This window comes from Pipistrellus kuhlii, unplaced genomic scaffold, assembly GCF_014108245.1.
Source record: "Pipistrellus kuhlii isolate mPipKuh1 unplaced genomic scaffold, mPipKuh1.p scaffold_m20_p_2, whole genome shotgun sequence".
In the NCBI taxonomy this organism is placed as follows: domain Eukaryota; kingdom Metazoa; phylum Chordata; class Mammalia; order Chiroptera; family Vespertilionidae; genus Pipistrellus; species Pipistrellus kuhlii.
Genome location: NW_023425515.1, coordinates 45,698,900 through 45,983,536, shown reverse-complemented (window position 1 = coordinate 45,983,536; position 284,637 = coordinate 45,698,900). Strand labels below are relative to the sequence as shown.

Sequence of the window (284,637 nt, the reverse complement as noted above, 5' to 3'; positions counted from 1 at the left end):
TTTTCCCTGAGTGTACAAAAACTGAGGATGTGAGAAAGTCACCAGAAACAGAAAGATGGCAGGGGACTAGGTTTCAGAAGTATGTATCTTCTGTCAAGTTCATAACCAGAGGAAATGATCTCTGACAAAAACACGTTTTTATCTAATGTTTTGTCATTATTTTTAGAGCTTATAATCCTAAGATGCAGCAGGTCAAAATAAATTTGTTTTTTGAAGACTAAGAAGCATGAAAAGCTTACATAGTTGTATGGATGTTTTTCTTTTGTGCTAGGCCACTTATTTTTCTATGTAGTTTTTCATCAAGTTATATAATACTAGAGGCCCAGTGCACAAAATCTGTGCACGGGCAGGGCCCCTAGACTTGGCTGGCGATCAGGGACAATTGGGGCCTTTCAGTGCTGGCCAGGGCCTTCCTTCTCCAGCCTCTGGTCTCCGACTGGGGCCTTCCTTTGTTCTGTGTCACCTTGGGTGGTCAGCGCACATCATAGCGAGTCATCAAAGTCATGGTCTTCCGGTCGAACTCCCAGTCTCCTGGTCAAACTCCTGAGGTGGCACTTTGCATATTAGCCTTATACAATATATATATAGACTAGAGACCCAATGCACAAAGATTCATGCAAGAATGGGCCTTCCTTCCCCTGGCTGCTGGCACCACCTTTGCTCTGGCTGGAGCCGCCATTCTACCTTCCCATGCTGCCCAGAGGCTCAGAGCTGCTGGAGTGGTGTGGAAATGAGGCAAGCTTCCCACCCTGCCCCCAGCCACTAGGTGCCTGCATATGCAAATTAACCTGACATCTTTGTTGTGTTAATTTGCATACTCCTGATTGGCTGGTGGGCTACACAAAGGTATGGTCAATTAGTATGTTATTCTTTTATTAGGTAGATGATTACTTTGAAACATAAGGATTTTTATTAATATAGTTTACGCTACCTTAAATGATTTTTAAAAAAACATTTCAATCAGTAGCAGAGATTATTTCCATTGCATGTTATCCTATGTGGCAGGGCTGCACCATTTTGTTTGTTTGTAGGTCTTTCCTTTAACATTTCTAACCATGTGTCCCAAAGCAAAGAAACACAGAAGTTCTTCCTTTTCTAGCCTGCCTCTTGATGATTTGCATTTAGAGGCAACCCACTTAGTTTTATCTAGATGCTAATTTAACAAATTTCTATTAATGGTAAAGGTGATACCTTTTTAAAGTAGCAAGAAAACCTAACAATCTGTCTAGCTTAAAATTAGAAAATCATTTCCTCAGCTTTGGAGAATTAATTTTTAAAAATAGAAATTCTAAATATGTCTCAATATAATTTCTAGTGCTTTTTTTTTTTTAGTATCAATGAAAAGGTAGAATCTCTATCTGCTAATAGATTAATAACTAATGTTTACAATAGAAATCATCTCACATGGAACTAATTTTAAAATAATGACTCAAACAATGTTTTACCTTTCATGCTTGATGAGAATTTTTGCTTTCTTTTATGAATGGCTTTTGGCTGTGATTTTTTTTGTAAGTTTTTAGGTTCTTTTAATAAATTAGAATTAGTAAATATGCCATAAGTAGCTTAGCTTTGTCTTCTAAAGAAGATTGCAAGTAAATTATTTGCCTAATAATTTATAATGAGCAGAACAATATAAATATTTTGATGAATCATTTTAATAATAACTTTTATTCTGTTTCTATGATTATATGAAAGTAGGCCACATGAATTGGCAGTTCTTCCTTGCTTGATAGTAATTGTAAAATGATGATTTAATTTTCTGTTTTGCTTACTATTACCAAATCATTTGCTGAATTACCTACAGAAAGATTGAAACAAAGCACCATGTATTTCAGTGTTTTAATGTATACAAATACATAGTCTTATTTACAATATAAATTTATTTCCACTTTATAATAAAAGCATTTATTTTGGGGGTAAGATTTTGGTTATTTTGAGAAACCTCAAAAAAATCTTGTACTTTAAAACAATTATTATTTGATGATAGCATAAAAGGTAGTTTTTGTTAGGTTTTAAATTTCTGACTTTAAATGAATCAAAATATAGTAGTTTTACTTTCCTAATCTGTCATTTAAAAATTGTTCTTTACTTTCAATAGTTATTTTAGTGGCATCAATTTATATAAGACAAAACAAAACAATGTGCTTCTCAAAACATAATTATTATAAACTGATTTTCTAGTGCTTTCCCAAATTTTGTTCCTAACAACAACTGAAATAAAATGTGTTGGTAAAAACTTAATCTATTTTGTATTTATTTAGACGCTGGTTTTCAATACAGAACAATCAGTTGGTTTACCAGAAAAAGTTTAAGGTAGGTGTTTTGTTAAGTAATTAAGTGAAAAATCTAGTGACTCCCCAGTTTTGGTTATTCATCTGTTTGGCTTGGGAAAGCATTTAAGTTAATAAATATTGATATGTGCAAAATTACTGTTTATTAGTTTTATGTTTGGGCATGTATACTAGCAAGAATGTTCAGAAGTGGGAAGTATCCACATTCAGTACTTAAAAGCAGTGATTTTGAATCCTGAATTCTTAATTTCTAGTTTTGAGGTGGATTTTTTTTTCTGTCCCAGGATTTATACTTTTTACTTCACATGTTTCTTTGTCATTTGTGTGACAAGAATAATACAACCAATCCACAGTACTACTTTGAGGCTGTAGAAAAAGATGCCTTTTAAGAAATAACTCTTTATGGCCACTGATAATAATATAGAGATATTAGAAATGACATTAAAATGTAACCTTGAAGTAAGTTAAATAAAAACCTCTAAATTGTTAATGTTCTTTTTATATACTAATTTTCCTGCACCTTATTTTAAGGATGAGGAGTTTTTATTTATTGGAAAGGCATACAGAAATTACATATGGTGTGAGTATATGACAGCTCACTTCCCTCCCAAGTAATGTCCAAATATACTATCTTTCCCTCTTTGGACATCTCTCGCTGAGGGCACTGATTCTTGTTCCCTCCCCACAATATCTTGACTTCTCTGCCCTCCCTCTCCTGTCACCAACCTGGTTCACTCAGAATACTACAGTTGCAGGTGACAGTGGCCCAGGAGAGACCATGGGAAGTTTACTTTATGTGGAAGGAGGATATTGAAATGGTCTGTAGACACCATGCAAAGCATTGGAGATTTTGTTCCTTCAACTTGTAAGATGATGCTCACAGCTTTTTCTTTTTCTTTTTTTTCTCTGAAGGTTCTGGTAACTTGTGGTGTATTTCTATTTCCCTGTGATTGTTTTTTTTCCTTTTTTTTTTTTTTTCTTCTTCTCTTTTTCCCTTACTCATGTCTCTTCCCACTATGCACAGATAAACATTACCTACAAACTCCTTAATCTGATCTGTGGAGAATGTACAGAGTTTAAACACATCAATAAATACTTTTACCACCCCCCTCCAATTAAGAAAAAAAAAAAGAAAAAAAAAAAGAAAAAAAAAAAGAACCAGAGTTAATTGGTAACTTGATTTTTATCTAGTTAGCTGTTAGGAATGATGTATTCAATTGTAAATTTGAAATATTCACTTTATTCTTGAGATGACACAATATGAAATTTACAATTAGCTCATGGTTCGTTCTATTCTGATACTTGGTTTTGAGGTTTTTTTTAAATTAAATAATAGGAAATGATAAAACCGTTTTCATTTTCGTAAGTATTTTAAGAAGTATATATAGGCTTTTTCTTTTTCTTTTTCCTTTTCAGTTATTTAAAACTTGACTCCTTAAAGGCTAATTTTTTTTTTTTTGGAGGAAAGTAGTTTTTATTACATGTGAGTAGGGACCAGGAGCGTAATGGATATGAAAGAAAATTAACAAGAAGCTGACATTTATTGAGTACCTACTAATTAACTGCCAAGTGTTAGATTAAAACTATTTTATTTAATTCTTATACAGCAATTTTATGAGGCAGTAAAATTATTAACAGGGTATAATTACCTTTATTAGTTATGACTATGTTGGTAAGCCTTGTCTCTAAATTAAGAAAAATATAAATCTTTAAGACCACTTATTCCAAGTAACATTTATAAGTATTATTGGTAGTAGTATTAAAACCTAGATTGATAAATATGGGAGTTCTGTTTCCTTATTGTAGGATAACCCCACTGTGGTGGTGGAAGATCTAAGGCTTTGCACAGTGAAACATTGTGAAGACATAGAACGGCGATTCTGCTTTGAGGTGGTCTCTCCAACAAAGTGAGTGGTTCTAAACAATCTGAGAGTTGGCTTTTATATTTCTATAGCTTGTTTTAAAGAACTTTCCAGAGTAGAGAAAGATTTGTTTCACTTGTGGTGGTCTGTGCTAACTAGAAAAAAATGTCTTCAAAGTAAATTTCATTATTTAGTAATTATAGGTATTAGAGTCAGAAATTTCTGTAACTTCTACCCAGTATCATATTCTTTAAATTCTATAAAGATTATTGATGTGGCCATATGAAAACTTTTTAGTTGTCATGGATGATAAAGTTAATTCATATATCAGATTGATATTTTTATAACTATCATTTTATATTTCTATCCAATAGAAAAAAAGTGTTGTATTTATATGGTAAAATTAAAGTTTGTTTTTTTTTTTGTTTTTTTTTTAATGTGAAGGAATGGGTGACTTATTTCCAGTAGGTAAATTATTTCATTAATACCTTGATTTCTTATTGAATACAATATGTCCTAAAGATAGATGAAATAAAATTTTTCAACAGAAATGATTATTTTTTTGTTAGAAAATTATTGTATAACCAAGTCAGCAAAAAAACATTATTATTCTTTTTTGGTTAATTTAGTGACTGAGAAAACAATGTTATTTCCCTTTAGAAGTTGTATGCTTCAGGCAGATTCTGAAAAGCTGCGCCAGGCATGGATTAAGGCTGTTCAGACCAGTATTGCTACTGCTTATAGAGAGAAGGGTGATGAATCAGAGGTTAGTAAACAATACTGCAATACCACATGATATATTGTCAAAAGTTTTTAACTTTAATTGCAACAGTGTATGATTACAACATTGTTTAAATTTTGTTAAATTGAGGTATAATTGACAAGTAACTTTATATTATTGTAGTTTCAGGCATAAACATAATGATTCAATATTTGTATATACTACAAAATACCACAGTAAGTCTAGTTAACATCTGACACCATTCATAGTAATAAACATTTTTCTTGTGAGGAAATTTTAAGATTTACTCTCTTAGCATTTTTCAAATATGCTATATAATGTTATTAACCATAGTCACCACACTGTTATATCTTCATGACATTTATTTTATAAGTTGGAGTTTGCATCTTTTGACTCCCTTCACCCATAACATTCTTTTTTTATAGAGGATGATATTTTTGTTATTGATATGTTTATTTTTAAAATCTAGATTTAATTTCTCTTTTGTTTACTTCTCTTGACTTTACCTATCATTTTATTTTAATATTTAAATATGTTTAATTCTGTATTTGAATATTATCCCATATTGACATAAGATAGTTTGTTGCAAGTATTTCCTCCAAATATTATTTTAATTAATATTAAAATTATGAATGTGAAAGGTATTTAAAATTAAAAAAGGGTAAAATCTAAAACAGAAAGGCTCAAATTGTCTCTTAGTTGAAATCTTTCGGAGAAGATAAGCTTAATATGGACTCTTGGTCATAGTCTGGCTTCAGCTTCTCAGTGAGTTTATATATCCTTGAGCAAGGCCATCAGTGCGACTTGAGAAACAGAACTCACCACTTTGTTTGGTAGGATCCTGAAAGTGAGTCTTTTGTGAGTCCATGCATGTCTGCAAATGTCTTTATTCAGTCATCATATTTGTTTGATAGCTTGGTTGGGTGTGGAATTTTTAGGTTAGAAATAATTATTCTTAAGAATTTTAACTGCATTGTTTTTTGGGTCCCGTGTTGCCATTGGAGTCTTTCTTATTACAGTACTATCTTTTGTAGCTTTCTTCTCCAATTCTCCTGGTGGTTTCCATCCTGGAATTTCTGGACTAATCTTATGATTTTCTAATTTTTGTGTGTCTTTTTGCTCTAATTTCTGAGATATTTACTCAGTTAATAATCTTCCAAACCTTCTATTGAACATTTTAGGTCTGTTAGCATATATTTAATTTCCAAGCTTTTCTTTTTATTTGCTGAGTGCTTATACATGTAAATCTGTTCTTTTTCATGGCTGTATTGTTTGAACTGTGGTTCTTAGCTTTGACTGCACATTATGATAACACAGGGAGCTTTAAAAAAATAAATCTTAGAATTAGAGTCTACCACTGAACAGTTGAATGGAGTTGAAACGCATGTATCAATATTTTAAAAAGATTCCTACGTGATTTCTTCGTACATGCATTGTTGAGAACCATTATGTTCCAGAGCAAGCATGTCAAACTTGCGGGCCACGTGCCTCATTTATTTGGCTCATGTTAGCCTTTGAGTTTGACATGCTTGTTCTAGAGGCATGGTTCCTTAGCTATCTGGTAACTTTTTCATGATTATACGGTAATTAAAACCTCTTTGGAAGCACTGAGAACAGTTAGGACTTCATTGACTGTGAACTTTGCTCAAGTCTGGACCATTTATTTTTTTGAGGAACAACCAGAGGTAGGAACTTTGAGGTCCTTTCATCTGGTATGAGTCCCCAGAGAACATCCACCAACCTCCAGCATAGGGGTAAGGGACTGACTGGTGCTCGTTACTCGGGGTCTCACTATTCAGTGTGTCTACGTTCATTTAGTCCTCTGCCTTCCACCTCTTAGGTAAATCCCATTCAGGTACTGTGTTTTAACTCACACAGAGAATGTACTTTCAGTCATTTGTGTTTATGAATAGGATGCAAAACCCTAATTGGCATGGAATTGGGGAGGGGACCTTGGATGCTAACTACTTCTTACACAATAATTTCTCCAACTTTTATCTCCACTTCCAGGGTTAACATAGTATAAATCTGTGATTTTTAGTCTATATGTCACAAGAATTTTTAAAATATACAGCACCTTACTATTTAGATTATTAAATAATAATAAAAAAAAATAGTAACAGCCAACACAATAGCCTGACTCAAAATTATACCTATTTTTTCTCAGATCTGAAAAAAAGAGAGTAATTTTTGGTGTCCTGTGAATTGGGTGGAATTGTAGTAATTAGTTTATCTGTGCCATGATATGAAAAAGATTGAAAATCACTGGTTTAAATCCTTGAGCCCTTTGAATATTATGTGATGTAAATTAGTGAACTGTTGAGATTTTTCTTACTGCCATCCTTAGATTTGGCTTTGGTCTGTTCAGTTACTTTATTTACCCACTAGGGGCCTGATACATGGAATTTGTGCACAGGTGGGGTCCCTAGGCCTAGCTGGCAATCAGGGCCAATTGGAGCCAGGCTGATCAGATCTGGGCTGGAGAGGAGATGATGGTCGCTAAGCCAGACATGGAAGGAATGGACGCCAAATGCCAACACCGCCATCGTCAGTCAGCGCTCTGCCACCACATGGTTCCCCATCTCCCTGTCCTCATTCCCTTGCCACTGTGCTACCACTGTGGCTGGCAGATGGCGGGCCAATTGGGGCCTGCTGGCCAGAGAGAAGGATGGGGCATGGGAGGTTGGCTGCTGGCCCCAAGGAGAGAGCTAGCCCTCAGCCCCTCTGGAAAAGGGGCTGCATCTGCTATCACCAACCCCTGATTCCCTGTTCCACCCTGGGGCCCGATCAGGGCCTGCTGGCCCAGGGGAGGGACTGTGGGAGGTTGGCTGGCTGGGAAAGGTTGGCTGTGGAAGTGCCTGACCACCAGAAGGCAGCTCCTGCATTGAGCATCTGCTCCCTGGTGGTCAGTGACTAGTTGTTCTCATCGTTCCTGTCGTTCCGCTTATTGTGGTTGCTTAGGCTTTTATATATATAGATTTTCCAGCTCCTAAAATTTTGTTATTCATATTTATGTTATTCCTGTTCTTCTGGGTAAACATTGTTTGTTTTTAATGCAAAAATACTGAAGTTTTTAAAAAGTAGTTTACACATATTATGCCATTCCACACTTAATAGTAATTTCTTAATTACTATCACCCATTCTATATTCCATGTTCCCCATTGTTTTAAAAATGTTATTGAGCCGAAACCGGTTTGGCTCAATGGATAGAGCGTCGGCTTGGGGACTAAGGGACCCGGGTTCGATTCCGGTCAAGGGCATGTACCTTGGCTGCGGGCATATCCCCAATAGGGCGTGTGCAAGAGGCAGCTGATCGATGACTCTCCCTCATCGATGTTTCTAGCTCTCTATCTCTCTCCCTTCCTCTCTGTACAAAATCAATAAAAAAATATATTTAAAAATGTTATTGACAACCTTTTGTATAAAGTACGATCTTATTTATGCCAGCATTGCATCTGGTTATCTTCCTCAAATCTTTAAATTTAGAGCAATCCCTTTTTTACATAGCAATGATTTAATAAAGAGATCAGGTTAATTGTCTCCATGCTTTAAGATTACATAATGGGTTGTGTGCATGCTTCATGTTGCAACAGGAGACACAATATTTGGTTATGCAATGATTGCTAATCCTGAGAACAGGCTTCTGTGTGAAGATGAAATGGACATACTCTATTTGACAAATGGCAATGTGATTCCTCCAAATGACAATGTGATTCCTCCATTTCCTTCCTTGTTTCCAATCTGTTTTGTTATTTTGTATAACACATCTACTTCCTGTTACTTTCATCCCCATAAAATCTCCCTTATCAACTATTCATCAAATAGTTGTATTGCTCAGTTTGCTATTTCATTAGAAACTGAAAAACAATTTTCTAATTCTGTCATCCCATTTACATTTATTAACTTGTATTCTTACGTGAAATACATCTTTTTCTCATCACCTGGAGCTGTTTAGTTTTTGTAATAAATGTTTAATTGTTTGCTTTTAATTACCACCTTTGGTTAATTTATTAGCTATCTTAAGTGGGAACAGATGTTTAGTTTTTTGGGTATAATTTCGCAACTCATGAATTTTTGTAAATATGTTGGGTCCCAGTTAATCACAATAATTACTTTTTTCTTTTTTTATCCTTACTGTAAGATATTTTTCCATTGATTTTTTTAGAGGGATTGGAAGGGATGTAGGAGGGGGAGAGAGAGAGACAGAGAGAGAGAGAGAAAAACATCGATGTTGGAGAGACACATTGATTGGTTGCCTCTCACACCTACCCTGAACTGGCTTGAACCATGGTATGTGCCATTCCTTGATCAGGAATCAAACCTGTGGCCTTTCGGTCCTCGGGCTGATGCTCTAAGGAGCCAGACTAGCTAGGGTAATAATTACTCTTTTTGTGGTTATCAAAATGATAACATCTTTGTCTAATAAAGGCCCTGGGTAATGCCTTTTTAAAAATTCTCTAGTTTTTAGCAGTTTTGAAAGGAAATAAAATTAGATGAGCATCCAGATAATTTTAAAGAAGCTGGTGGGATTGCTGAAATAACTGAGTTATGCAAAATAATACATTAGAGTAATTTGGTCAGCCTTATTCCTATTTGTCCCACAACCCCGTATTACTCTGGTATGATTATGGGACAAAGAGGGATAAGGCTGACCTAAAAATCTGTGTAAGTTTGTAACTAGAATACTTCCAGGAGCTTTAGAACCCTAGTAGAAATTACTAGCACAATAAAATTTATAATAAATGAATACTACAGTATAGATAGGACCTAACTTTAAAAGTTGGTGATGCTAGTCCTGGCCAGTATGGATCAATTAGTTGGGTGTTGTCCTATGCACCGAAAGGCTGCCAGTTTGATTGCCCGGGTTTTGGGTTCAATTCCTGGTAGGGAGGCGAGGAGAAGGCAGTCGATTGATGTTTCGCTCTCACATAAATGTTTATCTCCCCTTCTTCCTTCCTCTTCCTGTAAAAACTATTTTAAAAAATAAAATAAAAATTGGTAAAGATAGCTTAATGGGAGGGTACAAAAGAATTGAGGCTACTCATTTATGGTGACAGAGGCAAAATACATAATGCAGTAAACTTTCAAATCAGAGTACGAGGCCGAAAAGAGCCAAGAACAAGAATGGGGGATGGGTGTCATGTTCAGTCCTGTGTTTCTTGAAATGACTAGTACAAGTTCTGCTGTGTTAATGTACTTTGCTTTCAACTTCTCTAATTAGGTGCAAAAGCCTTAGCTTATAGAAGGAAATTGCTAATAAACCAAATGATTTCTGCATTATATTGAGATTCTTTCCCCATATGATAATTGCTTATGAGTCCACATTATCAAACATGTTCTAGTAAAAGATTGTATCTCTTCTTTAAAAATGTTGAAATAATCTCAAATTTACAGAGAAATTCCAAGTGTAGTACTTTGCCCCTGAATGGTTTCAGAGTAGTTGCTAACATGATGCTCCATCACTCACTGTTTCTTTAGTGTTTTTTCCACAGCTTAAGATATTCTCCTATATAATCATGGTATAGCCATCAAAATCAAGAAATGAGCATTGGTAAATTATTAACACTTGATTCCCAAATATCTTTAAGTTCCAGTAATGTTCAATAATATAATCCAGAAGCACAGGTATTATTTAGTTATCATGATTCTTTGGTTTCTGTTAGGAATAGTTGCTTAGTCTTACTTTGACCTTCTTGACCTTGATAGTTTTGAAGACTATACTAGTTAATTTTGTACAATGTCCCTTAGTATGGGTTTGTCTGATGTTTACTCACAAGACTATGCATCTTTGGCAGGAATCTATAATAATAAAAGTGTAATATGCTAATTAGACCGGACGGCCGAATGTCCTTCCAGATGTCCTTTTGGATGACCTTCTGGATGAAGCCAGCTGTGAAGGCTGAGACAGGCTGCCATGAAGGCCGAGGCAGGTCCCTGTAGCTGTGAGGGCCAGCTCCTTGCACGAATTTTGTGCATCGGGCCTCTAGTTCTATATAATAAAAGCCTAATATGCAAATCGACTGAACAGCAGAATGACTGGTTGGTATGATGTGCACTGACCACCAAGGGGCAGATGCTCAGTGTGGGAGCTGCCCCCAGCCTGCAGGACCCAGGCCAACTAAAGGTGGTTGCAAACAGGTGCCCTATCCCCTCTTCTCCCCCCGCATTGTCCTGCCAGTTGCCCCAAGGCAGGGAGCAGGGCCGGTGAGCGGGTGGCGCCAGGCTGGCCAAAGTGGGTGCCAGCGGGAGGCCTCTCCCCCCCCATCCCCATTGCCCTTTTGGTCGCTCTGCAGAGGAAGGCGACTGGCAGAGGTGGCAGGAGGTGGGGCCGGTGAACGGGCAGTGCCAGGCTGCAACGCCAGGCTGGCGAAGGTGGGTGTGAGCAGAGGGGTTGCCAACAGATTGGCCCTGATCACCGCTAGGCCTAGGGACCCTACTGGTGCACCGGGCCTCTAGTATTATATAATTGATGCTGTGCACTTCTCACTGCATCCTCTCAGGTGGCATCTGATATGGATTTGTCCCATTATTAGTAATATTAACTGGGGTAATTTGATTAAGATGATATGTGTTAGACTTCTTTACTGCAAAGTTTTCTTAGTAGGTACTAAGTATTTTGTGGGGTAGTTACTTTGAGATTATGTAACTACCGTATTTTTCGGACCATAAGACACACTTTTTTCCCCCCAGAAGTGAGGGGAAAAAGTCCCTGCGACTTATGGTCCAAATATAGCCTACACATATACTTTAAAAAAAAAGTTTTTTTACTTGCCCGGCTCTGTGTGGTCTCTGTGTGCTTGCCCGGCTCTAAAATGGTTCTAAATGCTGCTGTTTACTTTACAGGGTTGATTACATGTGTTTATGACTGTGATGTTGGGTTTTAATGCACATAAAATATTTTAGGACACTATTTGTTTCAGAATCTTTTTTTCTTCATTTCCCTTCTCTAAAAACTGGTGCGTCTTATGGTCCGGAGCGTCTTATGGTTCGAAAAATACGGTATTCTGTTCCTTATCAAGTTTTGAATGTTTTTAAAAAAATGTTTTTATTTATTTCAGAGAGAAAGGGAGAAAAAGAGAGAGAAAGAAGCATCAATGATGAGAGAGAATCATTGATTGGCTGCTGCCTGCATGCTCCACACTGGGGATTGAGTCCACAACCCAGACATGTGCCCCTGACTGGGAATCGAACCATGACCTCTCACTCAGTTCATAGGTCGAAGCTCGACCACTGAGCCAAGCCAGCTGGGCTGAATTTTTTTATTATGTCACCATAGGCTATGATTTTATTTGATGTGTTAACATCCATTACCATCATTATTTGTTTTGTTGGACAAATTGACTCAAGTTTGGCCAGTAGAGCCCTGGCTTCTGTATCCTTTTACATGGTGCCATCAATCTTTTGAGCTCTTCCATACTTCCAGCATGATGAGATGTTTCAGGTTCATCTTGTCCTTTCTCTGCACCAGCTCTGAAATCAGCAGTTTCCTTAAAGAGCCCTAGTTCCTTTTGGTGGAGAATTGGTTTTTAGAAACCAAGATAAATAAATCTATATTTCTTTATATATCTATTTATATTGAAAACCAATATTGTGCCTGTTGTATCTCCAGTTCCAATCTAATACAATGGGATTTGTTCTAATTCTCTCCCTTTCTATGAATAACTTCTTTCTCAGCAGTGAGAAATTTAGCTTCCGTTAATTTCAACATGCTTATTTACATGATCAGTTTCCCCTATATGTAAGCAATGTCTTTTCTCTGCTGCCACCTCCCCCTGACCCCACTCTGGCTATGACACATCACAGTGCAGCACTCCTCCACACTCCTCTCCTTCCTCAGGCTCTTCCCACGCTGGGCTCCCTCCTTATGCAGATACCCTCCTTTTCCTGTTTGGGATCCAACATGGTGGTGTTTTCATTTAAAGATATGCTTCCCACCCAGTTCAGTCCTCTATAGACAATACTACAACTATTTTTTTGCTTGGCCCCAACTAATGGCTAATGAATTGAGTTTTCACAAGGGCAAAACAAGGGCCAAATTATATTTCTAATGATTCTTTACTAAAATACTAGCTTATTGAAATGCTTTTAAACTCAAATACTTTTTAGGCCATATGTTTAATTGCTTAGGACCTCAAACTACATGTTTCTATTATTGGTATAGACTTTGCTGTAAACTTAAGAAATTAGCCTTTTGCTCATCTGCCACCTTTTGTTTCTTAATGGCCCAGGACATTTTTAGATATTGTGTATTCTATTGTTGATTCACTCTGTGATTATAATTATGTAACTGATCTGTTCTTTAGTAATACACTGAAGTAGTTTAAACAACTTGCTTGCAGTTCAATGAATACCTTTGAAAAACCTTATGTAAAATAATATTTTTTTCTTGAGTCTTAATAATTTCATATTTAGTTCCTCTGTTTTCTCATTTTGCACATTTAATTAGTGTTCTCCTTTCTCTTTGACCTCATATTTTGTATGTATGTTCATTGTATCAGTATATACAAATGTATATTTGAATAAATATTATATGTAAATATGTATTAGGTCTAGTAATAATTAATGTCGTTTTCTAATACTTTTTTAAATCGAATTTATTTAAACAATACAACAAAATTTAATCAACAATATAGTTGCCGTTGTTTTCTACTACTTGTGCCCAACGCTCAGGAAGCATTTTAATCCCTCTGTTGTAAAATTCTTGTGATTTTGATGCAAAAAATTCGATCAATGCATTTTTGAGGCATTCTTCATTATTAAATTTTTTTCCAAGAAGAAAGTTTTGCAAAGAACGAAACAAATGGTAATCGGAAGGGGCAATATCAGGAGAATATGCAGGTTGAGGGAGAACTTCCCATTCCAACTGGCGCAGTTTTTCAACAGTGATTCTTGCAGTATGCGGTTGTGCGTTATCATGGTGAAGAATTACGCCCTTCCGATTAATCAGCGCGGGTTCTTTTTCTCCTAAAGCTTGGGCTAACCTTTCCAGTTGGGCACTGTACACTGCACTTGTAATGGTTTGGGTAGATGGTAAAAGTTCATAATGAAGAATTCCTTTAAAATTCCACCAAACACACAACATCACTTTTTTCGCATGCAAGTCAGGTTTTGGCGTGGGCTGCGGAGCCTCATTTTTGTCCAACCATTGAGGCCGCCTTTTCAAATTAACATACAGCACCCATTTTTCATCTCTGGTAACAATTTGCTCTAAAAACAGCAAATGGTTTTGACGAGAGAGGAGCGAACTGCAAATTGTGACTCTTTGATTACGGTTGTTGTCTGTCAACTCATGAGGAACCCATTTTCCAAACTTTTGGACTTTGCCAAGTGCACGCAATTGATTGGAAATTGTTTTTTGTGAACAATTTAAAGTTGTCGCAAGCTCTTGTTGGGTAATTTGAGGATTTTGCACCAAAAGAGCTTGAAGAGCTTCTTGATCAAAATTGGACACACGGCCTCGACCACTCTTGTCATCTAACGAAAAATGTCCCTCGCGAAATTTCTCAAACCAACGCTGGCATTTTCTGGCACTAACTGCATCTTGACCAAGAGCACTACAGATATTTTTTGCAGTCTCGCTTGCTTTTCTTCCTAATTGGAACTCGTAAAGCATGCAGTGCCGAATGTGCTCTTCATCCGCCATCTTCTTAGCCCTAGTTTTGCAATAAAAACCAAACCAAACACAAACTTTTTCAAGCAAAACTTGTTAATTGCACTTCACACGTTCTGTAGATACCACGTGTTTGAAGGTTATGTCAATACAAGTCAACGCCAAGCAAGATTTTAAACGAATGTTTAAAAACGACATTAATTATTACTAGACCTAATATTATGTTTTCGTTGTACCAGTTTATATATTTGCATAAGCATTATATATACATATGTGTAAATATTATATATACATGTATACACATATATGCATGTATACACACACACACACATGTTTATATATAGGATGTCCCCCCAAAATGTATACACTTTAACAGCTGATAGCTCAATTTTGAAAATGAAATGTATTTTAATAAACACTACCTTTATAATTATTCAAAGTGTATATATATTTCTCTCCACAAGACTAAAATCCAGTTGATAGAGGAAACTATATCTTTCCTTTAAAAATTTTATTTTAGAGAGGGAGGAAGGGAGAGAGAGAGAGTCAGAGAGAGAGAGAAACATTGATCGGTTGCCTCCAGCACACACTTTTTGACTAGGGATTGAACCCGCAAACTGGTATATGCTCTCACAAGGAATTGAATCCGCCACTTTCTAATGTATAAGCTGTTGCTCCAACCAACTGAGCCACACCGGCCAGTGCTGTCGTTCCATTTTTAAATCTCTAATGCCTCTACCAGTGCCCGGTGTAGGTCCATAAGAGGCTTCAATCTGTTGATCAGAAACTTTTGTTTGGAGCCTATCGTATGTAACATGGTATTACAATCTTTTTTAAAACAAAGACAAAAACAAAAATTTTTAATTCTTTTAGAAGCTGGACAAGAAGTCATCTCCATCTACAGGAAGCCTGGATTCTGGAAATGAGTCAAAAGATAAATCATTGAAAGGAGAAAGTGCACTGCAGCGAGTCCAGTGTATCCCTGGCAATGCCAGCTGCTGTGACTGTGGCCTGGCAGACCCACGGTGGGCCAGCATCAACCTGGGCATCACCCTGTGTATTGAGTGTTCTGGAATTCACCGGTGAGTAGGCCTGCCCAGGGTGAGAGACTTCTTTTGGATAAACATACATGTAAATTATCATGTCCTTTCAGTCAGAGGGCCTTTTCCACTTGCCTAGTTTGACTGCTAGTTTGTATCTTTTTACGTTTGTAAAGTATTGTTACAATAGATACAGTTCTGGCTTGTGAAGAGCCTCTGAGGGCTTTGGTTTACCATTCATTGTATTAAAGCAGAAGATGCATTCCTATTTATATGTATGTTGAGAGCTTTATTAAAGACTGCCACATTGTAAGGAAAAGTAATTTGCATAATAAGCAAATCAAGGTTGATAGTTTTGTATATTAACAAAGTCTTTTCCCACTTAGGAGTCTTGGAGTTCATTTTTCAAAAGTACGTTCTTTAACTTTAGACACGTGGGAGCCTGAACTTTTAAAGGTAAAATAAATATTTGCTTTGAAATGTTTTATATTTCCACATAAAAGGAATTTAGAATCTTGGTTTACAAATGTATGAGTTTCTCAATGCTCACAGTGAACTGTGTTGTTTTGGAACATTTCTGTGGCTATTTTGACAAATCTGATATTTTCATATTGGGATTTAAAAATTGCTAAGTTTATGTAGTTAGTTCACTTTTTAAGGAAACCAGTGTTCCTACATTTTTATACTTTTTCAAAAAATATCTTGGGCTTTATGCCTTAATTTTAATATATATAATTATATAAATTCTTTTATTTTTAATATATTTTACTGATTTTTAACAGAGAGGAAGAGAGAGGGATAGAGAGTTAGAAACATCAATGAGAGAGAATCTCTATCCACTGAGCCAAACTGGTCTCAGCTAATTATATAAATTCTTGATAAAAATATGAGACATATTGCTATAGTAAGCTCCATTATGGATTGGCATATTATGTTGTTTCCATTGGGTTTAGCATAGAACCATTTGCAAATTTACGTTTTTCAGGGTAGTAGCCATCAGACTAAGACATCCTTTTTCCATCTGTGAGGATTATTATCTATAAAAATGTCATAAATAACTTTAGATCACATCTGGGTTTCTGATATGATTTACAAAACTCATAAGTTAATATTATACTCCTTTAAATTTCACCCATTTAGTTTAAAGGTTGTAGTATACTTTTCATTTATTTTGTCTGGAAATTGTGTTCTTAATGTGCTTGTGCTTTTATTTCAGTCTATAAATAAACTGGTAATCCTCTCAACTATGTACAGTAAAATATTTGTGGAATTACAGTATAAACCTCTAAATGAAAGTGATAGATTTACTCTGTTTACATAGATTCCATTAATTGTTATTAATTCAGAGGGAAGAGGAATAGGAATCTAATTTTTGCATCAACTTTCTGTGTAGATCTCAATGGATTCAGTTTAGAAAATTTGTTTGAACCACAATAGTATGTATAATCAATATTATTTTAATGTTATTGCTCTCTAAATCAATATGATGCACTAAAAATCATGACAATTGTTTAAACAAAATATTTTGAAATATTTATATATGAAGTATAAGAAGGAAATAGTTTACTTCAGTTCTGAGTTACTTAAAACTTTTCCTGTCTGTCCTTAGACTTCTTTTCTCATTTAATTGACCAGATATTGTGAATAATATACAGGATTGTGCTAGCCATGGTGCAATAGAAAACTAATAGAAGATGGGAGAGGAGAAACTCTTTCTTGTAGGGGTGGTAATTCTAGGGAGAGGTATTTTGCCGAAGAATGGCAAATGGTGATATTGCTCTCAGCTCTTGTTTCATTTTGCTTTAATAGTAAACTTCTTTGTGGGATGAGCAGTTGCAGAATATGCCAAAGGAATTTACTAGCTGTACTTGCTTTAATGACTTTTATAGTATTTTTAGGAATTTCTAGCTTATTTTTCTGTTTTTCTGCCAAACAGCTTATGTGTGAGTTGGGGAATGATGTTATAAATCGAGTTTATGAGGCTAAAGTAGAAAAAATGGGAATAAAGAAACCACAACCAGGACAAAGGTACTGTTTCAGTTGTCTTAATATGTTGTCTTTTTTTTCCCTCGTCAGAAATACAGCTATGATTTTATTTCATCATAATTGATATGTAATACTGAAACAGACTTTTAGAAGAGATCATTACTGCCTCCATTAACCCATAGCTAATTATTTTTTATTGATCAGATGTTCAATTATAGTCCCCAGATAAGGATCTTAAAAATTAAAGTTCTACATAGGAATGTAAAAACTCTTGGTAGTTAAAGTAGACCAAAGTTCCATTTAAAAAGAGAATCTGTTAATGTATCTAAGGTTTAAGTTTCTATTATGTACAATGAATAATTTTACATGTGAGACTTAAATAAATATTTATTAATCACCTTGAGGTCCTCTGTCAAGCTCCACATGGGGGGGGGGGGGGCACAGCCTCAGATTCCCCAGCCTGGCGCCAGGGCTGGGGGTGCTGCCTGAGGTCCCCCAGCCTGTCACTGGGGTGGGGGATGCGACCTAAGGTCCCCTATCAAGCCCTGCCAGGTAGGGGGCATGGCCTGAGGTTCCCTGTCAAGCTCCACCGGGCAGGGAACGTGGCCTGAGGTCCCTTGTTAAGCCCCACCTGGGGAACAGCCTCAGGTCCCTGCTGATTGCTTGTTAAGGCTTCTATGGGAACTCAGTCTCCACTGTGGGCACAGCCATCTTGTGTTATGGAATCCCTGCCTCTGCTGTGGGTGCAGCCATCTTGTTATGGCGTGATGGTCAGTTTGTATATCCCCTCTTTATTAGATAGGATTGATTTCATAGAGGAAGGGAAAGATAGAAATAGGAACATCATTGATGAGAGAGAATCATTGATTGGCTGCCTCCTGCATACCCCCTACTAGGGATCGAGTCTGTAACCCAGGCATGTGCCCTTGACCAGAATTGAACTCGGGACCCTTCTGTCCACAGGCCAATGCTTTATCCACTGAGCCAAACTGGCTAGAGCCTTATTTTGTTTTTTGTTATGTTGTTTTTAGTTTATGATTATTTTTAGCTTTAAAATTTCATTTGTCATAACCCTATGTTGGGGTTTTACATTTGACTAAATTCTTATGTATAATTAATACTATTTTAATGTTATTACTCTCTAAATCAATATCACTTAAATCAGATTATTTATTTACTAAAGTATGGCTTTTTGAGTTACGTTAGACCTTGAAATATTCTATTTTAGCCAAAGATCTAAGCATTTGAAAAATATACAGGAAAAGGTAGAGAACACACTTGGCATTTATGATCCGACTAGAGGCCCAATGCAGGATTTTCGTGCAAGAGTATGTCTTCCCTGGCTGCCATCACTGGCTTTCCTTCGGCCTCCCGCAGGCACTTGGACCCAGGCTTCTTGCCGGTCTGATTAGCATATTATGCCTTTATTAATGAGAAATCAAAAGTTTAAAATGTGACATCTTTTCCCCCCAACTTAGAAATGCTGCATTTTAAAGTAGTTGTGTTACGAAAAATTATTACTATCCATAGTTATAGTTCAGTATGTGACGTTATTGGAATAAAAACGAAATTAAAGTACAAAGGACTATGTATAAAAATGAATGAGTACAAAAATAAGAGAAAAAGAATGCCATGCTAATATTTGTGATTTTTAAGTTAGTCTGTTATTTGTATTTGATTTGAACATGAAATCATAGCTCATTCAATATTTGGAAAAAAAATGGCATAATGTCACAAATTCTCTTTTAACTAGTGTTACATTTACTGACTTTCTTTGAATTAGTCAATGTATAATAGCTTCTTTTCAGTGTTAGTCATGCTCAGAGCCAAGCAGAACATCATGACATTTTTATGTTTACCAGACAGGAGAAAGAGGCATATATCAAAGCAAAATATGTGGAGAGGAAATTTGTGGATAAATATTCTATATTATCATCACCTCCTGAGCAGGAAAAAGAGATGATCTCCAAAAGTGGCGAAGAAAAGAGGTTAAGCATTCCTAAACTTGGGCCAGGTGACCAAGGCAGAGCATCTCCCCAAAGTTCAGGTATTAAACTTACTTGCGTATATAAATATTTTCATACTCTGATGACACTTTTTTAATCTCAGAATTAATAGCCATTGTAGATTTTTAAGTGCTAAAAACTTGTTTTCTTCTACATATTCTAAGGAAAAATTGGATTTCTATGTCTTTAAAACTATTAAATTTAAATAGGTCTTGCTAATTCAATTTCTAGGTAATGTGTATATTCTAAGGAATAAAACTGCTTAAAGTACAAGGGGAGATGGGAATTTATAAATCTACCATGCCAGAAAGCCCTAAATATCTGATTAACCACCTAACATCCTTCCTATTTTTTCCCTCCTAAAATTTTCCCAATAACGTTTTTTTCCTGCCCTTTTCCCTTCTTACGGCCTGCTTTGTGCTTTGCTAACTTGCATGTCCCCAGTGGTTGCTGTAAATAGCGACGAGGCCAGGCGGGAGTCTCTGTTCTGTCCTGATGAGCTAGATTCACTCTTCTCCTACTTTGATACTTCTTCAAAACTACGTAGTAGTAAGTACTACTCTTGTGGAGCATTCCAAGTCTGTGCCCGTGGTCATTGTGCAGTGTGGCCATTTCTCTAGATGTTACCCATTGTCTCAGAATTACACATTACTTCCAGACATACAACAAATTCTTTTTACTACCCCTTACATATTATGGGGTAAGGAGCTGTCTTACAACTCTGAAAATGAGCTTATTTTCAGTTTTTGTGCTTGATTCATATTTTGATAAGCTAAGAGCTCAAAAGGATTAAAACTGTATTAAATGTATTCTGGTGACGGCTGAGTTCCCATCGATATATCAGAGTTCATTTTAAAACTTCGTTGTTTGTGGGAGGTTGTTTTCTTAATGCCATTTTTTTTTAACCACTAGCTGATTTTTTTTTTAAAACAGTCAGAAGTAATGATAGTGGAATCCAGCAGAGCTCTGATGATGGAAGAGAATCTTTACCCTCTACAGTGTCAGCCAATAGTTTATATGAGACTGGTGAGTTTTGCTGAAATTCAGTGTTAATTGATATTATTTGCTGAAAAATACATGTGTTAAATGCCTGCTCTTGATTAAATAGCTTCTAAAGGAAGTGGTTAGTTTTTTGGAAGAAGGAGTAATACAATAAATTAAAAGTGGCTATTTCTTTTTATATATGAAAGTTACCTCCTCGCTATACATTCTTCTGAACCTCATGATATATGTTATAAGTGCCTTATCTAAGTGCCTTTTCCTAAAATTTTTTTATTAATTAATGAGAGAGAGTTTTTTTTAAATTGATTTTTACAGAGAGGAAGGGAGAGGGATAGAGAGCTAGAAACATCGTTGAGAGAGAAACATCAATCAGCTGCCTCCCACACCCTCCCCCACTGCAAGTGTGCCTGCAACCAAGGCACATGCCCTTGATCTGAATCGAACCTGGGACCCTTTAATCCAAAGGCTGACGCTCCATCCCCTGAGCCACACTGGTCAGGGCGAGAGATTTTTGTTGTTGTGTTACTTATTCATGCATTCATTGGTTGATTCTTATATGTGCCCTGACCAGGATCGAACCCACAATCTTGGCATATTGGGACAATACTCCAACCAACTGAGCTACTATTCAGGGCTAGCTAAGGATAACTTTTTAAAAAAAATATATATATTTTATTGATTTTACACAGAGAGGAATTGAGAGGGACAGAGAGTTAGAAATGTCGATGAGAGAGAAACATCGACCAGCTGCCTCTTGCACACCCCCGCACTGGGGATATGCCTGCAACCAAGGTACATGCCCTTGACCGGAATCGAACCCGGGACCTTTCAGTCCGCAGGCCGACGCTCTATCCACTGAGCCAAACCGGTCCCGGCAGCTAAGGATAACTTTTAATTCATATGGTCTGTATGTCTTATTACTCTTATCTTCCTTTGTGGCTGTTTTTTTCTTATCAGGAGGAAGAGATCAGCAACTTGCTCTCTTTAGTTTTTTTTTGTGCTTTACTGCTATATTATCTCCTTCATATTTAATGATTTGGGTATTGCAGAACACTCAGGGTAGTAAATGTTCTTCACATTACTTGAAATGCTTATACCGCAAATTGTGATGGTATTGGATTATTTTAGGAATAAAGTGAGGTGTCATCTGGTAGTAAAATTCTTTAGGGATTCTCACTGCCTCTTTTGAGTGTTTAAGTCCAGGCTTATAGAAATATTGGAGGCCAGATGCATGAAATTCCTGCACGAGGGGGAGTTCCCTCAGTTCAGCCTGTACCCTTTTCAATCTAGGACACCCCTCTCACAATCTGGGACTGCTGGCTCCTAACTGCTCACCTGCCTGCCGGCCTGGTTGCCTCCAACTGCCTCCCCTCTCTCCCCCCCCAGCCTGGTCGCCCCTCACTGGCCCCCTGATGGCCTGGTCACCCCCAACTGCCCCCCCTCCCACCAGCCTGGTTGTCCCCAGCAGCCCCCCCTGCCAGCCTGGTTGTACTGTTCAGCCTGCTGTTCAGTCGTTTAGTCATCCCTCACTAACCCCCCTGCTGGCCTGGTTGCCCCACGGTTGTCCATTGGTTGTTTCGGTCGTGATGGCCTCTGGCTTTTTATATACTAGGATACATAATTTTATTCTAATACAGAGTAATTAACCTACCTATTAGATGCTGGCAAGAACACAAAAGACTGACATACTAATTGATAAGAGAAGTTGACTGAGGAATGATAGCCTATTGGAAATAAAATGTCTTTGTGAAATCAGCTCATTTTGTTAAATTAGTCATTTCTTATGCCACAACTTTCACATTGTGATACAATTAAGAGTCAATTTAAAAAAATTGTGGCAAATTACACATAATGTAAAATTTATCATCTTAACCATATTAAAGTATACAGTTCAGTGGCATTAAGTCTTTTTTAAATATCTTTTTATTGATTTCAGAGGGGAAAGGAGATGGAGATAGAAATATCAATGATGAGAATCATTGATGAGCATTAAGTCTTAATTCACATTGATGTGAATCACTGTCACTACTATCCACCCACAGAACTTACCTTATAAAACTAAAATGCTGTGCCTATGAAATAATAACTTCCCATTCTTTCCCACCTCAAGAGCTAGTTTTTAATGACGTGTTTGTGTTTGCTTTTCAGGGGGAGAAAGGCAAGATTCTTCTGTGTTTCTTGAATCTAAACATCTTAATCCAGGACTCCAGCTTTATAGGGCTTCATATGAAAAAAATCTTCCTAAAATGGCTGAGGCTTTGGCTCATGGTGCAGATGTGAACTGGGCTAATTCAGAGGAAAACAAAGCAACACCACTTATTCAGGCTGTATTAGGGGTATGGATTTGTACCTTGAGACATGGAAAATCACAATTCATTTGAAACTTGGTCTTAGAATTATCTTTTGTGTTAAGAGATGGGTTGGAAAATCGAAGAAACTAGTAGTGATTCTTGGCATCACTTTGTGTGAATTTGATTTTTTTTTTTTTTCTTAATGGAAGAGAATTCTAGTAATGCAAGTGTATTTTGCTAGATTGCAAATTGCAAATTGAATCTTTATTAGAAGTAGTTCTTGGGAAGAAATAATATAATTTGTCATTTTTTCTGGGGGGGGGTATTTTCTCTTTAGAAGAGAATGAAATAGAAAAACTCTTAGAATTAAGTAAATACTGTTTTTAATGGAAATATTTTGCTTTTTATACAATGTTTTCTTCTCTCCCCTCAGGGCTCTTTGGTGACTTGCGAGTTTCTCCTACAGAACGGTGCTAATGTAAACCAAAGAGATATACAAGGGCGGGGACCACTGCACCATGCCACTGTCTTAGGGCACACTGGGTAAGCTATAGTGCTTACATATTTAAGTAGGTGTTACTTGAAAAATTACTTTGAAATAATGTTTTGCTTTAAGAGATGGGGTTGGAAAATAGAAGGAGCTGGTAGTGATTTCTGAGTATCATTTTATGTAAATTCCATTTTTTTCTTTAAAATTTTTTAAAATTGATATTTGAGAGAGTATGAAAGACAGTGAGAGAGATATTGAGATTTATTTATTGCTCCACTTATTTATACATTCATTGGTTGATTGTTGTATGTGCCCTCACTAGGGATTGAAGCCACAACCTTGGATTATCGGGACAATGCTCTAACGAACTGAGCTACCCGGCTAGAGCTATCAAATGTTTTTTTTTTCTTAATGGAAGAGAATTCTGGTAATGAAAGTAGTGTGTTTTGCTAGATCACAATCTTTTTCTCAGATGAAGGCCATTAGGTAGAGTTTGTGATTTTATACTTTCCTGTGACTTAAATTGTCATGATGGAATTTGAAATTTTAAAAATCTCATTTTAAAAAAATGTTACTTTTCAGATAAGAAAATCCCAAAACTTACTTTAAAATTCATTTGTCTTTTATATCAATTAATTTCAGTATTTAAAGTAGTAAAATGATGGTGATTTTTGTCAGACAGCTTTAAGTTTGTGTGTGTATTTAAGCACATAGACATACATTATGTTCATAACAAACACATTTTGGGGGAACTTTGTAACTTTGGGCATTTTAGTTTTCCTACAGGATCTCCAAAGTAAAATTTTAAGGTAAATTTTTAGTCTGTGATACTAATATTGAGACTTTTGAAGCAATATTTAGACTCACAAAACAGTAATGCCATGAAAACACATTTTCTATTAGAGTGCACAAACGAAGTCAGATTGTTAGCCTTATTTGTAAAGTTTGTGAATGGGAGATTGTTTTTTTAATCATTTCAAAGAGATCCAATTATTTTTTTAAAATGTGTTTATTGATTTCAAAGAGGAAGGGAGAGAGGGATAGAGATAGAAATATCAATGATGAGATAGAATCATCCATCCGCCAAGACCGGTTTGGCTTAATGGATATAGCGTCGGCTTGGGGACTGAAGGGTCCCTGGTTCGATTCCGGTCAAGGGCATGTACCTTGGTTGCGGGCATATCCCTAGTAGGGGGTGTGCAAGAGGCAGCTGATCGATGACTCTCTCTCATCGATGTTTCTAACTCTCTATCTCTCTCCCTTCCTCTATGTACAAAATCAATAAAATATATTAAAAAAGAAAAAGAAAAAAAAGAATCATCCATCCACTGCCTTCTGCGCGCGCGCGCGCACACACACACACACACACACACACACACACACACACACACACTGGTGATGGGTATGTACCTTGACTGGGAATCGAACCATGAGTTGACACTCAACCATTTTGAGCCACACTTATAACCTTGACAAGCAAACTGTTCTTTTTTGTTTGTTTGTTTATTTATAGTATCTTCTATAATTTGTTTTTGTTCCTCTGTCAGTAAAGAGATTCAGTTCAATAACTTCATCATAAAAACTTTTCTGTACTTAGAAACTATAGTATTTAGCTCATTTTTTGTATTCTTAAACAATCATACTTCTTCCCATTTTACTTCATGGACTCTATTTATTCATTTCATATTTTTAAATTTTTACATATTTCTTCAAGTTATAATATTTGTGAAGTATAGTGGGAGGATTACTTCCCACTCTGCTATTGTATTATATTATGACTAGAGGCCCAGTGCACGAAATTTGTGCAAGAGTAGGGTTTCCTCCCCTCAGCTCCTGGCCCCGGTTTTCCTCTGGCACTCAGGACCCAGGCTTCCCTCGCAGCCCCAGCTTACTCCAGAAGGATGGCTGGTTTGATTAGCATATTATGTTTTTATTATTATGGATGTTAACATTACCTTGGCTTCCTTCTTTCCCAAATAATGACCTTGATTGAGTTTTGTTTTAACTTCATGTGTATCTGTGTACATCTTTTTATGATATTCTTTGAGAGTAGGGACCATAATTTACTACCCTACTGTACTATTGTATATAGTACCAGGTTAAATAGACTTGTAAAATACTGATTATGGTAAATTTTTATTCTTAGAATCAGTGTTCAAAAAAAAGAGTTAGAGGTAATTTGTAGAATGAATAAGAATTTGCTAATCAAAATATTATTTCTTTGAGTTAGGTAGTGCTTTTTATTTTTTTAAGGTAAATACTAATTTCTTTCTTATTGACTTTATCTCAAAAATGGTATTTGCTCAAAAAGGCAGGTATGTTTATTCCTAAAACGAGGTGCCAATCAACATGCCACTGATGAAGAAGGGAAAGACCCATTGAGTATAGCTGTGGAAGCAGCCAATGCTGATATAGTGACCTTGTAAGTGGTGTTTTGTTTTGTTTTTACTTCATTATTTCCCATGCACTATAGTACTTGGGTGGGCTTTCCTTTGTAGGTATGAGCTTTAAACCTGGCCAGTTATTTACTATATCCCATATACTCCTCCAAGTACAATAACTGTATTAAGCACTTGACATACATGATCTTGGTTTTCACAATCCTGTGAGGAAGATTTTATTATTAACTTCATTTTATAAGGAAGTCAAGCCACAGATAATTTGAAAAACTAGTAAGTGGTAATGCTGGAATTTGAAACCAAGAATTCTGGCCTAAAAACCCATGTTCTTAGCCACCTCTGTTATCATTCATGACCAATAGAAACAGAAAACCAGTTATTTCTCTAAAATGAATTCTTTAACTCTTAGTACATATTGGGATGAGGATTAGATTGGTATAGTAACAGGCAATTATTCTGCTACCTGGAGAATCAGGATTATAAGTAGGGGGACATCTACATTAGTAACTTTTGCAGTTGCATTGCTTTTGGGCAGTGATACTTAAGGATTTGTTTGTACTTATTTTAAAAAAATACTCTATCTTAAGATAAAAGTACTTGTTTTTGAATGTTTGAATATAATTTAATATGATCTGTTAAGGGATGATTTTTGAGGTCTTAATTTGATTTTCATATTAGATAAAAGATAATTGTTACACTTGAAATCAAGAAATGCATTTTCACTTACATGTCATTATTATGTAGGAAATCTCAAGCATATGTTGTATGAAGTCACTTCTGAATGAAGCCCAAAATGGTTGATCCTCTGATACATAAGTAGAGAGAGTTCCATTCACACTACTAAATTTCAGTCACTTACAAGGAGAAAAGCTCATGACTGCCTTGAACTCCTGAGCTCCCACTGAGAATTCTTGGCTTGTAATATGTCACTGCTTAATTAAAAAAAAAAAAAAAAAAAAAAGCATATTTTCTCTGCATTCAACTTCCTTTTCGCACTGGAGGAGTTATTGTTACTGTGGAGGCTATTGTAGGGAAATTTAAATCATTGTAGATTTACAATTAGAGAAAGTTAAGTTATTAAAGAAAAGACAGAAATGCTATAAAGAAACAAATCTTAGTTTTGCTGGGTTCCCAGGCAATTCATATAGTAGTGTCCCCTCTTTCCATAGATAGCTGTTTCAAAGTTATCTAAATTTTCTCATATTACTTTTTATAAGGACTTTAGTTTTACTTAAAAGTTTTTGACATAGATGTCCTCTTTGAAAAGTTCAAATACTGAAGGAAAATTATGTTGCTATTACTAATTGACACAGTGGTGGAAAATGGAAATGCAAGGGATTCATGGTACCCTGAAGATAGGAAAAGCCCATGTTAGATGCTGCAGTTGCCAGAGAGAGCACATTAGAAGAGAATGTTTGAATATTTGGTGGCCTGAAGAACAGAAGAGTAATATAAAGTAGGAGAGGGGCACCAAAGGCAACATTTGCATGTTTTAAATTGTTGTTTCACGTTAGTAAGAAAATGGGAAGAAATTCTTGTCTTCTTAATCCAATGCTACATGTCTCCTGCTGTCAGGATGAATAATCTCCCCAAAGAATGCATAGCCAATATGTTAATCCTGGGAAAATCTTGGTCACCTGTGGTCTTTATTATAATGTTTGTATATTAAGATATGTTTTCAGTATTTAGAAATAACAGACACTGTTTGTATGGAACTACTGATCTCAGAGTGAATCAGAGTGAACTCATGTTAGGCTTCCATACTATAGCATTAATTCCGGCAATTGGTGGTTAAAGTTTGATAGGTTGTTGTAGAAGCCAGGAATTCTCTGGAGTCTAGAGGAAACAAGTTGCTGAAGGTGCTGCAAGAATCCTGCTTTAACAGAGCTGAAATGCACCTTCATTGTTTTCTTTCATGAGAATTGTAAAAAGTGGAATACTGTTTTTGTATTTGGATTGCTGGCTGGGTCTGATGGAATAAAGCCCCTTTATTTTAGTTGCTAATATTGATAAAGAAATTACATTAGTACACGTTTTATCTGCTTATACAATTCATTACTTTATGAATACTTATCATGTATAATTTCATCTAAAAATGCTTTTATTTAATTTTAGGTTACGTTTAGCAAGAATGAATGAAGAGATGCGGGAGTCAGAAGGACTTTATGGACAGCCAGGTCAATATTCTACTAATAACCATACCGAAATGCAGTATAAGAAATGCATTCAAGAATTTATAAGTTTACAATTGGAGGACTGATAGTTCTTTAGTAAACTAACTTAATTATTAGAGTTTTTATAACTTGTAAATTGTGAGCTGTTAAATATGTACTGTACCTATTGAATTCTTGGGGGTGGTCAACTCCTGGGCCTTTAAATATCCATAACTATTCCTATTAGAGTACACATTTACTTGCTGTATTGAACTCTGGCTGCTGACTTCTTTCTCTTCTGTACAGATGTCTTCCATATACATTCCAGTGAAGTAAATGGAATGATAACATATCTTTATACACTTACAGCAGCACAATAGTAATTTTCTTTTTGAAATTCTCTGTCAACTGAAAATAACAAAATGGCTTTCTTTATGTTAATTCAGGGAATTTCTATAAATTGTGTTCAGGGAAAAAAAACAAATCACCTATGCTTGGCAAATAAAAAGTCATAATAGAAAATACCTAGAAAATGAATTTAGGAGTTTTATATAATACTTTGACATAAACATGAGTTGAGGGTTTAAAATAAAATTTACCAGAAGGTTAAAAAGTACACAATGGGAGTGGAGTTAGTTTAAAAGGTTTAGAGGAAAGGTCTCATTTTATCTTATAATGTAAAATATCTGTTAGATAAATGGAAGTTTTTTTTAACAATATTTTGAGAACCTGATGGCAAAGTAGACATTCATATTAGAGAAATCTAATTCAGTATCAGCTCAAGTCTCATTTTGAGTCATTTTCACCCTTGAATCAAGATGTTAAGGAAAGGAAGAAATGTTGTGAACATATTTCTCTCTTTGATGAACATATCAAATAATTAGATCTTCAATTTTATGAATTTGCGTATATGAATTATTAATATATCTGTTTTAAATTCATATACATATTATTGATAGTAAGAAAGTTTTGGAATTAATGACTAAAATAATTGAAATTGTTTGGTATATTTAATTTTTTAATGAATATTAATATATTATTTAAAAAGCAGCTTGATATCTATTCTTGTTTAAATATGTTTTGAAGTTTCTGTACTTTGTGCTAGCTTCAGCCATTTACTTTTAATCAGATTAATATATAATTAATAGAAATATGGGGCCATTCTTTTCTCAGAAGACTGTATTTAGTACTTATTTTTGGTCTGATTTAACAGGGAACAAGTAAGAACTTTGAGAATAGAGAACATCTAGATACTTCTAATCTAGGGTGTCCTACTTTAATCCCATGGATCAAACAGTACTACTGATTCATGATATACCAAGATGTAAGAAAGCTGATTAAGGGTGAAGTCTCAGTGTTAATTCTGAATTTCACCCATTTGTTTTAAACTTGAATGTTAGATTTTAAATGTTATTGTTTTGTAACATATACTTAAGTGATGGTATTACTAGGCCATTTTTGAGGCCTTTGTGTTTAAGCACTTTAAAATAAAAAATACTATTCAAAGGCTATGACCGATATTTGTGAGATAAGAGTGATCTTCAAGATTTTAAGTTAAACTTGTTTTTTTCTGAAATTTTAAACAAACTTTTGGTCAGCTGCTCTGTCTTTAAGGTGTTTGCTGATGAAGTTACATCCAACTGATTAGTCAGAAGGTCAGTGATTGACTTTTCTCTGGAGTTGGGAAGCTTAAAAGGACAGAGCCTCTATGCTCTTGCAACTTCTAGTTTCACCTGAATTGCTTGGGCTTTGGTCACCATTTAGGAGCATTCATATGTCTCTTTCACTGTCGTTTTATGTATAAGTTTATGAGTATATACTTTTCATTCATCCAAAAAAAAAATAGATTTTTGCAATTTATTTGAATGAAAATCTGAAAAAATCTCTTTAAAAAACAAACTTTTAATCTAAAATTTCAGTTTAGAGAATAAAAATAGATCAGAATTCTGGAAATACAGAATAAAATGAAATTTTGATCTATTTGAGGATCATCTTGCTAATTAGATTTTTCTAATTAGGTTTATTTAGAGTTTGATATTTAAAGCAAAACAATTTTATACTTATACAGGTGACATGGTGAAATGGCGCAGCAATTGCTCTCTGGTTTCTTTTCCCTGTGAGTCTTTGGAGAGCAGATATATTTGCTTAGGCAACAGGTCTTTTTTTCCCCTGCCTATTTTTCTCATAGATTTTGATTGGTTATTTTATCTAGATTAATTTTTTTTTCTGCCTACCATCAGAAAGAAAATCTCACAATTCTGGATAATTTTAAAATGCAGTTAGTTTCAGTCTTTTGATAATGAAGAGCCCTACCATTTAAAAGACTCAGATATTATCTTTGGGAATCATGGACCTATTTCTAGGAGACTCCAATTCTGAATTTTCTATCCACAACCCTGACCTCAGATCCAGATTTTTTGCAAGGTTTAAGAGCACATGTTTCCCGAATGGAAGATTTATCTGACCCTTATCAGTTACTGCAACTCTCAGGACCATTGGGTGGGGGTGGGTAGGTGAGACATCATGCCCCTCTCTGAATTGTGGGAAACCAGTGTGCTGGTTCCCACCGTCCACTTTCTGGTACTAGGATTCCTCTGGATTGTTGGCAGTTTCTTAGTCCATTGAAAATCACTGCTTTAGTTAACCACTACTGGTTATGTGTTACTGACAAAGGCTTATGTCTGAGCTCATCAGTTATAAAAGAAGGCTGTCATTAACCCCGAAGGGGCAAGATTCATTGGGGGTGGGGTTTCATACGCTGCCATCTCTTTGCTCAAGAGCAAAATCAACAAAATCTTGGGTCATTAACTGCTGTTGCAGTAGCTACTCTGAATACGAAAAATCAAACACTACGTATTTTAAACTACCAGTGGAAACAGCAGTCCACGTTTTAAAAACTCAGAACTGTCCAGGCATATAGAAGAGTTAACTTTCTGAAGAGAAATACTAATACGATTAAGTAATTTAAAGGACATAGCTTAGCATTAAAATTATTGGGTGATTAGTTGTTTACCATTAATAATAAACTGTTAAATGTACTTCTGTAAACTTTCCAGGGCATTATATTCTGGCTTATTATTTATATATTCTAGTGTAGAGAAGTTATAGTTGCCTTGGGAGAAATTCTAAATGATTAAAGTTATATTTAAATTTTAAAGGATCACATTGAAGTCGATTTGTGTTAACTATATTAAATAACTTAGTCATTATCGTCATTGTAACGATATTTTCTGACCATATATTTTGAAACCTAAGAAAAGTATTGTATATTGATAGTCCATTATTTAGTGTTTTATTAGAAACTGAATGTTAATAAAAGGTTTTGTGTGTGTGTGAAGGTGAGACTTCCGTATTGTAGTAACTCTTTTAAAATGTATTCAGTAAGTGAAACAAATCATTAGTGTGTAGCACCAACAACTTTTCCCTCAGAGAAGCATTTAATTCAGTGAATAAAAGAATTTATGATTTGTTTTGCATGGTACAATGGTTCTACTAAAATGTACTTGTGTAATAGATACTAGATAATTTTAAAATGAAAACTGGAAAACCACAAAAAGAAAAAATTCCACAGCTTGCTATACAAAATATGCATTGCTAATAGTAGAAGCCATATATCGCCATTGTACTGTTATTAATACTAAGAATGCTCATCTGGTGCTATCTGTAAACTTTTGGCATTGGTGTCTCTGCTAATCTTTCCTATTTCTTCTTGAATGTATAATGTGTGCCTTTTAAGTTACTTCTGGTGTTGAATGGTAAAATCAGTGTGGTATTTTTATATTATAATCTGCACTTTACACTTTCTTGGAAAGTAAAATTCCAGACTCTCCAGTTTAAATAGTATTTTAAAAATATTTATAATGTTTACAATAAATATTTTAAATATTTTAATTCAACATCTAAGAATAAGAAAAAATTTTAAATATTTTGTATGGTTTCTTAATTGATATTTAATGTTGGTCTCTTCTTGTATTATTTTATATCTTTTTAGAATGGCTAAAAATGGGGACAGATTGTAGTTTGTCTTTTAATGTGGGAGTAACTTTTAAGAAATCATGGGTCTAATTGGATTGTCTTACCAATTGTTCCAGCATATCAATCTTTATTTTTATTGTTTTAATGAGTTAAGAATGTTGCTCTTATCCTACCCTATTAAGATTCTCTCCTTACTTTTTTCTTTTTAAAGTAGAGGGATTGGTTCAGGTCATGAGAAATTTCCAGGGTTAAATGAAAACTATATAGAGATTTTAATTACTTGCTTTTTACAGAGATTAAATATTAAAAGTGAAAAAATATTGAAAGTATTAAAAACTTTTTATTGACAATTTTTGGGTTATGCTATTAGACCTTTTTACTAGATCTTCGTCCCCTTCCCAAACTTTTTCTAATTCTCTAGCTTTTGGTATGACATCTATTGCCTCAAAAAAATCTCTTTTCAAAACCTGACAAAACTTACTGCACTATTTATTAATAACTGTAGCAATTGAGTTTGTAATAAGATGGATGCAAGGTATATTCTGGGAAATAATTATAAAACCATGTTGCAACAATAGTCATGTAAAATAGTATTTGACAGTCTAAATCTTGAAAACAGAACTATGCCAAGCTTCTGTATAAAGCTGATGTTTAATAGAAAGTATTCCTGATGGATTACTCATCTTGAAAATAAGATTTTATTTTATACAAATCCTTTATTTGATGAGTAATCTGTATGTGTGCATATGTTTAATTTCTCATGGCAAGAAATATAGTATTCAATCAGCTGTAATGTCAGTATGTGTAATCTTTCTCTATAAGCATATTTGTATGTATATACATTTGTCTGCTATTCTAATTTAACATGTTTTTGTATTCCTATTTTTGTCATAGCATTCTTGCTCATATGACCTACAGTAAATAAAAAACTTCTGACTACATGTGAAATTATGATTTTGTAGTCATTTTCTAGGCTTTATCATTTTATAAGCTTAGTAAGCAGGAGATTAATGTGTTAGTTTTAGTTAAGCATTAAAGTTAGAGTGAAGAATTTCTTTTTCACATGCTATTTAAATTAAAACACCTTTTAAAAGATAATATTAAAGTAGGCTCCCCCCCTCACCCTGATTATCAGCTTTGTCTGGTTAATAACTTGCATCCATCAAAAACAGTGGGTTTTTTTTTTGTTTGTTTTTTTTGATCTTTTGGTCTTGATCAAGGGAAATATTTATTTAAAGAATGCCTTGTTTACTATACCTCACTTATACTGACTTTTATTTCCCATGTATGAATAAATGTATTTCTGCACATTGCTTGAAAATACTTGCATCTCTGCTCTTTTCTAACTCTGAACTTTCCTCTATGGCTGCATTTGAGGTGCTTTTTTCAGGTATAGTTTCCTTTCTTCTTTCACCATATACTTTTCCAGCATTTATATTTAGTTCATCTCTTTTTTTTCTTTCAAAAATGCTCAGCTAAACAAAATTTTAATGTAATGAATTATTAAGTAGTTACGTATAAGAATGAATATTGTTTATTAATACTTTTATTGTATACATTTTAAAGTGTCCTTATTTTACTTTCATGCAGGTGATGAAACCTACCAAGACATTTTCCGTGACTTTTCTCAGATGGCATCCAATAATCCAGAAAAACTAAATCGTTTCCAGCAAGATTCACAGAAATTCTGATTTTTTTCTTTTTTAAGAAGGGGAGAATAGTAAATCTGGTGACTTCCTTAATGTATAGATTTGAAAACTCACACATTTTTACTACTTTAATTCTACTTAATTTTAGTAGACATTGAGTAGTTTGGAAAAATGGTACCCATTCTTTGGTAAAACATAAGGCTTTAGTTGTTGGGAGAGGAGCCTTCTTTAGGACCCACAGAAAGGAGAAGAGCCTGTCTCAGGGCTATTTTATAGATAAAAATTGAACCCAGACTAAGGCCATCTTTAGGTTACTATGTCCTAAGAGTTTAGACAAAAATCTCTTCTTTTTGCTAGTGGATGGTAGCATTGATTTTTTTCTTCTGTGCGTCGTACCCAGTGTCATTCAGTAAAGCATTTTTGCATCCAGTGGGAGCTAGGACTGGTCCTGCCTGCCTCAAGAGTATGTCTTTTCTTCAGTTTCCCAGATAACGTTAGTGGTTCAGAAATGGTTTTGATTTGCTTTGATAGGCTAGCTCTTATACACACATAAATAGTTTAATTAGCTAGAGAGTATGTTTCCCCATTGGTTCATAAATGCAGTTATAGATACCTGGTTATTGTCCAGTATTTTAATATACATACAATGGTTATACAGGTAGATATAACTCAGTCCTTCAGTTTTATTCCATTTTATGCAGCAAAAAAGAAGCCCTTAACATTTTTTTTTTTAATCACCAAAAGATTCTCAGTTATAGAAATTTTAGTTCTTCATTGTTGGGTTGATTTCCTAAAACCTGGACAAACTTATTGATGTAATAAAACTGTTTCAAAAGTTACTTAAATGTTGCAAAATTATGCTTTCATCATATTGTAACTTTCAAAGGAAAAGCTGACTTATAGAGTAATGTAGAGCATTTTTATATTTGAAATTTGTCCTTTTTAAGATACATTTTTGCTGTTGGTCCTTGTGAAAGAAAAATCTCTTTGTAAAAGGAGAAAAAAAATGTCATGTTTTTCTTAGCTTTAACTAAAATATAGCATTAAATTGCTTTTTAATTTTTCCAACATCTATTCTGTGTACTTGTTGTATACAGTGTATGTTCATTTAAATTATAACATCTATATAGCTTTAGTATTTGGTTTTATGAATCACAGACCCTTGAATTCCAAAATATAGATATACTAATTTATCATGTATATGCTACAAATTAGTCTAATTCCATCTTTTGTTGATATATCTTGTCAGGATTATAAGATAATTTAGTATAATAATTTGCCTTCTTTTTTAAAAAATGTTTTTATTGATTTTTTTTTTTTTTTTTTTTTTTTTGAGAGGAAGGGAAGGGGAGAGAGAAAGAAAGAGAAAGAGAAATATAAAGAAACATTGGGCTCTCCTGAGCCCAAAACTTTGGCATGTGCCCCAACTGGGAATCAAACTGGCAACCTTCTGGTGCACACAGGATAATGCTCAACCAACTGAGCCATACTAGCCAGAGCATGGTTTCTTTCTAATATTGTCAACAATTAAATTTAATCTTTTTTTTTTTTATAAGTTGCATGTGTTATTGTTGATACTCAGTTTCTAAATAAGATTTTAAAATTTGGGTTATCAATAAGTAGGTAAATACTATTTAATTGGATAGAAATACATTTTCTAACCTCCCTTCCTCCCAATAACTAGAGTTTTATAAATTAATTGACTGTCAAAACGGAATCTGTCTTAACAGGAATTATACTGAAATAAATTCACATCACAGGAACGGTTCCATGTTTGGTCAAATTGCATGCATATTATGCTTATTTAGTATATCGGATAAGAATAAAAACTATATTTATGAATTATTTCTAAAGAAATCTTAACTTCCAAAAGCCTTGTAATTAAACCAATAACAGGAACATCCTGTTTTACCTCAGTCACAGATCATCTATCTGGCTTGGCAAAAGTTTGATTTATATAATTTTTATTAGAGTGTACTTTGAGATTGATTTTTTGAAAAACTCAAGAATAAGGAAATATGTTAACAACAGAAAGAGAAAAGAGAGATTCACTTTTCCTTTGCAGTGCTTATTTCTGTTTTAATCCTAGGATTTCACCCCTAAAGCTCCTACCCTGTATTTGAGGAAGCCTAGGCAGATTTCCTTTGGATCCAGCCCTCGGTGCTTCAGAAAACCTGTGGACTCTCTAGTTGTGAAGGCACTTCTTCATGACACTCTTACCTCCTGTAGCCTGAGTCATGAGTTGTTAATGTGGCAGTAATTAGTGCCTACTTGAATCTTGGTACTACAAAAATACATTCCTGTGGCTTGATTTCTTAAATATGCTGAGATACAATTTGGATTAAATTTGGCAGAAATGATACAGTAAACAGCAAGGCTGTAAAGTATAATAGTTTCAAGTAGTTACAAAGGGTGGCTCTTACCAGGGTAAATTAAGCTGACAAGTAACATCTTTTCCATAGTATGTAACAGATCTGAGTATTATAGCGCCGTGAATTATTCATTGCTTTATGAGAAACTATAGTGGAAGCAAAGTTAATCTTACTCTTGGGCTTCATAGGTCATTGTGACTTGCCTTGGTTTTCTTTCCTTAACTGATCTGCTGATACTAGTTTCTGATTCTTTCTTATTATTTTGTTAGTGCATATCATTAGCTCATTAACTTAGAAGTTAGATTAATATTAAAATAAAAATATTGTTTGCACTGGGAGGAGTTCATCAGGTGCAGTTTCATGTTAGATCTAGACTAAAGGTAATTGAGTAGTTACATGCAATTTTATAAGGTTTAAAAAATTACCTTTGGTATAGTCCTTAGAAATCCAGGAATTTCCAGGGATTCATTACATTACAGTGTTTGCCTAATTTCTACTGGTCTTCACTATAAACTTTAATGAATTTTGATGTTTGTTTCTCAAAATGTATAGATTTAATTTGGAATATGTACTTGGGTTCTTCATGAGTGCATTTTGAAGAAGAAAAATCCCAGAAAAACATATACCTTTACAATCTGGACAAATCAAGTTTGTGATGTGTTAAGCAGTATTTTTAGATATATAAATTTATAAATGTAAAGTTTGGTTACAATCAACCAAATTGCATTTAAGACTAAATTTACTACCCATTTTGAATAATGAGACATTTACATATCACTCTTAGATTGTCAGATTAACTTTTCTGTTTGTTAGCACCTTTGACCATGGACATGAGCTGGAAAAGTGATCTTTTTATAGAATTGTTTGTCCAGAATGACTTCAGACCTGCACAGTGGAAAGAGTACTGACTAGTAGTTATTATTCTCATTGGATTCAGAGCTCCTCACAAATAAACCAATGCGATGAAGCAGAGTGAAACAATAACAGTATCCCTCTGTATACTGTTGTGCTGTTCACAATGCACTTTGACATTCCTTTATCTCACCCGATTTCACAGTAGGATGCCTATGGTATTTACTCTGCGAGAGCCAACATTGTCTCTTTGATCTGGTTCACTCTTGTTTTACAGAGAGCGGGGGTCACTGGTTTGCTGGTTGGTGGCATAAATGACACCAGAGCCCCCTTTCTGTCTGTAATAGTTGGAGGCACTTTATTTGTATCATGAATTGATTTGAAATCATTGTAAAGCAGCAACATCTGATAATGACTGCCAGCTTTCCTTGTGTTTTTTTTTAAATATTTTATTTTATTGATTTTTTACAGAGAGGAAGAGAGAGGATAGAGAGTTAGAAACATCGATGAGAGAAACATCATCAGCTGCCTCTTGCACACCCCCTACTGGGGATGTGCCCGCAACCAAGGTACATGTCCTTGACCGGAATCGAACCTAGGACCTTTTAGTCTACAGGCTGACGCTCTATCCACTGAGCCAAACCGGTTTCAGCTTTCCTTGTGTTTTGATAAAAGCTCCAAATCTTCCGGAGAACCTGGCTATATAATTACCTTGAAGGGATAAATTAGGATCTGACAGCATTAAATTATAGGAAAATTTACATTTTTGCAATAACATTAATGAAAGCGAAATATTGCAAAGGTAATTTTAATTTACTATATACAGGCATACCTCATTTTAATGTGCTTTGCTTTATTGCACTTCACAGATATTGTGTCTTTACAAATTGAAGGCAGGACTCTCCACCAGCAAAAAGATTATGACTTACTATATGACGATACTTGCTTTATTGTGGTGGTCTGGAAATGAACCCACAGTGCCTCTGAGGTATGCCTGTACTTATAAGTTTCCTGATGAAAGATAACTAAAAGGGGCTTGGATTCAATTTGGTTGAATCCTGACATCTGCAAATATAATTTTGTGGACATCCTTTTCTGTTTACATACATTTATTAAAATGAGATAATGGGAGAGAGAAGCAAGGTTTGATTAAATAAGCTTTTCTCTATATGGATCTTTTCACTATTTTGTGTTCTAGATTTTTTTTATTTTTCCTCAACACCCTTCCCCACCTTTTTGGTGTTAATTTTAAACAGGGAAAGCTTGCTACATTATAAAGAGTGCTGACATCATTTATTTTACACAAAGGCTAAAGGTTAACTTTAGGAAACGATGAGCTACTTTCCTATATGTGTTTACTTGTGCTTTGTGGGTATTTTGGATCATTCCAGACATAAAGATTTATTACATATAATATTTCTTGCTATCTGTGTAAGGCTCTATTTTAAAGAATGTATAACAAACACATTCACTTTTTATTAGTATGTAGAGGATTTGTATCTAATTCATGAATGTAGTTTTACTGTAGTTTGCCATTGTAAATGAAACAAAGTACATCGTCTTTATAGTTATTCTAAAATGTACATTATGTAAGAATTGTAAATATTACACTTGATTAAATACTTTGTATACTGAAAAAATTATAAGTCAATAAAAATTTCACCTCTGGCATAGTTCTTTCATGCTCACATTTTCACTTTATTGTAAAACACAACTTCAGACTTACCTGTTAACAACTGTCATGTTTAAGGTCCTATATTCCTTTCCAACCCTGTTGGATCCATCAGATTGCTCCAATAAAGAAATCCATTTTGATCTTTTAAAAATTCTCTTCTGCCTGATCACAGTATGGCTCCCAAGTCATTAGATAAAAATCACAAAAGCATTAGCTTTTTTTTCCTTTCCATTTTGATTGACATATATGTTGAAGTTTCTAATCTAAACAACACATTCACACTGAATCCTTTTAGTAAACAAAAACATGTTTTTATATATAGATTGAGACGGAAGGAATGGAGGGATTGAAAGAACAGATCTGGAGGTGAATTGCCTACTTTTGCCTTTAAAAGCTAATTGAAAGCAAACACAAACTTTTCTATGTGACTTGCTTTATCCCACTTCATTTCATTTTAAAAATAGTTCTATGAAGAAGAGAATCTACATCACTAGTCAATAAATGTTTCAAATGAAAACAAAGCCTGCTTTTTCATTATTGCAAAATAATGGTTTTTTGTGGTAGAAAAATGTTTACATTGCAGTAAGTAAAAAAAGAAGATAATCATCCATAATTCAATCATCTGCCCATGCTGTCCACTGTGGCCATTAAAATTTAAATTAATTAAAATCACACAAAGTTAAGAGTTTATCTGTTGCACTGCCTTGTGACTGCTGTTGTTTTTTATTTCAGAAAGGAAGGGAGAGGGAGAGAGAAGCATCAATGATGAGAATCATTGTTCAGCTGCCTCCTGCACACCCTCTACTGGGGATCTAGCCAGAGACCCCAGCATATGCCCTGACAGTGACCTCCTGGTTCCTGGCTCACCCTCTGACCCACACCGGCCGGGCTTTTGTCTGTTTTAAACATGGCAGATAATATAACATACCCAGCATCGTAGGAAGTTCTATTGGAGAGTACTGAGGGGAAAACTTACTCCTTGGCATATGTCCTTATGGACCTTTGGGTATGTGTGTCTATATACAGTGGGATCATACTGTTTTGTTACCTGCTTCTTTCAGTTAATAAATGGGAAACAAATTGTTAAGTCCTTAAGTATTCTACATCACTTTGGGGAGGATTTTTAAAATACTTTATTATGAAAAACTTCAAACATTTAAAAATAAGAACTTCAATAGCTATTACCTTGTGGCTGACATTGTTTTATTTGTACTTCCACCCATTTTTTCCCCTCTTATCCAGATTTTAGAAAACCAAATCCCAGACATTGAACCAGGAAATTATTCAGTATGTATCTCTAAAAGAAGAACTCTTAAAAATAAATAAAAGGCTAAGCATAATACCACATTTATTATTTTAGAGAGAGAGAGGAAGGGAGGGAGCGGGGAGAGAGATGGAGAGAGGCACATGAGTTGGTTGCCTCCTGCACTTGACCGGGGAGGGATGGTATTAAATACCTGTAGCCCTTTTGTTTGTGGGCTGGTGCTCTAACCATTGAGAACACCAGCCAGGGTAATAACATACTTCTTTAAAAAACTATAGTTTGTATTCAAATTTTCGGTTTTGGGACACACACGATTATCCCAAATGTGTGTGTGTGTGTGTGTGTGTGTGTGTGTGTGTTTACATAGGTGCTTTAAATCAGAATTCATGTTTCATTCATTGCAGTATGTCTCAAGTCTTTATAGGTTTTATTTTTTTTAAAGTTTCTACCTGCATTTGTTGAATACAACATTTTTATTGAAAGTATTTTAGTTTAGCCCCTTTATTATGAACATTTGATTCCAATTTCTTGGCATCATAAATCTAGCTCTGCTTTATCCTTTTGGCTAGATGCTTGAGTACATTCTTGACTATTTCCTTAGAATAATTTCCTAGACTGCTGGTTCACAATGGCTGGGTATATTTTTGTGGCTTATTCAGTGAGTTGGGGCACTATGTTAGGTACTAGAGATATTATGGTAAATAGGTAGACACTTCCTGTTCTCTTTGAGTCTGCCTTCTTGCAACAGAGAAAGATGGGACTGGCTAATTTATAGATGACCCTCAGGGAATTGTGGAGGATGGTGCCTCAGCCAGACATGGACTGGTTAATGTTTAGAGACCACTTGTTGAGGCATTGACACCTAAGCCAAGGTCTGAAAGAGGTTGGCTGGGTGAAGGTCTAGGGTAGTGCTTTTCAAACTTTAGTCTGTGAAACAATCACAATGAGGCTCAGGCTCACTGGAGATAAGTAGGACCTGAGACTTTATGTTTTCAATAAGCCCTCCAGGTACTTCTGATGCCAACCCAAATCTGGGAACCATTGTCGGGGAGAAACATTCATTTGGATAGAAAAGAGAACTGAAAGTTCTTTTAGAGGCCATAGAGATTTTAGGATTGCCGTACGTCCTCCAGAAAAATACCAATGAATCAAAGAATCTGTTTACTCAACTGAGCTAATTCTGCTGTTGGTTTTTTTTCCATCTTTTTAAATAAGGTGAGTTGTATGCATTGAACTTGCTGCCAAGCCTGTTTCAGAAATCCCGTGTTTTCCAGAAAAGTTGCTCTGGTTGAAAAGAACAAGAGTTAAAAATGAGATAAATTGTAGTCTGGGAACCACACTTTGAGGAATAATGGCATATTCCTAACAGACTGGTGAGAGTTTTTCCTTGTATTTTCACATAAGCACACAGGTACTTACACACCATGGTGTATCACTAGTCCTTAAGAGACTGAAGTTAATGAGTTTTTCTATAGTTGACAGTTTCCACCTGTCTAGGGGCAAAGCTGCCAATGTGTGTGTGCCCTTGGAGAATTTACCTCAATGTGCCTTAGAATTTGCAAAACTACCTGGCACATATGAAGGCTTTTTTAAGTGTTGAAGTAAAAACCTTGTACGCATATATGCATAACCCGCGGACACAGACAATAGGGTAGTAAAAGCCTGGGGCGGGGGCCGGGGCGAGCTGGAGAGGATCAATGGACGGAAAAAGGGGACATACGTAATGCTTTCAACAATAAAGATTTAAAAAAATTGGTATTACAATCTCTGGTATTCCTCCTCTGGGGCTCTCTGAATTATTCCAAAGTTTGGGGTAGCGGGGTCCCCCTGCTGGCCACATTCTTAAGGTACCTCTGGTCGCCTCAGCGATGACAAGTCGGTGAAAGGCTTTTTCTATCCACCTCACCGTGAAATGGGGAAGGAAATTGCTAATTTAAATTCCTCAGCTCCAGTTGGTCTCCAGGATGTGAGTGGATTAAGAAATTAGGGAGAAAGAGTATAGAGAGAACGCTTTTTCTCTTTTTGCTAACCGAAGGTCCTGCATTGGGACTTTTTAAGGCTCAGCTTCGATCCTAACGCCTGTGGCTAGGCATTTAAGAGGTCCAGTTTTCACAGCTCATGCAGGCCTTTGGCTGTCTCCACCACCCCCGCTGGAGTCCCAGCTCAGATCCTACTGCCGCGGTTCATCCCAGCTTGAATCCTTTGGAACCTAGGACCCAGCGGCTGCCCGGCAGCTTTGGCCACACCTCCCCGCGCATCAGCGCCCCCGGATTGGCTCAGTGCAGCGTAGCCCCGCCCCCGCCATGGCCGCCGCCCGCCGGCGGTGCCGCTAGTGGCCGCCGGGCTACGGGTTTCGGCGGCTCCTCTCCGGCTGCTGGGCGCCCGGTCCCGGCCGCATGGGCCTCCTCCGAGGCGGGGCTCCGTGCGCGCGGGCCATGGCGCGCCTGGGCGCCGTGCGCTCCCATCACTGCGCGCTGCTGCTGGCCGCGGCGCTCGCCGTCTGCGCCTTCTACTACCTTGGCTCCGGCCGCGAGACCTTCTCCAGCGCCACCAAGAGGCTGAAGGAGGCCCGCGCCGGGGCCCCCGCGGCGGCGCCCTCCCCGCCGGGGCCGGTGCCGGAGCAGGCGCGGGGGTCCGCGGCGCCCGCCCTGGGGGCCAAGGCCAAGAGCCTGGACGGCGGCGGCGGGGCCGGGCCGGTGGACTACCACCTGCTGATGATGTTCACCAAGGCGGAGCACAACGCCGCGCTGCAGGCCAAGGCCCGCGTCGCGCTGCGCTCCCTGCTGCGCCTGGCCAAGTTCGAGGCTCACGAGGTGCTGAACCTGCACTTCGTGAGCGAGGAGGCCAGCCGCGAGGTGGCCAAGGCCCTGCTGCGGGAGCTGCTGCCGCCCGCCGCCGGCTTCAAGTGCAAGGTGAGCGGGGCCGCCGCTGGGGGCTCCCGGCCGGTTGGCCCACCGCATCCCAAGGGCGGCCCGTGTGCGCGCCAGGCCGGGTTCCAGGGGTGGAGAGGGCAGTGCCTTCATTGCGCTGCCCACTGCCAGCGCCTCTGGAAGCCTAACTCTTCACCACCACCACCCTGCGCCCCACATCCCTACATTCCCCCTCCGAAGTGTGCTTTCACTGCGAACGGAAAGTATTGTTCGTGAGCCCCGTGCACTCAGCTGGTGCTAACTTAACCCTGACCAGAACTCCATCTCCTCCCCATTCACTGCGGGCCCCTCGAGAGAATCAGCACACCCCGTCTTTGCTAGCATTGCGAGATTCGGCAGTCCCTTCAGAGTCTGCACCTCTTTTTTATTTTTTTAAAATATATTTTATTGATTTTTTACAGAGAGGAAGAGAGAGGGACAGAGAGTTAGAAACATTGATGAGAGAGAATCATCGATCAGCTGCCTCTTGGATAACCCCTGCTGGGTCTGTGCCCGCAACCAAGATACATGTCCTTGACGGGAATCGAACCCAGAGCCTTTTGGTCCGCATGCTGACTCTCTATCCACTGAGCCAAACCGGTTTCGGCTGCACCTCTTTGTATCCTCTTAGTCTTTGACTTTTGAGGGTGAAGCAGGTCATTTGAAGACACCAGGAGTCATCCTGTGCAGAGCCTATTGGACAGGACCTTTCTTAGCGAGGCTGCGTGAATTGTTGAAGTTGCCCCAACGTTTCTTCTGGTTTTTAAGGTATTTCAGTTTCCTTAAACCCAGCCAGTGTGACCCAGCTCTCCCCCTCTCTGTGCCTCTTCTTTCCCACCCTCGAGGGTCTTGAACTCATGTAGGGGTGCTGGTTCCTCCAAGGGAGCGAGAGAAAGCTGCAAGAGGTACAGATGCCAGCCGGGGAGAGCAGAGCTAGCCAGCCAACTTGTTGCAGGCTGGACCAGCCTTTCCCCGGAATGTCAGAGACTGGGACCCTGGCTTAGCGTCAGTTGCCTTAGTCAAATTGCTTGCCTCATTTTGACCTGGTAGCTACGCAGAGGGGATCTGAGGTTTGATTTTTGGATGAGAATCATAGGTGATCGTAAAGGATGGAGACTGATGGTGGTGGTGGGGAGGCAAGAATAAGATCCCATTTATCTGTGCCCCGAAAATGACTATGGGGAGCTGTTGCCATGATCCTGCAGGCTTCAGGGGTCTGCTGTGGCTTTTTTTTTTTTTTAATTTATTTAAAAAATATATATATATTTTATTGACTTTTTTACGGAGAGGAAGAGAGAGGAATAGAGAGCCAGCAACATCGATGAGAGAGAAACATTGACCAGCTGCCTCCTGCACGCCTCCCACTGGGGATGTGCCCACAACCAAGGTACACACGTCCTTGACCGGAATCGAACATGGGACCCTTTAGTCCGCAGACCGACGCTCTATCCACTGAGCCAAACCGGTTTCGGCTGCTGTGGCTTTTTGTTGCCTACGGACGCAAGCCCTCGTTTCTTGGTAGGGCTCTCTGTGTGGTGGGCCTGGAGATCCCTTCCGGCTTTGCTTCTCATTCTTCACCTACATGCACATGAGATCGTAACAGTGCTGATATGCCTTTCCACAAGCTGCACCGTCTGCCCGGAGTGTCCTTCCTCCCCCCTGGGCCCTTGGCTACTCTTCACTTTCACCTTTTTTTGAGAATGTCCCTAGACCAGGAGGCAGTCTGGGCCCAGCCCTCCGCAGCTCTCCATCCCTGCTTCCCCACAGCATCACAGGTCTGTCCCCTGCTTGTCAGGAACACCCACCGTAGTCAGGGAAGGTCCCCCAGGCCTGGGCTTTGTGTTGTAGGAGGCCAGGAATCCAGGGCCTGAAGCTCATGGCTGGAGGAGCCCTCGGAATCTTCCAACTGGAGGTGGGGCCTGGCCACCTGTCCCAGGTCATCCGTAGGACTCCGCTGTTTAAGAAATGCTGCACTTGTCCACTGGGGAACACCTAGGGCTCTTGGTCATGGAGCCAGTCTGGGCAGGAGCTGTGATTGGACACCAGACACCACCCTGAAGACCAGCACTGTCATCTGTTCACTCCCCGAGTTAAAGGTGGTAACTCAGGCCCACATCACAGCCAGCTCTCTGCCATCCTTCATCCTGAGCTCCAGCTGCAGCTGTTGCACACCCAGCGCTTTCTAGCCTCACGCTTCGTTTTATGTCGTCCTACTGTCAGGATGCTTTCTCCATGTCCACGTTTTGCCCATCTTCAGATCCTATCCCCTCCTTGGGGTGTGGGGGACATGTCTTCCTCTTCCTCCCTTGTGTACTGTCTGGTGCTGTTACAATCTCTCTCTCTCTCTTTTTTTTTTTTTAAATATATTTTATTGATTTTTCACAGAGAGAAAGGGAGAGGGATAGAGAGCTAGAAACATCGATGAGAGAGAAACATTGACCAGCTGCCTCCTGCACACCCCCACATTGGTGATGTGCCCGCAACCAAGGTACATGCCCTTGACCGGAATCGAACCTGGGACCTTTTAGTCCGCAGACCGACGCTCCATCCACTGAGCCAAACCGGTTTTTGCTGTTAAATACCTTATTTCCCATCCCTGTGCACAATGCTCGGCACATAGCACCAGAAATATTGGTCCAGGGGCAGGTCCAGCTTGGAGTCTGTTTTATTGTGTTTCTCTCCTTCTACTGGGCCCAGCAAGGCCTGGAGGCAGCTGCAGGGGAGTTAAGGTATTCACACCTCCCTGCTGAGGTATGAGGGGTGAGAATTTGGGGTCTTCTAGCCAGATGGTCAGATAAGGGTTTATCTGTTCTAGCAGAACATTGCTCCTGTCAACGGGTCCTCTGCCTGCAGCACAAATGTTACATTTGCTTGGTAAACTTTTCCTGAGGTCTCACCATGCTCTGTCAAAGCACCAAGTACTCTTCCTTAGTACTATTTATGACAGTTGTAATTACATAATTTTTAAAAAATATATATTTTTATTGATTTCAGAGATGAAGGAAGAGGGAGAGAGATAGAAACATCCATGATGAAAGAGAATCATGAATCGGCTGCCTCCTGCAAGTCCCTCTACTGGGGATCAAGCCCACAACCCAGGCATGTGCCCTTGACCGGAATCGAACCTGGGACCTTTCAGTTCACAGGCCGGTGCTCTATCCACTGAGCTAACCTGGCTAGGGCTGTAATTACATAATTATTGAATGAATTACTTGTCTGCCTTTCTAGACCATCAACTCTTTAAGGACATGGACCCTGTTTTCTCTTAAATATTGTATCCCCAGCACCAAGCATCATGCTTTGTATAGGGGAGTGCATTTTATTCTGAGAATCACTTTCCAATATTAATTAGGAAGAAGGGAACTATAAAAATTCTCACTTTGGTTGCCTCAGAAGTGTGCTAGAGCATCTTGGAAAACCCGTAGGCTGGGCTCTGGGACTCCACCATGTCTGCAAGATGCAGAACGGCTACAGTGAGCTAGCATAAACTCATGCTCACGCTTGGAGGTCTCTTCTCGGGCTCTATTCAAGTGACACATAAGTTTTTTTTGTTTGTTTTTTTTCCCTGAAATGATTTCAGAAATAGATCATAGACCTATTAGTTATTAGTGACTTTAGGTTGTATTGCTGTTAATTAAATAGCTAAAAAAAAAAAACCTAACACATTTACTTAGTTGTTTTGACTATTATGGAAAGTCAGAATCTACTGGCTTGTCTTCTAATAGTATGAAAATATTGAATATATTATTCAGATGTTTATTTTTAAAAAATATATTAATTTTTTTTACAGAGAGGAAGGGAGAGTGATAGAGAATTAGAAACATCGATGAGAGAGAAACATCAATCAGCTGCCTCCTGCACACCCCCCACTGGGGATGTGCCTGCAACCAAGGTACGTGCCCTTGACCGGAATCGAACCTGGGACCCTTCAGTCCATAGGCTGCTCTATCCACTGAGCCAAACCGACTAGGGCTGAATGTTTATTTTTAAATAAACATCTAAACCTATGTTTCAGGTGCCAGGTAAGGAGCTGCTTCTAGCCTATTTAATATGTCCATGGACTGTACATAGAGTCGCCTGGGGACAGCTACTAAAAGTACAGAATCCCCACCCCTGTCCGTGGGTCCTACTCTTCTGGGTGGGCCTGGGAGTCTGAGCTTGTGTGGGGCTGCGGAGGCAGACGTGGGAGTCACTGCTGTAAGGATACAGGAGGGGCTGGTGCTCCTCTGACATCTTTCAGACTCCGCTCCAGGATTCTGTGCAGCCGGGAGCACACGACCTGGCCTGCACCTACTAGACATTCAGGAAACATTTGACTCCACAGCTCTCCTCCATCCGAGCTATCCTGGTTCTGCTGGCCTGGGCAAGGCTGCCACATTCACTTTGCTGAAGTGCTGATGTTATCACAGCACTTCCACTCACAACCTCCTGGCTCCTGGCTAAAGTCCTCCCAGGGTACTCAGCTTTCTAGACCCTCAGCATCTGGCCTCAGCTTCCTTGTCCAGCCCGTCCTCCCTGAGCTGTAGGACAAGCTTCTGAGCCCTCTGCTGTCTCATTCTGTCGACAGAATCTTACACCTCAAACTTAGGTTGAGATTTTTCTCTTCCACCATCCTTCCTTGCTGTTGATCAGGTTTGATAGAATATGCCATGAAGACCCCAGATAGAGCCTAGCTGGCATGGCTCAGTGGTTGTGCATCGGCCTATGAACCAGGAGGTTATGGTTTGATTCTCGGTCAGGGCATATCTCCAGTGTGGGGCGTGTAGGAGACAGCTGATCAATGATTCTCATCATTGATGTCTCTCTCTCTCTCTCTTCCTCTCTGAAATAAATAAAAATATATAAATACAAAACAAGCAAGATTGAGCTTTACTTCTCATCTAAATGAAATCCAGAGGTAGGCATTCCTGGGCCCTTTGTGAAGTTTTCAGGGTCCTGGGCTTCTTCCAGTTCTCAGTTTCACCATCTCTGGGGAGTGGTCCTTGTCCTCATGGTCTAGGTTGGCTGCTAGAGATTCACTCATCACACCTGTGCTCCAGCAGCAGGATGGAGAACCAAAGCAGAGTACCCCATTTACAAAGGTCAGTTAATGAGGGAGGAGAGGAGGGCAGGTTTTGGGGTAATCAGCCATCTCTGCCCCACCCTCCAGGAGCCCACACTGCACTTTGAAGCCCCAAGAAGGACCAAGCACCTACTGGATGTGGGCCTCTGAATCCAAAGCTGCAGGGGACATAGGCACGGCTCAGGCCCAGCCCGTGCCACCCAGGGACCCATGTCACTTAGCATCACACTCCTGCACACCCCCCGCTGCTGCAAAACTCACTGAGGGGCATGAGATGGTCCCGAGGGAGAGAGGCATCACTGAGTGTCAACCCCAGTTGGCAGGTTACTAGCTTGGTGATTGTGGGGGATCTGCCCTGCCTCTCGGCCTCCTCAGCCTCCTCTGTAACAAGAGAATTAAACACCCACCTCATAGGTGGTGGTGAGGATTACATGGCACTGGCTGTAATGCACTCAGCCCAATGCTGCTGTGCTGGCTGTTGTGTGTCCAGTCTCACAACACGGTACTACTCTGCTGACTTCTGGGAAAATCAATACGACAGGCAGGCCCCAAAGCCCCTGGTTGACCCTGTGCCACCTCCTCCTTAATTTTTATGGTGGCAAGTCCCCTGCAGAGGTCCAGTGAGGCCCATTGAGCCACCATTGGCATGCCTTTGGAGGAGTACAGCCATAGTGCTGCATAGTTGCTCTTGTGCTATCACTGTGTTACAACTCAGGTGGTAACCACTCAGAAAGGCCTTCACTGAAACCCTTCCCTTTTCTGAAGCAGCCCCCATGCTCGTTATCTTTCTCATCAGTGATAACACATATTCATTCATTCATTCATTCATTCATTCATTCATTCAGCTGATGTTCTTGATTGCTAGCCCTGTGCCAGGGCAAGCTGACCTGAGGGGGATGTAGGGGAGGTATGTTTGACCTCGCCTCTCCCCGGCCCTGGAATCGCCTGCAGAGCCTGCCCAGCCCTGCAGGGAAGCCAGTGGCTGCCCAGAGCTGCCTGTCCCTCCAGAAGTCGGTCTGGTTTTTATGTTCCAGGTTAGGCGGGGACAGAACCTAGTCCTTGCCCTCAGGTAGCCTACGTTCTGGGGCCGGGGATGTGTGGGAGGTAGAATTTAGACACATGACAAGTACATGTAGAGGGAGTCGTCGTGATTGGTTGTACAGGGAGGAGTCAAGAGGATGACACATTTGTGTCGGGGTGAGGGTGGTTGGCTGTTTGGTGTAAGCGTCAGGTCTGGCCCCCTGCTGAGGTGACGTGAGCAGGGACTGCAGGAAGTGAGAGTGCCAGCTGTTTGGACACCTGGAAGAGAGCTCTTGTCAGAAAGGCCTTAGGCAGGAGCGTGCTCTAAAGGTTTGAGAAATAACTGTCCTCTTTGTTTGCCGTCTGCCTCTCCCTGCTGCAATGTAATCTCCGTGAGGGCAGGACGTAATTTACCTTCACTTACTGAGGCGGACAGGAACCCCGTAACTGCCACCCCCGTTTCTGGCCTGGTTGGAAGTGATACACAGACACGGGGAGCAGGAGCCGCCTAACCCGGAACATAAAACCAGAGGACAGGCAGCTCTGGGCAGCCACTGGCTTCCCTGCAGGGCTGGGCAGGCTCTGCGGGCGATTCCAGGGCCGGGGAGAAGAGGCGAGGTCAAACATACCTCCCCCATGCCCCCCTCAGGTCAGCTTCTCCTCCGGCCTTAAGGGAGGTGTTTGTGTGCACCTTGTGGGGAGGGGAGAGGCGGGAGCAAGAGGCCGGAGTGCTGGTCTTGTGGAGCAGCCGCCATGGAGAAGGCATGAAACAATGGGAATGGCGGTGCCCCCTCTTCCTCCCATCCCCGTCATATTCTTAGCACTGTTCCTGGCACAGTCTAGGTTCTCAATGATATTTTGTAGTTGACTAATTGATGGCTGTGTTAAACGAAAGAAATCATAGTGTACTTGTGATCTGCCCCTCATGCATCAGACTTCAGCCTCCCTAGAGCATGAGGCTCAGTCTCCAGATGACAAGTGAAGAATAAGAAGGAAGCCACGTCCTTCAAAAGCGATGGTTGGATTCCCAGAGCAGTGTATGCTGAGGACTAGAGTGACAAGACAATGGCTACAGCTCTCTGTGCACATTGGGGATTTCTGGAGGTTCTTTTACTGCAAGAGCAGAGCTGTGATTGTCTTTGAAAAGAAGAGTGCTTCAGCTCATAGTTGGGGCTTGAAAGAAGCCAGAGTGTAAGGACCTGGATGCTGGCTGTCTTGCTGAGGGAGCGAATGACAAACAGGTGACCCTGAGATGCAGATTCCCCAGCGCCTCACGGCACAGCATGAAATGTTTGAATAGGCTTCGGTAGTCTGCAAACAGGTAATCAAAGAAATGTGTCCTGAAATGAGAGGCTCATTGAAAAGATGGCATTTTATACTGTGGAACTAGAGGCCTGGTGCACGAAATTCTTGCACAGGGGTGGGGAAGTGAGGGTTCCTCGGCCCCGCCTGCATTCTCTTCCAGTCCGGGACCCCTTGGTGGATGTCCAACTGCCAGTTTAGGCCCGATCCCAGCCTGGGCTATGGGGATTGGGCCTAAACTGGCAGTTGGACATTCCTTGAGGGATGTAGCAGTGTGCCAAGTGGCAGGCGGCCAGGGAGGAGCCCGAACTGGGGTCAGGCACCATGCCGCTTGCACTCATCCTCTGCTGCCTCCGCTCGGTAGTGCTGCTGTGGAGGTGGGAGAGGCTCCCACCACTGCAGCTGCGCTCACCAGCCAGGAGCCCAGCTTCTGGCTGAGTGGTGCTTCCCTTGTGGGAGTGCCCTGACCACCAGGGGGCAACGGCTGCATTGAGCATCTTCCCCCTGGTGGTCAGTGCACATCATAGTGACTGATCTACCGGTTGACTGTCTGCCCCCTGGTGGTCAGTGCACATCACCGGGAGCCGTTGAGTGGCTTTAGCACATTATTAGCATATTAAGCTTTGATTAGTTGAACAGCCAACTGGTTGACTGAACACTTAGTATATTAGGCTTTTATTATATAGGATTTAGAGAACAGTGTTATTTTACTAAATGCATTTTAAGTGGAACTCTGTTAAATTATAATACGTTCATGAAACTACTGTAGTAGCTTTTGTAATGCGTTTCTTGTGGAAGACTTTAGTTCTGTTTCTGCACGTTGACATAAAGAGCCTACAACTAATTTAAAGCATTCCTTTTCCGTGGGAGTTCAAAATCAGTAGTTAACTATCTGGTCTAGTAATAATTAATGTCGTTTTTAAACATTCGTTTAAAATCTTGCTTGGCGTTGACTTGTATTGACATAACCTTCAAACACGTGGTATCTACAGAACGTGTGAAGTGCAATTAACAAGTTTTGCTTGAAAAAGTTTGTGTTTGGTTTGGTTTTTGTTGCAAAACTAGGGCTAAGAAGATGGCGGATGAAGAGCATATTCGGCACTGCATGCTTTACAAGTTCCAATTAGGAAGAAAAGCAAGTGAGGCTGCAAAAAACATCTGTAGTGCTCTTGGTCAAGATGCAGTTAGCGCCAGAAAATGCCAGCGTTGGTTTGAGAAATTTCGCGAGGGAAATTTTTCGTTAGATGACAAGAGCGGTCGAGGCCGTGTGTCCAATTTTGATCAAGAAGCTCTTCAAACTCTTTTGGTGCAAAATCCTCAAATTACCCAACAAGAGCTTGCGACAACTTTAAATTGTTCACAAAAAACAATTTCCAATCTTTGCAAAATTTTCTTCTTGGAAAAAAATTTAATAATGAAGAATGCCTCAAAAATGCATTGACCGAATTTTTTGCATCAAAATCACAAGAATTTTACAACAGAGGGATTAAAATGCTTCCTGAGTGTTGGGCACAAGTAGTAGAAAACAACGGCAACTATATTGTTGATTAAATTTTGTTGTATTGTTTAAATAAATTCGATTTTAAAAAAGTATTAGAAAACGACATTAATTATTACTAGACCTAATATACAATAAAGTCTGGGTCATTTCACAGGTATGGGTTGAGATCATAAGGTAAAGCTAGTAACTTAGGCCAAGGTTCATCGTATATATGAAATACATTGATACATGGGTGATCGGTAAATGCTGTGGGGGCTTCAGTGTACAGATGAAATGGTCCAGCTTTGGGCACCAGTAATGCTTCATGATGTCTGTATTGTTGTCTGTTCTCATGGGCCATTTTAAAAAAGACTGATACATTTTTTGCAATTAAAAAATGCATATACCATTAAATTCACCCTTTAAAATGTACAATTCAGTAGTTTGTTTGAAATCAATGAAAATATGTTTTCATTGATTTCAGAGAGAGGAAAGGAGAGGGAGAGAGGGATGGAAATATCAACCCTTTGTATGCCATAGCATCTGTAGATGCAAGCAGTTGCTTTTTTAAAAATTAAATTCAGCTGCTTCCTGCTAGCTCCTACTGGGGATGGAGCCCACAACCCTTGCAGGTGCCCTGACTGGGAATTGAACTATGACCTCCTGGTTCATGGTTTAGTTCTCAACCACTGAGCCACACTGGCCAGGCCACATTTCAGTAGTTTTTAATTTATTCACAAGGTTGTTCAATTATAACCACTGATTCCAGGATGTTTCATCAACCCCAAAAGAAATCTTACACCCATCAGCAGTCATTCCCCATTTCCCTTCCCCGCCAGCCCTGGCAACCACTACTCTGTTTTCTCTCTGTATGCATTTGCTTATTCTGTACGTTTGGTATAAATGGAGTCATTCAGTATGTAATCGTTTGTTCCTGGCTTTTTCCACTTAGTGTAGTGTTTTCAAGGTTTGTGTGCATGTGTCAGTACTTTCTCCCTTTTAATGATTGAATAATAGTCCATTATATGGCTATACCAAATTTTACTCACTCATTAGTTGATGGACACATTTAGGTTTCCACTTTTTGGCTATTATGAATAATTTGTTGTGAACATTCATTTATAAGTTTTTGTGTGGATATATGTTTTTAGGTTGCTTGGGTATAAACCTAGGAGTTGAATGGCTGGGTCATATGGTAATTTTGTTTAACTTTTTGAGGAACTGCCAGCCTGTTTTCAGAAGTAGTTGTACCATTTTCATTCCCATCAACAATGTGTTGAGGATTCCAGTTTTCTTCACATCCTCTCCTGTTCTTGTTGACTTTTTTTATTATAGCCATCTCGTGGGTGTGATGTAGCATCTCATTGTGGTTTTGATTTGCGTTTCCCTAAAGACTAATGATGAGATGGTTATATATTGATAAGGATAAACAAATGAATTTACTTGGTATTTTTCTTACATATTTACTAAAATGCATTTTACAAGGAAAAAACAGGTACCTTGACTCTCCTCACCCTGCCATGTTTCCCTGGAAACACGTGTATTTGGAAGAACATGGTTTGGAAATTTCTGGTATGTATGTACCATCCTGTTCTACCTAAAACGAAAGAGAAAGTGTTACTCCTGCGGAGTGGGAGGGGCTGCGAATGGGCTTCCTCTTAAAAAGGGGGAGAATGATAGTGACAACGGTTTTCTCCAGCGCCTCAGAGCTCACAAAAGTGCCTTCACCAGCGTCTCATCTGGGCATCACTGTCGCCCATAACGGCATCCCCGAGTGTGAGACGCCTGGTGTCCCACTTCATTTCCTGCACTAAACCGCGAGGCTGGGCTAGGTGACCTGACTTGTAGGAGACACTACAAGACTGCGAGTGGTGCGGGCTGGGCTGGAGCCTACCTCCCAATCTGTCATCTCCCAGCCCAGCTGCCCCTAATTCAGTCTGCGCAACGGCTGCAAAGTGCAGCTTCAGTCTCTGCACAGAGCCTTGCAGAGGCCGCACGCATTGGGGCGGGAAGAAAACTCCGGTCCTCAGTGAGCTGACAGACCCGAGGTGGAGTGACAGCGACTTGTTCAGGTGCACTCAGAGCTGGGTGAGGGCCAGCCCACGCCCTTTCCCGGACTGTGTGAGGGTCGTTGTTAGCAGCAGCTTCTGTCCCCTTTGGAAGCGGGGTGAGAGCCAGCTCACCCTGACTCCCACGCAGGCAGGGGAGGAGCCTCTTTTCAGCCATCTCAGCTGGGCCTCGCCTCCCAGATGTCTCTGGCTGGGGAGTGAAGGCATCACACTGATTGATCTCCTGGAGGCCAAACTTTGTAGGTCCCTCGGGGTTGATTTTCCAGCTGCCCTGTGCCTGAGATCATCAGGGGAGTATCCGGGGAGCAATATTCATTGGAGGAAAACCTCATGGTGTGTCCTGCTTGGGGGTGGGCGTTGGAGGGAGCTCAGGAGCTGGAATCTGGAGGAGGAGGCGTTGTCCCCACCCCTCCCTGAGACCCAGTCGCAAGGCTGGGTCACTTCACTGCTTTTACGAATCGTGTGCGCCGCACCGCGCGGCCGCTGGAGGGCGCCGTTGCTCCACGGTTGCTTGGCCGGAGCCGGTGCCTGCAGTCCGCCCGCGCTGTTTCTGCCACCTTGCAAACCCCGGGCTTAAGCAGAGCAGTTTTGTTCTTTCTCCGCGAGCATCCGTCCCACACAGCTGCCCCAGGGGTTTAGAGAGGAAGACTGAAATGAAAGGGCATCTGCGCGGTGACTGTGGGCAGTCGTTTCCTTCCTGCGTGCGGTGTAAACCTGCTTTGATGAGGCGCTTTGAAAAGGGTGGATGCCAAGCGGGGGTGGTGGGGTCCTGCGTGGAGAGGCCTCCAGCGCTTCCCTGCAGGTCAGCGCCGGGAGGAGTGTGGACGGGGACGGGTGTGACTGCGCACAGGAGCCTCCAGGACCCTCCTCGGTCCGCCCTGGGCCCCGGCACAGCAGCGTTTCCGCAGGCGCTGGCGCACCCTTTCCTCGCCCTCCGAGGTCTCATCACACCTAGCCTGTGCCCTCCGGTGCGGGAGGCGGGCTTCCTCTTAGAAAGGGGAAATGTGTTGCTTGCACCTACTGGTGTAGGTGGGGCCCTCTCAGCCACCACGAGCTCTTGCGGCCCAGGCGTTTAGTGGGAAGTTGGGTGAGTGGCCCAAATCCCCTAGAGGCAGGCATGGTGGGAGGGGCACAGTGACCTGCGTGCTGATCCTGGCAGGCAGCTGACAGGTGGGCTCAGATTCCCATCTCAGGGCCACGGAGTGCGGTGAATGGAGCTTCCGCAGTCTGTCCCTGGCTGGGGGGGGGGGGGGAGGAGGGGGTTAGGGTTAGGAGGGGCGGAAGCTGGGCCACAGCCCGAGGGCCTGAGAAAGGAGGCCTCTGGCCCCACGCAGGCACTCAGAGGACTGGAGGGCAGGGAGTCCCTGGAAGGGCGCCCTGCTTTCCCTCCTCACACCTGTTCCTCTTCACTGCTCTTGCCTCGGCCTCCCAGTCACACACTGGCCGCGGGCTGCTGAGGACTGGTCAGGACGCCTGGGGCAACCTCACCTTCCAACCCTGGACTCCAGGCCAGAGGGCCTGTCAGCTGGCACAGAGCCTGCCTTTAACTGAATGTCTAATGAATGAGAGCCATTTGCTTTATGGAGTGGGGCAATTACCGCTAAGCAGCCCTGTTATGCGATCCGGTTGGGAGGAGGGTTGTTCCAGAGGCCGGTCTCTGTTGCCTTTCTCCGGCGGCCAGGCCTGGGCCTGGGAGCACCTGTTCTTTCTCCCTGCGCTCAGCTCACCGCGCTCCCCACCACCAGCAGCCTCTGTCCCCAGCCTGCCTGCCAAGGAGAGGCCCGGGCAGGAGCGCGTGGTGTGGAGCCCAAGACGTGGGCTCAGATGAGGTCTGTGACGTTTGGGAGCAGCGTGGCCCTGGCTGTAACCCCCCTGAGCCTCCATCCCCTCACTCACGGCCTCACAGCTGGCGGCCTCTGGTTAGTATGGGGGCCGCCTAGGAGGACCAGGATGCCTTGAGCCCCGCCTCCCTCATTTGGCAGTGGGCCACCAGAGGTCAGGGCTGGAGGGGATTGGAAAGGCCGTGTAGTCCTGTCTCTTCCTGTTACCTGTTAGGACCCTGGGGCCCAGAGAAGCCAAGCAGCTTGTTCTAGGCCGCACGACTGGCTAGTGGACAAGGGGTCTGGGACCAGGCCTCCTGCTCCTGTTCTCTCCCTGCCTGCTGTCCCTCTGGTTTGTTTCTGAAGCCAGTTCTGGGCTATGATGGTCGTTCTGTGCTTGTTTGCCTTCTGCTTTTGCTCCTGGCCGGACACCCTTTTCTCATCCACTGGTGACTGGCCAGCCTTCGCCTATGTTTTGTGTACATTGAACGGCTTAGCGTCACGCCTCGCTGAGGGGCTGCTGCGGAGTAAAGCTGAGGGGCCTCCGTGGGTGCAGGCCCCGAACCTTCTGAAAGGCACCCGCTGTCCCTCTGCCCGGCCCTGCCACTCCCTGGGCCCAGCCCATGCATGTGATCACGGGGTGGTCCTGTAGGGAATCCTGCTGCTGTCTCATTTCCAGGTCTGCACCCTGTCAACCCTATTCCTGCGTGTCTGTTACAAGGATCTCTGGGTGCCCCTCATGGGAGCTGACCTATGCTGTACACAGCTCTGAGGAATCCTGGGCCGTGGGGAGGGTGTGAGAACGTGGGAGGAGAAAAGGCTTGGAGAAAAGTGGGTCGTTAGGAGCAGTGCCAGGGCCCCCCGGGAGCCCATTGCAACCGGCTTCTACAGCGAGTATGAACCCCAAACCTGAGGAACCACCATAATGTTCCCACGTCCCCTTTGCAGGCACACGCCAGGTGTGGTGGGGGAGTTTGCATCTCTGCTCATTTCACATGACATGGGGCGCCACGTGGGGGGCATCCCATGAGCATTTTCCTGTCTTTCTGCCTCGTCTTGCGCTGACTGATTGTTTGGCTGTCGTGCGAGTTATTGTCACGTTTCTTTTGTAAACTATTCTGTGGGTTTCTGAGTTTTGACGCTAAATAACACCATGGAGAACATCGCGGTGTGCATGGTTTTCTTCTTCTTTTGAATTGCTCCCAGGAACCCTTCCTTGACTCTCCTCAAGGTACATCGGCAATCCTAAATGCTCCCGCACCAGCAGGTAACACGTGGGAGTCGGGACCCAGCAGTGAGGCCCCTCGATGCTCACTCTCTTGCCTTCTTAGTATAAAGAGTGTTGCCAGCTAATTTACATTGCACAGTCCTGCTTTCTCTCCTCTTATGTCGTACGCATTGCATTTTTTTCAAATGTTACTTTTAGTATTTTTTATACATTAAATTCTGAGATATTAAAATATATAGAAAAATTCAGAAAAAAATATAATGGACACTTATTTCCCTACTATATAGGTTAAACTGGAGCTAACATTTTGCCACATTTGCTTAGATACTTTTTAAAAAAAGAAATAAAATATTACAGATTTACCTGAAGCCCACCCCTAATTCTACTCTATCCTCCTACCGGCTGAGGTGTTTGTTCTCTATCACCCACGAGAAGGTGGTGTGCTTTATGGAATTTGAGGTTTTGTACCTTTACTTTTACCACATATATGTGTGTCTGTAAGAAATATACACTGAGCGGCCAGATTATTATGATCTCTGAACACATAATAATTTGGTCACTCAGTGTATAGCCTAAATAATAAAAGGCTAATATGTAAATTGTCCCTTTGACCAGGAGTTTGACTAGCAGGCTGGCTGGCCAACTGCCCATGTCCCCTCCCCCTGGCTAGGCTGGCTGGACCCCACCTATGCACAAATTCATGCACTGGACCTCTAAAAAAAAAAAAAAAAAAAATATATATATATATATATATATATATATATACACACACATATATATATATATACATATATATATATATATATATATATATATATATATATATATTTGCTTAGATACTTTTACACACACACACACTGAATGGCCAGATCATTATGCATTCAGAGGTCATAATAATCTGGCCACTCAGTGTATATTTCATTGCTTTGTGTGTTTTAATAAGTAATATAAATGATCTCATGTACCATCCTCTTGACATTTCCTCCTTATTGATATATGTAGGTCTTTGGTCCCTGTCACTGCTGTGTAGGATTTTGTTATGGGTAGAGGTCAGTTTATGCATTGTCCCTCTGACAGATGGCAGTGTTTTGCCATCACAAACACTGCTTCAGTGAGCGTGCAGAAACACATCCACACACACAGGTGCCTGGGTTTCCCAGGTTCCACACCTGCAGGAGCATCTCTGGCCTGGCTGTAAGCATCTGCCCGAGGTCTTGCTAAGCTCTTGTCTAGCCGGTGGCCTCTGGTGTACCCACATTCTCCCAAGCGTTGGTATAGACCCCTTTTCCTGGTGTGGGTCCTGCTTCCGTGTGTCAGAAGGCAGTACCTGGAGGGCAGCCTGAGAGTGGGACAGGGGGAAACCGAGGGCAAACTTGAGTGTTCCTTAGCACCACTACAAGCTCCTGGCTGTGTAGAGACATGGACCAGTCTTCCCGGCGTTTGCAGAATCTCTGTAGGTGCGGGGCGGGAGGACGGTGCCTCCAGCTCAAGGAGGAGTAGCCTTTACTCAAGTCTTGACTCAGCCCCCGGGGCGGCCTGAGAGTGCGTGGGCCCTGTCTTTGCAGCCGCTCTCCCAGTGACCTGCCGTGTAACCTGTCCCCGTCGCCGGGTTGCGTCAGTGACCTGTGTGGCTTCTTGGCCCTAAATGGTTTGCTCACCCACTTCTTTTACTTTTTCTGATTAGCAAAGTGGTCCCACGTTCCTGGCCACGACGGTAGGCTGAGCCTTGGGCAGCTGGCAGGTCACAGTTGGGCAGCCGTGGCCTGAGATGTGAAGGGCACTGTGTTTTCATACAGATCTTGGGGGCATGTGGCCCCAAAGCAGATTAGTGCTGGCAGAGGGGGAGCCAAGGGCTGCTGCTGGCCCTCCAGGGACGCTCAGGAAAGCCAGAGCAAAGGAGCACGATGCCCTTAGAGGTCCCTGTCACCCCATCGAGTACTGCTGCCGGGGGAACCTTCACTGAGCCCATGTTTACTGTGTGCCTGAGAGGTGCCAGCGTGGTCCTGGGACATTGATACACACTGTCTGTATCAGTGAACGACAGAGACAGAATGGGTCAAAAATCCCTGTCCTTGCCGAAACCGGTTTGGCTCAGTGAAGAGAGCGTCTGCCTGTGGACTGAAGGGTCCCAGGTCTGATTCCGGTCAAGGGCACGTACCTTGGTTGCGGGCACATCTCCATTGGGGTGTGTGCAGGAGGCAGCTGATCAATGATTCTCTCTCATCGATATTTCTGGCTCTCTATCCCTCTCTCTTCTTCTCTGTAAAAAATCAATAAAATATATTGTTTTAAAAATCCCTGTCCTGGGCTGCTTCCATTCTGGAAGGAAGAGGCTTAGTACGCCATAAGTGTCTATAGACTTTTTAAAAAGAAACCCAAAATATCGTGGCAGTTAACTGGTTAAGTGAGCCACCATCGTTTGTCCACTGTGCTGCTGGGGACACAGCAGCTCCAGAAGGGCCAGGTTTCATTTCATCTCTATTGTTCCATGATAAGCAAATAACTAAATTATATGGTGTCCAGGAGGTGAGTAAATCGTAGGGTGTGTGTGTGTGTGAGCAGGCTAAGAGGCCCCTGCAGAGCAGGCAGTGGCCATTTTCCGTTGGATTGGTGGGGGCACTGTCAGTGAGGCTTGACAGAGATGGCCAGGCGGCTCCGGAGAGAGTGTCGGGGTGGCGGGAGCAGCGAGGGGACGGCTGGGTGGGAGGCGCCTGGCGGGTTTGAGGAGCCGCAGCGAAGCCGGGCAGCAGAGGAGGCGGCTGGGGACTTGGGCAGGAAAGGGGGGCAGAACTGGCAGGTGGAGGCCCCCTCCAGGCCCGGCCCAGGGAGGGTTCTGGCTCTGACGGAGGGATAGGCTCACCCACTTAGGGGTTTTGAGTAGAGAAGGGCCAGGCCGCTGTGTGGGAGCAGAATGCAGGGGAGATCCGTTTAGCCCCGGGAGAGAGGATGCGGCTTGTGGGGGTGGGAAAGTAGGGGGATTCTGGACCCATCCAGGAAAAGGCCCTGAGTAGTTTCGAGGAATGAGCAGGGTTTCTATACTAGAGTTTATTCAGACACGGACCGTGGCCTCAGGGGGCAGCGCGGGGTTTGCAGTGGACGTAGTCAGGGGCTCTGCTCCTGGAGGGACTAAGGTAGGAGAGAGGCGAAGTGGGGCCAGCCCCGAGTGACTGAGAGGCTGTTTGCATTCTGGAACCAGAGCGGCCGGGGCTCAGGGCTGAGCTTTGGCCGTCCACCAAGTCACGCTGGACAGGTGACTTCACCTCCCTGGCCACGGCCGCCTGTCCTCGGAAGCACACAAGTCGTGGCGAGAAGCCCATGAGCTCATGTTTGTCTGTGCTGCTGCCTGACACACGTTTTGTTTTATTTCTCTGTGGTCCCCATGAGCAGGTGCCAGTGCCCGGCGTGGCGGGGCCTAGCGAAGTGCGGGGTCTGGAACCCGGGCCCAGGAGGCTGCCCTAGCCTGAGGTTACAGGAAGGGGATTAGTGGGGCCGCTTTAGACAGGAATCAGTGGAACCGGCTCTGACGTCAGCCCTGTGACCTTGGGGAAGCTAGGGCTTAGTCTGTGCACACCTCCTGGCGGCCAGACCGGCATTTGGCATTTTAAACACATCATCTCACCTGCAACAGAAGGTGACGGGAGGAAACAGAGTCCCAGAACTCAGGTCATCTGAATGTTTCCTTCGTGGTGTTTGCCAGCATCCTAGAACTGCCTGCAGCATTACCTACTTAATATGTAGTTTCAACGCACTCACCTTCCCCCTCTCCTTTTCCTTAGCCTCTCCTTAGGTAATACTAGTAGCTATGAAATCATAGTTCTAAAGTACTTTTACTGATTATTCTAGTATTCCATATCTTACCTAATTATAATAGACAAACATGTAAAAAATGACCGTACCTCTGCTACACCACAGCCAATCAGGAGTGAATATGCATATCAACATGACAAAGATGGTGGGTTAATTTGCATATACAGGTGTGGATTGGCCGGGCGCGTGGGGTGCCTGCTATGAGGGGGGGAGGGGTGTGGTTGCGGAGGAAGCTACAGGATTGGAAAAAGTGGCTTTTTTTTCTGCAGTGCCCAGAAAATGATGACCTGAATGGGAATGAAATGAAACTAGACTCTTGGGAAAATTTTTAAATTCTAATAGCATGATTTCTTCGGGCAGAGAGCATATCAGGAACCACAGTAAACTCTACTTCATCTGCAATATAGAGCTCATTCCCATCCAGAATCTCACTAGAGTGCAAGAACGTACATGCGTCACGATCCACACACCTGATGGAACCAAAACCGCCTCTGAGGCAGCAGTGGCACCCAGTTCTCTGGCTTCGTTAGTGAACTGAAACGTATTTGATAGAACTTCGATGTGGCTTGCTCATTCTAATTTGCGACGTTGATCTGTTGAAATATTAAACCTAACATGGTCACCTTCCTCCAGGGTCACCTTGGATTTTGTATCTTTGTCTCCAAGGGGAAGAAGTCCTTTAGGAATCACAGAATCAACTTGAATGTCCTGACAATGGGTCATTCTGGTTTTTACTGGTAACTTTTGGGATTACTTCGGCTACTGTTCCTTCAGAACAGTTCAAAGCTGATATCTTAAAAAATGGCTGTTCCTTGAGGCAGTAGTCTGACATCTGCTGCAGCTTCTTCACCATTTCTGCCCTTGATTGTGAATTCTACCTCATCTCCAGGGTGTAAGGCTTCTGAGTTGCCCTTAAGTTCACTATAGTGACAAAATGTCTCTTTTACAGCATCAGCTCTTTCAGTAAAGCCAAACGCCTCCTTCATGGTACAGACTACTCCCTGACAACAGGCTTGTTTCTTCTTCAACAGCATAATGTTTCAAGCACCCTTATGTTTATTGTTATCAATTGCAAAATTTATTTTATCTCTTGTTTCCAACTCGTCTTCAGGGATGTAAGTCAGATAAAACACTTCGTGTCCATTCATTCGACCTTCAGGGAGGATTTCTTGCTTTATCTTCACCAGTTTAACAGCAATGGATTTCCTGGTCTGCCGGTCAGAGGATACTTGGAATTCAACATCATCTCCTACTTTTAAGTCCTACAGGTTGCCATTGTTCTGTGAACAGTGGAAAAGAAGTCTAGCTCAGTGGTTGGCAAACTCATTAGTCAACAGAGCCAAATATCAACAGTACAACAACTGAAGTTTCTTTTGAGAGCCACATTTTTTAAGCTTAAACTTTTAACGCCACTTCTTCAAAACACTCGCCCAGGCCATGGTATTTTGTGGAAGAGCCACACTCAAGGGGCCAAACAGCCGCGTGTGGCTCGCGAGCTGCAGTTTGCAGACCACTGGTCTAGCTTGATGTTCGGAACACAGAATAAATGCGTAAGAGGTTAGCAGTTTTTCAATAAATCCCAGTTTTGTGCAGTGTTGCTGAAGTTCCATTGGGGTACCCATTGCGTCCATTATTGTGGAGAAGGTTTGCATCAAAGCTCATCTCGTAGTGATAATCAAATACAAATACTGCACTTTCAGTAGTATTGGCTGATCCTTCTTTTTCAGCTCAGGTTTCAAAGGATGAAGAAAGTTGCTAGTATTGCCAAAACTGGTATGGCTCCGTGGATAGAGTGTCGGCCTGTGGACTGAAGGGTCCCAGGTTCGATTCTGGTCAAGGGCATGTACCTTGGTTGCGGGCACATCCCCAGTAGCCCTTCCTCTCTGTAAAAAAAAAACAACAATAAAATATATTTAAAAAAAAAGAAGAAGAAGATAGTCGCTAGTATTAAGGAAAAGAAAAAGAGTGCAAGAAAATGACCTATCAAGCCAATAAAGAATACAACTGCTGCTGCTCCGGGCAGTCTCGCCGTTCAGCCCTGAAGGAAACAGACTGCGAGCAGCGTTGGGGAGGGCTCTTGAGTAGGCACAAACTTCTGGTTTCAGATCAAGTGCTGTGTCTTCAACTTAAGTGTGCCCTTCTGTGGTCTTGTCGGTTGTTCTTTGCCTGGCCTGAACTTGAAGCAGCCGTTTCAGGTGGTGAAGTCTGTTCTGTAGCACTTCATACCCCCAGCTCAGCTCCCCTCCAGCGCCGCCATAGCAGCAAGGCCCAGATGTAGGAACAAATCTCGCTTCTCTCGTGAGAGTTGCAGGTCTGGGTTGGTTTTTATTTTATTTTTTCAACCATAGAGTCTTTTTTTTTTTTTTTTAAATATATTTTATTGATTTTTTACAGAGAGGAAGGGAGAGAGCTAGAGAGCTAGAAACATCGATGAGAGGGAAACATCGACCAGCTGCCTCTTGCACACCCCCTACTGGGAATGTGCCCGCAACCAATGTACATGCCCCTGACCAGAATCGAACCTGGGACCTTTCACTCCGCAGACCCACGCTCTACCACTGAGCCAAACCGGTTTCGGCAATAGAGTCTTTTTTAATTTAAATTTTATTTTTATTGATTTCAGAGAGGAAAGGAGAAGGGGAGAGAGAGAGAAACATCAGCGATGAGAGAGAATCACTGGCTGCCTCCTGCATGCTCCACACTGGGGTCAAGCCTGCAACCCAGGCATGCACCCTTGACCAGAATTGAACCTGGGACCCTTCAGTCCGAGGGCTGTCTATCTATCCATTGAGGCAAACCAGCTAGGCCTGGGTGTTTTTTATTTTTTTATTTTTAAATACTTTGTTGTCATTTATTTATTTATTTATTTACTTATTTATTTATTTTAAATACATATTTTATTGATTTCAGAGAGGAAGGGAGAGGGAGAGAGAGATAGAAACATCAATTATGTGAGAGAATCATTGATTGGCTGCCTCTTGTACTCCCCCTACTGGGGATCAAGCCCACAACCCAGGCATGTGCCCTTGGTTGGAATTGAACCTGGGACCCTTCAGTCTGCAGGCCAACACTCTATCCACTGAGGCAAACCAGCTAAGACCTGGGGTGGTTTTTAAATGAAGATTCCTGAGCCTAGACACTGGCTCAGAATGCCCAGGCTGGGTCAGGATCCAGGAGTCTGCATTTTACCAGAGTCCCCAGCGAGAGCCTCGGATCCAGGCCACCCTTCTGGCTGTTTCCTCTTAGTGTTGGGCCCTCCATCATCTGTCTGGGCGGCCTTCCCACAGGTGTGGGCCTGCCTCATGTGACATTCTTCCTCATCCTACCCTACCTGCTCATCAAGGTTTCAGAGAACTGGACTATGGCTCATCTCTGATGAGGTGTTGGGAATCTGGTAGACGTCCTAGCAGGCATCCTCAAACTTTTTAAAGTGGGGGCCAGATCACGGTCCCTCAGAGAGCTGGAGGGCCGGACTATATGAACTACTAATTCCTACTGTAACACCTCGGCTGCGCTCACTGCCCAAAAAACCTGGCGGGCCGGATCAGACTCCTCTGTGGGCCGCATGTGGCCCGCGGGCCGTAGTTTGAAGACCCCTGTACCTAAAGTGAACTGCAGAGCTGGTTAGCTGCAGGTGCTGCGGGAAGTGCGGGTTGGAGATGACGGGGAGGAGGACCAGACGAGGTGTTCTGTGGGGACTGGACGACTGTCGTGAGGACGGCGGGAAGTGCTGTAGCTTTTGGGCTGTTAGAAAAGCGAGGATGGATGGTGGAAGTTAGTTTGGAAATTTGATGGGCAGGTTTCATTTTTCCTCTTCAGCTGCTTGTGGTCTGCCTGACAAATGGGATTATATCTAGGACAGTGGTTGCCAGTCTTTTGAACCTCACAGACCACTGAGGTCTGCACATCACTGGTTGGCGGCCGCTGCTCTAGGTTGACTTGCAGAAGCGAGATAAGTCACATTACAGCGGGGCCCAACTGTGGGTTTGTATTTTCCTTATAAAAATCTACACATCGATGGTAATTTTTAGCTTTCTTATTTGAAACTAACAAATTTAGAGCATTTTTTAATTTATCCAGGGAGATTTTGGTTTTAAAGGGAGTGAAACATACTAGAGGTGGTCAAGAAGCACTGATAAGTGATATCATTCTGTCATCTATCTATCTATCTACCTACCTACTTACCTATCTATCTATCTACCTATCTATCTACCTACCTACTTACCTATCTACCTACATATCTATCTATCACTTCCTAGTCCAGGAAAACTTCATTTAAGGAAACACCTTTGAAGATACAATTTCGGGAATAATATTAAAATACAGGGCATAGTTACTCTGATTCAGCTTGCAGGTTGGGTACAACATTTATTAGGCAACAGCTCCTAGTGACTGTGAGATATTGCAGCCCAGCCTTACAGACGTTCTAACCAGCAGGTTAAAGATGACAAGAAGACTCGTGTTCCTGAAGGTATAGAATAAACCTCATGGGGAAGAAGTTGCTCTTCTTTGGGTAAAGGTTGGGATGGAGACGGGACGTATGTGACACACCCAGGGATTCTGGGTCCTGGAGCAGGTTGTCCTGTTGCCTTGTCCTCTCTGGATGCTTTTATCCCTGCTCATCTATTTGCTCATTCCTCTTACAGTAAGCATTTGCTGAGCTTCCACTGTGTGTGCAGCCTTGCTGAAGCTGGATGCATAGCAGTGAGCAAGACTGTCAGGGTCCCTCTTTCATGGAGCCGTGCGGGCTGGTTGGCCTGGGAAGAGACAGGTGGCAAATGACTAGACACTTAAAAGTATGTCAGGTGTGACAGTGCTATGGAGAAAATAAACCTGGAAATGGAATAGCCAGGAGTGTGTGTGTGTTTGGGGGGCGGGGGGGAGGGAGGGGAGGGGAAGATCTCAGGAGTTGACTGACACCTGAGTTACTTGAAGGCCCTAGGCATCCGAGGATTCTGGGAGGATCCTTCTGCAGGAGGGAACAAACAGCTGGTGCAAAGGCCCTGAGGTGTGAAAGTGTTCGGGTGCTTGTGGCATTGCAAACGGCCAGTCTGTTAGATTTTTCTTGCATTTATAGTGCAAGTAGATGAGAAAGTAATCTTTTCCTCCAGAAAAGCATTTTTCCCCCAGTTCTGGTTGGAATTGATTACTAAGATCACGTAGATTAGGAATGCACTTCTGGGATCTGACCAGCCTGTAGTGAGGCCCACTCTGTTCTCATCCACAGCCTGGGAGCAGCCACTCTGTGATTTTCGCTCACGATTGCCGTGGGCAGGAGGATGATGGGAGACCCCTGTCTCTGAGCTCCTGTTTGGAAATGTGCCAAATACTTGTCAGGTCCCTGACAACCTGCCCTGCTTCTTAACCTGAAGGAGGCCTTTCCTCCTGTCTTCCCTGGCGCCCGGCCAGGCTGGAGGAGGTTTACACACAGGGAACCAGCACAGGGAGCATGTTATTTCTAACTAGAGGCCAGGTGCACAAAATTGGTGCACTGGGTAGGGGGCTCAGCCTGGCCTGCACCCGCTCGCAGCCCAGAACCCTTCACTCCTTACTGCTCACCTGCTCACAGCTCCTTACTGCTTGGCTCGCTGCACCCCCTGTGGGAGCGCACTGACCACCCAGACGAAGCCCCTACAATGAGTGTCTGCCCTGGTGGTCAGTGCACATTATAATGACCAGTCATTCTGCCATAATGGTCGCTCAGGCTTTATTGTAGGGGTGTCGAACTCAATCAGAGAAGGGGCCAAAATCTAAAATCCAGCCTAAATCGCGGGCCGAATGGTTTACTGAACAGTCATAAACTGTCATTGTGATGGAAACGCAGCGGAGTGCAGTGATGACAGCGCGGTGCGGGCCACATTGCAAGGCCTGGCGGGACGGATTTGGCCTGCGGGCCTTGTATTTGACACATGTGCTTTATTGTATAGATTGTGAGGCAGATATCGTCACTCAGTGACTTTTTCTGACACGTTAGCACCTCTTCAATGAAAATTATGTTTAAAATACCTACTGGTTTGGACTGTTTTAGTAAATTTAGAAGCATGATTTGCCAATAGCTACTCCATGCTAAGCCTGAGGACTGTGGGAGGAACCTTCTGGTTGAAAACTGGGCAGCCCCTAGCAGGGACCAGGGTGTGGACTGAGTATAGGAGGAGGCAGGACCTGGGCCCACCGTCCATCTAGTCAGGGCACCTCAGAGCCAGCAGCTCCGTTTATTGCATGTGCTATCTTGGGCTCTTTATTACAGAATGTATTCTTTTCTCAGGTCTAGGTATTCTTGCGTGGAAAAGGCATTTTAAAATATATATATATTTTATTGATTTTGTACAGAGAGGAAGGGAGAGAGATAGAGAGCTAGAAACATCGATGAGAGAGAGTCATCGATCAGCTGCCTCTTGCACACCCCCCACTGGGGATATGCCCGCAACCAAGGTACATGCCCTTGACCGGAATCGAACCCGGGTCCCTTCGGTCCCCAAGCCGATGCTCTATCCATTGAGCCAAACCGGTTTCGGCGGAAAAGGCATTTTAATTGCATTGGAATGGGATGATTGTGTCAACTGTCCTTTATTGAGCTCCCGAGGGGGCAGAGTTTAAGTAACTGACCCAGGTTGTCAGGCAATTAAGTGTTGGAGTTAGTACCTACAACTGTGAACCCCATGCCTGCCTGTGCTTGCCTCTCAGAAGGCACCCCTTTCCCATCGCTGGCATGATTTCAGCCCAAGCGGGGTGCCCATAGAGTTGGGGTGATAGTTCCACTGGCGGAGGGTGGGGGGGTGTGAGTTTGTTTACCCACGCCGGTGATGATGGCACACTTTCTTGGCGAGTCCAGACGTTGCCACAGAATCCTTCCTGCCCCGTGTTCCAGGCAGCCCCCGGGACGCGGACACCTGTCTGCGGTTCCGCGGTGGATGGGCTCCAGCCTGTGGAGGCTGCGCCATGAGTGTTAGGAGTGGGTAGGTTTCCCAGAGCTTTTCACGGTCACTCTGCCCTTCCAGGAACAGCCTCTGGCCGAGCACTGCTGTCTGTGGCTGCCGGAGCTGTTGTTCCAAAGTGGCATCAGTGTTTCCTGGAAGCCTGGCGTCTCCCTGTGCGCCGGGCCAGCTCCCGCCACCTCCCTTCTTGGCTCCTCCGGAGCCTGGCGTGACCTGGTTCCCAGTGGGGCACGTCCAGTGATAAATGCGTTTTCTCCACCACGCTGAGCTCAGGCTTGGCATGGCTTCGTGTCCCCGGTGGACGTTCAGGGGAGCAGTGGCTGGTTCTTCAGACTTTCTGTGTCAGGGAGAAACGTCTGCCCGGGCCTGGCACCAGGCTTGCTGTTCTGGCTGCTCGGCCCCCCCTGCTGGGCGTGTTGGGAATGTGCTGTGCATGGCGGCTGTGAGGCAAGCCTTTCCCTCGCCCCCAACCCCCCCACCTTGCACTTTATTAAGAGTCGAGACTTTTCAAAATCTCACATCACACACCACCCTCTCCACTGCATGCTCTGCTTCGGACAGCAAAGGACAGTTGGAGAACACCTCGGCCTGAAGCAACCCGTCATTGCTGAACTTGGGTGCTTCTGGAAGTCACTCGGCAGCGTTCATTAAGACGAAAAGGAGGCAAAGACATGTAACGGACTTAGCCATTATTCCTGGGGTTTTGATCTCATAAGTACAAATGTGGAATACGGATATAAGTGAGCCTCCAAAAGTCACTTAAAGGAAGGTAGTAAGTGGCTACAAACATATGATTATAGGCTTATGAAAAACCCACTGTCTTAATGATATGAACATGGGTTCTTGTGGGATGGGATGCCATGTCCAATGACAACATCCTACTTAATTCCACACGGAGCTGGAGCTAACATCTTAGATGGACGACCAGGAGGATGTGTACTGGAACTCTGCCTGGTGACTCAGCTGGATTCTGGGGCTGGTGAAGGCCTTACGGGTGAGGATGCACATGAAGAGTTCAAAAGGAAGTAATTTTGTTAGCTGGGTGTTGGAGAAATAATATTTTATGATTAATATTTTCATTTCCCTGAGCCTTATATATATATATATATATATATATATATATATATATATATATTACAAATAGTGGTTTGACTTTTTAATCCATTTTCCTAACGATCACACAGCCTGTAAATAAACGATCACGTAGTTTAACCCTGGCCGGTGTGGCTCAGTTGGCTCGCAGTCATCCTGTGCACCAGGGGCTGCCAGTTCGATTCCTGGTCAAGGGCACATTCCCAGGTTGTGGCTTGATCCCCTGTAAGGGGTGGGTATCGGAGGCAGCTGATCGATGTACTCTCATTGATGTTTCTCTCTCCTGGTACTTCTCCCTTCCTCTCCCTCTCTCTCAAATAAGTAAACTCTTCTTTTTCTTTTAAAATATGTTTTTATTGCTTTTTAAAGAGAGGAAGGGAGAGGGATAGAGAGCTAGAAACAGGGCTGAGAGAGGAGCAGCATGGCTGTCTCCTGCATGTACCCGTACTGTGGATCGAGCCCGCAGCCCTGGCATATGCCCTGACCTGGAATTGAATCAGTGATCTCTTAATTCCTGGGTCAACCGCTGAGCCACACCGGCCAGGCTAAATATTCTTTTTAAAAAAATCATATAGTCTAGCTCAGGCGTCTTCAAACTACGGCCCGCGGGCCACATGCGGCCCGCAGAGGAGTCTGATCCGGCCCGCCAGGTTTTTTGGGCAGTGAGCGCAGCCGAGGTGTTACAGTAGGAATTAGTAGTTCATATAGTCCGGCCCTCCAGCTCTCTGAGGGACCGTGATCTGGCCCCCACTTTAAAAAGTTTGAGGACCCCTGGTGCAAATCACTCTTTTGGGTCTCATTGGCCACTTGCCTTCATTATGGGAGTCATCTTATATTCCTGGTTTTTTTAGGTTACATGGTAATTCTTTTTGCCGCCTCTGATGTGAGGGACTTGAAAGGGAGGCGGAACGGAGGGAGGGTGGCATTCTCTCTGCCCCTCTCCCTCTGTTTTTCTCTCTTCCCATTGCTCTTGCTTCTTTGCTCCTTCCTGGCACTAGACCCTGGGCAGGCAGCGGCCTCGGAGTGCCAGCCCCCGGCCTGGCCCTCGGGAGATCACGGTTTGCATCCTCTTTTGGACACGGGGAGGCCTGGGTGTTGTGATTCACACTTGCAGTGTCTGTTTTGCTTCTTGCTGCAGAACGTGTACTCTGTGGAACATATTAATTTACTTTAAGTAGATTTATTATGTGAAATATTCATCGGAGCGGGCTTTACCGTACCAGCATTTGGAACAACGTACTAAGTACAGTTTGTCCTCATCAATCCATTAATGCTGATGGGACATAATTGTCTCCTGAAACTTTGGGCGAGATGGGGGCTTGTAGGGGGGAATCTGGCTGCTGAAATCTTTGACTCCCTGTCTTTGTTGTGGCAGGCCCTGCTGTGTGTGTGTGTGTGTGTGTGTGTGTGTGTGTTTATACACATCCATTCTCCTTTTTTAATGAGTGCAGAGGCTTCCAATTCTGTGAGAGCCCTCTTGTCAGCTCCAGTTTCTTGTAAAATTCTAGGTCCCAGCCGTGGTTTGGAAGTGTAATGAGGCTCACAGGGAAAAGCTGGCTCGTGAGTGAAGACTGATCTGCGAGGAGAGGGATCCAGGGACGGTGGAGGGAGGTGGGGGCAGGATGCCAACACTCAGGGCTAATAAGGACAGCATGATCCGGTGCTCTCTCTGCCCGTTCCAGGTGGCCCTAACAGCCACCATAGGAGGTAGGTGTTCTCATTTCTGTACTTGAGGCTCAGAGAGGTTTAGAAAGTTGCCCAAAGTGTGGTTCATTTAGTTCAGCAAACGTGTGCTGATTCGTGGCCTGCCACCGGGCCACGGGCCGGGCACAGGGCACAAAGCAGTCACAGCGTCTGGCCTCACGGGGTGCCCATACGGGGACGGAGAAGCAGACCTGCAGAGGAGCCAGCCAGGGAGGCGGAGCCTCCCCCTGTGGGTACAGGGTGCACAGGAGGGCGTGATGAGTCGTGGGAGTTTGTGCAAAGGCTGGGGTAGGTGTCCAAGCAAGGTTGGAAGACTGGATAGGAGTTTTTCAGGCGGATGGGGGCTGGCAGGAAGGGGTAGGGCTGGGAGAGGGGGCTCCGGAGAGTTCCAAGAGCTAGTACAAATATGCAAGGACATAGGACACCGCGCCGTGGCGGGTGGGGTGAGGACGGCTGCATTTAGTTCTGCCCCATCCCTGGAGGAGGGAGGGTGGGAAGGGTGGTTAGCCAGAGCCGCTAGTGCAGGGCCTCATGGGCCGAGCTGGGCAATTAGGACTACACCCGAGGGCCGCGAGGAGCCATGGGGGATGTGAGGCCAAGGAAAGAGAGAAGTGCGTTGGTATGGATAGATTACTCGAGAGGCACACCGGAAGCGGTTGGAGGGGGCACGGCAGGGGACACCTGTCAGGTTTGTGATGCCAGTGTAGTCAGGAAGTCACGGGGGTGCAGGCAGGTCCTGGTGGGTGGGAGGAGAAAGATATGATTTGGTATCTGCTGGGAGACTGTGGAGCTGGCCTGAATCCCCATCTCAGGTTACAAGGTCACAAAAACAAAAAAAGTCAAAGTGTAAGAAAAAAAGCAGTCAGGAAAAGGGTAAAGGAAAGTAGTACCTTGGAAATGTCAAGGCATTTAAAAAAGACTTTTCTAAAGACATAAAAGACTTAAAGGGAATGATGAGGACTAAAGCCATATATGTTTCTCTGAGTTTAATAGTATTTTAGAAATGTAAGTAGACCTAAGGACAAAAGCAAACATTTACCGTATTTTTCGGACCATAAGACGCACCGGACCATAAGACGCACCAGTTTTTAGAGAAGGGAAATGAAGAAAAAAAGATTCTGAAACAAATAGTGTCCTAAAATATTTTATGTGCATTAAAACCCAACATCACAGTCATAAACACATGTAATCAACCCTGTAAAGTAAACAGCAGCATTTAGAACCATTTTAGAGCCGGGCAAGCACACAGAGACCTCAAAGAGCCGGGCAAATAAAAAAACTTTTTTTTAAAAGTATATGTGTAGGCTATATTTGGACCATAAGACGCAGGGACTTTTCCCCCCCCACTTCTGGGGGGGAAAAAGTGCGTCTTATGGTCCGAAAAATACGGAAGTGAGTTCAGATCCACACAGGTTTCTGGCCAAAAGCAGGACCTAACGTAGGGAAAAGCAGGCAGGGTGGCTTACACCACGGCAGGGCTCCGAGAGGCTCGACCCCGCAGCCCGGGGAGTGCGGGCGGGCAGGTGGCGCCGTGGGGCCGGGCCAGGAAGGGACCTGGGCAGGGTGAATGGCAAAATGCACCCTGCCTGCCTGAGAACCTCTCGGGCACCACCCTCACCCGCGCTTTCTCCTGCTGGCACGGCCGGACAATGGGAGCACGCGGTCGGGGGATGCGAATGACCGTGTCCCCATGTGACCGATGGTGTGCTGCTCAGGTATGACCGTGGCCCTGGCGTCGCTGTGGTGGTGGCTGAGCAGCATGCGGCAGCCTCCAGGCTTGTCCTGCTCTGTTGGCTGCCCGGGAAGAGGGGTGGAAGGGTCATCAGCAGATCTCTGGTGGGGGGTTAAGGGGAGGGAGAATTTCTGGGCTTCTGACTTGTGCCCCGTGGGGTGCTCTAGACGTTGTGGGGAGCATGGGGCCGCAGGGAAAACTTACAAGAAATGTGTGAGCAGAGGGCATGGGTCCTTGGTATCTTGAATGGGGCTGGGGCTCCGTGAGGAATGGACTTAGATATGGATTAACGTCTAATCAGGAAACCAGCTCAGTAGGGTCTTATTGGCACGTTGTTCACTCTAATCCAGTGTTTCCCAACCTTCTCTCATGATGAGAATCACCTGGTGGAGTTGTTAAAACACAGATTCCCGGATCCCAACTAAGAAGTGCTAAACTAGAATTTTTGGGAACATATAGGTAAAATTGTATACTTAACTAGTGCTCTAAGACAGATTTTATATACAGAGCACTAAGTTAGGTATGCAATTTTACCTATATGTTCTCAAAAATTCTAGTTTAGCACTTCTTAGTTGGGATCCGGGAATCTGTTTTAACAACTCCACCAGGTGATTCTCATCATGAGAGAAGGTTGGGAAACACTGCTCTAATCACTGGTTCTGCTGATGTCTTCCTCCCCGTTGGGTTGCTGTTGAGGAAAGAAGGAGCATTTACGGTGGGAAGAGCCGGGTCTTGGAAATGGGACCGGTGTGCAGGTTCTGGCTCTGCTACTTGTGAGTGAGATGACCCTCGGCAAGTGTAGCCTCTCTGAGCATCTGCTCGCTCATTTGCAGTTGGGATCTGTAACAGGGATGTCGCCTCACTGAGGCCCCAGGTGGTCGTGGGGATCGGTGTGTGTACGTGAGAATAAACTGCAGGATTCCGGTGGATCCTGAGTGTTCTGGGGTTAGTCCTTATACCTCTCACAGCGCCTCCAAAACGCCAGGACATGCGCGAAGTGCTGATTGGGCCAGTGGGTGCATCTCCTGTGGCTTTAGGCATGTTCCAGGGCCCCTGCCTCTGTTCACCCTGTGGGACAGGGAAGTGGAGCACCTGACTGGCCTGTGGATGTGTAGTGGCCACCAGGGCCAGCTGCTCCAATGTGCTGAGGGTCCTAATTTCAGGACTAGACAGTTCCACATGGTGTCCAGTCACTGGGCACAGTGCTGCCTTCAGGTTTCCAGTCATTGGGCCCACCTTGAAGTCCAGAAACCGGAAGCAGCCTGGGGGCTGCTCCCATTCCTGGCCCCGTTCCACACCTCTTCCACCCCCCACCCCCACGTGTGTGCCTGCCCACCCTTCACGCATGATGTCCCCGTCCCCGAGGCCAGCTCCTGCTCATTTCCCATCGGCAGTACCTTACCTCTCACCTGGGACCCCCGCCAGTGCCCGGGGAGAGGCACCGTCTGTCCCCGCGGTGGGTCCACGTGTGAGCTGGGCGCCGGAGCCGGTGTGCTCATCCGCGCTTTCCTCCGCCCACCTGCAGGTCGTCTTCCACGACGTCGCCGTGCTGACGGACAAGCTCTTCCCCATCGTGGAGGCCATGCAGAAGCACTTCAGCGCTGGCTCCGGGACCTACTACAGCGACTCCATCTTCTTCCTCTCGGTCGCCATGCATCAGATCATGCCCAAAGGTAACCTGGGCTGCGAGCCCCTCGTGTTGATGTTTCCCTGGATTGGAGGAGCTCCGCTAAAACACAAAGAGAAGGCGAGGGGCCAGCAGTACCCTCTGTGTGACAGCCTCCTGCACAGAGAATCAGGGGGGCGGAGCCCAGGTTGCGGAGCTCCCACGGTATGAGTGGTGCATGGGGTCCAGGGCAGCTGGGCTCCCTGCCCCTCGCATGCGACCAGCCCCCGCGACTCTGTTCATCTGATAAAGGGCAGGAAGGACTTGGTGACCCTCCACCCAGATCTGTGATCCTGTTCTTGCTAGTTTGAATCAGTACTCATCTGTCTTAAAAATATATCTAGATGTGAGAGGCGCAGATTACGACTGAATAGGACTTCTTTGGAAACTCTGATACCCAGTTAAAGGATCTGCTAGGTTTTGGTCCCTCCAGGGCAGAAGAGATGGGGTGTGTGGGAGGCCCACCTTGTGTGGGAGTGCTGGCAGGTTTGTTCATCCTTGGATTGGAAGCCTTGGGGGTGTCCTCACTCGAGGGGTGTCCCAGGCTTCTGGATTCTTCTCCTCCAGCTGGTCCTTGGTTGATTCTGGAGCCCTAGAGATGGCCCACCATCTGGCCATGGTGAACCGCACGGCCTGAGCCTTTTAGGGGTGAGGAGGGGAGTTTTGGGGTCATTGCCCTGGGGGAGGCCTGCAGCTCTGCCTCGCAGACCACCCTGAAAGGGGTTGGAAGGGCCCTGGTGAGCGAGGAATTGAGGAGTTGGAGGTTGAAGCTGGGCTTTGGTGGCGAGTTGTCACACCACAGAGACTTCGAGACTTTCTCTCCACGAGGCAGGCTCCTGCAGCACGGAGGCCCCCGGATGTTCTCTTAGCTGCAATGCGAGGGCTCAGGAGCTTCCGGGTAGGGGCCCAAGGACAGAGGAGACGAGCTCACCACAAGGGCACGGGGAGAAGAGCAAGCATTTGTGTTTCTTCACAGAAACCTGGTGTGGCTCTGCCAGCTCTGGTCCTCTCACCCCCCCCCCCCCTTCCAGGTCCCAGATGAGAGAAACTGAGGACTTGAGTGGCCTGCCCAGGGTCATACAGCCATGTCAGTGGCAGAGCCGCCTGACATGGAGGCCTGATTCTGTGAGTAGCAGTTAGTTCCACCCCCTCAGGCCGGCTGCAGGGCTGCCTCTCTCTGCAGGTGCTCAGGCTGGAGGAAGGGGTGCTCCTGCCCTCCTGGGTTCTAGGGGGGGGAAGACAGACAGGTGCTGGTTCCAGTTCTGCCCCTCAATGCTGTGTGCCTTTCGCTGAGCCAGTTTGCCTATGTAGCCGCAGTTTCCCCACCTGTGAGTGATGAGGCTGATCTAGTGAGCCGCTTTGACTGGGAGAGTCCAGGGCCATAGAAAGCTCCTTGGGGGTTCTGCAGTTTGGGGAGCCAAGGGAAGAGCAGTTCTACCCCCCCCCCCCACCTCTCCTGCCCCCACCTTCACCCCTAGGAGCCCACGGATTGCTGTGTAGACCAGGCTGTGGAGCAGGATTCGTGTTCCACGGTTAATCTAGTTTAAAAGCGTCGACTAGATGGGCCCTTACAGCCTGACCAGCCCTGTTGTCCCACATGCGTGATTGGCTTGGAAGGAAACGCTGTGACGGAAGAGCTGACAGGCGTTAGCAGAAGCCTGGGAGGAGGCCTGACCTTCCTTTCCTCCCTCCCGGATGCTAGACTCCAGGCCAGCTTATGCTTTGAAGCACCAGAGGGAGGGGACATAGATAATCCTCCTTGTGGATTATTGGGGTGAGAAGATATTTCTGCCTCACTGTGTCAGGGAGGGCCAGGCAGTGAATTGTCAAGTGTGGGTGACAAGGGTTAGGGGGCCCAGGCGGCTGACCCTGTCTCTCTGGCTGTCCTGCCGGGCTTGGGCTTGGGCTCGCCTGGCCATGCCCGGGAGGGATGTCTGCAGGGACAAGGCCTGGCCAGAGCTTTGCTGGCATGCAGTAGATCAGATCCTTGGTGTCCCTCAAGTGTGGTCCATGCCTCTGAACCGCAGATGGCGAGGAAGGAGCTGGGTGAGGTGGGCAGCGGGCAGACCCAAATGCCAGTCTTCCCTGGGGTTCTCCAGACGAATGATAATGTGCTGGCAGAGCTTCATTTCTACAGCGGCCCCAAGTGTGCTTCCTAAGAAGAGAGCTGTTAGGACTTACTAAAACCCGGCATTCATAGCATGAAACGAGCAGCCGGGAGCTGCCGCGGGCGGGGTTCTGCCGCGCCGTCTGGCTGGCACGTGGCCGCATGGGGACCTCCTGGGCCGGCCTTCGGAGTTCCTGCAGTGTGCCCGGGGACGCTTTGTTTTCCCCCACCGAGTGCCGCCTCAATTTTGTCGCGGCTCTTTATTGCTGCCTTTTTTGTACCCATTATTTTAAGTCATAGAAGTTGCTGTTGTTTTGGGCTTTGTGGATGAATTTGCTCCCGTGTAATTGGTGCTATTTTGGTTCACAGTGTTCGTTTTCTCCTGGAAAGCGAGAATGGAGCACGGTGGGTCCTAAGCGCTTGGTCCCACCCAGGACGGCTGAGTCAGAAACGCTCTGAGTTATGTCTTAGGAGGGCCCGTCTGGCGTCTGCCCCAGAAACCCAGGTTACTTCTCTGTGTCCCCGCCTCCCCTTCCCCGACCCCCCACAGCATCAGCATTGCCCTTCTGACTCAGACTACCTTTAAACGGGTTCTAAAAGCAACACTCATTCACAAGAGAAAATCTGAAAACGACATTAAAATAGAAAAAACGTTATCCCTTTATTGCTACATAAACATCACTATTCTTGATTATCTTATATTTCCCCAACATGTAGCTTTTGAATAATTTAGGCCAAGTAGGAGGTATCTTCTATATTTAAAGCATTCAGAGTGCTTTTAACATATCAAAGTATACAATTGAACCATAATTTAAAATAAAATATGAAAGGACAGCAGTAAAGCTGTGTCTCGTGACGTTTTCAGTTCATGTTGCTCATCACCAGTTTGTGTGTAATCAGCTTTGAGCATTTTTTGAATGGTTTCACTGAGTTCGTTTTTATCATTCCCCTGTTCTTGGCTCCCTAGATAGTTCTACTTTTTTTTTCTATGATCATAAATTATACCGTGATGAATATCCACATGTGTAAAGATTGTATTTTCTAGTTAGGATTATTTCCTTACTAGAGGCCCATTACACAAATTCGTGCATGGGTGGGGCCCCTCCCGATCAGGGTGGGGGTGCAATTGGGAGTGTGGGCAGGTGGCCGGCCAGCCCCACCCCCTGGCTGAACTCCTGGCTGAACTCCCGGTCGAGGGGACAATTTGCATATTATCCTTTTACTATATAGGACTGGAGATGCTGAAATGAAATTTGTGTGTGGGTACAGTCCCTAGGCCTGGCCTGTGATCAAGGCCATCTTCCCCAGTTGCCTGCAGCCGGCCCCCCCCCCCCCGCCCCCTCGCCACCACCACCCCAATTCCCAGTTCGCCACCAACTGATTCGTGCTTGGGGGAGGGGGGAAGGGACTGAGGGGTTGACTGTTCCTGCCTCACCCCTGCAGCAGGTGGTCATCAGGCGACTGGAGCCTCCCGGCCGGGGAAAGAAACCCAAGAGGTGGTCAGAGCGTGTCATAGTGACTGGTCCAACAGTTATTCTGGTCATTCTGCCATTAGGGTCAATTTGCATATTACCCTTTTATTATGTAGGATAGAGGCCTGGTGCACGGGTGGGGGCTGGCTCGCTTGCCTTGAAGGGGGTCCCCGATCAGGGTGGGGGGTTCCCGCTGTGGGTAGGGCCGGCCAAGCCCCCAGCTTTGTCAGGAAGGAGGTCTGGAAGACATCCAGTCTAATTAGCATATTACCCTTTTATTAGTATAGATAACTCCACATAGGTGGAATTACTGGGCTAGAGGTGATACTTACAAAGCTGCCTATGTCAACTCCCCACCTCCCCAGCCTGCAGGAGTGAGGTAAGGCCCACTCGTGTTTGACCTCTTGGGGGGCCTCAGGCAGCCGCAGATGAGCTCAGGACAGTTGCTGTTCCACGTGCCAGGAGAGGCGGGCCATTTCTCCTGGCTTTAGGGAGAGCTGGGCCTCCTGTCTGGGTTTCGGACGCCTTGGCCCAGGCTTATTCTGATGGCCAGACCTGAATGCCCAGCCTCTCACACCCACACAGTGCCTCAAAGCTAACAAAATCTCTCTCCTCTCCTCCTCTCTTCTCTCCTTCTTGGCCCCTCACTGCAGCCCTAAGTCCCTTCCAAGCAGCGCCACCCAGACCATGTCTGCAGAGAGGGCGCTGCACGCTGGCTCTGCTTTGGTCAGCGCTTGCTTTTCTTTCCGTCGCTTGTTGGAAGGGTCACGTGTGGCCGGCTGGTCCTGCGGCTCACACGTGCCCATCCCTGTGTCCTTCACAGACACGCAGCCACTCTCGGCTCCTCACTCACACCCACAGGCTTTTATCTCCTCCTGCCGCTGGTGTTAGTTTGTCACCGTTGGAAGCATCTTACGCAATGGAAAAGAAAACATTTTTGCCCAACTGGAGCCGGAGCGAGTGAACAGCAGCTCCGCAGGGACTGCAGCTTCCCTCCCCTGTGTGCACGGCTCCGAGGAGCTGGCTCTGGATTACTGACACGGCCATCAAAACAGCCCTTATCAAGACGGAGCCACGGTGCCTGGCATACAATTGTGACGGGTTTTCCCTGGGCAGGGAGGCAGGGAGGGCAGGGGGGGCAGGGGCCCGGACAGTCGGCAGTGTGTAAAGCTTACCAGAAGCCCCTGGAGACGCTCCTGTAGGCTCCCTTTTGCCCACAGACATCCTCAGCCAGGCGTCTGGTGTCTGTGTAACATGGTGCTGGCCATTCTGGTATCTCAGGGATGCCTGCTGGGTTGCTGCTTCATGGACTCAAGGTGGGGGGGTGTGTGGCATGGTCTAGCAGTTAGGCAGGGTGTCATGAAGGTCCCAAGAGAAGCCACACAATGCTGAGGGTTTCAGAAGAGGATGAGTTACAGGCATTTGGCAAGAAGGAGGAGGGCTTTGTGGAGGAGGTGACACTGGAGCTTTGGAGGGTGGGTAAAGTTGCGTTGTGTGCAGTTGGGCAGTTGGGAAGTGTGTGTCTGTTTGGGAAATAGCAGACGGAGGAGGGCACATGCTGGGAAGCAGTGGGAGAGAAGATGGTCAGGGAGGTTAGCATGTACTGTGCAAGCCTGGATGCCAGGCTGAGGGCCACCGGCAGACCCAGGAGACAAGGCATTTTGGGCAGGGAGGAACCTGACCAGATCCATGCTTTAGGAGAGTGATGTGTCTGAGAGAGGGAGTGGATCTCAGGGGAGATGTTGGGGTCCAGCGGCAAACCTTTTTTGAAAGTCTGCTGAGGCAGGAATTATGGACAGGCTGTCTCCCTGGCCTCAATCAGCAGCTAATCTTGTATGTGTGTGCATACATGCTTATGTGTACCAAGCATGAACACATACAGAAAGTGAGCTTTAGTGTCTGCTGAGACCTGGCAGGCATGCCCAGCTCTTGCACAGCCTCCCTTTTCATGAGAGTGCAGGGACCACAGAGGTCATTACGCTGGCTGCCAAGGAACGGTTATGAACTAGCTTGTAGCTTTTAGCAACTCTGTGGGTTCAGAAAAGAGGAAATGAAATTGTGAGAGTGGGCAGAGCTACAATTATGTGTCATAAACTCCTGTAAAACCGAATGCAAATAATCCTACCATGGAACCACTTGCCTGTCACTTTGCACTTTAGTATGAATGAGCCCCATCTGATTGCTGTTCTCTGAACACTGTACAGCTACGGTAATACTTATATGTAAACTGAGTACTTACTCATATTCCACAGTTCATCACTACAGCTAATCCACTGATTTACAATTGCTAAGAAGGGACTACAGATACATGGATGTTCACTGAACACCTATTGATCTATACATCTCAGTTGTATATTTCCGGTGATACCTAATTTTACCAAAACAACAACAACAACAACAACAACAAAAACACAGGAAAATATTCCAAGCCATCAGATGAATTAACCAAGATACAAAATGTTGTAAATTCCCCGAAAATGTAGGACTTTGGGCCTGAGCCCCCCTGCCCTGGGATCACCTTCTAGAAGACCAGTGCGACTCTTGCCGTTGTAAAAAGAATGACAGTGCCAACTGGGGATGAACAGAGGTGGGGATGGCCTTGCCGTTTTCCTGGCATCATGGATGCCATCAACCCTGAGCCTCTGGGCCTGGGCCTTGCTGTCCCGAGGCTGGAGGCACATGGCTGGACTCGTGAGAGGACAGTCTCGGGTCCACTTTGTAGGTAATATAGAGAATAGGAGTTTGGACTCTGGGTCAGGCAGAGCTGTGACTCATTAGATTTGTGACCGGATGGTGCGGTGGTCTGGGTGCAGTGGCGCTGGGTGGGAAGGGCTGGTGTGAATTTCTGGTAATTGGTACGCAGCGCATCTCAGCTGAGGTCCACGGGAGGCAGGGCCAGACAAGATCAAAACGGAAGATCCAGACGGACAGTCCTCATTTATGCATTCGCTCATTCATGTTTTGAAACTCTGAGGTCAGTGTGCAGTCTTTTACAGAGACTCTTCAAAGTTCCTTCTTTCTTTCTTTTTTTCCTCTCAAAGTGAAATGTGACAAATGTAGTAAAAGCCGTATTCAGTATGGATTCCTTTGTTCTGTACTTTTTATTCATTACCAGGCAAGGTCTTTAATGTTCTCCCCTGCTCTTTCATAGCAGTTTCATAAAACACAGTCGGCTTTTGAGGCTGGAACTTCATAACGTTGTCTGATGGAAACCCAGTCAGGAAACTCGTTTGTAACCGGTGTTTGGTTATCCATCCCAGTGAGGCAGCCGTGCACCTAGTGTGGGGGTTCCTGCCGAGGGGTGAACGTGCGTTCTGGAGCCTGATTGTGGAGGAAAAGGGTGAGGGTCCTGGGAGAGGGGCACCACTTTCTTCTCTCTCCTTCACCCCTCACGCCTCCTTGGGCTGGCTGAGAGGGCCTGTGGAGATTGGGCCTCAGCTGCTTCCCCCAGCCTGGTTTGCTAGAGTTCCGTGTTGCAGCCCAACTAATAACAAAGTGGTCCTTGGCTTCCCCACCTGCCCTCGCCCTGGTGTGCAGGAATGTCTCAGAACCTCCCCAGGAGCAGGGGTCACTGGGCTTTCTCTCCGTTCTTTGGCCATGATAGCATCTAGTACTGCCTACCTGCCTCCAAACTCCCAACAGAGACTGTGGGCGATCGGCCTACCTCCCCTGAGCCGCTTTGTTTAGAAAGTGGGGATCAGGGCAGGGTGAGGACCGAGGGAGATCCTGTGGGAAGAATCGCAGTGCCTGGTGCGGAGGGGCGCAAGTATCAGGTGTCCTTCGTGCTTTTCCTCTTGGAGGGTCAAGTGCGTATCAGCAAACCTAAAGCTCCTGTAAGGACTGAAGTAACAATACGTTTAACTTTGATCGGCCCAGCATTTCCCAGGACTGCTCTCGAGTGGACTCCAGTAGCTTCGGGTGTGCCCGAAGAAGTTCGCCTCAGACGCAGAAGCGCTGGGGAGACTTACCTGGATCTTGAGCTGTGGTGGGACCTCGGGCACTGAGTGGCTTCAGAGGAGGGAGATGCATGTCTGATGCCACTGCAAGCAGAATACCCTGAGGCACGGACAGACCGGAGCGGTGTCAGAGGAGGGTGGCCGGAGGGCAGCTGAGGGATCCCGAGAGCCACTCGTGAGGGAACTGGGCCTGCACCCTGCTTCTGAAGGGCTGTCCTGGGAAAGAGCAAGCAGGCTTCATTATGAGTCCGAAAGGCCATCCAGGTGCAGCCGACTAGAATTTCTAACTGTTTCCACCTCTCCGGGAGCCTTGGGGAAGCCCCTCCCTGCCCAGGTGGCCAGTCCTCACCTACAGACTGAGGGGTTAGGACCATCCAGGGTGCAGACTGGCCCCGATGGCCATTGACCACATTCTGTGTGGCCGCTTCATTATCCTTCCTGGGGCTCGGAGTGGCAGCATACCTGGGTCCTTCCTGGTCTAGTCTCACAGTCTTGGTTTCCACGTCCCTATGTCCTTGTAAGTGCCCCTCTGGGCGGCAAGTCCTCTTTTTTTAAAATATATTTTATTGATTCTTTACAGAGAAGAAGAGAGAGGGATAGAGAGTTAGAAACATCGATGAGAGAGAATCATCCATCAGCTGCCTCTTATACACCCCCCACCGGGGATGTGCCCGCAACCAAGGTACATGCCCTTGACCGGAATCGAACCTGGGACCTTTCAGTCCGCAGGCCGACGCTCTATCCACTGAGCCAAACCGGTTTTGGCCTCAAGTCCTCTTTAAAGCTGTGATCTCAGCTCACCTCCCACCCTGCTCTCCCTCACGCCCCCCACTCTCCCCGCTCCTCCCACAGATATCGCCATGGCTTGTTCCCTCACCACCTTAGACCTGAGTTCAGATGCCACCTCCTTGGGGCGGCATCCCATTCCTCCTCCGGAGCGCCCATGACCCTCCCCCTGCTTTATGTTTCCTCAAGGTCCTCACCGCCATCTGATAGGGAATGTATCTTACTTTTTTGTCATCGTTTCCTCCACACACACGGAGGCTCCACGGGGCAGGAAGTTTTATGGATTTGTTCAGCGAGGCACATCGGCATTCAATACATATTTCTCAAGTGAATGAAATGCATACGTTTTTGTTAGGTGTGTGTCCTGAATGGCTCTATTTTGGGGGTCACCTCATCACTTTTCCTTAAGCCCATTTGGAACTGACTAGATCTGTGGTCTGCAAACTGCAGTTCGCGAGCCACATGCTGCTCTTTGGCCCCTTGAGTGTGGCTCTTCCACAAAGTACCATGGCCTGGGCAAGTCTATTTTGAAGAAGTTTTAAGTTTAAAAAAATGTGGCTCTCAAAAGAAATTTCAATCATTGTACTGTTGATATTTGGCTCTGTTGACTGAGTTTGCCGACCCCTGGACTAGATGAACCTGCAGCTTCTGTTTGCGTAGAAACTGGGTGTTCCTTGTGGGTTAGTCACAGACAGGAGTTTGCATTCTCCTGGACAACCATGTCTTTTTTTTTTTTTAAATATATTTTATTGATTTTTTACAGAGAGGAAGAGAGAGAGATAGAGAGTTAGAAACATCGATGAGAGAGAATCATCCATCAGCTGCCTCTTGCACACCCCCTACTGGGGATGTGCCCGCAACCGAGGTACATGCCCTTGACCGGAATCGAACCCAGGACCCTTCAGTCCACAGGCTGACGCTCTATCCACTGAGCCAAACCGGTTTTGGCTGGACGACCATGTCTTGATGGGCTCTTCAAGCCTGGAGGAAGCGCAGCAGATTCTGATTTCCTGGTGCAGCACAGGATGTCCTGGCTGCCAGCGCTCGGCCTGGCAGGAGGTGCAGGAGCCCTTGTGTGGAGGAAAGCAAAAGGCACGATGGCTATTCAGGCACAGGCCCGAGTGAAAACACCTGAGCAGATTCTGAACCGAGGCTGTGCACACGGTTCCTGTGATTTCAGGGAAGGCTATTTCCTGGCAGCTCCTATGGAGCAAATGTGAGGCGTTTGGGTCCTCTTATCCTGAAGAGGAACAGCTGTCAGAAAATGCTAAGAATTATAATGTGCTGGAGGCCACTTCATGCTAGAAGCTCTTTGTAAGCTAATGAAAATGATGTGTGAAAACCTTAACTGTTTGTAAAATTGGTTGAGCAGTGCTGTCTTTCACTTTGGTTCCCTCTATTAGATTCTGTCATTTAACTTTTCAAGATCTTCCTTGAAATTCCCATCTACCAGCAAAGGCATCGGCCAGCCTTTGTTACTGCATCGGTCATTCCAGGCCGCTCCTGGCCTGTGTAGGGCCTGCCGACCTTCCGCTGGGCACAGGGCACTAGGCTGGGCGTTGCTGCCTACCCTATGGGAGCTCGCCTTCTGGTCAGGAAGGAGCCCAAGCCAGTGGGTGCTCACAGCCAGGGGTCAGAGGTCAGGGGAGCAGCAATAGCGCCGGGCCTGGACCTAAGGGAGGTTGGGTGGGATTGTGTGCTGGGGAGTGGGCCAGGTCCTGTCAGTTCTGTCAGAGTTCAGAGGGGACATTCAGAGGCAGGTTTGTGCCAGGCTGTGAAGGGTGAGGGGCAAAGGGTGGGGCAGGGGGAGAAGGGCAGGTGTTCTGGGTAAGAGATGTGCTGAGAGGCCTAGCTCTCAGCCTGGGCCGGGCCAGCATGCGCAGACGCTTTCAGATCCCACATCCATCGGTTCAGTAAGCACCTCTGGGTGGACGTTAAGTGTGCATCTTCTTTAGTCTCTGTCTTTGTACAGCATCCCACTGACAGGAGAACGCTTAATTTCTCCTCTCAAGCCCTGTGCGCAGTCACTGACGACCGGACCCTCTCAGTTCACCATCTTGGATTGAATCTTGGGCCTTTCCTTTTCATTCCTTCAGTTTTCCCTTTTCTTTTTTCCCTTGCCTTTTACTTGTTTTTCACTTTCCCGTTCCCTCCTCTTCCCTGCTCCTCTCCCCTCCCCTTCCCCCTCCTCTCTGCTTCTTTTCCCTTCCTTCCCCTCCCCTTTTTTTTCCTCCCCTTTATCCCCACCCCCTTTTTCCCCTTCCCCACTTCCCCCCAACTTACTCTGGCTTCTGGACATTCCTTAGAAGGTGCCCAGCTATGCCTGGAGCCTCCAGAGAGAGCCGCAGGGATCAGTGCCTCCCCTCCTGATGCTGGGCTGCTCCCCACACCATCCCGCTCTCCAGCCACAGTGGCTGCCTTCAGTTGTTCTGGTCAAACGCACACGCTCTGCTTTTCCGCTTCCTGGGCTTGCTCAGCTCTTCCTCTGGCCTGGAAGGCCTTCCCCAAGTCCCTGATCATTGGCTGTGCCTATCAGAAGGCCCCCAGCGGCCAGGCTCTCTAGGTGGCCAGTGCAGCAGGGCTGTCTCTGCTTGATCCTTGGGGGCACGGAAACCCCTTGCAAAGGCTAAGTGGGGCATGGCGTGAAAGCCCTGGGGGTGAGGTGGGCGGAGGGTGATTCCCGTGGTGTATGGATAAGAACTCTCAGCAGCCCAGTGATTCTGAGAAGTGAGAAGTTCCCCCCATGTGGGTGTTGGGTTCTGATGATAAAATGCTGTTTTAGAGCTGCTTGTCCCCCAGGGAGTTACCACAGGCCTCATCTGCCTGAAACCTTGACAGTTCTACTTCCTCTTTCCCTCATGCTAGTTCTTGCTTTGGTTTAGCACTGACTTCTGAACGAGGTTTAGCTGGTTCCTATCCTAATCTCACTCTTCCGAAGAGGCGGATGAGCATTGTGGGGTACAGTGGACGATGGCTTGCTTCTTTTCTGCACTGAGTAGGGGGAGTCAAGTACAATATTGATGTATTTTTTTAAAGCATCAGCTATCACAGAAGGTTTGCCCATCACAGTGGTTCATCACAGAGCTGCGAAGTTTGGGGAACTAACCGTGCCTGGGACAGGAGTGAACTTCTGAACCCGTGAGCTGATTTGGTGGCTGACCTCAAGTAATTGCCCTCTTACAAGCTTTCTGATGGGGCGTTCCAGCCCTTCCTTGATGACCTCCCAGGACTCCAGATACTCTCTTTCCCTCCTTTCCCTTCTCCCTCTCATGTGATAACGTGAGACTCATGCCATTCAGCACATGGGAAGAGGGGTTATTGTGGGAGGGGCTGGAACGAGAGCTCAGACATGGGGCAGCTCTGGGGACCGGAATTGGCTCAAACTGTGAGAGAATGAGTGTTCTTTTTCTTTCCATCTCTCTAATGGTGTCTTTGTTTCTGTCCACACTTCTCCATTTCCTTCTCTCTACAACTGCTTTTAAAAAATTGTGTTTTTTTCTGTTCTCACGGAACTAAAAGCTTATGTGGGGCTTCGATGTGCTATGACTTCCCCCAAAACAGGCATCATCTCTTGTTATTTCAAATTTCAGATCCTGAATGAGAATCTTCTGTTCATTGCACAGGCTCTAAATCGCTGACCTCTTTTGATTGTTGATCCAGACCGCTGGGACCAGAGCAGGTGGGGCCACGGGCCACCAACCCTGGCCAGGTGGGCAGACATGTCACTGCCGCGCTCAGATGCAGAGCAACCATCGGCATGGGTGGGCAGGGAAAGACACGAGCCATGACTTCCTTTGCTTGTGGGGGAATTAGAAGTTCCCGTCATACAAATATCACCTACGTTGGGGTGTATGGTAGGCAACCTCTAGGAGGCTCCCAAGGACCCCCGCTTCCTGGTGCTCATGCTTTTCGCGTGAGGGTCGGCTGGGCTGGCTGACTTGCCTCTAGTGAACAGAATGCAGTGGATGTTATGACACGACACTTCTGAGAGTTATGTTATCGGAGACGGTGGCTCTCCTCCTGGACCCCTCCCCCTCCCTCTGAGACCCTGCTCTGGAGGCAGCCAGCAGCCACGTTACGAGCTGCCCCTTGGAGCGGCTACATGGAAGGGAGGTGCTGTCTCTGGCCGATGGCCAGGAGGATCTGAGGCCCACCGCCAGCCGCGTGAGCCAGCCGTGACAGGATCCAGCTCAGCTGGGCCGGATTGGCTCACACTGAGAGAGAAGGAGTGTTTGTTGCTTTCCGAGGCTGAGCGTTGGGTTACCTTGTTATACAGCACGAGATCCCTGATGGAGGGGGTATAAGCAGAGCTGTGGGAATGCGGGGGGGGGGGGGGGGGGGGGCGGGGACGTGCACCTTGGGCTAAGGAATTTGGGGAAGGCTTTGAGAAGAATGTGGCCTTTGAGTGAGGCCTCCCTTATTTTTCATGGAGTGGTCTCTGGTACAGGGTGGGCCACCTGGCAATTCCATTCTCCAAGGTGGATCAGAGTCACAGCGATCATTTTGAGGGGCTCTGGATAAAATCTCAGTTTCTCTTTCCCAACGTGGTGATGGGAACCCTGAGCCCATGGCTGAGGGAACAGCCTGTGCCTGTTGGATCTTCCGGCCCAGCTGCTGGGGCCTCTCCCGGGGGCGGCCGAGGAGGAGCATCCACACATCCCAGCTCTGCATCCATTCTGCAGATTCATCTCAGTCCCCGGTAACGTAGTGGATCAAAATTTATATTCAACAGCAAGCCAGTATCAGTTGATTTTTTTATGGAGATTTGTGGGTGGTTGTTTTTTTTTGTTTTTTTTTTCCCCAGTGTGCTTGACAAAATGCCTACCAATATTTATTCACTCATTAACTTGAGAATTGGTTTTTCCCCTCCCACCTAAGGAATCGGCAGCTTTTTCAGCATTTCTGTAGTGATCAATGTTCTCCTTGGGGAGAGAGAGGGGTATCTTGCTCTCTACGATGGAAGAGACCTTTATTGAATTGGCCATGACCTTGCCAACACCATGAAGCTTCTCTCCGATGACGGGGGTGTTCGTGTTTAAAGATCGTTATTATGTATTGCATAATGGTTCAGAGAACAGGAAAAACACTGCCGGGCTTGAATGCAGCTCTGCCACTTAATAACTGAAAATAATACCTGCTTGTGAAGATTAATTGAGTTAATCTCCCTAACTTGCTTAGAGGATGCCTGGCGCAGAGTAAGTGTTATGTGTTTGCTATTACTGCTCTTGTCAGGGTGGCTGTGGTTGGGACACCCCTACAGCCCAGCTCCCCTGACACCGAAGCCCTTGACTCTCCGTATTCGATAACCGTTTCTTACTGTGGAGTCAGCGTGTCCTAGAACTTCTTCTCCAGGCACTTGGCCTTCCCAGGATGAAACGCTTGGACAGGTTGCTCTTAATTGTCTCTTTCCTAAAACTCCGGGAGGATAGGAAGACAATTTTACATTGCATGACTCCTCTCTCCGATTCTACTTTCTATTCAGAGTTACTCATCCTTTTTATGAATCACCGGTGCCAATTACTGCCTCCTTAGTTTGTGTATCTCTCTCCCTTCCCAAGTGTACTTCTGGGATCTTTCCCTCAGCAATTGCTCCTACTCAGGGAATGCCATTAACTTGTCATAATCCAAGCCAGACAGAACTGGGTGGGCCTGGCTCACACTGTATATCTCCAAGTCCCAGTTGCATGGTGACTGGGTTATCTGCCATTTTGAATTAGTCTGACTTTATGGATAAGAGATAGCTGAGGGTGAAGCCTGTGATGAGCACATGAGCAGGTTGGCTTCTCTTCCCAACTTGCAAGGAGGGTGATGGGTGATTGGGGCCAGTGTAAGCCTCCCCCTCCGTCTTCTGCCCGCAGAGCCTTCGGGGGAAGCCTCTGGCTTTGCTTTTCTCTAAGCTCCTGGTGTGGGTGAGGGGCGTGTGTCAGGCCAAGTGAGCAGAGCCTTTCTCGAGAGGCAGAGTGGTCCCTCGTGTCAAGTGCTGATGGGTAAGTAAGACGAGGGCTGGAGGTCATTCATGACCTTGACGAGAAGCTTCATTGGAGCAGTGACAGGTGTGAGCCTGAGTGGATATATACAATCATTTCCTTTTTTTACAGGACATTTAATTTGTTTGGACTGTTTCAGTTTTTGTCATTTTAGATTACGATGCTTGAAAACATCTTCAGGTACATAGTTTTTCCTTCTGAATATTATTTCCCACGGGTACTCATCATAGTAAGATTACTGGACCAAAGGATTAAAGCATTTTAAAAAATCATGCCACTGATATTGGACTCCCAGTCTGTCCTTGGCAGATGCTCTAAAACAATTTGAAAGAGCATTGCATTTTTGTTGTAAATAAATATCCCAGATAAAAATACAGACTGGCTGCTGTTGTTTTGAATTAAAGCTAATTGAGCTGTGGAAACTCATTGCCAATTCAGTAGCAGGAGGTACAGAAAATAATTGCCTCAATGCATATTGATTTTTTTCAACCCAAGGTGGTTATGCTGTGAGCAGTTGACCAACCCTGGCTTTTTAAAAGGACATCACAGTCCCAAAGCAAAGGATTTTCATCTCTAGCTCCTCTTCCTGTCTTCAAATGTGCTACTTTTATTAAAGTTCCTATGAAGTGACAATTAATGACTTTAAATTATAGCCGACTTAGTCTCATCTCATCTAATATTCCTCATTATTTTGGTATTTGAGTTCCTGTAAAACATCTTCCTATATAATAAAAGCCTAATATGCAAATTATTCCCTCTACTGGGAGTTTGACTGCTTGCTATGACATGCACTGACCACCAGGGGGCAGCTGTGGAACATGGCGGGTGTTGGTGATGTGGTGCTGTCAGCCGGCAGCAGTGCAGATGCTGCTGGCCCCGATGGGCCCCAACGAAAATGGGACCACAGTGGGATGGTGGAGCACGTGTGCAGGGAACGCCAGGCCAAGGCAGGTGTGAGTGGGCCTGATTGCCCCACCAACTGCCCCGCAGATGGTGACCAGCAGTGGCAGCAGGGGTTGGAGCTGCTGCCAGCTCCCAGGCATTGAGGGAGCTGGGTGGGGGCCCGATGACTCAGGCAGAGGGGGGCTTGTGAGGGTGTGGGGGCCCAGGTGCTGCCCAGGGCCCAGAGGTCAGCTGGGACCTGCCCTTCCACACCAGACGCTCGCTCTTTCATCACTGGCCAGGCCCAGGGACTGCAAGGGTGCATGAAATTCATGCACCGGGCCTCTAGTATTATAATAATCGCCCTTTTCCTATCTGATGTGACACTTATATTTTGTTTTTTTAAGATAGTGGTGGAATTATAATAAAATTCCAAGCAAGTTATTTATTCAGTTTTAAAAAGTGAACACAGAGATCTCATCCATCCTTCTTGTGTGCATCCCAGGCTGGGTCATCTTTGTGGTCTCTCACTCTGGGTTTTTCCCTAGGATGTGCTGCTGAAAGAATGAAGGAGGGGTCTTCAGACCTGTTGCTACAGGGGGAGTCTTTATATCTGTCAGGCTCCTGGCCCAGTGGTGGGGCTGCAGGATGGGAAGGAAGCCAGGGCCCCTGTGTGCTGTGGGGGAGCAGGGCAGGGTGAATGGTATGAGGCTAGGAGCACCTGACCCTCCTGCCAGCGGCCCCTGAGGGGTTTCTGGGCTGGTTTCTGTGCTGCTTGATAAGGTAGCCACAGGTGGCCTTTTAAATTCAAATTAATTAACAGTAAATAAGGTTGAACATTCACTTCCTTGATCACAGTGGCCATTTTCAAGTGATCAATAGCCAAATGTGATTAGTAATTACTGCACCGAACAGCGCAGATATAGAACCTTTCCATCACTGCAGAAAGGCCTGCTGGGGAGCACTGCCTTCGAGGGCGTGGCAGCCCCTGTGCTCCCACAGGCTGGCATTCAGAGTACTTGCTCACGGCCTTCCTCCTCAGCCTCTTGTGCAGGGAATGGGGTTCAGCCGCTGAAGAAGGGAAGTTGCAGGTGATCTGGGAAAGCAGGCTGCGGCCTGGGCTGGAAGGAACAGCAGTGCCAGGCAAGGAAACTGAGGCGGCCCCTTCCTCCCCTCCCCTCCGCCCCACCACACACACACACACACACACACACACACACACACACACACACTGGGTCAGCGCAGTGAGGAGAAGGGGGGGTGTAACTTGGAGGCCAAGAGGAAGCCCAGGCTCACTGAAGCATCCTGGATACTTTAACAGTAGCGCCAGCGGCACCAGGACTGTGTGCTGCCTGAGGGGTTGAGCTTACAGCAGCGGCTACATCTGGGTACAGTGAAGGCAGGGTTCCCAGTACGGCACTGCCCCACCCCTGGAGCAGTTCCAGAGAGCTAGGTGAGCAGAGTTGGTAGGGTGGGCAGAGGGGCACACTTCAAGAACTGAGGGACCAGGATACAAAAGGTTTGTCATTCATGAACCTTTTTTATTTACAACCCACTGGGACTGGCCTTTCCCCAGGCATTGGACGGTTCCAAAAACAAAGGAACAAACATGAAAAAGGGAGCCTCTTCTTTTTTCAGGCTGAAAGCGGCTCTGTCCACTGGAAGAAATGGGGCCACTTCTCAGTGGGGCTTCTTACAGGGACCATGCTGGCTGCTGGGGAGCGTCCTGGGAGGGAGTGCACAGTGCCACCCTGGAGGGCCCAGGCCGTCTCCCCCAGCACTTCCAGGCATGCTGTCACCTTAATGATAACAGTGACATTCACAATGATAGTAGTAATAATGCTGATAATAGTTAATGTTTTCATACTGCTTACTAAGACCCACACCCTGTTCTAAGTGATTTATACTAAGTGATTAAATAGAGCGTTTATGAGAATAGTAGCAGAGTGTATTATTAGTGTGTTCCCAGTGGGAAAATATGACACCATAGCATTTAATAACATCAATAACCAAAATTGTCAAATTTACCATATTTTATGGCTTAAAAAACAATTTTTACATAAACTGTCCTCCTCTCCTCCTCAGACAGCTTGGTTGAGATACAATTTACATCCATAAAAATTCACCCACTGTAAATGCACAACTCCGTGATTTTGGTAAATTTATAGAGTCTTGAAACTATCACAATCTAGTTCTAGAACCTCTTTGTCACTCCTCAAAGTTCCCCTGTGGTTGTTCGCAGTTAACGCCTGCTCCTCCCCTTAGCCACAGGCTATCCCTGATCTACTTTTCTTCCCTGTGAATTTTATGAAAATTTTATATGATTAGAATCATACAATATGTAATCGTTAGCCTCTGAATTCTTTACTTAGAGTAACATTTTTGAGGTTCATCCATGTTGTAGTATGTATCAACATAGTTCATTCCCTTTAGTTGTTAAGTCCCCTGTATAGATATACCACATTTTGTTCACATATTCATGAGTTGGTGGGCATTTGTATTGTTTCCAGTTTGCTATTATCACATGTATCAAACACAAGGCCCGCGGGCCAAATCCGACCCGCCAGGCCTTGCAATGTGGCCCGCACCGCGCTGTCATCACTGCACTCCGCTGCGTTTCCATCACAATGACAGTTTATGACTGTTCAGTAAACCATTCGGCCTGTGATTTAGGCTGGATTTTAGATTTTGGCCCCTTCTCTGATTGAGTTCGACACCCCTAATCTACATACTAGAGGCCCAACGTGTGGAATTCGTGAAGAGTAGGCCTTCCTGCCCTCGGCTGCTGGCACCAGCTTCCCTCTGGCACCCGGGACCCGGGCTTTCCTCTGGCCGCCAGCAGGCACCCGGGACCTCGCAGTCCAGTCTAATTAGCATATTATGCTTTAGTTATTATAGATTTATTACATGTGTATAATGATGCCAGTAATAGTGTTATGATTTTTGCCTCATACAATTTTGTTTTTTAAAAAGTTAAGAGAAGAAATGAGAAAAATAGAATCTCTTATATTAACACACGTGTTTAACATTCCTGGTACTCTTCATTTTTTCCTGTGGATTCAGATTACCACCTGCGTCATTTCCTTTCAGCCCAAAGGACTTCCTTAAGTATTTCTTACGTGGCTAGTCTGTGAATGATGAGGTCCCTGTGTCTTTCTCTATCGGGTACTATCTTTATTTTGTTTACACTTTAGAACAATTGTTTTGTTAGCTATAGAATTCTTGGTCAATAGTTTTCTTTCAATATTTCAAACATGTCATGCCTTCTGGCCTCCATTGTTTTTTTGATGATGAGTCAGCCATTAATCACATTGGTGCTTCCTTGTACATGCTGAGTTGTTTTTCTCTTGCTTCCTTTAAGATTTTCTTTCTCTTAGTCTTTCAAGGACTTGATTGGGCTTTGTCTAGGTATAACTCTTTTTCGTCTACTGTTCTTGGGCTTTGTTGAGCTTCTTGCATGTCTTGATCAATGTTTTTTTTAAATCAAGTTTAGGAAATTGTCAATCATTGTTTCTACAAATATTTTTTCTTCTATCTCTCCTTGTCCACTCCTCTTGACACTCTCATTTCATGTATATGAATGCTTGATATTGTCCCAGGTCTCTGAGACTGTTCATTTTTCTGTTCATTCTTCAGATTTGACAATATGTTATTTCTTTGTGTACAAGTTCACTGGTTATTTCTTTTGCAATCTTGAATCTTCTGTTGAATCCATTCAGTGAGCTTTTTATTTCAGTTATCAAACTGTTTAACTCCAGAATTTTCATTTGGTTTAAAAAAATTTTTTTTTATCTATCTCTATTGAAAATCTTTATTTGTTGATTCATTGTTATCTCTTAGTTCTTTGGACATAGGTATAATGTCTGCTAAATTCAACATCAAAAGTAGCTATTATTTACTGCTTTAATTCCCGACTATGGGTCATACTTTCCTGTTTCTTTGCATGTCTCATAATTTTTGTTGCAAACTTAACATTTTGATAATATATTGCAGCAACTCTGGTTTCTGATATTTCCCCCCTGGTGGTTGTTTATATTTTATTTGTTTAGTAAGTTGCCTGGAATAAATCTGTGAAATCTGACTCATGTTGAGTGTATGGTCTCTGATGTTTTTGCTCAGTAATTTTGTTTTTATTTTCAGTGTTTATTTGTAAGCCTGGATTTCTAGAGGTTTCCTCTGGGTAGCATAGTGAGCAAGTCACATGCTCTAGGTCTTTGATTTCTTATGTAAAATGGAAAGAATAAAGTACCCAACTCAAGGTTCTTGGGGGATTTAATTAATTAATGTAAATACTCAGCATAGTGACTAGTGCATAGTAAGTGCTCAATGGATGTTCATTTACTATTTACTAATGTTATTTACTATATACTAATATTATTTACTATTATTGTGTGAGGAAAGTGAGGCTCCAAGAGATGAAGAGACTCAAGATCTGGTGAAAGCTAGAACAGATCTTGAACTCAGGCCAGTCCGATGGTATTCTACCTGGTTGTACCTCCTGGCTTTGAGATACCTCTGTCAATGGCAAATGTTTGAGTAAGTGCTTGATGCTTACACACGCTTGGTTGTAGGGAAAAATCAAGCTTTGGAGTGAGGACTGGAAGAAATTTTGCCCCCTCAACCCCAAGATTCTACCTGAGACAGTGTACAATGGACAGAAATGGGAGCAAGCAGTTTTAGTTGTTGAACCTTGAGCTGGATGGCCCTGTGATGACCTACTGCTGGTGACCAGAGCCTCAGATTCCTGAGTATCTGAAGGGGGGAGACCACGGGCACTGAGGTGGCATCTTTGACGCTTAGTCTGTAAAGCGCCTGGCAGAGCTCACCTCACGGGGACCTTTCCAGAAGTGTGGATTTCTGGAAAGCTCCCTGGAGCCAGTGTGCGTCATTGTCTGCCACACTCGGGAACGAGAGGAAACTGCAGAAGAAAGTTTACAGATCAGATAGAGCTGTTGCTGGAAAGCACGGCCTCTGTGGTTCCTGCCACCTCACCGCCTTCTCCGGCCAGCACCGAGGGCTGTTCCTGGACTCTTCCCCACGCAGTGAAGGGCAAGTCCTACATTTGCGGTTCGCTGGCCAGAGACTGTTTCTATTAACGAGCCCTGGGGAGGGAAACTAATTTAATTCTGTCACAGACTCCTTTCCTGTCTAGAAGTGGTATCTCTGGGATTAAACCTTTCCTGGAGTCAGGTGTTTACTCTTAATGTTAATTTAGAGCCAAGGAAACTTGTTGAGACATTAGTTGAACTCCTGTTCTTGGAATACATTTCATATCACAGTGATTTCTTTATTAGGGCCTTTGTCAGAGAGAAAAGATTTATTATTTTTTTTCTTTAAAAATTTTTAAAATATATTTTTATTGATTTCAGAGAGGAAGGGCGAGGGAGAGAGAGATAGAAACATCACTGATGAGAGAGAATCCTTGATCAGCTGCCTCCTGCACATTCCCTACTGGGGACTGGACCTGCAACCCCCTTATGCGCCCTACTGGGAATCGAACTGTGGCTTCCTGATTCATAGGTTGATGTTCAACCATGGAGCCACACCAGTCAGCCTTACTACTTTATTTTTTTTATGCAGGAGGGTAAAATGTTGATAATAAACAAGCATACATCTTTGAAGTGTTTAGTAAGAAAGGGAAGTTTTACCCATTTCCCGGCATTCATCCGCTTTACATGTGCACATCGCCAGCTCCAAGACGTCCCATAAGATTGAGAGCGGAGTCGCTGCAGTGCAGCCTGCACATTCACTTCTGGCTGCCATTAAAGAAGTTCCATCAGCGGGGACTCCATCTCAATTTGCATGCAAAGCAATTAGGATTAGAGAAGCTCAGAGGAATAGTTTCCAGAGGCAAACCCCATCTCCTTCTCCTCCTGTTTGTTGCAGCTCTTGAGTTCAGTCACTTCAGTAAGCCTTAGGACAAGATAACGGGGAGAAAGCCTCTGTGATGGATTGGCTACATTCCTATGGATGATTTGAAATTTCCTTTAAAAATTGAATGGGGGTAATGGCCGTGAAGGCAGATATCTAAGGGGAACACAAAAGGGAAAATTGAGGAAATCAGAAGCAAAGCGTTAGCCAGAATTGCCAGTAAGAGGACTCAGGTAGATGAAGTTGTTACCAGCACTTCATTCATTCATTCATTCATTCATTCATTCATTCAGCAAAGACTTATTGAATTCCAACTGTGAGCCTTCCTGCCCTAAGTGCTAGAGTCCAGGGGTTAGACATACAGCTGTGGTCTCTGTCCTCATGGAAGGACATGAGTCAGATAATTGGACACTAAGCAGATGATTGAACAGGCGGCTAATTAATTGCAGGTGTGATAAGGGCAGTGCAGGGGAGCCAAGGTGCTGTGTGACTGGGGATTTGGTGTGTATGCAGGAGAGTTAAGAAAGGCTTCCTTGAGAGAGTGTGGCATTTCAGGTGAAACAAATGGGTGGGCGGGACTAAGCTGGGCCAGGAGGTTGGGTTCAGGCTGTGAACATAGTGGACATAAAGGCTTTGGGGTTGAAGGAGTCTGATGTGCTCTGGACATGGAGGCCTAACTAGAGTTGCTGGAGCCCAGCAAGCTGCTGACCAGGGCTGGAGGGGGTGGGGGGTTTGGGGGAGGACAGTGTTAGGCTGTGCAGGATTGAAAGCTGTGCTAAGGATTGGGGTCTTAATCTTGGGGACAGTGGAATTGGAGACCACCGATGGAGTTTAAGTAAGGGAATGCATGGTTGCATTTTCATCTCATGGCCTATGTGTTTTTTCATACGTTCTTTTGTGGGTTGAGAGTGGCCTGGACTTGAGGATCCCCATGGAGCACATCAAAGAGCCCAGTGAAGAGTTTGTTTTAATTCACTTTGTGGGAGTGTGGTCAGGAAGCTAGCACCGAGGCGGAGAATGACAGCCTGGGAGCAGCTCTACAGAGGCTTTTAAGTTCTGGGGAGACCCAGCATGGACCAGCAGGCTGCTGAGGGAGGCGGTCCAGGCATGCATGGCAGGTGTCAGAGGGGCGGTGGAAGCTCTGGTTTGATGTCTTCAGAGCTGGAGTGGGAAGGGAAGAGAAGGTCTTCCTGGGGAACAAAGAAGTTACAGATCTGAGTGGAAGCCATCGAGGAGAGGCAGGAAGGGGGACAGGAGGACGGGGGCTCTTCTGGATTTGTGAACAGAGAGGTTGGTATCCGGGTATAGAGATGGGTATGATCGCCATCGTTTAGAGAAACAAACAAGAGTGAGGGCTTACTTTCAACATTCAGGAAGGACCCTGGGAAGAAAGTGAAGCCACTGTCCCCACTGTGCCCCTCAGCATCGGGAGGGTGGGGTGGCCTGCCGCTCAGGCCCAGCCAGCCCAGCTCTGATGACTACACGCCCTCAGCGCGGAGGGCTGATAGAATTTGTGTGACAGCTCTGAGGTTAGGAAGCTGCTTTTCATAGAGCAGCACAAATGGACCTCATTACCCACGGTCAGTCAGCGACTTCAGACATCAAAGGGGAAAAGCAAAGATGGACCGAAGGCCCCTGCAGACCACAGCTCTCCTCCTGCAGTAGGACCCAGAGATGCCAGCGGCTTGTTTTCTGGTTCAGATCCTGCCTAATTTCACTGCAGATATGCTCGCAGTTTCGTGTTCCATTAATCAGATGGTCATTCCCCAGCCAAGCTGCTTTTTCCATTCTTTATTCTAAGTTCAAAGACACTGAGCATTCCCAAGTCCTCATTCTTCTTCTGTGCTTTGTAGAACAGACCTATCTTCCCAATACCCCAGCACAGTGGTCGGCAAACTCTTTAGTCAACAGAGCCAGAGATCAACAGGGCAATGATTAAAATTTCTTTCGAGAGCCAAATTTTTTAAACTTAAACTATACAGGTAGGTACATTATTATTAACTTAATTAGGGTGCTCCTAAGCTGGCCTTTACTAAAAACATGGTATTTTTGTGGAAGAGCTACACTCAAGGGGCCAAAGAGCTGCATGTGGCTCGCAAGCCACGGTTTGCCGACCACTGCCCCAGTGCACCCCTCCCCCCATCCTTTCTTTCCCTTTCCCTTCTTTCTTTTCCTCCCTTTAACTGGGGTGAGGTCATTTATGGAGTTGCCGTTGTTCTGCAGAAGGACAGAAGGGATGTGGCCAAGCCCTCCTTGAGACACTTTTGATTTGTACGGACTGCAAAGTGAGGTGAGTCGTGTAAGATACTCAACATTTGGGAAAACGAAACTGAAAGGGTTAAGATACAGGGATAAACTATAAAGCTCTTCTTTTTCATGCAATCCATCTTATTGGTAAAGATAAGAGTGATTTGATATGAAGGGGGAACTTCAGATTTTTTTCTTAACTGAAGTGTAGGTACTTCCTTCCAGGTTAGTAATTTCCTCAAAATATTTCCTCAGCCCACTGTGGCTCTGATAATTCCAGTGCTGGAAGCTTCAGAAGCAGCATGGAAGTAGGGAGAGGGTTGTATTGATTGTCCGGTGAGGCCTGAAGAGGGGGGTGATCTTATTTCTGGGTAAGCAAATGTGGATCAGATAGACTGACCAAGTTTCTGAGGGATGGGGAAGGTTTTGAACCATTTCGAGGGTTTTCCTGAGCTTTCAGAATTAAGAGGCCGTTTCTTAAGGTGATATGAGGGTATGGAGATAGCCAGTGAGGACATGGGATTTTCACCCTGCTTGCAGCTTTAAGGCAAAGGCGGGGAAGATGGATGCCATTCTGTTAGCCCTTGTTATGATCCCATGGTGTCCGGCAATTTGAAATCCAAAACAAAATCAGCTGAGGTGTGGAGGGCTCCATACACGGTCCTAACAATCATTTTTTACTCTATACTTAGCATTTGGGGAAGAGGTTGCCTGGAAAATTTATGCAGTTTGTCCTTGTAGAAACGAAGCAATCACCCAGCTCATTCATCATTATTATTATTTTTATTGCACTGAATTAGCTTACTGTTAATTAAAGGACCTAGGCAGAGCTCTACCCAGGGGCCTCGGTGTGGGCTTATCTGTGTATCTTGCTCTGTTTGTTCCTGGTGGACCTCATGGGGCGATTATGGAGAGGAAATGAATTTATATATGCCAGGAAGTGTTGCGCCAACAAGGCCATATGTTTTTGTCTTTGTTTTTCTGCCCTCCCCCCCCCCCACTAGATGATAAACTCAGCCTGTCTTCTAACAGAGGATTTTCCTTGCAGAATGTAGGATGGCGCCCCTCCCCCAAAATGAGATGCCTCATGGGTGGCGTACGGCTACGGAGTGGATCACGAAGCTCTTTGACTCTGAGAGGTCTCAAGCCTTTAATCTTTCCGGCAATTCAAACGCCACACTAGCTCTTTTCAAATCTTGGGCTTCCGAGGGCTGCATCTGAGTTGGTTTCATATTATCCCCTCTCTGGGGCCTGGGCTGAGTAGCAGTTGGGTTCTGGGCTCCTTGGTAATGTCACTGCCTTCTCGTTCACAACCATTGCACGGCCTTGGTCCCCGTCTGGGGGGACTGGAGCCCCTGGATTCCTGGGAGTGACTTGACCTTTCGGTGGCTACAGCAGAGAAAGCCAGTTTTCCAGGGAGCCCAAGAGTAGTCCAATCCCAGCCTGGATCCCAGGAGGCCAGTAGGAGGCGGACAGTGGGTGGAACAGTGATGAGGTTAGAGTCCCCGAGCCTGAACCTCCTCCTCGTGCGCGTTGCCACTGGCTGGTTGTGTGAACGTCATCATTTGTTTGTCACGCGTGAGCCTTCGTTTCTTGATTTATAAAATAAACATAATAACATGTACCTTACAAGGATTCGTAGAAAAGAAAGGAAGTGAAGCGTAAGAAAATATAGTTATTTTTTTCTAATCACTCGACTTTGATTGTCCTTGGTAGATTTTTAAAAAAATATGTTTTTATTGATTTTAGAGAAAGAGGAAGGGAGAGGGCGAGAGAGAAGCATCGATGCGAAAGAGATACGACCTGGGCATATGCCGTGACTAGGAATTGAACTGGCGACTCTTTGGTGCCTGGGATGATGCTCAACCAACTGAGCCACACTGGCTAGGACTGTCCTTGGTACATTGATTAGCACCAGACACATTAGCTGATTCTCAGTAAATTTTAGGGCGTTTATGGAGTTGTTTTGGCAGCCCCACCCTAATGATTTAGATTCTGACCTTATATAGGGAGGTAGTTGTTGTTATTGTTTAGAGAAAAAAAACAGATTTCACATAAAGGAATGAAAAAATGTAAGGTTCTTTGTGTGTGTGTGTGTGTGTGTGTGTTCTTTTTTTTAAAGTTCCTTCCTTCCTCTAATGCCTTTTTATATTAAGATCTCTACTTCTTGATGGTGAAAGCAGACCTTGGCTTATTGCTAGGTTACAGGGGGGTGGGTGAGAATGAACAACAAGCAGGATGTTTTCTCCGCAGAGCTGTGTATAAGCTTTTGGCCTTGGCTGTAACACACCCTGCTCACCTAGTGAGTCTGGTTCTGTGGCCCTGACTTGCCCACTTGAATATGGGGCTAATTCGTTTATTTAGGGAGTGATTTGAGACTTAGAATGGAGATGCTACATTCCAGTCCCTTGTATAGTAAAAGCTACTGTTTATTCCTTCAACAGATAAACAAGTTGTACTGGCTGCCTGGCTGAAGCCAGTAATTACTAGCACCTAGTAATTGCTCAATTAATGTCAGCTATCACTGCTACTGATGCCACAATGATAGTTGTGATAGCTGATATTAATTGAGCAACTACTAGGTGCTAGGCACTATTCTGAAGTGCTTTTTAAAAAATACATTTTTATTGATTTCAGAGAGGGATAGAAACATCAATGGTGAGAGTGAATTATCGATTGGCTGTTCCTGCACGTTCCCTACTGGGGATTGAGCCCACAGCCTGGGCATGTGCCCTGACCTGGAATCTAATCGTGACCTTTTGGTTCATTGGTCGATGCTCAACCACTGAGCAGTGCTGGCTGGGCCTAAGGGTTTTTTGAGAGCTAGTCCCTGATGCATACAGTCATTGTATAAGATAAGAAAGTAGGTACTGTAGTTTCCCCATCTTAAAGGTTTGCAAATGCAGCTCAGAGAAGTGAGCTGACTTGTCTGTGAGCCCACACCCGGTTAAGTGGCTGGTACAGTATTTGGAAAGATGATGATGACTAGCAATTGGGGAATTTGATGAATTAATTAATGTGCCCTTCACAGTGGCTGACATAAGACAGGAACTCAACAAATGGCAGTCATATCAGTCTGGATTGGACTAGACAAGTGGGGTGTCTCTTGAGATAGGAAGTGTGTTTGTAAGCGTGTATTTCACTGGAGATCTTGAAGAAAAATACTACAGCTCATTTGGAACTAACCTCAGCATTTAGCCTGAGAGCTTAACCATTGTATGTAAGTTAATTAGGATATTCACCAGTCTCCTCATGCAGTGGGTTAGGGTATGGCCTGTGGAGGAAAAATACATGGATTCAAACCCTGGCTCTGCCCCATACCCTATCTTTAGCGTTGTGACAACCAAGTGAGCATATATATATATGAAGAGCTTAAAATAGCACCTGGCATGGTGATATTAATCTACACCAGTGTTTTTCAAAGTGTGGTATGTGTACAGGAAGAGTTTGGTGGGGGTACGCGTTGCACCAGAGTTTGGTGGGGATATGCACTGCACCGTGCTTAGCTGCGCCTAATTCTACATCCTCATGAGTACGAGGGGTACTCAGCGTTACGAAAATTATAGAAGGGGTACACATATGTCAGAAGTTTGGGAAACACTGATCTACACTAATAAAAGAGTAAAATGCAAATTAACTGTACATTTGCAACACCCACCATCCAATCAGGAGTGAGTATGCAAATTGACCCAACAAAGATGGCGGGTTATTTTGCATAGGTATGTGCCAAGTGGCCAGGATGATTACATTGTTGCCATGGTGATAATGCAGGCATTCCACACTGCTCCAGGCTGGGAAGGCAGAAAGGTGGCCCTGGGGTGGAGCAAAGGCGATGCCAGCAGCCAGGGGAAGGAAGGCCCATTCTTGCACGAATATTTGTGCATCTGGCCTCTAGTATATTATAATTATTGATATTTAGCATGATCTTCCTAATTAATCCCTTCTCTTATTCCTCAAAGAATTTGAGGTGTTCGCTAAAATATTAAAACACACACACACACACACACACACACACACACACACACACAGACTCAAGGCCAGGGGGCAAACATAGAGAAGATGAAAGCTTAGGTCTCATGAAGAAAGATAGAAACACATGCATAGTTGCAAGAGAGGTTCTTCAGCCAGGCAGCCAGTGAAAAAAGAGAGAGGTTGTCGGCCGGGACCGGTTTGGCTCAATGGATAGAGCGTCGGCTTGGGGACTGAAGGGTCCTGGGTTCGATTCCAGTCAGGGGCATGTACCTTGGTTGCGGGCATATCCCCAGTAGGGGGTGTGCAAGAGGCAGCTGATTGATGACTCTCTCTCATCAATGTTTCTAATTCTCTATCTCTCTCCCTTCCTCTCTGTATAAAATCAATAAAATATATTAAAAAAAAAAAGAGAGAGAGGTTGTCATTACTTACACGGCGCTCGTCATCAGCACGGCTTTCCCAAGCATTGATTTAAAGTTAGTTAACGCCTTTCTTTCTCTTTTACAAACAGGGAAAATAGGCTCTAATTTCTAAACGCCTGGCCCATCGGTGGGCTTTGTTCACTGCCCATCCTAGGGAAGTGTCTGCCCTTGCTTCACCGGGTCTTACTCCTCCCCCTTCCCAGGCTTCACCCCCAAATCTTTGGTCTAAACTTATGTCTTTGGAATCAGCAGGGCATTTATATTTGGGTTTGTGGTCAATCCTTGTTGAACAAGAAGGGATGAACCATGCCACTTTTTTTACAGCTGACGGTCTCACACCACTTCATCTTTGAAAACCTCTATGAACAAAATCCTATGATAGCAATGGGGTTCTCCTAGTTAGTTCCTCCTGAGGAGTGCCTTTGGCTCCTGGAGAGCGGATGTGCGATTGCAGGGCGGGGGAGCAGGGCTGCCTTTGCTGTCTGCTCTGTGTGTGTGTGGAGCCGTCGGCCTGTGAGCCTGGTCACGTTCGCAGTGGCACCACTGCCGCCTGGTCCTCCTGGGGAGACGCCACCTCATGCTCTGGGCTCGGAGGGGCTGGGGGAGGGGGGGGAGGAGTGGGGGTGGCTGGCCCTTATCTGTTTGTTTGCTTATTTCCAAGGGCTGCAGAGTCAGGAAGAGGAGTACAGCCCCCATAGAAAGAAAAAGGAACAGGAAATACTTTGGAAGGGGATGGTGAAATGAGAAAAGCAGCAGGAAACAGCTCAGGAGGCCGGGGAGGCAGCTGCCAACGGAAATAGGTCTTGAGAACCAGGCAGGCCAGAGGGATAAGTCATCCCAAACCTCTTGGTCTCCATCCTTCGTGGCCTTGGCGGGCCAGGCTGGCGGGGGGGTGGGGTGGGGATGGGGGATGACCTCTCCGGTCACTGAGGGACTGTCTGTGCCCACTGGCTTCAGAGCAGATGCTGGGATCTGGAGCTAGGAAGGAATCTGTCCTCAGGGCCAGACCCTCCAAAGTGCGCTGCTCGCCCCCTTCCTGCCCTGCACCGCTGGTTCCGCTGTGAGGCCAGGAGTGCTCTCCCACGGCCCCTGGAGCCCCAGATCGCCCCATGGATGCTGCACAGGGGTTTCTGTCCCTCGCCAGCGGCTCGGTCACTCCAGGTCACCTCATTCCTGCTGTCTGCAGCGGGGGGTCCTGCCTGGAGCGCCTGTGTGTGAGGGAGGGGGGCCAGTGAGGGGCAGCGTGGAGAGGGCAGAGAGGGGGGGCCCCCGCAGGGTGCAGACACAGCTTTCGCTGGCTTGCTTTAACTCTGGACCACATCTTTACGACTCTCAGTGACATTTGGGAAATCACCTTTTCGTGTTTTCCTATAAAACGCAGTCCCTACTTGGTAATTTCTTTTATCTGGATATATCAGACTGGTTTGTTCCTGCTTCGGGGGATTGATGATGAATTTGTAACCTAACAGTTTCCATTCTGTGGTCTGTAGCCTCCTCCGACCTAGTACGTATGTACTCGCAGGCGCACGCATGCAGATCTCTTAACCTTCCTGATGCGTTGACCGGGATTCAGGTTCAGTGGAAGTAGGATGTGACAGCAAACCAGTCCTTAAACTTCCATAGCCTTTTCTTGTCAGGCTGTTGACCATCGCCGCTTTGTTGGAGATGAGGAAGCTGTTGAATGGGTTCAGAGAGTTTCAGGGCTGGGACAAACGCGGAGGTGGGATCCTTTTGTCAGGTCTTGAGCCTGTTCCGTGGCGTCGCCAGAGAGTGAGAGTGACCCGTGCCGCTGGCGGGCTGGCCACCACAGGGAGCCGCCGCCGGGAGCAGCCTTTCGTCTTCGGCGGGTTTTTATTTTAGAAAGCTCTCTCCAACATCGCTGAGAACCTGCCTTTCTCTGTTGGCTTCAATGAAGAAGCCTAGTTCCTTTCTTTCAGAAATTCAAAGGCAATCTTCCGCCAGGGGAAGCAGCCCTGGTTCCTTGTGTGTTCCCCACAGGAAGTATTTCTTCCCTGCTCCCAGTCCAGGTGCCTGCTCTGAGCATTGGTCTCTGCTCCCTTTAAAATACAGTGTTCAGCCCAGCCGGATGTAGCTCAGCATCGACCCAGGAACCAAGAGGCCACCAGTTCGATTCCCGGTCAGGGCATATGCCCGGGTTGCAAGCTCAATCCCCAGTGGGGGGTGTGCAGGGGACAGCCAATCAATGATTCTCCCTTATCATTGATGTTTCTATCTCTCGCTCCCTCTCCTTTCCTCTCCGAAATCAATAAAAATATATTAAAAAAAATAAAATAAAATACAAGGTTCGGATACAAACACAGTGCTTTAAGGATGAGTGTGGTGAGACAGTAAGTCAGTATTCTCACCTCCCCATGTGAAACGCTATACCTCTGTTGATGTGGCTGCGTTGTTTTTTATTTTATTTTAACTTCTTTATTGATTATGGTATCACATAATTGTCCTCACCCCCCCCCATTCCCATCCCAAACCCCTCCCCACGTATGCCCCCACCGCCCTGTTGTCCATGCCTTACGTTTTTAATTGATGGCTGTGTCCTGCTGTCATCCCTGTATATCCCGTTTTTGTGGCCACCTCTCTGTACCAGGGCAGACGCCATCCAAAGTTTGATTTGAATGTTGAGACCACATAACGAGACTTCCTGGGGAGAGCAGGCATGCTTCCCTAACTGGTCAGAAAATGACTTGTGAGAGTAAGGGAAGGAGACCGGCCTGGGGTTTAACGGTGGTTAGGGGTGGGGTTGAGGTGAGGGTTCTGTGCTTATATGGTTTGAACCTCATGTTGGCACCAAAAGAGCATTTAGGCATATCACTTGCCCAGGTGTGGGCAGAAGGGGAAGAGGGAGGCATGGGGCTTGAAACTGTCAGCAGCGAACTATTAGAAAACGGAGCCATGCTACCATTCTGTGCCTCTGCTTCATGACCTTGGCAAGCCTGGTAGTTATATTTCTCTGTCTTCTAGCAAATTCTTGATGGAAATACTTAACAGGATAAGTAAGTATTGAACAGCATTCGTTCACTTGACGTCATCCTGCAGGGAGGCCCTCCTTCAGCTCCGGCTCCCGGGGCTGGGCCCGGCCGGAGGGTAAGGCGCGGTGCGTGCCTCTGTGGGCTGCTGCCCGCTCCGCAGCACAGACATGGGCACAGAGGGTCATGCCACGTGCCTGCACTAGGAAGGTGTAAGAAAAGTGCTGGAAGGGGGCAAGAGTCTGCATGGACAGCCAGGAAAGTCCACAAGATGAGGAGGAGTTGTGCAGGACCTTGCTGGAGCCCGAGGAAGGACAGAGCTTCCAGGAGAAGGCACTGCCTCTCCCAGAGGAGGGACTCCAGGCCGGCCCTGCTGATGTGAAGGCCCAGGGTGGTCCCCGCCTGCTGCAGAGGGGAAGTCAGCTGTGTCAGCAGCCCGGGGGATGAATGCCTAGGCAAGGCTCTGAGAGTTCCTCCCCATTGGTTCTGAATAGTTGGCCATGTCCTGGTTTCAAATCTCATTTTCAGCAGACCCTGTAGGCATGTGTTCTCTGAGGTAGGGAGTGTTGCTATGGGAACAGTGGCTTTAGCATATTCTCTCTGAGCTATTCACACGGTTACTTCCAGCCCCACACGCCTGCCTTTTGCATGTTCAGAGTCCCTAGGTGAGCATAAGGGAGCTAATGTGAGGCACTGGAGAAGCCGAGGGAGCTTAATAGACATGACGAATTAATCAGGGAACGCGGGAGGATCGGAGAGGCGATGCACTAATGGTTCACAAGGACGGCTTGTTGTGCCTGAGACTAACCAGCAGAACTGGGGTTCATATTAAGATCTGCTTCTGTCCGCATGTCGCCCAGTCATTCTCAGAGTGTGGGGGTGGGGGATGAACACAAAGGTATCAGAATTGCCAGGAGGGGATTTAAATGTTCTATATAGCTTCCTCCTCCCAAGACTACGACATGCGCCTCAGAATGGAAGGGTGCCTCTTCTCCCTCAGTCACTGCTGGAGTGTGATCCTGTTGTTAAAATTGTGCCATATTTTTTAGGTGTGCAGGCAGATAAGATTGTGTGTGCTCACCTCATCCAGCATGACCTGTACACTGAGGACTTCAGTATTAGGGATTAGACTGGGCCGTGGTCACGAACACGCCCTGGATCTCAATGCCTTAATACATCATTGTTTGTTTCTAAGCAGCTTTTACTGCGGTGTGGGTGCTCTCTCTAGAGCAACTTCTTTGCAAACAACAATCCCGGGATCTAAGCCACCTCTGACTGGTAGCAGTGTCGTTTGCAGAAGTGTGACACGGCTGTGCAGTGGCTTTCACTGTGACAGTCCAGAAGTTACACCCATCACTTCTGCTCACAGTCCATTCGCCAGGAACTAGTCATATGGCCCCCTACCTGCAAGCAGCCAGGAGAAGGGAGTGTGGTGAGCATTAGCAATCTTCTTTTTTTTTTTTTAATTTATTTATTTATTCTTATTTTATAGATTTTTCACAGAGAGGAAGAGAAAGGGATAGAGAGCTAGAAACATCGATGAGAGAGAATCATCCATCGACCAGCTGCCCCCTGCACATCCCCTACCGGTGATGTGCCCGCAACCAATGTACATGCCCTTGTCTTCTAAGGATCTGAGTTGAGCATTACCTGCTGGGTGTTCTTCCCTCCCCATGACAGGTTTGCTGTCCACCTCTCTGGTTCTGAGGGTACAGCCTGCTTGCTATGCGAACACTAAGCTCTTTAAAAATATATATATATATATATTTTATTGATTTTTTACAGAGAGGAAGGGAGAAGGATAGAGAGTTAAAAACATCGACCAGCTGCCTCTAGCACACACACACACACACACACACACACACCCCACTGGGGATGTGCCCACAACCAAGGTACATGCCCTTACTGTAATCGAACCTGGGACCTTTCAGTCCAAAGGCCAACTCTCCATCCACTGAGCCAAACCGGTTTCGGAGACACTAGCTCTTTAAGTGGGCAGCTCCCTCACCAGTGAGTCGAGCTCTAGGAGAGTTGTGTTCCCTACTTAAAAACAGTAGTTGTCGAAGATTTACCGTCTTCATTGAAAAAATGTCCACATGGCCTGGTATCTTCCTTGTGCCATAGGCTTCCTGTCCAGCAGCCAGCTGAGTGACTGTCCCCTGCGAAGTGCGGGAGTCTTATGCTCACGCAGGTCCTGTAATGCACTCGTCACCTGTGGAAGACAGCCCAGGGGTGACGGCCAGGCACATCCTTCAGGGAGAGGGTCTCCCACAGACAGCAGAGTGACTGAGGTGGGAGCTGGTGCTCTGGGCAGCCAGCAGGGGCTGAGTGGGAGTGGGGCAGCGCCTGGTTTCTAACTGGAAGCTCACTTAATCCTTTTAAAAATATAACTTTTTATTATGGAAACATTTTTTTGGGGGGGGGGAACTTCTTAATAAATTACATATGTTATTATACACTTAAAGGGTTCCTTGTTATCACTCACTTCAACAATTAGCAGTTATGGTCAATCTTATTTCATCTCAGGTCAGTATTCTGTCCCTCACTCCATTATTATTTATTTTTATTGTGGTAAATACATGTAACAAATTCACCATTAGTGATATTAGCACATTCATGAGGTTGTGAAACCATCCCCCCTGTGTAGTTCAAGAACATTTTTATCACTCCCAAAGGAAACCACATACCCATTAGTTTGCTTTCCCCTCTATTATTTTAAAGCAACTCCATCTGCAAACATTTTAGTGTGCATCTCTAAAAAATATTTTTTTTTTATTCATCACCTGAGGATATGCTTTACTGGTTTTTAGAGAGAGGGGAAAGGAAGGAGGGAGGGAGGGAGGGAGGGGGAAAGAGAGAGAGAGAGAGAGAGAGAGAGAGAGAGAGAGAGAGAGAGAGAGAGAGATTGAGATTGGTTGCCTCCTGTATAGAACCTCATTGGGATTTGAATCCACAACTCAGGTATGTGCTCTGGCCCGGAATTGAACCAGGTATGGTGTATGACCAATGCTCCAACCAACTGAGCACACTGGCCAGGGCAAGGACTCCTAAAATTTAAATCACCATCACACCTGAAGTAACAAATCTTTAATATCATCAGCTGTTCAAATATCTGAATGTCATTTTAAAAAATTGAAAAAATTTTTCCATTACAATTTACATTCAATATTATTTTGTATTAGTTTTAGGTTATGCATAGTGTAACTGCCTACTATATGGTTAGAGAATCATATACTTTACAAGTTTTCCCCCTGGTATTTCTAGTACCTGCCTGGCACCATACATATTTCTTACAATATTATCGACTGTATTCCCTGTGCTGCACTTTACATTCCCATGAGTATCTTGTAACTACCAATCTGTATTCAAAGAGATTCCGAGAGCCCGTATTTTACCCTGTGATTTGACTGCCCTGGTGGGAATGGTGGGAGGAAGGGAATTTGGAGAAATAGGATGTTTGAAAACCAGAAAGGAAAATGAAGGCGCTTTGAAATGATGCTTTAAATCACTGAGAAAATAGAATCTAGTTAATAAGAATATAGTTTCATGCCAGTTTATAGGCACACATCCAGGATGCCCTGGGAGGTGTTTCTCTGCCAAGTCTTATAAAACTCAAATGTCATTTGGCTTCGGGCACCACCTGGGTCAACCTCCTCCTGGTGTAGATACTGGTGTTGGATGGTTGTGTCAGTGGTGAATGGCACCAGGTGTTAGAGCTCGGTCCTTGAGTTTTGGCTAAGAATTCAGAGCCAAGACTCGAACACATGCAAAAGAGTCTTTAGAAAGACGCAGAGGTAGAAGAATTTTTGAGCCCTGAAAGAAGTCAGCCAGCTGGGCTGCATGGACTCAGGGGGAAAAGAAGGGTCCTTGGAGCTCAGGAGAAAGGCAAAGAAAACACACTTGGGGGAAGAAGAAGGGAAAGTGAGGGAAGGAAGTGGGGAAGAGATAGAGAGACAGAGACAGAGAGAGAGAGAGAGAGAGAGAGAGAGAGAGAGAGAGAGAGAGAGAGTTCTAGCACCCTGAGTTTTTTGCCTTGAGGGTATTTATCTGGAAGTCTCCGGAGGATCTCAATAGAATATTCATCAGCTTTCCAGGTGCGTCCTTTCAGGGTCATGGTCTCTACTGTGGATGGTTGGCACCGGGGCAGGGGCTCATTAGTCATTGCAGCTGGTCCGAGGTCAGCCATGGTGTTGCCCCACTTGGCCTTGCTGATTTTCTGGGCCTAAAGCAGAAACACAACAGGCCTAGATGTTATGCCCAGGGTTTAGTGGTCGACTAAAGGAGTTATACGAGGCTATTCTCCAGCCCCTTTTTCCTCCTCTAGGGGGTCTCTCACACGACTAGCAACATGCCAGGGGAAGAAGCAAGGTCAGGGGAGGGCCCACACTTCTAGTACATGACCAGAACTATGAAAGGTCAGGGAGTCTAGACCACATGACCAGCGCTATGCTAGGCGAGGAAAGGTGCCCCTGGGGTGAGATCCCACCCTACAACCGTTCATTGCTTTTCGCCCTGGGTGACCTTCTGTACCAGGCATTCTGTTCCCATTCTGCTCTTATCTGTCTAACGGCCTACTGTATCCGTCGGTTGTAGGGTTAAAACCAGAGGGGCTTGAGGGGACCACGTAGGCCTAGTCCCTTGCTTTACAGAGGAGGAAGTGGACTCAGGCCACTGTGATTGGACCCTGGGAGCGACACTGGCTTCCTGGCCTCATCAGAAAACCACCGTGGCTGCTCTGCCATCAGGAATGCCACCTGCTAAGTCACAGGGATGTGATCAGGTCCCTGGAATCTCTGGATGCCCCTCCTGCCTCTCTGTTCAAATGGGACAGCGGACGCGGAGCTGCTTTTCTTGGGGGCCCTGTGGAGGGTGGGGCCGGTGCTCATTTGGTAAGCATTGCTTCTGTTCTTTTGCTCTTTCCCCATCCCATGTCAGTGGGAGCAAGGCCAGGCATGGGGAGGTTGGTCAGGTGAGAGGCAGTTGCCTTCAGCCTAGCTGGAGAGAGCCCCCAATATTTACCTGTAGCCTCAAGTGACTCTGTGTGGCCACCGCCTCGCTGGCAGTGCCACGCCATGCTGACATGCCAGGGTCTCTTCACCGGGCAGTGTTTGTATCCAGGGACTCCTGCAGATTCTTGGTCTCAGAGAGGAGTATGTGAGGCAGCCCTGGTACAGGGACCGTGGCTTTGATCTCCACCACCCAGGCAGGGTGGGCTCCCGGCAGCAGACCCAGAAACACTGGAGCTCATCTGCCCGGAGAGCACACCCCTCGGAACCAGGCTTTGATTCAGGACCTCATCCTCCCCTTGCAACTGCAGCAGCCCCTGAGCAGCTCCCTCTTCAGTCTGCCGTCCACACTGCACCTGGGAGACCTTTGGCCTGAGCGGCTCCCTCTTCAGTCTGCCGTTCACACTGCACCTGGGAGACCTTTGGCCTGTGTATTCCTCATCCTGTCATCTTCTGATCAGTGACACCCTTGGCTTCCTGCCAGTTCACAGCGCTGGAATCCTCTGCAACTTGTCCCAGACTCCTTTCCAGCCTCTTCTCCTTCATGCCGCTCACAAGTCCTTTTCTCCAAACCAGCTTGCTTTTTGCTCTCCTAACACATCTTCCAGGCTCCCGGTCCCTCCTTTTTGGCTGGTCTCTCCTTCTGTAATCCCATTTCCCACATAGGAAGACTCCGGTTCACAGTTCCTTCAAGGGCTGTTATGGATTGAATTGTCTCCTAGTTGCCCCAGCAAATTCATATGTTGAAGCCCAACTTCCAACATGATGGTATGTGGACATGAGCCTTTGGGAGGTGGTCAGGGTTAAATGAGGTCATCGGGGTGGAATCCTGGTTCAGTGGGATTGCTGTCCTTATCAAAGAGGGAGCTACAGAAGAGCACAGTCTGAGGGAGAGAAATAAAGGGATAGGAAGAGATTAACCTACGAACCTATATGCATACATGCATAACCCATCGACACAGACGATAGTTTAAGGAAGGCCTGGGGTGGGGCGGGGGTTGGGTGGCGGAGGGGAAAATGGTAAAAAATCAAAGATATCTGTAATACAGTCAACAATAAAAGAAAAAGAAGAAAACAAAGGGCCTGTGAGGAAAAGTGAGAAGGTTGCTACTTACAGGCCAGGAAGAGAGCTCTTATCAGAAACCGAATTGGCCAGCACTTTGATCATGGAGTCTGTGAACTGTGAGAAAAATCAGTGTCTGTTGCTTAAGCCACCCACTGTGGTATTTTGTTAGGGCAGCCTGAGCTGAATAAGATAAGGCCCAACTGAATACCATCTCCTTCCCAAGCCCACAGCTCTGCCCTCTCCCTTCCTGGACACCGGTCACTGGCTTTTTTGGGTTGTGGTTGCTGTCCTTATTGAATCCCATCACTGGCGTATAAGCAGTGTGAGGGCAGGGGCCTTGTTTTGCTTATACTAGTCAGAGTGCCAAATATTATATTAAATATGTTTATTCAACTAATAATTGAATGAATGAAGCACACACACACACACACACACCTCCTTTACAGTTGGCTGTTATGCTGCGTAGAGTCCTTTTATGGCAGCTTTTCTGTGATTTCTGCTCTTGAGGATCACTTAACCTGATCTCCCCAGGACACTAACATGCGGGTGAGTAGGGAACTGTCTGTGTTGTTTTTCCACCCTCATTATGCCATGGTTTGCCCGAATGGGCAGCTTTCCCCAGCCTGCTTGGTGAGAGGAAAGGAATGGCTCTGGTGATAGCACCAAGGAGAAGCGAGGCCAGGGCCAGACCCAGACTACGATGATGGGGGGTGAGGGAGGTGGGGGCAGGGAGGGGGGATTTGGGGAAGGAGTGCATGTGTCCCTAAGCCTTCCTTGCATTGTCTTCCTTGAGGAATAGTGGCCATCTCTTCTGTCTTTGGATCCCAATTCATAAAAGTTAGGTGATGGAGAGAAGTGGCTCCCTAAATGGGGGGTTGGAGGGAAGGGAGACTCAATTATATCCCCAAGAACCACTGGGAGCAGCCAGAGAGCCAGAGTGCCAAGAGGCACATCACATCAGGTGTCAGGACCCCTCGCCAGAGGTGCCACGCCCGCAGAGCAGAGAGGCCGCCCTGTCAGGCCGCTCCTCCACCTGGTGGAAGCCCCTCAGTGGGCCTGGCACCCCCCAGCTCTCCAGCCACCACTTCTTACCTCTCACTCCGTTTTCACTCCAGTGTGCCGAAGGCATTCCCTGATTTTTCTCTAGTGGCTCCTTTGCCCTCTCTTTTCCCAGATCTTTGCATGTCAGGTCTCAGCTCAAATGTTGGTTTTGCCCAAGGCCTTCCCTGCCTTCCCAAACGTCAGTAGCCCCGCACCACACCACGCTGCGGCCCCTCACTGTTTTCCGTTCCCCATACCCCTTTCCGTCGTCCAGAGTCATCCATCCAGACTGTGAGTCCCCTGAAAGGAGGGCCCTGCCTGTCTCTTCCCAGCTGTTCTGCAGTGGGGAGGACTTTGCCTGGCACACAGCAGGGGTAGTAGATGCTTGTGGAATGATTGAAAGAATGCAGAGTTGTCTGTCAGGAAGAGGAAAGGTTCTAGCGTCTTGGAACTGTGTGGCGCGGCACCGGCTGTGCATGCTGCTGGTGGGAGGAGCACTCAGAGGGTCTGTCCCCGGGCTGGGAGAGGGGCTCCCGCTGGGCCTCGCCAGCTACCAGCTTCCTGGGGAAGTGCTTTTCCTCCTGAGCAGCCTACTGCTTCTGGCAACATCGAGTTTCCGTGTTTATTACCGCATCTCAGGCCTCTCGTCAGACGCCGAAGGGAAATCTGGTGCAGATCCAGATTCTCCTTTTCAAAAGGGCTCTCTATCTTTGAACAGAAAAGTGGAGCTCTGCCTGCACTAGAAGGTTTTGTTTTATTTTTTTTTTAGAAGGGTTTTTGACAGCAGGAAGACCCTGAACTTAGGAGGCATTGTTTAATATTAAAGTTGCCAAGCATTATGACTCTACTTGAATACGAGTAGAGTAGAAAGGGTTTTAAGAAGAAAACAACTCATCCTGGCTTCCACAGAAAAGGAGCATTCTTTTTTTGCCCCGTCTGGTATGTGTTTGTAACTTCTGTAACCACATAATCATGATTTTATAATTGAAATCAGTTGGGAATAGTTTGAAGACTATTCAACTCGTCCAGAATGTGCTGTCACTACACTTTGGACCTGTCAGACTTAACTGTTTTATGAGATACACAGCAGCTTCCTCTCCTAATATTGGACTGAAGTATTCAAAAAGCCAATTTGCCCTGACTTAGTAATCCAGGAGCCAGACCATAAACTCTGACCTGGGGGTAGAGGAGAGAAGGGGTAGGTCATGACCTCCAGGCTTAATCCGAGCAGCGCAGGCTTGGAGAGCAGTCAAGATGCCAATTATCTGGACCCCATCCTGCCCAAGGTTGAAGTGTCGTATGCTTACACAGGCATGCTAAAGGCTTTCCTTCATACAGGCACACAGGAAATTAAACCACAAGAAAGGCCAAGTCAAAACTCTGAATCCACCCTAAACAATGAAATGTAGAGTGTGGGTTTATGGTTTGGAAAACAGATAAAAATAGCACCGAATGACTCAACAAATCGGCCTCCCCGAGCTTCCTGAGCCACTGGCGTGCCGAGATTCTGGCAACAGACCCTGGTGCCTGGCTGGTCAGAAGCTGCCCTCCTTTGGGAAGGGGGAACCTTTGGGAAAACCCAGTCCCCACTTCTGCTGTCTCCTTCCCAGGTTCCCAATTCTCTTATACTCAACTCCAGAAGCCCCCAGTCCAGGCTCACCAGTGTCCTTTAGTGGGTGTGACTGAGAGAGGCCCCCGCTGCTGTGTGTGGGTGTGGAAGGTCTGTTTTGGAGCAGTGCTGGCTTTAACGGGCGTGTCCTGGTGGTGAGGTTTGCACTCTCTTACAGGGAGGGGGGTGCTCTGCTGCAGCCTGCCTCCCTCACCAGATGAACTTATGTCTCCCGAATCTGCGCTCGCGCGCGCGCGCGGCGCGCTCTCTCTCTCTCTCTCTCTCTCTCTCTCTCTCTCTCTCTCTCTCTCTCTCTCAATTCCTTTAGGACTGGAGCTCTGAGAATACAAATTGGCCTCTGAGAGAAAGACTCATCCCAGTAGACTTGAGGGTTCTAAGCTGCTCTGATACCCAAAGGCTGCCATTGCCTTTAGATTCCCCAATATACTTGGTAAGAAGAGATGGGGAAAATGTAGCGCAAATACAAGATAAATGACAGAAAAGAGAAACCAGATGAAACTCACTCCTAGCTTACCGTTTGTTTTTTCTTTAAAAACTGCACCTGGAAGCCCAGAAAACCACCTGGTAGTGAAGTAGGAGGAAAGTAGAAGTTTCTAGATGGACTTGCCTTAGGAAAAAGATGATAAAAATGGTTAAGTCTGGCCACTCTGTGAAGGAATTCTAAAGAAACCAGAGGCCATAACAAATTGCCTTAAATCTGATATATAGACCTAAATGATTTGGCTCAGTGGATAGAGCATCAGCCTGATCACGGGCTCAATTTCAGTCAAGGGCATAAGGAAACGGTAGATCAACCCAGACTGAGGGAGATTTTACTAAATAATTGGCCTGTATTCCTCAAATTATCTAAGATTGCACAAGACACCGGCTGAGGAGCTATTTCAGATTGAAGAGACATGACATGGCATCCTGGACCAGAAATTTTGATTTCATTTTTGGAAAAGTGACAGATTTTCAGTGAGACTATAAATTAAATGGTAATAATGCATTAATGTTAACTTCCTGGTTTTGATGGTTGTACTGTTATGAGAGAGCCCTTGTTTCTTAGGAAGTACACATTGAAATATTTAGAAGTTAAATCGTTTTTCTAGCTTTCATCTGCAGTTATGTCAATTTGGCATCATATGCCATGCCGCCAATGAAAAAATTAAAACAAATAACTTAAATCTTATTTAATTAAAAAAGAAATGAAATTAATGAAATGAAATAAAATTTTAATTAAAACAGTAGAGTGAATTGATTAGTGCTTAATAAGTACAATTTGGTAGGCAGAATCTTTTCGATTGCAGGGTCTGTGATGGGCACACATTTTAAAGAGGGTTTCTCGGGGATGTCTGCTCCATAGGAAGGCAAGTGGTGTTTTAAATGGAAATTTGAGTTTGGACTCCCAGCTCATGGGCCAGACTTTGCACTTCTCTGTACCCTTGAGTAATTCTTATTAGAGTCAAAGTAAGTAGGACTCTAGTAAGAGTCCTTATTAGGAAGGGCTTCTTTTTTGTAAATCCTTATCTGAGGACATGATTATTGATTTTGAAAGAGAGAGAGACAGAGAGCGAGAGCGAGCGAGAGAGAGAGAGAGACATTGATGTGAGAGAAACATTGATCAGTTGCCTTCCTGTATTGTACCCCAACCAGGAATCAAACCCACAACTGGGTATTTGACTGACAGTTGAACCCACAGCCTTTGGGTGTGCATATGACACCCCAACCAACTGAGCCACACTGGCCAGCGCAGGAGGGGCTCCCCTTAACCTTGGTAAACCGGGATGAAAGCAGTGAAACATGGACTGTGTCTGTGATAGGAGAAAACTATACAATGGGAAGAGCAGAGCCCTACTTGTAAAGTGTAAATCCGGTAAAATGCATAAAACACCTAGGCCGGTCCCTGGCACATGGGAACCTTATCATTTTGTAGATAGATCACTTACTTTTTAAAAAAAAAAAAAACAATGTAGCATGAAAATCAATAAAAGCACATGACCTTTTGGCAGGAGGCTTGGCTCAGGAGGCAGGAAACCTGTGGGGCCATTTGACTGCTGGCAAGCCCCTTTGCAGTCATTCACAAAGGAGCGGATGTTGCTCCTGTAAAGATGAAAAACCATATATCTTTGTTTCTCCTGCTACAAAAGGATGGTAGTTCTTTACGCGTGAATCTCAGAAAGGCATTTCCGGGTTCCTAAAGTGGAGGAGCTTTTTTCCCCTTTAACATTGCCTTGATGTGGATTTCTTGGCCCAAGGAGTGATGTGCGGCTGCTCTTCCTCAACTCCTTCATGGTCCCAGGGGGAAGTCAAGGCTGTGCCTGATCCCACTTAGCCTTCTTGGGGAAGCATCTCTGAGTCGCAGGGCCTTCTGCTCTAAGCTAGAGAGGAGGCTGAGGAAGCCCTGCAGCCGGAGTGTGGAGAGCGGGCAGAGGAGATGAGAAACAGGATCCCCGCAGTTATGATAATGAACCTCAGAATGCGGGACTTGCAGAGTTGTGCTATGAGCATCAGGCAGACCTGTGGTAGCCAAATCACTATTTCCAAAAAGCGCCTGCCATTGCCAGGGGGCTATGGAAAAAGCCTGCGGTGAGAGCCGAGACCAGGCCTCAGTCTCTGCTGGTGAACAAAACCAGAGTGTGGTCCTGCCCCAAACAGGAAGGAGAGCTTAGACTTTTGGGGACAAGAAATAAAGTTTATAGCGGACGCCGGGGAGCTATAAGCTGTGGACAGGCCAGCAGGGACCACGGACATCTATACCGTAGAAATGAGAGAGAGAGGGATTCTGCTCTCCAAATCTAAAATTCAATTTCCCCTGCACATTGGGCTTCATAAAGAAGTCCATGAACTGTAATTTCACATTGGCAATAGAAGCAGGAGGAAAATTGAGGCCAGGTGTTGCACCTGTCATTCTATGTGTCCCTAAAGTTTTTCAGCCCGGTTGGAAATAAATTCTGCCCTGTCCTAAATTATATGATGAATTCCCGGTCACAGAAGGTGCTAAGGGTGAGGGAGGGGACTCATGTTATACTGTTTCTGAAGCAGAACTGCATCTTTTCATAATAATTTGTTTTGTCCACAAAACAGGAGCTCCTATGTATATATATATAAAAAATGTTGTGGCTGCGTCATAGCTGACATTGCTTTCCAGGCTTAATTTTGAGAGGGGGCGAGCAGGGCTCGAAGAAAGGACTTGTTGTATAGCTAATCCATAAACTGACTGGCGGTCATTAATTTCCACCTCTTGGCCCAAAACCTTTTACCAGAGCTGCTAACAGGTTGTATAAATCACTGTTATGAACTCCATTTCCTCCCTTCACCTCCTCCCTCAGAGCTGAGGGCGGGCTGCTAATGTGGAAAACATAGATTAGCACAGGGGACAGCCTGGGACTTCCTGCCGGAGCAGCGCCCACAGAACGAGCGTGGTCTGAATCCTGGCTGCCCAGCGGCCCGGAAGCCGGGGCGGCATGGGGAGGGAGGGAGGGCAAGCATTTCAGAGCCCAACACATCGGAGTGTGAACTGCATCCCTGCCCGTTACCAGCCATGCGAGCTTGATTACCACACTTCATTTCCTCCTTGGTCAGGCAAAAATAACGCCAATCTTAGGGCATTTGGATGATTAAATGAATATACTTATTCACATTGGCTATTATTAAAAACCCTCTCTCATCTTACTCCTGTGGCATCAATCCCTTTCCCCTGAAGTTTCTCCAGTGGGCTGTGCTCAGTGAAAGGGAACTCTAGTAGTCTTCAAGCTTCTTGGGAGGAAGGTCTTGAGGGAGAGGGTGGGGGCCGTGGGGAAGTCCCATGCTGCACCAGACACTCAGGAGCTGTCTGATGTTTTCACCCTCAAGGCGGCAGCATTTCTTGCTTTAAAGATAGCGGATCAGACTATCAAGCCAGGCAAATCTGTGCTTGCTCTCAGCTCTGCCGCTTCCATGCTAGGCCATTGTAGAGACCCTGCCAAAACTCTGAGCTTCAGGTTGGAAAACCAGAGGGACTGAACCCCATCTGGCAGAGTGGAGTGGAGGGTCAGGAGCTGAGTCAGCACAGGCACCTCCCCCACCCCACCCCACCCTGCAGTAATGGATGGACTGACCAGGCTGGAGGAGCCCCAGGAATCTGTGCCCAAGGCCTTGGCCCCTTGGCGCGATCCACTCCGCTCCTTCATAGCAGCTATTTCCATCATTTGCCAGCTGTCCTGCAGCTGTGCCTGACACAGCAAAGGGAACGGAGGGAGGGTTTGAGGGACAGGGAAAGGCCCAGCTGGGAAGTGACCCTAGTTCCCTGTTGATGTAGAACCATCCCAGCCAATGTCACCTGCGGACCCCCCCCCCCCCCCAGGGACACAGCTTGGGTCTGTGCCTTGCAGTGGCAGCTCTCCATCACGGCCTGAGACCTTCCAGTGGGAGAAGCCCATCTGCTGTGGCTGGTGTGGCGCAGGCATCAGGATGTGCCTGTCCTGTGGTCTCAAAACAGCTCCTCGGGGGGGTCATGAGTCTCTTACTGTTGGAGGAAGTCTCCACCCCTTCTCCTTTGCCCTCTCTGGCTGCTGCAGGCCAGAGGTGCTGCTGACCAGCAGTTAACAGGGGGATAAAGCAGGTGGCAAATTGCTTGCAGTGTTTCCAAGCGGACAATGAGCTGTGGAGCTCCCTCCCTCCAGCTGCTTCCCCGTCCCGAGCCTCGTGACGCCCACCGAGCTCAGCTCGGGCTTGTCATGATTTCCCCTTCTCCCTGAGCCCGCTCCTGGTTAGTGGGAAGCTTGCGCTGATGTTCTGAGATGAAAACCCTCTGATGTTTATAAATATTTATCTCCAGGAAGCCTGGAAGCTCTTTCAAAACAGAAAGGGAGAGAAGGCACCCGCATGGTTGATCTGCCCTTCGGAAGAGGCTGCTGCCAGGATGGTGGGCCCGGTGCTCACCGAAGCATGTCTTTCCATAACTCCCCGACCTGTTCTGTTGCAAGCTGCTTTGTGTTTGTTGACAGTTGTCTACCAGGAATTGTTTCTGGGGATAGGAGAAGGGAGGGGAAGGAAAGGAAGCTTTTCCCCCTGTTTTGTTTGTTTTCGGCTATCATTAATTACTCACTCAGGGTTGTAATTCCATCCTTGGTCAGATGACATGCCTTGCGGCTGGCTTAATTGGAGGCTGATGATGAGCTGTCTCAAGCCTGTTTCCACTGGGGACTGTTGAGCCGGGAGCTTCCCAGCTGGTTCTGAGGGCATGAATGTTGCCTTGTGCAGTCACTTGTGCAGAGAAATCGAGCCTCAGATGCCGGCAGCAGGCATGGGCCTCCAGATCTCAGAACAATCCCCTGGGCGCTCCGGAGCCGCCTCGGTGCTGTCCAGGCCAGGGTGGCGAGATGGCAGTGGGATCGCAAAGGTCTGGAAAGCTGCATCTTCAGCCAGCACTTTAAATCTTGTCTTTCCTTTACCAACTTGTTAGAACCAAGTGGCACTAGCTATTTCATTAGCCTGAAACTGGAGTGAGAGACGATGAGGTGAGCAGACATGTTTCCTTTGAAGATGGTACCACACTCTTAACTTGACCCCCTACAGTTGAAGTTCAAACAGAACTTATCTCTCAAACCAGATCTAGCCCTCCTAGATCCTTAGCATCTTTTCCCATTTTAGTGGCTGCTATCTTGTGGTCAACATTCATCACTGCTGTGGTTGGGGGTTTCAGCTAGGACCCCTGAACCGCTTTCTGGGCCCTGGAGGCAGCAATTCTCCCATTTCCTGAAATATTATAGCTCAACTTAGCCCGCCTGATCTGTTGCAAACACTCATTCTCCATGGAAACCAGTGTTTAAAACATCAACAGCACCATAATCGGTTTGGCTCAGTGGATAGAGTATCGGCCTATGGACGGAAGGGTCCCGGGTTCGATTCTGGTCAAGGGCATGTACCTTGGTTGCGAGCACATCCTCAGTATGTGCAGGAGGCAGCTGATCGATTTTTTCTCTCTCATTGATATTTCAGCTCCCTTCCTCTCTGTAAAAAATCAATAAAATATATTATAAATAAACAAATAAATACATACATAAAATGCTAACTAGCCCTTGCTGGATAGTTCATTTGGTTGGAGCGTTATCCTGATACACCAAGATTTCGGGTATGATCTCTAGTCAGGGCACGTACAGGAATCAACCAATGAATGCATAAATAGGTGGAACAGTAAATCTATTCTCTCTCTGTCTCAAATCAATCAATAATTTTTTTTTTTTTTAAAAAGCTCCAATTACTGACCTATGAGGTGGGAATGATGGAGAAGCTCTTGAAGGTTCTATCATCTACCAAGAGCCAGCATCAGGCAGTTGAGGCCAGGAGGTTGCCCAGCACAGGTGTTTTCCTCAAACACCAGGCGCCCGCACAGGACTGAGAAAACGCCACAGGTGCACACGAATACTCCTGTTTCTGTGATTTAGACACATGCATGAGAAGATTTGTGAGGGGCTGGTTGGAAAGACCCTCACCCAACTAATTGGATGTAGCAGCAAGCCCATTCCCAGGAGTGGACAGGTCTGGCTAGAACAGAGGGCGGTGGGCGGACAGCTTTACTCCTGGTTGCTGTGGCGCTCACACCAGGCGCTGAGCTTTTGTCTCCAGGAGTTGCTCCTGGAATGTTAAGTCAACTTTCTGCCTCCCTTTGAATTTAGCACAGCGTAAGGTGTGTGAGCATTTGTTTGTTTGGTTTTGGTTTTTAACATTCCGTCCTGATGTTAATATGAGAATATGGAGAGCAATTTTCTCATTTCCCCAAAATGGCTATAAAGTGGGTCATGGTGGTGTCTTACTTCTTCTCTGTGGCTGCTACTTACTGATCTTCAGGTTTGCATTTCCGTGGGCTGGGATGCAGGTCCTTCAGGAGCTAGTTGTGTTGGGTGCCTAGCAAGTCTTGAGTGTGACCCATTTGGGCCATTACGCAATGTTTTTTTTTGTTTTGTTTTGTTTTTTCTCTCTGGGAGTTTAGGGTCCATATTGGGAGTGGATGGTGGGAGAGGGAGCTAATTAGCATAAGAGCATTCACTAGGGAGTCAGAATACCTGAATTCTGAGATCAATTTGGCTACTTAGCTTGACTGTCTGACCCTTGACAAATCCCTCTTCTTCTTTGGTCCTCGGTTTCCTCATCTGTGCAATGGGTATATTGGCCTCTTAGTATAAGGCTGTCTTTCAGATCTGTTATCCTAGATTATTCTATCTTTTTGTTATCTTCTTGCAGGATTCTGGCTTAGTGAACATTCCACCAGCCTTCGATGCTTGACTATTCCTTTGAGTCCTCCTTTTTCTCAAATATTCTTTATTCATCTCCTTTTTGCTAGGGGACAATTATCTCACTTATTTATTCCTTAACTTTCAGTGGTTCTACAGCTGCCATTGCAGTTGTCCTCCGCCCAGCATCCTCTCTGTGTCAGTCATGTTTCATTCTCACAACAGCCTTTCTGCATGATGTATAAAACCCCCAGCTGTAGTTTCCATGGGGAGATGACCACATGAAGGACCAGAGGCCAGAGGAACAGGGCCCTTTAAAAGAATCTAATAAATGTCAGCATTCCTGGTAAGCATCTTCCTCTTTTCAGCAGTGACATTTACAACTTGGCATCTTATTTCATAATTACATAAAAGGATAACAGCCTGGACAGATGCCCGCCCGGCAGTGCAGGCTGCGCTTGGGGCTGGCCGCCTCCCTGAATAGAAGGGCGTGTCCTCCCGCATCGGCCTGAAAGGTGACAGCTGGTCAGGCTTCTCACATCGGTGTGCAGGGGTCACTGAGCGCTGGAGCTGCTGCTGCATTCCTTCCCGATCAGATGACCTCGTTTGGTGAAGTCTCTCTTGAAAAAGAGGTTAGCGGCTTTCAGCAGACCCTTCCTATAAAAAGCAGGAAAGCATCTCAAATTGCCATGTCCTAGGACTGCACGACCTTCCAGGCTCACTCCCCGCCAGTCCCTGACGATCAGGGAAAGTGCTCCGACTATGGAGGGGCTTGTTAGGACACGGCCTGGCTCTGCCCGAATGAAGGAGCTGTGTCTCTTCAGGAGACACCTCATGGCCCTGAGCTCTGCTTTCCAGCACATTCCCTCCCTCAAGGAGCACCCTCTCTGGCAAGGGCAGTGACACAGGTACACAGATGACAGTGACCTGAGGCAGGCAGCTACTCTGACCAGGGCCTGTCCAAGCCGGCCGGGGAAGAAGGCATTCGGGCCACTCCTTGCAGAATAGGTAGGCTGAGATGACCTTGAAAGACCGGAGCATACACAAAGCACATGTAGGCTTTCAATGAAGAGTGACTGACTGACTGACTGAATGGTCTCTCTACCATTGGGAGTTCAATTAAAGTGAAATCGCCATTTTCATGTGGAGGACTTCCCTTAAACTCCACATTTGGTCAGCTCGTTGTTCTGTTTCTTGTCTGTCAGAATACATGACCCTTGACAAATCCCTCTTCTTCTTTGGTCCTCAGTTTTCTCATCTGTGCAATGTATATATTGGCCTCTTATTAGAAAGCTATCTTTCAGATCTGTTATCCTAGATTGTTCTATCTTTTTGTTATCTTCTTGCAGGATCCTGACTTAGTGAACATTCCACCAGCCTTAGATTCTTGACTGTTCTTTGGCACTTCTTCCTGCCCCTGGGCCTCTGTGTGTATACTCTTGGAGCCATATCTGCCTCACGGGGCTCCCTTCCAGTCAGAAGGGGACTCAGAGTCTGTGGAAAGAGCATGCGAGGCTTTGAAGTCAAGCAGACCAGGTTCAGGTCCCAGCTCCAACACTTAGTTTGTTGTAAACCTTGGGCTATTGTTTTTAACTGTTCGAACCCTTTTTTTCTTCATCTAAACATGTTGGGTGGTTATGAGAAATAAACTATTGCCTGTGCAAGGCTGGGCACTTAAAAGCCCTCAAAGGAAGGGTGCTTCTCTCTGGCCAACTCTGATGTTATTTTATTTATTTATTTATATATTTTATTGATTTTTTACAGAGAGGAAGAGAGAGAAACAGAGAGTTAGAAACATCGATGAGAGAGAATCATTGATCAGTTGCCTCTTGCACACCCCCTACTGGGGATGTGCCCGCAACCAAGGTACATGTCCTTGACCGGAATTGAACCTGGGACCTTTCAGTTCGCAGGCTGAAGCTCTATCCACTGAGCCAAAATGGGGTTTCGGCAACCCCGATGTTATTGAAGTGCTCTCTGTACCAAGAGGATGAGGTTTGCCTTCTCTCATAACCCTGACAGGGCCACACAATTACCTCCAAACGGCCCAAGGCCTCTCCTTCTCCAGCTCACTGCCCTTTGCCCCCTCCCGGCCCCCATTCATCAACAGAACCTGCAGTGATGTGTGCCCTGACATGTGCCCTGACTGAGAATTGAACCATAACCTACTGGTTCAACCACTGAGCCACGCCATTTGGGCACCTCCTATAACTTCTTTCTTTTTCAGGAAACTCATGTAGAAGGTCAACTCGTGTTTCTGCATCACAAAGGAAAATAGAGTGAGGAACAAATGAATCAGTTTTTCTTAAATAGCAAGCTGTGATTTCTTCATAACTGATTTAGAGACTGGCCCTTGAATTCCACACACATTCCTCAGTGTTTACGGGACTCTAAGCCCTGTACGGAGTGAATGGAGGCTGAGACACCAAAGATGGGGTGCCTGTCTTCAGAGGGCGTCTGGGGGCAGCCTGTCCTCAGGCCTCTGGGGCTTCTGCCGGGGGCAGATGCCAAAAGGCTGGTGAAGAGCCAGGCGGGAGCCCTGATGCCCCGATGGTGGTGGTGCTGCGTGCCCTCTCCATGCTGCCCACACAGCGAGGCCAGCCCGTGTACTCTCTCTTGTTAAGTTTTCCTAGTCTGCCTCGGGCCTCCCTCTGCAGGTCTCCCGCTCTCCAAGCCCTGGCCCCGTAGCCTCCACAGCCGGTGCAGGTGACATTTCCCACCGTTGTCCCGTCTTCTCGGCATCTCAGCCTCACCAGGCACACTGTACTGTTCCCACGTCAACCAATGAAATACTAAGGTTTAGAGAAGTAAAATAACTTCCCCAGGATTACAAAATTCGGCAGCAGCAGAGCTGCACCTTACGCTCATGTGGTCTGATCCCCGCTAGGCCTTCTCCTTGGTACCAAGAACTATGATCGCTCTTCGTCATTAACCCCAAGCACCCCCTCTTTGGAGCTCCCACAGTCCCTCTCCCATTTCATGTCAGCATCAGTTCCTCCCTCCCTCCCTCTCTGATTTTAGCCCCCTGCATGTCTCTCCCTGAGGGCTGGATCCTGGAGGGCTTGACACATGGTTCGGTGTCCAGTCCCCTCCTGATACCCACAGCATAGGTGCGGGGCTCAGACAGGCTTGGTCAGGTGAAGGGTGCGAGAATGAACCTGGCCAATGCGGGCCCCCCTCCCCCCCGCCTCTCTTCTCGCTCCTGAGTTATCTGGAGGCAGCGGAAGCAAACGGCTCTTCCGTGCCAGGTCATTGTGAGACTCGCTCTGTCTGACTTGATACGTGTTTAGGTTTCCAGAACGTATTTATGAGAGCTTAAGACAAAACAGTTTTTACCCCTCTCTCCCGTGGGTCATACACCACCTGTGCCCCAAAGAGCAACACCTGCACGCTTTCAGTTTTAAGTAGGGTGTCCATAAAATGTCACATGTGTTTGAGAGTGAGAAGCTGCGTTGTTGACAATTACACCAGGACAGTAGGCCTTAACTGGAGCACGTGGTCGCCTGGATTAAAATAAAACGTGTCTGCAATGGGAAGGAAAGATAGGGGACATTTGTTTCTGGAGACTTCCGGTATTGCGGAGCGGGTTGCTGGCAAAGAAAGGCCCTTTGTGTCCAGCGCCAACTTGGCATCTTCAGGGACAGCAAGAATAACCCAGGACCCCGTTCTGCACCTTCCACTCGTTTTCTATAAATAGCCAAGCCTCCCAGGATGTGTGTCTGTGTCTCATTGTTGTCTTTTTCTTTCCTCCAGAGATCCTGCAGATAATACAGCTGGACCTGGACCTAAAGTACAAGACCAACATCCGGGAATTGTTCGAGGAGTTTGACAATTTCCTGCCAGGCGCCATCATTGGCATCGCGAGAGAGATGCAGCCGGTGTACAGGTGCGTGCGTGGAGGCTGGGCGCCTCAGGGCCCCTCCTCACCCTTCACCCCCCCGCTCCTGCCACTCGTGGCCGCCTGGGATTAATCAGCGTGCAGTCTGTCTGCACTTAATCTCTTAGGGGCCCATTTGTGGTTATTACTTACAGTTAACGGTATGGGCAGGTGTGTTCGCTCCAGACTGGAGATGTCATCTCATTCTTTTGGTGGAGTTTGGAAAGCTCAGTCGTTTTAGTTGTTGGTTCTGGTTAAGCTCAGGATTTTAAAATCTTGGGCTTTGCCGAAACCGGTTTGGCTCAATGGATAGAGTGTCAGCCTGCAGACTGAAAGGTCCCAGGTTCGATTCCGGTCAAGGGCATGTACCTTGGTTGCAGGCACATCCCCGGTAGGGGGTGTGCAAGAGGCAGCTGATCGATGATTCTCTCTCATTGATGTTTTTAACTCTCTATCCCCCTCTCTTCCTCTCTGTAAAAAAATCAATAAGACATATTTTAAAAAAATAAATCTTGGACTTGGTCTTACAGAGGAGGTGTTTGGATCGAGCTTTAACTTGCCAGCCTGGTAATGGAGGAGGCTTTCTTGGCCTCTGAGTCACCAGGGGCTGCTCCTCTGTAAGCAGGTGGGCTTCCCAGTGTCTCGTGGGGAGGCAGAGGCAGCACAGCTTGGAACAGAGGTTGGCGCTGCGTAGTTGAGGTGAAGAGTGTGTTCTGTGTGATGCAGTGGGTTATTGTCAGGTGTGTGTATTGTCAGTGTGTTATTGTCAGAGCAACCCCAGCACCTGAGGACCAGGGGACGTATTCAGGAATACTCAGGCAGCATTGTTTGTCGTCGCCAAAAACTGAAAACAAAGTAAATGCCCATGGACAGCAGAAAGGATAAATAAAGTATATCCATGTAGTTGAATGCTATATAAAAACAAAGCGAGCAAACAGGAAGTAGCTATAGTGAGCAGTACACTGATGGACAAAACTGAACTGCGATCTTCAGGGCTGCACACACAAATAGTAAAAATGATAGAAATAATGATTCCTAAAAGCCAGATGGTGGGTACCTCTGGAGGGGCCGGGGGCAGGGCTGGGGGGTGGCTGATGGGGACATGGGTGGGATTGCCTTGAGTGCTGCAGTCCTTTAGTTCCATGCTTGATGGCCGTGCATGTGTTGGCATGTATGTTTTTGTGTGTAATATATCTTTTACAGTTGAAAAGAAAACACAGAGCGGAAAACCAGAAGCACCTCCAGGTTTCTGTTAACAAGTAGGCCCACGGCCCTGGTCCAGAGGTTCCATGTTGCTCTCTGTTCCTCCACTGGGCAGAGCCACAGCTGACCCAGAGCCGAGCAGCCTGGAGCTGGGCTTTCACTGTCCCCCGGGCTGCCTGCGCTTTGTTCTCGGTGCAGATCCCATGCTGGCTCCCTTTGGACATTCTTGGAGCGAGGCCGGAGCCCTGCAGGCAACTGGTGACTAAGAGCAGGCGTTCCTCCTAAGCGGGAGGGGAAGAGGGACAGCCTCAGCGTGGTGGTGGCCATTTGCAAGACCAGATCACAGAACAGGAAATCCCTGCCCGCCTCTGAAGAAGCTGATAACTCCCGGGCCTTGGGCTGTTCTGCTGGACGTAGTCCTCTCACAAGTTGCCCTGGAGTCACAGCCTTATGTCTGGGGTCTTGATTTAAGGAAAGGGGGTGATGGAAGGAGCACTAAACAGGGAGTCTCCAGGCCCCTGTGGCTGTCCTGGCTCTGCCACCAGCTCTGGGTACTGTGATCCCAGCTCTCCCGACCCCACCGTCCCCATGGCCTCTCCTCTCTCCTGAAGTTCTCGTCTGCTGGTGAGCTCCTCGCTGCCCACAGAGGCCGGTGTCTCTGGAATGAACACACCAGGCTCAGTGTTAAATGCAGTTGGAGCAGTGAGCCCTGCTTTGAAATCATCTCATGTTAATACAAATGGAAACCTGATCACACTAAACTTAAATTGGCCAGAATTTATGTTTTCTGTAGACGTAGGGTTTTATAAACTGTGAAGAGTAAAATGATTTAATTGTCTGGCCTTCTCAAAAGCAATCTCTGAACGATGTTAGATCCAAAATGAAACTGAGTGTTTCTCACCTTCAGAGTCTTTAAGGAGGTGAGCCATCTGCTGCCCGACTGCTGGGGAGTCCAGAGGCCCCGCTTGCTGGCTCACACACTCACACTCACTCTCACACTCACACTCACTCTCACACTCACACTCACTCTCACACTCACACTCACACTCACTCTCACTCTCACACTCACTCACACACACTCACACTCACATTCACCACAAAAGGAAACCTCATTGCAGCTTCCCTCTCCCCCTGCTGGAATGTTTCTAATGGCCCTTAATTAAGTCTCCAGAGGACTGCCCTGCCCTAATCTGCACTACCCTGGCCCCGGGAATTGCCACTGAATGTCCCGCGGGTGGGAATGGTTGGGTGCTGGCTGGGGCAGGCAGGGAATGGAGTATGGCTCTTTGCCCTCTTCCACGAGGAAACTGGAGTCTCCTCTGTGGCCCGAAAGACCACGTGTTAAGTTGTCTGCTGCTCTGGAGCCTGTGTCTGGCTGCGTGTGGTAGCGGGGAGGGGGAGAGGAATGGGAGAAGAAAGGGGGGAATAGAAAGGAGTAAGTGGCAGAGCTGGGCCCTTCCCGGGAGCAGGCGGGCTCAGTCCCTGTGCCCTTGGCCTTGGCCGTCACAGCTTGTGGGCAACCCCTGCCCGGCCCCGCCCACCTCTGCAGGCGCTCGGGTGCCCGCCACCCCCTGAGGACTCCTGAGAAGCTGGCAGCCGTCTGACAGCCGTGCACTCCCCCTAAGAGATGGTGCGTGAGGCCGCCAAGTCCTTTTCTGTCGTAAGTGGAATCTGCTAGCATCTAGGAAAAGAAAGGCAATTTTAGAAGCAAACAAAACAAAACAGCACAAAAGCAAAACTTGGACAGATTAACTGAGTTCATTCTGATCTGGAAATTCACTAAGCAGAAATAAATTTGGATCTCCTCAGCGGTGTTATTTTTATAGTCACTTGTCCGACAGTTACTCTACTTCAAAAGGGCACGTATTAAGTCCTGTTTATGGCCGTTTCCCCTCTATTGTGTGCTGTGAGTGTCAGAAGCTGGAGGGGGTGGGGAGAAAGTGTTTCCCACTGTCCATTTGACAAATAACTTTCTTTACTTTTTTTTTTTTTTTTGACCAAATGTACACCAAACCGACTATGTTCTTTGGAAAATGATGGATCATGGGATGCTAGGATAGAGGAGCCTTTTCTTAAAATGTGGGTCCCTGTGAAGAGTGTCGAATCAAATGTCCCAGGACCTTCCTCAGCTGAAAACCGGGAAGAAGTGGTCATTCTGAGCGAAGCATTGCCCTCCCTTTCTTTACTTTTTCTCTCCCTTTGTGTCAGGGAACTAGAACACAGCCAGGCCCTGGCTGGCGATGTGTTTTATTGGGATGAGTGGCCAAGAGGAGAAAAGATGGTCTCTCAACGTGTGGAATGGTCTCTGTAAGTAGGCAGTTGTACTTTGTGAATAGGTGTTAGCCCAGGATGCCATTTTGAATTTGCTTCTTATGCGTGTGTTGTTGGTGGAAATCAGGCTGTGCCACGGGGTCTCCAGGGGAGCAGGGAGGCTGTGGTGCGGCGGGATTTGTTTGTGATGTAAAATCAAAGGAGCTCCCCTCATAGGTTTCCAGTGTCCTGTCTCCATCTGTCCTGCCATAGAAAAAATCCAGCCTTGTCTTCATCAAGGCTCATACATAGGGCAGTGTCCAGAGATTCTGTTTCCTATGGAAGCTCAGTGCTTTGGAGCCTGTGTGGTCTGCTGTAGGCCCCAGGTGGCCTAGACCACATGGTTGCTTATATAGAGAACATGCTAACGAATGTAGCCATTGTGTTACTAGTAGGGGAAAGAGAGAGAGAGAGAGAGAGAGAGAGAGAGAGAGAGAGAGAGAGAGAGAGAGAGAGAGAGAGAGAGAGAGAGAGAGAGGAAGAACCAGGAATTTTTTCAAAATAACCAATCAACTTCCCAAGCTTTGGCGGGCTTCTGATGGGTCTACCCCCTAGCCAATGATCCCTTTCCCACATTAGACAGACAGGCCTCTGAGGTCCAGCACCTCCCCCTAAGCCATTTTGACTTCTCTTGTGCATGTGCTTAATAACCACTGCCTTAGAAGACGAAAGGAAACTGCCAGACCCTCTTTATGTACATCCTGTAACAATTACAAAGCAGTAAAGCAGCTGTGTGGAGAAGAAATCGCACTCAGGTTGTACCGAGAAGCCGCTGGATTATGGCCTGGCTTTTGTGAATTATCCATGGGATGCTTTACAAGTCACTTGATCTCTGGTCATGGTTTTCTTTATCTGTAAGGGGGATAAATATATTCTGTGTATTGCAAAGAATCACCAGGAAACTCAAATGTCATAACACCCATGAAAGCTACTGGGATAAAGAGACCTTAGTGAAGACGGTTCCCTCCTTCCCTCCTGTAATCCTCACAGTTCCTTCTGGTGTTTTCCTTTCCAGATGTTTTGTTCTTTTGAGAACCTCCTTTCTACCCACCCCGCACCACGTAGGGCCAGCATGTCAAATTCGAGGCTTGCATGCGCCCCACAATGAATATTTTTGCGGTCCAGCCAATATAACGGTGTGAGCAGTTATTTACAGTTATGAAGGGAAATAAGTCTCCTGTCAGATCCAGAATTACTGGCATTCACCTTGGGTCAGTTTTTTTGTTTTTTTTTCTTTATTGATTATGGTATCACATATTTGTCCTCATCCCCCTATTCCCATCCCAAACCCCTCCCCACTCATGCCCTCACTCCCTGGTGTCTGTGTCCACTGGCTAGGCCCATATGCATGCACGCAAGTCCTTTAGTTGACCTCTCTCCCTCATCCCCACCCTCCCCTACCTTCCCTCTGAGGTTTGACAGTCTGATCGATGCTTCCCTGTCTTCAGGTCTGTTTTTGTTCATCAGTTTATGTTGTTCATTATTTCCCCTAGATGAGTGAGAGATCATGTGATACTAGAAATACATAAAAGAACCGAAAATAGGACCAGCAATAATGGTTATGCTGAAAGGCAAATGAATTGGGTCAGTTTTGAAAGTAATCACTGCGAACAAGATTTCCCTTGAAGTAGGAAAGACAGTAGCAGATAAGAGATGCCAAGTGTCAGGAAGAAAATATTAATTTTATCATGGCTCTTGTTTTTTCTTTTCTTTCTTTCTTCTTCTTCTTCTTCTTTTTTTTTTTTAATACTACACTTTTCGGGATAAACCTATGTTTCTATGAAAATGGAAGCTTTTGGTTTTTTGCAGCCCACATAAACTTAAACCTTGTTTATTTGGCCCGTGTTGGCCTTTGAGTTTGACATGCTTGATGTAGGGCCACCAGTTAAAATATAGGACAGCCAGTTACATTGAATTTCAGGTAAACAACAGAATCTGTTTTGTATGTGTCCCAAACATTGCATTACCATATACAAAACAATTATTTGTTGCTTAAATGAAATTTAAATTTATCTGGGCGTCCTTTTTTTTTTTTTTTTTTTTAATTTGGCTAAATCTGACAGCCCTACCCCTACCTAAGAGTTCAAGTCTTCTCTCTCTAGCAGAAGCAAGTGATGTGGCTTTTCTACAAGATCCTCGAGGAAGCAGGAACCAAGGGCACCGGAGTGGGGCTTGCGAGGGAAGTGGGTGAAAGTGAGGAGTGGGAGGCACCGAGCAAAGTCTCTGAGAGGCGACATGAGGGTCACGCTGTGCAGGAGCCAGAGGCCTGCCTGTGGCTTGGGGTGGCCACTGGGGCTGGGACGCCTGGCAGTGGCTTAGATTCAGGCCGCAGGGCTCCTGCTGAGCTGGGAGTTGGGAGCTGAGCTGCAGAGAGAGAGGATGGGAGGGTGGGGAGAGGGGGAGATAACACATCTGAGAGGTCTGTGTGTAATCACGAGAGAGAACGGGTGTCCAGTGAGTGAGTGTGTGTTGAGGAGCTGGGGTCACAGACTCGGTCTGGTTGCTGTGTCCCGGAGCTGGCCCCTGAGGAGCTGCTGAATGGGAGCTGTGTCAGTGGGGGCCCTGGGCTTCCGGTTCATTCTCTTGTGGCTCCACAGGCCAACTGTGTTCTGGTTGGAGCTCAGACCCGTGGTGAGGGGAAGCAGCAGGCGAGTCCTGTCAGCTGCTGATAAGGCACCACCAGGCAGGAATTCTCCTTTGTGTTAGGTATGTTAATAGTGTCCACTCTTTCACCTTTTAGGGCACGTGGTTTTTATTGGCAGCATTTGTGCCAGCCTAGCTTCCTTCCAGATGCTTGGAATGCAAATATCTGCAGGCTGCTCTATCCATCCTGGGATTGGCCAAGGGCTCTCAGGGGAATCCCAGGGGAAGTGAGGACTACCACAGAGCGGGGAGGGGGATGGATTGATGCCGCCTGTCACTCATATCTGTGTGACCTTGGGACAGGTCCTCCCACCTCTCTAAACTTCAGTTTCTTTAGCTGAGAAACAGATGATAGCCCTCTTTAACTCTATAGGCAGGCGTAATTGGAGGACTAGTTTAGACAATGTGTTTATAGTGCTGGCCCAGAGCAGGACTGCCTGGTGGTGGTGGCAGTTGTACCCAGTCCCAGCCCCACCACTTATTAATTCCGTGATTATAGAGAAGTCACTTATTAACCTCTCAGTTTGTTTCTGGATACTATGTAAAATTGGAGCTACTGATAACGTCGGATAATTAGTGCTGATATTTTGACTCTCCCGCATCTGAACTCCCTTCCTATGTTTGAAGAATTCCCTGACACAGGAGCCTTCCTCCCTTTGTGGAGGGCAAAAAGGCTGGATGAATACTTTATTTCCTGGACTCCGGCAGCCAGAGTGTTGGTGCAGTGTTACCTCCCTCCCTGAGGAAAACACCATCATGAATTTAGCCTCTATGCAGGCTGGTTTTTATATTTTCAGTACATATCGTAAGGTATTTACAAAACAGAAACTGCCAGTGTTACAAAGAGAAAACAAGTGGCCCAGGATTCTGGCTGGGAGTTTTAAAAGCCCTTTATTATTAGAAACCAAGAGCTCAGAGGAGGGGAGTACTGTCAGTTGGTGAGGTGCACAGAGTATAAGCAATGGAAAATTTCCAACATAGTAAGGCATATGGGTGCTTCCCTATTATAATATACTGGTGGCCCAGTGCCTGAAATCCATGCATGGGAGGGGGGTTGTCCTTCAGCTCGGCCTGCACCCTCTCTAATCTGGGACCCCTTGGGGGATGTCCGACTGCCAGTTTAGGCTCAATCCCTCTCACAATCTGGGACTGCTGGCTGCTAACCACTTGCCTGCCTGATCACCCCTAACCACTCTGCATGCCAGCCTGATCTCCCCCAACTGCCCCACTCCGTCAACCTGATCACTCTCAGCTGCCCTCCCCTCCTGGCCTAATCGCCCCTAACCATCTCTACCTTGGCCCTGCCACCATGGCTTTGACCAGAAGGATGTCCGGAAGGTCTCCTGGGCTAATTAGCATATTACCCTTTTATTAGTATAGATTCTTGGAGCTTCAATAACGATCAACCTTTGGCCAACTTTGTTTCATCTCTGCTCCACCCACTTCCCACCCCCCTTCCACTATTTTTAAACAAGTTCTAGACAGTATACCAATTCATCTGTAAATGTCATTTTTAATCCCTTCTTAAAAAAAAAAAAAAAAAAAAAAAAAGTCCAGCTACCATTGCTGGTTTGGAGCTGAGGGGTGCGGTGTGAACACATGGTGTCATGTCTTCCTCGGGTTCCTCAGGCTGGTATCAGTTGTTGTGAGGGAGGAAAATGGTCAGACGTGGCTCTGACGTCCAGCCAGCTTGAATGTTCCATCTCTCTCCATACTGTCTCCTGTCAGGATGATAATGCCCTGCTCTGGTCTGGAGGTCTTTCTGGTCAGGATAAATTCAGGTCTGTTGCTCACCAGGCATGAAGCTCTACTTGGGAAGAGAACCCGACCGTCACCATCATTTCAGGATGAGTAAGTAGAGGACTTGAAAGCAGCAGATTCTCTTTTTCCCTCTGACACCCGAGGATGAATTTATTGGCTCTTATTCCTATGGGTGTTTTTTTGTTGTTGTTGTTTTGTTTGTTTGTTTTAAATTAACCAAGATTGAACCTGTCCATTTCAATTAGAGTTCAATCTGAGTGGGAGGGAGAAAAGCCTGTCACCTTTGAACAGTGACTGATAAAGAAGCCCAGGATTCCTCCCTGGGAGTTAGGAGCCTGGGCTGCCTGTTTGTTCAGCCTCTGCAGCCCGGAGGCAGTGACTGAGCCCCTGAGGAATCACTAATGACACGGGAGAGAAATACCTGCCCAGTGGCGGAGATAAAAATATCTGCCCTGAGGTTGTCATTTTTTAGTGACACCATTGGGAAGCTGTTTTAAAAGGAAAACGCTGTCTACCGAAGAACCCACGTGGAATTGTCACACAGTTGTTCCCTGTCTGTGGCTGCACCCGCGGGTAAGCCGTGACCTCTCCGATGCCTTCGGAAGGTCAGGGCCTCAGGAGACTGCGAGAGATTGTGCTGAGGTCCCGGTGAATGAGTGAGGAGCTCCCCTGGTCTGACTCCATTCTCTTGTCCTCCTGCACAGTATGACTGCTTTGGCTCTCCGGAGTCAGGAACAAAAGGCCCATCACGTGGTACCTCACACAGAAGTCTCTTGAAAGAATGAGGGAGGAAATGGATGAGTGTTGAGTACAAGAAGGAACAAATGCTGAATCCGAGGATGTTTCCTCACGTGTGTTGGCCAGACATTAAGGAAGGTTCACAGTCCCATCACGGTGTTCTCACAGAAACTGCTTTCACACTTTTTGAAAACCATCTGTGGGAAACATTGTTATTCTCGGCATTTATTGTGTTCACCATGTGTGAATCACAGGATTAGGTGCTTTGAGGAATTGTGACGATAAGAAAGAATGGACCTTGCTTTTAATGATATTATAATGTGGGGGAGAGAGGGCAGATAAAATTTCAGTAAAGACACAAATGCCAAAGGTGCAGATACACCCAATTTATTGCTACCAGGTGTACCAGTTAATAATGCGGATTTTGTAATTAAAGAAAACACGATAATTTCAAGAGAAACATCAAAAGTGCTTTATTCAAAGTAAAATTCATCGCTAGCTACACATTCTCCTCCTCATCTTTCAGGTAATTTGTGGATACCATCCCAATAGAACTTTTATTGTTTTGAGGCAAACATTCAGAGACCCAAATTTCCACTTCTTCGTATGTTTTAAAGTGCTGCTCAGAAAGTGTGTGCGCCATCCATCAGAACAAGTGGTAATCTGAAGGAGTAAGGTCTGGTGAATACAGCGATGGGTTAATACTTCGCAGGCAAGATACTTTAATGTGTCTTTCAACTTTGAAGTGTGTGATGGTGCGTTATCACAAAGCAAAGTTACTTTGCCATGACTTCTGGCCCATTCTGGTAATTTCACGATCAAAGCATGGTTCAAATTGATTATTGTTGTCGGTAGCAATCAGTATTAACAGTTTCACCTTGTTTTAGAAGCTCATAATACACCACACCTTTCTGATCCCACCAAACGCAGAGCATTATCTTCTTTCTGAATGATTTGGCCTTGCAGTTGATGTTGATGGTTGACCTGGATCAACCAATGATTTTGTGCGTTTGGGATTCTCATAATAAATTCACTTTTCATCTCCAGTCACAATTATTAATAGATGCAAAAAAGACTTTCCTTCGTGCCATTGAAGCAACAGCTGATGACTTTTCGGTTTTCCATTTGTCTTCGTTCAGTTGATGTGGCACCCATTTTTCTTTCTTTAAAATCTTTCCCATTGCTTATAAATGATCGGAAATTGTTTGCTGAGCAACGTTTAATCTTTCTGCAAGTTGTTTTTGAGTTTGACATGCATCTTCATCCAATAATGCTTATAATTGTTGGTCTTCAAACTTTATCAGTTGACCTGGACGTTCTTTGTCTTTAACATCAAAATAATCATTTTTAAAGCATTTAAACCAACCTTCACAAGTATCTTGAGATGAAGCATATTCACCATAAGCTTCCCGAAGTATACAAGAACTTTCAGCAGCACTTTTCTTCAAAATAATGAATTAAAACTTTCTGCAAATGCTCTTTTTTGGCATGAAATTTGACATTTTAAAAAATATATTTTTATTGATTTCAGAGAAAGAGAGAGAGAGAGAGAGAGAGAGAGAGAGAGAGAGAGAGAGAGAGAGAGAAACATCAATGATAAGAGAGAATCATTGATTGGCTGCCTCCTGCAAGCCCTCCACTGGGGATCGAGCCTACAACCCAGGCATGTGCCCTTGACCAGAATCAAACCTGGGACCCTTTAGTTTGCAGGTCGACACTATCCACCGAACCAAACCGGCTAGGACGAAATTTGACATTTTTAAGCGTAATAATATCTATGATGTTAACACCTTCAACAAATTTGACATATGAAAATTTGAAGCTTGTTGTCAATACAACAAAATAGCATACATATTAAATCACATATATATATATCAACATATGTGTAACTCCATTTATTGAAAAAAAATCCGCATTATAAATCGGTACACCTGGTATTTGGAGATTCCTCTGGAGGAGCCACAGTGATGCTGTAACTGGACAATCAATGGGTCCAGGCGGCCTGTCACTACTTGAGCCGATTCAGCAGAGATGGGGTTGAATGGTATATGAGTGTTTATTACAGTACCACCGGCAGTATGGAAGAGCAGCAGGTCATTCACAAAAATTTGCTCTGAAACATCCTCCCCCATAAGCCAGCTGTTTATATTGGGTAGGAAGAAAAAGGTTACATGGGGAAGTAGGCAAAAGGGCATGCCAAATAGGCAGTTAACAGGTAACGCAGGCTGGAGATTTGCAAAGGCCTGTGGGTGTGCAAAGGCTGGGGGTCTTCAAAGAGCTGGTGACATGAAAAGGGCCAGCAGCTCTGATTTCTGCAACAAGGTTGTGACTCTTCCCATGATACGAGGCAGCTCCCAGGTGGGGAGGATGGGCTGCAGTTCCAGGTGAGCTCCCAGGTCCCACATGCAACTTCCAGCCAGATTAGAGTGTGCCGTCTTTAATCAGAACAAAACAATCACGGTTAACAGAGCTTGATTAATATTTCTTGCAGTTATAGCTGGTCCCCAGTATTCTATTTCTGCCCCCTAACCTAACAATGTTTGACTTAGTATCAAATTTACTGTGTGGCCCACATCACCCTCAGTTTAACATTCTGCCTCAGAACTTGGAGAATTGTGTAAGCCAGGCTGTTGTCTTTCCTTTGGAAGGTTTTTTTTGGAAGGGTGGTGGGATTGGCTGTGCGGACATAGCTTCCAGGAAGTGTACTTGGGGGGTGGGGGGGGCGGTGCAGAATTGACACCCAACAGGCTCTGTGCCCCAAGAGAAAACTCACTCAGTGGGCGTTGGCTGCAGGCCTGGCTGAGCAGTAGAAAGAAGCTGGAGCCGGTTTTCTAAAAGCCCACAGCCTTGTTGCTGGGGGGGGGGGGGGGGGTTTGGGGGGAGGGCAACTCCCTCGGTTGCTCCCCTGGAGGTGGGCCTGCCTGGGCAGGTGCTCCAGATGAGGCACAGCAAAGGGTGACGGGCCTGGGAGGACTGTCCTGGTTTGCGTTGCTCTAACTTGTTTCTTTTGCCAAATAAACAGCACACTGAGAGAACCTCATTTGCAATCTAGGCAGCAAAAAAGACTTACCTGTAAACATCTCCCCAGGGGAAAACAAAATAGCATAGTTGAATCACATGGGGCATATGTACAAGAGGGATTTTCTGTGACAGTGTGTGGAGAGGACTGAGTTCAGCATGACTGGCCCCGTGTGAGAGGAATTTCAATATGCTTCATGGCCGCCTCGGGTACACATTTCAGCCACATGACTGCATTTCTGCAGGTGATTAAGCGAAATGGATATGCATTCCCCAGGCGCTCTGCTCCCAGGTTAGCAGCAGAATTGGTTGTTGCAGAAAAATCAAGAGTTAGAAATAAACCTTACCTCTTACTCCTACATTGGGTGAGTTCTTTTTTTAAAAAAATTATATTTTTACTAGAGGCCAGGTGCATGAAATTCGTGCACTGATGTGTGTGTGTGTGTGTGTGTGTGTGTGTGTGTGTGTGTGTGTGTGTAGGCGGGGGGGGGGGGGGGGGGGGAGCCCAGCCTGCACTATGTCCAATCTGGGACTACTTGGAGGATGTCTGACTGCTGTTTTAGGCCCGATCACTGTGTGGGATTAGGCCTAAACTTACAGTCGGACATCCCTCTCACAATCTGGGACTGTTGGCTCCCAACCACTCACCTGCCTGCCAGCCTGATCACCCTTTAACCACTCCCCTGCCAGCCTGATCGATGTCTAATTGCTCTTCTGTCGACCTGATTGCCCCCACTACCCACCCTTGCTGGCCTGGTTACCCCTAACTGCCCTCTCCTGCAGACCTGGTTCCCCCCAACTGCCCTCCCCTGAAGGCCTGACCCCCACAACTGCCCTCCCCTGCAGGCCCAGTTGCCCCCAACTGCCCTTTCCCGCAGGCCCACTCCCCCACAATTGCCCTCTCCTGCCGGTGTGGTACCCCCTACTGCCCTCCCCTGCGGGCCATCTTGTGGCAGCCACCTTTGACCACATCGGGAAGACCACCTTATACGAGGATGTGAGGGTCATTTGCATATTACCTCTTTATTATATAGAATTGATTTCAGAGAGAGGAAGGGAGAAAGAGATAGAAACATCAATGATGAGAGTAAATCATCAGCTGCCTCCTGCATTCTCCCCCTCCTCCAGTGGGGACCAGGCCCACAACCCGGGCATGTGCCCTGACAGGAATATTATAGAACCGTGACCTCCTGGTTCATAGGTCCATACTCAGCCACTGAGCCACACTGGCCGGGCTGGGTGACTTCTTTAAATGAGCCCTTGATTGTTGGTCAGAGAGAACTCCTATGATCCTCAGTTGGGGGGCAGTGTGTGTGTGTGTGTGTGTGTGTGTGTGCAGAATTGACACCCAACGTCAAGAAGCCCTTAGGAATGCTTTGATCCAGGCCTTCCCAGGTGTCTCTGTCCTAGAGACTTTCCTATCATTATCTGTAAAAGAGGAAATGTATTTAGGAGTATTATTAGTACATAATAACTCATCTGGACAGTTGCTGCATCCCTGCCTCTATAGACAAGCACTCAGTATGAGGCCAGCCGGTGCTGATGGACCTTAAGGAACGTGAACTCATACAGACGCTCATGGGGCCCCAGTACTGTCGGTCAGTGTGGAGTGAGGAGCCAATATTAGTACTTTTGGCTGGTTCTCTGGTTCCACGGGATCTGCTTGGACCTATAAGGAAACAATGTCTCCCTTAATAAAATCAAGCTCAGTATCTGCACAGAGTATAGGCAAGGAAAACCCTTTCCCTAACTGCTTAGGCCCACCTTATCTCCACTGACTCAAGGACCTTGAATTTAGGACTATAAAGAAGGCACTATAATTGTAACTCTCTACTTGGTTCTGCAGTGAATAAGACTTTTGTGTTCATCATAATGTAACTGCAGTTCACTGGTATGGAGCTTTCTGGGAGCCTGGAAGATGGTGTCTAAGGTAAAGACATAAAGGTGAGCTATGTTACTCAGAAGGAATAACGCAGGGCAGGCACCCCATTTCCTCTGCCTGTACCTTCCTGCCAAGACAGCAGCAGGGTTTGGGAAGAGTGCAGTGTGGCTTTGGGTCCTGTCTACTCACACCTCACATCTTTTCAACTCCCGTCAAAGGCAAAAGGCATTCTATAGATCACATGTGTCAAACACAAGGCCCGCGGGCCAAATCCGACCCGCCAGGCCTTGCAATGTGGCCCGCACCGCGCTGTCATCACTGCACTTCGCTGCGTTTCCATCACAATGACAGTTTATGACTGTTCAGTAAACCATTCGGCCCGCGATTTAGGCTGGATTTTAGATTTTGGCCCCTTCTCTGATTGAGTTCGACACCCCTACTATAGATGATCCAGCAATACGCTTTTGAATAAAAGGAGAGAATTTGAGGCCTTGTTGGTGCAGAGGAGGAGACTGAAATGGCCTTCCAGGGTCTGGGAGAGATTTGTGGGTGAAATGAAATATGCGGATGGACCGTGATTAGCTACAGCCACCTGCACAGACCAGACAAGAGGAGCCCCAGTCCCCAGTCCACGCACCGTATCACATTCAAGATCAGATGGTTATTCTATAAAAAACATGAACACGAAAGAACAGTGTTCACGAACAGTTAGGCTCTCAAAAGGAGAAGGGATGACCCAGTGAACATAACCTTGTTACAGGCACAAGAAGAGGCCATCTGGGACTCAGAAACCCAGGATGCTGCTTGGAGCAGTTTAATTTCAAGTAAATGCCTCTGGGAAATAATACAAGATTTTAAAGACTTAAAAATGAATTGTGAAGGAGAAGGAAGGAAATCAATTGATGGAAAACCCATCTATGTCCTGTTTCTTGACTGCTGAGTCTGACGTTTTTATTTTGCATGAATATGAGCCCAGTGTTTCCAGATTTTCTCTTTCTCTCTCTCTCTTTTTTCCCCCCAAGAGAAGCCAGAAATCTATATTGTTAATATAAAAGCTCCTGATTTTTAAATATTGACAAGCCTGCAGTCTGCTAGCTGAACAAAACACAATGGTACACCGATTTCAGCCCGAGAATTGCTAGGTTCAGGTTTCGGGTTTAGAAGTTTATTGAGGCAAGCCCTGGCTGGGTAGCTCATTTGGTGAGTGTCGTCCATAGGTGAAGGTTTCAGGTCCGATCCCCAGTCAGGGTATATACAAGTATCAACCAGTGAATGCATGAGTAAGTGGAACAACGAATCAATGTATCTCTCTCCCTCCCTCATTTCTCTCTCTCTCTAAAATCAATTTAAAAAAAAAAAAAGGTTTATTAGAGGCAAAAGCAAACCAAAGGCTTCCTCCAGTTGGCCTGGACCTTTTGATGGCTTTGATGGGTTGGTCCTTGGATGCTGATGGTGACAGTTTTTGGATCCTCCAACTTTGTTTTCTCAAATATTTTCTTTCATTAATTAAGTAGCTTGTTTTTATTGGTAACTTAAAATTCCATCAAATGTTTTTCTAATGAACCTCACGTTTACCTAACAACATGTTCAGGCCAAGCATAATCCTTGTCCAGAAATGTAGCTTTGGAAGAAAAGAAAGAGTCGGCAACCGCTTTCACTTTATCAGAGTCGGCAACTACTTTAACTTGAATGTGTATAAGAACACCTTTGAACCACTCACAGTGTCTGGAGCTGCTCTGGGGAGATCGAAGGTCTAGACAGGGAGGGAAGGAAGGAGAGAAACCAAAGGGAAGAGGAAAGGAGCAGGGAGAGGCCCGGTGGGGACATGGCAGTTGTATGGTAACAGCTTCTGGTTTCCCCATCCTGTCTGCTCGGTGCTGCCTCCTAATAAGCCAGGGCAGCGCTGGACCCACGGAGACCTGGCATGCTTATGGGGCCTCCGTGTTACTGGATCATCCATATGATGCCTTGTGCCTTTGGCAGGAGCTGAAAAGGTGAGATGTGAGTGGGGAGGTGGCCTGGAAGACCACGCCCACAGCCCAAGACCTTGCTGTCTGCTCAGGCCTGGCCTGGGGATGTCGTTAGTGACATGCAGTGGCCTCTTTGCTGGCCCATCTCTCCCTGGTCTAAGCGTCACAGATATTTGTATTTCTCCTGGATAATTATAATAATTGCTTCTCCTTCTATACAACTAACTAGATGTCCTCGTTTTGGTTTCAGTTGTCTAATAGAAAATTAGGGCCAAACATATGATGCACCTGTAGCAAGCTTATGGCTCTTTATAGGATATGTTTGGTCATCTTTGCTGGCCAGGATAAGTTCCTTTTGGATAAAAATGGGAACTAAAATGTAAAGGAAAGGAGAGAAAGAGGAAAAGAAGGTGTATGCAGTCTGAATTAGGTCCTGCCACTTAAAACTCTTTTCTAGATCTGCCCACCTGTAGTAATTAAAGATAAACGCGAGAAATAGTCCGGGGGATGTACAGTATGGGTGGGGTGACCACTTAAAGTTACTATGAATTTATTAGTAAGTGAGAACACTTTTGAGTGTGAAGGAGGGATGCTACTAATAACCACACCAGGACCACAAATGTAAACCAGGACTGTCCTGAGCTACCCGTCACGTGATCACCCTCAGCTCCAGGTGGCAATGCAGGGAAGGGTGGGGAAGGGATAATCCGGGTGAAGACAGCTGTGAAAGGCTGAGGTTTTTAGGGTCAGAAGTACTGCTGAGGTTGGCAGTATGTGGATCTATCATCTGCTAGAACCAGGAGAGGAATGTTGGTTGGGTCATTGTTGGCTGGAGTTGGTTGGGTCATTGTTGGCTTTTGACCGGACTTTCAAGGTGCAGAGTACAAGTGTCCCTGCCCCCATAAATGCATCTTCCCAAGCCTGCCCCGCACGTCTCCCGGTCCCCCATGTCTTCTCATGGGCTGAGTAGGATTAGGCTTTCTCTGTTGGATGGTGCGAATGCTACATAGAGACTATGATGTGCTTATTTCAAGAGCTAACCACTGGGATCTGGCCATCATTCCACAGAGGGAAGCAAGGGAAAGAAGTGTGGTCACAGGCTGAAAAGGTGCAGTCCTGCTGGGGTTCTGAAGTGTGGCTAATGCACAGCAGAAGCAGCTTGGGGGAGTTTTTGAGTCCAGCCAAAAATCAATGGTGAAAACAAAGCATTTACACTTTTGAAAGGCAACTACCTCACCAGATTTTGGACATCCCTCTCACAATCTGGGGCTGTAAGGACCACCTCAGGAAATAAACATGAGCTGGGCCTCAGTCGTGGGTGCATTTTTGGGAGGTGGTCCCTGTCCTTTTACCTCAGCACATCTACAATTATACTGTGTCCTGTGTCTGGGCAGTTAGAGGTGATCAGACTGGCGGAAAGGGGCAGTTAAGGGTGATCAGGCAGATCAGGCAGGCAGGCAGGTGAGCAGTTAGGTGCCAGCAATCCAAGATTGTGAGAGGGATGTCCGACTGCCAGCAGTTGGACATCCCCTAAGGGGTCCTGGATTGGAAAGGATGCAGGCTGGGATGAGGGGACACTCTCTCCATGCACAAATTTTGTGCACTGGGCCTCTAGTATTTATATAAAAGAATTCCCCAGTATTTATTGGGTACCTACTCTGTGCTAGGCTTATTGAACAGTCCACAGGCCAAGCCCTCAAGAACGTAACAGTCTGGAGGGCAGGCCCACCTGCAGCTGAGGGTCTGAGCACCCTATGGAAGAGTCTGAGGCCACACTCCCCAAACTAGTGGCACCTTCAGACCTTGCTTCCTTCCCGCTGCTCATGCTGGGGGCCTGGTCCCCTCTCAATCACTTCACACCATTTCTGCCCTTTAGAAGCCATTGCCTTTCCAGCAACTCAGGTGAGTGCTGTGAGCTTCTCATTGCAGCTTCCCTGCTCCTGCCAGGGGTTAGAACCGTGCTGCAGTCCCTTCGGCTTGAACCGTGCTCAGCCGTTTGCAGATTGGTTTTACATTTGCTCCTCATACTAATTCAGCAAAGTGGGAAGGCAGGTTGTTTTATCCTCGTTTTGCAGAAGAGTCTGGGGCAGGTGAGATTTGCCCGGGGTCATTTGGTCTCTTGGTCAGGACTAGAACTCGGGTCCTGGCCTCAATGCCCTGCCTGGCCTCTGTGCTTCAGAGATCCCAGGTGGGTGATTCTTAGGACCTGCCCTCTACCTCCTGACGGTAAAACAGCAGACCTGGAGAGTTTTGTAGCCTCACACTCAGCAATCCAGAGCTTGGGTCACAGTCTCCTTTTGGGGGATTTACAGCATATACTTACTTGTGTGCTAAAGACAATCATAGTCTTTCTCAGTTGTTTTGTTTTGTTTTGTTTTTTTGTTTTTGTTTGTGTGTGTGTGTGTGTGTGTGTGTGTTTTAATTAGAGTATTTAGGAGACCTGCATGCTTATGTTGGCATTGAAGACCCGTACTCCCACGTCCATCCACAGATGGATTTCTGCTCCAACCCGTGGGTCCCTCCCGCAAATTGGTTTCTGTCACTTTTCCTCACTGCAGTGACGTCCCTGCGATGCTGCAATGAGGGTGTGATTACAGGGCGTTGTGGATGGTGCTCTCAGGCTGTTTCCTGGGGCTTTTGCTCACCGGGGTCTCAGTGGTGCAGGTTTTGGTGTGGATGGTGTCCAGTCAGGCCACTCGCAGCTTTTACACCAGAGAGGGCATGCTTTTATAGATACTAGAGGGTGTGGGCTTCATTTTTTGTGTGTGCGTATGTTTGCAACTTGACTTGGATTAAAACTTCTCTTACCATATAGAAATTAGAGTAATTCATTCCTTCCTCCCTCCTTCCCTCTCTCCCTCCCTTCTTCCCTCCCTCTATTCTTCCTTCCATCTGCCAAACTTCCATCCCCCACTTGAGATAATAGGAAAGATTTTCTGTGGGTGCCATTGGTAAGTTTCAACATCTATTCCTTAACTTACAGGAATCCCATTCTGCTCATTATTGCCAAAGCAGCCTGTGGCTTCCCATGGGTCTCACCTCCTGGTGTGAGGCCTAGGCTGTGTGCAGAGCCAGCACGGGTCTCCTGGGAGGTGTGGGGCTGCTCAGTGTGTGTCCGCTCTCGGACGTTGAAACCGCCCGGACTTGCCTCCCTGCCTCCCTCTCCTTGCTGTGTCTCCTCTCACTGAAGCGGCTCACAAGCATCCCTCATCCTGCCGGAGGACTTTGTTGATGAGAGGATGGAGAGACAGACCTGGATGGCTTTAGTCAAGTCACTTCCCATCTGCCTTGGTGTCCTCCTTTATCAAATGAGGAACTGAAATGTCTTTCTGAATGCTAACAGACAGCTATAGATTTATTAATATCATGACAATCTCTGGAACAGGAGATTGATCCGATGGCATCTTTTCTCATGGGATCCCCCCTACAGCATCGCTGGCTTATTGGGTCTCAGCTGGGTTTCTTCCTACAATGCAGACCTCACCACTTCCACAGCAGCCCATCATTTTCTTGTTAGAATGGAATGTTTTTCTGTATATTATGTAAAAAGGGGGGAGGGGGGGGAGAAAAAGGGCTTCCCTGTAGTTTCTACCCATTGCCCACTTCTATACTCGGGCCACACAGCACATGTGTTTGTGTCCTTTCCCCTTCCGGTGAAGCCCTTCAGATATGCAGATTCGTAGGGATGCTCTCATTTCCTCCGAGTCCTCTTTTATCCGGGCTAACAGCCCTTCCCTCACACACACGCCCCTTCTCCCGCCACCGAGGAAGGACATTCCACTTCGGAAGGCCAGAGGTTGGAGTGCGGGTAGAAAGCTTTCCCTTTCCGAATTTGGTGCCAGGAGGCAGGAAGGAGGCCTCTCTGGAGCAGAGCTGTGTGGACACACATTTCTTACCTGGGAAGCCAGGGTCCCAGTTTCTAGAAGGCCCACCCAGCCTCCTGAGGGCTGCCCTTGTCCATCACAGAGACACCAGTTGTGCAGACGCCCAGACGCAGGACCCCCTTGCCTGAGCCTTGGCCTGTGCACACAGCTCAGCTCAGGGGCATGCGCTAAGCCTACGTCAGTGCAGTGAGCAGCGAGGGGCGTGCTCTTGTTCGAGGTACAGGCACCAGCAAGGTTTCCAGATGTCTGGGGCAGCCGGGGAAGAAAGGCACAGAAGAAGACAGCTTTGGGACCGTCAGTGTGCGGATGAAATGTTTGAGTTTGCTGGGCGCCGCCTGGAGGGTCCCTGAAAGCAGGGGTGCAGGGACTTCCCAAGATCTGGCTGCACAGATCACAGTCCCTTGCTTTCCCTCCTCACTTGTATCCTCCCATTTCCATTTTAGGGAAAAAATGGAAGGTTCTCTGTGGTTGTGTCATATCTATTCTCTGGTGGACTGGCTTGGCCATGTCAAACCACAGGACCATGTGGGGACACAGAAAGTTCTGTTGTTTTTTTTCCAAACCATAGTGTCCCGAGAGCTTTGTCCTCTTCCTATTTTCTCGGTGGGGGCCCGCACCTTCTGGATTTCTTGCCAAGTGTGGCCAGTACATTCTCACAGCTCTGAGCTCCAAGGGCCTCTGCTCCCTAAAGCTTCCTGACAGCTGGGATTCATGGTCATGTGGCATTTGTCACAGCTTTGGAGGGATTTCTGCATTGAGACCTTACTGTTTCTATTGTCCCCTAAAAATTAGCTTCAACGTCATATTGGAGTAAAAATGAGCTAAACCAATATAGGTCTCTGGCATACAAATACATCTGGGCTGATCTAGGGCTTTGGAGAAACATGAGCCAAAACCGGTTTGACTCTGCTGAAACCCATTTGGCTCGGTGGATAGAGCGTCAGCCTGCAGACTGAAGGGTCCGGGTTTGATTCCGGTCAAGGGCATGTACCTTGGTTGTGGGCACATCCCCAGAGGGGGGGGTGCAAGAGGCAGCTAATCCATGTTTCTCTCTCATTGATGTTTCTAACTTTCTATCCCTCTCCCTTCCTCTCTGTAAAAAATCAATAAAATATATTTTAAAAAAAGAAAAAAGAGAGAAATGTGAGCTCCCCTAGCATGGAGTTCAGTGTAGAGTTGTTGTGCGATGCTTTACAGGGTCCTTGTCGTCCGGCTTGCCAGGAGGATCTGGGGAGCCGGTGTGCGTGCCGCCATTTGCCAGGAGGAAGGGCCCAGGCTTTCGGATTGGGGAAGCCGGGCCACTTCCTTCCTGTCTCTCAGCACTGGGCTGAGGGTGACCCCGAGAGGCAGCCTCGTGGAGAGGTGAAGGGCATGGGCTGGAGTCAGGCCGCCTGGGTTTGAATTCCAGCCCTGCCGTGCCTGAGGCATTTTCTGTAAAACTGGGGTGGGGCTGTGAGGACTGAGCAGGTGCATGTTAGTCCAATGCTTAGAACAATACCAAGCACAAGTGATGCTCTGTGAGCACCTATAAAATAAGGAGAGGAGTGGTGCCGAGGAACACGCTGCTCAGCTGCTCTGTGCACCTGCCAGGCCCTCACGCCGGCTCCTCCGCCCGGTTACCGCTGGCCGAGGGAATAAAAGTGGGCTGTTCTCGTGCTGGGGGCTGGGAGGCTGATTTTCTTGGTGCAGGCACATTCCTCTGGAGTCCGGTTGATGCTGCAGCTTACAGGACAATTTCTCCAGAGGTTTTTGGTCAGGGTTGACTGCAGTCCTTCCAGAACTCTTGGGCCCCCCGATTTTTTCTCAGCCCTACTTTGAAAGAAACCCCCCCCCCCCACACACACACACATCTGCCTGCAGATGTGGCTGCTATGACCCCAATGTCATCCAGGAAACACTGATGTTCCTCTTCTCACCTGAGCTTCACACCCCACAGCCACTGTCTGTCCAGCCGGAGCTTCTGCCGTCTGTGTCTTCCCATTTCATGCCCCCGATCCTCCTCATTCCTGTCTGTTACGTAGTCCCGAGACCGTGCTGGCAGGGACACCTGCTCACCATCTCCACCCCTAGCAGGTCTTTCTGGATAAGACGCCTTAAGATTCAGTGTCATTATAACTCAGTTAACTGGAAGGTTCAGTTTGCAGAATGTAGCTATTTCTGCTCTCGATCATCATTGTGTGTGGAATCTGAAAATTTTGCCTTATTCAGTGGTAAAATGAGAACCATATCGTGCATCTTACAGGTTTTTGAAGATCCGTGTGAACTTTAAGTAAAGTGCTGCTCACACATCTGGAAAGTGACTGTGGGCCTTTTAACTGCTGCACCAGGGCCTCCTGGATGTTGGGGGTCAGCCACCAGTCTGCACGTAAACAGAGAAGGCTCCCAGCTCCCCTCCCCAGCAAAGGCTGGTGGCATTAGTGCCTTTAAGACCTTTGTTTTCCTCGGTTGCAGTATAAATGAATGATGACAGAAAGGTATTTTTGTAATCATAGTAACACAACTCGGGTTGAATGAAGGTGTAGCATGCGCCAAGCACTGTTCAGAGAGCTTGGCTGTTTAATTATCCCAGATCCATGAGGTCAGCACTGTTGTCACAGATCCATGAGGTCATGCCCAGATTGCCACAGCCTGCAAATGTGAGACCGGGCTCAAACCTTGGCGTGGCTCCTGATCGCCGTGCCGCCCTGTCCCTGGGTGTCCCGTGGGCACTGGTGGACTCCTGGCGGGGTGGAGGGGGGCTGTCTTTGTAGTGTCCAGCCCCTAAAGAAGAAACGGCCTCCCGGACTCAATGCCTTGCTGCCTGCGAGCATCTCGGTCTGTCTCCTAACACGTTTGCGTTTCTGAGAGGATGAAAAAGGATGGGTTATGTCGAGTGACACCGAGTCTGTTTAAACGTGGATTGATGCTGGCAGCCACCTCCCTGAGGATCAGCGGGGGCGTTCAGGTGGAGAGCCCCCTCCCTCAGGAACCTGTAAGAGGGCACCGCCTCGTTCCCTGGGGCCCCAGTGCCGAGTCCTGGCCTGGGGCTGGTGCTCTGACTCTGGAGTGTGTGCTGACATGGTAGGCATCAGGACCTGTGTGGTTCACTTAATACCTTTTCCTTACGTTGAAATAAAAGTGAAGCTCATAGCTGTTGTTTGGAGCCTGCTCTGTCGAGGCCCTGCTGGGCTCTGAGGGTGCAGGAAGGATTCAGGCACAAGCCTCCTGCCCTAGCGGGGCTGAGGTTGGGACTCTGGAGGGCATAGGGTGGGAGAGAACTGGTGTGTCCTGGGGCTGAGGCTGCGGGAGGGCTGTTCAGGGAAGGCGGAGTGAGGTCAGCGGCAGGAGAGGGCAGTTCGGCTGGAGCACACGGGCTCTGTAAAGGCAGGGTGGCCGAAAGGAAGTCTGGGGAGCGAAGTTGAAGCTAGCTGGTTTTTAGAACTCCAAGGGTCTATATCTGTGCTCATCTCCTCTCTGTGGGCTGGCCCAGGGGCCACGTGGTGTGTGTTATTTGGCCTTTTCCATTCCATCTGTGACCCCATTCACACCCTGGCCTTACAGGCTCAGGGTGCAGCCATGGCCCCCACAGCAGCACCCGCTAGGCCTTTGGCCTGCAGCCTCCTGGCCCGACAGTCAGGCTCTGACTCGTTCCGGCTCCAGCATGGTCCCCATCCCCATGCCCGCCTTCCTAACGCCTCAGCGAGCCCATTGGGTTCCTTAGGAGTGAAGCCCTGCCTAGCTCCCTCCAGTTTCACGGGCTGACTCCCAGCTCTGTCCTGCTGATCCTCCCCATGCTGACCACATGCCTGGCCTTTTATTTATTTTTTTGCCACATCTACTCACTGAGTCCCTTAAGGTACAGCTAGGAGAGATGGGGACTCCACCTTTCAGAATCTGCCAAGGTCACAAAACTAGAAAACATGGAGCAGCCAGAGGTCAAGCTTAGTCCAGTGTCCCTTTACTTTATTGCAGCCTGTGTCTTTCGTGGTGCAAATAGCCCGGTAGGCCGGGCCGCTGGGAAGCACCTACTGTGGAGTTCCATCTCCTACTGTCTCACTGCCACCAGCCCTGCCCCCTCATGCTCCGAGGACAGTCCTCTCAGAAGGAGGTTCTCACTTCTCAGTTTGAACCGTCACTTGCATCGTCGATGTGTGGGCGCTGTGGAGAAGAGGGAGGAGTGAGGCTTTCTGGAGATTCGTTTTCCTGCCGCAGCTGACTCCAGCCGTTCCCTGGGACTGCTGTTTGCAGGTGTTGCTGCGGTTGCAGAAATAGCCATGCTCTAGCCAGCCCAGGACACATAGCCCGAACAGCTGGCTGCAGAGCCGAGGCCTGCCCTTGCTAGTAAGTGCTGGTGAGAAAGCAGAGCTAGGACAGAAACCTCACCTGCCTTACAGACGGCTGAGACAGAGCACGTGTCTCATGGCAGTGGCCTGCATGTCCCGTTCACAGGCGAAGAACCCGTGTGTTTGGAAATGAGAGGAGAAGGAGTGAGGACCTTCTCCAGCTGCTTTGGGCTCTGATCTAGGGGGGTTGAGCAATGTGGTAATTAGGACGCCTATGACAGAAAGGCTGCTTCCCAGCAACGGGGAAGGAGCAGGCTGATGGAACAGGTCAGCATAAGGCAGAACACTTCCTACGGTCTGTTTCTCAGGGCAGGGTGCCGGGGAGGCACCCGAATGTTGCTGCTTGCAGGACCCACAGGTCTTGGCTGTGGTGTTGTATTTGCAGGTACTGAGCTGTACAGACCCCTGGGGATCCTGCCACCACTGGGCCCTGCTCTCATAACATCCTTGTTGCTTGCAAGACAGAGCCACACTTAGTATGGCGTGAAGGCCCCTTTGATCTGGCTTCAACCTCATCTTTCAGACTCATTTCCCTCCACTCCCCGCTCCTCATACTGGAGGTGTGGGCAGGGAACTGCGCGCGGGTGTGGGCACATTCAGGCTCTCTCAGGTACTGGCCTTGAGTCCAGCCCCCCCAGATTGCCTGTTACCTCTTCCTGCCTCCAAGGCTTTGTGCATGCCGTTCTCTCCCCTACTCCTGTTGAAATCCTACTTATAAGCTGCGCTCGGGCGTAGCTACTTCACGAATGCGTCTCTCGTCTGCACTCCATCCCTCAGTTGGAATCACATCTCCCTTTCCTTTTGTTCATGGCTCTCTGTGAAAGCATTTCTTTACCCTTACCCTGCTGTCCCCACAGCTGGAGTGCCAAGTCCTGGGAGACAAGCAGGGTCTGTCTGCCCTCTCGTTTCTGTACCTTTCACCCCCAGCCCACTCCCTGCCTTGCCGTTCTAGAAGGCAGAAGGCCACACAGTCCCTGTCTATTGATTTGCATCATTGCCACTTCAGGTCAGCCTCAGAGGCACGTCTAAAGGTGCTAGTGGGTGAGTCCTACCGATGGCGGGGGTGCTGGCCCTGGACCCAAAGTCCTCAGAGAAGGGCCCAAAGATTTACCAGGAAAGCCTAAGAATTGCACACAGCTGGGGAAAAGATAGGAGAGATATACAAATGATAAAAATAAAATAAATTAAAAAATGAAAAGATGCTCAACATCATTTAGTCATCAGCGAAATGCAAATCTCCCGTAAACCTCAGTGAGAGACCACGTGACCAGGAATGGCTATAATAAGAAAGACAGTAACAAGTGTTAGCGAGGAGGGGAGAAGTTGGACTCTCACACTCTTCTTCTGGGATGTAAATAGGACAGCCACTTTTGAAAACAGTCTGGCTGTTCCTCACAAAGTTAAACAGAGTTACCATATAACACAGCCATTCCACTCCTAGGTTTATACTTGAGAGAATGAAAGTGCCTGCCCACCGCCAAACCGGTTTGGCTCAGTGGATAGAGCGTCAGGGGTCCCAGGTTCGATTCCGGTCAAGGGCATGTACCTTGGTTGCGGGCACATCCCCAGTAGGGGGTGTGCAGGAGGCAGCTGATTGATGTTTCTCTCTCATTGATGTTTCTAATTCTCTCTTCCTCTCTCTTCCTCTCTGTAAAAAATCAATAAAACATATAGAAATAAAAATAAATAAAATACCTGCCCACCAAAAACTTGGACATGAATGCTCATTGCAGCATTATTCACAATACTGCCAAAAGGTAGAAACAACACAATGTCTATCAATGGGATGGATAAATAAAATGTGTTATATCCATATAGTGGGTTGTTATTCGGCCATAAAAAAGAATGAATTATTGACATAACATGATGAACCAGAAAACAGCATGTAGATTGGAAGAGGCCAGTCACAAAACCCCATGTATTTATCGTATACTTCCGTTTATATGCAGTATCAGAATAGGCCCAGTGGTGGGTCAGGGCCTTGGCCGCTGGGGCTGGGAGGTTTGTGGGGGTGATAGCTAAAGGGTATGGAGTTTCTTTTTGAGGTGATGAAAATGTCCTCAAATTGATCGTGCTGATAGTTGCCCAACTCTGTGAATACACTGAAAACCACTTAAATGGTGAATTGTGGGGCCCATGATTTATATGTCAGTAAGGCTGTTATGAAAAAAATAAATAAATAAGGGCAGGAGAAGGTATATTGCTGCAATATAAGGGCAGACTTCAATGTGTGCTAAACTCTGTTTTCCTCGGATGGAGACATCTTTTAATGCTGTCCCTGACTGGCTGTACCTCCCACCTTTCCCCCGCACAATATTTTTTCCAGAGTGGAGCGAGCATAAGTACCGACAGAGCTATATAAAGTCATTTTTTAAAGATGAAAACTTTTATTTTACCTTTATGATTTAACTGCCCTCTTACTTTCCACAAGAATTAAAATGACTCAGCCTGCCTTTGGATTTCTTTGTTGACCCTGGACCAGACAGCTCTAATCTTTTAGTAGATTGGTTGGCGCTTGCTTTCATTCTTCACGCATTGGGTCACTCGGAGTCAGTCATTCTTTCACAGCAAACATTGTCCCCGTGTCCTAAGATCTGAAGAGACGGAAATAGAAGTCTCCACCATCAAGGAGATTATAATACGATGGGGCAGACGTTCAAGTAAGCAAGTAATGGATCATACTGTGATAGAGGGCTGTGAACGCCACGAGGGGTAATCAGAGAGGGCATTGGAGGAGGTGACTTACTGGAAGACAAGCAGGAGATTGCAGGGAGAAAGGACATCTTAGGTAAAGTTGCTGCAGGGTCAATGGCCGAGGTGCTGCAGGGGATGGCGAGTCCAGTCCAGGCACCAGGGCGGGCAGCGTGGGTCAGACAGAAAGCATCTCAGAAACCACAGCGAAGCATGTGGACTTCATCCTGCAGGGGGGTTTCATTTTCATTTTAGGAAGGTCCTGTCTGCTGCGTGATGGAGATTAGACTGGAGAGGAGTGAAAATATGATTTTAGTGGAGATGATATTTAGGAGGAGTCATTACGTAGGAGGGTGAGGGTGCCATGGGATTAAGGTGCCACCCCAGTTTTGGCTTGAACATCCTAGTGGGGGTGGGGGGTACTGTCTGTGAGGAAGTACTGAGGATAGATACCCAGGCCTTTGCTCCTTGTTTGCCTCCTGGGGCTGCACTGAGTCTGAGCTATGGATGCCACATAAGCAGACCAAGACCGCATGCTAGAGAGTGAGAAATGCTTCTGAATTGGCCACCAGTGGTGCGGCCACATGCAGTCTGCCCGCCCAGCCCCATCAAGGACCCACCCCGTCAAAGGACCCACCCCGCCACAGGTTGCAGGTCCTCACGGGCCCTGGGTTCCCGCATGCCACTGATAATTAAGCTCCCTTCAGCTCTGTTAGTCTATCATTCTGTATGATGAGAGATTACACATTTGAATTGTTAATGAAAAAAAAACACATTGAAACCTGTAAAGAATTTTTGTGAGTTTATTTGAGCCCAACTATGGATATGCCGGGAAGCAGAACCTTAAAGGATTGAGATAATGCTCCTAAGAATGGTGGGTTACATTTCTATTTATACGTTGCAATCAAAGGAGGGACATAGGTGGGTTACATGAAATTCATTGATGGATTAAGGAGGCGGAAGAAAGCAAAGCGGTGGGAAACCCCTGATATTGGATAAAAAGTAAAATGACGGACTTGTTCTTAGGTGAGTGCAGGAACAATTAACATGATAACAAAGGAATTTGAGGCATCTGTCCTGGCGCCCACCACATTTGGTTGTGCCCCGGGGCCTCCAGAAAAATATATTTAAAAAAAGTGACATTTTAAGTTACAAGTTACCCAGACATCTCATAATTGTGTTATCTTAGAGGCAGGAAGGCAAATGGGCTCAGTAAAGAAGATCTAAGTTGATCTTTGTCAGGTGAAATATCCATCTAGGACATGACTACCCACTATAACCTGTTTGTAGTTAAAATATTTAATTTTCAAACCATCTTTTGTGGTTATTTTAGGTCTCTGAGTTTGCAAGACCGCCGCACAAGCCTCCCCTGAGCTTGTCGCTCTTTTAGCATGTCGCTCTTTTCCTTCACAGAATAATCACCTCTTTCACAGATTTACATAATCATTTCAGCTACACTTCAAAATTCATTTCCGATCCTCTGACCGCTGTTAGAGAATTCCAGAAGCTTCTATTTCGCTTTGGCAGTCCCTATCTTCCCAAGGCCTCACTGATCTCTGAACATTCAGATTGACTGGGAAGCTGTGTTGGGGAAGGCTTTTTCCAAAGAAAATACTTGCCGAAGCCGGTTTGGCTCAGTGGTAGAGCATCGGTCTGCGGACTGAAAGGCCCCAGGTTCGATTCCGGTCAAGGGCATGTACCTTGGTTGTGGGCACATCCCCGGTAGGGGGTGTGCAAGAGGCAGCTGGTCGATGTTTCTCTCTCATGGACTTTTCTAGCTCTCTATCTCTCTCTCTTCCTCTCTGTAAAAAATCAATAAAATATATTTTAAAAAAAATACTTTTCCAGAACACGATGCCTGTCCCTGCTTCTTCAGGGTCCTCCCTCCTTTATCTCAGGTCCCATTCTTTAAATTTCTCAGCCTAGTTTTGAAAAGCCACAAGGAGACCATCCTGTGACATGGACCCGGGTGTCGGTTCGGCACCTGAGTTGCAGAGTGTGCCTGTGAAGATAAAAGGACCCTTTCTGCTTCCCTCTGAGAGATTTTTGGCTCCTCTGCTTTGATAGCATCATAATTGCATCGCAAACAGGCAAGAAAATCAAATCACCTCCCAGGAGAGTTACAGTGTTTTTCCACCAGGCGACCTGGGCAGGCTGAGGGGCTGGAGGGCTGAGCACCGGCCCTTCTCTCTTTCTCCCCCCCCCCCCCCCCCACACACACACCCTGACAGTGTGGCATTGTTGTTGACTGTTTTCTCCAGGGAGGGGAGTGTTGGGACTAGACTGAGGGAAGGAGGAACCTTCGGGCCTGCCTGTTTGTTTTTCTGTATCTCCTCTTCCTCAAGAATAGATACTCTGTCCCGATGCTGCCTGCCCTGGAAGTCACTTCGCCCCCGGCAGGTCTTTGTCCAGGCTGTCACAGAATGGAAGAATGTCAGCATCGGTCCAGTCCGAACCCATGAGCTCCTTCCTAGAGAGAAGGAATTGTGTTTGTCACCTTTATGTCTCCGATGATTGACACAACATTCCACATTTAGTCTCTGTGAATGCGTGCTAAGGGAATGGATGGACGGTGGGCGACTGACGAGGAGGTGACCTGTGACCTGCCTGTATCAGGGAGGAGTCGCGTCTGCTCATGCGCATCGGACCATGTGCTTTCCAAGGCACAGGCGGTGCGTCCTGGCCATGTCTGCATCCGTGGGCCAGCCCAGTGCCAGGGGGTGGGTGGGTGAACAAATTACCGGACCCTTTCGCTAAGCTGCTGATGTGGCTTCTTCATAAGCAGAGCTGGCAGCCTTCCGTGGGGGCCTCACCCCGCCTCAGCCTGCACAGTCGTGTGTGGGTCCCCCATCCAGGAGCTCAGGGAATGGGCACAGTAAAGGCCACCCTTAGTTTAGACAGGGGCCCCAACGATCGTACTAAACCCTCCAGGAACAGCAGCCCCGGTGTTCCCATTGCCATCCCAGAGTCCTCCCCGGCAGGAGGAAGCCTCTCCCCGGTCTTTACCATCACTTTTGGTTGAGGCTGGAGGCGGGAGGAAGCCGCTCCTGGGTTGGGTGCTGTCCTTGGTCTGTGTTGCCCAGCTCTGCCCTCCGCCCTCTCTTGCCCTGTCAGCAGATGCTGTGGCCCAGCCGAGTTCCCGGCTCTGGTAGAGGGACTGAAGCTGCTGGGACTTGTGGGTTTGTCCTCATCCATGGCCTCAGCCTCCCCGCTGCCAGATCGGCACCATCGGAGGTTTCCGTCTGCCCCCACTCCTGGTCACAGATTCTGAGTGTAGACATTTCAGCTCATTTCTGGCAAGATTTCGGTGGAAAATCGGGTGGTTTCTTCACTCTGTTGATATAACTGAGAGCGCGGGGGCTAATCAGGTACTACCAAGACATTGACTGAGCTTAGATTCTGATTGGGATCACCCCACGCCAAGAGGTTCAAATCAGGTGTCTGGAGGACGGCTGTCCCAGCCTCTGCAGCTCACCCAGGTCTTTCCCCATCACCCCCACCATCACCGTCACTGTCACCATCACCACCATCACCACCCCCAGCCAGAGTGCTCCCTCCACCGCCCTCCTCTGGGCAGACAGACCTGCCAGGCCCTCCTGTTTCCTGACCCTTCCTGAGGAGGCTTTCCGGGCTGCTTCCTGATGTCCAAGCCCCAAGCGGAAGGAGATGAAAAAGAAAGTAACCTGGGCTCCAGTGTTTCCCCCGCCTTCACCTCTTCCCTTTCTTCTGGGGACTGTTCTGGTCACGCGTTTGCGGGGTGTGGAGGCGAGAAACATCATCTGCAGGCCCCCAACTTAATGTCAGTGCAGCTTTCTGTCGGAGTCCTGTGCGTGGGGATCTCTGTGTGTCTGTGTGTCTCTGACATCGCCGTCTTCCTGATTCTGAGGTTACTTCTGCACCATCTTTTCTCTCATTCTAAGCTCTCAGCTTCTTGACGATGGGGATTAGACCTTTCTCTTTTTTTTTTCTTTTTCTTTGTGAATAACCACTCAGTAAGTGTATAATGAATGAATGGGTCCTGTGTTGGCTTAAAAGAAGCTGGAACCTCATTTATTCCTGCTGTGTCTGTTTTCCCCTCTGCCCGTCACATGACCCGTGGCTGCCTTGCTCACCCTGCAGCGCTGATAGAAAACGCAGATGTGCCTGCACCTATGAAGAATGGTCCCAGTGCTGGCTCCGACGCAGCCTCTCCGGAGCCAGCCCCCTTCTGAGCTCGGGTCGGCCCCAGTGGGAGCCGTGGTCCCGAGAGCCGGGCTGACCACATTCCCAGGCAGCAGGGGCCGAGGTTTGTGTCTGCGTCTCCACGGGGTTCTTGCATCTGGAAACAAGGGGATCTCATTTCCAAGGTGTCTTGGGCTCTTGGAAGTAGATATTGATGCGTGTGCTCATTAGTCTCTCAGTCAGTCAGCAAATATTTACCGAGTGCTGTCTGCTTGCCAGGCCTGGTGCCAGGGGCTGGGCACGTATTCATGAACCAGACAGGCGTGGTCCTTGCCCCGTGGAGTTCACAGTCTAGCAAGGGAAACACAGAAACATTAAGCAAATTATTATCAGGAAAGCAGGTATTATTTTGTGCCAAGCCAAAAGGTCTCAGAGCTCTCTCATGCTGTTTACTGCAAACCACTTCCCTCTAGGGCAGTGGTTCTCAATCTTTCTAATGCCGCGACCCTTTAACACAGTTCCTCATGATGTGGTGACCCCCAACCATAAAATTATTTTTGTTGCTATTTCATAACTAATTTTGCTGCTGTTAATGAATCGTAATCGTAACCTGTCTCGACCCACAGGTTGAGAACCGCTGCTGTAGAGCCTAAGACCATTGGAAAACACAGATATTTACATTACGGCTCATTAACAGTAGCAAAATGACAGTTATGAAGTAGCAACGAAAGTAATTTTATGGTTGGGGGTCACACACATGAGGAACTGTGTTAAAGGGTCGCGGCGTCAGGAAGGTTGAGATCCGCTGCCCTAAGGGAATCCTCAGGCGTGGATTCGTTCCCTCATTTTCCCAGAAGCGTTCCAGTTCCTGGCCGTCTTGTCAGTTTCTGGATGGAGCCTTGCAGTTGGCCCCAACGTGGCTGCCACACGCCTGGAACATTGCTTTATCCTGAGGGACTCCGCTGGGCTCTGGCTCACCCCGGCCCCTGTCTCTTCAGCTATAGAATGAGGACGGTGCATTCCCTGGGATACCAATCCCAGAACATGTCCCGGGGAAGAAGAGTTTATAATGAAGTAAGTTTGGGAAACTGAATATTTTACCTAAATATTTTTTCTTCCATTTCCCTCGTCTAGAGTCATGGAATACATTAAAGGCTCCGAGAAGTCCTCAGGACACAATCTGGTCTAGCTTGGTTGAACATAACCTTTTTAAAAATTCTGAACCCAGATCCCCTTTTTCACGTGCACCCGTTTGCCCGAGGCCCTGAGGCTCCACGGAGGCTGCTGGGCCAGAGACCCAGAAGGCCCCTTCGGCTCCAGCACGTCGTAACTAGGGCCCTAGTGATGGTCTGCATTGGGGGACAGAAGTCGGTGGGGGCAGTGGCCCCAGGCCCTGTAGCATCAGGCACCCCTTCCTCCTTTGCCAGTACCATGCCTGTGTCCAAGGAGACGGCGGACGGAATTTCCTGCAGTGGGTCCAGTGACATTTTAAGGCTTTTCTGGATGGTGACACTGCCTCAGAACCCACATCATTCTTAACTGGTCTTGGAACCCTCTGTTCACAAAACCACCTGCATGGGAAACTTGAGCAGTGCTCAGAGCCCCGTCAATAATTCAGACACGGCCTGCAGCCCAGGACTCGCTCATCTTCTGCCTCCACAGACGATCCAGGGAGAGTTCTCTGTTGTGTGGCAGGTGTTAATGACTCGGGCAGCAGTACCTCCGTGCTTTCGTGGAATCCCCAAGGCCGCCTCAGTCAGGGGAGAGAAGACTGACCCGGGTTCATCCCACGCTAATGACATCGGCCAGCTCGGGGGTGGGCTTGCCGACGGGGAGGCTGGGGAGGAGGTAGGGGGCTTACCCACTGTGATGGGTGGCTGGGCCCCTCCATTCCTTCCTCTGTCTGTAGCATCTCCAGCCATTCAAAACAAGGTTTTATAGGATTTTATTTTTAAATGTTAGAGGTAAAATTATTGGTTGAATTAGTTCTAGCTGATTCGATCTATTCTCATTCTCATTTAGTAGAATTATAGAATGCCCCCGCTGAACGGGAACATGGAAATCATCTCATCCAGCTCTTTCGTTTTCCAGTACAGGAAAACGAGACAGGAGAAAAGTGCCTTTCTCCAGGGCACCCAGCTGGTTGGTTGCAGGGCTGGGTGGGTACCCAGGCCTCCTGGCTCACAACCCCGCATTCTTCCCAGCCCGTCTCACACCCATTCTGGGCACAGGGAGCACAGCGTCCTCCTTGGAGTGCTGTCCCAGGCGCGGGGATGCTGGACACCGGATGCTCTTCCTCCTTTGGCCTTGTAATGCCAAGGGCAAGCACATCTGTCCTGGCAGCCACGCTGGTGGGGTTGTGAGGCGGGTTTTTATGTGCCATCAATAGTGAGAAAGTAAGAGCCAGAGACTCCTCCCTCCTTCTCTTGGCTTCCTTGCTGACTTGTGGTGATTATCGCTGGCTGTCTCCTCTTCCAGTCCACTCCCCCATAGCCCCCTGGCTGTGGAGTGGAGCCTGGCTGCTCAGGGTGTCTGGGACTTTGGGAATCAGGCCTTCCCATCCTTATAGGCTCTGCTGGGCCTGGCCATGGGGTGCTGGCCCGACACTGAGCTGGTTTTCCCATCTTGCCCTGGAGGCCAGAGTTCTCATGGCATCTCAGTGCTGTGGTGCCTTTGAGAGATGGTGGATCCAGCACTCACTGTTTATAGACGAGAAATGGAGGCCAGGAAAGCGAGTGGCCTTTGCTCCAGGTCATGGGGGCAGTTCAGTGCAGAGCTGGGAAGAAGCACGGGCTGCCCAGCACCCCTCCCATGCTTTTCCTGAAGTCCCAGCTATGGGCCTTCAGCCTTCATTGGGGTGTCCTCCATTGCAGACCAGCGTGTAGCACAGCCCCAAACCCAGTGGGTAGGAAGTAGGCGTAGATTTGGGGAGCAGAGAACCCTCTGGTATGACTGATGGGGGTTTTACAGTGAGATGTGGGGACAGATAAGGTGGAAGAGTGAGCTGGGAGCAGGCAGCAATCTCTGGAGGGTGTGAGGGCCACCAGGAGGTAAAGGAGCAGAGGTGGGGAGGAGTGAAGGGTCTCGGGGAAGCTCTCCATCCATTCTGGGCTCAGGGACCAGACTTTCTTCATTTCCTCTCTGCACTAGAGGGAGCCCCTCTCTCCTAGCCTTTCTTTTTCTTTGAATTTCAAGCTGAGGCAGCACTTAGCCAAGTTTCTGCCCAGAAGGCCTGGGGAAATGCAACCAGACAGGGCTCAGGCCGGCCTGGGTGGAGGGTTGACCACATCCAGAGGTAGAAAGACAGGTATCTAGGTTGGGTGACTCCAAGGCTCCCACTTAGGTCAGTGGGACTTTCAATAATTGCATTGTCTCTAGGGGCGGGTGTCAGCTGAGCTGAGGAAGCCACATTGCCAGGAATTTGGACCACAGGGAAAGGGGCTCAAGAGGAGGCAGCAGCATGCCAGAGAGAGCTCACCTGGCCTCAACCTTAGCCACCCGCCACCCCACAACACATCCGACCCTGCCTGTGAGCCACAGAACAGGGGAGAATGCCCAAGGCCCATTTATTAGGGTGCACCCTGCACCGGGCAGTGTGCTCAGTACTTTCTATGGAGTGTTAATCATGACAGCAATTCTAAAAGTCTTTATTAATATTACACCCATTTTCCAGATGAGAAAAGTGAGGCACAGACTATTTACACACGCACCCAAGGCCAGCCTCAGAGCCAGGAGGTGGTGGAGCCAGAGTGAGGCTTTCCCTCTCCGAGGTCCCTGTGGGGGCACCCGGGCATGTAGCGGGTAGCGGTGGTGTTTGCCGGGAAGGACACCCCTGGGGGATGGGACAGCTGCAGCTTCAGAGCTGGAGCCAGGCTCTCAATTGCCCTTTAAGCAAATCGTCCCCTCCCTGGGGCTGTAGGTTTTAGAAGATAAGATAGGAATCTAAGCTTTTCATTTTTAGAGAGAAGAGAGGGAGAGACTGAGAGAGGGAGTGAAGAAGGAGAAGAAGGAGAGAGAGGGAGGGGGAAAAAACACGCGCAAACACACACACACACACACACACACACACACACACACACACAAACAGGAGAGTTCTGACTGGAATCTGATCCCGGGAAATGCAGCCAGTGCCCCAGGCGTCCTCCAGGAACCCCGCAGGCCCAGTGGGAGCTTCCCGCCCCTGGGGGGCCCTGGTCCAGCCTGCCCCCCACCGCCCAGCCGCTGACCCCTCTTGCCTCCGGCCTTCCCTCTTTCAGCAGAAACCCTCAGCCTTGTTGTTTCAACTGCTCCGGGCAGGTTTACCAGCTATTGTTCTTGGAAGCCTTTCTGTGATCTTAGGACCTCAGAGAGAAGACCAAACAGCTAGAAAAACACTGGGCAGTTATAAAATGTTTGTGATTTTTGTGTGCTGCGTGGAACAAAAGAGGCTTTCAGGAGACTCAGCATTGTTCCGGTGAGGATGAAAAGGCCCCTTCAGGCCTCGCTCTCCCCAGGGCCCCTGCGTTGTTGTGGAATGTCCTGAGCATCCTCCAGTGTCAGGCTCTTCCTCTGTGGCCTGGGCTTCGCATATTCACTCTGTGACGGCCTTCAATTCTCACTGCATTTCTGTTCTTTTCATCTTGTTGGGAAGAGCGGCCCAGTGTTATTACCCAGTCACAGAGTTTCATCCTGGTTACTGGTTCCCAGTCTTTTACTGGATACCTTCGCTTGCTTATCCTCAGCAGAAATGACAGAGTCAAATTGATATAGCAATCCATAGTGGGATAGCCAATTCCCTTAATTGGTTTTTATTTCGGTTTCGTTATACAGATGCTATCTCTGTTTGATCAAAGGCAGAACAGAGGTCGGAAGCAGGGATGTGCCATGGGCCTTGTAGCTCAGCCAGTAACAGTCCCAGTGAGCACATCGCTCCTGGAACTCTACTAAGATTCTTCCTTCAAGGAACTAAGTATTGAAAGTTTACTGACTCAGCTGTTTTTTAAATTTAAAAATATTTCAGTCCTGTTGTAGGCGGTGGGATTGGCAACAGGTGTTAGGCCGGTGAGAACCTGGGTTCAGCAACCTCAGTACTTGAGTTCTGGCTAGGAAAGAATTCAGAGCCAAGACTCCAACTATAAGAAAACATCCTATCTAATAAAAGAGTAATATGCAAATTAACTGAACCGTGGAACAACCAGTCGCTATGACATGCACTGACCACCAGGGGGCAGGCGCTCAATGCAAGAGCCAGGCTCATGGTTGGTGGCGAGCACAGCAGCAGAGGCAGCAGCACTAAGGGTGTCCAGGGAGCAGGCCTAAGATGTCAGTCGGACATCCCCCGAGGGCTCCAGGACTTCGAGAGGACACAGGTGGACTAAGGGATGCTCTCTAACCCCACAAGTGCACGAATCTTATGCACCAGACCTTTAGTTTATTTATAAAATCGCAGACAAAGGAAAAGTAATTCCTAGAGAGAAAAAAAGGACTTAGGAAACAAGTGATAGAGGCAAAGGAAGGGCCCTTGGATCTTGGGAGTGAGGAAGCTAATGGTACCCTCCCTGCAGGGGAGGGGACGGGGAAAGGTGAGGGTGAACTCCTGGAGGGAGAGCAGGGAGAGCGCCCTGGGTCCTCCTCCTCAGGGTGTTAAGGTGGAGATTTTAGGGGAGTTCCCAGGGGAAGATCTCAGTAGACTATTCAGCAGCTTTCCAGGTGTGGGCCATTCAGGGTTGTGGTCTCCACTGATGGGCCAGCTCTAGTGTAGAGGGTCATTATTCAGTGCAGCTGGTCCTGAGGTCAGCTGTGTCTGGTTTTGTTGCTTTTCTGGGCCTGGAGCTGAAATAAATACAACTGAGGTCTAGATGTTAACTATAGGGAGGAAAGTCAGGGGGTCCAAACTGCATGACCAACGATATGCTAGGGGAGAAAAGGTCACCCTGGGGGCGAGGTCCCACCCTACAGTTGTCCTTTGCTAGGCACCCAGGACTTTCCACCCTGGTGACATATACCTGGCCCATGGTCCTTGCTCTGCTCGTGTCTAACTGCCTACCATAGCTAAGGTGACCAGACGTCCCACTTTTGGCGGGATAGTCCTGATTTTTAACAGTTTGTCCCGCGGCGTTTTAAAAAAGTCCCGATTTTTGGAAAGCGGGATGTCTGGTCACCTTAACCATATAGCACCACTGTTGTCTTTATTTTTGAAAGCTATTTCTAGAGTTGGGGCTCCATTATTCCAGTCTCGGGTCTCTCTAATTCTAAATTAGTTCATTTCTCCCTCTGGGGCTCAGGCTCAGGTGCCCACGGCGAGCTGGTGAAGTGTGGCCTGCCCAGAGCCCACACCACAGCCGCAGCCCCTCAGTCAGGAAGCTGAGATGCTTGTTTGCCTTCTCAAGGGCACACAGCTGCCTTGCACCTCCTGTCCCTCCTGCCATGCTCATGTCTGGTTCAGCCCGTGCAGCCTTCCTGTGTTACGTCATGGCCAGACACGCTCCGTGCAGTGTGCCTGGAGCTGGGCGTGGAAACGGGGTGGTAGTCATTTGTGTTGGAACACCAGCCTGGGCTTCTTCCACCTTCTTCAGAGGAGGCCTCCTGGGCAAGTGGAAGGGCCTTTGGAAATTCCCTCCTCCCCATCCTGCTCCGTCTCTCCTTCACACATGTGAGTCTTTGCCTGTGTCCTGTCCGAATCCCGTGCTTCACTAGAGGACTGACAGTGTGACCCGCCACCAGGAAATTCCTGAGACATATGCTCAGTACCAGTTGAGGGAACTGGGGATGTTTAGTCAAGTTAAGAGAAAACCCATGGGGGCATTACCACCGTCTTCTTGTGAAAGAGGAAATACGTTTGTTCCTTTTGGCTCCGGGGGCAGGACTTGGAGCAGAGAGTTAGAAACATTAATGGGGTGAAGTTCAGATCAATGTAAAAACAAACAAACAAACAAAAAAACTCACTAAGAAGTGTAGTTTTCAGAAAATAGAATATGTTGTCCTGAGAGTGATTTTATCTCCCTGGAAATTTGCATTTCTCGGATGAGGCGACTGTGACCCCGAGTGAATGGCCACTCCCGCCCCGAGTGAAGCATGAGATGACTGTTTCCCTGTATAGCTGGTGACCTGTGCTCACACCCTCCACAGTGCCCTTTAGAGACAGCTCCCCATAGGACTGAGCCGATCCAGAACGGGGCCCGGGGAGGCATCCCAAAGGATGAAGAGGATCAGGGAATGGGGAGGCTCCTTGCCCCTCCCCCCCCACCTGGGGCCCATGCTTCTGGTCTTGCCCCTAGCTTCTCTTAGTGACGGTGATAATGATGGGAGCAACAAGGGCCTGTTAGTGTTTTGGAGAAGAGCTGAATTGAGTGCAGCTGTCATGACAAGGTCTCTCTAATTCTAGAATAGTCTGATGGCTTCTTGAGAGAAGAGAGGATATGTAACATCTCATGAGCAGACTCACACCTTGCAGGCAGCGGGAGAAGTCTGCTGAAGACAGCACAGTGGCAGGTCTTCCTTTGAGCAGCCTTGTGAGTCGGAAGTGGGGACAAGTGTAGAGCTAGAAACTCCCCAAATTGTGACCTGCTCGTTATTCGTTATTTATCAGTGCAAAAACATGTGTGTGTGTGTGTGTGTGTGTGTGTGTGTGTGTGTGTGAGAGAGAGAGAGAGAGAGAGAGAGAGAGATGCATTGGTATTGTTTTCTTGGTTTCCCTGTCCAAGCTCCATACTAAATAACTCATTTTAATAACTTGGAATTTTTCCATACTTTTATTTATGCTTATAAAAATTATACACACACACACATCATAAACACATACATGCGTGTACAAGCTTGTTTAAAAGTAATCGTTCTACAAAAATGGTATATTAATCATATTTACTGCATACTGCTTTTCTTGTTCATCAATACTTCACAGAAAAATCGCTCCAAGTAAACTAATATATCTCTTGTTTCATTCATTTTATTCCATAGAAGGGAGGGTATATATTTTATTCAACCATTCTTATATCTATTGGCATTCACTTTGTCTCTAGTTTTTTAATGCATAAATAACAGCCTCCCTAAACATCCATAAACTACCTCCATAAGCATCCCTGTGGACTATGGCTTTTATTTCCTAGTAACAGATTCCCAAGGGAAAGAGTGCTGAGCTGAAGGATATAGTATTTTTTATTTTGATAGATGTTTCTAGATTGTTTTGCAAGAACTACAGTTATCATTTTCATTACCACTTGGTGAGTGTACCTGATTCCCCATCCCCACAGCATTAATTTTTATTTCCACGTTAGTGCTAGCCGGTCTGATGGGTAGATGGTAATATCTCATTGCTACTTTGATTTTCATTTCTCTGACTCCTGATGAGTTAGGGCATCTTTTCATGTGATTCTCTGCCATTTGCATTGCTCTTCCATGAATCCTGTTCATATCTTTTGCTGTTTTTCTCCTAGTTTCCCACTGACCGAGGACCAGCTATGGCTGGACTCTGTGCAAGAGCCACTCAAAGGAATGCTCTTTAGTCTTCACGCAGCCTCTATATGTTACTAATATTACCACTTACAGGAAGCTAAAGCCCAGCGAGGACCAGCATGTGGCCAGGAGGACTCAGCTAGCCAGGGGTATGGCTGCAGCTAAAACGCAGTTCTGACTCTGAATCCCGTGTTCTCTTGATGACTCCACGAGGCTCCCTCACTACCTGGGCTGGGAGATGTGTGTTGGCCTTGTCCCATGTCCCATGTTGCTCATAGGTTAGCAGTACAGGTGTCAGGGGAGTGAAGAGTGGATTGTTTGGCACGTCTTCTGGGGCCTGGGAAACCCACAAGCACCCGGTAAACCAGTGTAATCAGTTGCCCAGTGTTCAGCTGTAATAGTTCACAGAATCCAACCTGAATTCCTGTAGCCTTTGGCCAAGGTGCCACCAAGCCCTATTTTCTTTTCCAAGTTGAATTCTCGTCTTGGTTAGAAATGGCCTTGTTGCGTTTAAGAATGATTATAGCCGTCTTTTTGATCAACGTTAGCTAGTGTGGTATACCAACTTATTCATTGACTAGAGGCCTGGTGCATGAAATTCGTGCAAGAGTAGGCCTTTGCAGCCCCACTGCCTCAGCTTCGTCCATTTGGTCGATTTGCATATTACATTTTATTATTATAGATATCAGCACCCACATCATTTGCACAATATTTATGCAGTGACAGTGATGCCACCACCCTTTGCACCCTCATTTACTGTTACAAGTTGAGTTGTGTTCCCCCCAAATTTCATATATTAAAGTCCTAATGACCAGTACCTCAGAATGTGACCTTATTTGGAAGCACAGTCATTACAGATATAATGTGTTAGAGTGAGATCATTAGGGTGGGCCCTAATCCAGCATGACTGGTGTCCTTATAACGAGGGGGAATTTGGGCCAACACACACACACACACACACACACACACACACACACAGGAAGAACACCATGTGAAGATGAAGGCAGACATCCGCCTTTGCTTCTACAAGCCAAGGCTTGCCAGAGAATGCTAACACACGCACACATACACCACCACCAGCAGCACCACCACCACCCACCCTCTGCCTCAGGAAACCAGGCCTGGCCTTAGCACCGTCTCACAGCCTGCTGCTTGAGGTGCTCAGGTGAACAGGAGCTTCTTGGTGATGAAGGTGGATGTGGGGAGTGGGCTTCTCATGTGCTTTCTTTGAAAATTGTGGTCCTGCCCTGACTGGTTTGGCTCAGTGGATAGAGCATCGGCTTGCGGACTGAAGGTTCCTGGGTTCAATTCCAGTTCAGGGCACATGCTCGGGTTGTGGGCTCTGTCCCCAGTAGGGGATGTGCAAGAGGCAGCCGATCAATAATTCTCATCATTGATGTTTCTATCTCTCCCTCTCCCTTCCTCTCTGAAATCAATAAAAAATAAATAAAAAAAATTGTGCTCCTGTTCAAGGACGGAGATCTGTAAAAACAAGAGAAAGGAGCTAGTGTGATGCAGGGAGTGGGAGTTTTGGGGGCAGAGGGACTGCCGTGATTGAAAATTCTGATTGTGCCATTTTCTAGTTACTTCACTTCCCTGAGATTTTGCTGCCTTATTGATGTATTAGAAATAATAATAATAATACCTTTGGGGTTGTTGTGAGAACGAAAGAGAATACAGGTAAAGCTCTGAGCAGAGTGCTTGACTCACAAGATGATCGCTGCCTTAATTATCTATATATATAAAAGCCTAAATGACCCGTCAACTGGTCACTGTGACACGTAGTATCCACCAGGCAGCAGACGCCCAACACAGGAGCTCCTCCCTGGTGGTCAGTGCGATCTCACAGCCGGAGCGCCACTCAGCTGACTGACCAGTCCCAGGGGCTCGCCAGCCCAGCGGCAGCCACTCCCTGCCTCAGTAGTCCTACAGGTCCAATCTCCGGAGAACGGGCCAGGCACTGATGGGCCAGTGCCTCTGGCACAATCCTGACAGCACCGCAGGCCTCCTGGAGTCAGCTTCAGGCACCATCGCCGCTTCCCTTCCCTAGATGCTCCCCAAGGAAGAAAAGTGGCTGCCAGGTGGATCCCGACAACCTGCACAAAGGTCAGTGGGACGGATCTGGGGAGATCCCACCGCCTGCCGGGAGGGCCAGTCACGTTCTGCCTCCCACCCCCTTAGGACAGGCACCGGACGCAGAGCTCACAGCTGGCTGCTGCAGCGTGAGCCTCTCCCAATTGGGACTGATGGGGCGTGAATCCATGGCAGGTGCAGCGGGGCCAGGATGAGCGGAGTGGCAGGCAGGAGCGGCAGGTGGCAATGGGCTGCCACTTTCAGCCTGAAACCCACAGGCTACCCCGAGGGACCCCACCTGTGCACAAATTCATGCACTGGGCCCCTCGTGATTAATAAACAATATGTGGGAGATGACTTTAGCAGTAGCATGTTGTAGAGGACAACCTTTGGATTTGCTTTCCTGAACTGAAATACCTTGATTTCTAGCTCTGTGTGTGTGTTTGTGGGGTGTTTGTTTGTTTGTTTGTTTGTTTTTTGGGGGAAGAGGGAGGAGAAAGAGAGGGAGGGAGGGAGAGAGAGAGAGAGATTGAGAGAGAGATTGAGATTAAATTATATGTGAGTGTTGGTCTTTTTTTTTAATCCTCACCTGAGGATATATTTTTTATTGATTTTTTTTAAAAGAGATACATTGATCAGTTGTTTCCTGTATGCGCCCCGGACGAGGAATGGAACCTGCCACCTAGATATGTTTTTCCTGACTGAGCACCAAACCTGCGACCTTCTGGTGCATGGGATGATGCTCCAGCTGACCGAGCCACCCAGCCAGGGCCAGTGTTGTTCTAAATCTCTAATGTAGGGGTGTCGAACTCAATCAGAAAAGGGGCCAAAATCTAAAATCCAGCCTAAATAGCGGGCCGAATGGTTTACTGAACAGTCATAAACTGTCATTGTGATGGAAACGCAGCGGAGTGCAGTGATGACAGCGCGGTGCGGGCCACATTGCAAGGCCTGGCGGGACGGATTTGGCCCGCGGGCCTTGTGTTTGACACATGTGCTCTAATGAGTCAAACATGAGTTAGATTCAGCCGTTTGTAACAGTTAAAGGCTCTTGAGAAGGTTTCCAGTTATACCTAGTTTTAGGATTCATTAGTGTCTTGGTCAAATTCCATGTTTTTGTAAATGTAGTGGTTTGCATTTCTAGGGAATGTTTATGCCTGTTTGGTTTTAATTGTGCAGGGAATTAAATAAAAGGAAACAAGGATGGACGGAAGAGCAGTATGATGTGGTTGGCCCAGCCCAGAACTGGGACTTGGAGCCCAGGCGACTTTGGCGGCCCTGCAGGCCAGTTGTGCAGGAATAGACGCCCACACAGGAAGTGGTGAGGAGGGCTGCTCCAGCCAGACCAGCTTCCCATCACTTCAGTTCTGGTGCAAGGTGGTTCCACCGAGGGAGAGGGGAATCGTGTTAGAGTTGTGTCGCCCAGACAGGGTTGTTCTGTGCGTGTGTGTGTGTGTGTGTGTGCAGGGACCTCTAGCACTGGCGGCAGCCAGCCATGGCGGAGGGGTCCTGCTGTGCAGGAAGCCAGGGCTGGCGGGAGATTTCTCCAGGCTCGGTTTCCATCTTCTTCATAAGATGCGAGGTAGCCATCTCCACCGCGCCCGCTGTCAGGGCTAAAAGCGATGGCAGGGCTTGGTCCGCTTGAGGTGGAGGGCAGTGGGAAGGGTTAACGGGGGGAGAAGACAGATTTGTAGTTAATTTTGCCCTCTGACACTCTTGGCCCCCTTTCCCTGTTCTTGAAAGCAGTTTGGAGACAGCTTTTGGGCTTATGGAAGTGAAGCTGAAGCTGTAAATGGAAGGTCTTCTAGGCAAAACGAAACAAATGCTTTCTGTGTGCTTGGGATTTATTTTTATTCTCTAATTCTTGTTAGCAACAGAAAAAGACTCTGAGGAGCCTCTGATTTGATTACCATCCAGGGGCAGTTTATCTGTTGTCTGTGGGATCCCTGGCCAGATGTCCAGGGCTCCCCCCGTCTCCTCCCTTCCCTCCTCCCTCTGGGATGGTCTGGAGAACTCAGCGGAGGCCTAGGAGGGGTGGGGACTGATGGCCAGGTTCTGTCTCTTGTCTCTTCCACCAAGATGCTTTGTTGTTTTTTCTCTCAGAGTAATAATAAAACTTTATTGATTGTTTGATAATCATTTTATCCATGATAACAAATTGGGCACGTTGACATAAGAGCCTACAACTAATTTAAAGCATTCCTTTTCCGTGGGAGTTCAAAATCAGTAGTTAACTAGTAAACATTAGTGTGTTAACGAAAAAACCATTGAAACCTGTAGAGAATTTTAGTGAGTTTATTTGAGCCAAACTGTCGACGTATGACGTATGCCGGGAAGCAGAACCTCAGCGGATTGAGATAATGCTCCGAAGGATGGCTGCTTACATTTCTATTTATACATTGCAGTCAAAGGAGGGCCATAGGTGGGTTACATGAAATTCATTGATGGATTACGGAGGCAAGAAGAAAGCAAAAACGGTGGAAAACCCCTGGGACTGGATAAAAAGTAAAATGATGGACCTGTACTCAGGTGAGGGCAGGAACAATTAACATAACGAAGGAATATGAGGCATCTGTCCTGGCGCCCACATTTGGTTGTGCCCCAGGAGCTCCGGAAAAAGGGAAGTTATAAGTTATCCGGACATCTGATAGATGTTATCTTAATGGTAAAAGGCAAATGGGCTCAGGAAAGAAGATCTATAATAATTTGATCTTTGTCAGGGAAAGTATCGGCCTAGGACATGACTACCCACTATAACCTGTTTGTAGATAGATATTTAATTTTCAAACCATCTTTTGTGGTTATCTTAGGTCTCAGTTTGCTAGACTGCCACGCAGGCCTCCCCTGAGCTTGTCAGGTTAGCATGTGGCTCCTTTCGTTCACAAGGGAAATGCTGCCTGAAATTAATCAGGAATTCTCATTCTTGTTAAAATGTAAACACTCTGGGAGAAGGTAAGACTTGAAGCTTATTGAGAAGTAATGGTAGTATTGAGAGGAGAAGGTGGGAAAACAGGAGGCATAAAACTTTAAATGCTGGTCACAGTTGGCAGTGTCACCAAGAAAGGGAAAAATTAAGCCCAGTGCTGCTGGGAATACCTCGGCTTCCTCTTATGACCTCAACAAGGGTCGAATGCCTGCAGGGGCCCTGTTACCATGGAGGGAGCTCTCACGGCCCTCTCAGAGCCAGCGATGGTTGGAACAGATTTCCAAATCATTGCTCTGTGGCCTGAGGGTGGGCATGGAGCTGTGCACGGGGCAGGAGCTTCCAGGGATGGCCTACAGCTTCCAGAGGAGGCTCAGCTGCTTATGCCACAGAGGGCACCCTCCCAACCTGGCCTGGCTGCTCCGCTGAGCAGGGCCTTTGCCACAATTCAGACGCCTAATTTCCTTTGACTGCTGCTTTTTATACAAACTGTAAGCAAGCCACTCTTGAGCCATTGACCTTTTAAAACTGTGTTATTAGAGGATGATTTCTTGTTATTGTGTCACAATTTTCTGCCCCATCTAACAGATTTCTAACACACACATGTTTTTTTAGAGCAGAAATTTACATAGAAGTGTGCTAAGTAGTTTTATGTGTGAGCCTCTACTGTGGACTTCGTGTGGCATCTGGCCATTAGTTTGGGGTCAAATGCAATAACATGGCGTGCAGATACGTCCGTGCTTCGCCAACTTTGGTAAATATTCCGGGGACCCTGGTGCTTGGGGAGGCCTCGGGGTTCTCTGGGTCACAGGATAAAAGTGCTGCATCTTCCTGAAGAGCCGGTTTCACTCAAAGTTTTAGTGGGTGGACATGGATAGTTAACACACGTGGGTGGAGTATAGAGTAGGACCTTAAAGTTTTATAGATCTCTTAGATCACATGTGTCAAACACAAGGCCCGCGGGCCAAATCCGTCCCACCAGGCCTTGCAATGTGGCCCGCACTGCGCTGTCATCACTGCACTCCGCTGCGTTTCCATCACAATGACAGTTTATGACTGTTCAGTAAACCATTCAGCCCGCGATTTAGGCTGGATTTTAGATTTTGGCCCCTTCTCTGATTGAGTTCGACACCCCTATCTTAGATGATACACAATTTTCATGCTGGGTGCCAGCTGTGCCCAGGTCCCCTCCACGCTGACCTCTGTCTTTTCCGCGGGGGAATGTAGAAGCCCTGGTCTGTATTTTCCTGTGATGTGATCATTTTATCATGAACTAGAGGTGTGAGACAAACGTGGATGGTGACACCCACGAATACAAGGGAAGTCATACAGAGTGGCCAGTGGCTCCCAAATGTCATTGCGGCCACAACACAAACACCCAGGGGAACCTCTCAAAAGGCGGGGTCCTGGACCTTTCCCAGGGATTCTGACTCGGGTGATCTTGGCTGGGGCCTCCAAATCTGCATGTTGGACCCGCACCCACTGTGATTATGGCCTGGAGCTAGACGAGGGAACCAAAGAACCAGTTTATTTAGACTACAGCTGCCGAGAATGTGTCTGCAGACCGGCATTCCACGGGTCAGGTGGGAGAGTGGTGGGGATTTTTTGTAGCATTTTTTGGTTAATGTTTATTAGTTGCTTATGTTTAAAATTGGGATTTTTAATACCTTTCCTTTAAAACTCAGAAGTCTGGATCATACCAACGGCTTCTCTCCAAGGCCTGAGCTGGGCGGTGGCTGCCCGTTTCACAGACCCATGCTCTCCAGGTTTCCATGATGTGGGCGCCCCTGCATTGCCCCCCAGCTTCCCTCCCTCACATCCCTCCCTGCCTGGCGCTCTGGGTGCTGAGAGTGTTGAAACCTGCTGGGTGAACACGTGGACATTCGTAACGTTCCTCAGTCATAACTTGGACAGCTGAGTCACAATGTCCTTTTCCCATGAGCAGCGGCGGGAGTGGACTGTTGCCCCCTCCCCCTCCCCTGCCATCAAGGGAGCCACCCACCTTTGCTCCCATCTGGGGCAGGAATCTGTAGAGAAAAAGACTTCAACGGAGGAGGTAATGGGACTCAGAAGCATCGCCTCTGCTTAGCACTTCTTGCCTTTCAATCGCTTCCCTGTACTTCTGTTTCCAGAGCCTCGTTTTTCTCTCCTGAACCTGCTCTCCCCCTCCCCCCCAACACAAGCATACACGCAGGCTCTTCGCTGCCATCCTAGTGCAAAGGCCCACCCACAGCGCCCCCGCCGGCCAGTCAGTGCCAAGGGCACGTGCTCCTCCCCTTTCCTTTGCACCATTGGTCCCATTACAAACTCCAGGTCCCTCTGAGCTTAATATGTGACAAGGAGCTCAGGCCCCATCAGGAGATATAGGGTTTCCCCCCCCCCCCCTCTTCACTTTATTGTGAAATAACTGGCATACGTAACTGTGTAAACTTAAGGTGTACAGCATAATGATTTGATTTGCATGGACTGTGAAATTATTACCACTGTAGGTTTAGTTACTATCCATCATATCATATCATATAGATACAATGAAGAGAAAGGAACAAAATTTATCCTTGTGATGAGAAGGACATAGTTTTTCTAGAAAAATGAGCTCAGGATCCCAAACAAGACTTGAAGTGATGACCTGCTAGATTAGAGCATCATGCTGCTCAATCCTCGTTGGGGCAGCTGGGGGTTCGACAGGAACATTGGGCACTGTGCCCTGCTCGGCACTCAGAAGCGGGGCCCCGGCTCCTGTTTGCTTCTGAAATGGGCTACTATTTCATTCTGTGAGGTCCCTTGACAGGATCACCGTGTTTCTCTGTATATTTTAGTTGAGTAAGTCCTGGGTTACATTTCTCTTGCCTGGATTCTTTTCCGATGGACTCCGAAGGCTCACAGAACATGCCTCTTCTCTTCTCTCATTTATCTGCGTCCAGGTGAAGGCACAGAGATGTGAGTGTCGATTTTAAGAGCTTTTAAAAGGCAAGGAACATTTTCTTGGTTAAATTTAATCTCTCTCTTGCCTTCCCTGTATTGATTCTTTCTGGACCCTGAGCATGTATGACTTAGGCCAGCGAGAGGCGACTGGCATACCCTTTTCATCTCATGACACACATAAAATAATGCCGAAATTCTGTGGCACACCAAAAAACGTATTTTTCACCCACCTGACCAAAAAAATAAATACATAAATAAAGGTATAATTTTGCTTCATTCATGGTGGATGGCTTTTGTTGAGTTGGCAGTTGTCATTTTTTATTTGCCGATCTAAGGGAAAAGGGGCCAGTGCTCTGACGAAGTAGTCAGGTATTGCACGCTGTAAAAGTGGTTGCTGCACACAGGTTGAAAATTGCTGACGTAGGCCCACACTCACCTCACAGTCCTAGAAACGGTGACTGCGTGAGGATGCAGGCTGCTGAGATGGGCTGCAGTCCTGCACTCTTCTCTCTTGCAGCTACATCCCCGATGGCTGGCATGGAGGCCCTGCCATGGGACCCCGGATCTCAGGCTCTTACCCTGAGCACACGGTCATTTCTGCATAGGCTCCCCAACCATCCTGCTGCCTTCCGCCCGAAGCACTGTCTCCCCCTCAGACACCAGCTTTGCCCTTAGAGATATAAAAAGTAGGCAACCTCACTGTTCGGAAAAGGTGACGTGTCAGGCTTGCAGGACGTGTTTTCTGACCCATCCCCATTTTATGTATTTCACCTCCATAACGGACCAGGTCTTCTTTTCATTCAAAAAAACGTGTTGCCGAAACCGGTTTGGCTCAATGGATAGAGCGTTGGCCTGCGGACTGAGAGGTCTCAGGTTCGATTCCGGTCAAGGGCATGTACCTTGGTTGCGGGTGCAAGAGGCAGCTGATGATGATTCTCTCTCATCGATGTTTCTAACTCTCTATTCCTCTCTCTTCCTCTCTGTAAAAAATTAATAAAATATATATTTTTAAAAACACCAAAAGGAAAACACATGCTAATCAGGATTACATATTTAACCACAATAGTTTACTCGATTCCACTGAAATGTGTCACATACAAAAGGAGTGTCCCTGAGGCTAATGAATGTTCAGAAATATTTCCTCAGAACAGATAGAAATCGTGTACATTTCATGGAAAATTAATAAGAGGGAAGGGAGTGGTTATGCAAAAGCAGGTGTTTGTACCCATTTCTCCAGGGTGATGTCTGGTGATGTTAGTTAAGTACTAACCTGCCCGGGGGACTCTGTAAATCCCCCGTGTGCCATGAGCGGCTTCGGCGGAGGCAGCGGTGGGGGTACCGTGCTCATTCTGTGCTGCACGTGAGCTCAGTGGATTGTGTTCAGTCTGGGGTTCATGTCTAAGCTCTAAAAGGGCGGCACAGTGCTAGCACGTGGCCCAGCAGGCTCCGGAGACAGCGTGGTAGTCACTGGTTGCCACCCCAGGGTCATAGGCTGTGAGGGGCTTTGTGGCTGCCCCACCGAGGCCAGGGTGGGCGGAGTCTCTCCTTCTGCCAGGTACCGGGCTAGGCAGCGTGAATTCCGTTATCACAGGACAGGCCTTGTCCTCCAGGGACTCACAGCCTCCTAGGTCCGAGAGGCACACGGGACGGTCATAAACATCACCACCAGAGTGTCCAGGGTCGGGAGGAGCAGCAGAGGATGTGGCCTCCGCGCTGAGCTTTAATGAAGTGAAGTCTCTGGTGGACAGGGCGGGGGAAGGACACTGCAGCCAGGAGGAGCAGCGGCACGCACAGGGGCTTCAGCCAGTTCGATTCGGGTGGAGCCCGGGGTCGGTGCTGGGAGCCGAGGGGATGTGTTTGGACCGGGGCCGGGGCAGGGCCAGGTCATGGGGCGTCCCGTGTGCTCCGCTAAGGATTAGCGTTAACTCTCTAGCCGTGAGGAGCGTGGTGTCACCCTAAGGACAGGGTAGAGGAGTCTGTGGGTACCTGCTTCTGGGAGAGGGTTGACCCTGTCCTGGTTGAACCACTGTCTTGCCACCTCGGCAGCCACCACGCCCCCTGTAACTCACTTCCATTTCAGAGCGGCCACGCTTTTTGAGACAAGTCCCATGCTAGTTGCAGGCAGGAGATCCAGAGATGACAGGAAGCCAGCCCCTCACCTGTCCTTCCTGGGTCCGCAGGCTGGTGGGGCAGGGAGGGACAGGCATGGCTGGACGGAGGGAATTCATTTCCGACACAAGATCTTGGTAGTCTTTGTGTAGGAGTTGGAAATTCCAGAGTCCAGATTCTTCCAGACTTTTCTTCTGGCGAATTATTTGGGGTACCTTTTTTAGTTTGCCTACCCCCTCCCTCTTTTTTATATTTATTTATTTATTTATTCATTCATTTATTTATGTAGAGCAAATGTTCCCCCCTTTCCCTTTTAATGATTTTTAAAGGTTGCTCTGCTTTGAAATCGCCTTTCTCTCCTTCCTTTCCTCCCTTTCTTCCTGCTCTTCATAGTGCACGTCTTCCTTAGTGTGTTTTTGTTTTTAACTATAGACAAGCAGACTTCCCTCTTTCCCCCCCTCATTTATGCCCAGTGAGACACAGATCCCAAATAGGACCGCGGCTGCCCTTAGAGAGCAGAGACCTACTCTGAACAAGATTTCAGAGACAGTGGCTGCATTTACTAGTAATTGCCCATCAGAGGATTATGCTTTTGCTAAATTGTGCAGGGAAAGGGGCTTCTGAACCAGCTCATTATAAGTAATAGATTTCTCTTTCGGTGCCTGGACGGCACCCAGCCCGCAGTGCAGGCCCCAGGTGGCCCTGTTGGGGTGATGGGCGCTTCAGTGGTGGGTGCTGTGTGTGTCTGTCTGTGGTCCGGAGGCCTGGCGGGCGATGGAGGCAGCGCTCCAGCTGTTACCCCAGATGTGAGGCCTTGCACCTGTGCTGAGGTCTGCTTTGTACGTGTGAAGCCAAGCAGGTTTACTTCTTTGTGTCTTGGTCTTATTTTAATCTCCCGGGAAGGGAGGAGAGGAGAAAACAGCCGGCTTCCACAGAAAGCGGCGGTTGTTTGAGAAGCTGACCTCTGTCCCACATGTCCTCACCGCCCTCGGAACATTCCACGTTAATTATATATTTCGCTGCCGCCATCCACCGCTTTGGAAAACAGATAAATTCCTTTGGCATCCACAGCTTTAGGAAAGAGATAAACGGTGATTGCAGAGCAGCCCCCGCTTGAAGCAGTGAGTAAAAGGAAAAGCCGCAGCCCTGCGGGGACTGGCAGCCTCGGCGGCTGGGGGCCGTCAGCCTGCGGGCAGGGGGCCCAGGGCGGCCCTGGGAGCAGGCGGCTGGGAAGGCGTCCAGTCCAGCTGACTCCCTGTGGAGGCACAAGGTGCTCAAACTCCTCAGGGAAGCAGTGCCCTCCTTGGCCCCAGAGCCCAGCAGCAGGGTGTCTGAGGTTCTGCAGAGACCTGGCAAGTGTCTGTGCCCAGTGGCTTCTCCCCCTCCTGTGTATATTGTGGTAGAATATATATAATATAAAATTTGTCCTGTTAGCCGTTTTTAAGTTACAGTCACTGGCTTCAGTTCTGTTCATTGTTGTGCAGCCATCACCACTATTTCCAAAATATTTTCATCACCTCGAACAGAGGCTCTGTACCTACTGAGCGGTAATTCCCATCCCCCCTTCCTAGTCCCTTGCACCCGTCAGCCCAGCACCGTCTCTGCATGAACTGCTCCACAGAGTCCATACCCGTGGACCCCTACAGCCTGTGTCTGCTCTGCCACCGTCCTGCCTCTCCGCCCCGGAGCTCACTGTCCCGCCGCCCCCAGCGCCCACCCTGGGCCTGTGTGAGCTCCCCTCTCTCCAGGGGCCTGTCCTGGTTTCCCTCAGCCAGCCTGCTCTTTCTCCACTGGAGCGTTTGGGTGGAGGTGCTCGTCCTGCCCAGCCTGGCTGCTCTGTGCGTGGTATCTGTGCTCGGGTCTTCCCTCCACACTCCCTGCTGAACCAGCGGCAGGGCTGTGAGGCAGAGGAGGCGGGTGTGGGTGTCTGTCTCGGTGGAAGGCTCACAGGGCGCTCGCTCCCTGTGCTCTGAGGGCGGGGAATGGTATTGTAAGAGGGTCTCTGGGTCCAGGCTGCATGCGTTCAAACCCAGGCTTCACACTTGCCAGCTGGTGTGACTACATTTCCTAACCCCTGAAAGCCTCGGGTTCCTCAGCTACAAAGTGTGGCTAACAACAGCGCCTACCTCACCAGCTTGTGAAGAGTAAATGAGTTTCAAGCGTGTAGAGCGCTCAAAACAGCGCTCCCGTGGGCTGCAGGCGCTGCCTTAAAGCGTGTGCCTTTCTTACCGCCATGGCAGCCAACGTCCAACATGGTGAGGGGGAAATGAGAAAATCGTGTAAATCGTTTTAAAACTGGCTGGCATGGGAAAAGCACTTAGCAAATGTCAGCTGTGTGTGTGTGTGTGTGTGTGTGTGTGTGTGTGTGTATTTTTACATCAAAACCAGCTCAGCCCTGAGATCTGTTCCAGAGGCTGTCTCCAACTTGAAGTCACCACGGTTCTAATACCGGGGACTGGACCCCCCCCAGGAAACCTGCCTGCACTTTCTGTTCTTCTGAAGACAAGAGCTGAGAAATAGGAAACCTACAAGCTGGATGCCAAGGGAAGGCCTGGGGGATCAAACTGAGGTAAAAAGCGGTGCAGCCTGCGCTAGGAGGTGTCTTCCGAGTTCACAGCACAGTCTTGGCATTGTCACATTCTTTTCTTTCTAAATGTGGGAACAAAATAGGTGAATTTGAATCCTTTCTAACCTCAGAGGGGGAAAAAAGATCCTCGTGTTTCATCGGAATTCAGAAGTCGGAGGGGGCTTTGCTGTTCATATGGATGCTTATTGTTTCAATCAGATTCTCATTTTTTAAAACCCACAGAAGAGAAGTTATCCTCTGTGAAAACCAAGCTTTACAGAAGGTGTCTCTGTGCTCTGGTTTTATTTTATTTTATTTTATTTTTAAAAAGATATATTTTATTGATTTTTTACGGAGAGAAAGGAAGAGAGAGAGAGTTAGAAACATCGATGAGAGAGAAACATCGATCAGCTGCCTCCTGCACACCCCACCGGGGATGTGCCTGAAACCAAGGCACATGCCCTTGTCCGGAATCGAACACGGGACCTTTTAGTCCACAGGCCAATGCTCTATCCACTGAGCCAAACCGGTTTTGGCTGTGCTCTGGTTTTAATTGCCAGTTAAAAGAAAGCCCAGCCTTGCTTGTTACATAGACTCGTGAATGTCACCAGGGCCTGCAGAGGGCTGGGGCTGGAGAAGCCATCGCCTTCTTGCCAAATTTGTTCCTCTTGGTGAAGAAAGGAAGACTCAGAACTAGCTGGGAAATGGAACTTCGGTTTCAGAAGGCAGAAGAAATGTGTGTGTGTGTGTGTGTGTGTGTGTGTGTGTGTGTGTGTGTGTGTTGGGGGATGCATTGTGGGGACAGAGCCTGGTTTCTGGGGATCCTGTTGTGTCTCCCACTCAGAGCCCCTGAGCTCCCTCCGTGTCTGAACCACCGCCGTGTACAGGGCTCCATGTGTCCCTCCTGCTGGATGTGGCCTGGGACCCTGCCAGAGGGATTCCCCAGCCTCCCCTAGGTGGTCCCAGGCTCAGCAGGCACCCCTGCGAGTATGATGAAACAGCATCATTTTCTGCTTACAATGAAAGGGCTGTGTTTTTGTAGGTGTGTGAGGGCTGGGGGGGCTAGAGTGCAGACTGACTGTCAGTCAGTGCTTGCTGACGACGGATTGACCATCAGTCTAACTTCTCCTCTGGCCTTTGCTTCAGATTCTGGAAGCAACACTGCTGTGCATCACGTATTGAGCCCCTAGCCCCTCTCTCGAAACGAGCCGGACCCTCTCTGAAGCAGCCTGAGCACCTACAGGCCAAGGAACGGGGCAGAGAGGGAGGGCTTTCGGGAAGTGGTCCTTTCCAGACTGGTTAGCACAGCTTCTGAAAGTGCCTACCAGCTTCCTTCAGCTGAGCTGCTGGCCTTCGGTGAGGATCCGGTTCACGGAGTGGGGCACCCCGTTCTCTCCCATGAAGGACACCCCGGCCACCAGAGGAGGAGGCAGCAGTGGTGGGGCCATGCCCAGGCTCTCAGGCTGGCTGCTGCCGAGGGCCTTGCTCTCTGCGGCCCCTCCCACGTGTTAGCGGGTGTCCTTGCTCACACACAAGCACCCAAGCAACAACGTGACCTGTGGAATTGCCCGTCAGCATGACCCGGACACCCCCTTTCCCCAGCAACACATGCTTAAGCCCTCAGAACTAGTTGGAGACCCCTGGCCTGAAAGGCAGTCCTTCAGGGATTCCCTGTCCCTTGGCTGATCATGTGGGGCCCAGGACATGGGCCAGACGCAGGACTAGGCAGCCGAGGAGGGGAGGAAAGTCTCATCATCCATCGCCTGCTGTGCTCCACGGGGCTCTGTGTTCTCCCATGTAATTGTGTGGCCATGCCTCTCTTCTGAGGTAGCACATCCCCTGCTACTACAGGGGGAAAACGGAAGCTAAATGAAGAGAAATTGCATCTGTGAGCGCCCACTGCTCAGGAACCGTCCAGCACCAGCTCGCCTCATGACACCCTCACGGCAGTTTTCTGAGGGGGGATGGTTGGTTCCAGAGGGGCTGGCACCAGGACACAGCTTAGCTGACTCCCAGTCCTCCCTCTTCCTCTACCTTCCTGGTTCACCTGCGAACCCCAGCATCGCATCAAGAGGGCTTGTCAGAAATGCAGAATCCCGCCTGTCCCACCTGCACTCTAGCCGGTCACGGACACAGCTTTGCGGTCACAGACACAGCTTTGCGGCCACAGACACAGCTTTGCGTGCACGGCCACGTTTGAGGAGCTGTCGCTTACCGCCAGCTGTTGTCTACGACAGTGGTCGGCAAACTGCGGCTCGTTTGCCCTTGAGTGTGGCTCTTCCACAAAACACCATGAACCCTAATTAAGTTAATAACAATATACCTACCTATATAGTTTAAGTTTTTAAAAATTTGGCTCTCAAAAGAAATTTTAATCGTTGTACTGTTGATATTTGGCTCTGTTGGCTAATGAATTTGCCGACCGCTGGCCTAAGAGAAGCCTGAGAGGGGCGTGGAGGAAGCTGGGGAGACTTCCTGGAGGGGGGCAAGGGCGGAGCGTGTGCAGAGGGGGCCCCTGCCCACGGGGAATGCATGAATGGACACTGCATGGTCCCCACACACCCAGCGACGGGCCGACTGCACAATGGTCGGCACGGAGCTCCCTCCTGAGACGTGTACATGGATGCCCATGGAGGAGGAGGACCGTCTGAAGCCTGCAGGGCTTCATTTGGTAAAAGTCTCCCAAGATCCCACAGGGAGCCCGGCTCTTAGCAAGGTGTGGGGGAGCCGGAACCGGTTTGGCTCAGTGAATAGAGCGTCGGTCTGCGGACTGAAGGGTCCCAGGTTGGATTCCGGTCAAGGGCATGTACCTTGGTTGAGGGCACATCCCCAGTAGGGGGTGTGCAGGAGGCAGCTGATCGATGTTTCTCTCTCATCGATGTTTCTAACTCTCTATCCCTCTCCCTTCCACTCTGTAAAAAAATCAATAAAATATATATTTTTTAAAAAGGTGTGGGGGAGCCGTCACCTTCTGTCAGCAGCCGGGCGTCTGTGTCTGTGTCTGTGTCTGGCCGGAACGGGCCACCAGGAGGCCTGGTTGGGCCACGCTGGGTCTGTGTGCACGTGGGCAGGTGTGTGTGCGCTTGGGCATGGAGCCAGGTGAATGAGGAGGTGGAGGCCCCATAGGGAGGGAGCGCAGAGGACGCGGGCAGGCCGTGGGCGTGGATGCGGGTAGGAGCAGGGTGCCGGTTCCCACTCTGCTGGACGGGCTTGTTTCTTTTCTCCTTTGCCTCCTCCCCCAGGCGTGTCCACAGGCGAGGTTTCTCCTGGCTTTTCCTCTGGCTGAGACTGGAAACCTGTGGCCTCCCCGGCAACACGCCCCTTGGGTTCCTCATGGGGCAGAGAGGGAGCAGCGGGGACCCGCCCCCTCGGGACACCAGAGTGTGGGTTGAGGGCCTGGGTGGTGAGGGAAGGTAAGCGCCGGGTTAGTTTGCATGTGGTCCAGCGCAGGCACTTGTTCCTCAGTCGGCAGTCCCGCGGTGGAGCTGCTTGGGGAGAAAGGCAGAGTGGGCGCAGGAACCCGAGGGGGGAGGCTGCCCGAACAGCCGGAGAATTCCGGAAGAAGGGCTCCCGGGCCCAGCAGAACTGTTGTTATTTCAGAGGTTTCTAGCGACTTTCCTCAGGGAGTGGCTTGTGCTGGTGTCTGATGTTCATGCCAACTTTGATCTGGTTTTACAATTCCACTTCACCTTCACTCACATCCCAGCTGGTGATTCTGGTTAAACCCACACCCAGAACTCCCGGAGAGAGCGGAGAAGTCCTGGCTGTGTCCAGTGGCCGATTCCCTCTTATGCATGTCCCGCCAGCTCGGGCAGCCCCCGCCTGCCTGTGTGGACTCCTGAATAGAGCGCTAGGGCGGTGAAGGGGAGGGTCGTTCTGATTCTTTTCTGCCTTTTTAGGGAGCCCCCGGGCACGGCAGAGATTCTGGTGAACTGTCTGGAAGACATGGAGAATAGATTTGAGTAGAACAGGTCCAGGGAGGGACTAAGGGATACATACACTTCCATCTTGAAGGGGAAAACATCTCCCTAGGAAATTAGCATCACACGGGGATGCTCCAGGTTACCCGCCCTGGGTGAGGGAGGGCAATGGCCATCTGGAAGGAGCAGGGAGAGGCAGGTTTGCTCCACGTCATCGGGAAGAAGGCAGTGTGTGCAGGGGCCACGCAGGCAGCTTCTCACCGCTGTCTCCTTTCCCATCTCCCTGCCTGGTCCTGTGCTTGGAGAAAGGACACAGAGCATGGCATATCCGAGCTGGGAAGGCCTCCCTGTTATACCGGTGGGAGAGGACACTGCCGGGTGAGTGGCCTGGCCAGTGTCACCGTGCAAGTCAGAGATGATGATTAAAATAGCTGCTCTATTTATGCCGTTTCTGGAGCATGCTGCGTAGAAACCCAGCTTGGAGCTCCGTATCCTCCTTTATTCTATGTCCGTCCGTGGTCCTCAGGACCTGGTCCCATGCCACTGCGTTTCCCCATCCTGCACTTCCCTCCATCCTCAGACCACCTGCTCCCTGGTCTCCACACAGCCTCCTGCCTGCTTCCTCCCAGCCCTCCTACCCCAGCCAGTGACCTTCCTCACCCAGAAGCCACCTTGCTCTAACCCCGTTGTTACTCTCAGTGTCTAGGTCAGTCTCCTGCCCTCCCTCACACGGCCCTTCCTGGTCTGGCCCCTGCCCACTGCCCATCTCATCTCCAACCACGCTGGGCTCTCTCATTACCACCTCCCCTCTTCACCTGCCTGACTCTTCACGTCTGGGCTTAGGCGCCACTTTCTCCAGGAAACCTTCCTTGGAGCCCCAAGACTGGGTGAGAAGTCTCTGTTGGGATCTCAATGCTCCTCATTGTTGTGCTATCCCCGTGGTCGGCAAACTGCGGCTCACGAGCCACATGCGGCTCTTTGGCCCCTTGAGTATGGCTCTTCCACAAAATACCACAGCCTGGGCGAGTCTATTTTGAAGAAGTGGCGTTAGAAGAAATTTAAATTTGAAAAATTTGGCTCTCAAAAGCAATTTCAATCGTTGTACTGTTGCTGTTTGGCTCTGTTGACTAATGAGTTTGCCGACCACTGTGCTATCCCATCTTTTGCCTCCAGGAATCATGATTGCCTGTTGTCTGCAGGCCCCCACCCCTTCCTGACTCTGAGCCCCCAGAGGGAAGGAGTCATATTGTCTTTCTCATTTGGCGTTGTCTCCCAGGGCCTAGAGAGGTACTTAGCGTTGTAGGTTTTCAGTAAGTATTTCTTGAATTAATCATGTGCCAGGCTCTCCCCTGGTGCCTCATAAAAGCCCTAAGAAAAGATTTCACTCTTTTCCGTCGTACAGGTGACCACAGCTCAGAACATTAAGTCACTGGCTTTGGCCCCACCCCCAGAAGGGGCAGCCCTGAGGTGGGAGCCCAGGCTTGCAAGCCCGAATTGTGTAGCTTCTCCCACTGCAGGTCTGTCTCCTCTGCTGAGGCCCTGGCATGCCTAGAGACCAAGAAGGCACCTCAATTCCAGTGCCGGGGCTTGGAGGAGCAGCTGAGACTCGGGCCTCCTCCTCTGAGCTGCTCATTCTTCGAACCAGACGGTTCCATAAAGCCCGGGTAGTGCTCCTCCTTGGTCCCAGCAGGACTGTGCTCTGTCAGCAAGACCATTTGTTCTGTGGATTTCATTCCTTTATTTCTTTACTTCTTAAAAAGAAAATAAAGGCAAAGACAGTGCCATGGATGGCCCAGCTGTGAGGCTTTGGGGATGCAGAGCAGCCAGCTGTGGGGGACGCCAGGTGTGCTGGGGACGAGCTGGATGTTTGGTGGTGGGTGGGGGTGTGCTCTATTTATAGAAATGACCTCTAAGGCAGCTGCCCCTGTGTATTGGCCTGGGTGGCGCAGAGGTGAGGAGAGGCTTAAAAAGTCACAAAGGGTCTCTCATTTCCTGGGTGTCCTGGAGGTGCAGGAGGCACGGTCAGCACAGGTGGGTGAGATGACGGCCCTGGGATGGAGGAGGAGGCTCGCCCACCCAGCGGCCCTGGGTTGCATTCCAGCTTTGTGCTCCCAGTGGCTGTGTCATCACCAGAGGCCTGGGTGCATGGACCAGCCCATCGGATGGGCAGAGTGAGCCCAAGGGTCGCAGTGGTCTGGCCACAGTGGCTCACAAAATGGCGGGGCTTGGTGGATACCTGGAAATGGATTTTTGAGACAAAAGCAAATAACTAGAAAAAAAAAAATCAGTACTTGCTCACACACTGGTGCTAATTTAAAGAGAGGTTAATTATTGGAGTTCAACGATCACTCCGGGCATTAAACCATAGACTTTCAGAACAGAAAAGGATGCCAGGGCTGGTCGATCCTTTAACAGACGGAGGAACTGAGGCCCTGGGGAGGGAAGTGACATGTCCAAGCTCAGCCTGATGGCGTGTGCCGAGCCAGGTGAACTGGGCTCAGGGCCCCTGCCTCCACGTGTGTGTTTGCCACAGAGAATCCACACTGCTTTTCACAGAATGTGACGTGTCCACAGTTTCCTGCATCTCCTCTGATTGTGTTGAACGTTTTACTTGCGTTGTCTCATAACAACCTCCCTCAGCCCTGTTTCCACACGGGGAGCCTGGATGCAGAGAGCTGTAGGACCTTTCCCCGGGCAGTAAGCAGAGGACCAGGCTTCGAACCTGGACAGTGTGCTCCCAGAATCCGCATCCTTAACCCCGTCTCGCACCGATATGTTCTTCGTGGCGATGGAAAACAAATATACACCTGCGCCCGAGACTGACCGCTACTCCCTGGGGCTGGGAGGTGGCAGAGCTGGGCCCTCCCTCCTGGCACATTAAACGATAAACATGCTGCTTCAAGGAAGCATTTCCCAGGGGCCTCTCCTTCCCCCACCCAAGACTGTGACAAAGTGAGAAGGTGCAGTTAGCAGCATAATGTTCATATAAAATGTTCAAGTGGCTATGCTACCTATTTTATAGCCATTTTCAGGACAAAATGAAATCGTTGCTACTCTTATGGTTTTTTGTTGTTGTTGTTTTGTTTTGTTTTACCTCTTTATAAAAATAACTAGAGGCCTGGTGCACAAATTTGTGCACAGGTGGGTCCCTCTGGGTGGCCTGCAGGAATCAGGTTGAAACCCACAGTCCAATGCAGCTTGCAGCTCCCATCTACTGCTCCCACTCATCCCGGCCCCACTGTGCCTGCTGTGGGCTTGCACCTAAGCTTGCGCCTCCCCAGTAGCGCCAACCTGCTGTGAGCCCTGTGTCTGGTGCCCTCCTGAGGGTACTGGCCTGTGGGATCAGGCTGAAACCTGCTCTCCGACATCCCCCGAGGGATCCCAAATTGCAAGAGGCCACAGGCCAGCCTGAGGGACCCTACCAGTGCACGAGTGGGGCCAGCTGGCTGGGAGGGATGCAGGAGGTTGGCCAGCTGGCCCTGTAGGAGGGCACAAGGGCATGTCCATCTCGTTCAGTCCTGATCTGCTATACCCCAGCAGCACGCTAACCTACCTATCAGAGCGTCTGCCCCCTGGTGGTCAGTGCATGTCATAGTGAGCGGTTGAGTGGCCTTACCATATCATTAGCATATTATGCTTTGGTTGAACAGTTGACTGGTCACAGGGCAACCAGACACTTAGTATATTAGGCTTTTATTATATAGGATAGAATTGCTTTTTTCTTTTTCTTTTTTCTTTTTCTTTTTTTAAAATATATTTTATTGATTTTGTACAGAGAGGAAGGGAGAGAGATAGCAAGTTAGAAACATCGATGAGAGAGTCATCGATCAGCTGCCTCTTGCACACCCCCCACCGGGGATGTGCCCGCAACCAAGGTACATGCCCTTGACCGGAATCGAATCCGGGACCCTTCAGTCCCCAAGCCGACGCTCTATCCACTGAGCCAAACCGGCTTCGGCTAGAATTGCTTTTTTCTTTGGATTATATCCTTTGGGCCAGCAGCATCAACATTACCTGGGAGCTCTGAACGAGAATCTGCATTTTAACAAGATCTTGGGTGATTCCCTTGCACCTGAGGCCCGAGAAGTGCAGCTGCCCATGACAGGCTCCTGAGAGGCAGAGCTATGTCTGACCTGCTGCTGTCTCCCATGGTGCCTTGCTCTAGGCCTGACAAATGGAAGGTCCTCAGTGTTTGTGTCAATTTGGCAATCACTATTTTTTACCTTCAACTGAGCCCCCTGCCACCGATGTTTAGGACAGTGAGCAGGGCAGCTTGGACGGAATGCGAGAGCTCACAGTATTTTTCTGGGCTTGAGAAGTAGCATTAATTGCTGCAGCTGGGTTGCTTTTGTGCCGGAGCCAGCCACGCCCAGGGAATCTCTCCAAGGTCCCACTCCTGGGCCGGAGCACACCCTTTTGTGAAGGTGAAGGGCACGGGGCTGGATTGACTGAGCTTGATTCCGAAGGACACAAGGTTAAATTCCACACATACCCCTCCCCATGACCCTACGCACACGCCTGTGCTCTGCTCACTGTCCCGGAAAGCACCCGGTGTGTGTCCTGGGCACTCTCTCTGTGCCCCAGCGCCAAGGGGCCATTGGGGGCAGCGAGCCAATTCTGAAGGTGACTCTTTCTGGCTTTGTCATCAGCCTGATGCAAGTCCCTCCTTCAGGGAAAGGTCAGGATTGTTGTACCACAACTGCATGTAGTTCCTCACCTGCCCAGCCCTCTGGCTAAAGGCCCTGTGGTCTCTTGGTGGGGGCCTGGGGCTACCACCACATGGAGCTGCTCTCCAGCAGTGATGTTCAGGCCCCTGTGCTTGGAAGCCAGGGGGTCTTCCAGGGCCGGTGTTGGGAAGGGCCAGTCAGGAGGGCTGCAGGCACCCCTGGACCAGGTTATCATTTGGGCCCCATCGCTAACCTTTGTCACACGCATCTCATCACGGAGGGGCATCTCATCACGAATGGGCTGGTGGGGCCAACTTTCCTGCCTTGCCTTCTCTCCTCACCTTGGCTTCCTCCAGTGCAGACCTGTTGGCTCCAGCTCACAGGGCCCAGGGCACAGACTCACCCAACTGCCTCTCTGAACTATTATGTCACCACCTTCATCCAACAGCCCCCTCTTTCAAATGTCTTTCATTTATTCTTAATCTACCCATTCATTCGTCCATTTGAAACATAACAGTTCTCAAAGGCCCAGTGTGAATCAGGCGTTCTGAAAACAAAGATGAAGAACACACATTCCTGTTCTCAATACCTGGGTACCCCGACTCCACTCACGCCCTTGATATTTGGGCACATCCTTTCACTCGTTGTTTATTGATTCCCTGTTGCGTTTCCCAGGGCCCTTGTACACCATTTCTCTTTCTCAGCCTTATTTGTACCCCAGCTCCTCTATCTCCACAGATGACTTTACCTCTTACTTCACCCAAATTCACCCAAAATGCGCTTTTCCAATATTCCTAACTCCCACCTAGAACCTCTCTGTCCATCCTCTAGTCTCAGATGCGTCCCAGGACTCCCCTTGTCTTGGCAAACTCTTTGCTTGGCTCTGGGACCTTGCTTTATATCTCACTCCCACCCTATCCTCACCTATACCCTAGAGATAATGGTACTCCCCTCGTTTGTAACAAACTTTAAATGAGTTGCCACACTAAGGGCCTAGCACATAGTAAGAACTCACTATATATTAGCCATTATAGTGTTTCTAATTCCTCCACAGTCCCACCCTACTGTTCTCCCTACATCTCTTCTCTCTTCAGTCTCTCCTCTGGCACTCACCTTCCTTTCCCTTGGTATATAGATGCGCTTAGCCATCCCCCTGCCTACTCTTGGCTGCGAGGTGCCACCTGCCTTTCTTATCTCTGCTCCCTCCTGTGCATGGCGACCCAGTGCTAAGTGCCTCTCCCCCCACCCCCCACCCCCAGTCTCCATCATTCATGTTCTCCAAGGTCTCATGGCCTCCTGCAGCATTTCCAAGTTCTCACCCTCTGCAGCATTCAGCAATGCCCTAATCTCTGGTGCGGTGAGGTGCTAGGGTGGGGACAGCCCGGGAGCCAGGAGAATCCAGGAGATACTGATACTCCCAACCAGCTAGAGGGGCCCAGAGGTCCCCAAGGGGCTGACCGTGGAGGATGGGGCATTGTGGTCAGAGGGTCTCTGACTCGGTTCCCTGTCACTGAGAGAGTGCCTCTTGGTGGTGAGGGTCATGGGCGGGGCAGGGCAGGGCGGGGGGCACAGAGTGGGTGGCTCCAATGGGATTTGAAGAACTCTGAGGCCAAGGTGAGGCCCTCGTTGTGGTCATTGAAATTATTGAGGGTGCCCCTAGGGGTGGAGCAGAGAGGAAGAAGGTATGCGTGGTGTGCAGAGGTGACGAACAAGTGGTCAAGGAGGCATCCAGACTGATGATGAAGCTGTGGTAGATGGTGGAGACAGCCTAGAGGTGTTCTCTGCATCCCTGGGGTCAGGGCAGTGGGACAGGATGGTCTTTCCTTGGTGAAGGGAGGGGCCAGAGTTCTCGGTACTGTCTGGGATGTCAAATGAGAGGCAGAGGATGGACAATTGGTAAGAGGGTTTGGAGGACAGCATCTGGGCGGAGCAAGTGTGGGGATCCACTGGACTGGAAGTGAGTAAGGGGTTAGGCGTGGAGGACCAGAGGCTGGAGGGGGTACAGTGGGCCCTCAGGTACAGCAGAGGGTGCGTGCAGCTCTCTGGGTTCCCACAGCAGAACCTGAGACTGACCTGACCACACAAGCCATCACTGTGGGGGACAGGAGATTCTGAGGTCCTGCATCTTTCCCCGCTACTCTCCTAACAGCCCCTAAATATCAGAACTCCCCAGAATTCTATTGTGCCCTCCATGCCTATGACCTGTATCTGGCCACCCACTGGGCTTTTCCACGTTGCTGTTCTTGCTGGCACCTGTTCAAGACTGAACGTGTCATTCCTCTTTTCTTCCTCCAGCCTTGCCATGGCTGCTAGTGGCTCCGCCATCCCTGGTGTAAGCCCCTCTGAGCTCCATCTGCCTGAACGAACCTTTCAGTGCTTCTTCCTCCCTCATCCTGTCCTCTGTTCGTCCCCGGTGCCTCCCCATGAGGCCCTCCGGGGCCCACACCCGGTCAGACTCACAGCGCTTCAGAGCTGGTGGTTGTGGGATTGAGTGATGGCAAACTCCCAGCATTCACAGCTCTGGGGCAGCAGGTGTGGGAGGAAGCCCACGTGGCCAAGGTGTCCAGGCAGGCTGGAGAACAGCAGGCTGGGTGACATGCTTGCTCCCTGGGTGCGTGAGAAGAGGATGATGCTTTAGAGAAGGGTGCCACGCCCCTCCGGAGGGCATGGGTGCAGCCTCCTCCTGGTTCTGGCTGTGCTGGGCATGGCCCGGCTCATCAACAGCCCTTCCAGGGGCCAGTGGAGAAAACAGGGACTGGGGGCAGTTGGTGGGCCACCAGGCTTCAGAATTGGCCAGGCCATCCCATGGCAGGTCAGAGGTCTCACCCACAGGACGACCAGTCCTCCATGCCCAGGGCGGTCCCAGGCTTTACAGAGGCCCACGGAGATGGGTGGCCAGAGCTGTTTGGCGTTGAGGATGAGACAGACAATGTGGGTCACCTTCACTGCTCTGGACTCCCTGAAGCAGGAAACTATGTCGAAACAGAAACCTCACTAGCTGGCTGGTTGGACGAGGGCTGGTCTCCGAGACACCACCACGCCCCGAGAGGAGCCTGGGCAGGGTGGGGCGTTTGGCCTTCTGGAGCTGAGCATCCCCGGTGAGAGCCGGGGCCACTCCTCGTGGGCATGGCGCTGGGCAGGGCCTGGCCTGCATTTGCTCCTGGAGTTTCACCACAGCTGCTGTGGGAACCGGAGGAGCCACATGGACCCCCGGCTGGACCTGCAGGCCCACCGCCCTGTCCCAGCAGGGTGTCTCCTCTTCATCCCCATGCTGAGCATGCCCAGGCCCTGAGAGGCCCCGCCTGCGGGTTCCAGATGCAGGCCCTCTTCGTCTCACTACTGCCACTGGTGGTGGAACAGCATTGGGATCTCATCTCCCTGCACCACCGGTTTCTGGGGGCATGTTCTTCTCGCCTTCAAACCAGTTGGGTCCAGGAAGTGCTTCATTGAACATTTGGTTACCAAGGACTGATTTCTTCTCTCAGCTCACCGGTGTTCCAGCAGGTCTTCCTAAGAGCGGGCAGACAGCAGTTTGACCTTCCGGGCACCTCTGCTTTCCGGCCAGTGTGAATCTCAGTGTCTCTTGGCTCTGGGAAGCTGTGGTTCCATGAGGGGCTTCTCTCGGTCCCGCCACTAACACGCTGTGTGACTTGGGGAGCAGTTCTGACCCTCTCTGACCAGCAGAGCTTGAGACCTAAGTCTGCTTCAGGCCTTGCGAGCAGGAGATCCCACTAAGGGTCAGTTGTGACTCTTGGGCATGTTAAAGCTTTGCGCTCGGGCCACCACTCAGGCAGCCCGTGCCCTTCCCGGTGTGGTACCATGGGGCAGTGGTTCCCCAGAGACCAGAAGTGCCAGCGTCCATCCCTCAGCACTGCAGCCTCCGCCCCTGCAGGACCGTGCCCCAGGGCCATGGCTCTGAGACCAGCCCGTCACCCAGATGTCCCCACACCCTCCCAGGACCTGGGGTGGATGGAACACTGGACGGCCACCCCACTGTGCTCCTCACTCCTGGGGCCTTCCTCCCAGAGGACAGGAAGACAGGCCCCTCCCAAGGCAAACAAGCGCTAACGGGGCTGGCACCATCATGGGCTCAAGGGAAACAGAGCTTCCGGGTTCCGGCCTCGCTGATTAGACGGATCCGAAGCTGTGCTTCCTCGGGAGGCCCGGCCGTGCTTGCCAGGAGTGACTGCTCACCACCGGTGAACCCTCGGCTGAGCCACAGCAAGGTGTGCTGCCCACAGCGTTGTCTTCATAGACCTCAGACCTCAACAGGACCTTCTGCGCCCTAGAGCCCGCGGCTGGAGCTCAGCCTGAGAGGGCACAGGCTTCCGGATCTTCGCCGGGAAACTTGTGCCGTTACCCAGGCTCAATGTGGATTCCCATCCTCACTCTTCCCTCTGAGGAGGGAGCGTGGGAAACTCTGAGCCTTGGGAGCTGAGAAACGTCAACCCAGGAGGGAAAAAGCATGAGGAGACATGAAGGGCCTCTGGTCTGGAGAGCGGGGAGGAGAAGGGGATTCTTCTTGGCAATGTGAGCGCGTCCTGGAGAATGGGAGCTGTGGATGCTCTGCCCGGGCCTCTGGCTGGGAGACCTGTTGGAGTGACCTTGGAAGTGATCGTCACGGAAACACCTGAGGGGGAAATGACTTTGCTTTTCAAACTTATTTCAAATACCCCTTTTCATAAAGATAGTTTCTTCATGAATACTGGTTTGCTGGTTTTTAATAGTCTTTTTGACCATTTTTTACCATTAATTTTCTTTTATTCTCCCCCCACACACACTTTATTTATTTATGTATTTATTTATTGTCTAAAGTTTTACATATGTCCCCTTTTTCCACTCCCACCCCCCAGCCATTTCCATCCCAGGCAAGCACCCCTCGCCCCAGTGTCTGTCCATTGGTTATGCTAGTATGCATGCATACAAGTCCTTTGGTTGCTCTGTAACCACCCCCTCCCCTGCCATTTGTCTCTGGATCTATTCTTGTTCATCAAAATATGTGAATCATTATATCCCACATATGAGTGAGATCATGTGATAATTATCTTTCTCCGACTGGCTTATTTCTCTCAGCATAATGCTCTCCGTGTCCATCCATACTGTTGCAAATGGTAAGAGCTCCTTTTTTTATAGTGCCATAGTATTCCATTGTGTATATGTATCACAGTTTTTTAATCCACTCATCTGCTAATGGGCACTTAGGCTATTTCCAAATCTTAGCTATTGTAAATTGTGCTGCTATGAGCATAGGGGTGCATATAGCCTTTCTGATTGGTGTTTCTGGTTTCTTGGGATATATTCCTAGAAGTGGGATCACTGGTTCAAATGGGAGTTCCATTTTTAACTTTTTGAGGAAACTCTGTACTGTTCTTCCACAGTGGCTGCACCAGTCTGCATTCCCATTTGCAGTGCACGAGGGTTCCTTTTTCTCCATATCCTTGCTAGCACTTGTCGTTTGTTGATTTGTTGATGATAGCCATTCTGATCAGTGTCAGATGGTATCTCTATTGTTTTGACTTGCATCTCTCGGATGATTAGTGACTTTGAGCATGTTTTCATATGTCTCTTGTCATTCTGTATCTATTCTTTTGAAAAGTGTCTATTTAGGTCCTTTGCCTATTTTTTGATTGGATCGTTTATCTTCCTTTTGTTAAGTTGTATGAGTTCTCTCTGTAAATGTTGGAGATTAAGCCCTTATTTGAAATATCATTGGCAAATATATTCTCCCAGGCAATGGGCTTTCTTGTTTTGTTGATGGTTTCTTTTGCTGTGCAGAAGCTTTCTGTTTTGATATAGTCTCATTTGTTTGTTTTCTCCTTATTCTTCATTGCCCGAGGAGGAGCTATGTCGGTAAAGATATTGCTACGACATATGTCTGCTATTTTGCTGCCTATGGAGTCTTGTAAGATTTTTATGGTTTCCCATCTTATGTTTAAGTCCTTCAGTCATTTTGAGTTTGTTTGGTGATCTAGTTTCATTTTTTTGCATGTATCTGACCAAATTTTCCAGCACCATTTATTGAAGAAACTGTCTTGACTCCATTGTATGCTCTTGCTTCCTTTGTCAAATACTAATTAAGCATATTGATTTAGGTTGATTTCTGGGTTCTCTGTTCTATTCCATTGGTCTATATGTCTGTCCTTGTGCCAGTACCAGGTGGTTTTGAGAACTTCATATAGTTTGATATCTGGTATTGTGATCCCTCCAACTTTGTTCTTCTTTCTCAGGATTGCTGTGGCCATTCAGGATCTCGCTCTCTCTCTCTCTCTCTCTCTCTCTCTCTCTCTCTCTCTCTCTCTCTCTCTTTATTTATTTTTTATTTTTTATTTATTTATTTTATTATTATTATTACAGATGAATTTTTGGAGAGTTTGTTCTAGATCTTTGAAATATACCATTGGTATTTTAATGGGGATTACATTTAATTTTGGGATAGTATGGACATTTTAATGATGTTTATTTTACCGATCTATGAACATAGTATGTTCTTCCATTTGTTTATGTTTTCCTCTATCTCTTTTTTCAATGTCCTGTAGTTTTCCAAGTACAGGTCTTTTATGTCCTTAGTTAAGCTTATTCCTAGGTATCTTAATTTTTTTGGTGCAATTGTAAATAGGATTGTTTTTTCATTTCTCTTTCTGTGAGTTCATTATTGGTGTATAAAAAGGCCATAGATTTCTGGGTGTTAATTTTGTATCCTGCTTCTTTGCTGAATTCATTATTAAGTCTAGTAGTTTTTGATGGAGTCTTTGGTGTTTTCTTTATATAGTATCATGTCATCTGCGAATAAGAACAGTTTTACTTCTTCTTTTCCAATTTGGATAACTTTTATTTCTTCTTCTTGTCTGATCGCTATGGCTAGCACTTTCAGTACTATGTTGAACAGGAATAGTGAGAATGGGCATCCCTATTTTTGACGATTATTAAGTAGGACATACTTGATGTAAAACATTTAGAAAATCCACCCTTTTAACTGGAAGATGGGCTTGAAGATTTTTCATGTGTGTTTTCCCAGTAGGCCTCATTGACTTCTGGGCAGGCTTAGCGTTTACGAGGGGGCATGGGCTTGTTTCGCAGTTGAAGTTATTTCTAAAAGGAAAGAAACCCTTCCCCCTCTAGTGTGGTCTGCAGGTGAGCATGGGGGGTGGAACAGGCCCAGGTCCAGATGAGGAGGCAGGGCAACATGACTGGGTTGCAGGTGTGGGAGGTTGATCAGAGAAGCTTCTGGAAGCTCCAGGACTCAGAACCAGATACTGAATTCATACAGAGGTCTCCTGCAGCCTCGGCATGTCACAGCAATGCCCTGTGAGTATGTACGGTGGCTCCAGGCCCTGTGAGGAAGACAAAGGTCTGGGCACCCTTTGACCCGCCTCAGAGTGGTTCTCGGGTCCGAGCCCCGAGGCAGTGGAACGTCAGTGGCAGTGGCATCATCTGGTGGCTTGGACCCCGGTGCCCTGGCCTTGAGGTGTGCCTGCGAAATCCAGAGAAAAGATTGAAGTCTAAGCACTGCTCCTTGGAACCTGAGCTTGTGGAATCTGAGGGAAAGATGAAAGAGACCTGGAGATCAGGAGCCCGGGATTCAAGTTAGGGCTCTGCTCCTGACCCACTGCTCCTCCCTCTCCTAACCCACTGAGCACTCTGTCCTCCCCGTTCGGATGCTGGCGGTGAGGTTGCTGTGCTGCTGGAGCAGAGCTGGGGTAGAGGCAGTAAGAGGGCTTCGTAATCCTGGTCTTGCTGCAGCAGGTGAGAAGTCTCTGGTCCCATCCCTCGTGGTCTCTGGGTCATTCTCTCTGCCTCAAGGCTGTCACAGTTCCTGAACAAGAACCAGCGGACATGGTGGCCGGAGAACCCCACCATTCCTCTAAGTAGCTGCTGTTTTTGTGGATTCATTTTGGGGAAGCAGGAATGCTTTGAACAAGGGCAGCCTGGACATGATCCTGTGCGTAGAGACTCATCGGTTTATCTTCAGGCGGTGTTTCTGCTCCAGCAGATTCCCCTAGCAGCTTGCATTTCTAATTTCCTGTCTCTTCTTTGCTTCACCTTACAAATCATAACGTGCCGACGCCCCAGACCTGGTTCCCTCTGGCTTTTGTTACAAAATGCCTCTTGGTCCTGATCGAGTGGCCGTGCCAGGCATTCTGTTCCCAAGGAGGCTATGGTCCCGCCTGGAAGAATGTTCTGTCCCCTCTCTCTGCCCCGGGCCCCCTCTCCTGGGCCCATTAAGTGCAGTGTCAGGTAACCCTTGCGTGGGCAGGGAAGATGGGGGGAGCTTCCCTGCTGAGGTGGGTGAGGTGCCCGGAGATGCAGTGGCCTCCCTGCACCCCAGCTTGCTCAGGAGTAAAAACCCTTCTGAACCAGCTGAGCACCCTCTGGGGGGTCCCTGCCTCTCTCCACCCAGATGGACCCAGCAGTGGGGGGCTGCGTGCCTGTGAACCCTCAGGTCTCTGCAGCTGCTGCCCTGTGTTTTGACAGCTCCCTGCCCCGGTTCCAGTCCACACTGAAGGCCGTGCAGCCTGAGCCACACCGACCTTTCCTCATTCCCTGTCCGTCACGGTTTTGTCCCTGAATCCCTGTGGTTGGGGCGCTGTGCAAGGTGGTCCTGGGAGACCTCACAGCCTGGGGGTGGTGGCAGGGCAGGGGTGAGTAGAGGCTAACACGCCCCACACCTCATCCCACTGGCTCCCTGGGAAGGAAGGAGGTGAAACCTGGGCTCAGTGGTTGTGAGGTGTCCAGGGGTTCCGCAGGCACCGCTCTGCCTCCACTGTCCTTGAACCCTCTCCTCCTGTGAACGCTTCTGTCCTCACCCCCTGGCGTGATCCAGCCCCTGGATGGAGGGTTCCTCCTCTGCTATGGCGGCCCACGTCTGTGTGGTAGGGTTTTAGCTGTTTTGCAACCTGGAGCTGACTCGTTCCATTTGGAAGAAATACGGTCAGAGGAGCAAACCGTCGCCACGATGCCATCTGTGCAGCTGCAGTGGAGAGAGGCTCCCGCGGCTCCGCGGGCTTGGGAAGCTTGTTTTTGCCAAGGTTTTTATCGCCAGGCAGGCGCCAGCGCGAGGTTCCACTCAGAGTCCATGATGGCGAAGCCCAAACAATGAACCTGTGTGCTCTGCGTGTGAGAATGTCCGAAGGGAATGCTTTTTTCCTCACCGGGATCCAGCTCCGGCGCCCTTTGTGATATGCGAGACCTCAAGGAAGGTCTCTCCGTTCCCAGACCCAGAAAAATGTTAGAACAAGAAATCGGCCCGCTCTGGCCCACCGGGGCCAGGTCTCTGGTTTTCCTTCCACCGCGCCTTACGCTTCACCACGCAGATCCCACCCTGTGACTGGTCTGGTCGGAAACGCCAGGAGAGCCAGCGGGTGGCATTTCCAGGTGGGGAGCAGAGAAAGGGGAGGCGAGGGGTCTTGTCAGGATGCCTGCCCCACCCTGAGGATTCTCTAGGGAAGTAAAAGCAGGAACACTCCCCTGCCCCATGCCTGCCCCTTGCCCGCGTCAAAGGGCTCCCCCCTTCCTCCAAACCGCTGACCCCTCTGCTGAGACGGCAGGTCCGGGATGTAGAGCCTGGACTCCCCCCCTCCGATGCCCACCCTGGCAGCACACGGGGACTGAGATTGGGGAGGTTGGAGAACAGAATAGCCAGCGCTCTGATCATGTCACTCCTGAGTCTGCCCTTGCTTCTGCAGACCGAAGCCTTTGGATGGAGGACCTGGCAGGGTCTCCTGGTTCTCACCTCCCCTGAACGGTGGGTCTGGACTGGATTTCTAAATCTGCCCAGAGGGAAATGGACATGGAGGTGACAGTCCCTCTAAAGCCAAGGCTGACTTTCCCTAAGACGTGGGTAAGAGTCCTGAGCCGCTTCAGGCCTCCACCCTTCGCCCAGCCTGATAGATTGTGAGGCTCAGGGCCCTAGAGAATGAGGCTGGTTCTAAAGCAGAAATGATTTTGTTTCAGGCTGTGCATAGCTTCCTACGTCTTTACCAGGTCAGCGCTCAGAATCGTCTCCCCTTCCTCGTCTCTCCTCTCCTTTTCAAGATCATAGACAAAGACAAGAGAGTAGAAAGTTCCATCTGCATTGTTACTATCATAAGAAGTGGACTCTGGAACCAGATGCCTGGGTTCAGCCCCTACTTTATTAAAAAAAATAATAATAATATATATATATATATATATATATATATATATATATATATATATATATCATATATATATTATTGATTTCAGAGAGAGGAAGAGAGGAGAGATAAATATTGTAGAAACATCAACGATGAGAGAGAATCATTGATCAGCTTCCCCCTGCATGCACCCTACTGGGGATCGAGCCCACAACCTGGACACGGGCTCTGACCTAGAATCGAACCGTGACCTTCTGGTTCATAGGTCGATGCTCAGCCACTGAGCCACACCAGCCGAGCTAGCCCCTACTTTTGCTGCTTACTAGTTGTGTGACTTTGGGCAAGTTACCGAGCCTTCCTGGGTCTCTGTTTCCCAACTGTGAAGTGACTGTCATCTGGCAGCGCCCGACTCACAGGGTGTGGTGAGGAGGGGCAGGCCCGTCGGGTGCTGTGCCGCTGCATCCCCATCGATGCAGACCTGAGCGTGAGCGGCGATGTGGAAGAGGAGGATGGCGGGGAGACCTGAGGCTTGGCACCAAGAGACTGGGTCCAGGTCCCAGCTTTGCCACATGCCTGGGACAGGGTACAGATTCGGAACCTCAGAGGCCTCAGTTTTCATAGCTGGAGAGCTGGGCTGAAACCCCATCTCCCGCCAGGGTGGCCATGCAGACCCCAGGGGAGCGGTGCTGGCAAACTGCTCCCCCCCCACCAACCGGCTAAGTCTGTTCTCTTTCCCCTTCCCAGGCACACATTCTGGCAGTTCCGCCAGGAGAACCCCAAGACCCGTGTTGGGGGCCCGCCGCCCGAGGGGCTCCCCGGCTTCAACAGCGGGGTGATGCTGCTGAACCTGGAGGCCATGCGCCAGTCCCCGCTCTACAGCCGCCTGCTGGAGCCGGCGCGGGTGCAGCAGCTGGCCGACAAGTACCGCTTCCGGGGCCACCTGGGGGACCAGGACTTCTTCACCATGATCGGCATGGAGCACCCCGAGCTCTTCCACGTGCTGGACTGCACCTGGAACCGGCAGCTCTGCACCTGGTGGCGGGACCACGGCTACAGCGACGTCTTCGAGGCCTACTTCCGCTGCGAGGGCCACGTCCGGATCTACCACGGGAACTGCAACACCCCCATCCCGGAGGCCTAGGTGCACCCTCCCCGCCCTGCTCTCCGGCTCCGGGGCAGGGGCGGGAGCAGCGCCTTTGGGACGGGCCCCGGGGGCCCTGCGGGGAGGCGCTCCGTGCTGCAGCTCTCCCTCCCCCGGCCGCGTCCTGAGGCCACCGGCGGCCAGCGGCCTGCACATGGCTGGTGCTGGGGGACCTTTCCTGCCGGGGACAGGCATCGGGGAAGGCAAGCACGCAGACATCTTCCCGGGGGCCAGGAAGCCGGTATTTGGAGAGAAGGAAGGGAAGGAAAACCCTGCCCTTTGCCTTCAGCCCCTAGGAGCAGGAGGGTGGTAGTGTTTACATCAAGAATCATTTTATTCCGGGTGTTGGCAGGCCCTTCTGCTCCTGGGAGCAGAAACAACTGCATCCTTCCTCATTCTCCTTTTTAAGAACAGGTCTTCCTTGGACAAACTAGGAATGGATTTTAAATGGACAGGCTTCCATTTTGAGAGAAAGGACAAGCAGAACGTGTGCAGCTCCCAGGGAGCTCTGAGCCAGTGGCCAGAGCTGGCCCGGGTTTGAAGCGTTCACTCGACGGCGACCTCCCACGCGTGCCCCCAGGAGGCTGCACTCATGCCCCGGCTGCTCCCGTCGCCCGCTGCAGGTGTAAAGCCCGCCGCCCCGCTGGGGAGGGCCTTCAGTGCCAGCGGTGGCCCTCACCCCAAAGCTGGTCTCATTACACGGCCTTCGCAGCTCTCACCTCCCGCTGCGTCACAGACCTCTGTACCCCGTCTTCAGCTGGGCCTGCTCCAGGGGACGTGACTGTGCTCAGAAATCAAATCTGTCATCAAAGAACGGAGGTCGGCCACCTCCGAGGGCATGCGTGGGTTGTCTGGGCCGGGAAGACTCATGCCAACCGGGAGCCCAGCCGTGCTCCCGTGTGACCACGTGGCTTGGACGGCTGGTGCTCTGAGACCTGTCAGCATTCCAGTGTCTGTTTAAAACACCCTCCTCCGGACGTTCTCTCTGCGCAGCTCAGACCTGCACCTCAGAAGAATTCAGGCTGTTTTTAAAGCCCTTCTTTGAGGGAGTTCGAGCTGCACACAGGAAACTCCTCAGGGCCCATTGCGTAGCGTCCAGCTGAAGTCCTTGGGGAAGAAATGTTGCTGGATTTTCATTTTGTTTTATTTCAGTTTTATTTGCTTTTTTATGTCCTTTCGTCGTGAGTGAGAATAGCTAATAAATAATCTCCACGAACACCGTGATTGATGTTGTTTGTGCTGTGCTCACAGTTTTCCGTTACATGAAGGTCCTGTATCGAAACCGAGGGGAATCAGCGTGGCTCAGACTCCCTCTCGGCAGGACTGAGCTGAGTGAGAGGTCCCTGAGGGCTAAGGGAGAGCATGTCTGGGAAGGAGCAGGAGGGTGGTAGTGTTTACATCAAGAATCATTTTATTCTGGGTGTTGGCAGGCCTTTCTGCTCCTGGGAGCAGAAACAACTGCATCCTTCCTCATTCTCCTTACCCCACACAGTCCCGTGACATCATCCCCTGACGAAGGGGAGCACATTTCTCTCCTAACTCAGCTCCGAAGCATCAGTCTGTTGCCTATTTATAGCTTTCAGTCACTGACTGCCTGCTGTGTACCAAGCAGTGCATTGGGGATTTATACACACCATCAATAATACTCATGAGTACCTCATGAAGGTAATTAAAATGCTAAATTTACTGTAAGAAAATGAGCGATGTGGACAGAGTCATCATCACAGCTTTTTTTCTTCTATAATAGAAAGAATTGGGACCAATTTAAAATGTTGAATAGGGAGGAGATAAATAATGTATGTTACATCCACATAATGGAATGCTTAGGCAATAAAAAGCATATTTTTGAAGAGTATTTAATGTACTGGAAAACGTTTACAACGTGCTATGAAGTAACGAATAGAAAATATAGGTGATATGTATAGTATGTTCTTAAATTTTATTTTAAAAATCACATGTGTGTATGTGTGCATATATAAAAAGAGAGCCTATTCTGCTTTGCTTTATTAGTTAAACTCTTAAAAAAAAACACACGTGTTTCAAATACCTTATTTTTTTTTTAAACCCCAATTATTTCAATGGGAGGAAAAAAGTGGATAAAATGCTAGAGCATTAGACTGACAATAACAAAGGTATTTTCCCTGAAATAATTTCAATAATTAAAGTGTTTCTGTAGCTCCAAGTGTCTTTTATTGCAAGGGAAAAACAATAGTCTAGTTGCTCTAACTGGCAAAAGCCAAATAAATTTTCCGTATCTATTTTTGACATCGCCAGCTCAGGCGTTGTCCCCTCCGCTGTCGCCAGTGGGCTTGGCCTTTCAGCTTCATGGTGAGCAGCACGGTAACCCCACAGGGAACCCAGTCAGACCAGCAAAGCCACCGTGTGTGCCGGGCCAGGCTTTCACGCCCAGCCTTCCGCCGATCCCGCCGTCTGGTTCCTGATTGGATCCTGTTACCGGCAAGGCTGTACTCACGTAGTCACTGTGCTGTGCTTAATTTCCCTCATAAAAACGTCTGGAGAGCATATGCCTTAGCAGCCAGGAAAGGGAACATTTCTGGGGAGTGGGATTAAGATGCTTTTTATCTTCATCGGTATTTATCAGTACTTCTCTATTTCCTACAGTGAATATTAATTGCTTTAATAAAAAATACATGCTATAAAATTTTAGTGACCCACCTTTCTCCCAATTACAGGTAAGTATCACCCTGGCCACGTTACAGCTTGCGGTTGGCATGGTTACCACTACCCCTGAGAAAACATAATCCCAGCGAAGTAGGCTCTGGGTTTCCAGCCTTCCCTATGGATGCCCCCATTCTCTAAGTACAAGTGGCCTCTAATAGCATTTGCAGACTCTGCTCTCACTTCTGAGACCATCGTCTTCTGTGTGTATACAAACAACGATGGCCTTTGGAGAGCTCACGGCTTGTGGACGGGATTCATTCTTGAATATGTGTCAAAACCAAACTGCAGCATCCCCTGCAGAAGCATCTCATCAAGCCAGGAATGGCGTGCTGGCTCAGCGGGCCCCCGGCCTGCGTGCCAGGCGTCTGTGGGTTAAGGGAGCAAGTGCAGCTGTGACTCCGCCTCTGCTAACATGAAAGGCCAAACTTCTGCTCGTTCTAACACCCCCTGGCCTCCTGGCTGACCTCAGCAGGGGCGGCCCAGCAGTTTCCTGAGAAGGCAACCCCCCCTCCCGCCCCCATACCTGCCTTGGGTGGCCTGGCACCACCTACTCACTGGCCCTGGCTACTGCCAGTTGGGGCCTGCAGGCTGGGGGCAGCTCCTGCGTTGAGTGTCTGCCCCCTTGTGGTCAGTACACATCATAGCGATCGGTCGTTCCACGGGTGGTTTGGCCATTTAGTCGATTTGCATATTAGGGTTTCAGATTTGCATTTTAGAGTTTTATATAGATAAATTCTCATTCACCACCATATCCTACTCCCATCCCCCAATGCACAGTCATTCTAATCTGCTTACTTGTTAACTTTCTGTGTTCTTTCAAAATGAGATTGTGTTTGAATGTGTTTTAGTTGGGGTGACTCTTAAGAGTTTCTCGTGTTCTTTCACTCAGCGCTGTGTTGCTAAGGTCCCTCCCCGTGATTGTTGCTGCTGCCCTTACTGTGTGGTGTGCTCCTGCCACAGTTTGCCTGCCCTCACCCACACTGATGGAAACACACCTGCCGCCCACCGAATCTCCCCACCCCCACCCCCTCCAAGTGACCCTGCCATGGACAGCCTTGCCCTGGGTCCTTGTGGACCTGCTCAGAATGTCCTTGTGTTGTTAATCCAGGAATTAAGCTGCCGAGTGTGAGACGCTCAGGTGCCTGCATTCCTACCTAAGTGATGCCCGCTTGCTGGTTCTCAGGGCGGTCGCCCTCTCCCCACTTTCCCGGGCATGAGCCCTCCCTTTCTCCGCATGACTGTGCTCAGGTTCACACGTGTCTGGGCACTGACACACGTGTGGTCCTATGATCATTATGGGGTCCTCCAGAACGTGTGGGCAGAGTTAGAGCTGCTCTGTGTGTGGAATCACATTGCCTTGGGAAGAGGCGGGGGCCCTGGGTTCTGGTCCTAACCTCCCTGTATGACCTTGGCCCTCAGGCCAGTTCTGTGGAAATGGGAGAGTTCTGGTTCCTGGCCTCGCCGCCCTGGGACGGCTGTGGTAGTGGGTAAGATAACTCACCGGAAAGGACTTCCAAGGCCCTAGACACTCTGCCACCCGTCCCCATGCCCCAGGGAGGCGCTCCCAGCTTCCTCCACGGAAGCTCTGCCACCAGCCCCAGCCCTGCCCAGGGGTGTGTTCTAGCCATCTGGCCACACACCCGAACTGCCCCCAGGGTAGAACCCCATGTTTCCCCATTAGGGCAGCCTGCCCTCTCTCAGGAAGGCCTCCTCTCTCACACCCAGGCTGCCACCCCTCTGACTGTCATCCAGCCAAGGCCTGGCACTTTGCAGAGCACAGAACGCCTTTACACACGGCATGAGGCCATGCCCGAGTTTCTGCAGAATGTCCGTGCTCGCAGGGCATGCTGTCAGCGGCGCAGCAATCTGTTCGAGCCGCAGTCTGAGCCAGAAAGTGGCAGAAATGTCAATAACCTCCCGAGGCCAAGCGAACACGCTTTGAAACACGTGAGTCCTTGTTCGCAGCCAGGGGCAGGCAGCTTCCTGGCAAACGTGGTCCACCTCATCCCGTGCCACCTTTCAGGAGAACCAGCCTTGCCTCTAAGCCTGTAGCCATGACAACCCTCCCTCCAGGCATCCCTCCTGGGTGCCTCTGTGCTCTCTCCCCACCTGCCTGCCTTCCCAGGCCCCGGAGGGAGGAGCGGCAGGGCCTGCTCCTAGGAGAGCCGGGGCGCGGCTCCCAGAGCCTGCGGGCGTGTGGAGGTGGGAGGAGGTGTAAGAGGCGGTGACCCTTGTGGCCGGGGTTATGGATGGGGTCACCTTTACTCTTCCTCAGGAAAGACAACGGACTGGCCTTGCTCTTTGGCTAAGTTTGACGGTGGGGCTGCAGGTTGTTGGTTGGATGCCACAGGAAGCTGAGACCGGAGGGGCCAGGGCTTTGCAGCACAGACACCATGGCAGGCCTTCTGCCTCGTCCGTCATCCAATGCCTCTAGTCTGTGTGCCCTGTGAAGGCAGGAGCTCTGGCCCCTGGGTGCTCCCAGCACCTGATGGCACCTGGCACGCCGTGGTCTCACGACATCTTTGTGGTTCGACTGCACGAACACAGGAGTCCCCTTATCCACGGGGCATGCCTCCCGAGACCCCCGGTGGATGCTGAAACCACAGATGGTACTGAACCTTATGTATGTTATGGTTTTTTCCTGTACATACTTACCTATGATAAAGCTTAGTTTACAAATTAGGCACAGTAAGAGGTTGACAATAATAACCAGTAATCAAATAGAACAATATACAGTAATAAAAGTTATGTGAATGTGGTCTCACCTCTCTCAAAATATCTTACTGTATTGTCTGTACAGCATGGATATGCTGGATGTTGCGGGGTCGAATCCTGGGTTCAAAATAAGACCACCAGAGGCTGATGATTGATTAAAAAAAGCAGGCAAGGATTTATTGAAAAACTGGCCAGGACGGCCACAAGAGCACCATATGCAGGTGGAGTCCACAGGACTGCACTGATCCAGGGGTAGACAGTCCTTTTTAAAGTTTCAAACCACAGGAATTTTTTGTTGTTGTTGTTCTTAATTCTAAAGACTTGGAACGTTGGAATGTGGCCCTATCTTACCGATAATACAGAAGCAGAACTCGGAGGTTAATCTCTAAAGGTTATCTATAGTTTCTACCCCTGAAGCTACTGAGTCAGTGGGAATCAATCTCCTGTAACTACCCTATTGTTTAAGCAAGTAAGAGAAGGTGGAAGTCAGAATAGTAGGGTTAAAATTCAAACAGCAGTTTTTACCCAAGTATGGTTGCTACCATTTTTCACTGGACAAAGGGATGATTCACATCCTGGGCAGATACGTGAAAGATTTCATAATTCTACTCAGAGTGGCGCACACTTAAAGCTTATGAATTGTTTCTTTCTGGAACTTTCCATTTAATATTTTCAGAAACCTTGGAAAGTGAAACGGCAGCCAAGGGAGGCCTACTGCACACCATGCTGCTGGGACTATTGTAAGTGAAAACCGTGCCCACGCCTTCTGTAGAGAAGTGGTACCAGTGGATTGGGAGAGCAAGAGGGAGGAGTGGAGACAGGCCAAGAGGTACCCCCTCCCCCCCCCCACACACAGCACCCCAGTAAGGGCCACTGGAGGAAGGATGGGAGAGCACTGGGCAAAGAGGAGGACTTCGAGTCAGGAGACAATGAGTGGAGAAAGGAGTGCTCCCTGTGTCCCCATTTAATGACCACCCTGTGTTCACATTCATCCTCTCACCAAGCTCAATGAATTCCTGGGACCTGAAAAGATTTACTCTCTGTACCTGAGAGGCGGAGTTATTGCCTTATGCTTGCCTCACCTGCAATTAGTTTTGCCCATAAAATTCCCAGAAGAGTCCCTCAAAGGGACTATCTGCCCTGTGGGACTCAGGTGGACAATCCTGAAGAGCAGGTAGAGTGGGAAAGAGATGCTGAGAGGCAGTGAGCTCCACGCTGCTGGAGGTATGCCAGCAGGGACCGGGCAACCTCTGTGAGAGGACACGAGATGAAAGCTGAGCAACAACAGGTAGAAGCTCCGATGGCCTGACCCCGATGACTGAGATTCTGGACTTCCGAGCCCATTCGTCGCCCTTTCTCCACAGCTGACACCTCGAGAAAAGATTCACTCTCTGTGCCTGAGCGTTTTCAGGTTCCAGAGGATCTGCTTAAGCAAGTACAGGATTATCCCCCTTCCAAGAGAGATCTCTGTTTCCTGTAAGAGTCCTAGAGAGGCCACCCTGAGGGCCCTCCGGGCAGGAGGACACAGAGAGGGAGGCGGCTTGGGGAGGGGCATGGGGGGTGGGGGTGGGGGTGGGGGGGTCTTGCCGGAAAGGAAACATGCAGTGGCTGATGGAAGCCACGCTGCTGCTGTAGAGACTTGGTTCCCATGCTGGTCCGTTCCCAGCTCAAGCCACACACAAGGGCCAAACCCTGAGGAGGGAGGGGATTGACCAAAGGAGCATTAGAAAGCAAAAGGCAATATCTTTGTAAAAATTAAAAATAAATTGTCGCTGACATTTAAAAAAAAGAAGGTTAATGACCTTAGCGAAATGGAGAAGGGACTGTCCTGACCCCACCAAGACACTAACCAGTGCCAGGGGTGGGGTGCTTGCTGTGCTTTCTTCTTTAAAAGAGAAGAGAGTCAAAACTGGTTTGGCTGAGTTAATAGAGCCTTCAGACTGAAAGGTCCCAGGTTCGATTCCAGTCAAGGGCATGTACCATGGTTGTGGGCACATCCCCAGTAGGGGGTGTGCAAGAGGCAGCTGATAATGATTCTCTCTCATCGATGTTCCTAACTCTCTATCCCTCTCTCTTCCTCTCTGTAAAAAGTCAATAAAATATATTTTTAAAAAATAATAGAAGAGAAGGTCACCGGTAAATACCACAGCTCTTGACTACACTTGAGTGCATGCCGTCCGCCAAGGCCTTGGTCACCTGTGACCCCGCGTTGGCCTGCACCCTCCCTGGGCTCAGCTTGCAGAGCCTGGGCTGCCTGACTCCCTAACGGTCAACCCAGGAGCCCTGCGGGCCTCAGGCTTGGGGTGTTTATCAGCTCTAGATGTGCTCCCCAGCTGCTTCCTGCTGTACAGATGGCGGTGTGCTCTTTCACCCTGAAATAGGGTGTGAAACCCAGTTATCCCTCCTCAGTCCACCTTTCACTTCATTCCTCTCGGGGTGAGTGGGGGCAGGGGTAAGGGAAGCAGTGAAACGGGATCAATGCTGTACGTGTTTGGAGGATTTCTCGGTTCATAAATAGGCACTCCTGAGGGTCTTCTCTTCTCTTTCCCCACCTCATTAGGCTTCCCAAAAGGAAAGGAAAAGATTATTACTCCCATTGTACGTATAGGGTAAACTGAGGCCCAGAGAGATGAAGTTATTGGCTTAAGCTTGCCTAACTTGCAAATGGTAGAACTGGTACCCATAGCAAAGGGCTTCTGGATCCCAACTATTCTATCATTCAACGAGTCTTAACTGGGCTCCCACTGTGTCCCAAGCACTGTTCTAGGCACTGAGATACAGCAGAGGACAAACAAGATCATCTCACACAGTGGCCTGGGGTGTGACAGCCATTGGGTGGGCGGTTCCTGGAGTGGGAGGGGCTACTTCAGAGTGAATGGCAGGGAAGGTCTCTAAGCAGGTGACCTTTGAGCCAGGAACTGAAGATGAGAAGGAGGCAGCCATGTGAAATCAGGGGGAAGAAGATTTCAGGCTGAGGAAACAGCAAGAGCAAAGGCATCAGGAGGAGAAGGCTGGACTCAGGACTGTGGGAAGGCCAGTGTGGCTGAGGAAAAAGGGGAGGAGGAGGGAGAAGGTGGGAGAAGGGCCACATGGTGCAGGGTTCCACCCACCACAGGAAGAAGTTGAGGCCTTATCCTAAGTGTGGTGCAGAATGTGAAGCAGGGAAGTGGCATGATCTGGTCATTGTTGATGTAGGGGGCAAGAGTGTGAGGAGGAAGACCTGTAGGAGGGTGATATAATAATTTAAGCAAAAAGGTGATGATGGCTTGGGTTGGTGACTGATTAAGGTGCAACGAGAAGTGAAAAAGCAGGGTATATTTTATTTTTTAAATATATTTATTGTTTTCAGAGAGGGAGAGAGAAATAGGAACATCAATGATGAGAGAGAATCATTGATCCATTACCTCCTGCATGGTCCCTACTGAGGATCAAGCCTGAAACCTGGGCATGTTCCCTTGAACAGAATCAAAGCCTGGCCAATGCTCTATCCTCTGAGCCAAACCAGTTAGGGCAAAGCAGGATATATGTTAAAGGGAAAGCATCCAGGCCTTGCAGAGGATAGGGCTGGAGGAGGCTGGAGACCAATAAAAGAAGGAGATCAAGGCTCTCTCCTGTTTTTGGCTCAAGTAATGTGGTGGGTGCCTTTATTAAGATGGAGAAGACTTGGAGAGAAGCAGTTTTGTTTTGTTTTTTTTAGAGGAGTGGAGTAAATCATGTCCTGTTGATGACAAATGAGAGATGTCTATTAGACGGCCAGGTCGAGATCTCAAACATGCTGTTGGAGTTGAGGGGAGAAGTGGGTTTTGGGCTATCGATCTGAGAGTCACATTTATGGTTTCAAGATGGCTAAGTGAGGACATATTGCCTCCCCTTCTTCTCTTGAAAATCACCCCCAAACTGAAAGAGAACAAAAATGGAAAATAGCCCTAGCTGGTTTGGCTCAGTGGATAGAGCGTTGGCCTGCATACTGAAGGGTCCCGGGTTTGATTCCAGCCAAGGGCACACTCCTGGGTTGTGGGCTCGGTCCCCATTAGGGGGCGTGCAGAAGGCAGTGGAACAATGATGCTCTCTCATTGGTGTTTCTATCATCTCTCTCTCCCTCTCTGAAATCAATAAAAAAAAATTTTTAATGGAAAATAAAACTCTGATGAAGTGGGAGATAGATGTCTATAACCCACACCACAGCCTGTGAAGATGGGAGGAAGAGAGAGGAATGGCAAATGTTTCGGCAGAGGGGAGAGAGCCCCAGTCAAATGGCTATAGGCAGAGCGGATGGCGGGAAGGGAGCTGTCCACCTTGGGGACCCCTGTGGGAACAGGAGTGGGGGCACTCAATAGGAGAGGGAGAGGGAGGCCAGGGAAATGGGGACTCAAAACAGGGAGGGGACTTTGAAAATCTGTGTAAGGAGAAATAGTCCCCACCAGATCACACCAATGAGTACCCTTTCCCCAGTCCCAGGGGCCTGGAACTCATTTTATCTCTGGGTAAAACGAACCAGGGAGGCCTGAGAGTGGGGAGGGCAGTGACGAGGCTCTGACCAAAGAGAACAGACTAAGCATGAATTTGCACGGCGAGAGGTGGCCCTGGCCCAGCCTCCTCCCTGTGGGCTCCAGAGCCCGCAACCACGCTCCTTTCCTGAGGCCAGCATTTGGAGGAGGGGACCTTGTATTCTCCGGAGAAGCTGAACTTCCCAGAAATCCCTGGGGCTACTGACATTTGGGGGTCCTCAAGGAAAATACACGGACAACCTGATCACCACACCGGGAAGCTCACCGGTCTCCGGTTTTGGTAGCATTTGGACACCAAGTCACAGCCAAGTTTCCTCACATACGTGAGGAAAGCCTCCCCCACAGAAGTCAGAGATCAAAACAATCAGAAGAAGGCGCCCAAGAGAAGCAGATGTTATAGAGATGAAGAAAGTGTCAAAATAAATTATAATAGCTCCGGAAAGATGAGATGGTACTGCATCCACGAAACACAAATTAAAGCCATGAGATCAAGGAACAGCCAGAGATCATAAACTGTTCTTAGACATTACAAATGATAGCTGAAATAAAAATGTAACACCAGGGTTGGATGAAAAATGCGGGGAAACCTCCAGAAAGGAGAGGAAAAAAGAGAAAGGTGGAAAACAGGAAAGAAAAGGTTTTTAAAAATCAGGCCATTTCAAAAGGTCCAGTAGTTGTAGAAAGAGAAGCCAGAGGAAGTACTAGGGAGGGTGTAACCAAAGGATACTATAAGAAACCTAGGAAAAGATAAGCACGAATACACATTCTGTTCTCAGAACTGGAAGACATAGTGCCCCGTCCGATGAATGCAAGGCCCACATCCCTGCAATCAGCATGAAATCGAAGGACCACAGAGGTAAAGAGAAAACCTTAACAATGTCCAGTCTAGTGTGAGGACAAAAGAGAGACCTTGTCAGACACACACAATCTCAGAACATGTGCCCCCCATGCCTCTTGTGTCTGGAAGCTTTCGGAGGAAAATCACAGGGAAGGAGTGAACCAAGAAAGGACACTGCAGGCGGTCCAGGCCACTGGTGGGGTGGGGAGGGAGGTCTGATCAGACCCAGGCTGCCCGAATGCCAGCCCCACGGCAAGTCTAGAGAACAGCAGTGCCCAGTGCGCTGGGAGCAGGAGCTCCGAGGGGTCTGGGGAGAAAATGGAACAGATAAAGCTAGTGACACATCTGACCAAAAAAATTACATTGGCAGGCCTTAGGGGGTGCAGGAAGCTCTAACCACATAGTAAAAGAAAACAATAGCTTTTTTCCTGCAGTGAATCATTTTCATTTCATTGAAGAAGACACACTTACTTGGCCCATCGGTGAGTAATACTATCATAATCATATCAGTAAAATGCCACTACAGATTTTAAAAACTTCAAATGTATGAAGGGAGGGAAAGGGCTGTGAAATATCTGAAGTCATTATTTACTATATTAAGAAAGAGAATATGTAAAATGGAGCATCAGTGGCTAGCAAGATGTGCATAATGTTTAGGTATGGAGGTAATCCCTGGAAGGAAATGACAGGTTTGGAAGAGATTGTTTCGGAGGAAATAGGAGAAAGGGGAGAGAAGGTACTGCTGGCTTTTAAAAAATAGGCTTGTAGCACTGTTAGACTTTTATAGAAACTTCTGATGCAATGCCTTGACAACATAAGGCATCACTGGCAAATAGAGGGTATTTCACGTCTCAGGATTGATTGAAATCCATAGGAAGAGTGCAAATAGCGGCTCTAAATTTGCAGCTTCAGACTGGTCTCCCCAATATAGATTTAAAAGGGTTGGCTGTCACATCACTTGCGATCACGTGTTACTGCCGCCCCTAGGGGAGAACAACTTTCTCCTCTGTGCCCCGATGTTATCCTTTGCTGGGCTGGCTCCTACCAGCTTGCAAGAACTGGATGCTAATGTCAGGCATTTTGCTACCTGGTTGTTAAATGCAATCATCCTTCAAAACTATATAAACTTTCAATTACATAAATTATCTAAGTACAAAAATAACAGATACTCAAAATTCATCACTTCCTATTTTACAACCTTTTGTTCTGAGTGTATCTGTATCTGTATGGTGGAAATACTATCTATAAGCATATACTGTGCATCTTTTACAAATCTGCATAGATGGCATCATTTTGGTAGCTTGAATTCAATCATGGTGGGAATATTTACACCACAGAAATTGGCTAATGCCACAAATCAGGGCTTCTCTCCTCAGATCGCCATTGGTTAAACATATACCAGCGTACCCAATTCTTTGCATTTTTTCTTGGATATATGGACGGATGGATGGATGGATGAATGGACTGATGGATGGATGGATGGATGGATGGATGGATGGATGGATAGATGGATTGGCAGATGGTTGGTTGGTTGGTTCTGTGGATGGATGGATGGATGGATAATTGGCTATATGTTTGCAACCCCCCTCCTTTCCTAACTGTTCCAGGAGCCTAAAAGCTATGTTATCAGTGTGTGAACAGCAGAACAGTATGAGGAAGCCTGACTCCAGCCTGCACTGGGGTTGGCTGGGCTGGGCGAGCTGAGGAGGCCCACAATCCTGACTCTTCAGTTTAGATCCACGTTGAGATCTGGGTGATGTGCTGAAATGTTCTCACCGTGGCGTCACCCTGGGAAGCAGGTGGTGGGATCTGGTTTCTGTGGGTGGTGCTGGTTTTACTAGGTTGGCTATGGTGGATCAGCCAGATCTCTCCTACAGAAAGGTATCGTCTCCCCTTTGTAAATAATAATCAATCTGCAGAACTCCATGGCCCTGGGGTTATTTGTGGGAACCAGACTCCCGTTCAAAGGGCAGAGCTGGCTTTGGCTCACTCTATTACAATCCTCTCCTCTCCCCTGTGGCCTGATTTTTGGGGACTGCAGGGAGCCCCATGTTTTTGCAGGCTGGTGAGCAGATGAGGTTAACCACTCTCTTCAGATTTATCCACTGCAAGGTCCCCCCACAATGAATTGCAGACAACGGGAAGAGGGAATCTGAACCACAGCTTCGGTGCTGTCTGACTTTGGGCAAGTCACCTCACCTCTCTGGGAGTCAGGTTCCTCATCTGTTGACAGAGGGCACTTGATAGAGGCCAGGCTTTAAAGCACATGTGTCAAACACAAGGCCCGCAGGCCAAATCTGTCCCGCCAGGCCTTGCAATGTGGCCCGCACCGCGCTGTCATTACTGCACTCTGCTGCGTTTCCATCACAATGACAGTTTATGACTGTTCAGTAAACCATTCGGCCCGTGATTTAGGCTGGATTTTAGATTTTGGCCCCTTCTCTGATTGAGTTCGACACCCCTACTTTAAAGGGACAAGCCTGCCTTGGTCCTCAAAAAATTGTTGGGTAGGTCGAACTTGATGGCCGTTGAACCCAGTGAAGAGCCGGTGGTTGAATGTGGGGAATGAGGTCAGTTATTTCCATCAGGAGGTCGAGTCCTCAGGCCCGCCCCTCCCCACAGGAGCATAGCAAATCTGGGGCAATGGTTTTTCCTCAGAGCTGGGTGGTGAGATTTCATTTGATTTCTTCTTCAGTTCTCCATCCCCATCAAAAGAAGAAATGTCCTGCCCCTCAAGCTTGAGGGAATGCTGTGAGATTCAGTGAAGTAATTCTTAAAAAACAAAACAAAACAAAACAAAACACAAAACACAGGCTGGCTATGAAACCAGCTCCTTAGTCCCCATCCCAAAGGGAAAGCTGAGTGGAATGCTCGCTGAGCCCCCAGCTTCCGCAGCTCCTCCTGTGTAGGGTCCCCTCCACACTCTTCTCTTGCAGCTCTGGGTCCCTCACACTTTGCTGCGGGGTCTCTGGACACACGCTGCCCGGCCTGGCCCGCTGGCCCTCTGCAGGCCAAGGGTTCCCCTGAAAAGACCAAGCTCTTTCCTTCCCTGGCAGTTTTTCTCCCTTATTGGAGACTGTCGGGCAGAGAAATGTAGTTTAGAAGAAATCAATATTCTCAGACGGAGAAGAACCTGCTGCATGTACAGCAAGTCAATTTGGCACAAATTTACAGAGCACCTGGCGTGAGTGGGCCCCTGAGCCTGGGAAGGAATCAGAGTTGAATCAGCCCCTGCTGGGTCCCAGAGAAGCTCACAGGCTGGTGGGGAGGTGGACACGGGCATTAATATTAACGCTGAAGAGTGTTGCCAAACCAGAAACCATTTAGGCCTCTGAGCCACCACTTCCTCACCTGCGGCATGTTGGCAATAATTCCTACCTAGGGCTGTTGAGCAGGAAACATGAAATGACTAAAATAACGCGCGTGCAAAGGGCTTCCTACACGCATGGCCAGTGTTTTATGATGGTGGCATGCGAGGAGGAGGGGCAGTTCTGACTGGGGAGCTCCGGGCATGTTTCTTGGGAGAGGCAGGATTTACACCTTGAAAAAATGGTGCAATATTTAGTATTAAGTTTGACTGTTAGTTCCAGAGAAACCCAAATCAGCAACTGGCTTAAACAACACTTAAGGCTGCTTCCTTCCATAGAAATATCCAGAGGTAGCCTAGGGCCAGAATGCCAGCTCGGGGTCAAGGCCCATAGGGTCCTGACTTGCTGCTTTTCTATATATATTATAGCTTCAGTCCCAGGGTTCCTCATGGTCCAGAATGGCTGCTCCAGTTCCAGCCATTGCATCCATGTTTTAGAGACCAGGAAGGAGAAAAGGGGAAGGAGAAAGGCATATTCCTTCCCTTTAAGAAAATGTCCCTGAAGTGGCACTTACGTATTGACTAGATCTTAGTTACATGGCCACATTTTCTCCAAGAAATGCTGGGACATGTAGTCTTTATTCTGTGTAGCCTTATTGTTCTCAAATAGTCCATGGAACAGGAAGGAACAAATATTGGGACCCTACCACAGCTGGGCAGGCCTCTGGCATTTTATTTATTTATTTATTTATTGCTTTAAGGAGACCTCCTTCAGCCCCTCCCATGTGCTATGCAGGTGAATGAAGCAGCAGAGGGCTGGCCGCAGGCCCTGAGTTCTGACTGCCCTGGGAAAGCACATCAAGGCAGACCACTTCAGCTCTAGAGCCCTGCCAGGAACGCAGGGTTGTAGCGTGGGTTTGTGCGCTGGTGTCTGATTGTCTTGGTGGCATGAACTCATTGACCTGAAGATTTGCCCAGGACAGGAGGGGTCCTCTCTCTCCGAGGCTTCTCTGAGGCCCAGGCAGGAAGGCTGTCTAAGATCTCTGGGTAACTGACCCCGCCTGGCGCTGTCGAACCTGCCAGGTCTGCTGCCCAAGCCTGCGGGGCAGCCCTGGCTCCTGCTCGTCCTTCTGCTGACCCTCAGTTCTCCTCCCAGCTCTGCTGAGGCTGAGCTGTGCCGGTTCAGCACTTCGCTTTAGGGAGGAAAGTGTGTCCAGGACTGTGCTTTTACCCTCCCACCCTGTTCTTATAGAAGAAATTCAGGGCTGGTGCTAGTCGGTTTGGCTCAGTGGATAGAGTGCAGGCCTCGGATCGAAGGGTCCTGGGTTCAATGCTGGTCAAGGGCACGTGCCTTGGTGCAGGTCCCACCCCCCTCCAGCCTGGTCGAGGCTCATGCAGGAAGCAACCAATCGATGTGCTTCTCCTACGTTGGTATTCTGTCTTTCCATCTCTTTTCCACTCTTTCTAAAAATCAACAGGAAAATATTCTCTGGTGAGGATTTAAAATAATAATAATCTATAGTAATAAAAGGGTAATATGCTAATTAGACCAGACATTGGAATGACCTTCCAGACGTCCTTCCAGACAAAGCAAGGGCTGCAAGAGCTGAGCCAAGCCACCGTGGCTACTAGGGCCAAGCCCCTTGCACAAATTTCATGCATTGGGCCTCTAGTAATAGTAATAATAATGATAATGATGATGATGATGATGATAATAATAATAATAATAATGATAATAATAATAAAATTCAGGTTTGAAAGTGACCTATCAGAGGAACTTTCTCTAGGACTAACATTCTAGATTTTTCTCAGCTGTTTTTTTTTTTTTTTTTTTTTAGCATCTAATTTCTTCCTTTTTTTGGTAATATTTTTAATGCCTGAGAACACAGGCTTTAGCTTTAAACATATGCTTTACATGCAACAGCACACTTAAGTGTACGGCCTGATATGTCTTTACCGGCTGGCTTTACCTGTGTAACCACGCTGTTATTTTTAAAGTCCTAATTTTTTTCAAAATAGAATTCCATCAGGAGTGGAAGCCCCACCTGTGGGTGCTGGGTTAGGACCTGGGTTAGACCCATCAGTCCTCACCACAAGCTGGCAGGTAAATTTAATCCTCTCCCTTGTACAGAAGAGGAAGTACAGTTCTGAGAGTGCGGCCGCCTGGCTAGTCAGAGGCTGGGGCCTGCCCTCTTCCTGCTCCCCTGCCACCCATCCTCTGACTCCACCTGTTCTCTGGTCTTCCTGGAGCTGATGTGCCCAGATTGTGGCACCCAAATAGCAGACAGATGGATGGATGGATGGATGGATGGATGGACAGGTGTCCTGGGCAACAAGGACAGCAGGTCTGTACTTTTCTTTACCTGCCGGTGTCCTTGGAGGGCCATATGTCATCCAGCTAGAGACCCACACACGTGGCTTCTCGCCGTCAGACAGCAGACTCTGGCACTCCCTTGCTGAGAAGCCCCTCCGTCCACGTGGAGGCCAGAGCCCACGTTTATAAATTCTCAGGTAACCGGTAGCACTTACCAGACACCTGCTGCATCCCATTATTTACGTTGGGCTGGTCCCCCACGCGGACATTTAAAGGCAGTACTCTCAGAAGGATGCTGGCCATAGCCATAGCGCTGGGGCGGAGTCCTGGAGGCCCCATCAGCCAGGCATCACTGTTAGATGCGGGGGAGGGAGCCTTGGGGAGATGCTGGGCGTTGGGGGAGGGGCTCTCCAGGGCTCAGGCAGCAAGTGTGCCGGAGTATTTGTACTTTCACAACTGGCCTGGGCACACCAGCGTGTCTCGGCATAGATCTGCTCAGAGTCCCAGGAAGAAAGGATTATTCCTCATTCCCAGGGAACTTGCAACCCAGCTGGAGAGACGGGTGGCAGGCTCACAGCTAGAGGGAATCAGCACTTGGGTCTCAGCTGGCCGGTCCATTTGTGTGTCACTGCAGGCTGCTACCTGCCAGGCGCTGGAAAAGGAGTGGAGAATGACTTGCCCCCGAGGAGTGCATGGTTTGCAAAGAGAGTGAGACCGCTGGATGGATAACCACAGTGCGGTCTTGTGTTTGGGTAATGTGCTGAGTTTGAGATCACGTTAGAGCATTTCCAGGGCCACCCAGAGACCCAGAGGCCCAGAGCCTTACGGAATCACCTGTTCTAATTCCCTGTGCTTCGGGGACTCGCTGCCCGGGGTCCATGGAGAAGTCACACACTCCAGGGTGGAGGACGAAGGGCAGAACCAGACCTCCTGCCCCCCTCCGGGGCCCCCTCGGTCCTCACTCATGTACCATTCCTGCTGCTGTCCTGGAAGCCTGCACTTCAAGGAGGTGGAGAAACTGCCAGGGGCTGACGTGTGCACAGCTTGACAAAGGGGCAGGTCACAACTATGAAATAAGCCCGGGCAGAGCTGCAAGATCTCAAAAGCTGACCCGAGGGGCCACCAGCATGGGGGCACTTGCCCCCTCCCCTCCCATCTCCAATGGGCCCGGGGGTCCCTGTGGTGTCAAATTACGTTCAGTTTGTTTGTTTAAGAACATAACATGGAGTGCTATGTTTTTAGGAAGTTTTACATATAAATTAGTAAGAAGGTTGTTTCAGGTATGACTTTGGAATGGCCTTTTGCCTCCTATCACTTCCGCAGGTCCAGCTACCGTGCAGACAAATCACCGATTTACCCAGTACTGCACGGCCTCCCTCACTGCAAGGTGGGTGCAGATTCAGAGGAAAATTCACTTTGGATGTAAGTGTCTTTATGTTTTCCACCTTCCTGGGATGTAAGACCCTCAGGCTCCTTGAAGGCAGAGAGCCAGGAACCCAGGGCCAGGCTCCCCAAACAGCTGGAGGCCCCGTCTCACCCCCCCCCTCCCCGCGGCTCCCCACTTGCCAAGGGGCCTGGGGTGCTGGCAACCCCCTGTCCTGGCTGCGGAGGGAACTCCAGGCTTCTCCAGAGCCCATCTCAGCTGCTTGGAATTCTGCCCTTTGACCTGTCTGGGCTGGCTCAGGCCTGAGAGGAAAGTAAATAAATACAAATCTGTTTGATTACAGGCAGAACATTTATCTTTCAACAGGAAGCTTCCTGAGGAAGAGAACAGTGGATGGGGTAAGCCTCGGCCTGTCCATGCCTTTGCTTGTCATGGTTATGTTGGCAGCCGTGAGAATGGCACCAGGTGTTAGACAAGTGGGGTCAGACCGGAGCTGGGTTCAGCAACTGCGGTACTTGAGTTCTGGTACTTGAATTCTTAGAAAGAATTCTGAGCCAGGATTCAAACTCTAAGAGAAAGTTTATTTGGAAAGTCACTGGTAGAAGAAGTAACCCTAAGGGGGGAAATGGGCTCAGGAAACAAGTTACCAAAGGCAAAAGAAAGGCCCTTGGAGCTTAGGAGAAAGAGAGACAAGGAAAGTGCACCTGGGGCGAGGGGTCGGGGATGGGGGGTGGGGGGTGGGGGGAGGAGGGGGGGAGGGGAGAGGAGGCGCCAGGAAAGGCTCAGGGCAGGTGTGCTCTGGGAAGGAGAATGTGCTAGGTCCTCCCTCCTAAGGGCCTTTAGGGTGGAAATTTCAGGGGAAGTCCTAGGGGGAGGATCTCAACAGAATATTCATTATTCCCCTGCCCCACTCCCCTCGTGTGTTCTCTCTGCACTGAGTGGTCCGTGCCAGGGCAGGATGCTCATTAGTCCTCCTGGCTGATCCTGAGGTCAGCCTGGTGGTTCTGCTGATTCTGGGGGCCTGGAGCTGAAACACAACTGAGGCCTAGAAGTATTTGGTATCAGTCAGAACCTCATTGTCCTGAGGGTTTAAAGCTTAAGGGCTATTCTAGGGCCCCCTTATTTGCCCCCCCACCCCCAAGGGGGCCTAACCTATATGATTGGCAACATAAAGTACTGGGGAGGAAAGGTCAGGCAGCGGAGGATCCGAGGGAATGACCAGCGATATGAAAAGTCAGTAGGTCTGCCTCAGCCGGTTTGGCTCAGTGGATAGAGTGTCAGCCTGTGGACTAAAGGGTCCAGGGTTTGGTTCCTGTCAAGGGCACATGCTGGGTTGTAGGCTCCATCCCCTAGGAGGCATGCAGGAGGTAGCTGATCAATGATTCTCTCTCATCATTGATGTTTCTATCCATCTCCCTCTCCCTCTCCCTTCCTTGCTGAAATCAATAAAAAAATAAAAAATAAAATTCAAAGAGTCAGTAGGTCTAAACCAGGTGACCAGCCATATGCCAGGGAGGAAAGGTTACCCCGGTGAGGTCCTTGTTTTTCATTTTGCTCCTTGTTAGGCACCTGGGGCTTTCTGCCCTGGCGACCTTCTGTACCTGGCCCATCGCTCTGCCCATGTTTGTCTAACTGCCACCACCATTACTGCCTGCTGTGCCCTGCCAGAGTCTTGCTGGGAGTGGCGTCATGGCCATGGGGGTCCCCAGCTCTGCATGGTGGAGCCCTGCCCTTCCCTCCCAGGTCTCTCTAAGGGTGTACCGCCCCCTGGAGCAGCAGGCAGCTGCTGGCCTGGCTGGGCTCCCTGTGGCTTTCCAAGTGGAGGAGGAAATGGGTCTTTGACATTGAAGTCCAGTCTTCTTGGCCAGTAGAGGCAGTGCTCAGGCCAGAGGACAGAGTGGGGAGGCCAAACTCAGATGTTCCCTGTGGGGGTGACTTTTGACCTTTCAGGATCCTGCATGTACTTTCTGGTTCTGGTCTTCGGAATCCCTTGCTCAGGGCACCTGTCGCTTGCTTTCCCTTTATAAATCTGTCCTTGTCTGGCTCTGGCCAGAATCTCCATGTGACGTTCTGATTGGGAAGAACTGTCGGGATCCCAGAAATACTTTCCTGCAGCTCAAGGAAGTTCCGTGGCCTGTGGACAAAAGCCCATTTGCTAATCAGCTAGTGAAAGGCTGTGGGTCTCCGTCATGCTCACCTATGTTTACGCCGGAGGTTCCAAAGGCTCCCTGAACTCCCACCTGGAAAACCAACTCCACTCCCACCCTCTTCCCTCTTCCCATCCCTTTTGCTGGGTGTCCCTCATCCTCCCCCAATCCTCTTCACATTTTAAGTTAGAATCCAGACAATAATCTGATGTCCCCAAAATGTCCTTTGTAATGAACCCAATTTCACTTGATTTAGTTTAATTAATCTCCTCCCTCCCTCCCTCCTTCCCGCCCTCCGTGCCTCCTTCATCTCTCCCTCCTTCTCTCCCTCCCTCCCTCTCTTCCTTCCCTCCTAGATACCCCTGAAGTGCTGGGCACCATGCTGGAGCTAGAGCCACCACGGTGAGGAGGATCCAGTGTGCCTGCAGGGACTGTGGCACAGACCACCAGCACGCCACCAAGGGGAGAGAGAACGCTGTGCTCTGGGCTGGAGAGGCAGCCCTCATGGGCCCCACACTTGCTTCACACCCACACCTTACCCCATTCACCCAAAATCTGGACAGTTTGCAACAGAAAACACAGGTCACAAATCATGACCCATGTAAACAGCAGAGGACCAGGAGGTGGGAAATGAAATAAAATGGGCTCCACAGGCACCATATATTTTTAGAAAATGGGGCTCAGTCCTGGCCAGTGTGGCTCAGTTGGTTGTAGTGTTTCCCAAACTTTTGACATATGTGTACCCCTTCTATAATTTTCGTAACGCTGAGTACCCCTCGTACTCATGAGAACGTAGAATTAGGTGCAGCTAAGCACAGTACAGTGCATATCCCCACCAAACTCTTCCTGTACCCCTGGGGGTACATGTACCACACTTTGGGAAACACTGGAGAGTGTCATCTGATGCACCAAAATGTTGTAGGTTCAATTCCCAGTCATGGCACATACCCAGATTGCAGGTTGGATCTCCCATTGGGGTACATGCAGAAAATGACATTCATTCATCCAGGAAGCTTGATGGGTAACAGAAGTGGGTCAGCCTGGAAGAACAGAGAATCAGAACCCACTTAAGGAGCCAGCCAGACCCCGAGCTGGTGCATCACATACATCTTCATGTGTGATCCTCAGACCATCCCTGGGCACCAGCTACTCTGTGCATTCTCATGTAACAGTTGAGGAAACAGGAGCAGGAAGTATGTGGCTCACACACAGTCATACAGGGAGAGCCAGATTCAAACCCAGGGCTGTCTGACCGCAGTGCTTCTGCTCATCGTGGCCTGGGAATGAATAATTCCTGTCTCCACCGGTTTCTTTTTGATCCCGGCACACTAGGCGCCATGCATTGGCCAGTTCCGGCCTTGGAGTGCAGTGATGTATATTCAGCACCTCCGAAGCAAGATTAACTATTACATGTTTTGTTGATACTGGGAACTGATGATTGCCAATTTCCAGCAGGGCCTTATCTCAGGTTATTTGTTTAAATCCCAGCCCATACTTGCCTTGCCCACAGAATGTTCTGGAAATGAATTGCACTGAAAGTCAGGTGACTGAAGTTGTAATCCTGGGCTTGCGGGTGATCAGCAGTGTGACCTTGGCGAAGTCACTTTTCTCTGGTTTAAATTTCCTCATTTGAAAATGAAGGAATCACAGCCACTTCACTGCTAGGACTAGGCAAGATGTACATGTGCGTCAGGAAGCATGTCCAAGCGTGTTTGTGGCAGGCCTGCATGTGAGCTGAAACCCTGAAGACCACCTGTGACGTCCTATGGTAATTCTATGAGGTAGTTGGCCTCCAAGTCGGTCCTCAATGATCCCTGGTTCCTGGCATTGCCCCAGGTGTGGGCCTTTCCCACACTGAACCAGGGTGGTCTCCAGGGATAACTGACGTGGGCCAGCCAGAAAGAATAGAGATAGCCAATAGCACAAGGCAGAATAATGGCATGCTGCCCTTGAGCTTAGCTTATAAACAGATAGCAGCTTCCACCTTGGGTTCTCTCTCTGTCATCACGGGGGAAGTCGCCTTGTTGTGAGCAGGTGCCGCAGAGAAGAACTGAGTCCTCCTGCCAGCAGCTGTGTATGTGAGCCACCTTATACGCCAGTCTTTTTAGCACCAGCCAAGTCTTCAGATGACAGCAGCCCCGGCCCACAGCCCAAATGAACCCTCAGGAGAGACCCTGATCCAGAGCCACCAGGTAGACTGTTCCCAGGTCCCTGACCTCAGAAGCTGCGATGATAAATGTTTCTTGTTTTAAGCTGCTAAATTGGGGGGAGGTGATGGTGGTGGTAATTTGTTACACAGCAATAAATAACTACTACACTCATACTATAGCAGTTAAAAAATGGAGTAGATCTCTGTCTCTGACAAGGAAAGATTTTTAAGACATGTTGTTATGAGAAAATAATAACCACAGGAAAACACATAGAACTGTATCTCTTTCATGTAAACTATCATCATCACTGCTACATTAAAAAAAATATATATATATATATATATATATACATACATATATATGTATATATATGTATATATATATGTATATATATATATATATATATATATATATATATATATATATTATTGATTTTTTACAGAGAGGAAGAGAGAGGGATAGAGAGTTAGAAACATCTATGAGAGAGAATCATCGACCAGCTGCCTCCTGCACACCCCCTATTGGGGATGTGCCCGCAACCAAGGTACATGCCCTTGACCGGAATGGAACCTGGGACCCTTCAGTCCACAGGCCAACGCTCTATCCACTGAGCCAAACCGGTTTTGGCGTGCTACATTGTGTATGTAGTAAATGAGCCCTCATAGCATACCAACTCTCAACATTGGTTTCTTTCTCAGTAAGGGAGTCAGAGAAGGATGCAAAGGAAGACTTCCATTGTTTATTCAATATATTGCCATTGACCTTAGATTTTTTTTTTTTTACCATGATGATGTGTCCATGTACATAAATATATAAATACAATTAAACTTGCTTTAAACAGAGGGGTTGGACTATGTGATCACTGAGATCTCTTTCAACTCTGTTGCTTAGAGATCTATTAAAATAGTCTATTAAAATAGTCACAGGGTGTAAATTAAAAGAACGAAATAACATTTATCACCTCTTTGTTGGGAAAGATGGGAAAATGGTTCTCTCACATCTGTTTCTGGGAGGACATCTTGAGAATCAATTGGGAAAGCTGGTTAGGATGAGAATAAGATTCAATTAACTAAAGCAAAGCATGCAGACTCCACACCCTTTGAGGCAGAGCACTTCTACTTCTAGACATTCATTCTTTTACGTAGAAACAGGCGACAGACAGTGTTTTGTTCAGTTACATAAGTGCTATACTATAAGGAGCTTTCTGTGACATTCCAAAGGCTGCACATGGCAGCAGGTGTTGCTGGAGCAAAGACCATCTCAATGCCTATAAATAAGTAGTGCATTTTTATACTATGAACTATTAGGAAGCTATTGAAATGGATGAGCTAGACTTCTATGACACTATGTGGCAAAATCTTTAAGACACACTGAACGAAAAAACACATTGCAGAATAAAACATGAACACACAATACCATTTCATCTCCTAATGTTTCAATGAAAAATCAGAGAAAAAAGCCTGTAATGGTAGAAGCCAGAGTGATAAGGGCGTGTGTCTGTGTCTCTGGAGAAAAAAAGAAAAGAATATAATTGAGGGATAACAAAACGGAATTTAACCTTTAACGGTTATGTTCTGATTTGATTAAGTAGTTATAAACCACTAGGAAGCACTATACAAAAACTGTATTTAAATATTCATGTGTCATTAAAAATTAATTTAGACCTGGCCGGCGTGGCTCAGTGGTTGAACGTGAACCTGTGAACCAGGAGGTCATAGTGTGATTCCCAGTCAGGGCACAAGCCCAGGATGTGGGCTTGATAATCAGTCGGGGGGAGAGGGGGTGTCATTACTCTCTCCCTCTCCTTTCCTCTCTGAAATCAATAAAAATATTTTTTAAAAATTAATTTAGGAACAAATCTTTTGCCTTCACTAAGAACCTCGGCTGGACAAGTAGGAAGTCCAATATTTTAAGAGCAGTATCTGTGTCTCCACTCTGGCTGCTGCACAGCAGTCTCCTGGAGCCCTAAGAGAGCATGACGCCGGTCCTGTTTGCTCCCGGCATCTCTGATGTCATTGGTGTGTGGCTCTGGCCTCGGTGCCTTTCAGAGGCTTCCCAGGTGACTGTGGTGGACAGGCAGGGCTGAGAAGCCCTGATGTGGAACAGCAGGCACTGAAAAACTGGCACAGATGGTAAGGACACGGAGGAGACATAATGACGTGGACACTGGAGTAAAGAAACAGGACATGGGGGAAATCCAAATATAGTTCATAATTCAGTAACAGTATGCCCTGACGTTAACCTCTTCGTTGTGATAAATGTCCCCTCATTATGTAAGATATGGACCCGAGGGAAGCTGTGATGGGCATTGAGGAACTCTCCATATCATCTCTACAATTCTGTATATCCCAAACTACAGCAGAATTAAAAAATGCCACATGCCTTATTAATTGTTATGGTTACAGTTTAATTCTTGCTTAATTAAAATAATGTTCAAGCCTTTTGTGTCTTTGAATGTGGTACTTTAAAATGTTGGGAGTGGGAGTTTGCTAGACCTGGTGCTCATGAGGATTCTGGGTAAGAACAGAGGTCTAGCTAGACCCTCAGAATCTTCCCCTCCACCTGGGGCCCAGAATTCATCCTACTGGGGAGGGGCCCTACACTTTCCTTCCAGCAATAAGGAGATCGCGTTTCATGGGGTCCATCTCTCAAGAGTGAAACTGTCCATGGAGCTCGCTGGTTGTTCCAGAATGAGTGCGCAGGGGAACGGAGAAACCCCAGGGCTTTGAGTTGGAGGAGTCTCCACACTCCTGGGTCTGATGTGCTCCCTGCAGAGAGCAGGAGAATAGAGGTGAGTGAGATAGGTGGCCAGGCCAGCCCTGCAGGGAGTGAGGGTAAGGGCAGTGCTGGCCTTCAAATCCCATTCTCTTGATCTGTAGCTCTAGGACCCTATTATTTCACCTTTGTCCCTGTACCTGACAAGCAGGTGTCTGTGTCTGGGAAGCTTGTCTCTAGGCTGGAGAGAGCCCAGAACTTAAATCGTGGCTCCTTGTCACTCCCTCTGAGTTTTCTGCTGAGCAAAATTTCTCATTTTTTATTCCTTGTAAGAAATGGGCTCTGTGAGAGGCTCCAATATGCCGGCTGCCAACACTTCACAGGACAAACTCATCCGGCTGAATTTATAAATTCTGGAACTACTGCAGCCGAGCGTGGACCTCAATCCCCGCCTGGCGCCCTTGATGTCTGAAGGTTTTGCTCGTGTTCCTGGAGGGTCGGGCCTCTCAGCTGACATGCTGTTTCGCTGAGATGAATGGGCCCCATCGCTATGAAATTCCCCTGGAGTTTGTGCCACGCCCCCTCCCAGCCTGACAGACCGCCCAGGGGCCTGAGCATCTGCCTGTCCAACCGTAAACATCTCTTCTAGGGTTGGTCTTGGGGGAAATGGCCTTGGGAAAAAGTAATTGCTTCTACAATCATTCACAATAAAGTGCCTCTGATTTGTCCTGCTTGAGGAGAGAAATAAATGATCCTGGTTCATGGCCATTTTTTTTATTTTATTTATTTATTTTTAAAAATATAATATATGTTATTGATTTTTTTTTTTTTTTTTGAGAAAGGAAGAGAGAAGGATAGAGAATTAGAAACATCAGTGAGAGGGAAACATCGACCAGCTGCCTCCTGCACACCTCCTACTGGGAATGTGCCTGCAACCAATGTACATGCCCTTGACTGGAATCAAACCTGGGACCTTTCAGTCTGCAGACCAACACTCTGTCCACTGAGCCAAACTGGGTTTGGCTATTTTATTTATTTTAAAATATATATATTTTTATTGATTTCAGAGAGGGAGAGATAGAAACACCAATGATGAGAGAGAATCATTGATCAGCTGCCTCCAGCATGTCCCCTATGGGAGATCGAGCCCACAACACAGGCATGTGTCCTTGACTAGAATTGAAGCTGGGACCCTTCAGTCTCCAGGCCGACACTCTTATCTACTGAGCCAAACCAGCTAGGGTGGCATGGACATTTTTCCAGGGCCTCAGATGGCTTTCATGAACAGCTGGGATTGAGAACTCCTGGACTGGAGGGAAAGGGGGAGAGCATTGAGGTCAGTGGGTGGGATTCATTATGTTTGCTAAGTCAAACAGCTCTAGAGAGGAGAGTGACTTGCCCAAGATAGTGCATAATGCTGGTAGATTAAACTCACATTTCAGCTGAGCAAAGATCTGTGGGCGACCTAGTTGGTGCCGGCTGTGGAAGGAAACCAGTATGTCCGGGGTAGTCTCTCCCAACCACTCACCCAATTGCTACAGGAAGCGGAAGAGAGGAGGCCAAGTCCCAGCCCGGAGCTCCTGTGAGAGACGGTGACGGAGGCAGCGCCCACTCCCTCCATGGTCTCCTCCCCACAGCTCCTCCTGCATGTGGCCGCAAACCTGAAGTGCCGAGCGACTGTCTCCTTTGGGCAGCCTCTCGGAGAGGCAGAATGGAGCACAGTGGTTGATCACGTGAGCTCTGGAAGCAAACTTCCCTGGTTTAATCGCCGCTCCAGTGTCTCCTAGTTGTGGGACCCAGGACACATGACATAACGTCTCTGTGCTTGTTTCCTCATCGGTAAAATGGGGGATAATGAGAGGAAACACTCCACAGAATTGGGAGATTATATGAGATGGTGCCTGCATGTAAAGTGCTTAATATATAGCCTAGCAGCTAATATGCACTCACTAAATGTTAACTGTTGTTATTAAGCTCGCAGGCTCAATACTCATGCCTCCTGGTTCTGAGGAAAGGGAAGTTTCTCTGCAAAACAGCTCTGTCCTACTGATGCATAAGCAGAGTGCATCTGTAGCACCATTAGCTGCCTGTCTCCTGTGCCTTCTCCCGCCTGCTCTCAGAGGCACCTGGGCCCAACTCCATCTACAATCTGTGCCACTGCCATCTGTGCTCAGCTCTCACCTACACGCAGATTCCCCCCGTGCTGCTTCCTCTCTGAGCCCTGGCCCTGCTGTGCCTGCAGACTCACCTGTCACCACCTCGAGTGTGTGTGCGTGCAGGAAGCATGCTCTTCTTAATCAAGGTCAGGCACATCTGGGTTGAACTGACTTCAGCAGGAAGGAGCTGGAGGCCTTGCAGATTCCTGGTGCCTGCAGTGGGAGGGGCATTGGTGAGCTGGGGTGGCGACGATTCGCCCAGGGAGGGACCTGTAATGAACAGCCTGCAATGACTGGTGGGGCTGGGCTCTGAAAGGCTGCAAAGCAAACCACCGCAGAAGCAGGCGAGTGAGAACGACTCTCCTGCCTCCTCCCTCCCAACGTGTCTACTGGGGAGGTCAGAAACCTCAGTCAGCAAGAAGGGGAGAGAGAGTGGAAGCTGTGAAGGGGAGACGGGAGACGCTCACCCTTCCTGCTATGGGCTGAACTGTGTCCCCCCGAAATCTGTATGTCAAAACCCCGGCCCCCAGTACCTGAGGTTGTGACTGTATTTGGAGACAGGACTTCAGATCGGCGATTAAATTAAACTGAGGCTGTTAGGGTGAATCCTGATACAATGCAATGGGCGTCCTCATGAAAGGAGGACATTTGGAAGCACCGGGACACCACGGTGCAGTGCACGGAGGAAAGGCCCCGTGAGGAAAGAGTGAGAAGGTGGCCCTCTGCAAGCTGATCCTGCTGACCCTTGACCTTTAAACTCCAGCCTCTAGAACTGAAAGTAAATTTCCTTTTTTAAGCCACCTGGGTATTGTGTTATAGCAGCTCCAGCAAATTCACCTACTTCCCCAGCTGGATGCTTTCCGAGGGCTCTGTCATTTAATTAACTGCAATCCCTCTGTGTCCCCACAAAGAATTATTTTAAGTTGTCGTATGCCTCAGAGACGTCCCAAAATGGAGAGCCAGCTGCTGGGATTGGGGGTGCTGGATTCTGAGGTGCACAGCCAGTTCAGCCTGCCCTCCTATTTCCTGGCTGCTCTGCTGAGCTGGCTCCCCAGGTTAAGCAACAATATATTTCACAGCCAAGAGTGGGCAGGAGGGGACCTGGCCAGGTTGCCCAGGCAAGGGCCCACTTTCCCTGAATGAATGAAGAAAGCCTCTGAAATTCTGCATTCCTGGCAGGTGTGAGTTTAGGTCAGCTTGACGGAGAGCCTGCTGCTTGCTGATCCAAGTGTTAGGCACAAGCTGGCTATGAGCTTGCCATGAGATGTAACCCAACCAACATTTTCAGTCCCTTTTCTTCTCCACATCCCAACCAATGCACCTGCGTACCTGTGTCAGTCAAGAGTCAGAAAACCAAATCTACACAAATAGGGTGGTATTTATGAACTTACCTAACTAGAAAGTTCTAAAGGGTGCAAATGGTTTAAGGCTTGGCTTCAAGGGTTCAAGTGCAATATCAGTAATCTGGCTCCTTATCCTCTCTCCTCATACCCTCTTTGTTTATTTCATTTTCAGACAGACTTTCCCTGTATCATGGCAAAGTGGTTCCAGCAGCTCTAGACTGAATGAGCCCAAGAAGATTTCGCCAATTCTGGTTGTCTATTCTTAAGTCATGTGCTCATTTCTAAATGGATCATATTACCCTGAAGAGTGTTTTTGGATTGGCCAGGCCTGGGTCACATGTACACCCTTGTTGTTGGGGAAAGGAGTTACCCACGGGGAATGGGCTCCAGTTTCTAAGGAAGTGTTCTGTGAGCAGAAGAAACGAGGAGAAAGGCTTCAGGGCAAACAAAGCAAGGAGCTGGCACAGTCTGCTCCGGTGCTAACTAGAACAGAATTGTTGCTATTCCCAGACTGGTCTTTACATTTTCCTACCACCTTGACCCAGGCCCTCCTCCTGCCTGTGCTGTAACAGAAACCAACCCAAAACATGACTGCATTCTACAAAGGCAAGCTCAGGTGCCAGAAGGTGATAATGTATTTTATCTCGATGCAATACAAGTAAAAATTGGCACCACTAGAAAGCAAAAATCCTTATTACTTAAAGTTTTAAAAACAAACAAAACCAAATTTTTGTTCTGGTTTCCGGTTCTGTATATACGGAGCTTGGAAGTTGCCACTCCATCCCAACAACAAGGAAAATGCTGAGCAAACCGAACAATCAGCAGTTCTTAGGCCTGTCAGAGAAGGGAGGTCACAGGGCAAACCGCTGTCCCAAAGGCGGAGAGACAGGTGGATACAGAGAATCACAACTTACCAGAGCAATATCCACACACAGAATCCTTTATGGGAACCAGTACCAGGTAGAAAAATCTGTTTCAGCAAATCAATGAATTGCTGAAGGCTCCAAGTGCACAAGTCTATGAGTTAGAAAATTCTACTCTGTGAAAGGCACTGTTAAGACAATAAGAAGACAAGCCATAGACTGGAAAAATATTTGCAAAAATATATATAACTGACAAAAAACTGCTATTAAATTTTAGATAAAGAACTCTAATTCAATGACAAGAAAACAAACGCCCTGATTAAAAAATGAGCAAAAGATCTGAATAGACATCTCACTAAAAGGGACAGGCGGATGGGAAATAAGCAAACAAAAGATGCCCCACATCATATGCCATTAGGGAAATGCAAATTAAACAACAATAAGATGGCACTACGCACCCGTGAGAAAGGCCAAACTCCAGAGAGCTGACACCACCTTGTGCTGGTAGGTTATGGAGGAGCAGGAACTCTCATTCAGTGCTGGTGGCAAAGCAAACTGGCACCGCCACTTTAGAAGATGGCTTGGCTTTTTGTTTGTTTGTTTGTTTGTTTGTTTTTTACAAAAGTAACAGACTCTTACCAGCACCACACTCCTTGGTATTTATCCAAATACGCTGAAGACAGACATTTATAGTTAAGGACTGAATGTTTGTGTCCCATCAAAAATCCATAGATTGAAGCCCTAATCCCCAATATGATGGTATTTGGAGATGGGGCCTTTGGGAGATAGTATGTTTTAGATGTGCTCATAATGTTGGGGTCCTCATGATGGGATTTAGAGCTCTTATAAGAAGAAGTCAAGTCCTCCAGCCCCCCTGCCCCACACCAGGTGAGGGTTCAGCAGGAAGGTGGCTGTCTATAGCCCAGAAGATGGCTCCTGCCAGAATTCGGCACCCTCATTCTGTCTTCTAGCCTCCAGAAATGTAAGAAATAAATGTCTTGTTTAAGCCACCCAGACTATGGTACTTTGTTATAGCAGTCCAAGATGACAGAGAAGTCAACACATCTGCGAACAAGTGTTTATAGCAGCTTTATTCATAATTGCCAAAAACTTGGAAGCAACCAAGATGTCCTTCTGTAGGTGAATGGATAAATAAACTGGTGCATCTGCACAATAGAATATTATTCGGTGCTCAAAAGCAATATACTACCATGTCATTAAAAGACATGGATGAGTGTTAAATGCATGTTGTTAAGTGGAAGAAGCCAGTTTAAAATGGCTACACACCGTATGATTCCAACTATATGACGTTCTGGAAAGGGGAAACTATGAAGATAGTAAAAAGATTAGTGGTTGATTTGATTGACTAACGGTTCATCCCTTTCCCCCGAAAGCAATGCTCTTCGATGTATTAATTTTATCATTTTTCAATCTAAATATCAATAATCTTGAACATATTTGTTTACTTATTAATTTCTTGATAAGAGGGTAATATCCTCAAATATGGATAAAATGGAGAGGATATTATGATATTACCTTGCTCTACTCTTTGCAAGTCATTTTGAAAATATGAATGAAATATATTTGTTTATAGTAGAATTTAATTCCCAAACTTATCCCCAAGGTAGATGAAATATGTAAGCAGAAAAATTCACAAAGAACAAAGAGAAAAAATATTGTCAAAAAGCTACCAAAAATATCAGGAGAGTCATATGGTTTTACAGGAGAATTCTATGAAAATCTAAAAAGATAGATAATAATAATGCTAGTTGTTATTCCAGAGCATAGAAGAATTCTTTTTATGACACATAATACTGGCATCAAAATCCAAAAAGCATGAAAAAAAGCTTCAAACCAATTTTGCTTATGAATATCAATATGAAGAAATCCCAAATAAAATATTAGCTCCCCCCCAACACACAGCCATACACACACACACACACACACACACACACACACACAAAATCCACAACAGCAGCACCTTAATGGCATTTCAAATGAGTAATAAAAACGCAAATTATTTAATAAATAGAGTTAGTACAAATGCTAGCTGTCTGGAAAAAATTAAGTTGGATTCATACTTCATATCTTATATCAAAATAAATTCCAAATGGATCACATTATTTAAATATATTTAATTTTATTATTTGAGGGTTTTTTTGTTTTTTGCTATCAAGTTGTATGAATTCTTTATATTTTTTGGATATTAACCCTTAGCAGAAATATAATATGCAAATATTTTCTCCCATTTGGTATGTTGCCTATTCATTTTATTGATTGTTTCTTTTGCTGTGTAGAAGAGTTTTCATTTGATGTAGTGCCTCTTACTAACTTTTGCTTTTCTTGTTTATGCTTTTGGTGTCATATCCAAAAAATTATTGCCAAGACCAATGCCAAAGGACTTTTTCTCTATTTTTCTTCTAGGTATTTTATGGTTTCAATTTTTATGTTTAAGTCTTCAACCCTTTTTAGATTAATTTTTGTAAGAGAGGATTTCAGTTTAATTCTTTTGCATGTGGTAAACCAGTTTATTCAACACCATTTATTGAAGAGACTTTTCTTTCCAGGCTGAGTGGACTTTGCTTCTTTGTCAAATATTAGTTGAATGCACATGTGAGGATTTATCTCTGGGCTTCACATTCTTTTCCATGAATCTCTGTGTCTATTTTTATGCCAGTACTATACTCTTTTGATTACTAAGCTTTGTAGTCTAGTTTGAAGTTAGGAAGTGTGATTCCTACAGCTTTGTTCTTTGTCAGGAGATTATTTTGGCTATTAGAGGGTCTTTGTGATTCCATGCAAATTTTAAGATTATCTTTTCTATTTCTATGAAAAATGCTGTTGGAATTTTAATAGGTACTCCATTAAATCTAGAGATGGTTTTAGGTAGTATGGACATGTTAGCAATATTAATTCTTTTGATCCATGAACATGAAATTTTAATAGGTACTCCATTAAATCTAGAGATGATTTTAGGTAGTATGGACATGTTAGCAATATTAATTCTTTTGATCCATGAACATGAAATGTTTTTCCATTTGTTTGTGTCTTTAAAAATCTTTCATCAAAGTCTTGTAGTTTTTTCATTATATAGATCTTTCATTTCTTTGGTCAAATTTATTCCTAAGTATTTTATTGTTTTTGATGCTACTATACATGGAATTTTTTTCTTTATATTTTTTAGATGTTTCATTGTTAGTGTACAGAAATGCAACTGGTTTCTGTATGTTGGCTTTGTATTCTGACATTTTTACTGAATTTATTGATTAGTTCTAACAGTTTTTGGGTGGCATCTTTAGAATTTTCCAAATATGAAATCATATTACCTGCAAACAAAGGCAATTTTACTTTATCTTTTCTGAATTGGGTGCCTTTGTAAGTATTAGTATTAAAATGGTTTGGTTCTAAGCTTTTTGGCAGTGAAGGTAAAAAGCGAAACATGGACCATATATAAAATATAAAAGATGCAAACGTATTTTCTTAGGAGGGACAGTACTTTTGCTGGAACTAAATTACAAAATTATTCTTCACCTAGAGTTTACATAAGGAAAATAAGGACATTTAATAGACTAATTCTTCCATACAAATGAAGAAAATTATTATAGTTCTGGCTATTTCTTACAGTGACTGGGTTTCCAGCAAGAGGGAACTTCAGGGTTCTGGTCAGAGATGGAGCCACAGGAGGCTCCTGAACTCACCTTCAGGGGTTCACCCAGTCTACAGCTACACATGGGACAATTCCTTCTGACAGAAATCCAGGAATTATATGAGCAACTCCTATGCATCTGTGAATGAGAAAAATATCCACATTGAAACGGGCAGGAAAGGCTGAGATACACTATAGAGCCCCCTCCAGCCCAGCCAGGAAAAGGTTTCTCTTGGGACAAGAAGAGAGACACTTCTCCGTGGAGCACAAGTGGAAGGAAAGGATGAGCAATGAGAGAGAGTTTGGAAGGGAGGAGGAGTGATGGCTTTTGTCTACATTTCCGCAGGTAGAAATAGGATGCCTGGCCGGAGGTGGAAAGAAGGGGTGGGGCAGAATCTGAGACAAGGGGGGAAGGTTTGGGGAATGCCCAAGAGGTAAATGGTGGAGTGATGAGGGAGTGGAGGAGCCTGCTACAACAGCTCAGCATGCATGTATAGAAAACTGGGCTTTTGAAAAGCTGTGACCTTCCCTGGGAAATCTCTGCCTCCCCATAATGGGGAATGGATGGTCCTAATTGCCTTCCTTAAGGAAAGACAAGTGCCCTGTCACTGAGACCACTGAAGTATAACCAATTGGTAAGGATGTCGTGAAAGAGATGCCCGAATGGACTAAATAACCTTTAAGATCTCTTCCAACCTGGAGATTTTATGATGCTATAATTTTGCATATTGTAAGAAACTTAAAATCAAATTACTTCCAGCCTATGCAAGTTACAGTGACCTGCTTTTCAGCTTCTCTAAAGGAATGGGATGGAAAGTGCTGTGCACTCAGAAAAAGATTATGCGATTCTTGCACTCTCATTCCAGGTCAGTTCTCCTAAGTGTCAGGTAATTATGATGATGGTACAGCAGCTGCACTGGCGTGCTGACTGATAAGTTAGCGCAGTGTTCATCTCTCTTGAGCAGGCCTGGAACGGCTGGAACAAAGTATCTTTGTAACGCATATATTTTTTTTTTATTTGCTGGTGGCTTAGGAAATTTCTGTTCCTCAACTCAGCATTTCCCCTGCTGACTCCTGGTTATGAAAGTTCTGTTCTCTTTAGAGAATTTTATTTTTTCCTTATACTCTGGAAGCATCTTTGCAAAGAAGGCAGCAGGTAAGAGAGGAGATGTTCTGTCTGGTTCCAACTCCAAAAGGTACCATAAATCTTGGACTGATGATAGGACTCCCATGTGTCTTGTAGAGGAAAAAAGAAAGACTGTTCTGATATTATATGCGTGCTTCATATTGGGATAGAGCTATATATTCCCAGGACTAAATCAAAGAGTAATCTTTGAACAAGGCTCATTATGTAAGTTACAGAGCCATTGAACATCGTGCAACTCCATTCTAGTTTTATTGACACCCCATTCGGTGACCAGCAGCAGATGCATTTTCAGGAGAAATGAGGGACATCAACTTGTCAACATGACCCCCAGCCTCAGTCTGGAGATGCTTGTCCCAGGAAGTCTCCTTCTACCTCCTAGTCATCTTGCAGCATCTTGTGACATAAATCATCTGCCCAAAGCAACAAAATATTTCTTCATGGAGTGAAACTTTGTGCCACTCCTTGGCATCAGAAATATTGCTTTGTTCTTCCCTCAAGTTCATAATCAGTAGATCACTGGAATATAAACATAAATCCTACATATCAGGGAAGAAGTAGAGGGAAAATGTTCTAAGATCAAAGGAGTGCAGACAACTGATTTGTAGACAGTTAACTGTTGTTTATAAATAGTTTCATCCTGCTTAATTATAAAAACAAAAGGGCAGAAATACTAATCAAACCTCAATCATTAATATACTACCCAAAGCAATCTATGAGTTCAAAACAATTCCTATCAAGATACTACTGGTGTGCCCTAGCTGGTTTGGTTCAGTGGATAGTGTTGACCTGCGGTTGAAGGGTTCTGGGTTCAATTCCCATCAAGGGCATGCATTTCAATTTCAGACTCAATCCCTGGCCCTGGTCAGTGTGCATGCAGGAAGCAACCAATTGATGCATCTCTCTCACATCAATCTGTGTCTCTCTCCCTCCTTTCTACTCTTTCTAAAAATCAATGGAAAAATATCTTCAGGTAAGGATTAACAAAAACAATACCAATGGCGTATTTCACAAAACTAGAATAAATATTCCAAAAACTTACATGGAACCAAAAAAGACCCCAAATAGCAACAGCGATCTTGAGAAAAAAGAACGAAGTCGGAGGAATCACACTACCTGATATCAAACTATACTACCAGGCCATAGTAATCAAAACAACATGGTGCTGGCATTAAAAGACATAGGTCAATGGATCAGCATAGAGAGCCCAGAAATAAACCCATGCCATTATATTGATTAATATTTAACAGGAGGCAAAAAACATACAATAGGGTAAAGATAGTTTATTCAATAAATGATTTGGGAACATTGGACAGATATATGCAAAAAAATACAACTAGACTACCTTTTTATATCACACAAAAGAATAAACTCAAAATAGATTAAAGACTTAAAATGTAAGACGTGAAACCATAAAACCCTGGAAAACATAGGCAGTTAAATCCTGGACATTTCTCATATGAATATTTTTTTTCTAGTATATCTCCTTAGGCAAAGAAAACAAAAGAAAAAAATGGAACTACATCAAACTGAAAAGTTTTTGCCCAGCAAAGAAAACCATTAACAAAATGAAAAGACAACCCACTGAATAGGAGAACATATTCACTGGCATGTCTGATAAGGGGTTAATATCCAAAATTTATAAAGAACTTACAAAACTCAACACCAAAAAAATAAAATAATCCAATTAAAAAATTGGCAAAAGACCTGAATAGACACTTCTTCAAAGAGGATACATACAGCTGGCCAGTTGACATCTGAAAAGATGCTGGACTTCACTAATCATCAGGGAAATGCAATGAGATATCATCTCACACCTGTCAGATCAACTGTCATCAATAAATCAACAAACAGCAAGCACTGGCAAGGATGTGGAGAAAGGGGAACCTTTGTGCACTATTGGTAGGAATGCAGATTGGTGCAGCCACTGTGGAAAGCAGTATGGAGACACCTCAAAAAATAAAAACTAGAACTGCCTTATACCCAGCCATTCCACTTCTGGGAATTTATCTGAAGAGACCCGAAACACTAATTCAAAAGAATATATGCACCCCTATGCTCATTGCAGTGTTATTTACAATAACCAAGATTTGGAAACAAGCCCAAGGGTCCATCAGTAGATGAGTGGACAAAACAGCTGTGATACATTTACACAACGAAATACTACTTGACTGTAAAAAAGAAGAAAATTTCACCCTTTGCAACAGCATGGATGCACCTGGAGAGCATTATGCTAAATAAAATAAAAAGAAGAAAAAAGTCGAATACCATATGACTTCATTCTAGAAAGACTTCAATCCCTCCATTTGTCTCAGAGAACAGGCAGACAGCTCTGGGAATGGTGTATGCAGGGGGTAGATGGAGGGATTGAGCAAAAAAGAAAAAAAGAGAGAACTCATGGACATGGACAACAGTGTGGTGATTGTGAGAGTGAGGAGGGTGGGTGGAGGTGGATGACAATATGGAGGGGATAAATTGTGAAAAAAAAAAAAGTAAAATAAAATAAAGAATTAAGAATATCCCTCAAGCCGAAACCGGTTTGGCTCAGTAAATAGAGCGTCCGTCTGAGGACTGAAAGGTCCCAGGTTCGATTCCAGTCAAGGGCATGTACGTTGGTTGCGGGCACATCCTCAGTAGGGGGTGTGGCAGGAAGCAGCTGGTCGATGTTTCTCTCTCATTGACATTCTAGCTCTCTATCCCTCTCCCTTCCTCTCTGTGGAAAATCAATAAAAATATATATATTTTTTTAAAAAAAAAGAAGAAAAAAAAAGAATATCCCTCAAGTACTGCCACTTTGTATGGGGAGTCACAAAGAGTTATCCCTTTCTGTTTAGACTCACCCCACCAGTATATTTTGAAGTATGTCAGTGAAAGTCTCTCGACCTCATAATTCACCTAAAAATATTGGGATTAAAATGACAGTCTATTTATTGACACCATCTTAACTGTTTCCAAAATGGATACCAATGGTTTTGTTTAAACACACACACACACACACACACACACACACACACACACACACACACCATAATCTATGATTCTATAAGCAGAATAGAAGAACCATGTAGCAAAATGGAAAGAGCAAAGGATTGTGCAGAATCCTAGCCTGAGTAGAAATACAGCATTATCTATCAAAATTTAGCCCTTGAAGTCTTAGACTATCTGGAAAATCCTCCACCAGCCTAAAATACCACGACTCTTGTAAGGAATGGTTACTTGTTTTACCAAGTGGGTTCTGTGGTTTGTGGATGGATAGTCAACAGTGTGGACATGAATCTCTGGGAAGCTCAGGGAGAAATGGGCTGTAGGAAAATGCTGGATAAACATCAAATTTTCTGCCACAAGTACCTAAGTAAAACAACAAAAATTCTTGTAAATGAATAGCCAAGTGTACAGGCAGGAGAGGAAAATCACCAGGCACCAGAAATGAGGAGAGAACCGAAAGCCATAGTGGAGAGTGGATGAGCTGCTAGCTCTTAGACCGAGGCGGGGTAGTTGTGGGGTGACTGGTGTAGAGGTAGGTGTGGTGGGCGCGATGGTGGCAATCTCAGTAACCCAGGGGCTCGGGCTTTCATGCCCACCTGGGAGCAAGACGTGAGACCGTGGCCCGCATTAGGCAGGGAGTTAGAATGAGGACCCTGCTTAATGCTGGCATTCTCAGAGGCTGCAGCCTCAGGAAAAGCATAGATTAGGGGAAAACATGTCCACTGGCTCAGCAGGAGAACAAGAAAGCATGTCTGTCTCTGCTTGGGCTTAGATTTAAAACTTCTCCCCTGAGAAATAAAAGCTCGGGACCTGTGTCCCACATAGATTCTATGTGAATTTATACTGCCCAGAAGTCTGGAAAACTCCTGAGCCAAAAACCTTAATAAAAAATGGGTTTTGGTTTGTCTGGAGAAGTAAATACAGAAACACTCTGAGGGACTGTTCCATCATCTAGGATGAAAGGGACTTCATGGAACATACAAGACACAACAATCGTGCACAAGAGTCTGAAGACATAAGGACCAGAGTTCCACGAAGTTGGGGTAATAGAAAGACAGGCAGATAAAGAGTGCAGTGTGTCCAAAATTAATTTTAAAAAACATTGCCCATGTACAAAATGACATGTGGACAGGGATATTTGTGGCAGTATTATTTGTACCAAAAAGCTGGAAATAGCGTATGTCATTCTTTAGAGAACTAGTTAAGTAAACTGTGGTGCATCTACATAAGGCAACCTAGAGAGAGAAAAAATGAAACTTCCTGATGGGAGTACTGATGGAAAAAGGTATCCAGGATATATTATTAATTGAATAAAGTCAGAAATAAATCAATATGAGTAGTTATCTTTTATTTAGGAGAGAGAGAGATAATAAGAATTAACATCCTTTCTTTGAGTTCTTGCATTGACACAGAAAGAATATACAAAGATTAATAACTATTATTGACCACTAGAGGAATGAAATTCATGCACAGGAGTGGGGAATGGGGGGGTGTGTGTCCCTCAGCCCAGCCAGCACCCTCTCCAGCCTGGGACCTCTTGAGGGATGTCCAATTGCCCATTTAGGCCTTATGGGATCAGGCCTAAGTAGGTGATCGGACATCCCTCTCACAATACAGAACTGCTGGCCCCCAACTGCTTGCCTGCCTCTGCCTGATTGAAGCCTGAACATCCCCTAACCACTCCCCATCAGCCTGAATGACACCTAACTATTCCTGGGCCGGCCTGATTGCCCCTAACTCCCTTCCTCTGCTGGTCTGGTCACCCCTAACTGCCCTCCCCTGCTGGCCAGGTCACCCTAACTGCCCTCCCTTGACAGCCTGGTTCCCCCAAACTGCTCTCCCCTGCAGGCCTAACCCCTCCACTGAAGGCCTGGGTTCCCCCCAACTGTCCTCCCCTGCAAACCTGGTCCCCACACCCCTTTAACTGTCCTCCCCTGAAGGCCTGGTTTCCCCCAACTGCCCTCCCCTGTTGGCATGTTCTTCCCCAACTGCCCTCCTCTGCTGGCCCAGTCACCCCTAATTTTCCTCCCTGCTTGCCTGATCACCCACAACTTCCCTTTCTTGTAGGCCTGGTCTCCCCCCTCAACTGCCCTTCCCTGCAGGCCTGGTACCCCCAACTGCTCTCCCCTTCAGGCCTGGTCTCTCCCGATTGCCCTCCCCTGCTGACTTGATCTCCCCCAACTGCCTCCTCTGCCCGCCTGGTCATCCCCAACTGCCCTCCTCTGCTGGCCTAGTCACCCACAACTGTCCTCCCCTGCAGGCCATCTTGTGGTGGCCATCTTGTGTTGACATGGGGGCAGCCATCTTTGATCACATGGGGTGGCCATCTTGTGTCTCAGAGTGATGTTCAATTTGCATATTACTCTTTTATTAGATAGGATAGGGATTGGACCATGGGTATGTGGAAGGGGCATGAGTGGGAGTGAAACATATTTTTCTGTTATTTTGATTTTTAAACAATGTGAATGTATTAGTTATTAAAATGACTAGGAATAAAGACTATTTGGATAATATAATTAATGAGCTTGATCAAATGGGATATATATAAAGCATGCACAAACATTTAGAGACTACATTTAAAAAATACTCTTGGTGCATGATGCTGGCTTGACACCATGGACCCGACAAGAAATACAAATCAAAATCACAGTGAGTCCTAGCTGGTTTTGCTCAATGGATAGAGCATCAGCCTGAGGACTGAAGGGTCCCAGATTCGATTCCAGCCAAGGGCACATGTCTGGGTTGGGGCATGCAGGAAGTAGCCGATCAATGATTCTCAAAATTGATGTTTCTATTTCTCTCTCCCTCTCCTTCTTCTCTAAAATCAATAAAATCACAGTGAGATACCACTTCACACCTATTAGGATGACCTTAGTTAGAAAGACAGGTAATAGCAATATTGATGACAATGGGGAGAAGCTGAAAGACTCAAAGGCATTTTGGGGTGAGATAAAGAAAGAAAAGGAGCTGTTTGGCCTGGGAGAGTTGTCAGATGGAAGAAGGGTTAGAACTGTGTGGCCACCAGAGGTGGAACTCTAAGCCACAAGTGGAAATAAAAGGGGGAGTGCCCCCGCTCTGCAGGTTTTCAAAGTCAGGGAAATTCTTGGGAATACTGAGGTGAGAATGGGTGATGGAGGGTTGGGGTCAGCAGGGAGAGCTGTGTGAGCCCCATGGCTCCTTCTAGCCCTTCTAGCTTGTGCTTAGGAGCTACATGTTTAGATATGGTCTTTAGTGCTGTAAAGGTTCAGAGAAAGGAGCCAGCACAGTCTGGACTGATCAGAAGGGTTTCCTTAGGCCTCCCAGTCACCCTTGAAAATATCAATTACAGCAGCAGTGCTCTGGGCCCCTTCCCTTGGAGCACTGGGCAGTGGGTGAGGAGATCTCACGACAAAACCATGCTGTGACCAAGTGACTCAGTATGGGATACCATCGGGAGGCGAGGGCTGGCGGCGAGGCCTGGTGTACCTAATAATTGGAGCCATCACATGGGCCTGGTTAGCTTCGTATCATCTACACAGCGCTCGGGGTGAAACACCGATTTATGAAATGCCCCTTTCATTTCCTGTCAGAGATCCTATCTGAGTCCAGGGTTCTGGCCTCCTGGAGAATTAACTTTCTCATGAAGGCTTCCCTCCCCCTCAGAGGCCGAGGAACAATTTCCATGTGGCAAAGCAAACTGTGTTCTCTACCTAGTTTCTGAAGGACACTTCTTTTCTTTGCTTGCTTGCACATCTGTATAAGGTGTTGGACCTACTCAACATCGCATCATTTCCTAACACATGTTTTGATTGCTCTGAGAGAGTACATGTAAGACTCTCTGTGTCGCTGTGGACACGACCCAAGTCACAGTAATTCTGCAGCCTCAGTAGCGGAGGGCCGTTGGATTCTGATACTGTGGCTGTAAAGCTGTCTGAGATGCTTTTGCCTGCTATGGTCAGGTGCTCCTGCTGAGAGAGACTGAACGTCCAGTGAGGACAGAGACAGGCTTCTGTAAGGCAGCCTTGAGATAACCACCCATGTTGACCAGCCCACAAAAATGCTTACCGGTATTTAGCACTGCTTTGAACTCTATCCTATAAAGATATGAAGGTCAATAAAATCCAGCCACTGTAATAGGATCATCCACATTATTCCCGGCCTGGACCTGTGGAAATTCTTCTATGTGTAAATCTAGCAGGAAATCTGAGTGTTCTGAGAAGAGAACCAAGGTTTAAAGATAGGAGCAGTGATCCATTATTTTGCACTCCCCTGAGTTTTAGTGAGGTGGGTGGTTGCTGGCACCACCATGAGCTGACCAGCTTCAGATTGGGTCAAGTGGCTCAACTTTCTCTTTGGAAATCAAACATCCCCCTTCACCTAAGTCCGTGCTCTCCTGACACATGGGCCTGGGTTCAAGTCCCAGCTGTACTTCCTAGAGGCCATGTGAATTGGAGACATTGCTCAAATTCCCTGGGTCTCAGTCTCCTCTTGTTTTCAAATGGGATAATAATACTTACCTCCCCCCCAGATCTCTTTGAGAATTAAATAATTTTATGTCTGTGAAATGTGCTTTATGGAAGACAGGTGTTAGTTCAACGACACGTGCCCAGCAGCCCAGTTCACAGTCCGAGCAGCATGGTCCTGCCTGTGAGTTTGATGGTGTGTGTGTGTAGGGGTTGAGTGCTGACCCCTACATGATATGTCTATATCCTAATCATAGAACCTCTGAATATGACTTTATTTGGATAAAGGGTCTTTATGGATGTGATTACAATGAGGATCTTGAAATTACATCATCCTGAATTATAGGGGTGGGCTGTAAATAAAAAGCATGTGTCCTTACAAAAGACAGACAAGATCCCCACCCAGACTATGACAGGTGACAGGAGAAGTTAAGAAGGTTTCTGGGCTGGTTAAAATGAAGTAAAGACAGAAATCTTGAGGATACAAAGCTTCTCCCCAGAGCAGATGGCACAAAAGGCCTGCTTGCTTTCATAGCCGGGCCTTTGTAGCTGGGAAAACCGCATTTTGGAAGTAAAGAGAGTTGTAAAACGAGTGAAATGTTATGTAACATCTTGTATGCATGGAGAAAAAAGAAGAGCTACATGGATGTTGACAGAAGTCTGAGTGTGGAGAAAGATCCCATTCATGCCCAAAGGATCGAGAAAGCCTGCCCACCCACCAGTCTTCCTTCCTTCCAAGCACAGTTGTTAAGCCTCGCGTTTGTGCCAGGCATTGTGTGAAGTACTGGGGAAATAGCTGTGAACAAGAAAGACACTCTTTCTCCTCCTGGGCTTGCAGCCCGGGAGGGGAGGTGGGTGTCTGACAAAAACATAGACGCGTCATTTTAAATGACGAGAGAGAGGAGCGCTATGAATTGCCTGGGCGTTCTGGTCAGGGTTCAATGACCATGGACCTGTGGGTCTGTTTCTGGGTTCTCTATTCTTCCCCATTGATCCGAGGCTCTCCTTTCCCCAGTTCACAGGGCCCACCTGTCACAGAAGGTACGGAAGATGGGAGGGTACATCCTCCAACTGTGCTTTCCCTGCCCACTTGCTTTGGCTTCTTTGGTTCCTCTGTTTTTCTGTCTAAGTTTTGGAACCAGCTTTTTAGAACCAATTCACCATTTATGGCAAGTGCTATGGAAAGTCCATGGAACTGAAGATTTTTCAAATGAAGTTTTAGCAATCCAACCAAAATGTGAGACCAGAGGCCAATGGTGGGTGAGGTTCACTCCTTTTCCTCCCCCTCCTCCTCCTCCTCCTCCTCCTCCTCCTCCTCCTCCTCCTCCTCTCCTCCTCCTCCTCCTCCTCTCCTCCTCCTCCTCTCCTCCTCCTCCTCCTCCTCCTCCTCCTCCTCCTCCTCTCTTCTTCCTCCTCCTCCTCATCTCCTCTTCCTCCTCCTTCCCTCCTCCTCCTCCTCTCCTCCTCCTCCCCCTCCTCTTCCTCCCCTCCTCTTCCTCCCCCTCCCCTCCTCCTCCTCTCCTTCTTCTCCTCCTGTTCTTCCTCCTCCTCCTCCTCCTCTCCTCCTCCTCTCCTTCTTCTCCTCCTGTTCTTCCCTCTCCTCCTCCTCCTCCTCCCCCTCCTCCTCCTCCTCCTCTTTCTTCTTCTTCTTCTTCAGATTTTTACAAGGGGCTCAAAGATGCTATGGTCCTTTCACAAGTGGTTTGAGGTGGCTGGTGGTTGAATGTAGACAGAACTAGTTAAAGCTGCCCAAACCATCCTTTGTGTGTTTTTGCTTCTTTTCTTCGTCCTTAGTCATAAAGGTTTCATGAAGCTGGAGGCATGCACTGGCCTCTAAGACAGAGTGCAGCAAAGTGGGAAGAGGCTGCTTGGGTGGTTGGGGCCCTAGATCAGACCACGGGATGTGAACCTAAAGGTTGACCTGTGCAGACATGAGCCCCTCTCCTATGTGGGCTGATAGTTCGGCAATCTGGGAGAAAATGGAGAAAGAGATGTTGCAAATGAGAAATTAGGAAGAGGGGGTTGGGGCAACTTGCTGGTTTCACCAATGGCTAAACCTCAGAGGGCAACTTCCTGGGATCCCTGGGCTTACCAGGGGCTCATCTCTCTGGATGTAATAGTCAGGGAGTCTCAGTGCTGTAACAAGTGACCCCAACATTTCAGTGGCTCTAACACAATAAAAATTTATTATTATGACACAGCCTAACCCAGGTGGGGCCCTTGGCTCTGCAGAATAATTTGAAGGCCCAGTGTCCTTGCTTCATGCGGGGCCCTCCTCACTTCTCAGAGGCCTCTCCATCTGGAGTGGGTGGGGCATTTGTGTGCCAGGCTTGGAAGTTGTGCTCACATACTCCACTGGCCAGAGCTCAGTCCCTGGGCCACACCTGACTCCAAGGGGAGCCAGAAAAGGCACTTTAGTGTGTGCTCAGGAGGAAGCAGCAAACAGCAGTTTCTGTCACATTGGAATCCCTCTCCTCCCTTTGACAAATGGATCAGAGCGCAGTTTGGGCCACCAGGAAGGCTCCATGGAGGAGGGGGCCTTGGCTGTGGGCCTGGAAGAATGGCCAGCTTCTCCCCAAGATGGGGTGGGTGTTGTGTGTAGCGGTCCAGAGGTGCTCCCTACACAGGGACCCTTCTCCATCGCCCCCTCCCCATGGGCACTTCCCAGGGCACCTGGGGACAGAGCTGAACTGCCAGCTGAGTCAGGATGGAGGGGTATCATTTAGGAGGGCTAAGGATGGAGGCTTATGCCAACCATCCCAGGCTACCCGCACAAATGAATCCAAATCTCATCTCTTCTCACAAGGACAAAGCATGGACATTTTGTAAATCAGGAAGGTCTTTTTTCAGCCAATAATTACATATTCATTAGAGAAATGTAATAAAAATCATTCCTCCTTTCACTTGTGTAAATGTGATTTTTCTGAAAGTCATTATGTAATTTCTGGTATTTTTTCAGAAAGGCTATTAAGAATAAATGGGCCACCATGTCTCCATTGGCATACAAATCCAAAAGTGGGAAGTGCCTCATTAGCCAGGGAGAGCGGTGGGGAGAGACATTTTCGTGGAGAAGGCTCTGGCAATGCCCAGCCAGGTTATTTGGGGCGAATGGCTCCTCACCAGTGGCCGGTGCTGACAGGATGCGCAGCGGCTGCCTTCAGTGCTGGGCTGACTGCTCAGCACCCACCCCACACCCTGGGCGCCAAGTGGCTCAGAGAATGTGTCCCCTGTGCCGGCTGAGGGCAGACCTGCCTGTGCTCACAGACTCTGCCCGGAAAGGAGCCAGCTGAGTGCGTATTTTAGAACCTCTCCCGCCGTGTGCTCTCCCCCAGCTCCTCCCTCTCCTAAACAGCTGGGCTGGAGATCAATATTCTCTTTCCCAGAATATCACTGAAAAGAGCAGGGACTGTTTCAAAAGAGCAGCAGATCTGTGGCCACTTTGAACTGCCTGTACCCGGTGCCTGCACAGCTGTTCCCGAGGCTCTTCCATTATTCACGAGGAACACCGCGAGGATTGCTGAGGGGAGAGGAACACGGCGTGCATCTGCTCGGGTTGTGCACTGCCCGATTCCAGGGGCGGGAGGGGGTGCCACTCACACAGACCGCACTGCGTACCAACGGCGTGCCTGGAGGTGGGCGGCCCTTCTGCAGGATCCTGACACAGCGAGGCTACAAGGAGGCAGCGAGGAACCCTGGCTGATGTACGGAAGATGGGAGGGTGTCACGTTCTCGGGTTGGACAGACTCGGGCGAGCTGGCGATGCGTTTATTCTTTCGCTTACAGTCATTCCACATCCATGGAGCCCTTTCTCGTGCCATGCGCTGTGCCAACGTGTTGTATTATCGCATTAAATCCTCAGGGGACTCTTCGAGGAAGGTACTTCTGGGGCCCCATTTTGGAGATGCAGGAAGTTCAGTGACTTGCCCAAGATCACATGGCCTGTGTAGAGCTGGGATTTACACCCAGTCTCTCTGGCTCCAGAGCCGTATTTCCAACCTGCATGCTCATCTCTGTCCACGGTTAACTGAACAAGAGGAAACGGGATTAGGAGAGGTGGATGTCCCAAATATCCTGATCTAGCTGTCTTTCAACAACTTGACATCCTCCCTTCCCTTCACCTTTTCCTTTCTCCCCTCTCATGCTTTTTCATGTCAGACCTCTTTCTTCTAACCAGGCTAGTCCTTAACTCCCTGCCTCTGGATGGGGCTGGGGTCTATTTTCCAGATTCCCCACTTTCTTCTGTCCATCAATAACGAGTCTTCTTTTTCAGATGTGGTGCCAAGTTCATTGCCTTCAGTAATTATTTATTTAATACCCGATGAGCACCAGTTTTGCACCAGGGACTATTCCAAACTCTACCCTTAAAGAATTCACTGTTTAGTTGGGGAGACAAATCAGTGACTGGAACAGACATAGAAGAGACCAACTGTCCCTAGAATAGTGGCTCCTGAGCACAAGGTGCCAACAAATCACCTGGGGATCTGGGCACAAGGTCTGGGTGGGGCTGCCATTCTGCCGTTCCAATAGGATCCCGGGCAGTGCCCGTGCTGCTGAGAACCACCCTTTCTGTAGCAAGACCTACAAGGATTTCAGATACTCTGATAGGACCGCGTGCCTGATGCTGGGAGTGTGATGGGGAGGGGAGGAATGGCGTCTGGGAAGGAGCTGAGGTATAAGACAAGTCCTGACCAAAGATGAGGGTATATGAGTTTTGTCACCTGTCAGAAATGAAATGCATTCAAAACAGCATCATGGGACCAGGATGGTTCAAACCTACCCCAGACAAGATATTCTGTTTATTCTGCCTTGGCTTGCTCTGAATAAGTTGTCGGCTTCGAGGAAGTGTAGAGGTTGGGCTAAGGTCCCTTTTTGTTCTGACAATTTTAGGAGTGTATGATTTCCACCAAAAACAGCAGGATAGTCCTTGAGCTTGGTAGATACTAGTACAAAGGACCTTAGAAATGACACATTCAGCCCTAGCCAGAGTTGCTCAGCGGCTAGGGTATCTGCCTGCAGACCATGGTGTCCTAGGTTCAATTCCTATCAAGGGCAGATTCCTTCCTGGTTCGGGCCCTGATTGGAGTCATGCAGGAGGCAATCAATCCATGTGTTTCTCTCACATCAGTGTTTCTCTCTGTCTTTCCCTTTCTCGTCCAGTCTTTCTAAAAGTCAATGGAAAAATATCCCCAAGTGATGATTAACAACAACAACAAAAACAAAAAACAAAAACAAAACAAAAAAAGAAAAGAAAAGAAAGAAATGACACATTGAACCCCTTCATTTTGAAAATGAGAAAACAAGCCCTGAGAGAGGAGGTAACTTTCCAAAATCACAGGGAAGGTCAGGGTGCAGTCCCCAGACCCAGAGCTCACGATCACCAGGCCTGGGGTCCTTGGGGGCCCTGCATCCTCTCACTGTTTCCAGGGCCTCCATTTCATCCTATTTCATGTTAACTCCCCCATGGAGCTGGGCCACAGGGGTCCTGCCTTCCATGGCTGGAGTTGCCATTCAGAATGAGGTAAATAACGAAATAACTTGTCTGGGAGGAGTTAACTGAGCCCCTCTGTGGGATGCTGACAACATCCAATAACGTGATCCCAGCCCGCTGGGTTGGGTTCTCGTGGGGGAATTTAGAGAGCCCTGTTAATGGCCATGACAAGCACTTCAGCATAAACATGGAAGCGATCCATGGGAGCGGGCAGCCACCCTGGTGCTTCAAGTACCACACAGACAAATGGAATCTGTTCACCTGCCAAGCGCATTTGCTGAGTGTGTGATATTGGACCCTGGGACTTGGTGGTTGTACAGACACAGGCGTGCGTGGACACCCACAGAACAAGCACAAGGGCTCATACAAGCATTCGTAAATAGGCGTGTCACATGTTACACCATCACACACACTTGCACAAATACCTCAGTACTCGGGAATGCTCGCAAACTCAGAAGAAGGCGTGGGGCACAGTGGGTGCACAAGTGCCCCGTAGAAACTCTGCAAAGCAAACCAGCACACCCTGGAAGCTGAAACTGTAAACCTTTGAAAAATAAGCCCCACCTTGCCCAGAGGATTAACTGGGCTCACCTCATCCGCCGTTTTAATTACTACATGGCACAGCCAGTGGATGGAAGGCTGAAGCTTCAGTTGCATGAATGCAAAATGTCAAGTATATTAATAAGCTTTGATGGCCATTGTGACCTGAGTGCTTTGGTTAAGTAAATAGATGCAGCAAGAAATGCCAATAAGCGCAAAGCATGTCAGGTGCTCACCACCTTCCCTCCAAGCCAATGGCTGCTTGCTGGCCCGGGCAGCCCTGCCCCTCCCCAGCTCATCCAGCTCACAGGCCTACTGCGTGTGGCTCTTCCCCCACCAATCAGAGTGAGGTGTCTCTTGAGGCAACCCCTCCCCTGATGCAGCCCCACTATGCCCCTGTCTCCTGCAAATAATTATGCAGACACTTGTTAAACTTCAGCTGGGAGTGTGTGGGAGGGCTGAGAGCCCAGAGAGCTGAGACTTGAGACTTTTGCCCTAAAGAAACCCCCAGTCAAACTGGGCAGACAGACCTCAACTCCAGGAACTCAGGTTCTTCTTGTGATCCGAGGGCTTCTCTATGCGTCATTCCCGAGTCTCAGCCAGAGACCGACATTGACAGGGCTAAGTAACAAGAGCTGTGTAAGTGAATGTGGCATTGTCCAAGTGCTGCTATGCGAGAGAGGAAGGTTTTATGTCTCCTGGGAAAGTAGGGAAGTTTGGCTTTGATGGCATTTGAAGTCTTGGAAGATGGGAGCAATGTCAAAAGAGAATTTTAGTTGGGAGGGGAGAGAGACAAAGAGAACACACACAGAGGTATGAAATGTCTGCACAAAGGCAAATCAGTGGGTTGACAGGAGCGTTGGGGACTTAATTGGAGTGGGGAGGGGGAGAAATTGAGGCCAGAGGAGAAAGTTGGGCAGATCACATAGAACCTTGAATGGCATGTGGACAGTTTTGAGCCTTAATCTGTAGGGCAATTGGGAGCCAAGAAAGGCAGTTTCAACCAGACCAATGCTGAGTCAGCTTGGGCTTTCCATTGTCTTTAATAACTGGGACAGAGCCAGCATAGTGGTGCAGAGGGAGGAGGGGACAGGTGGAGCAGTGGTATGCCCAAGGGACACTATCTCATTATGTTAATACTAGATTGGCACAGCAAATAGATGGCCCTTGGGCCAGGTGACTCCTGTGATGTATACATCTCTTTTCCTCTGCCTCTATAGGAATTTACATGAAAATGATTGAGAAGTACTTCCTCAGATCGGTGTTGTCAAACTCAAGAACTTGTCTGGGGACCCCAGGAGTCATTGGCCTTCAGTTGAGAAATCCTAGCTACTCTGCTATTGTCCTCTTAGCTGACGAAGGCCACCAGAGAAATTTAGATGTGGAGTGCAGTTTTTTATTTGGGTCAAATTGTATTATGTATTATTCACTGGTTGGCAGTAAGGGACCTTATAATAAGATTAATGTGTTTTCTGGAAAGATACTGTTGAGGATTTACTTATAACATGACAGAGCTCCCTCTTTTTGAAGACCTAAGTGAGAAATTTCACTCAGAACTTAGAAACAGGAGGAGTTCACCTTTTTCTAAAAAACTGGTTTATCCTCACTAAATCTATGCTTTTACTCTTGTACTTGATTGTATTTCACTCACTGCATTGGCTTCCAGGAAGTGCAGAGGCAACTTTTGGCTCACCTCTAACAAAGCAGGTAAGGCTCAACTTTACTCTTCTTTTCCTTACAATTTCCTCACTGAAGTTTAAAAATATGTGCCATAATTACTTTTGTAAACCGTCAATAATCATATGACTATAAAGAGGGGGATAAAAAGTGAAATTGATTTAGAGTCATGGATATTAAACTGGGAAAAAATTGAGGAAAATCTAGACCTGCTTTTAAATGATAGAGAATGCAGCTAAGACTTTGAGAGGAGTGATGTGTCAGCGTGCCTCAGTAAACTGGGGTGTGGTTGGGAGCTGGACCTCCACCCAGGCATCTTGTCTTAACCACTCCTCTTTCTGTATGTTACTGAGCCACCAAAATTCAGAAGAGGATTTTCCCAACCCTTTCCATGTGTTATCGGAGAGTCGTCTGAGTAGAAAGGGCCTCTCTCCTCCTCAGTCTTGTCACACTCTTGAGAAATAATTCAGATGAGTGGCAGAAAGCAGTGTTGAAGCAAAACAAGCAAATCTTTAAGAATACACTTGGCAGAAAGCACAAGCAGGCAACTCAGCTAGTCTGCGTGCCCTGCCTGGTGGGGGTTCAAGAGTTTTCTACTTCCCCCCATCTAGATTTCAAGGTTCTTCTGTTGGATAGACTAGATTTCAAGGTCCCTCCTTTTACATTATTGTAGCTTTCCCCAGAATTTATGAGGACATCTGGCAATTTTATGTTGGCAAGTCCCAAGACTGCTGACTTCTTTGTCAGTGATTGAGATATATACTCCTTTTTCCCCTTCCCCTCCTCCTGCCATAGCAGCAATCTGTCCTGCCTAACATTTCCCCTTAAAGTGAAATCATCCAAATGCTTCTGTTTTTTTTGTTTTGTTTTGTTTTGTTTTTGTTTTTTAATTTGTCCCCCAGACTTCATCTGTTTAGCTGGCACAAATGGCATTAATTGGGTCTTTGTTCCTTATTATTCTCTGGTTAGGGAGGAGATGTATAAACCATTTGCTCTCAAGTGTCCTTGGTTGGGGAAGATAAGGTCTTGCAACTCACAAGTTGGCTGAAAGCTGCCCAAACTGCGTGGCCCTGTTTAATTTTCTTCTCTCAGTTTCCCATTCCACTTGCCCAGGAATTTTTCTAGCTTCTTACCATCCTGCCACACACGCAGTCTCACCAAACCATCCCCGGGATAATTAATCCATCTTGCTGCTCTGGGTTCCCCACAGGGATTCTCTCGGCCTTACCCATTAGGTTAACGTGCCCCCAACACCCTCTCTTAAAGCCAAGGGAAGGTGGGATCTTCTGCATCATAGCAGGACAGGATGTGGACATTTGAAAAAGAACTTGTTTTAAATAAGATCATGCTGATGTGAACTCCAGACCCCGGAGTGAGCTGTCTGCGCCAATTAGAAATCAAAGCAGTGAACACTCCATTTCACTACGCAGGGGAAGCGGGGAGAAAAGGGGACTTTATAATGATCCTTGAGAGATTGAGGGAGAGACAGCTTTCTCTCCTCTGTTGACCCCCAGGCAGCAGTAAATCAGCCTTTCTACCTCATTCATAAGTTACAAACAGCTGCATTAGCATAAATTCACAGGGAAGAGATCTCTAGCTTGACAGGTGGTGGGGAGGGTCAGTGATTGGGAAAGAAATGATTCCTCCCTCCTTTTGCACATCGCTTTTATAATACAACAAATTAGACTGCATCTGCCTAAAAAGCTAGCTAACAGCCCATCTTCCCTTGGAGTTTTCTGGGGCTCCTTGCCTCTGGGGCCTTCAGTCTCTGAGCAATGGAATCTTTCTGGACTTCTCTGATTTTGAGCAGTGGCTGGTGACATGCAGTCTCTGAGATGAAGCAGACTTAAGACCCCCGGGCCACTCAGGTGAGGAAGCCAGGGTGTTGGTGTTCAGCCAAGAAAGGGGAGTGGGCCTGGCCTGTGTCTGGGGCCCCAACTCCAGGCAGTCTCATTCTCTCAGCCATTCCTGTGGACATGGAGCTGTGCGTGAAGACCAGTGGGCTTTGGGAATTTGGGGTTCTGGGTCGTCCTGGAAAGCACACCTTGGTTGCCTCCAGCTCCCAGCTGAGTTAGCACATCCTCAGGAAGCCTGCCCTGACTCCTGACCAGGTCTCATCAGACCATCAACCTCTCATTCTTAGCACTTGTGCAATAGTTGTAGTTTTTATATGAATTTGTGTAATTGTTCATGTAATGTCTCTCTTCCAAAGAACTGTGTGCTCCTTGAGGGCAGTAAAGTGATGGTTCTCACCATTGTGCTGAGCCTAGTATTTGGCATATCACTGGTGGGATACATATTTTTTAGTTAGATGAACATGAAACTCAGTGGAGCGGCCGAGGCCAGAAGACACAAGCCATGGGAAGTTCTGGGTAACGGCTGTAGCAACCGCCCAGACAGTGCTGGTCCTTCCGGTGGGCTCCCCTGTCACCATTCGCTGTGCTGTCCACTTCTCAATGAATTTTTTGATGAAGCCATTAAATTAATTGCTTGCTATCATGAGCAGAAGTAAGTGTGGCAGCAATTTTTGTAGTGTAGAGATTGGAGAGCCTACATTCACAGTCCTGAAATGATATAAGAATTTAAAACCTGCAGGCTCAGGAGTTCAAGGAATACGTGCAGCTTGTGTTGCCATTCTTGAAAGAAATGTTGCCATCAAGAAGCTAAGCTGGCCATTTCAGAATCAAACCCATGCTATTTGGGTCCACAGAGAACTGATTCTTAGGAAATGTGTTAATCACAAAAATATAATTGGCCTTTTGAATGTTTTCACACCACAGAAACCTCTAGAAGAATTTCAAGATGTTTATATAGTCAGGGAGTTCATGGATGCAAATCTTTGCCAAGTGATTCAGATGGAACCAAATCATGAAAGACTTGACCTATCAGATGCTGTGTGGAATCAGGCACCTTCGCTCCGCTGGAATTAGTCATCAGGACTTAAAGCCCAGTAATATAGCAATAAAATCAGACTGTACTTCAAAGATTCCTGACCTTGGACTGGCCAGGACTGCAGAAACTAGTTTCATGATGACACCTTACATAGTGTCTCACTACTGCAGAGCACCTGACATCATCCTAGGGACGAGCTAAAAAAAAAAATTAAAAAAAAATAGATAAATAAATTGACATTTGGTCAGTTGTGTGCATCATGGGAGAAATGATCAAAGGTGGTGTTTTGTTTCCAGGTACACATCATATTGATCAGTGGAATAAAATGATTGGACAGCTTGGAACACCATGCCCTGAATTCGCAAAGAAACTACAACCAACAGAACTAAATATGCTGGAAGTAGCTTTGAGAAACTCTTCCCCGATGTGCTTTTCCCTGCTGACTCAGAACACAACAAACATAAAACCAGTCAGGTGAGGGATTTGTTATCCAAAATGATGGATAAGGTAAAGCAAATATGCAATAAATAAATAAATAAACAAACAAACAAACAAACAAATAAATAAATAAATAAATAAAATAATAAATAAACCTGTGGCCAGTTATATTCAGGAATAACTACTGTAAATGATGAACATATTAAAAAGAAACAACACCTCCAACATTGCTACTTGCCAATCCTAATTTAGTTACCGCTATTGGTAGTAATACTACATGACTTTTGGCAAAAGTCCCACCATCTAGATGGCAGAATAACTCAGATCATGTCTTTGAAGATGCTGGGCATCCACAGCCACCCTCTAACTCCTCTGGCCTCACCCAACAAAAGTAAAGTGAAGAGAATATGGCTTTTCCTGGAAATCTGTGGCATACTCGCCATCACATAAAGTCAAGAGGACGCTTCATGAGTAATACACTCAATGCAAATAAGCAGATGATTTGCTTCTCCTGGCTGTGAGCCCATTCTTGTACACACTGAGCTAAGCTCCTCCCGCACGGGCCCCAGGGATGGTCTGGAGCCTGGTCCTTCCTCTCCTGCAGCGCGGACTGGCCTTGCACCTTCTGGTTTCCTGCTGGAGTGGCAGTCAGTTGAGCACCAGCCCAGGTGCTTCTGGCCATTTGCCTCAAGCTGTAGCACAACCATAGCTGTTGGGGGGTTCCAATGCCTCTTTAGATTTCTGTAAGTGACGTGTCCCATGAGCAATAATAGACCGCTCATCTGAAAATAGAAGCACACAGTCGTACATAAGCTATCATTTCCCAAGGACTGTTTCTCCACACCGAGCAGAGCAGGCATAAGTGGTGATTATTCAGTCTGAGTCTTTCATTTTATATATCTGATTTTCAGCCAAACACACAATGTGGATGTTGAGTGGTGTAAACATGGTGCTGCTCCTGACAAGTGATGTAACTGTTTACATTTTATATCTGCAGAATTATTTCTCTACAATGGAACTTTTCTTAAGTAAAATGTCATTGAAGTCGAAAGAAAGAAAGAAAGAAAGAAAGAAAGAAAGAAAGAAAGAAAGAAAGAAAGAAAGAAAAAAAGAAGGAAGGAAGGAAGGAAGGAAGGAAGGAAGGAAGGAAGGAAGGAAGGAAGAAAGAAAGAATATGCACCTGAATGAGTGAATCTCTGTACTTGTTAAGCATCTATTGTCCTGGATCTCTTGAATTAAGCTTGGTGCCTCATGGGGCTGTGCGGTGCTTTGCCAGGGAAAGACGCTCCCCCTGTCCTACACCATTGGGCAGGGATTGCTCCCAGGAAGGTGGGCTCAGGGTGTGTGGCTGCGGTCATGGGAGGAGAAGGTGAGCCTCGGCCCAGAAGGGGCCTGGGCACTGTGATCAGAGCCGAGGGGCAGGGCACTGACGGGGTGGGGTGGGGGTGGGGGGTGGAATTATGTGAGCAGCTGGACACCTGGAGCCCAGGGCTGGTTTCCGTTTCATAAACATGATGATGAGCCAAGTGGTGCAGCTTGAAGTTTATATGTGTGTTTTCATATCTTCGTTGGTCCAGATGGAGATGCCGGCACGGCCACAAATGGTACAAGTTCAAGATGTAAAGTGAGAGTGAACCCGAGGAAGGCCTAGGAGCTCTGAGGAAGGGCGGTCAGCTCTGTGTGGCGATGCAGCGGGGGGAATTTTCAGGACAGAAGCTACGTCACTCGTAGGTGTTTTGCTTATTTATTTCGTTTTTATCTTTTTACCAGATTTATTGCGGTGTATTTTACCTATCATAAAATTCAGCCACTGCCAGTGTATAATTCAATAATTTTCAGTAACATTACAGAGTGGCACAACCATCATCATGAGTCAGTTTTAGAGCATTTTCATCCTCTTGAAAGATCTCAGGTACCATTTACAGTTAATTCCCACCCCCACCCCATCCCTAGGCAGCCACTAACCTACTTTTTGACTCTAAATTTGCAGGGTTATATTTTGAAGGCTAAGAAGTGCCCCTTATTAAGGTAAACGCAGGGAAAGTGGGGAACCTGGGGACACAGCAGTCACTTCTGAACTGGGAAGCTCTGGACACCCAGAAGCACACCTGGTCAGCTAACGCCTCCTCCTTGTCCCTTTGGGCTGCTGGCGTCCTACTTGTTCCTTGCTGGGAGCCATCAGAGTTGATACAAGCAACTCCATCTTAGAAAATACAACTCCATATTGGGAGTTAAGTTTTCAACTCCTCTTACAACTCACAGTCACCAGAGATCATGTGGTGCCCTGCGGCTTGGCCAGAAGCTAAAGATAACCTATCCGTTAACGACACATCCTGCTCCGGAAGATCCCTACAACGTCCCCTCCCTGATCCTCCCTCCCAAAGTTTGCTCCGCCTTGGAATGTCCCTGTGGCAACCTCCCCCTACTGCCTGTGTGTGTGTGTGTGTGTGTGTGTGTGTGTGTGTGTGTGTATATATATATATATATATATATATATATATATATATATATTGCTGCTTCAACAATAAAATTCGAGGCTTTATCAGAACCCTGTCTTGCCTCCATTTCTTCGCGTCTCCTGTCCTCTATCATTCCCTTCTAGGTGCCTCCTCACACCCAAGTTGATCTCCCGCTGGTCGGGACAGTTCCTCAGTCCCCCAGCTCACTCAAGTGGATGCAGCGCTGCCTTTGGCTGTGGAAACACATTCGGCTGTGGATTCTCTGGCCAGGCAGTCGTGGACCAGCCGGCTGGGAAGTCCCTGGAGGCTGCCAGGAGCTCCAGACCACATGGCACAGCCATCTCCCCAGTGGGACACGGGTCTCCCCTCTCTTGCCGTGGTTCTGCCATGGGGATCCTCGTGAGCTCTGCCCACCTTGGACCCAAACATTTTTGCCCTAAAAAATGCGAGTTGTGAGCGGCAAGTTTCTTTAAGGTAACATATTCCTCCCCGATTTCAAAAGTAATGCAAACTATGATCTCACCTGAAGATAACGCCTGCTGCATTTGGGGGTGTGTATTTCCTGTCTCTTGTGTGTTGTCTGGCATTTTGTTGACTTCCATTAAACCTCATAGAGGTGGGGGGCGGGTGTTACATGATGGGCAGCAGCCAGGCTCCTGCTGGTTGGGAGGTCCTGGCCCTGGGGCCCCACTCTGGCTTGGACACCGGCTGCTTCTGGCACTTGGATCCAGTTGTTTAACCTCGATCTGAGTTTTCCCTTCTGACAATGAGCCCGATGCTCCTCTCTGGGGAGAGTCCCTGTGCCTGGAACACTATCTGCTGTGTAAGGGAAGAGAGTCCGCTGGGCAGTGACAGCTCTTACCTCTCTAAGGAGTCTCTGGGCAGCAGGTTGCAACAATCTGAGATAACTCAATTTTTACCGAAGCCACCTCCATTAATCATTTATTAATGACACTCCCAACTGAGGCAATTAAGTGGACCTAGGGTTAAAAAAGGGCCCCGTATTCATTTCACATCTGTCTCATTACCCCGGAGTTCACAGATCCTGTAAATGTAAAATGTAAATGTAAATGTAAAAAACAGACCCAGCCCCTGGCCAGTTACCTCAATTGGTTAGAGTGCTGTCCTGATGAGCCAAGGTTGTGGCAACCAATGAATATGTAAATAAGTGGACCAACAAATCATTCTCTCTCTCTCTCTCTCAAATTAATAAAATTTTAAAACAAAAAGTAAACGAATGAAAAAACCCAAACAAAAGGACTCCATTTGCCCTGGCCAGTGTGGCTCAGTTGTTGGAGCATGATCCTTTCTTTCTCACATCAGATCTCTCTCTCTCTCTCTCTCTCTCTCTCTCTCTCTCTCTCTCTCTCTCTCTCTCTCCCCCCCCCTCTTTCCCTCCTTTCCACTCTCTAAGATAAAAACCAAAATAGAACGAGCTCCTTAAAAAAAATTTTTTTTTAATTTTTTGTATTTTGCATTTCTCTCTGGGTTTGGCTTCAGCCCAAAAGGGAGGCAGCCTCTAGCTTCTGGTGTGTGTGTGTGTGTGTGTGTGTGTGTGTGTGTGTGTGTATGAGAGAGAGAGAGAGAGAGAGAGAGAGAGAGAGAGAGAGAGAGACTCCCAGTGGTTCAGGCTCAAAGAGAGGGTGCCTCACTGTGAAGTCCAAGGAAGCTTTGGGGCTGGGTCGGGGGCTGCCTGAGGAAGGGCAATAGAGTGGCAGTGCAGGGGAGGAGGGGCAGTAGATGGAGAGCTGAAGAGCATGGGATGGTGGGACTTAGTGCAGTGATAGGCACCTTAGGTGTGTGCTCCCATTTAATCACCCCCAAACTCTGTGAGTTATACATCAACATCTGCCTTTTAGACATCAGGAAATTAGGGCTCCGAGAGGCTACGTGACGCTAAAGTCATACAGCTGATGAGCACCAGAGCCGAGTGGCAGTCCAGCTGTGCTGGCCTCAGTGTCCTGGCATTTCCCCTAAGCCACACTGTCAGCACGTCTGCAGCCCCACTTGATTGTTAAAGAATTCCCAGAGAACCTAGCAGGACTGGGTTCCTGCTCAGTGTTCTCTGGGGCAGGCTCTGAAGAGGGAACAGATCCCTGCTCTCCAGCAGCCCTTCCCACAGACACACAGGGTTCCCAGGGGGCTTATGTCCAGCCTGTGTGACTTACACATCTGTGGGCTTCCCTCACCAGAGGGCTGGGAGTCGTCTCCCCTGCCCACCCCACCCCACCCCACCTGGAGCGAAGTGTGTGAGAAAGTGTGGGGCACAGGGGCAGCTAGACCTAGACACGTAGGTGGGGCTGCTCCGTGGAGACGGGGCTGAAGAGTTGGGATGGTGTCTTTCTTGGATGCCAGCTCCTGGGGCAATGGTGCTCCAGGTGAGGGTAACAGATGCTGCCACAGAGTCTCCAGCATTGCAAGTTTGAGGGAACTTGGTGTCCAGATGCTCAGCTCAGGATGATGCTCTTTCCTGAGGCTGGTCTCCCCAGACGCACCTGTATTCACTCTGACCCTTCCCTCACTACAACAAAGAAAACAGAGTCTCATCCTTTAGAAATGGGAAACCTCCCAGGCTATAAACAAAGGGGAGGCTCCATTTAAGGATTAATCAAGCCACCCCAATCCCTCAGGGCACAAAACCTTTCTAGGTCGTATACTTCTTCCTGGCATTAAAAATGGGGACTCTAGTATCAGGCTGGAATATTCTGAATCCATATATATATAAGAGCATGGTGTGGCAATAATAGCGATTTTTAACTCCCCCAATATAATTCTAATGTTTCTGGGGAATATTGTGTTTTTCAAGATACAATGAAAAAAAACAATAAAACTTGTATGTGATGTTTTTCATATTTGTGTGCATTATTCAACAAAGTAGCTAAATGCCATTTTTATCAAATCATATTATAAATTATTTGTTCTATGTATTGACAAACTTCCTGTAAATGTTTCATATTTTCTATCTCTCATTTACAATATGCTGACTGTGGATTAATTGTGTTTTGTTTCATTTTTAAGCAAAATTTGTCTTTTCTTTTCCATTAAATACATAGAAAATTTTGATCATACTGTCCAATAAAATTAATGGAAATATTTATATAATTGATTCCCAAGACCAACACCAGTGTTTAAAATATGCTTTTTATCATATTTCTCACTTCTTAGAAAACTTCTAATTTTGGCTTCACATTGTATTACTTACAAACTTTATAAATGAAATAAATAATCATACATTGAGCTTTTATTTTGTTTTTATAACTTATAAAATAGATTTAATAATTATATTGGGTCAAAATAATGTAAATATGGCCTGATTATTTTTAGGACACTACCTTCTGAGATTTATTCCAAAATTTATTTTCCAGTAGATTTTACCCTATTCCTTTAAATGCTTATCACTTTTCTGAGGAAAAGTAAGCCTGATTTGGTTGATAGGTTGAACAGAAAAACTGGTATGACAATATAGTTGAGTGAGAGATATTTTTCATAAATTGATTAACTAAATTTTCAGTTTTTAGGTATTGTGAAAACATTTAAGGCAAGTGGTAATGTAAAGGCATTTTATAAAAATATTTATTGGCAAAGGTTTAATCAAATTAATAGATTTAGATTTCCCAACCCTCTGAAAATAATGGGTTAAATTAGGTACCTTTAAGGGTAAGGGAAACAGGTTTTATTAATAGTCATTTCATTAGTCTTCATAGACTCTTAGGTATGCCTTCCAAAGGAAAATAGCAAAGCAAAACAGCAGTGGTTTCCAGATGATTTTTTGTCTCATGTTCAGTCCAAGGCATGTGTTCTGGAATCAGTGGCAGTATTTAAATTCTCTCTCTCTCTCTCTCTCTCTCTCTCTCTCTCTCTCTCTCTCTCTCTCTCTCTCAGTGGGTCTGTGGGTGCCATAGGTTACATGTGTGCATGATGCAGCCACGTTCCCTCTAGAATTCTGATGGCTACTGCAGAGGACATTCAGTGCTGTGCTGGTCTGCACAGAATACCCCTCTTCCTGAGTGTACTCTTCTTCGTCCTCCAGCCATGTGTATAGACTACAAAGTGACCACAAATTCTTTTAAGCTCCTTCCAACAAGAATTGGTCAGCTTCCCTATTCTTTAAACCCGAACTTGACTTTTGACTTGCTTTGACCAATAGAATGTGGCAAGAGTGATGTTATGTGGATTCCAAATCTGGGCCTCAAGAGGTGGTATCTGTTCTTGCTACTTTGAGTTCTGCTGTTAAGGGGTTGATGACCCGTAGGGAGGCCCTGGGCAGCAGAACTGAGATACCCTGGCTGATAGCATGCTCAGGGCTTAGCTGTTGCAGAGATGGCTGTTTACAAATATTCACACTCACAGCCCATTCTGTGGGCTTGTTACTGGACAGTGGCTACTCAGCCTGGGACAGTATTTCCTCACTCCCTTTGTGGTCAGGTATGGCCATGTAACTGGCTCTCAGCAGTGAAGTGTGAGCGGAAATGATGTGAGACACCTCTAGGCTGGGCCTTTAGAAGTGGATGGGGCTCCTTCACGTTCTCTTTCCACTTCTGGTGTCTGGAAGCAGAGGACCCAGGTCCCAGGGGACAATGAAGCCACAAGATCCAATGAGCGAGAGTTCCTGGTCACCATGCCAGAAATAGCCCATTAAACACAGTTAAATGGCATCAATTTGCCCAATAAGGATGCCAGCATGTTCCAAGAGTCATAAATAAGCTTTTATTGTGTTAAGACCCTGAGAGTTTAAGATATGCTTAATATCTAGAGCAGGCAACTAATATAAAAGCCCACAATTATAAATTACTCTGTTGGACATTGTTTTTTTTTTTTTAAATATATTTTTACTGATTTTTTTACAGAGAGGAAGGGAGAGAGATAGAGCTAGAAACGTCAATGAGAGAGAAACATCGACCAGCTGCCTCTTGCACACCCCCTACAGGGGATGTGCCTGCAACCAATGTACATGCCCCTGACCGGAATTGAACCTGGGACCTTTCAGTCTGCAGACCGACGCTCTACCACTGAGCCAAACCAGTTTCGGCTCTGTTGGACATTGTTGCAAGCACTTTACACATATTAATCTACTTCACCCTCTCCACAACCCCCCAAAGATGTTCTATTACCCTCACTTTCACAGAGAAGGAAACTCGGACTCAAAGGGGTAAAGTGACTCTTCCAAGGGCACACCTCTGGAATAAAATGGGCTGGGATTTGATCTGGAAAACAGTGTGTTGACCTGTACGCTAGGGTCCTGGTTGCTGACTCGCTGTTGGATGTCAGACCAGCCCCTTTCCTCCATCTGGTTTCCGTTTTCTCATCTATAAGATGGATTGGGGGGGAGGAGGCTACAATCACTGAACTCTCCTGCACAACCAGAAAATCCTTGGTTTCTGTGGTTTGAAACTGAGGCCCGGGTGAATCAGCCATGAGGGAAACCACTGCAGAGCAGGAAGGAAGGTCTCTGCTTCTCAAGCCCCTGGGATCCACCCTGAACCCCTGACTCATGTGTGTGTAGTCAGCGGGTGAGGCGGATGCTGGGCTGACCTGGCAAAAACCTGAGACTGCACTTTCTGTGATTCGGACGACGAGACAAGAAGGTGTGTGATGGCCGCACACGGTGTCTCTCAGTGAATCCCAGGCCTCGCTGGGCATGCCCCCCTCAGCACTGCTGGAAACTGTACCCAGAAACTGTCCCATTGTTGCCTGAGGAGGCACTGACTGCGGTGCTGGTAGGATCAGGGCAGTGTCTTAGGCTGAGGCATTGGAGACAATGGCCCACAGAAGTAGGAAGAGCAGGAATGATAATGCTTTCCCCCTCCTATGTGTCAAATGGGGGGCTAACTGACTCACCCCAAATCTCCAGAGAAAGGTGGGCTGGACCTAGAGCCCAGATTTGGCTGCTGATCCAGCGCTATTTTTCATTATCACTCTCCTGCCAGGCTTGAGCTGGGATCAGCAAATTGTTGCCATTTAACTGTGTTTTTGTTCATTTCCAGTGCCAAGAAGACTACTTCACATGTAGCTGGGAGAAGTTCCTGCTCTTAGGAAAGCCCATATGGATGATTATGGCTGGAGAGGGTGGCCCTGAGGGCCTTCTGACCCCAGGCCCTTCAGAGGCCCCGTTCCTCCCATAGGGCCTTGCAGGAAATCCCGGAGAAGGACAGGGCTGTGGTGGCTGCAAGGCCTCTGCCTTCTGTGTGCCTTCTGTTCAGACAGACCCCTGACGTCCTGAGAGGAGACCTGGGCTCTGCTTCTGGCATGGAGACATCAGCGACAGGATTCAGCGAGAGGCCTCCAATTCCTTATCTGGTGAAGGAGGGGGTGGGCTGGTCCAAATGGTCTCTGAAGTCCCTGTGACGCTGTTCCTGCAGGAAGCGGAGGTATTTTGATTGAGAATTGTTTTTAATCCAGCAAGCTTTGAAGCCCAACATTTCTAAAAGGGGCCTGACTAAGGAAAGAAGGAATACGAATATGATCCTATAATTCTTAACACCTACGCATTTTCTCACACAGATGGGAGGGGGGAAACGCTACCCAGCAGGATTATGCTCAGGACTTTAGGATGGAAGTTAGACTAGACTCTTGGCTCCTCCATTTCTTGGTTTCCTCGCAGATTTTGCTTCCTCCTCTTGGTCCTGGCTCAGCCGTAGCTGGTGGAGCTTCTGGGCCCTTTGCTGGGCACCTTCATAAACAGGATTGAATGGGCTCTACTGTGCTCTGGGTAGTTCTCCAGAGTCCGTGCTTCTGTTCAGACAGACATGGGAGTTGTCTTCCGGTATATCCAAGGCTGTCATGTAGTGCAGGCAGAGGGGTCGCTGTGTCTGATTAGGGATTTGGCTGGAGGAGGCCCTGACTCACCTCATCTCTATCGGGCTCCGATCTAAGAAGCTCTGCCATATTAGTGAGGGACCTTTCCGTTGAGTGTGATAGGGACCCAACTCACACTTGCTTAGAAACAAAGGCGTGTTTTGGCTCAGGAAACTGGGATAGACAGGGGTGGAGTGAACATCAGGCACTACTGAATCAAGGGCTCAACAATGCTGTCAACTCTCCCTTTCTTCAAAGCTCAATCTTTTTCTCTCTCTGTGAGTCTTCATTCTTTTCTACTACAGATAGGATTACCTGGGGTAGGGGGGTGGGGAGAGGAAGGCTTGGCTCTGGACAACTCAGTTTAAATCACCCCAGTAGTGACCTTGGGAAAAAGAGACATCAGTGTATACAAGTCCCAGGGGAAAGCTCTAATTGGCTGCCTTAGGTCACATGCCCACCTCTGGAACCAACACCATTTCCACAGGGTACTGCCACTGTCCTCAAATAGAATCATATGGAATGGGTCATGTGGGAGGATCAGTTTTATAAATGGAGGGAATAGTGTTATCAGAGAGGGAGTCCCAGGGAAACTGAGAGATCAAAGCAAGAGGTATCCACTAAAGATGTTGTCTCAGTCAGTGACCTTAACCAGGACAAGAAAAAATTTACTAGAAATAGATGTTAGATATAATGTTGCTAACTAGGTATAGGAAGGGTAAAAGGTGGAACAAAGGCAGCGCCTGCAGGCTGCGGCCACCATTCCCCTGGATGAGGGAGCAAGGGGAAACTTTAGAAGCAGAGGAGGAGCCTGCAGAGCGGAAACTCAGGCTTCTGAGGAGGGAGGGCCATGCCTGGGACCCAACCCTCTGAGCAGGGGTGCCCGCCAGCTGTTCACAGCGTCTCCTGGGGGGTGAGGGGTGCAGGCTGGTGTGAAACAGGGCTCCGTGAGGGTTGGGAAATCTGCAAACTGGATTCAGCCGCTGCAGCAGTTGGGCATTGTCTGCAGCGGTGAAGAATAGTTGCTGGGACGGTGCTCACAGCAACAGGAAGCTCGCAGGAAGCCCGCAGGAAGCAGACGGGAACAAACAGGAAAGAGCAAAGGGAGCCCAGTCTCCCTCCTCCAGCCTTGGAGGCTCCCACTAGCGCCCGCTATGGGCGGCGTCAACACGGAGCCCACAGACAAAGTGGACATGAGAGTGCAGACTCCCAGCTCCAGCAGGGCGCTGAGGCAGGGACTTGACAACTGGCCAGATGTGCTACTTTGGTTCTGGTTGGTGCCACCTCCGGAGCAGCAGTCATCTCCGGAGCAGCAGTCATCTCCGGGGGTAGCTGTGAGCTCCTGGAGGTCAGGGGCATGTTCATCTCTGTGTGTGTCCTCCTCAGGGCCTGGGCAGAGCGGGCCCTAGTCAGTGTGTGAGATGATGAAATAAGTTGTATGGCAGGAGCATGGGGCAAGCGAGTCCTAGGGCAACCCGGAGGCCCTCCCTGTCCAGCCTTCAGCTGTCTGTCTTTCCTGGGGCCTGATTTTAGACTCTGCCTGGAGTGGTAGGTGGGGCCAGGGAGCAGGTGTCGAACCCTAAACTGTGAACAGCTGGAGAGGTTCTGTCCACAACCCCCTTCTGATCCTCACCCAGCTTCTAATACAGCCAATGGTAGGCTCCCAGTGCCACCACTGCTGCACTGGGCGGCTTTGGGCGGGTTATTCAGCCGTTTTGAGCCTCAGCTTCCCCACAAAGCCCCGTCAGTCCCTTAACCTCTGCACCAGGAGACAAGAAGAGACTCTTGGTCCTCTATCCCTGTCCACTGCTCCTTACAGGACCAAAAACAGCATCACAATGCATCACAATTATGCTTTGCAAAACAGTAAGTATTTAGTAAGACAAGATCTGCTTACCTCTGGGGGCCGGGGGGCATGGGATTAGGCCAGTGCTCAATGCTCCAACAATAAATAAATGGAAGCTTTTGACTCCATTGTGGCCCTCATCACATTCAGGCATCTATAATAATAATATTATAGCATCTACAATATGCTAATTAGACTGGACGTCCTTCCTTCCACACAAAGCCACAGTGGGCAGGGGCCAAGGGAGAGGCAGCAGAAGCTCCTGGCTGTGGTGGGTGGGGACTAGGGCTGGGGCCAGGGCCAGGGCCAGGGCGACCTTTGCATAAATTTTGTGCATTGGGCCTCTAGTATATTAAAGGTTGTGTGTCCAAGTTTATCTCCCTCCCTAATCTTTAGTTCTTTCAAGGTAGGGACTGTGTCTGACTTTCCTCTGGTGGCACTGTGCCCAGAGAATATGTGGGGTGTGTCTGGAGAGCATGACCAAGACAAGGCGAGTATTAGGAAGGCCTGCCCTCTAAAGCAGCATGGCGGAGGCCAGGCCAGAGCAGTTGGGTTGTGAGTTCAGGTGGCGGTGTACTATTAATAGTAAGTGGTGGCAGACGTGACAATTCCCAGTGAGGGGCCCTGGCGGGTAGGCGGAGGGGATCAAACCACAGAGCGCTCTTCCCAGCCAGAGACGGGATCAATGAGGCTAATTGAGTCCTGAGGACTGACGAGGTTTCTGGACCACTTGGCATGCTCCCAGCCACGGAGCATCAGCTTCCTCAAGAATTTAATTTTCCTTTGTTGAATGCAGCCCTTGAGGAGGAACAGTGTGGGCTGCTTGCTTTCCCTTTTCCTTTTTGTAAGGGGCCACTCTTGTGTGAAGGCTGGAGAGTGACATTTTCCTGAGCAGTCAGCACCTGTCTCCTTTCATCTGCTCAGCTGTCCATCCCTCAGCTCTGCTCAGTCTGGCCAAGAGGCTTGGCTACCAGCTCATCGTTGGGCTGCCTCTCCCGGGAGTTGGGGAAGGGGAGTGAGGCTGGGACTGGAGAGGTGCTTTTTCCTGGGGCCCAGACACAGCAGGAGGTGAGCATATCTACCCTTCTTTCCCTGCTTAATCACTGTCTCTGCTGAGCTACCTCAACTGGAGATGAGGATTTGCTGATCCTGGGCTTTTAATTCTCTCCTGTTTTTAAGCCTGCCCAAACGGACGATGATCATGATCATGGATTTCTTTGCTTATCTTTACCTTTTAAATTAATTATTATTATTTATTATTATTATTAGTTATTCTTCTTCTGAGCTCATTTTCTTTCTTTTCTTTTTACGAATACAATTGTTTAGTAGTTTTAGTTTTTTTGAGGGGAAATCTCTGGGATTAAACTATCTCAGTGTATCTTTTAAGAAGTATTTATGTGCTTCACTCTTTGTTTTTTTTACATTTTATTTTATTTTTTTAACCATTTGTTTTTATTAAATTATTATCTGTGTATGTATCTTACCATTGCCCCCCCCCCCCCCCCCGGTCCCATACATGCCCTCCCTCCCCAGAGTTTTGTGTCCATTGGTTGTATCAATACTTATATGCATGCATACAAGTCCTTCAGTTGATCTCTTATCTCCCCCAGATCTCCCTACCCTCCCCGCTGTAATTTTACAGTCTGATTGTTGCTTTACTGTCTTTATATCTGACTTTTGGTTTGTCAGTTTATAATGTTCTTCAATATCCATAAATGAGTGAGGCCTTGTGGTATTTCTCTTTCATTGACTGGCTTATTTCACTCAGCATGATGTTCTCTAGTTCTATCCAGGTTGCTGCAAATGATGAGAATTCCTTCTTTTTTATGACAGCATAGTATTCCATTGTGTAGATGTACCATAGTTTTTTGATCCAATCATCTGCTGACGGGCACCTAGGCTCTTCCCAGATTCTAGCTATTGTAGATTGTGCTGCTATGAACATAGGGGTGCATATATCCTTTCTGATTGGTGTTTCTAGTTTCTTGGGATATATTCCTAGGAGTGGGATTACTGGATCAAATGGGGGTTCCATTTTCAGGTTTTTTTTGAGGAAGCTCCATACTGTTCTCCACAGTGGTTGTACCAGTCTGCATTCCCACCATGTGCTTCACTCTTAAATGATAGTTTAATTGGGTATGGAATTTTAGGAGTGATTCATAGTCCCAAGGTCATTTGGACATAGTAAACCCCATTCCACCAAATTCCATCCCTCACAGGAACGTTTCTCTTGCTCATTTCTGCAAAGAGACATGCTAAAATAAATAAGAGATTGTTTATAAGTGCATTGGTTCCCTTGAGGTTAAACATATTGAGAGAGGAGAGAGAAATGTTGGAGATATAATTCCATTATTTTATTGTGTCTATGTTGATAGTAAAAATTGTTGTTTATCTGATAGCCATTCTTTTGTAGATGTCTATATTTTCACTAAACTAGCTTTTATGATTACTTTCCATCCATTGTAGATGTGAATTTATATTTATTCTATTTTGGGTCTAGTGTGCTTATTCAATGTATGGCCACATGTTTCTCCTAAGCTCTGGAGGAATCTCATCTATTATTTATTCAAACATCACCTCTTTTCTAATCTGTTCATTCTTTACATCTGGAACTCCGACTACACATTTATTGGGGCTTCTCAGTTTATTCTACACATCTCATACTTAATTCCTCATATTTTATATCTCTGTGATTTCCTTATTTCTATCATCCTATCCACTAATCCCTCCTTCAGTTTGATCTAGTAATTGTTTAACCTGATCACTGATTTTTAAAAATAAGTTATTATACTTTTAAAAAATATTTTTATTGATTTCAGAGAGGAAGGAAGAGGGGGGGAGATAAAAACATCAGTGATGAGAATCATTATCAGCTTCCTCCTGCACATCCCCTACTTGGGATGGATCCCACAACCTGGGAATGTGCCCTGACGGGGAATCAAACCATTGACCTCTTGGTTCATAGGTCAATGCTCAACCACTAAGCCACTCCAACTGGGACAATTATTATACTTTTTATTATGTACATTTCTATTTTGTATCCTTTTCAATCCTTCCATTAGTCTTTTATAATAATCTCTTTTTGCTTTGTTTTATAAATCTGTTTTTTTCTTTTAATTTCTTTGAATACTATAAGCATATCTATTTTGGAGTCCCTTTAGATTTCTGTACAATTTTTTTTCTCACTTGGGTGTTGTTGTTTTTTTTAAACAGATATGCTGATTATTGCTCATGGCTTTGGACTTCCTTGCATGCTCTGGGTGAGGAATTGTCTTCTGTGGGGTCATGCATATGCTCCAATTATGAAGATGTTCTATGGTTACTTCTGCTGTCTCTAAAGGGTAAATAGTTTCTAGATCAGTTCTTATGTGAGTTTCTAGGCTCAGGACATTTACCTCGTGCTGGTAGTATGAGAATACCTGCCCATATCTCTATACCACACACTAGAGGTTTGGATTTCTCGTGGGTGACTATTTCCATTTTAGGCTCGCTTTTATGCCTCATATTTGTGTCCACAGGCAGAGTTCTTTTCATCTCTGTTCCCAAATAGGAAAATCTTTTCTTGACTCCTGGCTTTATTCAAAGATCTCAGTTCTATTATCTCTGCTATTTGAAAACTGCAGCCTTCATAGCTCTGTGAGAATTAAAACTGCAGCCTATTCTGTACACTGTATGTGGAATTTTAGAAAAAGAAAAACTATTGAGACAGAAATAGATCAGTGGTTGCCAGAGCCAGGAGGTGGGAGAAGAGCTTGACTGTAAAGGCCGGAGTGAAATTTTGGGAGTGGTAGATTGTTCTATGCTTTCATTTGGAGTAGTAGTTACATAACTGTATGCATTTCTCAAGCCTCATTGTTCTCAACATTAAAAAGGATACATTTTACTGTATGGGAAATATACCTTAATTTAATTTTTAAAAGATACAAGATAATAAATATATATTCTTTTTGATAAGTCAGAAAAGCCACAAAACAACTGAGCCTCTAGGCATTTGCAGGGTGTGGTTCATCCCCTATCACAGCTGAGGCTCCTTGTCATTAGTCATCAGCACGTCCATTTCTTCCGTTTCTGATCTTGGCTATGGGCTTGAAAATTTGATTTTCTATATTTTACTTAGCATTCCCATGTGTTTGGAGCAGGTGCCACCAGCCCAGAGCACTGTGTTGACTAGAAGTCCAGTGCCCACATGCCCCCCCTAGGCCAATGCACGGGACGAAAGTCCCTGCTGGACCTTGGTCCGGTGCATTTTCAGAGAAGCAGCTTGCAGCACTCTGGCTGGCCGGATCGCCCAGCTCTCCCAATCTAGATGCTGGCTCTTTATCTTTCCTCCATGTCCCCGCAGTTCTGCTTCTGATGTTCTCCAACTGCACTCTGTCCCAGTGGGCAGGCTTCTTCCTGCAGCTGGTGAGACTGGGTCACCCTGGAGCGCTGTGTGCCGTAGGCGGCGCTGCGCCCATCTGTGCTCAGTGCCTAGCTGAACCCCAGGGTTTGACTCAGCATCTGCCAAGGCATCAGCCCTGGCATCTACTTCAGGCGGATGCTACTTGCCCAATAATTTGGGCAGGCATGGCACTGCATTTGGCAAAATTAGAAGCTGTGTCACTGAGGAACCCAGCTGCAGGAGGCAGCACGGCTCCTGCCTTAATGATCCCTATTCACTTGTGAGGTGAGTTAAAAGCACGAAAACCCAAAGTGGATTAAACCAGGAGTGAAGTAGTTAAGAAGTCACAAATCCTTTTCTAGCCCACTGAAGACGAGGTTTCTAAGCCTCATGCGAAGACAAATGAAATCATTAAAAGATCATTAGAAAAAATTATATAACTATTTTTTCTCAAAAATGTAAAAGCACGCTTACAAATTTAAAGCAGTACAATGTTATGGCTCTTGTAAAACACGCACAGCTGTATGAGAGAGAGAGAAGAAGGAAGGGAAGGAGGGGAAGAGAGGAGAATGTCAGAGTGAGGAGAACTACTTCCTAGGGATGATCTGGCGTGGCCCTCTGGCTTTACTGTCAGGGAGACCGGGGCTCAGACAGGGTCACACCGCTGGCCAGGAGACCAGGACGGTAGGTCAGTGGAGCCCAGGTCTTCTAAGTCCTAGTTCAGGACGCATCCCATTGGGCCTCCCTGCCTCGAGATGTGAGATCAGCTGTGCAGATGGAGATTGCTGATGGAGCTCAGGGGACTGTGGTCCTAGACTGGTTCCTGGCCTGAGTTTGAAGGGAGAGGGAGCTCCTGGGTGGAAGCTGAGAATGGGGAAGGGCACAGTGAGCTGAGGATGGAGAAGGGCACAGAGGGCAGCAGTGAACATCTGACTGGCAGCAGCCCAGGCTCCTTCTCTCAGCTGCCTTTTAGCACAGCCAGGAGAAGGGGACAGGAATTCCCCCAGGCCCTGAGTGCCTGATGACAGGAAATGACAGGGGACCCAGGCCACTGCACACACTAATGAGGCTGCTTGAATAGAGAGCGTGGGCTGACTTAGGGGAAATTGTCACCCGCCCCCAAAGTGGCCCTTAGTGATTTGTGCAGCCTGACATGTACTTCCATCTGAGCAACTAGAGCTGGCTCTGGCCTTTCCTATAGCTGTAGACCCACCTCCTCCACATGTTCAGAAGTCTCTCAGGTTGGAGGGGGTATGGGTGTGGGGAGGGGAGTGGTCCATCCCAACCAGAAGAGTGTGGCATCACTTCAGAATTGCAGTGCATTGGTGAGAGGAAAAGCAGACCGGCTTCTAGTCTTTTCCATGGCTGTTTTAAATTATCTGCAGACCATGCAGCCCTTCTTCCTGTACCCATGGAGGACTGCTCTCCCTGCCACTGTCCCTGCATGCAGAGATCCCTTATCAGATCTCTGTGCGGTTGTCCATGACATGCGGGGCTGGTCACGTGGATGAAAGGGCAGCTGGGAAAGCAAGTAGCCACCATGTCCAGCCTCTGCAGTGGAAGACGGAAAGGGAGGAGACGGTAGGTTGCTGTCTTCTCCAACTCTCTCCCCCCATGGGTGGGCTAAAGCCCCAGCAGCTGGCAGGCAGGGCCCGTCATTGGCCAGAACCCTGGGGTTTTTCTCACAATCCATGCAAACCATGGGGCCCTACCAGAGCCAGCTGTATTTATTGGACAGCTGCTGCCAAGACCCTGTGACAGAACCATGCCTACAGTTTCTGAAGAGGAGGACCCCACAGAGATGAGGCATAAGGGCATATGTGCTGGGTGGGTTGTGACTGGAGGCTCTGAATGGTTTTGAAGATGGATCCATCCAATGGATGGTGATCTCATTCAAAATATCAGTAACAACTAAAAAATTCCAGTAGAAAAGCTGAGATTTGGTTGCTGCTATTGAATATGTATCTCATCACCAGTTACCAAAATCTAACATTCCCATTAATGATGCTAAATATTCCTGTCGAACATCCCCATCAGTGGATGAGAAGAAAGGTCTGTTCAGGAAGTTGAGTTCTGCGAGTTGTCTCTGGGTGAATTGGTCTCTCAGCTTCCTGTGAACTGCCAGCCCCTGGGATGACCCAGACTCACCTGGATGGAGATGTGAGGCTGGAGTTGCCGAGTGGACCTCCTTGGTGATGAGAGTGGACACTGTGTCTAGGGAGGGGAGGTATGACGGAGGCCCTGGATGGTCCTTATGTTGTTACAGCTGCCAGGGTGAGTGTGTGCAGAGTTGGCTTGGCTGAAGCGAACTTGCTCTTTAACTTCCAAAGGATCTCATTGGAGAAATTCGCCATGGGAGATGCCTGCCTTTGAAGCATCAGCAGCTTTGGAGGGTTTGGAAGTCTGAGGGTCTTTGCTTTCTCAGGAGGAAAAGGGTGGGTGCCTAAGAACCCCAGTGAAGACTGTTTATGACTGTGCTGAGGACCTGAGTCTGAGGAAGACAGCTGAGTGCTAGGAAAGGCCAGGATGAGGGCGTGAGTGAGGCAGCTGTACCCATTTGTCGCAGCTGGTCTTGGGGGGAAAGGTATGAAGCTGTGCCACCTGCTGGTTTGCTACGTGGGACCCTGAGAGCACCTGTGGCTGAGTGGGAGGAGAGGGCATCCTGGAGCAGGCAAGATCCGACTTTATGGAGCACCTCCAAAAAACATGGTCACATCCTGTCCTTGTTAGAATCTCAATGCTGAATGTAAAAATGGTGTCATGTTTATTTATTTTGCAAAGGATCACAGTGTTGGGTGTGTGTATGGGAGTGGGGTAGCTGGGGACAGTTGGGTAAAAAAAGGTGCTTTGCCATTTTTAGAGCATTGCTAACCTGGTTCGCTTCTAAAACAAACAAACCCCCCAAACCAAACATATTTGTTGATTGACTTGATAATCACAATTTTGCCTGCCAATCTGCACAACTGCTTGAGGACAGCATAAAACACGCTTCATCATTGTTGACATTTTTCTGAGTGTCGTGTTGGCAGAGTGCAGATGTCTAGTAAATATTTTTAGCTGGGTGAAGAGACTTCTCCAGGCTGGGGATGGGATGTGATTTACAGTGTAAAGAACCTAAGAGCTTTGGACCGCACAGGCTTAAGGTGTGCTGTAAAAGGCTAAAAGCAGATTTTATTACATTGCTGTGTCTTAGGAGTTGGAGCAGTTTCAGAGCCCTTGAGAGAGACTCATGGTCCTGTCTGGATGTCTGGGGTCACTTGAGTCTTGGCTGGGCCTGAGATCCTGACTCATGAAGCTGTGGCTCTCACACTTGGCATTTACCCTCGCTCCCGATGCGTTGCGTTTCACAGCACCCCCAGCTCCAGCACTAACCAGGAAACAGTCTGCATGCCCAGCCCCTCCAAAAGAGGGAAAACCCCAGAACATCTCCAGCAACATATATATGGGAACTAGGCCAGATTAAAAAAAAAAAACAAAAAAAAAAAAAACATTTTATATTTGGTAGGAAAACGTGGGTTCACAGAGGAATATACCATGTTGGAAAAACTTTGCTTTTTTTTTTTTTAATCTTTATTGATTAATGTGTTACATATGTGTCCTTATCCCCTCATTACTCCCCCCTCCCCCCCCCCTCCTGCCTTCACCCCCCCTGTTGTCTGTGTCCATTGGTTAGGCTTATGTGCATGCATACAAGTCCTTTGGTTGATCTCTTCTCCTTACCCTCACTCTACCCTACCTTCCCTCTGAGGTTTAATGGTCTGATCAACATTTCTCTGTCCCTGGACCTATTTTTGTTCATCAGTTTATATTGTTCATTATGCTCCATAAATGAGTGAGGTCATGTGATATTTATCTTTTTTTATTATTATTATTGATTTTTTACAGAGAGAAGGAGATAGAGAGCTAGAAACACCGATGAGAAAGAAACATTGACCAGCTGCCTCCTGCACACCCCCTTGAGTGGAATGGAACCTGGGACCCTTCAGTCTGCAGACCGACGCTCTATCCACTGAGCCAAACAGGCTTCGGCAATCTTTATCTAATTGGCTTATTTCACTTAGCATAATGCTCTCCAGTTCCCTCCGTGCTGTTGTAAATGGTAAGAACTCCTTCTTGAACACACAAATTGCTGCAAGAGTAACCACTGGAGTGTCCCCATTGCCCCCCCAGTGGAGCCCACTGGGTTCTAAAAATAGAGGGGAGGTGTGTGGACTGTCAGGGTGTATTATTTGTCTGTTGCTACACAACAAATTGTCCAAATCTCAGGTGCTTAAAACTGCACACTTCATTGAATAAGCCTCGTGATTCTCTGGGCCAGGAAGTCAGGGGCAATGCGGCTGGGCGGGTCTGGCTCAGGGTCTCCCGAGGTTGCAGTCCGATGTCAGCAGCGGCTGCAGTCACCCATGGCTTGTCTGGCTTCGGAGGATACATTTGCAAGAAGGCTCCCTCTCAGGACTGGACCGAGTGTTAGCCTCACTTCCTCTCACGGTGGGCTTCTCCACAAGACTACTCTGGAGACTTCTTGCCAACTTGCTATGCAAAAGATATACCAATTTGTCTCTCAAAAGGTGTTTTAAGAGGAAAAAAAAAAAAATCTCATGACTCACTTGCCTATGCCCTAATCTAGGTGCCGTTTTCCTCTGATTCCATATTTTTCCTTAGAAATAGATGTGTACTGTGATATGTACAGTCAATACTAGCATTTCCCCCCAACATGAGTTGCTATCTTGTAACATTCGAGATAATCTATTGGATTTTGTAAAGGCATGAAAGCACAAATAGCACAGGAGAGGGGGCAATAGCAACATGTGGAAGCTGGGAAGCAGATGGAGAAGTGGTGACTGACTTGGCAGATTCGTTAAAGGTGACTACTGAGTCCATAGTGGGGACAGCTGAGAAACAACCCAATTTGGGGGTTCTATGTGGTACCCTGAAACAGGAACACCTAGACTTCCTGAAAGTGAGGGCAGAGTGGCATTCAAAATAGGAAGATTGATTGCAAGTCCATTTTAAAAGCAGATAGATTCCAAGACTACCTCCCCTGTGCCAGGCAGCCAGACACCTGTCTGTTGCACACCCCTGCGGAGATGGCTGGGGTGCCCTATTAAAAACAGTAAGAGTACGTGAAAGTTTAGATGGTCAGACACTCCTGCCTTCCTCCCCACTTAGCTCCCAGGACACAGGCAGCCAGGGTATACACTCCAGAGAGAAGCGGATGAATCTTCTCCAGGGTCAGGGCAAGAGAGAAATCTTCTAAGGTAACGAATTAGGAATTTTCTGCAGGATGGCCCAGCCAGATCACCTTACAGTGAGGCCCTCACCAGCTAGCCACACACAATCTGTACTTCAGTCGGCAACCTGCTTCACCCTTAAGTATGATGGACAGTCAAGGACTATGTAATCTTCCATTGGTGTGACTCACTGTGTATCCAGGTCACTTAGGGATCTCTGTAAGGCTTTGTATTTTATCGATGTCTCAGACTTTAATTATTAGGTTGATTTCTACATTTTGGCCTTAGTTTTGTCATCTGTGAGAAGAAATTTTCCTCCACATATTTCCTAAATGGCTATTGGATATGTCTGTATGAATATTGCCTGTGGTGTTTCTTTCGTGTTTTACTACTTTTTGAGCCTAAAAATGTTCAGAAAAAATCTTGGATTTTGTGGGTTGACAACTGCACCATCTGCAAATTATGGTAACTGTGTCTCCTCTTCCTGTCTACAGCTATAGAAACTTCTTCTGGCAAACTTCCTGTGCCTTGGCCCCCAATTTTATTTTATATTTTTCAACCACAGTTCACATTAAATAACATTCCCCACCAGTCAGTACCTAATGTCTAGCACAGTGGCTAGAAAACCATGCACTCTAGCAAATGGTCCCTCTGCTGCCCCAAGCACCCATCTGGCTTCAACCCAGTAATCTCCACTTTAGTGACTATATTCCCTATATGCATTTCCGTGGCTATTCTGCAACTACAAATGTGTACTGCTTCATCCCTCCACCTTTTCCACGAAGCCCCCTTTTGACAGCTGTCATTTTGTTCTCCATATCTGTAAGTCTGTTTCTATTTTGTTTTGTTTCATTAGATTCCACATATAAGTGAAATCATATGGAACTTGTCATTCTCTGACCGACTTATTTCACTCAGCATAATACTCTCCCTGTGTATCCATGATGTCGCAGGAGGTAAGGTTTCCTACTTTCATGGTGTAAATGTACCACAGCTTTTTTATCCACTCATCTACTGATGGGTACTTCTGCTTTCAGATCTTGGCTATTGTAAATAATGCTGCAGAGAACATAGGAGAGCATATATTCTTTTGAATTAATGTTTTAGTTGTTGGTTTTTTTCCCCGGATATATTCCCGAAGTGGAATTCCTGGGTCACAAGGCAATTCCATTTATAGTTTTTCGAGGAAACTCCACACTGTTTTCCATAGCCCTTGCACCAATCTGCATTCCCACCAGCAGTGCACAAAGGTTCCCTTTTCTGCACATCTGTGTCAATACTTGTTGTTTGTTAATTTATTCATGTAGCCATTCTGACAGATGTGAGGTGATATTGTGGTTTTGACTTGCATTTTTCTGATGATTAGTGAGGTTGAGTAACTTTTCATGTCTATTGGCCATGTCTTACTTGGAAAAGTGTCTATTCAGGTCTTCTGTGCACTCTTAAATTGATTGTTTATTTTTCTGTTAAGTTGCCTGAGATTTTTTAAAATAAATTTTGGGAATTAACCCCTTATTAGATGTATCATTGGCAAATATGTTCTTCCATTCAGTGGGTTGTCTCTTCATTTTGTTGATAGTTTCCTTTGCTGGGCAAAAACTTTTTAATTTGATGTGATCTCTTGTTTATTTTTTCTTTTGTTTTCCTTGCCAGAGGAGATATATAAGAAATTTTTGAGATTTTACTGCCTATGTTTACTTCTAGGATTTTTATGGTTTCAAGTGTTAGAATTAAGTCTTTAATCTATTTTGAGTTTATTCTTTTATATGGTGTAAGAAGGTGTTCTAGTTTCTTTTCTTTTTTTTTCTTTTCTTTTTTTTTGCATGTATTTGTCCAATTCTCCCGACATCATTTGTTGAATAGACTATCTTTACACTATTGTATGTTCTTGCCCCATTTGTCAAATACTAATTGACAATAAAGGTGTGAGTTTATTTCTAGACCCTCAATGTTGTTCCATTGGTCAGTATGTCTGTATTTATGCCGGTACCATGCTCTTTTGTTTATTATGACCTTGGAGTATATTTTTGGTATCAGATAGTCTGATACCACCAACTTTGCTTTTCTTTCTAAATATTGCTGAGGCTATTTGAGGTCTTCTATAGTACCTTATAAATTTTTGGGTTGTTTGTTTTAGTTCTGTGAAATACACTATTGGTATGTTAATAGGAATTGTGTTGAATCTATAGATTGCTTTGGGTTGTATGAACATTTTAATGATGTTAATTCTTCCTGTCCATGAACATAGTATATGCTCCCACTTATTTATGTCTTCTTAAATTTCTTTTTTTCAGTCTCTTATAGTTTCAGAGTACAGGTCTTTTACATCCTTGGTTAAATTTATTCCTAGGTACCTTATTTTTTTGTTGTTGCAATTATAAATGGGTTATTTTCTTAGTTTCTCTTTCTGATAGTTTATTGTTAGTATATAAAAATGCCACCAATTCTTCAATATTAATTTTGTATCCTGCCACTTCACTGAATTTATTTATCAGTTCTAGTAGTTTTTTTGGTGGAATCTTCAAGGTTTTCTATGTACAGTATCATGCCATTTGCAAATGACTTTTTTACTTCTTCCTTTCCAGTTTGAATGCCTTGTATTTCTTCTTGTCTGGTCGCTATAGTTAGGACTTCCAGTACTATATCAAATAAGAGTGGTAAAAGTGGACATCCCTGTCTTATTCCCAAACTTAAGGGCAATGCTTTTAGTTTTTGCCTGATGAGTATAACGTTGGCCATGGGTTTGAGATATATGGCTTTTGTTATGTGGAGGTATGTTCCCTATATTCACACTTTGCTGAGGGTTGGTGTTTTGTTTTGTTTTTATCATAAATGGGTGCTGGATTTTATCAAATGCTTTTTCTACATCTATTAATATGATCATTTGATTTTAATCCTTCATTTTGTTTATATGATGTATCATTAATTGATTTATAGATGTTGTACCAACCTTGCATCCCAGGAATAAATTCCACTTGATCATTATGTATGATCTTTTTGTGTATATGCTGCATCCAATTTGCTAATATTTTCCTCTGAGGATTTTAGCATCTGTATTCATCAGGGATATTGGCCTATAATTATCTTTCTTTGCAATGTCATTATCTGGTTTTGGAATTAGGATAATGCTGGGCTCCTAAAATGAGCTTGGGAGCCTTCCCTCTAGAATTATTAGGAATAATTTGAGAAGGATAGGTATTAATTATTTTTTGAATATTTGATAAAATTTACCCGAGAGGCCAATTGCAGATGGTAACTTCCAAAAAGCCTGAATTGGTGGGGAGGGCATGCTGACTGTTTAATAATCTCCAGATCTGGTGTTAAGTAGCTGCTGGAGATTGGGTTTTCTCTAATTTTTTTTTTTTTTTTTTTTTTAGAGGAAATAGAATTTGGTAAGAAGACTTAGGCATCAAGTGTGTGTGTGTGTGTGTGTGTGTCTTTTTTAAGTGTCCCAGTTTCTCCAAATTTGTTTCCTCATTTGTAAAGCAGAGACAGATATCCCTACCTCTAATCTGGACTTTTGGGGGTGGAGTTGGGGATAGAGGAGAGATAAGGAGGAGGTAGTGAAGACAAATTAGGAAGTCCTGAAGGAAGTTTACTGTGAGCTCCATAAGAGGGAGTTGGTGATGAATTCAAGGTGTGCTCAACCTGAATCATAGCCACAGAATTGTGTCATCATCTCCTGACACAGGATTGATTTCCCACACTTCTCCAGGCAACATCAAATGGAACCAAGGGGAAATGGAGCCAGTAGAGCAGAGAGCACAGCTGGCTTTTCAACTGACACTTGGGGTTCATGTGAGAAAGAGCCATGATGCAGAACATCTTTTTAACTCTGGAATATAGATTGGGTTAACTTCAAAGTAGCCTGTATATCAAAAGCATTTTGCTATTAGGTTTTACAAGTGAGGCCAGAAGCCATCATTTATGAGGGTGCTAGAGAGAGTGACTTAATGGTACAGCTCTGAGAGTACCAGAGATGGAAAAGATCAAAGAGTGTGATTAATCAACTGCTTTCCTGCCCTAGCCAGTTTGGCTCAGCAGATAGAACATTGGACCATAGACTGAAGAGTCCCAAGTTTGATTCTGGTCAAGGACATGTACCTCAGTTGCAGGCTCCATCCCTGGCCCTGGTCTGGGCCTGTGCAAGAGGCAACAAATGGAGGTGTCTCTCTCACATCTATGTTTCTCTTTATCTTTCCCTTTCCCTTCCACTCTCTCTAAAAAAACAACAAACAAACAAAAAACAATAGGAAAATATCCTCAGGTGAGGATTAATAACAACAAAATCAGCTGCTTTAGGAGAACAGAAACATTCCTGCTGAAGAATTTCAGAACTGAGAAAGAATTTTTGAAGAAGTAGGTAAAGAATGGAGATACATTTATTAAACATCTGCCAGTGACCAGGTACTATGCTAAATGCTAAACATCCATATCTCTCCAATTTTAATGTTCTTATGAGTTAATTAAGTGACAGAGTTGAGCTTCAAGTTTAGATCTATTAGACTCTAGAGGTTACACCTGAATATACCACAATGCCTCATGATCTCCCATAAAGCAGTGCTCCTCATAGTCTAACAGGCTTATAAATCACCAAGATATTGTTTAAATGCATATTATTATTTAGAATATCTGGAGCAGGTCCTGAGATTCTGCATTTCTAACAAGTTCCCAAGTACTGGTTTATGGAGCACAATTACAAAACACAACCTTGGAGATAGTCTGTTCCAGTGATTCATAACCTATATGTACATCAGCTTTTCCTGGGGGTAGTTTTCTGAATTCACACCCTTCAGCCTACTTCCTGTGACTTTTTTGGAATGCTAAAGTCATAAATAACCAGGTAGCCCTGTAAAAATCAAGCATAATTCAAGAAAGCAGAAAAAACATTTTTAAAATTATACTTTTGATATTTACAAAGTATCAAAATGCTTTGATATGCAAGTGTCCTCAGAGAGATCAAAATGATATTACATCCATAAACAAGAACAGACTTGTTTCTCCAAATATTAAGTCATCTGAGAATAAGAACAAGGATCTAAATTTTCAAAATATGACTGATGAAATTAAAAATTCAATGGGATAAGCTGAATAATGTAATGGACAAGACTGAGAACCAAATTGATAATTTGAAAAGGAAATTGCCAGAATATGTAGCAAAAATACAAAAAGATGAAATACCAGAGAAAAGTCAAGAGACATGGAAGATAAATCAGAAGGTTCAAACTTTGTCCAACTGGAGGTTTAATAGAAAATGGACATTAAAAAAAAATATGAGAAACATGTCCTGAACTGAAGAAAGTTGAAATCTTCAGATTGAAGCAGTCCTCATAGTGTTAAGAAGGATTTATGAATTAAAGACCAATACTCAGACAAGATCTCATGGAATAACAGAACTCTATAAGAATAAAGACAGAAATCAAAAGCTTACAAAACAAAGAAAAATAGATACCTTGAAAATTAAGATTCAACATGTATGAGCTGTCCTCTTAATTAGCTATATTGCATGTTAGAAACCCATGATGTAAAGTCTTGAAAGTTCTGAGAAAAATGGTTTTTAGTATCGAATATAGAATTTTATACTTAGCTAAACTATCAACAACAAAACAGCACCCAGGACAGTCATTTTTAGGTATAGAAGATAAGTTTGCTAGGGCTGATGTAACAAATTACCACAAACTTGATGGCTTAAAAAACCCACAAATTTATTTTCTCACCATTTTAGTGGACAGAAGTCTGTAGTAAGTAGCACTGGATGAAATCAAAGTGTTGGCAAGGCCACATTCCCTCTGGGAGTTGTGGGGGGGAAATCTTTTTTTGCCTTTTACAGCTTCTGAAGGAGCTGGCATTCCTTGTTTGTGGCTATATCACTCATCTTTAAGGCCAGGATTTTTAAAACTGTGTCTGTTCCATCTTTATATCTCCTTCTGTTCTATGTCTGTGTGGGATCTCTCTCTCCTCTCTCTCTCTTTCTCTCTCTCTCTCTCTCTTTCTCTCTCTCTTTTTATCTGAGGATATTTTCCCATTGATTTTTAGGGAAAGTGGAAAAAAGAAGGGAAAGACATAGAAAAACATTGATGTGAGAGAAACACATAGATTGGTTGCCTCCTTCGTGAGCCCCAACCAGGGCTTGGGCCAGGGAGGAGCCTGCAACCAAGGTAGATGACCTTGACCAGAATCAAACCCGGGACCCTTGGTCTGCAGGCTGATGCTCTATCCACTGAGCCTAACTGGCTAGGGTTCACCTACCTCTCTTATAAGGATGCACTCTCTAATAAGTAACATTTACAGGTCTCAGGGATTAAGTTAGAAATTTCTTTTGGGAGGCCATTTTCAGCCTATAATCAGTTGCCAGTCATACACTCTAAATGAAAACAGATTTTGAGGAAGTACTCCAAGCAAACTGAAAATGAATTTAGAAAAAGGATGGTATGAGGGACAAGAAAATATTAGCTTGAATTGCCTCAGAAGGGAAGAAAGTGAAAAGGAAATTATGAGACTCTACTCTTTGCTTCATAGCAAAGCCTCCTTAAAATGTCAAAAGGGTCCTGACAGTGAATGACATTTTCTCCTCCTCGGTACATCCAGTCATATTATTTGGATCTCTAATGAATAGTTCATATAGGCACAGTGTTGTTTATTGGTTTTCAATCATAAGACATTATGGAGACAATGTGAAACATTTACTTACAGCTAAGGAGCAGCTCACTGCAAGGAGTGCAGGCACAGAGGCTGAGTGGGTGTCCTTGGGATGCAGTGAATCCCCATCACTGGGGTGTTTTGGGGGCAGTGCGGAGGGAGACAGTACAGAAAGACAGAAAAAGCATGACATTTGCAATCAAATGGCTATAGAGTCTAATCCTCTTCAATGCTTTTTTGAGGCAGGGGGACACTGAGTAAGGCAAGCATCCCAACTCCTCTGAGCCCCGTGTCTCTCGGTTGAAACAGGACTAATAACTGCTGGCTAATCAGCCAGCACGGTGTCTGGCATTTAGTAAGCGCTGAATAAAAGGTAAGTCATTAGATGAGGTGTGAGAGAGACTACCCCGGATCACCTATAAGGTCCCTCTATCCTGAGATTCCTGGGCCTCTGGACACAGAGGTTGGGCCTGGGCACGGAGTTCAAGGGCCCAGGCAGAAAGCAGGGCACTCTGAGTCCAGGGCCTCCATTCCATTTCTGCCATGGGGACCACAGGCCCGGGGCTCAGGGGGCCTCTTTCCTGCTTTGCCATCTGGAGCCTGAGGAAGCTCTGGATCATACTGAGTCAAGGGTCAGAGGTCCACCTGCCAGGACCCAATGATCGGGAGACCCCTTCAAAGGGGTGCTGGGAGCTTGGAAAATCGCTGTGACTTTGACACTCTGAGGGAATAGGAGTCCCACCAGCCGGCATCCAGCAGCTTTCCCATAGCTGCACCCCTGAGATAGGTGGATTTCCACCTCGGTTCCTGCCTGCCGCCCAGCGGGCAGCGAGGAGGGCATGTGGGGAAGGCACATTCTCCGCCACAGGCGTCATGGCACAGCCCTGATGGATTCTCCAGGCCAGACGCTCAGGCAGGCACTGTGCTCTTCCAGGCCACGTCCAGGGGCCATTTATAAAGATAGCTTCCACACAGTCACATCCCTGTCCCTGCAAGGACACGACCTGCCACAGAGCCAAAGACCCGCACCCCACACCCTCGGCCCCACAGCAGTCATCACACCCAAAGAGGAAATGCTGTGGTAGTTTATCTTCCTCCTAAAGCCGTTAACTGTGAGCAGTCGTGTTCCAACAGAGCCCTTTATTTCACGCAGGAAAGCACTGCGACCTCTCGAAGGCCAGGCCCTGGTGTCAGCAGCTGAGGCACTCTGCCAGGGCCCAGCCTGTTCTCAGAAACCTTGGTTCTGGTCCTGCCTGGCAAGGGTGAGCCCCAGGCACATCCCCCCAGGAGGTTTCGGAGGGCCCAAGGAGCATGGGGGACTTTTTCTAACCGAGTCCACTGGGAAAGTGCCCCCCTTACTTGCTGTCACGGAGCCAGGGATAGTTCAGCAGGCTTTCGGTGACCCTGACTACCTTGAGGAAGTGAGGGTTGGATGGTGAGGGTCAGAAAACCTTGAGGAAGTGGGGGGAAGTGCTTGCCCTCCCCCAGAACTCCACGTCATGGCCCAGAAGGAGTGACGGTCAGCCTGTCCAATGAAGGCGTGTGGTCTCAGAGACCAGCTGCAGGCTAAGCGGCTGTGGGAGGAGCCAGGCTGCCTAGGAGAGGACTGAGCACAGCCTGGGGGTCAGGTGAGGCTCCAAGCATCACCCAGCAGGGGGGACAGTGAAATGCTGGGTTGCTTCCAGATGGTGAGGGTCAGAAAACCAGTCATCTGAGGGAGGTTGAGGATCGTGGGCATGGACGTGGGTGAGAAGGACTCATGAGCCATCCTCTGAGACCGGAAGGGTTTCCTGGGGAAGAGGCAGCTGTGACATGCGGAGGCTGCAGAGATGAGCTAGGCTGAGAGTTCTAAGGAAGCAGAATAACACTCACTGCTCCCAGAATTGCCAAGGATGCCATATGCTGTTTTGGCAGGTAGTGAGCAACCGGCACCTAGAGACGCTTGCCAGAATTCAGAGCCTCTTTGAAGGCCCCGGTTCTTCCTTTAATGAAGCGCTGGTTGCCCTGCAGCAGGATGGGCTGACAGCCTCCAGCTGGCAGTCCCTCCAGGAACCACCTCAGCTGCACAGAGCCACCTCACTCCAGGTCACACCCTTCCTCCTGTGGCCCACATACAATGACTGATCGAGGCGGGCCATCACGGCCCAGTCATTTTGACCCCAAACAGGGCACCTCTGACATGGGGTTCTTTGGCTCCAGATTCCTGTGCGTTTGGTGGATGCTGTTGTTGGGTTTGCTTTGTAGCTGAACTTCTCCCTCTGTCCAATCGGGCTTCCCCCGCCTTTCCATGGGTGTTAATCCCAGAGCATGCCAGATAAGCATCCTGCACACAGAACTCCCCTTGGAGTCCACTCCTTTGAGTACACACTACAGCAGTGGGTACACACTGTAAGTGCTTCTGTCTGGATTCTCTCATATTATTGTATTATGCTGGTTTGTTGGTTTCTACCATGGCCCCCGCACCTGAAACAGCTTGGACACACAGGATGTGCTCACTAAAATATGTTTTTCAGTTTAAATGTATTGGTATACTTGTAATTATTTTTTGTCAGGCCTCATCACTTCCTCAAGGACAAGGCCTGGCTGGTCATCTTCTCTGTGTCACTAGTTCCTAGCTAACACATGACACTTAACCATTACTCAAAAAAATTTATCTTCAGTAAATGCATAAATAGTTAGAGAATGGAAGGAAGATCTTCCTAGACCAGGGGCCAGTCCAGAGCTTCTATGTAGGAAGAACTTGGGTGGAGAACTGGTGGTTCAAATAGTGAATGCCTAGTGATTTGTTTGAAGCTGGTATTTGCTAAATGGCATTCTCTTTACCTAGTGTATTTCTGTTTGGGGTGACAATGGACATTCTTAGGGGTAAAGCCTACTCAAGCCACCTTTGGCTGTGCTGATAACCCGGCTGATGGAATTGCACAGGGCAGTGAAGGGGGTGGGGGGAGGACTCATCAATCTCTCTACACCCATTTACTGAGCCCCTGCAGCCAGGGCCTGGCAGGAAAATGGGCTCCAGAGGCTGTGGGCTGTTTCTCAGAACCCTTATATGAAAACTGAGGAGACAAGACAGACAATACAAATAGATAGGACACAGGCCCTGCTATACCTTAGAGCCAAAAAGAGACTCGGCAGAAGGTCTCTGCTCTGAATTGAAGCAATTTGTTACCTGTTCAGTTTTCAGCACCATTGACACACAAATAGAGATGGATGGTAAGAGAGAAAAGAGGGTAAATAAAGGTTTTTAGATGTAGTTGAAATAAATAGAATAGTGATTGATGAAAGAAAGCCTATAAAACCAAAAGACATGTGAGAAACTGGATGGATGAGTCCTTAGAGAAAATGAGGGAGGGAGGAAGTGAAGAGGATAGAGTGAAAGAGAGACTTTTCAGCTGAACCTCCAGTCAAGAACCCTTCTAGCAGCCTGAGGCTATGTCACCGTCACTCACCTCCCTGCATCTCATCAGCAGGCATTTTATCATCTCACATCACCACAGAAGGAGCGTGAGTACAGCATAGGGGAAGAGAAAGAGAGAGAGAGAGAGGGGGGGGGGGGGGGGGGGGGGGGGGGGGGGAGAGGGAGAGGGAGAGGAAGAGAGACCACATTCACACAACTTTTATCTATATTTATAAAAGGCTAATAAGCGAAGTGTCCCTTCCGGAGTTCGACTGGGAGAATGGGAGTTCGATTGCTATGATGTGTGCTGACTACCAGTGTGTGGTGTGTAACGTGGCAGGCGACCTGCAGTGGCAGTGGGGCACTGAGGGAGTGAGGGAAGGAGGAGGTAGGGAGGCAGGCAACCTGATCAGCCCTAATCACTGGCCAGGCCTAGGGACCCTACCAGTGCACAAATTTCATGCACCAGGCCTCTAGTTAAAATATGTTGTCATAATTGTTCTAGTTTATTATTAGTTATTACTAATCTCTTGCTGTGCTTAATTTACAAATTAAACTTTGTCATATGTATATATAGGAAAAATATAGCACATATAAAGTTTGGTACTATCTGTGGTTTCAGGTCTTCCCTGGGTGGAGGGGAGGGGTCTTGGGACATACCCCTATCAGATAAGCAGAGAAACCCAGGAACAGCCAATGCAGACATGAATAGGGCAGAGTAAGGGGGTGGGATATGACGCAGCACTTCCATGCCCTCTCTGGTGCACCCCCTCCCAGCATATCAATATACTCACCAACCTGGATGCTCCCTATCCCTCTAGCCCTACTGCCTTCTCTGGAGAACGGGGGTTAGGGCTGAAAGTTCCCCGATTCTCTTCTCAGGTGACAGCCCCTTCCTGAAGCTATTTATAGGCTACAATGTGAGTGGGCTCATTAGCATGGACTCAGGTATGTTCAAAAGGAACTCATTATGAATAACAAATAACAGTCCTGTCACTTGGGAAGTCAGGTGCTTGGTACAAAGACCAAATGGCACCAGAAGGCCAGTGAGCCAGGTCGACCTGGTCCAAGGATTCACCTCCAAGGCCAGAGCAGGGTGGGGAAGGGCGGAGAGTGAGTCAGGAGGAGCAAATGAAGGACACCCCACACACCCCACATCAGACACACCTGCTGTTCCGGGTCACCTGTGTGTGTCACCTTCATCTTTCTTCCCACAGGCCAGACAAGGGGGAGGAAGTTCCCTGCAGCCCAGCTGGGCAAGACTTCCCAGTCCCAGAATTTCAGAGCTGGGCAGTGTCATCCTGTCCAGTTGACGCTCCTGGTGGCAGGCTTCTGGGTCTGCCCTCTTGGCCCTGCTTCCTGTCTCGTGTGGCTGAGAAAGACACGTGTTAATAGAATAATCACACAGATAACCAGAGCTGTGTCCTTAGCTGAACACCTATGACCTCTCTCCTTATCTCATGAGTTCCTGCTTGGGCTGCTGCCATAGCCTCCTAACTGGTCCTCTTGGGTCCAACTTCTCTGCCTCCAGCAGTGGCACCCCACAGACCCGGCATCAATCCCAGCTCTAAGCCTGCATCCAAAGCCTCAACTTCCTCCCTCCCTCCCTCCCTTCCCTCCCTCCCTTCCTTCCTTTCTCTTTCTTTTTTTTTAATCCTTACCCAAGATAGAGAGAAGAAGGGGAGGGAGGAGAGAGAGAGAGAGAGAGAGAGAGAGAGAGAGAGAGAGAGAGAGAGAGATTCATTGTTTCACTTATATAATTATGCATTCATGCATTCATCGGTTAATTCTTTTATGTGCCCTGACCGGGAATCAGACCCACAACCTTGGGATATCCAGACAATGCTCTAACCAACTAAGCTACCAGGTCAGGGCTAACTGGTAGGATCTACTTTTTGTTATCTCTAAGCTCAGCCCAGTTCTCACCCCCAGTTAGGTAACCTGTTCAGACCACTGCTGACCCGGAGCAGGGCCTGGGCACGGGGGAGTTATAATGACGGCTACTGTCACCAGCCGCTGTAGGCTTTCAAGGGGAGTGTGCTGCATGAGCCCCTCTGGCCAGCAGTGCTTATTGCCGGGGGTGCTGCAGGCGGGGCCAGAGCCATGACCAGAGCCCTCAGCATTTTCTAGATGCTGCTCTGCAGCTGGTGACCCGGTGATGTCACCTGGGAAAAGGCTTTGCTTAACAAGCACAGAGCAGCTTCTGCTGTGAGTGGATCCTCTGAGCCCTGTGGCACGTGCCTCACCCTGGGGCAGGGGCAGGGGCAGAGCCCAGAGGGGCCAGAGCCCCCGTGCCGGGCATTTGGGTCTGGTGGCTGAGGGCAGAGGCCTCTGTCTGCCACAGAGACCTGCACAGGCCAAACAGTCTAGTGGGGAAAACCCTGCTCACATTTCTCTTGACCGCGGACCAAGGGGAGCAGGCTAGAGCTGGTTCTTTCTGTTCTGGGCCCCCCGAGGACACCACTAGGCATGGTTGTCCCTCACACATGTGGCGCCTTGGCTAAGGTGACCAGATGTCTCGCTGTTGGTGGGACAGTCCCGATTTTTAACAATTTGTCCCACGTCCCACGGCGTTTTAAAGAAGTCCTGATTTTTGGGACTTTTTAAAACGCCGTGGGATGCGGGACAAATTGTTAAAAATCGGGACTGTCCCACCAAAAGCGGGATAACTGGTCACCTTAGTTTTGGTCAGGTCAGGTGTGGGCACCCCCCACGCACACCACACACACACACACACACACACACACACACACACACACACACACTGGAGGGGTCAGGAAGGTATTACGATAGGTTGGGGGAAGGAGTATGTACCCTGGAGCTCACACAAGAATTCCACGCTGCCGCAGGCCTGTTGTCTCCCCCTGATATGAGTGTGCTCTGCCCATGTCACCTGACCAGCACCCAGGAACCCAGGACTGTCATCAAGATGAGGGGACAGCATTTGCATTCACCAGGACCCAGCAGGTGGCCTGCATCCCCGGATCTAGGGTAGCCCGACCTTCCAGGCTCTCCCTGAGACCTAGTGAAGGGCCCTGTGGTTGAGCCTGGCATTTGGGAGCTGACATTGATTGAGCACCATCTCCCCCACACCCCTTTGTGTGTCTACACCCCAGCCCAGCTGGACCATGCTCTTCTTTCGGTGTATCCTGCTTCTTAGTTCCTGCAACCTGGAGAGCCCTCCCACTCCGTCCAAGCACATGCCAGTTCTGCCCAGCCCAGAGTCCACTCTCTGCAAGACCTCTGCGATCTCTACAGTGAGGTGTCCTCCTTCTCAGTTCCTAAGTGGCATTTCTCACTCCCTGGCCCACCTCATGGCTTCTCGGGACCTTACCTGCAGGGCTCGCCTCTGAAAACAGGAAGCCTCTCCCATCCCCACCCTCACCTCTCTCCCGCATGTGTACAGCACAGCGTCTGCGCCAGGCTGAACACCGGTTAACACTGGGCTGAGCATTGGGAGCCCAGTGGCCCAGCGAGCCCATCAGCATTCGGGAGTCCGTGCGGGACACTTACAGAAGAGCTGCCCTGCAGTCTGCAATTCTGGCTAGTTTCCCAGGGAAGCAGTGCCTGGGAGGATGCACAGTGTTTTCTGGACTGTCCACCCTCCCCACAGGGCATTAATAATCTCTGGGAAGGCTGTGCTTAGGGCATTTTTCAGGGGAGAATATATAACCCACACCCAGGCTGGCTGGCTCTTGGCAAGAGGCAGCGGACAGAAGCCACAGGCATTTGTCAGGAGCTGGAGGCAGCGTAGGAAGCCTTGTCGCTGTGGCTTCTCCCCGGGAATTCGCAGCTCCGAGCTCCCACCTTTAGCTCCTCTTGCTTTCCTGTTCACCCTGAAATATCTCCATTCTGGGAAGATGCTGGGCCTTGAACCACCCTACTGACGTGTGCCAGGGGAGCAGGGAGCAGCCGGGGGTCTGGGAGCAGCCAGCTAGGATGCTAGGCAGCTCACAGGAGGGTGGGGCAGGAAGCTGGTCTTTGAGCCACATCTCTTTAGGGGGCAGGGCTCCTTTCTACTCCTAAAGTAGGGGTATCGAACTCAATCAGAGAAGGGGCCAAAATCTAAAATCCAGCCTAAATCGCGGGCCGAATGGTTTACTGAACAGTCATAAACTGTCATTGTGATGGAAACGCAGCGGAGTGCAGTGATGACAGCGCGGTGCGGGCCACATTGCAAGGCCTGGAGGGACGGATTTGGCCCGCGGGCCTTGTGTTTGACACATGTGTTAAAGCCACTCTTTTCCCACCTATACCAGGGCATCTGAGTAACGGGGGCACTCATGCTAGTCACTGCCATTGTTCCCCAACATCTACCACACCCAGGCGCTATTTTAAGCTCTGCACATTATTTTCATCCTTATAGCAAAATTGTGAGTTGCTTTCTGTTTTCATCCTATTTAATAATTAGGGAATCTGAAGCACAGGGAAGTGATCTCAGACAATCTGAAACTTATCTGAGATCACACAAATGAGTGGGATTTGAACCCAGGATGGTCAATTCCAAGGGCAGTATTCATTCTGCTGTTTCTGCCCAGCATTCACACCGCTGACATGGGCTGAGAAAACCCCCTGCAGTCCTGCACACGTCACCTCCTCCTGCAGGGCTGCTTCCTCCTCGGTGGAAAGGAAGCTGTATCAGCAAGCAACTGCACTGAGAATACATTAAGGGCCTGTTGCAAAGTGCTTGGGGGCCCCTGGTGAGTAAGAGCCAGAAAAGCTCTGATGGAAGCAGCTGGGGCAGAAGCAGGTTTCAGACCCACAGGTGCTGAGCGTGTCCCAAGGGCCATATTCGTAGTGAAATTCGGCATCGGGGCCAGCACGTTGATGAGTGAAGCCTTGGTGTGTGTTGACTGAGGAAACCAATGGGTTTCCCCTTGCCCCCCTCCCCACCCTCTGGCCCAGGATTTACTGCTCTATCCCTAATGGTAAACAAAATTAGGCAATAAAATAAGGAAATCCAACTTTCATTAGCATTTCTGAGGAGAGGGAATCTCTTGTGGATGGAACTCCCAGCCCGCTATAGTTCTCACCCACTGCCTCACTGTCTTACTCGGCCTCTCATTGCCAAACTCTGAGGCTGGCCCTTTTCCTCACTGTCCCAGTTCCAGGCCCGGAATTCCATCCTGAGTTCCCGAGGGAAGCAGCCGGGGCGCCAGTGACAGGCAAGTGGTTCATTTGGCAGAACATCCGATCTGGTCGCCGTTCTCCTGCTGGTAAGATGCAGATTTGGTTTTGGTTGGTAGGAATGTTTCCTTAGCCTGACAGACAAATAGATCCAGGCCGACTCACTCACCCTAGGAGACCGCTTCTTTCTGACAGCACAGGCTAATCTCTGGGGAGTTGAGTGCCTGTAACTATTTTTTGGAAGTATGGGACCGATGGGTTGGAAGTGACCCCAAACTTCATGTAGTTTGACCCCTGTTGACATTTGAATCTTTTCTATCCCATTCCCAGCAGGTGGTTGTCAGTTTCTCCTTGGATGCCTCTACTGATGGAGAACTCACTACATGCCCAGGCCAGCTCGGATGGAGAGGGCAGCTCTTCAGTGTTTTCGAGCGAGACCCTGATTGCTCCAGCAGGAACTTCTTACCATGGAAGTCAGGATGAGAGGACTAGGATGACTGCCAGGGGCTCAGCAGTAACCTCTTAGGTGTCAACTATGAGGGACACTTGGAGCTGGCCTGGTCTGAATGTCTGAATACCTTATTTTGTTTGCTTGTTTGTTTTAAAAATAATTCTTTATTTTACTTTATTTCTTCTTCTTCTTCTTCTTCTTCTTCTTCTTCTTCTTCTTCTTCTTCTTCTTCTTTTTCTTCTTCTTCTTTTCCTTCTTCTTCTTCTTCTTCTTCTTTTCCTTCTTCTCCTTCTTCTTCTTCTTCTTCTTCTTCTTCTTCTTCTTCTTCTTCTTCTTCTTCTTCTTCTTCTTCTTCTTCTTTCTTTATTTTATAGAGATGGAAGCAATTCCCCTAAGGGTCTTCTTCTAATTACAATGAAGAAGCTAATGGTGGATGAACCCTTAGTACATTCGGGAACTTTGATGAATGCTTGAAGCTACATGACTTCACTTAATTCAAGCTGTAC

The 284,637-nt window shown here is 47.0% G+C and overlaps 2 protein-coding genes and 2 pseudogenes across 4 annotated transcripts in view; 3 read left to right on the top strand and 1 right to left on the bottom strand.

The window, feature by feature from the left end:
* Nucleotides 1-36,468, top strand: part of ACAP2 (ArfGAP with coiled-coil, ankyrin repeat and PH domains 2) — a 115,580-nt gene extending 79,112 nt beyond the window's left edge. Inside the window, exons 9-22 of one of the 2 annotated variants that reach the window (XM_036446009.2) lie at nucleotides 2,262-2,313; nucleotides 4,098-4,198; nucleotides 4,814-4,919; nucleotides 15,380-15,588; nucleotides 15,933-16,002; nucleotides 17,483-17,574; nucleotides 19,392-19,579; nucleotides 19,983-20,087; nucleotides 20,472-20,564; nucleotides 22,689-22,876; nucleotides 23,265-23,374; nucleotides 25,633-25,743; nucleotides 27,836-27,897; nucleotides 33,439-36,468. In XM_036446009.2, the coding sequence (XP_036301902.1) occupies nucleotides 2,262-2,313; nucleotides 4,098-4,198; nucleotides 4,814-4,919; nucleotides 15,380-15,588; nucleotides 15,933-16,002; nucleotides 17,483-17,574; nucleotides 19,392-19,579; nucleotides 19,983-20,087; nucleotides 20,472-20,564; nucleotides 22,689-22,876; nucleotides 23,265-23,374; nucleotides 25,633-25,743; nucleotides 27,836-27,897; nucleotides 33,439-33,539 (1,588 nt within the window). In that variant the 3' untranslated portion in view covers nucleotides 33,540-36,468. The remainder of the gene's footprint in view (nucleotides 1-2,261; nucleotides 2,314-4,097; nucleotides 4,199-4,813; nucleotides 4,920-15,379; nucleotides 15,589-15,932; nucleotides 16,003-17,482; nucleotides 17,575-19,391; nucleotides 19,580-19,982; nucleotides 20,088-20,471; nucleotides 20,565-22,688; nucleotides 22,877-23,264; nucleotides 23,375-25,632; nucleotides 25,744-27,835; nucleotides 27,898-33,438) is intronic. The other variant, XM_036446007.2, reaches the window with a different exon arrangement.
* A 5,482-nt stretch (nucleotides 36,469-41,950) lies between these two features.
* Nucleotides 41,951-196,649, top strand: XXYLT1 (xyloside xylosyltransferase 1). 2 transcript variants are annotated; one of them, XM_036446010.2, is made up of 5 exons: nucleotides 41,951-42,572; nucleotides 73,346-73,493; nucleotides 123,862-123,994; nucleotides 195,035-195,431; nucleotides 195,887-196,649. In XM_036446010.2, the coding sequence occupies exons 1-4, from the start codon at nucleotides 42,057-42,059 to the stop codon at nucleotides 195,429-195,431; spliced, it is 1,194 nt and encodes a 397-aa protein (XP_036301903.1). In that variant the 5' UTR covers nucleotides 41,951-42,056; the 3' UTR covers nucleotides 195,887-196,649. The 2 variants fall into 2 exon arrangements, with proteins under 2 accessions (XP_036301903.1, XP_036301904.1); XM_036446011.2 differs by lacking the exons at nucleotides 123,862-123,994; nucleotides 195,035-195,431; nucleotides 195,887-196,649 and adding an exon at nucleotides 77,719-79,197.
* On the bottom strand, nucleotides 60,556-62,031 carry LOC118724766 (annotated as a pseudogene).
* Nucleotides 196,650-246,835: 50,186 nt separating the features above from the next.
* LOC118723410 lies at nucleotides 246,836-247,863 on the top strand (annotated as a pseudogene).
* Nucleotides 247,864-284,637: the final 36,774 nt, after the last annotated feature.

Excerpts from the sequence above, each read along its gene's own strand:
- XXYLT1 (XM_036446010.2), top strand. The coding sequence starts at position 42,057 with ATGGGCCTCCTCCGAGGCGGGGCTCCGTGCGCGCGGGCCATGGCGCGC. Across the intron at positions 73,494-123,861 it reads GCATCAGATCATGCCCAAAG|AGATCCTGCAGATAATACAG; the intron begins GTAACCTGGGCT and ends TCTTTCCTCCAG. Across the intron at positions 123,995-195,034 it reads GAGATGCAGCCGGTGTACAG|GCACACATTCTGGCAGTTCC; the intron begins GTGCGTGCGTGG and ends TCCCCTTCCCAG.